Source organism: Rhopalosiphum padi, chromosome 4, assembly GCF_020882245.1.
Source record: "Rhopalosiphum padi isolate XX-2018 chromosome 4, ASM2088224v1, whole genome shotgun sequence".
Lineage (NCBI taxonomy): Eukaryota > Metazoa > Arthropoda > Insecta > Hemiptera > Aphididae > Rhopalosiphum > Rhopalosiphum padi.
In genome coordinates this window covers 41916909-42141639 of record NC_083600.1, presented here as the reverse complement: position 1 = coordinate 42141639, position 224731 = coordinate 41916909, and the positions used below count along the sequence as shown (strand labels likewise).

The following is a 224731-nucleotide window of genomic DNA, read 5'->3' as shown; positions in this document are numbered from 1 at the left end:
AGACATTGTGTCTCAAGACACCTATCATAATAGAAGAAAATTCATACATTTCGTTTATTGTGGTTTCTTGTAACAAATAGTACCTAGTCACTAGTCAATGCTTTGGGGAATCAATTTACTTTTTAAACTTAAAATAAAATATATTCATTTTTATGAAAAATCCGCTACTCAGATGATGTAATCACTGTAGACGCATATTTTATTAATTTATATATCAATTATATAATAATGAACTTCAAACAGTCATAATATAAGTTTCCAGTGAGCATTTTATTTTTGTTTTTGCATTAAAAAAACTCATGAGAATTCCTATAGAACATTTAAAAATTGTAGATATAAAAAGAAAATATTTATCTGAATAATAATGAAAAAATAATTTGAACATTTTAAAAATTTGTAATAATAAAAAAATAAAGAACATTGTTTATATATATATAGTTTGAAAATATTTTTAAAATAATAACATAAATAAGAAATACTCTCATAAAAAAATAGTTAAGACTATAAGTTATCGGTGTATAAGATTATTTGTTTTTAAACTATGTATAGTATTATAGTCTATAACACAATATAAAAATCGTTTTACAAGAAATAGTTTTTTTTGGGGATGAAAAATTAATACACAATAAGTCATAAAATATTGAACTTCAGTCGTAAAAAATAATGTGACTTTCTAGTAAACCTTTTATATTTGTTTTATTTAAAAGAACTAATGAGAATTACTATATCAAATTTGTATATAAAAAGACAATATTATATAAATATCTAATGAAAAAATAATTTGAAAATTGTATAGATTTGGACAAAATTTTGATTTTAAACGTTTATAAAAATATAATATCGTGACTATACATTTTTTATTGCAGTAATTTAGTAACTGATGAGGAACATTGTATTAAATTTTAAATCATATTTGCTATCAATAATTTGTATCGGCTTAAAAAAAAAAAATTAATTATTTAAAATTGTTAAAATGTTTTTATAATTATACAATGTATAGGAAATCATAATGTAGACAGTTGGTAAAATTTTCAACATTCTATGATTAGAATTTTTGAACTAAAACTTATTAAATTAATTAATTTTGTCGAAATTATACAAGTATATAGCGTAATATAGCGTAAATCAATATAAATTCATTGCTACGTCCAGGATCCAAGGTAATATTGAAGAATTTATTTTATTCTTGGCTATTTTTTAACTTTAACATTTTAGAACTCTCATGCCATATTCACAAATTAAAAACAGTTTGCGGACCAGACAAAAATAAAAATTTTATATTCTTAAATAATTTACTATGAAAAAAAATATTATCTAGAACTTTAAAATAATAAAATATTAAAAAAAAGATTTCATCGTTTAAGAATTTAAAACGGGTCGTATACAATAACCCGCCGGTTGCTGGCTATTGGAAATAAAATATAGTTCTAAGTAATCGGGGTGGCAGCTTGTACAGGTCAATGAATATTTATTTAAAGTATAAAAATTAAATTTATTACTACCCTAAAATTATAGGAAAATTAACCTACGTAAGTATCCTTCGACGCTTTTCGACGAAATCAAGCTGTGCCATATTAAAATTCAAACGTGCACATCAGCCACCGAAGAAACAGCTAGCTCTTATTTCTTCATTCGTCTTTTTTGTGCTTCAGAATGAAATTATTGAAATTTTTTATGAAAATGAGAGCACTTGTCATGTACTGAAGGCTGTTGTTTGACGACTGTTCAATAAAATATTAGAATGGTTAATCGTCTCCTACAAATGACGACAATTGATGTTTGCCATGGATGACAAATATTATAATAATATGATAGATCATATGTTTTTTTTATAGAACTCTTTGTGATATTATAGGATTCATTTTTATATTTCAGCTGTCTTGCATACGAAACTTTTGGTATCTAATTAATTTCACACGTAAAACCATAATAATTGTATATCCTGAATTTTTTTTTAAATTATAATTTTATATTTTTATTATTTCAATAGTTGTTTGGTAAAATTTCACACCAACAAATAAGACCATCTTAGACCAGCATAATTTTACATTGTACACAATGTATTAATGCATTATACATTGAAAATTGAATTCAAATTGTACAAATTCGTTATAGTGACATACTTAACCTAGTCTACATGTTGTATTGTAGTGACCTACTATAGTAGCTATACAGCAGTTTACGGGTTGGTTATACTAAATGATTAATAATTTTAAAAATATTTAAAAGTTGAATCATTCAATTAATATTACATACTAAATAGTTAATAGATTATGATCTACGTATAATAAAGATGGACTTACAAAATCAATAAAATTAATTTCTAAATACAAGTAGTTATTCACATCCGACTCGTTATATACACATGTGACTATATCATTCCCGTTTCGGTACCGTCCTATTTAGGAATAATACATACCTACTCATACTATTTATATAGGTTCTAATGTTAATATGTTCAGATAATTTGCGATATTAATATATATATATATATATATAATAAATGCATCTATTTATGGTATTATGCTATTGTTATTTTATCCTATAAGTGTATAGTCAAAATATTTTGAAAATTATAATATGTATAAGAAATACAAACATTAACATTTGGTGAAATTTTCAAATAATTACAGTTATTTGTTTTTAAATTACTACGAAAAAACAAAAATCGGTTGAGCAGAAATAGTTATCACAGAAATATGAAATGAATATCTAATAATGTTATCAAAATTCAAAATTCAGACAATTATAAAAAAATATTAATGCGTCTTTTCAGAAAACTTTTTATTTTTGTTAGGGATAAAAAAAACTTATATTAGTCAAGTACTCGGGCAGTTAAAAATGAAAAATGCTATTCATACAATTAATATAAATATAAATTATTATAAAAAATGGGTCCGGTAATATATTAATATGACGATTATGTATTTTTGGTCTCACGTATTTTATGCATCGTGCGTTCGGGAATAAAATATGCATACGTATACGTCACCCGGCGTGTAGCAGATTGTCCGGTGCAATGAGTATGTATTTATTTTATATCTAAAAAAGTAAATTAAAGCTCTAAAAGTATAGAAAATCAAACTCACGTAAACATCGATTTTTTTGGTGAAACTTAGTTGTGTCATATTTGATGTCCACATGTTCAGTAACCACATCGCCGACGCAGGAACACCTTTCCTCGTCCGTCTTTACCACGTTTCGAATTGCAGATATTGAGATATTTCATAAAAATAAGCTGAACAGAACGGCATATGCGTGTAAAATATTAAATATATTAAAGTACGGTTTAACGATTTGTACGTCTATTTTTTTGTCTCCGTTAAAATTATTACAACCGTCAATCGTCTCCGACGAATAGCGAAGATTGATGATTGCCATAGATGATAGATTAATATTAATATGATAGATCCATATCCATAGATCATATACTGTATTATTATGTTGTAATATTATTATTAGCCAGACATTTAAATTTATTCGGAAGTGTGCCGTTCGAGGGACTCAATTGTGTACTTATACAAATTGTATATGCATGACAAGGCGGAGGGCGGGGTAGATTGTATAGATGTTGTTCAGGACATTGAGACTAGACTCATTCAAAGTTTCTGCCATTGACATCGCATAAATTAGTAATTAGTTGTTGTTATCGATATTTTTCGCCCGTATTATTATTGAATGACACCCGTCTTCTCATTATTAATGTAAAAATATTATAATATTATCAATAATCAATATTAATATCGAAAACCATCATAATTATTTTCCAAATAGACAAAAATATTAAATTATAGGTACTACAATTTTCTTCAAACTTTTTTATTGCTTTACTACCTTTTTTTATGGTGAGTCCGCCATCTCTGCAAAGACCCATGACGAGCCGCCACTGCAGGTGTTAATAAATTTATGACATAAACAGCTTAAAACTAATCTACATAATATTTTGAATACTTCTCTGTTAGTGTTAAATAATAATACACGAATTGGTGTCTTTAAATAATATTTTTGTAATAACTTAAAACAAAATAGATAATTATACCTATATAATCGTTATTTTTCGTTAAAATATACAGTTTTGTCAATATTCAAATTTGGTATATGTACTAACAGTAGCGCCGAACACGGGTATGAACTGGGGAAAATTCCCCAGAAATATTTATGGGTGGGTGGGTGATAATCAAAAATAGTTTGTTATGCAGTATCTTGTATGTATACAGTTAGAAATAAATATAGTACCATTCGATCGTAACTAACTAGACATTTTTTTAGTAGGTGGGTCTAACACCAGCATTTTTTTTCCCTAACATGAAATATAGATCGGCGCCACTGGACTTACGACTAACCTCTGAGACTGGGAGTGAGAATATGAATAAAGTTAAAACTTTTAAGCAATAATAATAATAATATAATAGTAGCTATAGCTAGTTATATAGTTGTACTATTGTACTAATAGTTATATAGGTTTCTGATTAATATAAAAAAAACATAAGATGGTGACCAGACATGAGTTATGGCTATTTTAACTGAGAAGTGAAATGTTCAGTGACTTCAGTTACTAAATTTTAATTTTTTATTAGATGTATAAACAAAACCTAACATTATGAAAGCTTTATTTATGAAATAATTTATGCGTGTATTATTAAAACATTAGGTTATAATAAAAGAAAATATTTTTTAATTGTCTATTAAACAAAAATTATATGGTTTATGCTAGATAACAACTGTTATACTAGTGTTACTACGATGTAATAACGTAAAAGCATTTAAATACATTGATAATAAAAAATTAATAATACTAATTACAAAATTAATTAATTTGTAAAATCCTTATGATTATTTTAATCCCCCGTCAATTAGATCCTCATGCGTCATTTTAATCCCCGCGTCAATTGGATCCTCTTGCGTCAGTTAGTCACCGAGATCTAGCTATCGAGGGATCTATGTGACCGTTCACCGATTGCAGCCATATAATCATAGAATAGATTAAATATAATCACAGTATTCAAATGATATGATAAAAATTAAAAACAAATATCAGTAAAAAAAATTGTGGTAAGAAGAAGAACTATTAATGAAATTCTGTTTCTAAATTTATTTATTTTATTTATTTATTTTTAGTTATTTTTCAATCTATAGTAGTTATGATATTTTTATAATATCTCAATATGATACACATGATATCGATTAAATTGAATACTGCAACTGTATAATTTATTATTTCTGATTCAAAATATTAAATAAATATTTAAAATTGATCATTGGGCTAACAGACAAAATGATACTGTTACCAAGATGTATAAATACAATTGTATTACACAATATAAAGCGAAGTTTTATGACGAAGTCCTGTAGCTTAATGCATTCTAATGTTAATCAAGTTACTATTAAAGATGCTGAAGATGATAAATTTGTTCCTATTTATAAGTAAGAATGATTATCTTCTATAGTTCCTTATTTAATTATTTAATTTGTACAAGTCTTAAATTAATATTAACCATACAATTAAAACTTGTAGCTGTAGATTAATTAGTTACTACTATAGAAGTTATTTTTTTTTACAATATGATTATTATTTATTGGTATTGTATTCATTTTCATTAATGATTAAAATGAATAAAATCATTTCCATTAAGTTTTCAATATTTTTTTTTTTTTATTATGTTTTATGCATTATTTCAGAGTACCACACATGAAATTTTTCATTGGTTTAAATAGAGTAAAAATATATCAAATAGTAGGATTATCTTGTTGGATTCCTATGTGTTTTAGTTTGAATATGCTTAACCATTTAAATACTGACGAAGTGATTTGTGCATCATTAATAGGTAAGAATTGTAAAAAATCTTTTTATTTAAAAACGTTTAATTTATATTATTGATTTTCAGGTTTAGGTTTAACAGCTGGCTTACATTTTGCCTCTTGGATAGTATCAAATAATCTTGTTGTTTTTGTTTATACAAATAAAGATGATCAAAAATGTCAAATATCCTATATATCTTACTGGGGAAATCGAAAGGAATTATATTGCAACATTGAAGATATAACACCTATTGAATTATCCAAATTAAGTTTATTAAATCATAAAATTAAATTGAAAGGAAATTCAATCACACTTAAAATTATTACACGCAACTCAACCATTTTTAATAATGCTAAATTTAGAAAAGTGTTTGGTAATAATATTATTTGAAAAATAAATTTAAATTGAGTCATGTAAACAAATAATAATTTTTTTTTTACATTCACTACCAAGTTTCAATGATGCATCAACATAAAATTGTACATGTGTATACAAGCAATAACAATTGTTATTGTAAATCTCATCTAGTATTTCTTTAAAAGTTTAATCTACAAATAAAAATACTTTATTTTTATAGAGAACTTAAAAGGGTATATATTCATACAATTTTGGCTATAGTCTACAATAAACAGTTATACTACATTTATAGATAAACAATTTCAAAAATGTAAAATATTTATTAATATTAGTCTTTTAATAATATTAAATTATCTTATAATTTTTAATTAAAAATTAAATTGATATTGATTTATCAATAGATTTCACAGTTACTGGAACTTTTTATAATTTGGTCTTTTATTGATGTTTTGGGTATTGTCCATCGACCATCATAATATCTATATACAAATATACAATATGCAATTGCATGATAAGTATGTCTATGAGAGAGGCAGACTTCATGTTTTTCATCATTTCACTCATTCTGAAGTTTTGAATGAGTGAAAGAATGATATTTTAATTGGTTCAGAATCTGAACCAATTATCATTGCTAACTTTATAATATAAATATGGCCAAGAGGGTGTTATTACATCAAAATACCCACTTCCATCACACACACACACATACACCACTTGATAGCCTATCCCATGGGCCATGACTAAATAGATTTTATTTTATTCATTTAGTCAGGTTAGGTTAGGTAGGTAGTCAACTGACGAGTTAAATAGGGTAATTACTCATTAGTCTGAGATAAGGATAAGCACAGGACTTTATTAGTGTTCTATTTTGCATTACACATTTCCATGGTTATGCCGTTTTTTGGCGTATACTTGTAAGTCGTAATCATGGCCTGGACACGTGTACATGGAGGTTTTGTCGTGCGCGTGTATTACGAAAATAACCGGTCGGTTGATTTCTCCGAGGAGTTATATACGCTGGCTAGAAATCTCCCCTGATTTAAACATGTTAATTGTGTGATTTTTTCCTCGGGACTACGGTTCTTAGACATCGCCCTCAAATCAGTTATCAATCGAAACGTCTCTTAAATCATTTGTGAACTTTGTAAAGATCGTCCACAACAATGTATTGATGCAAAGGGCCGCCTAGAAGATGTTTTAAAAAAAATTTAAATGTGGGATATCCTACTAATTTTAATTAAAAAACTTGTTTTACTTTTACCGTTCGTTTTGTATAGTCCTTCAAAACTCATCAGATGGCCCCAGCGCACCCTTTATTATACAATGTTGCAGTGTTTGGAAAGAACGTCGTTCATGAATGCACGTTCACGCGTTCAAGTTTATATATAGTTAACGACATGTGTACGTCATTCGTTTTTTTTTCAAATAGACCGTGAACATGAACGACGTTTATATTTTTAATGAATTTGATCGATTTTTAAGACGTTTAATTTATTTATCATTTAATAAATTGATAAATATATGTATAAAATATATTATAATAATAATGTTTTCCCATAATAATTCCTATGATATTTATTGATTGTAACTCAAATAACATGTTGGATATTAAAAATATAATTCAGTATTCAGATACTTAATAAATTGTATTTTTATTTTTGGGTTGAGTCGTATATATGTATATATTTATGGGTTTTTATATTTACTGCAGGTTAACAATTCATAAAAATAAATTTAAAACATTAAATGAATGACCCAATGAACGAGTTCATTTTTTGAAAGAACGTCAACGTGAACGTTCCGAACACTGCAATATTGTTAGTGTTAATGAGTAATTCCAGTGTAATTGTGGTTAGGTTCAAAGAATAATTATTCCCAATTATTCTTTTACCGGTTTTAATAACTATGTTGACAAAATATGTGTCAATTGCACATAATTGAATAATAATAATATAATTAATATTAATAAAAATTTTTTTATTAGCCATCAAATCTAAAGCACACCAACAATTTGTTTACTAAATGTATAGCTTATTAATTTAATTAAACATATGTATACATAACATGCATTTGTGTAAATTAGTTTAATTTAATAAAGTAGCTACTATTTGATTTCAAATCAATAAATATAAAATATTAGCTTATGAGTTATACAACATTATCAATTATTGAATCAATGATTTTTTTTTTAAATAATAAAACACATTTCTTACTATTTCTTAATTAATTTCTACACCTTAATTTAAATACAATTAAGTAATTATACAAATATTCACTCTTAATTATTAAATGTTAATATTTGACAAAAAGAAAAATACTGAGGTATATAAACAATAATAAAAACCAATCAATGTATACATTTATGATATAAAAAAGTAGAAATATATTTTTAAAAATAACTTAATTTATTATTTTTAAATAATGCTTTGATATTTAAACTATTAACTACATGACTAAAATTATTTTACTAATTGAAAAGAGTGATTTAAATTTAATTACCAAGTAAATTATATTATATAAAGTATCAAATTTTTAGTTTTATTGATATTTGTTAACAAACACAAATTTGTAAATAAACTTATAACTAGTTACAAGAAACAAAAAATAAATAATTCAAGTAAAAGAGTAAAACATTTCCAGCGGCTTGTTAACTTTCCAATATTTATCGTGTACAATTCGAAGTGTTTGATTGCCATTAAGAGGAACAAATTGATCTGCAGTTGGCGCAACATAGATCAAAAAATTGAGAGCTCGTTCCGGAAGTTCAGGGCCAAGATCTAACGTCAATCGCATGGCTAAATACTTACTCAAATGATCAACTAGAAAAAAAATATCATGTATATTGTATATTTAATTACTATTTTGAAAATTAGAATTGTGTTTCTTTGTTCTACTTAGAATTATTGTTGAAGTTATTCAAAGGTTTATTTCAACCCATTTAAAATTCAAAGCTATTGAATAACAACTTTTTAATTGTATTTAAATTAAAATATTATTAAAGTACAATAAATATTTTTTCTTTTTTAAGCTTGGGCATATCCTGTACTAAAAATAAATAAGTTTTAATATTGAGAATCCATAAACACTGATAGGTATTTTTATACGAGTTTGTATATGTAGTAATTGATTACACTTAAAAATGTAGATATGATAACATATTATTCTTCTAATTATAATAATATAGTTATATATTAATGCAGTAATACCTACCAATGTTTGGGTTATACATAAAAAAAAAGCAAATATGAAAAACATCTGAATAATAAAAGAAACTTACATTGAATTTTAGAGGACATTTCATTCTATAATGTTTCATTGTGATAAAGTAATTTAATTTAAAAGGCTTACCAGTTGCATTAGCTGTTGTTTTTATATACCGTACAGAGTTTTCTTTTAAAACTCTGATTAATTGATTATCACTGGCCATTTCGGTAGGATGAGGTTTGAACACTAGCTCTATTTCATCTACTGACACACCTTTTGATGTACCATCACATTCTGTTATATCTGAGGTATCAACAGTTGAAGCAGGTCCTTCTTTTTCTGAGATCATAACAGACTTCATTTTCTTTGCCACTTTTGTTTGTACCATTGTTCTTGTTACATTATCTCGACTAGAACTATTTGAAGGTTTTGAAGTAGTTGATGAGCTACTTTCATTTAGTTCTTCGTGTTGGTTCTTTTTGGTTCGTTGTAGTCGATTTTGAGTTTGTAATTTAATACCTTCATTTATTGATTGAACTAAATTGGCCTGACTGTGACTTTTATTTAACTTTTCCAATACTCTAGTTTGATGTGCTTCATATTCATCACGGCTAGGATAGATCTTAGATATAAGAAGGTCAAAGTTTGGATCAGGACGAAGAGACCTTTTAGACACTAGTTTCTTACGACAAGTAGGACATTCTTTATTACCTGAACGAAGAGCTGTCACAATACAGTCTGAACAGAATCTAAAAAAAATAATTATAGTAGTTACATACAGTATATTTAAATGTATTATAATTACCTGTGAAGACACTCTTTAGTAGTCATTGTTTTTTTCAACATATCCAAACATATTGGACACATTAGTTCACTATGTAGACTTCGTGGTGATACAGCAATTTCGGTATTGTCAGTAATAGCTTCTTGAGGAGATCTGTGCAATTCATATAGTGAAAGTTCCCAAGTTTTGGTAAGACCCATTGGATCTGCTGAAGCCATGGCAAGTAAGTAAAATGTATTAAAATCCGGTTAAAATAATTTAAGTATGAATATTACAAAAAATAAATAATATTTAATAAAATACACAGTAATAAAAAAAATAATAATAATAATAATAATAATAACAACAATAATATATAAATTAATTTAACTAAACATTAAGCTTAATTATAATATAATGATCAAAAGAATAACCAATCGACCATTTTTGGTGCTTAGACTATAGTACTATAATATATAATTTAGATTTAGTGTTTACAAAAAATACTATATTGTTGTCATAAACGACATAAACTCATAAATCAGAATTCTGAATTGTTTCTATTTTCTATTCGATAGTAAAATACTATACAAAACAATCGATAATTAACCATAAAACAATTTAATTTATAACACATGATAAACGATAAACACTGTAAAAGTAAGAAAATAATTACTATAATTAAAATTTAATCAAATATATTATAAAAAAAATGTTGAAAACACATTTTTAATTAGTTTAAAGTATTATGTATGTATTACTATAATTCAGCGGTGTCAATATTCACATATTATTTTCGTGTCCCACAGCCATGCGATTGTTAGTGTAAACAATAACAGGATAGTACGTAATATCGATTTTTGTTATCAATAAAAAATTCAAAAATATTTTTATCAGCAAAATAGCAATTATGAATAAAAACTTTATAATTCAATATGGATAACACAATAACACATAATTTTAAGCCATTGCATAATAAATTGCATTGCCTAATGTCTAGCGATTAGCGAACTAGGTATACTCTGTCCAGCGAGAGACACGCCACACGTCACAGACCGACCAAAATCAGTTTTTCTACGCATTCCCCAATGATACCCAGCAATAAGCGAACTAGTTTTGATAGCATGGTGACGCGGGGGGGTTCGCGTTCTCTCGCTGGACAGCCTATAGTCTATACTACTATAGGGTCTAGGGCAGAGGTCGGCAATAGGCGGCCCGCGGAAGGGAAATAACTGGATAACCAATAAATTTTCCGTTTGTTAAAGCAGTGGCGGTTTTGGTTGTATTTTTTTAGTGAGGCAACTTATGTATCACTCCCTCTCCTTTCATAACAAAAATTAAGCTAATATTGAAATCGATTTCATTAGGCGCTGAGACAATAATAACGGTTTATGACCGACTCGGGCGATCTATTTTTATTTTTTATGATTTATTTGAAAACTACGATAGCGTCCATCGTATACCGCTGTTTATTAGCCCAAGAAAATAAATGTCATTTTTCTCATTAAACTTAAGTATACAATTTTGTTATTATTAGTATGAATGTATAATTACTTTATAAATAATTAAATATTAAATACTTTGTCTTAAAATGTGTTTTTAATACAAAAATAAATACATTAATGATAAAATTAAGTTTAAGTTTTTTTTGGCCTTTGAAATTTTTTGTTTTTTAATATCTGGATTATATATAATTATTATACCCCAATTACAGTATAATAAGCAAATGGTCTCTTACTATCCTCCAGTTTATCGTATTTTACGTTTACATGATCAAATAATACAGACAATACGTCAATACATTATAGACGCACAAATTCATAACAGTAATGTTGTTGCATATTAATTAATTTAAATGCTGTTTTTTCAACAGTAATAATCAGAAAAATTCCTATTTTATAATACTAATTTCGAAATTAATTTTGAAAAACTTCTTATGCAATTTATAAAAGTAATTTTCTGAATAACAATATTTTTATTTTTCCAAAAAGTTATTAAAATTTTACAAAGTTAGTCTTATTAGATTAGTATTAAGTAGAATGTATTGTCAAAAATAATATTTCATTATTAAAATTCAATTATTTCGGGAATATGGCTTCAAAAATTTAAATTGTTTTAAATTGCACAGAGATATAGCTATTCTTATATACTGGATAACTATCTCTCTAGATTTAACCTACAAGTTAACGAAATTAATTTAAACAGATTTGTTTTAGATTATTAATTACGGTTTTAATTTTTAAAATTATAAATAAAACATTTTTATTTAAAATTAATATTATTAAATCAGAATTTTCATGAAAAAATTATAGGTAGGTAACTACTGATTGGTACTTCACACAGAAATACTAATACCAAATACCCCCAAAATGTATAATATAGTTTGAAATTCGATTTGTAGCATATAAATTAGTAAAATAGTAAAAAAAAATTGTATTATTATGACTAAAAATTATAATAAAATAATACTTTTAAAAACTTTTCTCGAAATATTTATAGTATTTACATAACCAATGCTATTATTAATTTCGTCACTCGTTCTAAAAAGTAAAAACCATTGATTATATAATAGTCTATTCTATAATTAATTGTAAAAACATAGCAAGCGACCTGTAAGTTTCTAGCAAATGAGCGACGAGCAACCGGTCGACAGCCATCATAGGTACTAACTTTATTACAAAAGGTCAGTGTAAGAATCAAAATTAATATTTATCGTCCTCAAGTCTGGGACACGGTACAAGATTTTTAAGCCTACCATTACATTTTGTGATTTTTTTCCGATATGGTGACATCCCGACCTGGTCCTATCCGTAATTTTTCAAGATTCGCGACGGATCTAAATTATGTTGGATCGAAATTCGTCGTCAAAGTCCCATGTGCGTGAATATGGAATATCCTGGTCGATTTTTTTTCTAATTCGATTAAAAAATGGTTGAACGCGACTGCAATTTATCGATGGAATATCAAATAACTATAATAATATGACAGACAAACCACTGATGTAAATCATAGATAACATAGATGATCAGATACTCTACAGATGAAATAAATTCCACTTCCACGTGTATACGGTACAATTACTGTACAGTACTACAGTGTACAGAAGTACGTTTTGAACGAGTATTGTGTACTTGTGTTTGTAAGTAAATGGTTTTTATCTTTTTTCTATGGTAAACAGAGTACATACGGTGATTAGTGAATATCAAAACATATAAAAATTTATTTTATATTTCTGTGATTGAAACCGTGATAATGTTGAATTGGCGGGATTTTGATTTGTTATCTTAATCTTGTTTATCAATTATCAATAGGTATCTTTAATCGTGGATACATTATATATTATAATATATCTTAGTTCGTGGTATTAGCATTAGCACTTAGCAGTAGTATCGTTAGCATAGTATTAATACAGTTCAGTGGGTAATGGGTATTAGCTTAAAATAATTATTCTCTGGTTCAATTTAGTCTTAAGTTTTGTCTTTTTTTTTATTTCCCGTCGAATGTCGACTATGGACGTCTCTCCAGTTTTCTAATTGTTGTTTATTTTCGTAAATTAAAATTTAAAATCACTGTACTCAGTGGGTGACGTCTTGTAAATCATAATAATGTATATCTAAATACTTGAATTCAATCGTGATTATGATTTTACATAATATGTAGTAAGTAAACAGTGAAATCACTGAAATTTCGTAAATACTATGGATTGTAAATCTTGTCGATAATTTATACTGTATAATTGAGACTCTTGACATTTACCCCTTCTACGACTTATTACCAATATGTCCTTATATGCATGGTATTGTTGTGTATAATATGGTGTACAATTGTCAATTATACAATACTTATCAATGTATATGTCACATCCTGATTTTATTATTTTTTACTTAAAAAGAAATGTTTATTGTCATATTCCATTGTCATTTATTCAAGAGTTAATTTTCATTGAGTTCACAGTATTTGTATGAATTGCACCATTATATAATTCATACTGGCTTAGATACTATTTAATTATTTATTTGAATATAATTAATATATAATGTAATTGTTATTTGAAAATTAGGTAGATGTTTAACAATAATTTTTATTAGAAATAGACTAAACATTTATATAATATATTTATAAAAAATTGCTGTCAATTTCATTATATTTTGTAAGTATTTAAACTATTTAAAATAGTTTTTCTGTCATCTAAGGCATATTATTTTATAATTATTTACTTAATAGGCATCTGTAATCTGCATTCTTTTGAAAAAAAGTGTTTTAAATTTTTTTTTAAGTTCTTTCTGTAATCATAAATTCTGTTCTATTAATCAATCATAATTATTTTTTAATCTATAATTTATTTCTTAAATTGTTTCAAGTTAAATTTATTTTATCTTTTATTGCAGAAATGAAGTTAAATCAAGAGTATTGGGTATCAGAACTACCCAAACCACTTACTCGTATTCCTATTACAGAATTAGCAATTCCAGGTACGATTAAATTAATATCTTTTTGTAGTAATTAATATACATTAAGTTAAGAGACTGAGTAAGCCATGATAGTATACCTTATAAGTTTAACAATATATTTGTTAAGATATTTTTTATGTTAATGCAATTGATACATATATCAATATACATATGATGGGTTACGGGGAAAAACGATAATAGTCAAAAAAATTTTTTCTCATAAAATCTAAATGCAAATTTCATATTATTTTTATTCATTATATCTAAAATAAATTGTATAATTACAATACATTTTATTGAATTATTTCATACCACTCTTGGTTGTTTTGAGTTCTCAAACTTTAATTTTGCAATACTGAACATATTAGGAATATTGACTATTATCATTTTTCCGCATAACCCTTCATATATTTTACATAAATTGATAAACTACGTCTTAGGATCTCATGATTCATTTTCGTACACCATCACACCGCATAGCAAATTAGGGCCAGATGCATCAAGACTTGTAAAATATTTAAACTGCCTATTAGGACCTGCTATGCGACGATTCGTCTATAAATGGTCTATTACTCAAACATGTAATATTCAAACTCAACTACATCTCGGAATAAGGTAATTTAAAATATTTATTTCATTTTGATTTTTAATTAGTTGGTTATTACTACAATTTTAAATTATATGATTAATTTATTTATTTATTTGTTAACCTTTGATTATTTGTTTAATCTTATAATAATAATTATATTTTTATTCACAAAAATAAATTCCTATTATAGAAAATAAAATATAATAATATTTTGTGTATCAAAATATTACTTTTTTAGTTATAAATATTAAAAGTGGTCTTTTAAAAATTGTTACTACATTTTTTAAGTTATAAAAAACATTCTATAAATAATATTAAGCATAGAATAATAACAACAGAAAAAAATGTCTAATATAACATTATCTTTAATTTTAATTTAAGTCATTTTAGATTTATAAATTTATTTTATTAATATATGTTAATATGTTAGCCATATTATATTTCAAGATGTCCTCATGAATACAATGATGAGTTAAATTTAATAAAAAAAAAAAAATGTTTACACCAACAAAATATTTTTTGAACTCAAAAATTGTTTTAAAAATATTTATGTGTTTGTTCATCAGGTATTTTGATTTAAGAATGGCAACTAAACCAAATGATAGCAATTTTTACACAGTTCATGCACTTTACGGTGATCCAGTTATGAAAGAGTTGGTGAATATTAAGGAGTTTTTGGTGACACATACTAAAGAAATACTTGTATTGGATTTTCAACACTTTTATAATTTCTCAGAAGCTGATCACAAACGATTATCTTCCGTTTTGAAATTACTATTTCATAATATGATTTGTCCTTATTATTATCCAATTGAAAAGCTTGACTTGGATACAATGAGAGCAAATAATTGGCAGGTAATAAAATTGATAATACTAATTTAAAATACATACATTTAATAACACATAATATAAAATATCTATAAAGCTATGTGCACCATTGACAAAATTAGAGAGGACCTGTTTAGCCATAAAGATATTTTTAGCCCTCTATATACTATATATTTTTTCTTTTTAGTCTTTCTTGAATTAAATACAAATTTAAATTTAAAAAAATTAATGTGTTCAGTTTACAGTAAAACCTCTATATAATGGACTCTTTATAAGGCGGAGATCTCCTTAAACGGTAAAGAACAATATTTCCACATGCCTATATCCTGTATATTTTAGTCTTCCTATAACGGAAAATTCTTTATAAGGGAAAAATCATTTGGTCAAGCTATTTCATTATAAAGAGATTTTACTGTATAGTATAATAAACTAATATTGTGAATGTACCATGTACAGAGATGTCCTCATGTGTATGAGGAGAATCAAATATCAATACATATATTATATTGAGTATGACCCAAAATATAGAAAGTAAATTATCTCATAAGATTATCAATAATAATTAATTGATATTTAAATAATCAATAGAAGCGTATATGTTAGTGTAATGTATGAAATACCGTAATTCTATAAAATAACTAGTTATTCTACATACTAACTAGATATTTTATAAACTAACAATAAGGGTTTGGTTAATGCATTTAACACTATTATTGAATAAACATTTTAATCAAATTACAAATTACAAAAAAACAATCAAATGTTAGTATTAAGTCAAACGCCTTATGTTATTATAAAAAATATTAATATTAATTTATTTCATGTCAATTTATTAGAATAATTATTATTTTTTTTACAATTTACAATTTATTTATTAGTACAGGAAATTTTTGGATTACAAAGTAAATTATTTTTTAAAGATATGCACCGTTTAGTGGTGTACTTTTCTTGTAATGTGCATTTGAAAAACCCTTGACCATTACCAAGTGATTAGGATTCGGATCTCTTTCAAAAACAAATATCTGTATCTGGGATGTTAGGTTAGGTTATTATCTTTATTAATAAAACGACAACAGTAACAAATCTTGTATGTTATCTAATCTAGTCCCGGTCATCTACCTAATTTATAATTTAAATTTCATGCATTAGCGAAAACCCAATCAGTATTTTATATATTAACTAGTAAAACAGTGTAATTTATATATTAACGAGTATATTTAGGAATTTTATAGAATAACTAGTTATTTAATAAATTAACATATTACATACATTACCGCTAACATATACAATTATTAATTACATATTATACTTGTTTTATTATTTATATCTTATTTTAATAATGATGAGGACTGGGGGATTCTTATTGTATGGTTTATTTTCAACTTATATTTTATAGAGCTCTATAATCACTAAACTCTTATGTTACTCTTATAAATAGTATAGGGACTTTGTTTTCCATAGCTTATTTTTAAAATTGGTTTTCCAGGACCCTAGCCCTTGTAACTATTAAATTCTAGTTACACCTATAATATGCACATAAATACATCGCTAATAATTTTTTTTCATTTATGACACTAGATAATTCAAATCAATTTTGCTTGTAATTTATTTTTGTATTCTAAAGTAATTAAGACAATTATGAAATTGAAATTTTTAAACATAATTTGTATTATTGTTTGTAGGTGATTATTATTTATAGACATTCTCAAAATGACATATTTTGGCCATCTTCACATTGGCCAACACCATGGCCACAAACCACATCTTATAAAAAATTAATAGGATTCTTAGAAAGTGGTCTCAAAGAAAGAAAACAAAATGCAGGATATGTAACTCAGTGTCTATTTACTCCAGATGTAAAGTTTATAATGAGATATTTTTATTTAAATCTTCAAAGTTGTTGTCGTCCATTAAATATTGCAATACCTAAATGGATAAATAATCAAAAAACAGGTTATGAGCATGGTGTAAACGTCATAATTGCAGACTTCATTAACACAAATGGATTTAATTTTTGTGATATTGTTGTCCACCTGAACTATAAATGTTTGAAAACTTTGAAAAATACGCCTGGTTTTGTATAGAACAATTGTTAATACTTACTTTATACATTAGATAATATTTTTTATTATTATAGTTTATTATGTGCTTACTCAGTCTTGCAAAAACTTTATTTAATGAACTTATTATAATTACATTGGAAATATCATTACAGAACACATTTAAATGACTAGTAAGTTACTACCTGCAATAGTCCATGAAGTATTGGATAATATAAGAAAGGATTATGAACAACGATCTTGTATTGAAGAATTATTATTAAGCTTGAACTCAGTTTTTGGTTCGACATTAACTGAACATGCTCTTGAACTAATTGATGATGGTAGCGTATTTTTAATTATAAGTCATCAACGAAGTATACTTCAAATAGTAGGCTCAAGAGGTGATATTTATACAATAATGGAAACAGCTAATTTTTGCACATGTAATTTTTTTAAACACCAAGTATTGAAAGATAAAGCATTGTGTTGTAAACATTTTTTAGCTGCTAAAGTAGCATTAATTTTAGGAAGCTTCAAAACCAAAAATGAGACACCTGAAGGTATAACTTCAATTATGATTTCTGCATATGGTAATCAAGAGTTTTAATGAATAACTGTATTATTTATTATAAATAATTTTAAATTAAATGATATATTTATATATTATAATTTAATATTGTATAAATCGTATTATATATAGTATTAATAAAAATAAGTGAATGTCTAATTATTTTACATTTAATAAATGTTGAGAAACCTATTTTATGACTAATCTTTTTATCTTTCTATAAATAAATTTCCAATTATTTTGAACTGTACTGACAATTTATACAAAAATTGCCATTTAGCATTTGACTATCAGAAACCACTCTCATAATTAAATATTTAAGTATGTTTAAGTATGCTTCAAACTTCAAAGGCAATATATAGATATATAATAAATTATAAACATTCAAACAAATCTCAACTTTTCTAAAAATAGCATACCTTATTTAAGAAACCAAACATTATGTATTTTGTTTTCCATTTTATATTATTTTAAACATTTGCAATATTATTTTTGTCTACTATGTCATTTGGTGATATTTATTTCATCCATTCCATCTTTTCAATGTTCATAAATACTCTAAACATTAAAATTATTACAATATACTAAAATATTAGGAATAACACTTCTAGATTTTGTTTCCTGATTAATAATTTTAAATGGTACCTTGGATTATATTTTTTTTCTTGCTTTTTAGAATGTTTAAAATTCTTTAACTATATAAAAATAATATAATATAATTATAATTTTTATAAATTAATAAATTTGATAACGAATTGTTTACATTTGTCCTAGATTTATTTTCAGTACTTGATAAATATTTCTTCTTGTTTATATTTGAAAATGCTTTAGTTTCTAGTTCTAATATTTTATCACCATTTACTTCTATTCTTTTAAGTTCTTGCAAAGAAACAGGTCCAGAATACAAAGGAACAGACATTAAGTCAATCGATTCAATCAATTGCCACTCATTAATTTCTGGTGTTGTATTTTGTTTGACATACTTAACATTATTATTAGAATTTAGAAATTCTGAGCTTTCCAAAGAATCAATAGAAAAATCACTGCAACTCATATTATGAAATGAAGAAATGAATAGAATAAATAATATATTTATTAACTAGTTGGTATAGAAATTAATGTTTGTAAATAACTATTATTTATTGGTAAGGTGTACATAATGCAACCATATGATCAACTCCACAACTCACACGTTTAACAGCGGCGCCAACTGAAACCTTAAAAATGATTTTAAAATTACATATCAACCTAATTTTTATTTTAGTTATATTTTGAAAAAAAAAAAAAATTACTTGAAAAGGAAAATATTGGTCTTTTGTATGACCAAGACCTAATTGTCCCCATTTATTCTTTCCCCATGTGTATAGATTTCCTTCAGATGTAATTGCCGCCATATGAAAAACACCACTAAACACAGATTTCACTTGTGTTTCAGGATTATATTGATTTCTACCAAATAAAATTGGTGGTATTGGAGTTGGTTCTCGGCTTCGGTTCATATCAGGGCCTTTGCCCAAAATACCAAAACCCCAAACAAAAACTACACCTTCATCTATACAGAAAAAAAAATTATTAGACATCAATTATTTTTTAACATAATTATATTTTTTACCATTTAATGCTATACAAGATGACCCAGTAGAACCAATATCAATAATTTTACCTATAGTTTTATTCAAAAGTAATTTTCTTGGTGTATTTACTTGATATTTATCACTGTCTAATAATAATTGACCATACTCTGAATTTCCCCAACCAAAAACTTCTCCCTGATCTAAAAAAAATAAAATCAATTAGAAATATAACATTTTATTAAAAACAACAAAATAGAACCTTTGCTTGTCAGTTTTACTTTTTTTTTAAAACTATAATCTAATAATTTATTTTACTAAAACACAATTTTAAAATATTAAAAGGCACAAAACAATTTTGGTAAATAACATACCATTTAAGGCTAAAACACAATCAGCTGAAGATACTACTTTTACAATTTTTTCATCTTTAATGTCTCCTTCAACAATAGTAGGCTGTGATTCATTATTATAATGGCCTAATCCGGTTTGACCATCAGCACCCCATCCGCATGAATATACTTTACCAGTTTTAGTTATGAATAAACTAAACAATTAAATTATTTGTATGATAAATAATAACAAGACGATACGGTAAAAAAAAAACAATTTACCTATGATCTTGGCCACAAATTATTTTTGAAACACCATCATCTAATTTAATATTATTCATATTTCGTAGCTTACTGAAGTCTTCATTTTCAACTATTTTCCGTCCACATTGTCCATAACAATTACTACCTAAAGCATATACACCATCTGTGTTTGTTAATACAAGTGTATGTGCCCGCCCAGCAGCCACAGCTTTTATTTTAGTATTTGGTTCTTTCAAAGGAAGTTGAATTGGAACAGTAGCTAATATCAATCCTAATGGATACCCTTTTCTTGGATCATGGTACCCTACATAAAATGGAAGAAATAAATATTAGCATAATTTATAAGCATTCTTTTGTTCATTTTTTATTAAGTTTTTTATAATTCTGAAAAATAGTACTGTTCATTTACAATTCAAAAAATATTCAAATGATATTTTTATACACAAAAATTAGGTAACCAAAAGTTCATAGAACCTTAGATAAAGTTTAATAGTTGTATATCATTTAAGAAAACTAAGCAATTTATTATATCAGGGGATGTGTCTAGCACAGCCATTATTTTTATTCTTACACTTTGGATTTGAATAAATAAGGAGGATAATTTCAATATTATAATATAATAAAAATTGTGTTGTATTGCAATATCTACTAATTAAAATTTAAGTTTGAAAAAACTTTAAATGTTTAAATATTTAGTTATTAATTTTACCTATTTGTGAATCTGTATTTAAACCACTTCCAAAAAGTTTATGTTGATTACTATCAACAGCATAAACTGTAAATCCATAACCACATGCTATATCCTTGATCTAGAAAGATGTATTTGTAAGTATATAACTTCTTATATACAAATATAATTAATCATACTTTATGAGAATATGAAAACCTCAATCTCACAGGTCTGTATATGAACTGTATTTGACGTTCTCTGGATCTGATTTTTAAATCACCTAGAGCACCATGTTCAGCCATACCCCACACATATAACCGCTGCTGATCTTTAGGTGATTCACTATATGGTACCACTAAAGAAAAAATAAGTGTCTAAAATATAATAATTCTACTATATATTAATGAACTTCATATGCATCTTACTAAAAGGATCAACATCGTCAGGTTTAACATTGACACCGAAATATCGTTTTGAACATAATGTACAACTTGTCTTCTTTAATAAATTAAATAATTTTGATGACAATCTAATAGACATAATTTATGAATTGTTTGACATATGTTTTACACAAATTATAAATTGATGCAGAACTATATTCCTGTAATAGCCACTGTTATCAAGATTTGTTTATTAGATTTATTGACTTGAATTTTTAAAATTCATAAATCATAATTGGACTCCGAAACTCACCGGTCCCCGGTTTTGAAATTTTGAATATTGTCTAACTTACTTAATTCACCATTATTAATTGTTATCATTTTTATTCGTTTGATACTGCAGATAAAGGCATGATTAAAGATTGTACTATCTGTGGTACTGACCGCTAAACATGAATATTGTTCTTTAAAGATAAACTATTTGTTTACTAATTTGTTTATTATAAAGAATAAAGATTATAATTTATAGAATAGTATCATATCTTCATTCTTCACTATGTTAAAGTAAAAATTAATTAACAAATACCGGAACGAAATACTCCAAGGTAAAAAATGAGCTTAAGTATTGACTATAGGGTATATATGATTTAAGTGTTTAACTATATAATTAGTATTCGTTTTAATTTTGTTTACCAATTTGTAATTTCCGGACGAAGAATTAACTAAGTAAGAGTTGTGACTTATAAATAATTGTTATGTCTATAACAGATATATTGATATATAGCAGAGTAACTATTATTTAATATTTAGGAAATAATTAAAATTAAAACTTTGTATTCAGAATCGCCATTTACACGGCTAACATAATCGCATTAAATTGTATGCTTTGAAATGGAATCATTATATGGTTTACCTTTTAAAGTTCTCGAAGTCCCAAATTTACGTTTAAAGCGACCGTCATGGTTAAAGAAACCGTCTGCCATGTTCATGTATGTGATCGTTACAATCTCATATTTTTTGGTGACTGGAGGTAAATGCATAATTATGAATAACTAATACATTGATTGATAATTCAGTTACTAATTTCTTTAACATGATTTTTGTTAAATATTGTTTAGGGATCATATATGATGTCATCATAGAACCACCTAGCGTTGGTTCGACTACAGATGAAAAAGGACATTCAAAACCAGTTAATTATTTTTCACTCTAATTTTTTAATTTGGTTATTAAGAATTTTGTCTAAATAATTAATTGTATTGAATAGGTGGCATTTATGCCTTACAGAGTTAATGGACAATACATTATGGAAGGTTTAGCGTCAAGTTTTCTATTCAACATCGGGGGCTTAGGATTTGTTATATTGGATTTAACTAATAATAAATCAACTCCAAAATTGAACCGTACTCTTCTGACTGGTGTTGGATTTGCATGCATCATTGTATCATATTTTACATGTTGGACATTTATGAGAATGAAACTTCCGTATGTATATATTATTTTATTTTTCAAGATAAATATTGTTTGTTGGTTACACAGGATATCACGTAAGGATTTACCCATTATGATATCTCCTGAAATAATGAAATATCATAATACTGTTTTTATATAAGACTCACAGGGAAAATGACTAAAAGTATTTCATATTTTAATTTATTTGGATGTTTTGGTAAAAAAGTTTAGGAAACAATTTTTTATTTAATTATTTAAAAAAATTCAAGATAGCCATTTCGTAGAGTTTATCTTTTTGAATATTTTGACGTTTCAACATCTTTTTTTTTATCTCATGGTTTTTAATAGTTTTTTAACTTTGAGAATATTATTTCAAAAAATATCGGCATATCACTATGGGTAAATCCTCACGGGACACTATAATTTGTAAATAGTATTTGAGTAACTGTGTGTTTAAGTGCTGTGAAAATATTTTCCATGCATAAAATCTTGTTTTTATTCTAAGTAAATGACAATAAATACACATAATAACTCGTGTTTTATAGCCAAATGGCCTCCTATATCAAATCACTCATGCAAAAAAAAAATCTGTACATATTTGTCGTCAGATTTTTTTATTATGCGTGTAATATAGATAGTTTTCTTTTAAAAAAATGTTATTTTTATAAACACTTACCTTTTATAGTTATTAAAAACTGAATTTCTTGAATTTCTTCTTTGTTAATTCAAAAGTATGATAGAAAAATATCCATGTTAAATTGTAAACTCAATTTTTAAAAGATCTTAAAAAATCTAAAATTTTGGAAGTAATTCTCTACCATTCTGTCATACCATTTGAAAGTTGCTTGAAAAATTAATATAATTTTTTGTTCTTATAATATTGCAATGTGTGGTATAAACCTATTATATATTAATAAATAAAAAATGTAATTTCTACAAAACATATCTTCTCACTGGTATTTGTATATACCATTTTATTTACTAATAATTAATAAAAAGTATTGAAGAATCTAAAATCATTTTAACATCATATTATAAATATACTAATTTATATGTTAATTTTTTAATAAATGATTATTTATATTTTTGCAGAGGATACTTGAAGTCATAAGAAATAAAACATTGAACAAACATATTTTTTTTTTATTTTACATGTTTTCATAAGCCAATCGATATTCTCAATTTATATGTATTGAGTAATAATAAATAAATAATAATTTAAAAATAAAATAAAATATAATTTATCCACAAAATTATTTTTATTTTGTGTACTATTTCCAAACTTATATTCTTCTTTTTAAACTTATGTTTTCAAAGTTTAATATTGAACATCCTGTAAAAATATATTTTATTTAGTAACACTAATTAACTTAAATAGAAATGATACGTCATTTCCAAGTAAATCAAATCAAATATCTATGTATATTTTGTAGCATAAAAGTTATTTTCTAAAATATGGCCTATGTTTTTCATAATTTATTCTTAAAATAAATTAAATATAAAAAATACATTTTGGAAACTTACAATGATTATTTTTATTAGTTAATAATTTACTCTAGATTCAACTTAGTTTTTTCTGAAATCTTGTGCTACTTTTTTCTATGTTGAAAACTAAATTAATGACTTTTTAATAATCTACAGCGATATTGTGCTAATCACTTTTATCACTCTCAAAAAGCATACTACAATATATGAAATTACAAAAATCTATTGTCCCATCCTTTGATAATTCAATAACTCATATACATAGCCAAATCCAGCTTAAGCTGCAATTCATTCCGAAACTAATAAAAGTTTATTACATTTAATGGATGTAATTCATTCACTAGCCTTGGAAATACTATATTTTGAAAAATAATTGTTTACTATTTTCTTTAAACTAGAAGATCTGACTGACATTATAGATCTTGATATGATGCATTAAAAATAAACCTTTATCTCCGATTTTATTATTTTAAGAGTATTTTTCACAATAGTAATCATTCTGTTTGGTAGTCTATACAAATATATTAACTATAGACTATTAATACTTCAACAGTTCTATATTAATTAATAATCATGGATTATAAATCAGATTACAGACTATGATTATTATTATTATATGAATTGTAGAGTGATTTACTGATCATGCTCATCACATTATTTTCTTTAAAAATTCAGTTATACTTTTAAAAATTAAGATAAAAAATGCCACCGACAAATAAAGACCGATTCATTTTTGTGCTAAAATAATTCTATAAAATGTATAACCATTATTTAATATGAATTTCAAAAATAATGATAATTAATAAAAATAAATGATCATATTATGACAGCAACTGCTGTCAAATATTCATTAATTTTCTGTTACTACATTTTATAATATTTTTCTTGCATGTTTTCATAAGATTTTTTTTTTTTGGATTATGTCTATTGGAAATTGAGCTAATTTTATTTAGTCACAAGACAATTATAATCTCATTTTCTTAATTATTGTTCAAACAGCAGGGTGATTATGACCTACTAATTTTGAAAACAATAGTTCCACCTGTATAATGATTGTTGGTTTGATATCCAATATCGAAGGTGGTTCGATGAACATTTCACGTTAATGGTGGGTAGAATGATGATAAAAAAAAAATTTGAAAGTGGGAAACATACGACAAGCAGATATTCTTCATCACTTATTTAGTGTAAATTTTTGTCGGAGTCCTTTTTATGGCACAGCGCCGGATTGGCTAAATATTGTCCTATCGAGTTTTAGAATTTCTAACAGTTGGTTACAGCTACATCTACTGTACGGTTTAAATAATTCAAATAAATTATATTTTCTAACAATGTTGTACTAATTTATCACAAAAATAAAAAAAATTTATTACCAAACACTCAAAACCAGCACATATTTTGAGCAGTCCACCGAGTTTTACTCGGTAGCTCGCCAGACTAATCTAGGCCCTGCTATAACTCTTATCCAAATAAGGTTTTTTTAAAGACCATATTTCAAATTAATTTTATTTTATGTACAACTTGAGGAAATATAAAATACTAATTTTCAAATGAGAGCCCCCTACTTCCTAATATATTTAACATATCATTTTTCTGAAAATATTGAGGTATTAAAATCGAAATTAGAACGTGTTTTTATAAAAAAATTGTATTAAGGATAACAGATCTATAAAATGGACTTGTTAGAAAAATGGGATATTTAAGCATTTTTAATTTGTGATATTAAGATTTTAATAATCAATCAACAATTAACATATCTACTAACATTTATAATTTTGACGAGTATAATAAACATAAAACTCAATATTTAATATATTAAATATTTTTGTAAATCATTTATAAGGGCTGCTATTAAATATCCTAAATACAAGCATTTTAACTGGAAAAACTACTTGTTTGAATTTTAAGTTTAGTACACCAAAAATTTGATAAAAATAAGGAAGTTCTCATTTGAAATGGAAGTTTGTGTATCGCCATAGGACACTTTTTAAGTTTAACAAAAAAATCTCAAAAAATTGAAATTTGAATAAATATATTACTAAATTAAATACACAAACGTTAATATGTTACATTGAATTATTGTAATAAGAGAAGTAATATGACAAGATATTATAGTAACAATCCTCTAATAGTACAAAAAGTCATCAACTGAGTGGGTAGGTATTAGAACATAAGGTATTAATAATGCTATAAATGTTTAAATATCATAAAAAAATAAGTAGACTTATGAAGAGTTTTAATTAACAATAAGTAACAACCATGCAATTCATGCAGTATATTAAATATAAAAATAAATAGAAGATAAAAACAGACAATTATTACTGAAAACAACCTACTATAAATTAATTAACATTTTATAACCAATGATCGTGAAAAACAAACAAGTAGTAATAATACAAAAAGAAATATATACTAACTTCACAAAATCTGGACACATGTCAGTTACATGTTCAAATTCGGAAAACGAAAGAGCGCCATCATCATCAAAATCTACTTCTTCAAATATTTTTTGTACCAAACGTTTAAGATCATTATCATTAAATATATTTTGTTCTCCAATTAAACATTGAATTACTTTTTTTATGTCTCCAACACCCAACATGTCATCACCATCAAAATCTAAACATTAAAATTAGGATATGTATAAAATCCATTTAAATTATTTGATGATTTTACTATTTTTGAATAATAGGAAATGACTGATAGGTGACAACAATTTTAAAATCTGATCAATTATTAATAAAAATTCTAAAATACAATATAGTACGTATTTTATTAAGCCAGATATTTATTGATTAATTGTAAATTTTACATACTGTCTTATTGTTCAATTATTGAGCATTATTATCTCTAATAAATAATTAAGTGAATAACTTTGACATAATGGAAGCAAAAAAAATGCCTCTAGTATACAGACATACAGTATATGAGTTCAGAATTCCCATAATGATTATTCCTTTTTTCATAGTTTAAATATATTTAATACTTCAATGTTATTCTACTCTTATATTTTAGAATTTTATTAATCCTATTAATTATTGTATAAATCATTTTTTTTTTCAATAATTTCTTTATATTATTTCTTACCAAAAATTCTAAAGACATGTTCAGCCTTTACATCTGCAGGTGCCATAGTACTAAATACTGACATCATATCTAGAAAGTCTTCAAATGTGCAATCCCCATCTTGACTAGAACTGAATACTTGACACATACGTTCACCAAAAGGATTAGCTGCTAATTCAGGAAGCTTAAGGACCTTGTTTAGTGCTAATTTAGCATTTTTATTATGTCCCACTTTTTCAGGGGCTAAAGACTTGAACTTTTCATGCGCACTAAACATTTTATTTAGATTTATGATATAAATTCCCAATATATAATAATATATATAATTGATTTTTATTTTATTATTTTATCAAATAATTCATAATATACTTACATCAAAACTTCTTTTTTTGTAAAATAAGTGAGATCCTAAAAATAAAATAAATGGGAAAATATGATTTTTCTTATTGAAATATAATTGTCCACTTTAAAAATAAAAGTAAATGTTTATCAGGCTATATTTTACTATACAACTTGTATAATACAACAAGTAATGAAAACATATTTTACATTAGTTCTAATTTTTATATAAAAATAATATACCTAAATATGACAATTAATTGTATGTGTAACTAACCTATAGCATTAACTTTGGTTTTTACAGATTATAATATACAATATTTGTTTATCAATAATAAAAATATTTTATTGGTTCCAATCTTGAGTACTAGGTCCTGCATCTGGTTCCTCTTCAACAGTAGGCATTGGGGATCGACTTTCAAATAGTGGCGACATTGCTTCAGATGTATTTTCACCACTACTACAATGACCACTATTCTTATGTGTGCGCTCTGTTTGTTTCTTTATAGTCCTAAATCTCATTCGTTCTTCCATTTCACATGCTTCATGATGAGCACTACGTTTACCATCATCAAGATCTTCAACAACTTCTGGTTCTGGAACTGTTGCAGCAAATTCAACTGGATCAACATCTAGTTCTTTGACAATTCGCCATTTAGGGGTTACTATTTCTTTATACTTGACCATTTCAACTCTTGATGCAGCAGCAATACTGTAGGGTATTACAATGTTGTCAATATCATACTCACGCTTAGCGTTGTAAGTTTTATCTCCTGTTCTTGGAAACCAAGGGCTATAATCTGGATCAGAATCATAATTGTCTTCATCATAAGCCTCATCAAGATCATCATCGTCACAAATGCTTTCACTACTTCTTCGACTGTTATATTTATAATCTTCATCCATTCTACTTCTTTTATGTTTACTATAACGTATACGTCTCCTTTTTCTTGCTTGCCTTTGATTTCGATTGTATTTAGTAATTGGATCATTGCGGGTAGGCCAAGCATTTTGTAATTTAACAGGTGGAACTTGCCTAATAGGAGGACTTTGTTCAGGAGTCCGATCCACAAAATATTTATTAAAATCTGTATCAGATGAAGACTTATTTTTTTGTTTTTGATGAAATGATGATTTTCCTAACTCATTAGATAATGCAACACTCAAAGAAATATCTTTAGAATATGATAGGACTGGGTGAAAAGTATCACTCAAAAAATGACCAGAATCATTTGAATGGCGCTGAAGACTTACACAAGTAGGACAAGAATCAATCCCATAGCAATCACATGGGTTAATACGATTTAATTTGGCTTTGTCTCCCTTTTTTAAAGCTGCAGCCAGGTTTATGAGTGGAGGTTGCATTAACATTCTATGCTGAGTTTTTGGTTCATATGGAAAACATCTTCTACCAGATTCTTCTTCCTGGTCTTGTATGTATGGATGAGAAGAATATCGATTTAATGCTTCATTATAAAAATTAATTTTGAACTCTATATCAGACATAACATTAACCAACCAAGTTAATCGGTACGCAATACTTGCCCGTTCATGAAGCCATTTCCAAGAATTTCGTTTTTCCATGGGACAATTAGATGCTTGTAATTCTTCTTCACTAGTTTCTCCTAATGTATCACTTTCTGAATCACTAGCTGTTGCCTCCGAGTCGTAATCTTCATTTACTGTTTTAATTTGTGACTCTAGCATTCCAAAGACTTTTTCACCATCTTTAATTTCATCACAAAGTAAACTTTTCAAAAATGGATTAGATTGCCTTTTTTGAACTTTGAGCAATGTTGATTTGATATTTTTAATAGCATTACTTTTTTGTGATTGTAACACATTATAGATTTCTTGAGTGGAACACTTGCTCATAGTTTTTAGTTGTATATTTTGTAACTTTGATAATATTTTTTGAAGTCGCTCACTTAACATTTTACCTTTGTTTACAAATTTGTTGAAATTTTCTTTTACAGTAGGCGTTTCATCATATTGAGTAACAACTTCTTCTTCAGCCATTCCAATTACATTATCTAATAGATCTCTTTCAAAAGAACTTAAGTCATTATCCCCAATTGTAAACATTGCATCTGCATCACTATTACCAATTTCAATTTGTTCAGTATCATTTTCATAAGACATTAGGCCATTTTTGACCATTGAAATATTTTTCATTACACCAAGTATGTCATCTGAGGAAAATTCCATGGGATCCCCATTCTTTATAGGTGGATTCTCGTCCATGGCTGGTTCCTCGTACATACAAACGTTTTTTACAGCAACCGCCAATAAAGATAGCTCTTGGGAAGACGTTTTCATAGACGAAATTTTGATTTTTATTATAAATTTCTGCAGTGTTACATGAACAAATATTGATGCCATGACCAAACACCGGAGAGGCTCAATCGGAGGCCGTTCATCCGTAATGATGGTATTTTAGTCTCATTTGCGCAAAAAGATCATCTCCAAGTAAATGTGGGACGGAAGATATTTTTTGAAAACAGTACTTACAAACGTTATATTGGTTGGGCACTGATGTAAACATAGTCACCCGCCACCCATCCCGATGGCTGTAGAAATATGCAATACAGTAATACCATGAGGGCCCACGGACGAAGAATACGATACTTATCGTCACGAATTTAATTATAACACACGTTGTATATAAAATTAAAATTGAATGTAAAATACTAAAATGTGATTACAGTAAAATAGGTTCGTCAAAATTTTGTTCATAAACGCGCGTTATTTCGATACGGTTTCGTTTATTTGCGTTAAAAGGAGACAGACGCATAATAATAATGAGAAAAAAACACGGTCGCTTTCTTCTCGGAGTTACGTGTTGTCACACGAGTACCAACCTCTATATGAATATTCATGGGATAAAAAATGAAACTATCGATTTGTTTTTACTTTATAATCGTATATCAATAAAAAAAATGTATTCAAAAATTTAATAGGTTTATAATGAAATACAAATTGGTATTAAATATACATATTAAGTAAATATTAATTTAATATAAGTTTAGAAGTTAGTTACACATGAAAAAGATATTACTATTTAACTTTAAATGATATCTAAACTAAGGATTTTAAATAAAAATATTTTAGATTTAATATTAAAAAATTAAAAACTAATGTTATTTTAAATATTAACCAGTAGATTATATAGGTGTATTACATAATTTATTCTTGTATAATTTTTATCAAACTTTGTATTTATACCAAAAACATGCTTCAAATGTAATAGAAAAATATCATTCAGAACTACACAATTCATTAAAATTATAACTCTGACGTTTTGTAATTAAAAATGAACATTACAAATGGTATATATACTTATATTACATAAATCTATACCCACAAGTCGTATATATTTAATAGCCTGAATTGAAACTGTATAGTATGTACGTAAAATTAATTGATGCTTAAGTTACCTGATAGTCATTTAACTCTTCAGCAGAGAATTGACTAGATTTTTGGCCCATTTGTTTTTTAAATTTAATAACTTCTCTCAACTATTATACAGTCCATTGAATTAAATAAATATGAATAAAACTTGTAGCTTATGTCATTCATTAAATAAATAATATGAAAAATATTATATTAAATACAATAATAATTTTAAACTTTCGTATACTATTATTACTATTTATCACAGACTTGTATTATACATAAATATATATATATATATTAAACCTTAGTCCCTGTTATTTATTTTTTATCATGATAAGTTGAGGGTGTTGCCATGGAAGAAATATAAACAAAGTATACCAACATCAACAAATAAGGCAATGTTATAAATCGCATGGCTAAATAACGTCTTACCATAGGTTTATTCCACACGCGGTCAAACTACCATAGGACTTACTAGCGGGAGCATGCGCAATAAATACTGCACTACTGCAGTTGCAGTTGCAGTTATATACTAATTACTCATATTTACAATACATATTTCGTCATGCTAATTACTAATTACTAATTAGTAAATACTAATATTTCGCTATTCCAACTTCCAATACCAGAAGACCAGAACTCCTTGTCTGGCTTGCCTTGACCAGGAACTACTACATGTTACTCTATAACACTCTATAAAACTCTATAACCCTATAACTAACGGCTCTAACGGCTCTAACCGGTTGGCGGTGGCAGTCGTCAGAAACTTAGATACCAGATGGTGCAAGATGCTCAAATTTTTTGTAATGTGGCAAAGTCGGGCAGTTTTTTTAAGTTTCAACACGTGATTCTGCCAGTGTTATGATTAATTTCTGACAGAAAACGATTTTGAATCTTTTATACGAAAGTCTACTTAAGCTTAAGCAAGAATTTTTATTGACATTTGAAATTCAATTCAAGAAAAAATACAATATGAAACAAAGAATAAAGATTCTAGTGTTGGTCTCGATACCTATAATCCAAAGAATTATGTCAAAACAATATGGTCTCTTGTCAAAATATTTCCGATATTTCAGCCAAACACACTTTCTCTGTTGATATATTTATTATTTTTAAAAATGGAAAATCATAAGGTCGTAGACGTACAGATCTACTTCACAATGATCCGTAAATCAAAACTATCCAAAAAATAATCGTCATATTTTATAAGAGACTTGGTTAATCTACATAACTTATGTACTAATACGTAGGTCCCAAAATAATCCAATTTTTGAAATCAACACACGAAAAACCAATTATTTGTGTAATGACCCAATATAAAGAGTTAATAAATTAATTAATATATTCTTAGTAAATGACATAAAAGTTAAAATCTTAGGACCAGTTGAAACAGTTTCTATGTGAAGTTGATGTATAATTACCTACTATTTACTATTTATTATTTACTTGCACATTGATATTATAACTAAAATATATATTGTCAGGTGTTAGAATTTTAAAATTAAAATAAACTACAATTAAACCAACGTTACCAACTATCTTACCTTGTTTAAAATAAACTCGAAGGTACAACTACTAAACAATTCGTTAAAATTACTCAAACACAACTAGTGAAAGACCAATTAAGCTTCAGATTGTTTGATTAGTTTATAACGTAACTTAAATTAATTTAACCAATATAAAAGGTGACTCGACATCGAGTCTTCGTTTTAGCCATTTTTAATCATTTTTTTTATTAAAAGAAAAAATATATACAATCTGTATTATACTATACAATAAGTAATATGGTTAATAATTTACAAAACTGGACGGATTGATAGAAGGGGGTGTCCAAACAACACTACTTCAATTCTAGATTTTTATTATTAATTTTTTTTTTTTTTTGGTTGAAGATGTCCCTGGCCCAATTTCGCTTTAGACGACGTGCCACGTGGTGGGTTATCGGGGAGAGTGAGGGAGGAAAGATTGGAAATAAGTGGATTAGGATGATTGACTGTGTTATTGTGAAATAATTAATAGTAGTGGGATGCTAGGATATTTATGTTTGGGATTTTGAGGTCAGAGTGGAGTGTGAGGTTGCTGACGTACCAGGGGGCGTTGGTGAGGAGGCGAAGGCAAATTGATTGGAAGGATTGGAATTTTTGAATTTTGGATTTTTTGGAGGTATCCCATAACTGTATTCTGTAAGTCATTGAAGGGCGGAGAATTTGTTTATAGATTATGAGATTTGTGTTGAGAGGGAGATTTGATTTAAGAAGGTGTTTCATTTTGTGGAGTTTTAAATTGAATGATTTCCATTTTGTTTTTATATGATATGCCCAAATGAGTTTACTGGCGAGGTGGACTCCGAGGTAATTGCTGGCTTGTGTTTTGGGAATCGTGTCGTTGTTGATGATCATGGGAGGACTATGATATGGACGTAGAGTAAAGGTTATGTGGGTATTTGGATTTATTTTGATTCTCCACAAATTGAACCAGTTTTGTAGATCATTAAGATGAGTTTGTAGATTATAAGATACTATGGTTAGGTCAACATTAGTTGAGATTATGCCTGTGTATCTGCGAAGGCAGCAAGAGTGGTGTTCTCGGAGTGAGGAATGTCAGAAGTAAATATGTTGTAAAGTGTAGGTGCTAGAATACTTCCCTGGGGGACGTCTGCTTTTATGTAGTGGATTTGTGAGAGGTTGTCCTCAGAACGAACAACGAAGGACCGGTTATGTAGGAAAGATTTTATTATTAAAAACAGGGGGGCTGGTAAAAATTGTATTTTATACAGGAGGCTAATCATTTGTACTTAATAATTAATTAATTTTACTTATTGCACTCATGTATAGTCGTATATATTGTATGTATTAAATAAACGCTCTTTCGTGCACACACACACACACATATATATATATGGAATGGAATTCTTAAGACTTTTAGAATAATGATTAAAGTTTAAGTTCTGAAGTTGAGAGGACGTTTCACCCGCATTTGTTGTCTCCGTTTTACACACGTACCACATAGTAAATTTTTGTTCACAATTTTCAATAGTGTGCTTTTAGTTTTAATATTAGAGTGAATTGACCTATTATCAAACTTTTAGGTAAGTTATGAGTATGAAATTATTAAATATTTGAAAATGCTCATAATACTCTTAAAAATTAAAATATCGTAAAAAGCCAACAAGAGAACACAGATAATGTTCTTACCTAAAAGTTTGATAATAGGTCAATTCACTCTAATATTAAAACTAAAAGCAAACTATTGAAAATGGTGAACGAAAATTTACTATGTCAAACGTGTGTAAGACGGAGAAAACACCTGTGGGTGAGATGTCCTCTTAGCCATGTTTAAGCAAAGATATACCAAAATAAATATGCAAATCAAAAATGCATTAATTATTCAAGAACAGTTGTTTAAACCTAAATATATAACAGTTAACATTTTTTATAATGTTTTAAAATCGGTAAACAGATGTAATACTTTATTTTAATTAAATGCATTAATAATAAAATAAAATGTAGTCTTAAATTAACGTTTTTAAGGTCAAAAAATTAAAAAATGGAGACATTACTATTCATTATAATAGAAATATTTATAGTAAAAATCATTATAAAATTAGGAAACAAATTGACAGTAAAGTCCAACTTGTAGCATTTATAAGGAAACATATTTGATTGTTAAAATCTATTTTATTTTTTAAAATTTAATAATAATTCTATGAATTGACAAACTTATTAGTCAAATTATTTATAAGAACTATATATATATAAATATAGGAAAAACATTATGACAAAATAATATTATTCAGTACGCAAGGTATTCTTAATCAATATTTGTGTTTGTGCTTTCGTGATGTATGTGACATAGATGTTGGAGGTGTATGTACATGATGCCGATGAGGTGAACGTGAATGTGATCTTTTATGTCGATAGTTATGCCTTTCATCGCGTTCACGGTCCCTTCTTCTTGATAATGAACGAGGAGAATCAATTGGTGATATTCTTGTTTTTTTATTATTACGTTGAGGTGAATTTGGTCTTTTTCTTGAAGGAGGACTTGAACTATCACTTCTAAAATACATGATATACTAAGTATTGAATATACAATTTATTAAAATGTATTACCTTATGCTATGAGATGACCATTTACTATAAGCTGGACTATTTGAAGGACTTCTAGATCGTTTCTTTTTCTTACCATCACGATAATCTTCATCAGGACTTAATCTTTTATTGATTTTGTCTTTATCTTTTTTATCTTTTTCCAACTTCAATTCCTTTTCCTAATATTACAAAAAAATATATTATCATTTCAATCATTCTGACAAAATTATATTAGAAAATACTGGGATGTATTTCATTCGAAATGTCCAAAGTAAAATATAATAAAATAATATACATACATTTTGGTTTATACAAAAATATATTACAATGTATCCTAACCTACTATGCAGCTTTAGTATATGTAAGCCAAACAGTAAGAGTGCACCCATGGTATGATTTATTTACCTCAAATATATAGCTAAGATGTAAATTATATAAATATAATAATTACAATTGTTTATCAATAAACTTTAATTAGATTAGAAAATATGCTTATACTAAAATTTTTAGTGAAATAAAAATTAGCAGAAATCAATTAACTTACTGGTGACTTTTGAACTTTTTTGAGTAGTTTACGTCTATAATGTTCCACTTGTTGATATATATTCCATCCACCTTTTAATGCTCTTTTGCCAGATTCTAATTCATCTTGATATTGCATGACTTTTACTTCTACTTCTCTTAATTTAGCTCTTCGATCATCAGTATTTTCTCTAAAAATCAAATATAAATATACATAGTTCTAAGATTTACATCTCTAAAAGAATTAAAATTTAACCGTGCACAAAATAAAACTAATATATATAAAATAATATTTAAAGTAACTGTTTCCAATATTTTCATAGATACAACTCACTTAAAAAATATGAAATTTTTGACAACACATTTAAAGTAAGCTGTTTTTTCTTTTGCTCTTTAATTACCAGTTTGTAATTAATTAAAATTAAATAATATCAATTATCAATATTTTAGCATACAATAAAATGTACTGTTATACAAAAAAATGTTAAAAGAAGTGATTTATTATTTATTTTAATGTGAATATCTGTTAATTTTTGATAATTTGTGTAACTATATTATAAGTGTATAGTTGTCACCTATTCAAGTTTGCCTTTTGAGACATATTATTTCATATTTAAACTGGCATATATTTTTATGATTTAAATAATAATAGTTATAGTATAACATAGAAATTACATACAATAGAGTCTCGATAACCCGAACGAAATTAGGGAAAGGGTTGTCCGAATTACCTATGACCATTGCTTATATTGGGCCATTTTCATGTATTTTTTTCGACAAAAATGAAATCACTAAACAGTATGACCCCCGACTAATAAACATTATCAACCTATGGAATCCGACAAAGCACATGTGTGATATGCAGTTGTAATAATCGTTATGATTATTATTTTATTTATCTACATAAATACAATAATGGAACGGTGGGGATGTATAATCGAAGCCTTTCGAATTACTGCGTCTTTCAGATTAGCCTGTGTTTGGATTATCGAGACCCTACTGTATTTACATATAAAATGCATATCTATTTACTATTATTATTGTAATTAAATTCATTTTTTTTTTTATAAAAAGTTCATGTTTAAATTATAATGTTTGCGAACCATCAAATATATAATCCATATTATGTAGCTAAGAGTACAGTTTATGAACCTATGATTATAACAATCAATATCACTAATGCTTTTAAAATACCTTGTTTCATTAAAGTCATCGTCTGGGGAATCTTGATCGATGGATTCACTATTATAATTTTTATTTTCTCTTTCTAACATTTCCCATTTGCTAGTAGTCATTGCTTGTTCTTCAGCTTCATGAGGATCTACAGTTTCCCATCTAGATGGAACAAATGCAGCTGCTTTGATATTTTTTCCTATTGAGTCTCCTGCTAATGGCGCACCTCCAATATCATCATCCAATACTATACAACATAGATAATTTTTATACAATATGTTTTAAAATATAATAATGTTCTTTTTCTGTATAGTATATACAATACAAAAAACATAAGTATTTATAATTTTGTCTTTTAAAAATAAAATACATTTATATTCAATCTAATAAATAACTTACATGGTATGCCATCAATATCTGTATCACCAGGAGAAGTATCATCATATGCATGTTTCAACAATGTAGCACCATCTAAAGGTATACCATCTAAATCCTCATTATCTAGATTTTCAGTATCAGATAAAGGTGCTCCATCAATGTTTTCAGAATCATCGATAGATTTTGATTTTGTATTATATTGTAGTTCTTCACGAGAATTAATTATTTCTTGAGGTATCTAGAAATTTGAAATAGTAAACTATGGTCACAACTTACATCTTATACAAAAATTTACCTCATTTATTGATAACCCAAGAAAAGTATTTTGACATCTGAACAAAAATTCTTTTGGATAAATATCCCAGTCTTCCCAAGCACGGAAAATTTGCATAATACGGTGTTTAAAACCATCAGCTTGACTTTGAGAATCTAAACTCTTATAAGTCTTAAGAGCTTCTTCCATTATTGGAATTAATCTTGTTTCAAACCTATTGTAAAAGTATGAATGCAATTTAAATACTTTAAAATATTTACTAAGAAAAAAAACTATACCCTCTTCTGAATTGTGTTGCATTTATAACCTTTAAACTGCAATTATGTAGAACATCTGATATCAAATAAAGCCGTGCAATCTAAATTATAATATATATATATGTATTAATTTAAATATTTTTAATAATATTTTAATATTATAGTTTGATTATTTTATATTTTCACTTTTTTATGTAATGCGGTTGTAGCATTAGATAATGATTCTTGAATGCAATCACAAATTTCTTCTACTGCATCACTATGTTCTACACAAAATACCATGACTTCAGCTACTTTTAACCGCTCAGGAGTCATATTTCTTATAAGTTCTTCAAATCGCTCTCTTTGAGATACGCTTAAAGTTCCTTTAGTCCTTGTAACTAAATCTTCTTCTGGAACAAGTTCTTCTGGCATACCAACAGTATATGGATTCATTGGTGGTGGTCTCCAAATTGATCCATTCTTAAACATACGGAATTCATCAATGCGCCACTCTTTAGTAGAATCACCTTGTAACATAGAAAATAGCTTCCATCTATAGTATATATGAGTTGGCGAACAATTGTCAAACAAAAATCTGATAACAATAACATCAAGGAGTATCATGTAGTAGTGTATAAAATAATCTTCATAATGTAAAAAATCTAATTATGATACTCACTGAAACATTGGATTATTCAACTCTTTATTCATTATCATAGCTTCAAATAATGGTCCTTCTCGTATTACAAATTCAATCATGTGATGTATGAGCATTAACAAATTTCTAAAAAAAATTGTTTAAAGTATTAATATAATATATACATTTTTAGTTTATAATTTTATGCTTTTTATTTTTAGTTTTTCACTTTGCTTCAACAGGCTGACATCGATAACTTAGGGACCATCTTCTGATAATTTGTAAATCTTTTTTTATACTTTAGGATTATTAATTAATTTACATCAGAAAAATGAAAATGTTACCTTTCTGTGGGTATAACCACTTTAATGATAGTCTGCGGTAAAATCTGTCACAAAAAAGCAAATTGGTTTAAAACAAAGTGGTTGATGTATCATTTAGGTAAATTAAAATAAATTATTTAATAAATACATATTTTACTTTTTTTTTATAGAATGATTATTATCAATTATCAATAATTGAACATTTCTATCACAATATCTCGATCCGACAAAATTTTTTTATTAATACATTTCAAAATCTATGATCCCTTGTCTGCCAGCTGCATAGATATTTGGGCAGTATTGAAGAAAGTCGGATCGAGTGAATTTTATAACAAAAACAGTAAAATGTATTATAAAAGTACAATACCTTTTCAACTGGTTGATTTCTATCAAAATATCCTCCATCTTGTCGTGTCCGTCCATGATTCTACACAAAAATCATTAAGTTGTACAAAAATAACTATTTTTAATATTTTATTTAAATTACAAGTTTTATTTGCATATAAGATGGATATTTTCCAAAACAATTATCAATAATTTAAGTAAATAAATAATAAGTATTGAAAAATAAACACATACAATTTTTAGTTTAATAAGCAGTTTTATTTGTTGTATCCAATGATATGAATTAAATTTGTTTTAAAATTTTGAATATAAAATATCTATCTAATGTTTAATTTATTTAAAAAATTATAATACCTATATATATAATTTATAAAACATAAATTTTACCTTTTTTTCTTTTTGTGGCAAAATAGGCTGAGCATTGAAAGGTAATCCAGAAAGTGGAGGTGGCAATGTTATAGCTAATAAAGCGGGTGGAATAAAAATTGGGTGAGGTGGTATGGGTACACTTTTACCCCAACCCATTTTCATCTCATATGACATAACATCTTTCCCTGAAAATTATAAAATATTTGAATTTATATAAATTATAAAAATAATAACATACCATTTAAATTTTTTAATGCTCTTTCGCCATCTTTACGACTCATATAAGCTACAAAACCGCAGTTACGCCCTCTTGCTTTTTCTTCGTCAGATCTAGGCCACATTATTTTAATACTTGCCAAAGGTCCATATTTTCCAAAAACTTCCATTAACTGAGCTTCAGTAATCTAAAAATAATAAATCTACAATAATAACATTTATTCATATTAAAATAATTAAATATATTTTATACATTACTTTAGGATTAAGGTTCCCTAAGTATAAATTTGTAGTATTTGGATCGCCAGAATCAAATGAACCTTTAATTTCATCAGGTTCGACCATTATCAAATCTAAAGAAATATTTAAAGATATTATTTAATTATTTTACATATTTAGGTATATTATGTACTACTCTTAATTTCAGGATCCTCAATAGTTTTTTGTAAAACCCCTTTGAATTTATGTCTTTCTTCTCTTTCTTCTTGAATCCTAATAATTCCACAAAAATAAATTAATAATTTATTAAACTGTATTTGATTATTCAGAAACCAAATACAAAAATATAAGAATGATAAGTTTTATAGTTACATTTTTAGTTCTTCTTTGAATAATTCTAGATTACTTTTTTTCTTTTCGCCTTCTTTTTTTTTCTTGGTAAGCATTCTTTCATTTTTACGTTCACCCATAAAACGAGAAAGGTCATCTGCTTTATCTGAGTCTGCATTTCCTCTTGCTTGAGGCTTATATAATTTACCTTTTTCTCGAGTATCCTCCTCTAAATAAGTGATATAAGTCATTATTATCTATTGACCTAACTACCTACGTTTAATATGTATTAAATCTTACGTCTTTTTCCAGCATCATATGTACCAGCTTTAACCCAAACTTTACTATTTTTTTTTCCTTCATTTTGAAAAGTTGCTACAAACTCTTCAAAGGCCTGTGAAATTAAATTACATTAAAACCATCACTTTTATTCACAGAAAATCCAAGAATCTAAATAGTATCATAAAAAAAGTAATTAATTACTTGAGCAGCAGCATGTTCTTCTTCTTTTTTTTTTTGTTCATTTAATTCTTTTTTTGAAGGTTGAGTTTTTCCCATTGCTCCAATAGAAAATGCTTTGAGCTTTTGTTCTGCTATGTACTATTTAAAAATAAAAAATAGTTCATATTTTTTTTAGTTTGTTTTTAATTTTATCAAGAAACAAAATATGAATTTATTTTTTATTTATAAAGTTGTACCAAATAATATCCAAAATATTTTTTCTAACATACCTCAACTTTCAGCTAGAAGTTAAAATTTTCACATAAAAATACTATTTGTTATAAATTGTTCATCTCATAAAATGCCATATAGTGTCAAATTGATAAATAAATATTGAAAATATATAAGGTGGTTTTTTTATAATTCACCAGTGCTCGAATTGGTTGGGAGTGGGTACGCAGGGAAACTCCTCTACTATTTTTTTTTTGTACCACAACTACATTTTTTCACTGGAATGTGGGGATATATAGTCTGTAGTTATACAAATGTAGATTTAAGATTCGTATAAGTATGTAGTAATATTCGGTTATAATTTATTTAATTGTATACTAGTAATAGTATACAAAATTAAGTAATGTAGGTATATTGGACATCGCAATATCTGTCTGTTAAATCAATACAACTGCTTTTAAGCACATTTTCTTTGCTTATGATTTACCATAATTATTTTTTAGATTATGTGATAATACAATTGTAATACTTATTAGTTATTAGACCTTCAATTCTCAAATAATTATTCTTTAAACAGTTTAAATGTCAAGTATATTTATGAATAATCTATATAATTTTCTCCCAGTATACTATATTTTTTCACACTTAGGACCAGTTGTACCGTCTCCGATTACGCTTAATCACTGATAACAGATATTTAAACCGGGCTAATACGGCCGATTAAACTGTGATTAACTTTAATCGGAGAGAGTACAACTGGCCCTAAGCTATATACACATAATACAATGAAGATTTTTGATTTTAATTGATGTATAGAATTTTATTTTTCTATTATTATGTTATACATTATTAGTATGATTACTAACTACATATTGTATCTTACCTTTTTAAATTGTCCCGAATCAGCCATGATTAAATTAATAAATTATTAAAATACAACTTATGTTAATAAAACTTAACTAAGTAATTTAAAAAGTTAACAACTAATAATAAAATAAAAATGAAATAAAAAGCATTAGAATATACAAGAAGTTTAGATCATAACTCATAAATTATTATAATTATCTACATAATATGAAATTTGTAAATGTGTAAACTTGAAACTACAAAAACGCAACGAAATTAACGTATTACACTAAACATCTTAATTTTATATCATAGTATCATAGATTAGTGGTTCCCATTAATTCGTCTGAATTACATCTATATTTCTGACCGAAATTTTTTTATTGTGAATTTATAAACATTGAACATTGTATTTTACACTTTTTTTTATATCAGAATTCTGAGTTTGTGACATTATAAAATTATTATCATTATTATTATTATCAATCCCACAATAATATACTCCTTGATCACGGACGGGACCATAGAATCCTTGACAACAAAAATTATTATAGAACCTCTACAGCGCTTGTTCGACAATATTTTTGTTCGAATAGACATTTGTTCCAAACATTACATTTAGGAACCAAAACATTCGAATATTTCTTTAACAAAATATCTACCAATACAAATGTATTATGATACCTAGGTATACATTTCATCAATTTAATAAAAATATGGATACTTTGTAGTTAAACAAAACAACATACCATCTTGAAATCAATTTATTATGTCTGACCATAGCCCATAGGCGTAACTTAAGAGGACTAAACCCCCAACTTTGGTTCTAGCACCCCTGTTATAATATCTAGTCCTACCAACGGCCTATAGTTAATTTTTAAATTTAAATTTAAAGTACCGTTTAATTTATTTTTATTATTCACAAACAAATAACAATATTATTCTATGTGATGTATAGAGTACCTAATAACATATTATTAATTATTATAATATCAGGCCCGTATTTGAATATTTTACGCCCCGGGGCAACATATTTTAGCCGCACTTCCATAACCCCCGCCCCACCAAAAAAAATTTAGGTGGTGACTAGTGAATGGTAAATTTTCTATATAAAAATGTATAATTTCAAACATGATTTGAAATGAACCTCGGCGCCACTCCCTATCTTCTAAACTTAATTTAAAAATCAAATGAAACATTCATTGCCCTGTTTAAAATCGAATGTATGATAATGATAACCCCCCCCCCCAAAGTTCAGGTCTAATTACGCCACTGATTATGTATCTAATACCTATAATAGTAATATAACTCCAAAAATTTAGTGCGACTGCACTACTGCAATACACTCTCCGCCCAGAATAGTTTTCACCGTAAATACCAAATACCTAATATATATATATATATATATATAAGTATGATGATATTTATTAAATTCAAATTTAATACACCTTTTATATAGTCACTTAGCTAACCTAAGTGCCTTTAGTCTTTACGAAAAAGGGATTGTTAAACCCCCGCTTCCCATTGCATTTTTTTTTGCATCTATTCCCTAATAATAATTTTATCTATTATATTATAGCCTATAGTTGGCAATCGATTAAAAAGTCTGAAAATATAAAATATTTTATATAATTAATATTTAAAAATGTTTGTAGTTTTGTACACATATTATATTATTATAATATTATACTATATTATGCAGTATGCTTCCTTCCGTTATCGACGAATGACGATTATCAAGTATCAACAATGTACACATGACAAAATAGATTCTAATAAATAATAATAGATCTAATTTGTTATGAATGTTATTGACTCCGTTGTATACTGCAGTTTATAAATGTATAATATCTATATATCGATTCCTCTTGTATCTAAATACACATTTTTTGGTAATTTTCAAAATTTTAGATCCTCAACATATTTTGGAAAATATAAAAACAAAAAAAGCGAAAATTAAAAAATGAAAGTAATAAATGAAAAATAAATAAAACCATTTCTAATATTTAAAAAAAAAATTTATTATAACAATAATTAGTAATTAATTACTACTATATATTATCATATTATGATATACATATAATTTTCTGATATATCATAACTACATAGCTTTATTATTTTAATATTTTATACGATTTGACGATTTATTTTGTACTCGAGTGCTTCTCATTCTCGTATCAAATGTACTTATAGTATATTATATTGGTTGTAAATATAATTATTTAATTAATAATTTAAAAAAAAAAAATGTATATTGGTGCCAACTAGTTTTGTCATATTTTGAATTGGCTTAAATTTGTTTATTTGTTATTATTAAATTTAATAAATAAATAATCTGTAATAGACGTAGCTACTAATTAAAAATAATTACAGTATTTGACTGATTTATGTAAATAATTAATATAATTAGGGATTTAAATCACTTATTATTTAGACTATTATAAGTTATCGAGTTATATCGTAAGTACATTAATTACATCTGTCACTTTATTCAACAGGCTATTATTTATTCATATGTAATCGTGCAGATTGTAGGTACCTAAGGTGTTTTTTTGTTATATCGATTTAAATTTTATAATTTTTTTTTCATATGTGGTTCAGCGTAAATAAAATTAACTAAATCATCAAATTCTCTTCAAGATTAAAAAAATAATTATTCAAATCGTACTTTTATTAAACAAATTATAATAATTTTATGATAACGTGAGATCTTTAATACGGCGTGCAAAATAATAATACACGAAATATAAAATTCGATATCGGTTAAAATATTATTCGGTCACCAACATAATTGTTATCGTATTGACAATATTTATTTATACACGGCGATATGAAAACCAGTTTAAACCTATCGTGCGGTACGGCTGCAGTCGCGCGCGGGGTGGTGGTATAAACACTGTTCTCGAACGCTGCCGCTATACTTAGCAGAGCAGCACAAGACGACTGTAAATTTATGATTTTTTAAGCAAAAACATGTTTTCGTACTTCCCATTTTCCTCAGCTCTCAGATTTTTGATATCTCTTTTTTTCTATTTCATATGATTTTTTAAAAATTTTAAAAATTTTGAAAATTTCAAATGCAAATATCTCCAGTTTGAAAAAAAAATTCAAAAATCTGGAACGAGGTCGTCTAGAGGAACTTCTCAAGTTTATTTTGGTGTATAAATCATGTTTCTACGACTATTGAGAGCTGAGGAAAATGGGAAGTACGAAAGCATGTTTTTACGGTCGATTTTTCGCTACCAGAACGGCCTCTTAATGATAATAATTGTAAAATAAATATAAATATAGGACTTATAGATACTAAGATATACCATATCGCACCCACATGTGTTGTCACTTGTCTCTGCCTTACCACAGAATATAACCTTACGGCTTACACATGTACGACTTAGTAAATTTTCGTTCACCAGTTTGATGTTTCAAAAGCGTGCTTTTAGTTTTGATATTAGAGTGACCTATTATCAAACTTTTAGGTAAGAATATATTTATAGAATTATAGATAATAATATACAGAGTGATTCTTTTATCATAAAACACTCATCATTTAAAAAAGCATTCATGTTTTTGAAACTATGTAAAAAATATTTTCAAAAACATGAGTACTTTTTGAAATAATGAGTGTTTTATGATAAAAGAATCACCATTATAGATGTAATGTACATTTCAGACATTTCTCTTAATTTTACGAGGGACGTCTTGGACGTGAATTATAAACTAAATTTGTCACTTTTTTTTTTGTAGTGCCTTAGTCACTAGTTAGTATATCGCGAGTAGTTAAATTGAGATGGAGGTTATTGTAATTAAAGAAAATAAAAAAGTTGTTTTTAATGGATATTCATATTTCATGGATACAATTCATCATTAACTCGTTTCTAGTATTAGGTGGAAATTTTCTTTTACAATTTCGAAAAAATGTCCTTCTATTTTAGTAACTTCCAATGGTAAGCTTAAAAAATTAAACAATTTAACAAATAACATTTTATATTTTTAAATAAAACACGTTTAAATAAAATTTAATTAGATTTTAAAAATCCAAAAATTGAGTCAGGATATTCGCATGCTGGTGATGAGAACTTAGAAATAGGTAGTCGAAAAAAGCCAAATCTCGAATGTTAAGACATGTTACAACATCAACGTTAACTCTTTCACAAATGTTCGCAGAAGTTATAAATCAGGTACCAGAACATGCTTTAATATCTTTAAATGAAGAAACAACAAAAATAATGTTGCTACGTTAAAAAAATAAAGGTAATCCCAAAAAATTAACATGTTTATCAGAACTTATAATTAATAATGAATGGACAATGTACAAAGACGAACGGTTCTTACTTTATGATAATGGTCCTGGATCGAATGAGCAAATAATATTTTTTTCCTTGGATGAGGGGTTTAGTTATTTTATCAGAGGCGGATACGTGCGCTGTGCAGGTTCTGCGACAAAAACTTCAAATTGAGTGTCCCAATTTTTTTTTGCAATTATATGTCATTAGAATAAAAAAGTATGATCATCAATGTAAAACACCTCTATTTTGTCTACTTCAAAAAAAAAAAACTCTTAGTACGTATATGAGAAAATGTTCTCTACAATTCTCAATAAATGTTTCGAAAACAATATTTATGCTGATCCTAAGATTATGAACATGGACTTCGAACAATCTGTTATCCAAACCGTTATTGATGAACACTTAATTTATACAAGGTTGTTTTTATCATAATCTGTGCCAATAAAGCACGCATAGAAAACTACAAGTTGGGTTGCAAAATAAATATAATAATGATAACGACTTTGGTCATTATTGTAGTAAGGTCGATGGCTTAGCTTTTTTGCCGGTACAAAAAGTAATTGAAGGCATGGAGTACATGAAATCAATTTGTGCACCTGATAGGTACAGTCAATATATATATAATTTACTATTTTGAAGCGACATATTTTACTGGAACATACAGAAAAGTCGGGGTTTAAAAATTCAGACGAAAATATACCTAACCCATTGTATCCACCGGAAACATGAAACGTACACGACAATAGGTATAGCAGGTTTTATCGAATTAAAAAGGAGTTTATACTTCTGCAAGAACGTCAAGAACCCTGAACTATAATATACATGGTCAAAAAACTATAATATTAATAATTTAATTATGTATAATGTATAAACACTAATCATATACTTAAAAGTTAATATAAATATACTTTTTTCATAACCGACATAACATCCATTATGAAAAAATCTTGTACTCGGTAATAAAGGTAATTTGCCGAATAAAATAAAAGTAAGCATAATATGTATTCATATGTTTTATACCTATTCTATATAGTAGGGGTAAGGGGTCACCAACTAGCGGAGTAGATTTTACATTTTTTATTATATAAATAAATAAAAACTATATATGTGTCATATAAAATTAAAATTTATATTACGACAAAAAAATGTTTAAGTAATGGAAAATAATCTGTTTTTCTATAGCCATTAATTGTTATGGACCGCAGCCACTAGCCAGTTTGGTAATTCTCAAAACGGACCTTCATAGAAATTAGTTGGTGACCCTACACCACGGTCTTAGAAGATATCTTCTAAGACCGTGCCCTACACTATAGAGTGAAAATCAAAATATTATATCAGGAAGCATAGGCGTGCGCAGACCTGAATTTCGGGGGTGCCTACAATTTTTCGGGCCCTTTTATTGATTTGGGCCCTCTCTTAACAAGACATGTACATATTTTAATAAATTATAATGCATGAATAAACATCACTTACATTATATCACATATTAATCAGTGGTATTACTAGTACTAAGTTATATAATATTTCATTTAATAGTACGATCTAAAATATATTTTCAAGATAATTGCAATATTTATTTACTATTTTTACTTTTGTAGTCAATAACATCATCTAGCTGTTATAATCATAATAAGTTGTACCACGCAAATTTAAAATATTTTAGACGTTGTATTATTTTTTTTATCCCGAAACATAATTTTTTTTTTGCTACATATTTTAGAAAAAATACTATTTTTATTCTAGTAAGTAGTAGCATTAGTTAAAATACTGACCCATATATATGCTATAGGGCTTAAATTGTAGGGCCCCAATTACATGTCGGGGGGTACCCAGACACACCCGGAACCCCCCGTGCGCACGCCTATGTCAGGAAGTAACAATTCTATTTACTACGATTGTCTACGTCGATTACAGGAATGCTTATTCAATAACAATAACATATATCTAATTTTGATTGTATCATATATTCATATGTAGAATAAAATAATACATAGGTAAAGATGTTCAAATTCAATTTAAATATTTTTTTTTAAATTCTAACTCATTTAGCCAATTGGATTTATTAGACAAATAGTCGGCAAATTAAAATGATTTGAAAATAATCGATTAATCCGTGAATGGTAATCAAAATGGGAGTTGGCAGTTGCAATAAAAATAAATTAAGTTGTGTTGCGCATATTCACGAGTTCAAAAAATTGTAAGTAAGAGACATTTTTTATGATCCAATTTAGTCTATAATAGTTGAAATTGTTTGAAGTCCCGTAATAAGCCGTAGACAAAATTAAAAATATGTGTAGGTATGGTAGTGACGTAGTGCAATCTATTTTTCATCGACATATAAAAGAATTAGAAAAAAATTGTAATTCTTGTATACATCTAAGCACTATGCTATTTTCGCGCAAGACTCAAGGTATAATATTATACTACCTATACATAAAAAATAGTTTTTTGGTACTTTTGTCGTTTGGAACTTATGTATTTTCTCGGTTCTCCTTGTCGTAATGATAAATCGTTATTCGGCTTTATAACAATATAACCTCAAAAACGTATAATTCAAATTTAAATGCTATAGTTTGTTCGTGTTGTTAGTTGTTCATTTGTTGATTTAATCTGATTTCGGACTTCAGCTCTTTCTTAGACGCTTAGTGTAATATGTTATTTATCCTGACGGTTACGGTTTTCGATTTACTTACATCCAAATTATGTTTATTATGAATAACTTATTCTTTTTTGAAATTTGATTATATGTATATGTATATTTTCGTTAACATTATTTAATTGATTATTAATAATTTGATTATTTGATTAGCAGCGATAAATACAAAAATCATATTAGTAAACATTTTTAAATAACAGAAACAATATTTTTGTAATCGTTTTTATAATTCAATAATTTATTATTGTAAACACATAAGTATTTTCTTATTCAAGTAAATTTCATACTATATACCTAGTTAAATATGATAGGCGAGTCCAGATCAGAGTTTAGACTTAAGAACCCGCCAGAAGATGGAATATCGTCTGTTAAGTTTGGACCTAATTCATCTCAGTTTTTATTAGTATCATCTTGGGATTGTTCAGTTCGACTTTATGATGTCCAGGCGAATAGCATGCGTACAAAGTATACACATGATCGGCCAGTATTGGATGTTAGCTTTCAGGTATAGTTACTATAATTAATAATATTGATTATTAAATTAATTATCTATTAGACATTTTGATAACAACAATTAAGTTATGCATCTATGATAAATTTATATGTAATAGTAAAATTTAACAACAAATTGTATGCATTAATATATTTTTAATTTATAATAGGATGCAGTTCATTCATTTAGTGGTGGTTTGGATAATAAATTAAAAATGTATGATTTAAATAGTAACTCAGGTAAATATTTATAGTAACATAATAGTACATATAGTAACTAAATTTTAATATTTCATACATAAATTTAACTAATATTATATTCCAGAAAGTGTCCTAGGCTCACATGATAATGCGGTACGCTGTGTTGAGTATTCTAATGAAGTAAATGTAGTTTTATCTGGTGGTTGGGATGGTAATGTTAAAATGTGGGATACAAGAACATCTCAATGTGTTGGAACTCTCCCTCAACCAGACAAAGTATGTGTTACATATTTTCATTTAAATATATTATTATTATTTAACATTATGTCAATAGTTTACCTATATTTTGTTTTATTTAGGTTTTTACTATGAGTAATGTAGGTGAAAAACTTGTTGTTGGTACTGCTGGAAGAAAAGTATTTGTTTGGGATTTAAGAAACACGGCATATATAATGCAAAGGAGAGAATCAAATTTAAAGTTTCAAACAAGATGTATACGTTGTTCACCAAATAAACAAGGTTATGTGTTAAGTAGTATTGAAGGAAGGGTAGCTGTTGAATATTTTGATACAGCTCCAGAAATTCAGAAGAAAAAATATGCTTTTAAATGTCACAGAATAAAAGATAATGATATTGAATGCATTTACCCTGTAAATGCTATCAGGTAATAATTTTGTATTTTTAAAATTTAAATTGTTTTTTTGCTTAACCTCTGTTAACAACATATCCAGATATAGTAACAAATAAATCTATAAAATAAAATAAGAAATACTGTTAAATAATTATTAAGTTTTATTAAGCAAAGATGTCCTTGACAATAGATAGTTTGATATATATTTCAAAAATTTAATTTAATGTTGATTTAACATTTTCAATAAACTAAACATTTATTAACAAATATATTATACTCTTATTGCATAAAAACTCTAAATACATTTAATAATATATTTTAAAACTAGATTATAATATGAATATGTAATTTGATTTTTCAATAAATTATATAATTGTCAAAGTAGAGAAGTAGAAAAAAAAGATGTATTTATGTATTTTATTTGTGTTTTTCTCTTTCTAATATTTTTAAATTTGATATGTCATTAGTTTTCATCAAGTATTTAATACATTTGCCACTGGTGGCTCTGATGGATATGTAAATATTTGGGATGGTTTTAATAAAAAAAGATTATGCCAATTTCATCGTTACAATACAGGAATTACATCTCTATGCTTTAGTCATGATGGTGAGTAAAATGTTATTTATACATTTTTTATTAATTGTTTGATATTTTTATTTTATGTCAAACATGACTATAATGTTGTAATATAATAGGTTTATTACTTTATTATAATCCTTTGATTATTTTTTATAATAGTTTTATGATACGACTTATTTTAAAAGAATTATATTTTAAATTGCATTTATTAGCTTACAGTAATAACTAAATAGTATTTTTGTTTAAGGTTCATCTTTGGCTATTGGTAGTTCTTATATGTATGAACAAGATGTACACCCAGATCCAATACCAGAAAATAATGTTTATATTAGGTATGTTACTGATCAAGAAACCAAACCTAAATAACTTTATTACATAAATACAATTTTATTATAAACAGTAGTTTTGTGAATTTGTTAATTTATTATAATTAAATTTACTATTTTTTTTTTTTTTTATCATTAAATGTTTGGTGTAAATATATGATATATCTGTGTATACTCAAAATTAATTTATAAATTGTATTGTAATAATAGATAACTGATAATAACATTTTTTTTTCTTTTAAAAAAGAACTGAAGTTTCAAGTTTTGTTGTTTATAAATAAATAAAATAACAAATATTTTTAGTGAATAGTAAATTTAAATTAATTCTTGGAAATGTAAGTTTGAAAATATGTACTATACTGTTGCATAGTACATAAAGGGAAATATATTAGTCCTTATTAACTGTTTGATATACATTACATTTTTCATTACTTTAGGACTTGTTATATTTTGTATTTAATATAATAATTATGTAATTTTACTTTTTTTTTTTTATTCCATTTGTACTGAGGATTGCTACAAAACTCTGTATTTCTCTATATCAGTTAAATTAGGTACATTACAAAGACAAATTTTGTTATTGGTCAAATAATATTCAAAACATATCTGTTAACAACTTTTAAATATAGTAAATGTATTCTAATAAATATTTAATATTCTGTAAATTAATTCTTACTATCTAGGTTAAAAGCTCAATATTATCTTGCAAGGAAAAGATAACCTGGAAAGTTACTTTGACATACTAATCTGTTTCAATTGTATTTTATCAATTTAGTACCATATAACTTTGAGAGTTCTATTGCTTTTTAAAAAATATACACTTACACAGTGGTGGCTCGAAGGTGGTATATTTGAACCATGTGATTAATAAAAGGTAGACAGGAAATTTTTAAAGGTTAATAATTAATCTATAAATGATAAATATAATATATATAGACAACAGTACCTTAGGCATGGTAAAGTATTAAATAGAAATATTGAATTTATTAATATTATATCCATGGGAGATTTTAGGTTTTAAGAAGAGATTTTATGAACAAAAACAAAAAAAAAATCTTAAGATTAAAAGAATAATTATTTGAGAATAATCCACATTATCCAATTTTAGGGTGGGTGGTGTAAAAGTATTAAATGTGATTTGAGGAAAAAAATGTACTAGCCGCCACACTGCCCTAATATGTATAAAAACTATTGTAATATGTAATAAAAGTTTAAAGATCTGTTAAATAATATAGTTTTTAAATTGTGAATCTGTTTGCAAAGTTGTACAGTTAAATGTAATTTGACTAACTAAACTTAATTAAATGCAGAATAGAAGTATTTAAGTAGCATACTAGCATATATTATTTCAGGCAATGTAAAATTATATGCATATAAAGGATTTGTATACCAAAAAAATATTCAAGAATTTAATGAATATCAAAATATAAACCATGTGAACCATTTAATGTATGACACTCATTATTTCAAAAACCATTAATGTTTGTATAAGTATATTTTTTTTTTATAATTTTAAGCCTTGCAACATATACAAAAAAAAAAATTATATTATCATTATAACACTAATTTTTTATTTCTTATTCTATCGTAGATTTTTTGAAGTTCTTTAATCCAGTGAAAACTCTATAACGAATTTGATGGGACCAAGAGATTTCTTACGTTATAGTGTTTTCGTATAAGAGAGGGTATAAAAATTATATAATAGGTTATGAATCAAACCAACCATTATAATGTAATATTTACGTTATGTAAGGTTTTTCATTGTAACGAGTTTTGTTATGAAGTTTTTACTGTATATAAAAATCTATAAAAATGTAATTCGTTTCCATAAATTTAGTTTTGAAATGACATAGTTATGCAAAAGTAATATTTACGTTGTTGTTTTCTGAAATAATAAGTGTCTTTTATGGATCATCTCCGTATACTTTTTATGTTTTGTCATACACTCATACTGATTATTGATCTAACTACTGCATGGATTGAATTTGACATACTATTATTAAGGTGTTTTTTTTTTTTTTTATGTTCTTTGTGAATTCATTAAATTTAATGCTTTTTATGATATTCTTATTTTTGAATTGTTTTGAATGTAAAATTGGCATTGTTTATGTGTTAGCAATCGCGCTGATGTTAGTTTCAGACAATATTGTAAAAAAATAAAATCTATAAGATATGAAACAAGTAAACACTGAATTTGTTGCGCTTATAGGATAATTTTCATGTACTCATATTCAAGTATTTATAATTTGTATACCAATAACTTACAACATTCTACCATCGCTTGCTACAGCACCAACCCTCTAAATTAGGTATTGTATCTGCATTACTTATATTTAGTGATTAGTATCATTAGGTGTTTGAATGATAGAAAACACATGTAGATACAATATCGTGAGTGAGCCTTACCACACAGTATTCACCAGTCTGATAAATTTAAAATATAGTCTACATTTTTAATTCGTAGAATATGTTTCTAGTCCTCTGTAGTAATAAATAAATACATTTATTTTAATGTGCAAATTCAAGATACTTCAAAAATTAATTTAAAAACGTTTGTATAAGATATAATTACATGATAAATGATATTTAAGTAATTAAAAATTTACCAGTTTTCTAAAAGAGTATCTATGTTGTAATTTCTTCAAACAATTTGCTTATATTTATGTTAAATTCCTGAACCATTAAAAATGTTAATGAGAGACTTTTTTCTCATGTAATTTGCAACATTACTTACATTAAACATAAAAATTGTACATTATATATTATAGTAAATAGATTATATATAGAGTATGAATAATAATACAAAAATAAATAAATACAAGAGACATAAACACAAACAATTATTTAAAATAATTGTAATCACTCTCTATCAGTATAAACAATACAATAAGGCTAATTAAATGCGAAACATGTATTAACACATATTAATAAAAAATATTTTAATCATAAAAAGTAAAATTATTTATAAATAATTAGTAACTAAACAATGTTGATATGATCTTTTATAATAATTTTACTAACATTTAATTAAAAATCATGCTTTTAAAAAAATACAAAACCCATTCAATTTATTTTATATTATATACAAATATATTAATCTAAGATTGATATAAATAATATGTATGTTATACGCAATACATATATTTTTAAGATTGTAAAAGTGTTAAAAAAAGTTAAATGTATTTCATTTAACAGTAATATTTAAAATGTATTTTAATACATTATGATTTTTAATTAAAATGAACAGACATAAGTTTAAAAAAAAAGTTGTACATACGATAAGTAAAAAGATACAATACTGAATATAACAGATCAAAAAAATAATTTACAAATCTAATTTTGGCCTATACTGAAGTTTTTAAAGGAGGTTCTCTGAATCGCCATCTTGTTACATATACAAATTTAAGAGTATGATCTTTTCCCAATAATTCATCATTACACAATATATCAATCTAAATAAAACAAATTAAGTATATAAATATTAAATATATTTTAATAAAATATTAATTGAAATCAGTAATTATTACTAACGTCTCTGTATTTATCTGATCCATCAAGTACTTTCACAGCAATGAATTTCTTAAGATGTGTAATAGTGGCCTGAGATGACACTCTTAGGAACTTTTTCTTTAACGATTTCAAGTGAGATGCAACACATTCCAATCCGATATTTACCTTTATGATATAGTTAAAGTTTACAAAATATTATGAGCTATTATTGTTTTTTAGGTAAGCATATGTAAAACAATAGGATATTACTTGTTCATCTGTTCTATGGTAATCAGAATCTGCTGCAGCTTGATCTTGTGCTGTCTTATCATCATCAATTTCAGTACCAGCCGGGACTTCTTTAGGGTATGGTAAACCTCTGATTCTATAGAATTCTCTTTCACGCTTAATTTCATCTAATAGAGAATTATAATAGTTTATTATTTGTAACTATTTAGGTTATTTGTATTAATGTATAGGTACCTAACTGAAGCCCAGGCACTAATTTAAATACAATATCCTGCATTGTACGATCAAAACTTATATACTGCAATGGATGTGATTGGTGTATAACAATTTGACAAGTAGGACAACTGTTGTTTTCTTCTAAATGTTTCACAAGACAGCTTTTGCAAACTAAATAAAAAACAAATGAAACATAATTTTAATGTTTAAAGTATAAATGTTGAATATGAAACGAAGGTACAAACATGTATGTAAGCATTCTGTTACTGTTGTTGCATCCACTAAATATCCTCTACATATTTTACACGTTATATGACAATTAAGAGTTTTTAATTTAATCAGTTTTTCCATTATTTTTCACAAAATCACAAATTTAAAAATCGTTTATTAACAAATTTGAAGTTGGATAAAAAAACTATTAACCATAAGTAATAAATAACAAATATAGTATGATAATTATTAATTATTCACAGTTTTCACTTCTCCGAGATAAAGAGATTTGAGTAATTGAGTTTAATGTTTAACATAATATTATTATTATATATTATCTCATTATCATTTATCCAAGTCAGGAAACTAAAAAAGTGTTGCCAACTCATATTATTAAAAAGAAACTAATTTTACTGATAATTTCATTATCAGTTCTCCCTGTTTATTATTTAAGGGATGATTATATCATTCTTTTCTGTGATTTTATTGTCGATAGTTGATAATAGTCTTAATGGTTGTTCTTTTTGCTAAATAATATTCTTTCGAAAGAAAATTGTAACTTTAAATTTTTTTCTCAAATTTGTGAAAATATGTAAAATAATTTAATGTATAAAACAATAAATATTATGTGATATTTGTGCCTATTTAAAATGTGTAAAACTAAGGTATACGTAATTAAAAAATACTATTGATCGGAATTAATGTAAAGGTAAATTGACAAATACTTTAAATTGATGTACTCACTTGCCTTTATTTTATATATAAGTAATTTTGACCATCACTATTCACTATAAATCAAATTTAAGAGTAAAATTAATCAAAGAAAATTTAATTTTTACTTTTAAATTTTTTAGTTTTGATTAATTCGAACCTACATTAAATTATTTTATTTAGAATTTATTTATTGGGATACTCTTTTGCTATTTAATTTTAGTAAAATTTGAATCATATTTTTTACTGTGTTTTTATATATTAAATGTATTATACTCAATCTATATAATAAATGTATAATAAAAAGTATTTATTAGATACATTAAATTATGGTTGGTTATTACAAATTTACAATTCATTTAAATTCAATTATACTTTTATGTTACCTATACTGGGTTGCATAAAGAATCATTTAATATTTTAATGAATCAAAACTTAGATAATTGTTTTCCTAAAACATGATATAGTGGCTTACAATAGGTCCATTAAATTAAAAAATTTCTAATGCAACTCGGCAAATAAATTCATTAACCAGTCATTAATATAAAAAGCAATAATTCTGATTGTTTTATTTCTGTATTTCACATAAATATGTTTATAATTTTATAGATAAAATATTTATAGTTTTAAGTATCATAATTATAAAATATAGTTTTTTTTACTAACATAACTAAATAATATTATTTACAATTTATACCTATGTTTGGTTTCATAAGTTAAGCAATTCCATTAATTTCATCTATTAAAATTTGATTGCTAGTTATTTTCATAAATTATACTTACAAATTGTATTTATGTTTAAGTGTGTAATGGAAGAAGTTGACATAAATATACCTAAGATCCTTTCATCATTCAATATGGACGCAGATGCAGAAATTGTTTCAAAGTTGGCAAACTTTGATTACAATAGTACAGATGACAATGTAATGGAAATATTACATAGTATAAATGGAATTGGATATGAGATTGAAGAAAATGTTTATTCTTTACCGAGCATGTCTGTAAATAAATTAAATGAGCGAAAAAAACAAATAATTACAAGTCATCATGAACTTGCTCGTAGATATTATGATAGTTTGACATTTTCTAAAAGACTGCAAAAAAAATTAGCTTTATTAAATAACTTATATGATATACTACACATGAAATATTATTCGTCTAAGGTAATATTAAAAATACAATTTTTTTATAATACTTTTCATTTAAACAGATATCATTGTTTTTTCTTTCTATAGGAAGATAAAAGTGTTCAAATATCAATGACACCACAAAATTCTATTGAAGAAACCATAAAGCCAGTAGTAAAATTAACTGGACAACAAGTACTTATACAATTAACTGTGAAAACAGGACTTACAATGTTTTTCACACTGTTAAAACAAAGTTGGGAAAACAAAAATTCAAATGGTTAATTATTAATATAATATTATTATTGTTTTATTGTTAAAATATTAATTATTCTTAATATAATATGTTTATAGACATTAATATGGGTTTAGAAGTTCTTAATACAGCATTAACTCTTATGAGAGAATTAAATCCACTTTCTTTGGGTAGTAAAGCTGAACTGCCTCAACTTGGTTTGGATTGTTTAGATAATGTAATGCATTTTGTAAAAGAATGTTTAAATGCTGATTTTATACAAAATATGAACGGTGATATTATATTTAATAAACTACCATAATTTTTAACTTTTTATAATAATGAAAACTTTTAATTTGTACAGTTAAAGAACAACTTGCAGAATTATCATTATTATTAGCGTATCAGCGAGAATCTCTTATTTATTTACTGGAATGGATTGATATGGCTTTAAATATTAATGATGTTTGTTTGCCATTTGAAAAACTCTATCGAGTTTTGGAAGAAATGTCATCTATATTGACTTTTGCATTTGGATCAGAAGAATTTGAAAGTTATAAATCTAGAAGTTGTATACCACTGAAAGATGTTGCTCTATTATTAATGAAAAAAGTAACTTTTTAGGCTTATTAATAATGTACTTCTTATTAAAAGTTATTTAAAAATAATTTTAGCTTGTTAGTTTTGGAGAAACTTCTGTTGTCCGTACTCCATTAAATCAGAATTCTGCTGAATTACCACAACCTTTAAGTGAAGTATTTATGTGGGGGAGTAATTCTTCAAATCAACATGCTGAAGGAGCAACAGAAGTAACAGATGTTCCAAGACTTGTTAGATCTCTGTCAGATGTACAACAAGTAGAGGCAGGACAATATTGTACATTTATTATAGACACAAAAGGTTGTGTAAGTGCTTGCGGAAAAAATAGTTATGGTCGCTTGGGATTAGGTAACTCATCTAATCAACCCGTTCCTAAACGTATTAACATAAATTGCAAGATTAAACAAGTGTCTTCATCAAAAGGCTGTGATGGTCATTCATTAGCCTTAAGTGATACAGGAGAAGTATATAGTTGGGGAGATGGTAGGTTTGATACAAATAATCTTACATGTATTCAATTTTTATTTAAGTATAAATTTGATGTAGGTGATTATGGAAAATTAGGGCATGGAGATGTAGCTACACACAAAGAACCAAAACTAATCCAAGGGCCGTTTATTGGTAAAGTAATAGAATTAGTAAGTGCTGGTTATAGACATAGTGCTGCAGTTACTAGCGATGGACAACTATACACTTGGGGTGAAGGAGATCACGGTCGATTAGGTATTAAATAAAGAATGTGCATTTTATGATGTCTTATACATATAATATCATATCATTTTTGTAGGGCATGGTGATTGTAACCCTAGGTTTATACCTACACTTGTTAAAAGCTTAAGTGATATGCCAGTTGGTTATGTAGCTTGTGGTTCAACTCATACATTGGCTTGTTCACGTGATGGAAATACCGTTTGGTCTTTTGGTTCTGGAGATAATGGAAAACTTGGTCATGGTAATACATTAAGATTGTATAAGCCACAAAAAATTGAAGGATTGCGACATTACAAAATTAAAAAAGTTGCCGCTGGAATACATTTTTCTGTTGCATTAACTTGTACTGGTGAAGTATGTATAAAAGTCTTATTTCTCTAAAGTTTTTAATAATTAATTAATATAATTTCAAAACATATTAATACTATGATAAAATTAAATTATATTGGTGCTATTGATATAAAATAATATCCATAGTAAATATAATATTTAATATTGTATTATTATTTCATTGAGAATTGAGAATCGACTAATAAGTGAATCTAAGTTAACAATGTAAATAATAAATACATGTTTGAAAAATATGAAAACATGTATAATAAATTGTTGGACCATTTGAAATTGTATTGTTTATGTATTTGTATACAATGATTTAGGTATTTACTTGGGGTCAAGGATCTAATCTTGGATGTGGCTCATCAGAAATTACTCTCTTCTCACCAGCTGTGGTTGAAGATTTAATGCAACAAATCATTATTGATATATCTGTAGGAGATTCTCATTGTTTGGCATTAACAAGGAATTGTGCAGTAAGTAAAATAAACGTATAACCATTAATTATATATCTTGAGAGAATAGATATTGCATGTTGTTTTTTCAATACTTCAGTAGATCATTCTTATAATGAATCCAAATAAGTATATATATTTTTTGAAACAGAAAATATTTTAATTTAATAATATTTATACAATTAAGAAGAAAAATATGATGTTTCTGAATGAATGTAGTGTATATACATTATTAAAAAGTCTATGAAATACAAGTGTAAATGTATAATAAAGTTTTTTTGATTAGGTGTATGCATGGGGTTCTAATGGGAAAGGGCAGTGTGGGCAAGGTCATTCAACAAGTCCTGTAAGTCGTCCTAGCAAAGTTATTAATCTAGAAGGTAAACAAATAAATCAAATTTCTGCTGGAACTTCACATAGTGTTGCTTGGACAACATTACCACCAGACAGGTATACATTTACAATATATGTGTTACAAACAATAAATACTTATTGATTAGATAATAGAAAAATGTTATTTACAAGTAGATTATTCTTAATAAGTAGGAATTTTAGAGCATCTAAGAATATTAAAATTGAGTAAGTGATAATTTTTAAAAACATAGACATGAGAAATTTTTATATTTTTCTAGTTTTTTTTTTAGAAATGTAAAAATTCTTGAAGATTTAATATAAGTTCTACATAAGTTGTTTTTACATTTGCATAAAAATTATAAAAATATATAATAGATATGCACAATTTTTTTTATATTTATTATAAAATATTATATAAATATTTATATATAAACTTTTTTTTTTTTTTTCAAAATTTCAAAAAATTGAAAATAGTTTTGTTGTTAGAATTTTATAATAACTTTTCTTTTTATATCTAAGTTAAAAAATTGAATACAATATTCTTTATAAGTAATTCTTATTGGAACCATACAAACTAAAAAATATGTAACGAAAAATTTTTATACACATTTTAAGTTAAAATTTTGGATAAAATTCCTTATTTAGATGATATCAATATCAATTATTTTGTAATAATTTCAAAATTTTCCACGCTGTATTTTATTATGTAGTTAGATTAGGTTGATTAATTTACCATGGCTGTATTGGTTTTGAGTATACTTTTTTGATTAAGTGTTTTATAATTTAATCAAATTGTTTTTAGATAAAGTAATATAATATAATAATTTTGTTTATAAAAAATGTAAACATCTAGTAACCACTTTATTTAATATCAATTAACATCATTGTAAATCATGGGTTAAATTATAATTATTTTAATGACATTTTTATTTTCATAATTAGGCAAACAAATGTATGGCATAGTCCTTTTTGTATTGATTTACATGAAAGTACATTTAAATGGTTAAGACAGTTCATTGAGAAATATTGCGAACAAATTGAGTCTCATCAATCTACACCAAATGAGTATGCATTTTTTTAATATTACTTTCAGCATATTGTAAATAATTATATCCCACTCATTTTTAAATTGTGTTTTCATATGTTGAAGTAGTATACCTTTAAAATTAAAAATTAAAAAAAACCATTTTAGATCAATTTATTATTTTGACAAAAAGTAATTTTATTTGTATAATTATAAAATACATTTATTAATAGTTGAAAAGAAGGACTGAATGTATTTTTAGAAAAAAATCTTTTTTATTATTTATTTTTATCGCTGAAAATTAATGTTATATATTAATTTTGTATAATTTAATAAGCAAATTATTTTTTATCTAGTATTAATGAAGAAATGTTAATTTTGAGTTTAAATATGCTGAATAATCATTTGTTTTTTGCTCGTGTATCTGGTCACAATTTTTCAAAACTTCTTGGCAATGAAACAAGTCAACTTCGTACACTTCTTTTAAAGTAAATATTAATATTAAATTTGTTACAATATTCAAAACAGTAAAATATAATCAATATTTAATTTAGACTTGTAGATTTGCAAGTAAAAGAAGTAGTAGAAAGAAGTTTAATGGATTGTCTATCTACTGGTGCATCGCTTCTTTTACCTCCATTATCTGGACGGCTAAATATTCTTAAATCTCTTCTTGCACAAGATACAAATTTAACTAGAGGACAGGTAATATTAATGTATATATATATTTATCAATTTTTATAATAATATTTTTTTTTTTTTTTTTAGAAACTGCTTTTAGATGTCACAGTTTCAAGTTTAAATGATAATAGTCATATTAGTTCATTGTTTCGAGTTAACTCAATGGACCTTTATGAAAATCGATATTCATCTATTGAAGAAGTTATGAAGCTGCTGTTAAAACATTTGACAAATAGTACTGTAAGTAAAATATATTAATTTATATTAAGATTTTTGTATATATATACAATAAATAGCTGCAAATTTCAAGGAGTCAAAACGGGTTTGAACAGGGAAAACATATTTTTTTTTTGACTCTTTAATGCACTATAACCAATTACACCTAACACTAACTACAGTACAATAGATTCAGCATAATTATTAATTATTTTATAGATCAAATTCTAGTCTATTAAAATAAATATAAATTAATTAGGCATTATATTTTATATAAGAAAAATGAACTGTTTGTTTTTAACTTACTTATTTAATAATGGTTTTTAAAATGAACTTTGTTTATGTTTTATTCTTCAGGTAACTTTGTTGGAGTCAAATAATTACACTACATTTAAAAAAGGGAACAAATTGGATATAATACTTACTTCCCTTCATAAGTTATTATTATCACATTTATTGGCATATAATATAAAGTCATACCATTTTAGTAATGTAAGTATTTAAAAATTATACATAAACTATTAATGTTTATCTATTGCATGATATTATACTAAGTGTCAAGTGATTCATTTTTCAAACAAAACTCATTATTTAAAAATCTATTAACATTTTTGAAAATATTTGTTACATAATTTTTAGTTGAAATAAAACAAATTTTTTTTAAATATTAATAGTTTTTGTTGTTATAATTTTTAAATGACAATATATATTTTTAATTTCATATTCTAAAACAGAATAATTTTTGGAGTATTTTAATATATAAAAATCAAAAAATCAGCTGAGTAGTTTATAAGTTATTATGACAACATATTTTTAATTTCATATTTTGAAGCCAACTTTTTTCAAAGTATTTTGATACATAAAAATCAAAATTTAAACAAGTAATTTAAAAGTTATAACTTTATAAGTATTTAAAATTTAGCTGAGCATTCTACTACGGAGAGGTATGGGATACATTGCAAAATGTTGGTTCGACTACTTTGCTTACCTAAAATTAAAATACTTATAAAATTATAACTTTTAAATTACTTGTTTAAATTTTGATTTTTATGTATCAAAATACTTTGAAAAAAATTTGGCTTCAAAATATGAAATTAAAAATATATGTTGTCATTCAGAAAGAAAAAAAAAATATTTTTATTTAAAACAATTATTTTCTTTAAACTGAAAATTGTGTAACAAAAATATTTTTAAAACGGTTAATAGATGAAATAATGAGTAATGTTTGATAAGAGAATCACCTTTTATATGAATCCAATTTTTCATGATATGAGCTTCTGTTTAAATCAATTTTTTTTAAATTTTCTTTTTGTTTGAAAATATATTATATTTTTTATAAAGCATGTTAGTGTAGTATTTCATTGTCAGATAACAGTGAGACCTCAATGTATTAATACATTTAAAATTAATTTATGATGAATGTTGTATTATTTTTCAGTCTTGCCTTAGTATGAACCGTCTTTTTGTTAATCATTTGGAAGCATACTTAATGTTTGCTAATAAAATATTTACAATGGCCATTGATTCTTATAAAGATGAACATCATATTTTCTACAATGGTATTAACTTAAATAAATGTATACATTCACTTTAAAGAAAAATATATTTACTAAGTATAAATTTGTATTTCAGCTGTTTTATCTTCATCAATAGTTGGAGAAACAATGATTAATACATTAAATTCATTATCATTTTTACAAAGTGAACACATTCAACCTCTAATAACATCTTTAATAAATACAGTTCAATCACTTCATACATTAAACCAAAAAATGTGTTCAAATGGTATGAATATGGTAATGTGTGTTTTAAATCTAATATTAATTGTTATTAATTATTGATATTTAGATCCTGAAAAGATGAACGAATCTATATGGTTTATTGAACTAGAATCAGCATTTTGTTTATTAATTGGCCAGTTAATAAGCTATGGAATAATAAGTTCACCATTATGCCCATCAGAAATATATAATGAACGTTGGTTAAAAAGTAAATTGTTTTCTTCAGGAATTGAAAAATTAGAAGATAAAAATATATTTGGTAAGAGTACAAAAATATATTTACATTAAATGTTTTCATATTGATCTTATTATTATATATATTAACAAGGTTATTATATAATAGATTCATTTACTGACATTATAATAATAATAACAAAAAAATTGAAAATTGATTTGTTAAAATCTGGTATTGCATAAAAATTAGTTTTAACTAAATATAAAGAAAAGAATTTACTATAAAAAAAAAAAATGCATTTATTAAACTTCACTCGGCTCAATATATAATTCTATTACTCTACTACTTCATAGATTTATTAATAATATTATTGTATAATCTACAGAAAGTAAATAATATTTCTATTGATTTTGTGTATTTCAGATGATATAGAAGACCGATTGAAATGTATTATTATTCAAGGATTCATTGTATTGGAGAATGAACTGCATTTTATACCTTTACCATATTTAAGCTTATTAAAATATATATTGTGTGGTTGTGAACAAAATGAAGATAATGTTGTATTAGCTATCTGCAAGAATTTCAAGGATAAATATGAAAGTTTCTTAAAAGACAATAAATATAATATGATAGCACGTTTAACATTACCATTATTTTACATTACATTGATAAAAATTGATGGTAGACCTCTTAAAGAGTTAGTATATGCTATATATATATATATATATATATATATATATATATATATATATAAATATAAACTATGATCAAAAATAAAACTGTATTTTCATTTTCAGCTTAGTGTTTAATAAGAAACTTATTTCTTTTATTAATGATATATGTATGAAGATGTTTTTTGCTATTGTTAATAATAATACTGAAAAATCTGCTGCATTTTCTGAAAGTAGTGAGTATTTATCAATTTATGAGAAATATATTTATTTTTAATGTTTGGTTTATTATACTTTCTAGGTACCCCAAGTACTGTAATGGATGATTACTTGTGCTTAAATATTTCTAGCAAATGTTGTTTTTTGTTGACTGCAGTTCGTGGAATGCATAGTGATCCATCTTTACCTAATAAACATCTTTTGAAAGAGTATGAGTATTAAATGTTTAAATGATATAATATATATATAACTTTATTTCAATAATATTTATAATTTATTTATAAGACTGTGTGAAAATTATCATCAATTCAAAAATATTATTTATTTTTCTAGTGATTTGACTGCTGCTAATAAATCAGTATTAGAATCAGTTTTAGAGTTTGTTTTTGATTCTAAACAAGGTACCAATCCTTATGCATTAATACAAGCATCAGAAGTAGAAGAAATTAGAGCACATGTATGTAAAGTTATTTAATTTATAAATATTTTGAATAAAAGTATTATACAAAATAAGTAGGATGTATTCAAGTTTCTTTAAAATTTAAAAATAATATAATATAATAAGTATATAAAAATACAATTTAAACTCAAATAGTATAGAAGATTAATTTTCATTTCATTTAAAAAGAAAAAGTGCATAGTGTATTAACACCGTATAAAATTCTTTTGAAAATTGAAACTACTTCTTAATAATCTTTATTACCCTAAATAATTTTAATAATTTTATTATAGTGTATAATATTATAATTTATTTGTCTATTTTTATTATTTTACATTTTTTTATTTTATTTACATAATAGGATAGATTGGCAGCTTTTAATCGCATTACAAAAATGTTGAAAATTATTGATTTTGTACAAGACTCATCCAATCATATTTCATTGAGCCATATGTGTAAGGTAAATATAAAAATGATCTTCTATTTATAATATTTATTAATGTTTATACTAAGTATTTATCAAGGTATAATAATATTTTTTATATTAATTGATAATAGGTATTTGAAGCATTCATTTGTGGTCTTTTGGAGTTGTACCAGTCACAATTCATCGGACATCATATTATTGATCATTATTATTCAGCTATTAATACAGTTCCTAGATCAATTAAAAGACAGATTCAAAATGCTGTTCTTAATATTTACAAACATTTTGAAATATATTTAAGAATGAATGTTGCAACATCAGAATTATTTTCTATTCAAATATGTATACTTTCATTACTCAATATGCATTTTACATCATCAGATTTTGAGTATTTATTGTCAAACAATTTACCTGAAATGTTGGTCAGTACATGTAAGCTACATGTTCCATTTATGTCTACTGATCGATACTCATTAGTAGTAGTAAAAATGACAAGTAATATATTATACATTTTGGCAGTATCAGGATGGTATGTTATTCAAATTAAATCCTGTTTGAATTTATATTTAATTATTTAGTTAATACATTTTTTTTTTAAATTTAGTAATGCAAATTCTAGTTTTGAAAGTATCAGAGCAGTTTTTGTAAATGTACATAATCTTTTAGATATACTAATAAATTCAAGACAATGTTCTATAATGGAACAAACTTTTTCTGAAACTCCAAATAATTTGCTAATTGAAGGGTAAGTAGAGCAATAAGTTTATCATATAAATTATAATTTTATTTAATAAACCTTGTTATTTTAAGGGTAAATTCTCCAGAATCATATCCAGTACAAAGTTATATTTGTGATTTATTATCATTTGTTTTACAATGCACATCATTTTCTCCTTTGTGTATAAGTTCTCACCAATGGACAGAAACTCTTCTGCGCTTAGCTCAATGTTCTAGTACTATGTTTTTAGCAGAACATTTTCGCTGTAAACTTTTAATTTTGAGATTATTACGTCAAATATTGCCCTATTTAAAATCATCCAATAGTGGCCGTAAAAAAGTATGTATTTAGATATTTTATCTTAGATAATGTAATTTTTATTTTATAGTTTTCATTATTTTATAACATTTTGGTGTTTTTTATTTTCTGTAAAAGAACAATTTCTGATAAAGGTTATATTTTTAATTTTTTATATAACTATCAGATCAGCATTTTTGGTTTGTGATTTCAGTAATCAATTATTTAAGTCTGTTAGAAAAAATGTATATTTAGTTGTATGATAAATCCGTGTAAATTGTTATACATACTTATGGTTATTCTTGTGGTTTGAGGAATATATTTATTAAGTGTTTTTTGAGAAATTACTTAAATTAAATTAACTTTCTATATCTTACCTTCTATAATGCAATGTATTGAATATATTATTTTGAGAGTTTTAATTTGTACTATTACCCATAATTATGTACATTTTCAAAAGTAATTTTTCTAATAAAATCTTTTGTCAAAATTCAATTGTACAGATGTATACATTTTTTAAATCATTGATATTTTGAATATATTTGATTTTAGATTGTGAAGACACTTTTTGAACAATTGGGCACTAATATGTGGTTAATTCCACAACAAGTTGAAAATATAACTGCATATTTGAAACAAGAAGACTTAGATAAACAAATGGGTAACATATGTTTAAATGGTGAGAAATTATTTAGTTTGATCTGAATTATAAATTTTTTGTAAATTTAATTTGTATTTTTTTTAGATTCAAATGATAGTATAAGTAATCATAATATTGATATTGGTGAGTTACCATTTTCATTTCATGAAGAAAAGAGTTTCAACTGTATTATCGAAAATGGTCATACAGTTATCCATGCTCATGGTGGAAGAGCTTATGCTCTTGGCTCTACTCCTTTTGAAAGTGGTAATTTTAAAAACTTTAATATTTATTTAAATTGCACAAATCTTATTAAATATTATATTGTATAATATTTTATTATTTACCAACTTTTATAAAAAATAACTATAAAGCAGACTGTCTGTTCGACAGGTTCCTTATTTATTTATTTATTGTATGGCTACTAACTATTACACTCATTTAACAAATCACTACAATTTAATGTCTAATTTGGTTATACAGGTTTCCTATTGTGACACAATATAATTTTCAGATAATCTGTATTGGTAGTAATATAATTTGAGGAGTTTAAAGACTGTATAAATACATATTTAAATTTAGTAATTACTTATATAGAATATAAAATATAACATGATTAAAAGTGACTTAATACCAATAATAAATTGTGAATCTCATAGAGTATAATTGTCTATGTATTATATTCAATGTGTCGTTCATTAATTTTTAGAAAATTATTCTTAGGTAAATTAATTTTATATGATTCAATTGGAGATGGTGTTTCTATTACCAACCTTTTACTTATCAGTCCTCTATACTAGTGATCTTCAACCTTTTTTACTTGCGACCCACTTTTTTGTAAATAATTTTTCGCTACCTATTTTTAAAGCTTTTATGACTCAAAATAGAGTCGCGACCCATTGGTTGAAGACTACTGCCATATACCATATTGACTTTGTAATATTGACTTTGTAGATATGGTATATGGGAAAATATATGGTTTTTTTCTTGTTTACTTCTTCTTCCTGATTAGTATTAGTATTTAGTTGTCTCCTATCTGATTGTTGTATCAAGAATTAAACCTTTATTCTATAATCTATTACTATTATATCTGCCTGCCTGCTTTTTCTGAATTTGATTACATGATACAGATATCTCCTTGGAAATTTTTAGATGATGGCATCTTAAGAGATCAAATTTTATGGTATGAATATTTTTGAAACAGTTCTGACCTTGGCATCCCCTGGGGGAGCATGATGGGCCCTAGAATTTTAAATTTGATTTCCAAAGCATTATCTGTACCTAATTATAATAATTTAATGTAATAATGACAAAACATAATGTTCTATAAATAAAATGTAAGTAAAAAATGTATAAAAAAATCTTCATTTATTTTTTAAATTAATTTTCTTCCCCCCGACCCCAGCTTAGAAAAATGTTTGAGGATACTCATGGCCTTGCACTATGGTTCATAAATGAAAGAAAAACATTGTAAATCATGCATTTATATATCATTATTCCGCATGTACTATTTATTTATTAAATTACATTTTTTTTCTTATTATTTTTATTAATTGTATGCCAAATTGACCTATAAGTTATAGGCTAAAATTATTTTATTTTTATATTAGGTGTCTACCAATGGAAATTTTTTATTTTGAATGAACATAAAGGAAATGAAGGTTCATGCATTGGTATATCAAGATATCCCATTAAAGATCAAAACTATAGAACCACTTCCGATATGTGGCTATATAGAGCTTATAAGTATTTATTCAAATTTTATTTATTTAAATTTGTTTATATAATTGTATTATGGCAGTGTATATTATAATAAATATGTTTTAATTTGTTTGTAGTGGTATTTTATATCATAATGGTCAGCTACCTCTTGCACTTAAAACATTTACTCAAGGTGACTACATTACAGCAACTTTTGATACTGAATCAAGAACTCTTAGTTTTGCTAGAAATAATGATTATCCAGTCATTGCTTTTCAAAACATAGATACCAAAACCAAGCTTTATCCTTGTGTATTATGTTACAGTACTGCTGCTGGACAAAAGGTATAAGCCATATTTATGTGTTTCTATAAAAATCATATTATGAATTAATTTATTATTTCAGATTAAAATAAGCGATTATAGAGCTGAGCGAAATAAAAACACTGAACTTTTTGCTGGTGAACCTTATTTAGCACCCATGTTTACTTGTATTACTGAAAATTATATTTCAATAATACGAATATTGCATAACACTGATCAGTGGTTAATTGAGGTAATTATTTGTTATTGATTGATAAAATTAGTTAATTTATAATCTAAGTATCAGATTACCATCATTACTCATTCTGATCTTAATTTTATTGCTTTAAAAGTTTAATAAGTATTTATAAACAGAGGCGGAACTTAGATTTTTTACTATTTTTTTTAACTTAGAATGCTTGGGGAAAATATTAAAATTATGTCCAAACATAGACCAAGACTGAAATATCCTTCCCTAAAATTGTTTTTTAATAATTGGAATTCAAATTACAAAAATACTACATACTTATTGATTTTTAAACACATAATAGTGTTAACTAACAAAGTTAAAAATATCAAGCTAGTTCTTTCTCATAGAATCGTATTACCTACATTTGTTACAATAATCAAACTAAATAAAAGTTATTCTGATTTTTACACAGCTATTTACTAATTATTAAAATTAGTAATAACAAACTTATTTAATTAAAAAAAAAATGTTTACATAGAAACCTGATATTTAAAAATGCACGATAGTTGTACAGTATACACAGTACACACTTAAAAAAAATGTATATGTACCAAAATAATATTATTTTTATATTTTTTATTCTATTATGAAATTTGGAATTTAATATAAAATATAGAGTATTATAGTTTAGACTAGGCCCCTTATCAGTTGTGGGCCCGTGGTGGTTGCCCACCTTGCTTACCTGGTATTTACGTCACTGAGCATCAATACATGCCTAATTTCACTCAGAATCTTAATTATTATAGTATATACCAGTATACGTATACTCAAACGAATCTAATCATAATCTAACTAGAATGATGTCTAGATTGATGACCAAAATGGCAAATCTTGAATTTTATTACAAAAATACGACAACGTAATACAATGACCATGACAAAATAAAATAATAATTTATTTTGTTATGACAACGCAAAGTATTAAATAATATAAACCACATTAATTTTGTACTATCATCGATTACAAAATATATTTTTAATTATATTTATATTTATTATTCTTAATATATATGTTCTTTTTATTCGTCTGTTTCTGTATGTAATATGCACTGTCATCTGTCGATCGTAAACGTACGCCGACCGCGCAGCTACGCGCCCTAATAATAATTAATAATAGAATAACCATTAAATTATTTTATACTGTGTATGGTTTTATTTCTTGTTTTTCATTCCTTTAGAAGTGGTCATCACCAAATTTTAAACAAATTATGTGAAATAAAAATAGTTTTTTAACTTCTAACATCAAAAATTATATAAAGGCCTACAAAAAAATTACGCCCACTAAAATTGTACGCCCGTTGCCTGGGGATCAATCTTTGGCTTTACCCCCCTAGTTCCGCCACTGTTTATAAATAATTATTAAATTGATATTTGATTTGTTATAATAATTTAAAAATTCAAACTAAAATCATGTCATAAAGTTATTTATTAACTAATTTATATAATTTAATAGGTGAATGAGTGTCTCTTAGAACAACTTTCATTTTTAAAAGGAGTTTTACCTGAAGTACGTTTCAAAGAAAGACTATTAGACATATCTGGATCTATTCAAAAAGAACCAATTTGTGAGCATATTGGAGAGGTTGATTTAAATTTATTATGTGAAAAAGTATGGCCTGCGTTAGCAGTAATTGGAGGCCTTGATCGTGGTCTAAGAGTAGATGGAAAATGTTTTGATTTAGATCAAAAATCATTTGGTACCATAATGGGAACTCTAAAAAAGGGTTTTACTACAGCAAAAGTAATGCGGGAAGACAAAAATGACACTGTCAGGTTGTGAAAATTGTTTAATTTACATTTTAAGATAATATACATTATTATGCATACTTAATATAAGTATACATTGTTATTATAAAATATTAAATATTAAATACTGTACCCATGGACATATAAAACTAAATAGATGACTGCTTATTACATTTCCATAGGAACGTTGAAGTTGTGAGCCAATATGCAAATAGAGCAATGGTAACAAATTACCTTGATAGATAAGATACTTGTAGATAAATGTTAGATATTTTATATTTATTATTATTTTATTGTAAACATTGACCTAATGGCATTTGGCTGCGACTTCTTATAATATTGAGTAGTCAGCTCTCTAGTTATTGTATGTTTATGACTGTACCTTACTTTACCCTAAATACATGTATTGATATGTGTGTAGTTTATATTGTAAAGTATATATTTTTTTATATTTTATAGTGATGTGTTATTTCAATCGTTATTACCATGTAATAATATTAAATTTAATCCTGCACGATTGGAACATATTCCAGCATTATTATTGTATTCAATTGGGCGGTTGAGTGGCATCACAAATGAAGTATTACCATTGTACAAAATTCTATAAATTTTCAGACTAAATAAAAAAATTTAATTTTAGTTGGTGTCTCAAAATAATTCTCAAACTTATAAAACATCTGATAAATTTCATGAAGAAAATGCTATTAAATCATTGGATTTATTCTCTAGTCAAATGGTTATGAATATTATGGATCAATTATCAGAAATAAATACTACACCATCTTCAAGTAATACAAAAGATTTAGGAGTAAACACAACAACTAAGTATGTATTAAATATTTATTTATTTATTTATTTAATAATTTAATTACATTTTATTTTTTTCATAAAATTTTCAGGGATGCTTATAATGTTTCTCTAGCTCATGAAACTAAACTATTTAAATTGTCTTCATTACAAACTACTGCATTAAAAAGTCTAGAAGTTATTATGACTAGCTCTATGTGTGTTGATTTATTAGTCAATCCTAATTCTCTTAAATTAAAACAACCAACTGATGCTAATAAAAATGCAATCAGTGATAATAAAAAGAAACGTGATAATATAAAGGAAAATGATATTATGAATGATATTTTAATATTTCTTTTTAGGTAAAAGGTCATTTTAATTTTTATCTGAATTATTGTAATTAATAATAATAATTATTTTTAAAATGCATATATTATATTATCATCATTTATGATTTGGTTTATATTATAGATGTGCTTTTGAAAAAAGTCTATGTTCAAAATATTTAGTTATTGAAACAGATATGATTGAATCTGAAAGAATATTAAACATACTTTACAATAATTATTTGAAAGAATGTGCTGAAAATAAATATAAAATACCAGATTTACAAAATCGCTTGAAAACTTTAATAAGTTTTCAAGAAAGTACTAATGTAAAACGAAGAGAATCTGTAAATAATTATAAAAATAATTACTTATAAAATTTAAATTTACATTAATAAACTTTTTTTAAGATTTCTGGAGAAACATCTAGAACTACTGATGACTCTCCTAGAAGAATTGGAAGATCTCGTCGTAATATGTTACATCGATCAAACACCATTTATATATGTCCTAATAGTACAAATAATACTAATAATACAAATAATATTGTTCCTAGTGAAAATAGAGAACGAATTCCATCTATAGCAATTCCTCTAATTGAAATGGGATTTTCTACACGGCTGGTTCAAAGAGCTATTGCTGCCTTAGGTATAAATGACGTTTTCCTGATATTTATATTTTTACTTAAATTTTAAAATTATTTTTTTTTTAGGCAATATTTGGGAAACAATGCCACGAAATGTAGCTATTAACAGTTTAGCTACATGGATGATAGAACACCCATGCATACAAGAAACTAATTTTGAAGGTGCAGACAGTAATACAGAAACTAGAGTGAGTTAAATCAATAGCATATTTTAATATATTTTAACCAAGAATTTTTCTAGCTAATGCATCCTCCAGCTATGAGAATGCCATATTATAGCATTCATTCGGAGCATCCTATTGATGATAGCCCTTTAGATTTAGCTCCTCGAAGATTGATAGCTCCTAGAAGACGTTTTAGAGAACTTTCTATAGATCACACAATCTATAGAGCTCCAAATTTACTAGTCAATGATGATTTGATTGATGCTCCTATGAATAGAGATATTGAAAGTATGGTGACAATTGCTTCAGATGTAGAACAACCTGAATCTCCACCGGTAATTAAATATTTTTAAGAATTATACAAATAGGGCAAATACAAAGGTGGATTGAGTCCTACCTCTTCAATACTATTTTAAAGATTGTTTTTGTTTTGTATTTTTTAATTTATAAAATTGTGTGATATTATGATTGTAACAGTACTTTATGTCTTTATGTTTACAATTTATCAGTTTTTAAAGTTATGGCTTATGAGTATTTAATTTATAATTTCTGTAGGACTAAGTTTAGTTTTGTACTAGGCTTCTTAATTCTTTTTTGTGGTGAGTTTTTATATCATTTTTTGTGAGTTTGAAATGACAAAACCTTATTCTATTGTTGTAAAAATATTATATTTTTATTAAGTATAAGAATATAACAAATAATCATTTTTTTAAGCCACAATAGATATTTATAGATATTAAGTTTGTACTAATGTCAGTTGTATATTGAATAAATATTTTTGTAGTTTTGTGATGGCCCGTAGTCCTAGGCATTGAGCTCTTTTCCCTATTAAATCTACTACATTTATAGGACTCGAGTATTTATTTTGTGTTTAGTCCACTCTTTTTTTCAATTTCTAGATCCTCCTTTATGTTATATCTTTTATTAAAAAATTTAATTAAATTTAAGAAAAAGTTTAATTGCTATGTAATATTTATATTTAATTATTTATTTAGGAAACTCCACCACGTGAACATTCTCCAAATTTAGAAACGACAGAATTAACCATTCCTTTTACAGCTCTTATTGATGGTGTATTTTTGCCTTCAGTAAACCGTAACTCAGGATACAGTGTTACAGAACTTCGAGTACCGACTGAGATAGTTGATTCTGAACCAGAAAGTTCACAAATTGTTAGACCCAGTAAGAACTTTAACATATAAGATTACTTATAATTATAATTTTATAAATTATACTTATTTATATTTATGTATTTGCAGCTGTTGACGCTTCTTGTGTAAATTGCCAAGAAAAAATTGAAAAATTAAAAACTTCTGATTTTGTTAAACCCAAAAAATCTCTAACTTCTGATTTTACTCAAGGTAATTTAATTTAATTATATTTTATAAATTGAATATAACTTTGTCTACAAAAAATATCATAGATAAAAGAATGTATAAAACAAAATATTGAAAAATAATTTTTATATTATTTTAATATTTTTAACATTTTTATTTTATTTTTTTTTATAAAAGAGTAAAAAATAATAACAAATACAAATAAATAGGAGTATTATTAATAATAACATTCCTTAACACAATTGATTTATATTAATTTCCTCATTGTTATATCATCGACATAGCTTACATAGTATTTTATCATTAAGTGCTGATTTCCTAAATGGCCTAGAAAAAGTAAAGTTAAAAATTAAAATAACATAATTATGTGTGCTATATACAATAAATATAATAAATGTTAGTGCAGATAACACAATGAATATTAAACAAATATATTACAGAAAATTACACGGTATTATATCTAATATTATTTTTATTAATTAATAATAAAAATAAGTTAAAAACGGGTTCCAATAAGTGACATTTAGAGAATAAATACTAATACGCATTATGCCTACAATTATTTTTGCCTTACCCAGCCAAAATTTATACATACCAGTTTTTTTTTCTATAATTTTGCGGTTATATATGTTTTTTGCATTGTATTTAATTTTTGAATGTTAGAAAAGACTTCTTTTTTTGAAAATTAGAAATTTAAAGACAAAAATTACTATTCAATTATTAAATTTAATAATATTTATTAGTTACGGTTATATGATGATAATATATTATATATGCTTTTATGTATAATGCATTAACTATGTACAATATACAATTTTTAATTTTATAATTAATCAATTTTTTCATTTCAGTTTCTAAATTAATGGATCATTATAATTATTTTGATAAGCCATTTGACATGAATTTGATATATGAACAATTAAATTCCTGTAAATTTAAGCCTGAAAGTGTCGAAGATAATAGTATGGACAAACTGGGAATGGAGGTTGTTCCATCCCTCTCTAGCAATGAGGACAGTTCTTCAAAAATATCGCAACATTCGTCCATACTTAATCTTTCATCTTTATCCTTGGAGGCGGCTTTAATGACATCAGCAGAAGAGCGTATAAAAGCTATTAATCGAGTATTTCATACTATGTCACACTTAGCATCTAGAAATATTGTCATAAATATTTTAATGTCACTTATTCATTGGACATTTGAAAGTGATGATATAGTTGTATGGAAATTAGATAAGCTTGGTTTTACAAATGTGCCTAAAATAGTGCAATTTATACGACTTCTACTTATTATGAATGTATGGACTGATGGAGAATACAAAGAGAATGAAATGTTGCCAAAAAAATTAGAAAAAAATGTTTTAGGACTTTTATCAAACATAATAATTTCATTAGCTGAACATTATCGACCAGCTTATAATTATGCAATATCCATACCGGTTCAAGTAAGTTTTTTTTTTATTTTATATAAATATTTCAAAGAGTTGTTAATAAAAAGATGGGTTGTTGGATACATATACTTTTAAATAATTATATTAAGATATTATAAAAAAACATTAATAAAATTCATAAATTATCACAAGCAAAAAATAATTTCGAATAAATATTAGAGTTATCAATTTATTATATACAATTTCAATATAATATATATTATAAATCTTGTTGAATTATTGCGTTTTATAAATAGTTCTTAAAAATGCTTTCATCTACATGTAAATACTTGCTATGGTATTTAATTTTACCATAAACGAGGAGATTGCTTCACATTTTTCTCTTATTCTAACTTCTATATTACATATATTGTCTAATATTTGAACATACTTTATAATCATTTTTCAGTTTGATAAGATATTTTTGATACTTATTAATGATGGAATTTAATAAACATTTTTGCTATATAGGTACTAGTTGCTAGTATAGGTGTGCGCAGACTTTTTTGGCAGGGGATGTCAATATATTTAAAAATAACTCAATTTTTATCTCCCTTTAAAACCGCAAACCCGTAGGGGATGCCATGGCATACCTGGCATCCGCCCTGCGCACGCCTATGGTTGCTAGGTAGAAATTAGAAGAATTATTTTACAGTAGTTCTTGTACTTATTAATTTGTAATACTATTTGTAGTTAATAAGAGTATATGAATGAGTTGTCTGTTGATTGTAAAAACGATCCTTAAATCCCCACTTAGACAGACTGTCCATATACATAGAATTTGTAATATTTTACCATATTAATAAAAACAATAAATAAATATACAAAAAATATTCAATCATAATTACTATGTTTCAAACATCTAGTGTAGGTGTAGCAGTTCCCAAACTGTTAGGTTCACGCATCCCCAAAAATAAAAAAATTTAATCACGCCCCTCTTGAATACAACATTTTTTTATTAGTGTATAGTACTTAAGTAGTATAGTGTAGCGTTTCCCAAACTTTTGTTTGAGCTGGCCCGGTAATTAATATTTTCCCCCTTCGTGACCCATCAAAATATTTTACATTTATCATTGTGTAAAAAAGGCAAAATAAAATACATTTGAATGTCCACATAGAATTTTATAATAAAATTGAAGTGTTAATTTGCAACAACAATATAAATAATGAATTTATTTTTACTAAAAAGTTCAAATTATCAAACGAAATGATAAATAATAAAATTTTATTAAATTCTGCGACCCAGTATTATATTTTTGTGGCCCGGTAGTTGGTCGCGACCTACTATTTGGGAAACATTGGTATAGTGTTTATAATATCAATATTTAGCTCTTACTTCTCCTGTTAAACGTCTTACAATTTGAGAACCGCTCTCCACTGATTTAGTAAATAATTATTTATTATATAATATGGAATAATAAAAATCTTATTTTATCCTTAGGACATTTTTACCATGGCAAGTGAAGGAAATTTAAAAATGCAACACAATTTGAAAGTTACTAAATTAGTTGTTGATGAATTTGTTAAAAAGCTTAATATATTCTCAAAACACGGTAAGTTACAAAAAATATATTTTTTTTTTTCTATGAATAAAAATATTGAAAAAATAAAAAAAAATTTCAGATGAAACTGGAGCATTAAGTCCAAATGAAAACAATAATAAACCTTCAGTTAAAATGCTTATTAATGCATTATCTGCATGTTTATTATCTCATTTTGTTAGTAATGATATTAAACATTGGGCATGCAAGCAATTAGTAAGTCAATTGCATATATTTTTAATGGGATTATTCAATTTATCGAAAGTCCCAGACTCTTGGGATATATTTTTTGTGGGAGCTAAAAGGTCTATTGAGAAATGATACATTGTTTTTTTGTTTTTTATAATTTTTATATTAAAATATACATTTTTTGTAGCTGAAGATAAAATCATATATTATATGATAAAATTAATTGATATATTTTAATGATTTATTTTAGGTAAATATATTAGTTAATAAATCTTTAAATAGAAAACAATTAGTTTTATCAAATGAATCTGATTTCCCTGGTACATTGAAACGATGTCCAATTGTGAAACTTGAAGGGCATGAGAACCGTATAAACCATGTAATATGGCAACGGAAAGTAAAATCACTTGCATCTTCGTACGTAATCTTTTTGATTAAAAACATAAACATTTTTTCCAAATATTTAAAATGAAATTAATTTTTTTTAGTGGATTTGATGGAACAATGAGGTTATGGAATAATGAATTAAGTTTAGAGACAACACTATTATTTTTTAAATCCACACAATTGTATGGTAATGATCTAAATGGAGAATTGATATCAAAACTTGCATGGTCACCTTCTGGGTTATGTATTGCTGCATCAATGGAAGGAACTCTTAATATTTATACAGTTCAAAGACGTCAGTACTTTTATTTGTTATTAAATTATTTTATTTATTATATTATTTATGTACAGATGTATTTCAAGAAGATGAAACTTGCTTATCGACATATACTCAAGATGCTTGGATAACAGCTATAGCATGGTCTGGAACATTAACAAAAAATTCTTACGATTTCTATTCACAATATTTGTTAATTGGAGGTGTTGATGGTTCTGTGAATATAGCTATTGTTGATTCACTCAATAAAATTACATATGAGAAACTTAATGATTTTTGTCGTCCTGGAGGTTTGTGCACAAAAAATGTACTTCATTCAATAATGTGTTATTAAAATATGATACTAGAAAATTATATAATAATATAAAAATGTCAATGAAATGTTTTACTAAACAATATTATAAAATAGCTTTGGCATATTAATAGAAATAAGGAATACAGGTCATAGTCTAACATTAAATACCGGTCAGTAACTAGTATAACTATTCAATCATGCTTTTTATCAACGATAACAATTATTAGTAGTATAATTATATATACACATGAGTTTTAATTACGAGACTAGGATATTTGGGTATAAGTTTAACTTAAGTCTTAAATTAACATGATTTTTATTGAATTAATATGATTAAGGATGCAAGTATATTATATCCACAACTAAAATTGTATTAATATAGTACACTTCTATTAGACCAGTTTATGTTTTGCTACATCTAAATGTACAGTTTAAATAGATTTATCTCAATTCAAATTAATAATCTGGTACCTATCACCATTGATTATAGAATTATCTATTATAATGCTTTCATTATTCTTAATTGGTTGTAATAGTAGGTTTTATTTAAATGCATTTTGTACATCCTATTATTTCTAATGCACATTTCAAAAGTGAACTAACTTAACTTACTTAACTGTTTTTGGTTAACTGATGAATTGATATTAAACTAAAATGTATGTATATTAACTTCAGGTATAAATTAATTTGAATTCAGATAAATTGGTTTATACTATGCATATAACTATATTTTAAGATTAATCCCCCAAATTAATTTATCTGTTTACTATGTTAAAATGTTATCTCACAAAATATTTGATTAATTTACACATTAATTTATCAATTACAAATTTTCAATTGTTATTTACTTTTTTTATTTTTATTTATTATTTACTATTAATGGTAATAGACAAATACATACACAAAATAGCAAAACCTGTGCTTGACTATGCTGTATAAATTAGGAATCATTATGTAAGCTTGTATACAATTTAGAATACAAAATATATTGTTATTCATTTTTTAATAAAAACCTTTTTTTATATGTATATTTATAGTTCCAGTTTCTCATATAGCATGGCATGATAATTTGGCTCCATTTGCTATAGCGTTTTCTTCTGGTGCCATTACAGTGGGTAAAATTCAAACAAGAACTGAACCTGAAATATTAACAATATGTCAAGTAATTAAATACAAATATGTAAAATAATTAAAAATCTTATTAATAATATAAAAATATGTTTTAGAGCCCTATATCTACTTTGCAATGGTCTAAAATGTTTGATATACTATCTGTAAGCAATGTAGAAGATTTTACTGTTAGACTCTGGATTAAAAAACAAAATATTTGGGAAATATTTCATGAACTAAATCATTCAAATGAGCCTTCTTGTGTGGTTTGGTCGCCTGTTATAGGTAAGTAATACAATATTAAGTGATTAATATTATGTTTGTTATACATAATGTTATTTTATTTACAATTTGTATTTGTATTTATAGGTAATAAAGGACTGTTACTTTGTGTTGGTACTACAGTTGGATCCATTAATGTTTGGTTAATACCTACTCCATTTTCTAAATTAAAACCCAGAATACTATACTCATTTCAAGGACACATGTTTAATTCTGTTACTTCAATGAGTATCCATGATAGTGGATTAGTACTAGCTACAGGGTGTAGCAAAGGAAGTAGTGGTGTGGTAAATATTTGGTCGTTGTTTGATGGAAGTTTGTTGAATACGCATACTGGATCTGGTGGTGTAGATGATTTATGTTGGATGGATGATCAACTTGGACTTGCTGTTTGTTTTGCTCGATCAAAGGCAATTAGAAATATTTCGTATTATTACATCTCAACACTAATTATTTATATGCATGTTTCATACTATGTATTTTAGGATGTAACGGTGATACAATTTCGTGCTGATAATCTTACACATAATCGATTTGAATCAAATGCTCGAAGTGCTTTGTATCGTCGTGGACTCAACGATGTTCAATATTTTTGTAAATTTGTTAACTCATTACCTGACCTACTGCAGTTACAAATGAACCATGAGAAACACAAAGTGCTAATGGGTGATCGCCTTTTATATAGTGATTATTTAAAAGGACTCATTGCGATCGCACTAGAAATTTGGCCAGATCAAACATTTTGTATTCCATTTGTACCACCAAATACAAGTCATAGCATTGAATTTTGTATGTTAATTATTATTATTTTGAAGTTAAAGGTTAATTGTATTTAATTTTAAAACAGACGAAGAATGGCAATGGCTACAAAAATTAATCACTGTTTTGAATACTGCTAAAGCCTTACTAACAAGAAAGAATTTTCCCGAGACTTTTATTAGCTACTTTTCATCTGGCTTAAATGGTATAATCCAATGTTTTATTTTAATATACATTTTAAAATCTTATGCTTAACATACATATAAATATATATTTTTGTTTTAAAAATAATTTAGAAGAAAATGATGATCATTATTTATGGTCTGAAGCTATTAGCAATAATAAGTGGACTATAGAAGCTGATCAACAAATTATTCAATGGTTTAATACAACTCCTCATGATTGGCAACCATATACCAAATGTGATGCTTACCTTTGGGGTAATGGTCGAAATGGACAATTGGGAGATACTGGTATATTGTGTAATAATTTTTAATTAATAACTAAGGGTCGGGATGTTGATGACCTAAAAAAAACTAAAAAAATTCACTTAAAAGATTTCTTAGCTTTACATTTTTTTCAAAAGATGCAAATATATTTTGAAATCAAAATAAATAAAATTACATATATAACTAAAAAATTATGTTAATAAATATATACTTTAAATGTATTATCGATTTAAATTAATTTATACATAATTTATGTTATTGTGTAATATTAAAAACAAAAAGCAAAAGTCATCAATAACTAACAAGGCCTTAATTCTAAATAGTTGTGAATAATAAAAAAAAAATGTTCTTATTTACTTATATTGTGTTTTATAGCTGTTGGTCAATGTATTAATATATGGTCACCTATTAAAATTCCAAACTTTAAAATTGCTCAACGTATTGTTTGTGGACAAAACTGCACTTTTGTTTTGACTAGCCAAGGAACAGTGTTATCATGTGGCGAAGGCAATTATGGCCGCCTAGGTCATGGACATTCTGATAGCCTACCCAATCTAACCATGATATCAGCTTTACAAGGATTTGTAATAACTCAACTATCCACTTCTATTGGCTCTGATGGACATAGCTTAGCTTTGACAGAAACTGGAGAAGTCTTTTCTTGGGGAGATGGTGATTTTGGCAAACTAGGGCATGGTAACAATGAGCGACAGAGAAAGCCAAAACTTATTGAATCTCTATATGATGTAGTGGTTATTCAAGTAGCTTGTGGACATAAACACAGTGCTGTATTATCCCAAGATGGTGAAGTTTATGTATTTGGAAGTGCTGAACATGGTAAATTAGGTTTAGGTGGACATATAAACAAAAAACGTCCAACAAAAATTGTTCATAAAGGCTTCTTGAATATAAAACACATTGCATGTGGACAAAATCATACTATTTGTATTGGTGACAATGTTGTTTGGGCATTTGGGGAAGGAGAAGGTGGTAAATTAGGAATTGGAAGCACAAAAGATATCTATGTTCCACAAGTAAGCATATGTCATAACAATATGTAATTACTATGGTACTCATTAATAAAGAATTATTTTAAATATATTTAAATTTATTTTATTAGGTAATCACTACACTAACTGGAAAAAATATTAAGAAAGCATACTGTGGTAATGGGTTTACAATGTTCCTTTCAGAAGACGGTGAACTCTATTCATGTGGTTCGGATAATTTACAAGATACAACAGATGTTTTACATACTGAAAGATTATACCCAGAAAATGTAAACAACTTAATAACCTATTGTACTAAATAAGTTATTATTTTTATTAAAATTTATTTTTACTTATAGATATTTGAATTCCAAGGTCAAAATGTAATTGATGTAGCTACTGGTCCAGATCATGTATTAGTATTAACTGCTCGTGGTGATGTATGGGCTTGGGGTAATAACTGTGAAGGTATTCTTGGATTTGGTCATAATTTACCTGTTCAAAAGCCTACTATTATTCCAGTTTTATCAGATAAAAATATTAAACAAGTAAAATAAATATTAATTCTAGTTAGTAAATAATTATTAATTGATATTAAATGTTTTATTTAAGATTGCAACTAGTCGTACTCATTGTGCTGCATGGACAGCAGAACCATTTTCAAGGGATTCTACAAATATTTCCCATAATGATTTACCAACATCAATTCCTTATCAATATGGATATTTACAAGAATATAAAATTGCATCAATTGCTGCTAGAATGAAGTGCTTACAACAGTTCTCAAATATTTTATATACATGTTGGCAAATGATTCCATTTAATACTACTGTGAGTAATTGAACTTATTATATTTATCTAGCTCTAATCAAGTTAATACAATTTTTGATTTACCTTGCATAGGAATTTGATTGGAGTAACATTAAACGTTGGCATTGGTTAGCAGATAAAAGACTTAAATGTTTATATACAAATAAAATTATAAAATTACCATTAATGAAAGTTATTAGTCGTACAATGAATCAAGGTCAAAATTATGGTCCTCAAATAATTGTTAAACGTTTAAGTAGTAATGGTACTAGCATGTGTATTTTTGAACAAGTTGCGAAACAAATTGTCAACATTAATGCAGAATTACTCAGACTTCCATCTAGAGCTTGGAAGGTAATACAATTTAAAGTTACTTTTACTTTATTATTAAACATCTTATTTTTCATCGACAATTTAAAAAATATTTCATTATTAGACAATACATACATACAGACAAAACTAGAAATGTATTTTATACACTGACAAGTTTAAAAATCAAAGAATTAGATTTTTTTTTGATTTATTACAAGTAAATATAATTTCTTAATTTATTATAGGTAAAACTAGTGGGCGAAGGAGCTGATGATGCAGGAGGTGTATTTGATGATACTATTGCACAGATGATGGAAGAACTTCAAACACAGACTGTTAAATTACTTGTTTTGACACCAAATGGCCGAAATGAAACAGGTTATAATCAAGATCGATTTGTATTTAATTCAAAAATGAATCATTTTAAACAGCTACAACAATTTCAATTCCTTGGTATGTGATTTTAATTAATTAATTTCATTTATATTTATTTAATTAACTTGATTTTTATTTATCAGGAATGCTTTTTGGCGTTGCTATTAGAACTAAGAAACCCTTAGCTCTTCCTTTGTCACCTTTAATTTGGAAAATGATTATTGGAGAACCATTAAACATATCAGATTTGGAAGAAAATGATACTTACTATGCACAAAACTTGACAAGTATACAAAATATACATCACACTGGAGTTACTGAAGAGAATTTTGAAGAGGTAAAAAATATAGTAATATATTTGCCTTGAAAAGCAATTAACAGGGTTTGGGACTTGTAGCACTAAAAAACACTAAAATATGCGTTTATATATGACCCATAAAACTTAAAAATATGCATTAAAATTGAAAAAAAATACTTAAAAAATAATTAACAAAAAAGATTTATTAGAATAAAAGATATAAAAAAGATTTTTGATATTTTTATTAGATATTTTAATAATATTATTATAAATTTATAAATCAAATTTCTTAAAAATTTGTTTTTATAATAAAATATATTTGTATATATAATATAGCTAAATATTTATTAAACATTTAACATTTGTTGGTGTTAATAAAATATTTACCTATGTGATTGTATTAAATTATTAGATGTTTTCAAACAGGAAAGCACTCCTATTAGGATTATTCAATTTGGATAACTACATTGTTTTTGATCATTTCAAATTGCTTTTGTTGAGTTTTTATACATCACGTTAATGTGCAAAATTTTTTTGATAGATAGCTACACAAATAGTATCACTATTCTCAAAACAAAGTTTTGTAATTAATCATTCAATATTTTAACTAATAAACTTTAAACAATTATATTATCTTTAAATTTTTAAAAATTGTTAAATATACTTCAATATAGTAAAAAAATTAGAAATATGCTAAAATAGTTAAAATAAAATTTTATTTTTGAATTATCTGTACTTTAAAAAGTATTTTTATCACTGCTTAGTTTTACTATATTTATGAAGGATATGCAAATGCTATAAGTCCTGAACCCTGATAATTAATAATGATTGATTTTTTTCAGGCAATACCTTTTCTAAATATGACTGGTACTGATTGGATGGATAACACTGTGCCATTAATTACAAATGGCCATTATGTATCAGTTACATATTCCAATAGATTAAAATTTTGTGAATTAGCACTAAAACAAAGATTTCATGAAATGGATGAACAAATATTAGCAGTGAGAAGAGGTCTTTCTGCATTAGTACCTTTACCGTTACTTACATTTCAAACTGCCGAAAATTTAGAACGTATGATTTGTGGACTACCCAATATATCCATACCAGTTTTGAAAACCATTGTTAGGTAATTTTGTATATTTTATATTTTTATAAATCTATTATAGTATGATGATAAGGAAAAGTTTCAAGGAGTAAAGTCCTAGAAGACCTGTTCGCGTTATCGAATCATTGCGGTTATGTATTGGGTTATTATTAAAGTTTTATTTAAAACGTTCTGAATTTTAAGCTTTCAAAACTCATTCTTCCTGAGACTTTTTTAAAACTTTTTCCGTTACACATCATTGTAAATAACATTAATTTTTTTTTTTTACAGGTATAGAGAAATGGACGAAAACTCTCAAGTGGTCCAATGGTTATGGGACATTTTAAATGGTTTTTTGGATTCTGAAAAAGTGTTATTCTTACGATTTGTTTGTGGGCGATCACGTCTTCCATCTAATTTATCAGATTTTTCTCAACATTTTCAGGTAAATTTTTTGAATAAATCTTATTTATTAAATATTATGTTGGCTGTATATTAATTATTTATATGGTATATACTCTTTAGTATTATGAAATTCAATATATTTTCTTAAAACCTCAACAAATAGCTTTACTAATTTTAAAATTTCAATTTCAATCCGAAATAATTGGATGACGCAATAGACCAGAATGGATGGATAAATTTGATAGAAACATGCAAAAGAGCCTTAAAGACCAGTATAGCATATAAAAAAAAAAACTTAAGAAGTGTTCTATATGAGTACAAACTACTGTTTTTCAAATGAGAATTCCACTTTTTTACTATAAATAATTAAATGAATAATTTTTTTTTTTGGACGTTTTGCATCTTATTATAAAATTTGAATGAGTATTTTCTCAGTTATAAAAAGTTTATACAAATAATAATAGTCCAAAATAAAACGGTTTTACAAAAATATAGTATAGATATAATATAGTAATATTAAATCTACTACTTAGTATAACATTATTATGAGTTATAAATATTGATAGATTTATAGAAATTATTGAAAATTTTGAATTAACATAGCTCATTACAAACCTATTATCTATAATAGACCATTACTCAAAATTAAATCTTTATTGTTATGTATGCATAATATATATAAGTTTAAGTTTGAGGCAAGTGTATGTTAATAAAGGAATACAAATGTAATAATTTAGGCTTTTTAAAATTTGATTAATTCTTAATCTTATTGTGACTATGATTTTATTTACCAAGACATTATTGGTATCAACCTAGATATTAATTTTCAACCAAAATATTGAAATATTAATAGTTTTGTACTTGTATACAATTCACATAAAACTAATTTTTAATTAGAGCAATAAATGGTGATTTCAGTTATGAAAATTGCAGTTAATTCTATGATATAAATGTTTAATTTAAGTTTATTATTTAGTGTTAAAATTATGTACAAAAGTGGCATGACAAATGTTTTAATTATGGATATTATTAGAAGTGATAATTAATAAATGTATATCATTTTAACTTACCAACAAAATGTTGTAATAATAATTATTACAATTATTACATTTAATTTTTAGATTATCAAAGTTGAAGATAAAAAAGATGGATTACCCACAGCTCAGACATGCTTCTTTCAATTACGATTAACTGATTACAGTAGTCGTGCAGTATTTGAAGAAAAGCTCAAGTATGCTATTAATAACTGCCGGACAATAGATATGGATAATTATATGTTATTTAGAAATACAGATGTTGACTCTGACGATGACTTAGAAATGATAATTGAAAGCTAAAACAGTGTTTACTATTTAACCTGTTAAATATTGTTTTACCTTAGGAATTTAATCTTTATAAATATGTAAGTTTTCTTTTACGTATTTATTTTTTGTGTATGAAATAAAATTGTGTATGAGGTTTTCAACACATAAGATATGTATATATATAAAAAATATAGATGTAAATTAGTGCAATATGTTTATGTAACTTTCTATAATAAAATATTGTTGTTTTATAAAATGATAAAAAAACTAAGTGAATTTATTATAAAATTATTATTGTTAACTACGTAACTATGATTTACACTGAATCAAAAGTAACAAAAAGATATGTACCTATTCTAAGTGTATGTATTTAATTATTTAAATTGCAGTGTCTCATTCTTAACCTGCAGAAATGTTACCTATGCTAAATATTATGAAAATAAATGAATTAGTACAGACAGTACAGCATATTGTTTCACGATGGTATGTTATGAAATAGGGAAATGTTTTTCCATTAAAATAGTTAAATATTTAATTATACTTTGTTGAAGTCGTGGTTTAAAATATATTTAAAAAAATTTAAATTATACACGTATTATTCAAAATTTTTTTTCTTGTACCTATTAGAAAATTTGTCAGCCTACTTATAACGACGGTGGGGGAAAATGGGGAATATGAAACTATGTTTTTACGGTCGAATTTCGTTACCAGAACGGTGTCTTCAATAGAAATTGAGATTTAAGATTTCACGACGTCAAAGTACTTCACACGAGTACCTACCCAACAAAAACATCTCATGAACTCAACTCTCAAGTCAGTTTTTATGGTCTGTACCTACGTCCTACTCAGACTCTCTATTCTGTTGAGTGTTGACTGTATACAAATACAACACAGACTTAATTTATTATATATTTATATTATTATAATATGTTATTGATACTTTTCGTTTGAAGTTTCAGAATATAGAAGTCTGTTCAAAAAGATTCTTGATAAACAGTGTAGCCAAATAACACATGAATAGTATAACAATTTTTTATTATCTGGGAAATCTGTTTACATTCCGACTAGTTCTCCCGGAATGTGATAAAAAAATTATAAATGTATAAAAAGAATAAATTGATCGTGATTCCGATTATCAATCTATTATGTGATACCAGTGATACTATCTTAAAACGTCGTGTTCAAAACTATTATTACTGTATGGTTCAAAATACCGCAAAAATATATTATAAATTATAATCACGGAATACGGATTAAGCTAAATTGCTAAATAGATTAAATTATAATATAGCCGTATTTTCAAAAATCAAAATTTAAATAAAAGTATCAACGATTTCGGATTACCATCAGTTATTGAATCAAAATTTCACTTAATTGAACAATTTAGTGACTAAAAATTCTGAGTAAGTACTTTATAATGAATATACAACATAAAATATATTGTTTAATATGCTAGGCCATTGAATTTATAACATTATTTGTTTACAGAAGAATTCAAGAATTTATGATGCTGTTTGACAAATTGTCCCGATTTCTTCCTGTTAAGAATAATTATTTGGTCCTTTCTCGATGCAAACATGTACAAGCAGCTCGTTATAAACGATCTATTAAGGGTAACAAACCACTTACTTACGAGATGGCTGGACCACCACACACTATTGCTCACATCAAGGGTTGGAACTCGTGGAACACGTGTACGATAAATAATTAAAAATGAATACTTAAATTAAAAATTTTTTATTAACACTGTTGTTTAGTATTTGTATAGAATGTTAATTCAATCTTTCTTTTTTAGGCAACATGTTGGATGGCTTAAGACCGGCTGAGACTGCAATAGATGACGAGTTCATTCGTCGTTTCATGACTGGCACTTGGCATGATTTAATTGCTAGTGAAATAATCATAAAAAGACAACATAACATTATAAGAATAGCTGCTATAACAGTGCAGAAAATTAGTGTAACCAAAATATATTTCCTAATTGGTTATACGGAAGAACTTTTAAGCTATTGGCTGCAATGTCCCATCAAGTTAGAATTACAGACTGTTGAAGACCGAACTGCTGTGGTATTCAAATACATTTAGTCATTTGGAAATAAATTATTGTTGTGCTTATTAGAATTTTAAAACAATATTGATGTTTAATGTAATAATATTAAATAAATAAATACTCATTTATTTTTTCTAGAAAGTATATTACATTAAAAGTTGGTATCATAATCTGACTAATTCAGTTTTTGTTAATTTTGTTACTTTTGATTATCAAGTATAGATTTGTTTGATAAAACACAGTTATTTTCATAAAATCTAATTGTTTTTTTAAAAAATGCTAATTTTAATTGTTTGGTTATAACTTTATAATCTACAAGTTTACAGTTTTCAAGGTTTTGAGACGATTTTATCTTAAAAGTAATAATAAAAAGTAAATGTGGTGAAATAATGAGTATGTATGTATTGATTGTATATGGTGTTTAATAATTGTTTGTTCTTGGGATTCAATTGATTTATAGAACAATTTTTTGAATGTGTACAAATAATTTTACTATATGATATGAAATTTTTGGAATAATAATTATAATGGTAACAAGAAGAAGGCTTAAACTTTATTTAGTGTAAAGTCAGGTTTACACTATAAATATATATACAAAATCATGCTATATTCTGTACATTTAATAAATTGGTAAGAAAATGTTAGTAACAAGTTACTTATAAGTTGCAGTGGCGTAGCCAGTATTTTTTTTTGGGGAGGGCTGATCAATTTTTGCAAGGTACAATTTAAGATTTTTGTAATGATTTTCATAGACCATTAAAAATTAAAATAATTTTTAAATTGTCTTGATATTTCGGGGGGGGGGGGGGGCTGCAGCCCCTCAGCCCTCCTCCTGGCTACGCCACTGATAAGTTGACTATTCCACTGAACGTAATAAGTATGTATAATGAGAACCTTGACTCTATTATATAGCTTCTATATTGTAATAAAAACCTTAGTCACAGACTTCCTAAAACATTTTTCTCATGTATTAAAATTTAAAAATATTACTATTACATATTATCCAACTCCCTGTAATGTATAAAATTGATGTAAATAATTAAAAGTATGTCGACAAAATATCTCGTGACTAAAATATTGCAACTAAAATATCACGGAACCAATATATCGCATAGAATAAATATTGTCAGTATAAAATATAGCAGTAATTTAATTATAATATAATATACACCTAGGTAAAACTCAAATAGACAATTTTATACATTTCAAAATATATAATATTGTTATATTAATATAAAGTAAGTAGTTTTGATAAAATATGTATAATATAATAAAATTGATGTAAGTAAATAATTAAATGCAATTGCAATACCTTGAAGATAATTTTTGAATTCTTGACTTCAATAACTTCCAACTACTTTTTTAACTTTTTCAGTCCAACTGACTAACTAGTTACTTTTATTTCTTTGCATATTTGGATTTCCTACTATATTTTGACTTATTTTAATTTTAGTTAGGTTTAATTGACGTCTCCAACCATTTATAATTTAATTGATTGAAGGATGTTGAGCAGAAAGTAAATGGGTAAATCCTTCACATATATGATTTTATTATTTTCTAGTCATTTTATGTATTGCCTTATATACATTCGATCAAGGTATTGCATTTAATATCTACTTACATTTATTAACTAATATTAGTACACATCTTTTTTTTATTACTTATATTAATTTTATTATATTTTACATATTTTTATCATTTTTTATCAATACACCACTATATATATTAGTATAACAATATTATATGTTTTGAAATGTATAAAATTGTCTATTTGAGTTTAATATATTACCGATATCATAATTAAATTTCTGCTTTATTTGTTTATTTATACTGGCGAAATTTATTCTATGCAATATTTTAGCTATGATATTTTGATCTCGCGATATTTTGTGGGTAATTCATTATTATATTGATTATTATTTATTATCATACAATTTAACAAGTTTAACAACTGTTATATATTTTTTTATAAATAATAATTAGTAGAATAATAATAAATGAAAGATTCTATTGTAAAATATACAAATGTACAATGTTTAAAATCATAAAAGTGTTATAAATTTAATTTAAAATTAGACATGCTATTAATAAGGTACTTACTAGGTATTGATTATGAGGTTTGGTGTTGATCGAGCTTAGTGTTAAATTAAACACAAAATGCATAGAATTCATCAGCATCATACCAAATGGCAAATATTTGGTTAAAGTGGAGATATAGATGCATGAGATCTGCGTGTTTTTTTGCATATAAAATTGTTATCATGGTTATAAATAATATTTTATTATTTGAAATTAAATTTTAATATAATAATATTATGGCTTATTATGCGATTAGACATTTAGGCGTTTCAATAGTGATAAATCCTACACAAATCCACGATAGTGTACTTGATTTGCCTATACATATCGCCGGGTGATCAAAATAGTAATTTATTGTATTATTGAAACACATTACGGATTTGGCACGTTGATTTTATAAAATATGTTGACTGTTGACAATCTGTGATTCGAACAAGAATACAAAAAGTGAGTGGTTTTTACACTTAGAAATTGATCGTGCTTTAAAACAATTAGTAAAATAAAGTACCTACTCTCTTAGTTCATAATTTCATATTATGACATAGACCTCATAATTTTTATCAGTGCGCTTATTTATACACAGCTGATGACAAGTAGGTTTGTTCAGCAATGCTGTTTGGTAAGCAACCTATAACTAAAGTAATATATTTTTGTGGCTTTATCATCTTGTCTGAAAACTTAGGGTTTGTATATGTCGTATTGCGAAGAAAGATCCAGAATTTATTCTAAATTTATATCTCAGGCTTGACAGACCTCCGGAAGTGAAGTTATAAAATGATGGTTTAATAACTAATACTTTATATGGTAGAATGCAAAGATGAGTAAGTCAATAATTAACTAATTCAAGTGTGCACAAGATCGTTTAGGTATAGGATAGGTTAGGTATAGTCAAACACGCTATCTTTGGATTTTACCACGGCTTTTTAAGTTAAAAATGAAATATTGAAATTGAAAAATGAAAAAAAACAAACATCTTTTTAGAGCAAAAACATTTATCATTGTTTTATAATTTTATTAAAATATGCATTATATAAGACATTTCGTTAACATTTTATCGATGATGTATTTTAACAATTGTTATACAAATTACAAAGAAATACAGTATAGTATATAATATAATTATACACGCTCGAATTGAAGAATTGTAACGTATATACAAGCATTACATTCTACAAAACGTATTCATTACCTACATACATGTCACATACATAATATTATTATCGTAAATTACGAACGGAGACGGAAATACTGCGTAGACTTAATACACATTTCAACGCTTGATGATCGACGATCGCATTCGTTCTTCCATACGCGTATTTTATTGTACATTAAATACATGTAATATAATAGTCAAATAAATGTAATATTTTGTCGTAGGTATACTATAAATAAAAAATGTACATAATATAATATATATATACATTTTTTTTGTTATATAATCGAGTGTAAAAGTTGTTACAAGATATATCACAATATGTAGATAGTCCGGTATAGCTAGGCAATTGCATAATTTTACTGCAGTGGCGAACTATGCCCGCGAAATATCAGGACTTTTCCTGGTGGGCTGTGGCTGTTCATACAAATAATTATTGGAAGCATTCCCGTTTATGGACGCAGAGAAAAATATTGATGTTGAAGTCATGTTCGAAAATTGTTAAAACTTAAAAATAAATGTGATTTATTAGATAAAAAAAAACTATGTTATTCTGTTTTTATTTAAAGAACAAAATTTGAGTTATTTCGTTATAAGTATAATTACAAATTATTCGAGGGAAACATGTCCTATGCAACTTCAAAATAACCGTGCATTATATACGAGTATCCTAACAAGATCACTAAGTATATCCAAGACGGTATACAATAGTTTATCCGGTCCGTTTTCATAGTCTGCCATTGTGTATTATTGGGTCTATTAGGTATTTCATAACATTGGATTTTATGACATTTCTAATGAATATCCGTTGCAGTTAACTTCTCATTTCTATCAATAACCTGACACCTATCGCGGAACATCAATCTAGAACGATATTATTACCGCACAATAATTATGGAATCTGTTTGAAATATTTAGGTTTGTTTTTCGACGGAAATAACGAACACGATTTTAAACGCCCGAGTTAATCAAGTAAATATATAGTTACTTGATTAATATTTATTTTATACACTGCGTTTATTCGAACAATACTCTTATGATTAATCGGTTTAGGTAAACCGGTTTTAATATACAGCATGAAACTTTATTCATTTTTAATTATGCAATTGTGCAAATTATGATTTTTGGCATTTTTAAATACACTTAAAGACCATATTTTCAAATTATTGAGATTTTTTGAAATATTACTAATACTTAAGAAGTATCTTTTGGAGGTAAATAATTTACCTGATAATTTTTTTTACAGAACAGTCTTAGAGTTCTTTAAATTTATGTAGGACTATTGCATGCATTAAGGATTAACGAGATGAGTTTAGATTTGGAAGATATAAAGGCTATGATAGTTTGAACATTTTAGTAAATATTTATAATTTGTAAAAATAGTCTAAAGAATGGAGATTTTTATCACCACAAGACACTCCATTAGTCTTTAATAGTACGAAAAATCTTAATAATTTGAAAATATGATGTTTAATTACCTAGTGTGTTTATAAATTTCAAAAAATCAGAAATTGTTAAAATTAATTTTTAAATGAAAAAAAAGGTAAGAGTGATTGATGAATTACATGGTATGGATAGAATATGAATTGAAACAAATTGATATATTATAATTGTTCGAACAGCTCGATATTGTCTAGTAGATTATTTACGAGACAGATTTTCCGAGCGATATATCTATCGTGTATGGGTACACCATTGCAGTGCGTGGGTATACACTTAGGTATATCTATTTTATATAATCGTATAATAATTGTGGTAGTTATGTTTACAGCGTAGGCACACGCCTCGTCATTGTATTAAATGGGTACCGGCGCTGTTGTTGTTAACAACGGAGGATTTATCATCAGCGAACTTGAGACAGCGAAATGATTGTGGATGGATTTTGTATTTTTACATGGAGATTACAAATTTTATAATATATTATTTATTAAAAAAGACTTAGAAATTCTGATGAAAGTCACGTATTTTTACTATATGGTAATGAATGTATTCAAAGTGATTGAATTAAAACTATACAGAAACACATTTTTACCGATATCTATTAATAGGTAAAAAGAATAAAATCAAGAAACTCGACGAGTTAGATTTTTACTCCTTGGCCATATGACGCCGAAGTGAACATTATGTATAATATTATATTGTAAACGGTGAGGCGGTACGCTACATAAGGTTTTTCATAGTATAGTTTATTCGAACAGTGCATTTATAATTACTTAATATTATTATTCAACTGTATAACAGTGTTACAATAACAAGTAGATACTATTACTTTATGGGTAAAGCGAATCGGACTATAAACATACTATTATAAATATCTTGTGTTTTACAATAACAAACATTCTAATCGACAACAAACTACTCGCGTATTAGTTCAAATAATAATTAGCTTACGGGTGGAATTGCATTATTTTTCCAGTCTCCGTGAAATTTAACAATATGTGCATACCTATACGATATACATTTATAAGTCATCAAGGTATATTAAGATGATTAATAATAATAATAATAATAATAATAATAATAATAATAATAATAGTAATAAAAAAACAACATTTTTGTACACAATTAGTAATAAAAACGAAACGTTTTCGCTATAATCGCTTTATAACAAACAAGTGTAAACGTATTAAATATTTTTACATCTACAGAATTTCAATATATATTTTTTAGAAAAATCTTATTATTATACGTGACTAAATATTATGAGCATACCTATAAGTCATATACTTCGCTGCAGCAACGAGTATAACGAATTAATTAAATATATAGGTATATATACGAATGGTTATATTATAAACACCTTGACGACGGTTCCATTTTTACAAATTGTACTAGTACCCTCGAAACGTCTCTCTCGTTTGTTTTCCGCGAGTAAGTAAAAAATAAGGAGAGAAAGTGTGTATGTGTGTGTGTGTATGTAAGTGTGTTTAGTTAGATAGATAGAGAGAGAGAGAGAGAGAGAGAGAGAGAAAGAGAGAAGAAAATACTCCAACGCGTTTACTGTACGATCGATAAGGCAGGCATTTATATATACCTAATTAAAGATCAATCATGAAGAGCGGAATAATTTTTTATGTTTCCCTAGAAAACAGTATAGATCAAAAAGTTAAAAAATTAAATTTTTATTAATGTCATAATAGTTTTTTTTTATATTAAAATATTATAAACGATCATTAATGCGGTAAAACAGCATATCGAATTGCAAATGAATAAATATATTGTTAATAGGCTCAATGCGAGATTGAGCAAAACCGATTTATGTATAAATGTACCTATATCACAAGGGCGTTTGCGTTATTTTTGTTAAAAATAATAATAATAATAAAAAAAAAATCAAATCACAAATAATAAAAAATAGTACCTACCTATATATGACTATATTATATTTATTAGAATGAGTAAGAAATAATAATAATAACACTGTCCCTTCTCACCCCCTCCTCCTCACAGATATCGCCCAGCAGTACGTATATACTGTATGTATGCATGTATGTATGTATATGTATGTAAATGTATGTGTGTGTATGTATGTTATTTTCCTCGCATATCAATTTCGTATTAATTTATCATATCGGATTACTTAATAATGTATATTATATATTATATATAATTAAACACAGCCATTGTTCCGGAATCTCGCCTATATAATTTGTCCAATGTGGCAAGAGTATATATATATATATTATATACATATACAAAGTACCAAGTACGCCTGAGCCTGCACCCTTAACACCATTATTATCCTAGAATAATACAATATATATTATATATAATATACCTATGTATAAAACAATGCGTCTAAAATAATATATGTACCTATATTTAGAAGTACAGTGTCAAATTAATAAATAATAATAACGATGAAAAAAAAAGATTTTGAAAAAAATTACACAGATGTGACTATATAATCATAATAATAATAATAATAATATTACATATACTCGGTTACAGCTAGCATAATGATAATAATGTTTCTAACACGCTAATCGGATGAATAAAAGTAACATGAAAACGCTTAACGAACAACAAACAACATTTAAAATGACTAAATTTATTTATTATTCTATTTTTATTATATATGTATAAAAAAAGCTTAAGTATATTATATTTTTTCAAAATTTATTTATGTTTGGAAATTTTCGAAAATTGTTTAATACATTTCTTTATATTTAATATATATATTTTCCTTTTATCGAATTGTACAGAATCAATACACTTTTATACGTCGTTAAAATAATAGTTAATAAAAAAAAAAAAAAAACAACGGAGGTACTGATGGAAAACATATAAACTTAATAAAAATTTAAAAAAGAAATAATAATAAGTTATTAAGGTTAAGTATAAATAAAAATATATAAAGAGGTGAGTTAATTAACAAAAAAAATTGGCTATTTTGTACTTTTGTTACAAGTATTTGTGAAATATCGTACTGTTTTACATATATTATTACATTATATAAACATGAGGTAGAGCTGTAAAAAAGCTTAATAATTAAACATTTTACGAAAAAATTGTACTATTACAGTTACGAGTTTTGACTATTACAATTAATATATTTATTATTTATATTTATCAATTAATTATGTATACGCGGTGTGTTTGAGATTTGTGAGTTATGTGTTTTAATACTGTTTTTGAGCAATATTTATCTTCTTAGTTAAATTGTACAATATATAATATGTCCTATATGTTTACATATGTCATGTTATCTCTGGCTCAGGTCTGGCCACCCAAATCTCAGTCTATTTATTATCCGTATCGTATTATCATAAATGCACATCATTGACAATAATAGTAAAATAGCAATAATTATTATAACATCATAATATTTTGTAATATTATACTGTTTCAGATAGTACAAAACACTCTAACACTCTACAATACCTTCATAATAATACATTCATAGAAATATGTATGTATTATTATACATAATACATCATAATATATGTAATATTACATATAATATATTCACTATTACAATTCGCTATTAAAATTCACAAACTTACATCTACACAATACCATTATTATCACCCGTTTCCTCGTCTCTGCTTATAATTAATTATAACACCTATATATCTGGTCATAACCCGTACTCGCGACGTAACAATATGGGTAACAAATTGCTATATATGTTATCACAATCGCAGTCACAATAATATACTTTATTATAATAATATTCCCTATTTTTGTTTGTTTTTTTTTTGGTTTTTTTTGTTTTTTTTTTTTTAATGGTTCGACGTTTTAATACATATCACTTCCCTAACCGTTTCTATCACAGATACAATCACATGACATTTCCTTGACAATTTCTCAAGATAAATATATGCTTATTACGAGAGACAAAAAAAAAATACAAATACATAAAAGCCCTATTGAATAAATCCTAATCTAAATAATAATATGTTTCCGTTAAAATATAAATGTCGAATTGTCGAGTTCTATAACACATCACTCCGGGACGTACGACGAGAGTGCGAGACACACGACTTCGTCTGTGACGCCCCCGATCACTATCGTAATGTAATTTCACATTTATCACATACAAGTTTATAGAAAAAAAAAAAAAATACAATAAAATAAAAATTATCACATCAAAAATCGCGAACGAATTTAACCGACCGTGAATATGCGAGTAAACGTATTTATAGATATACATACAAAGTAACAAAAATTAAAACAATATAAATATGTCAAACATTTTAAAGAGAAAAGCACGACGATTTACGAAATAAAAAACAAACCGTACGTCTGATCACATAAACAAAAACAATTTTGATTTTTTCAAAGGAAATATAAACGTTAATTTATATGACTAGAGAATTATAATTATATATATACTTATATAATTTAGTTCTTTTTTGTTGTTGCTATCTTTCGTGTGTACAATTGAGTTGGATTCGATATATACGTAGTGTATATACACGTATATATTTTTATATTTATATATATATATATATATTAAAATATTAAAATATTTTGTATTATTATTATAATAAAATGTTATTAAAATATTTATAGGCCGCTGTCGTTCTTCGACGTTCGATTTCTCCTCCTTACGACGACAATGGTTCAAAATGGATTGCAAACATAATATAACATATGATCGCGAACATTACACGTCGGTTATACGCTATCGGTCAGTATCAATCGTTTCGAATTAAAAAAAATCTATGATAATAAAAATCACCGGACATATTATTTATTATATTATGGCGGTGCGGTTTAATATAGGTATATATAAAATCACGTTAAAAAAATTGAGCTTTTCTCCGAGCGGCGCTCAGAAACCGAATCGACCGACGTCGACGACACAATAATAACTGTCGGGCGTATAATATTTTATAGCAAAATGTATTGATAGATAGAAAATAATAATTACAAATAAAAAAAAACCATTGAGTTACAAACAGACCACCGGAAACGAACAACGTGTTGAAAACGAGCAGAAAATCAAAAGACGTATTTGCCAAGAGGATATCCGTTTTGAACCATGGCGCCGGGGCACGCGTCGTATTTTTCTAGATCGAGTAATATTAGTATAATAATAATAATAATAATAATAATAATAATAATAATGATGATAATAATAATAATAATTTTAATAATAATAATAAAATTAATTATAAAGACGACGGCGACGACGATGACAACAACAACACGTCATACACACGACGATGGTATGAATATTGAAGCTATAATATTTATAATATATAGTCGCAGGCGTTCAACGCTGATGGTTGTTGTGTATGTGCGTGGTCAGGTGTTTGGACAGGTAGTCTGCCCTGGCGAAACACTTGCCGCACATCTCGCAGTGGTACGGCCGCTCGCCGGTGTGGATGCGCAGGTGTCGGGTCAGATCGCTCTTGCCGCCGAACGCGCGACCGCAGAACAGGCACGCGAACGGCCGCTCACCCGTGTGCTTGCGCACGTGCAGCTTTAGGTTTTCCTTAGATCGGACGCACTTGCCGCAGAACGGGCACGCGAACGATTTGGCGTCTCGGCTGTTGTTGTTGTTGTTGTTGTTGTTAATGCCATTACCGTTGCTGTTGTTGTTGGCGGTGGCGGCCGTCGTCACAGCTGCGGCAGCGGACGCCGCGGCGACAACGGCCACTGGAGTGGACCCAGCCACGGCGGCGGCGGCTGCAGCGGCGGCTGTGCGTTGAGCGTTCGATCTGAGCATGTTGAACAGCGACGGCGGCGAAGTGGCGGCTGCGTCACCGGCCGCCTTCTGCTGTCCGGCCGCCGACGTCACTGCGGACACCACTTCGTTCGTGCTGGTCACCTGGCTGTCGGACGACGATGACTTAGCGGCGGTCGGTGTCGCCGGCACGTCTCGGCTGTCGTCACTGTGCGCCGCCGTCACGGCCGCCGGTACGTCTCGCTGTAGCCTCTCCAGCGCGTGGTTGAGCCGATGCTTTTTGAACGACTTGAGATACCTGCGAAAAACACACACAACATGTACGTACACTTACGACACTCGTGACATATTAAGGTTCTCGTTAAATTTGTAATCGTTTTAATATTGCGCAGTACGATTGTTTTTATCGTCAGACTGTAGTATACCATCATCACTGAAAAGACAAAATTTCGAAAAAATTGCAAATTTCCCGTTTGTACCGATGGTCTCATACGTCTTACAAACAGTCGATGTTATGGATCGATCGAACGCGAGACGAAAAGTAATTATTGTCTATGGTAAAAAACGTTCACGATCATTCGTTGTTTTGATATCAGTCAAATAATTTTGATAATTTATCTTTTTTTGATAAATTTTGATATCAATTACTTAGTAACTGGAATTCCTAGTTTGGAAAATGTTGGCCGTGCGCAATCGCTATATATACTATCATTTAAACGATTTTTTTCGAAAAGTGTCTAATCCAGACCTAATCATCTCCCACGCTTATATGTCCATATAGTCGTATTACAGCAGTTGTAGTACCTATACCCATATATAATGTGTGGTGAATACTCGAATTTATTGTACTTGTGAAATTTACGAGGCCCGATCGATCAATCCGTAAAATGAAAAACGCCTATGTCCCCGTGGTTGACAATAACCATTAGAAAAACGTCAGGGCGCAAAACCGTAATAAGAGTAAAAACTATCACGATAGTCATGATGGTGTCTATACCTATCGCCATATGGGTGACTTTATCGAGACTTCAAAGAAGATTGAACGGTTTAACGAAGTTTTTTTTTATTCCGATATCACTGGCTGTGTTCAATAACAAATGACTGGACATGGACCATTTGATATTCAATACTAACGCCGATATCGTTGTAAATCTATTCAATATTATGTACCTATATATACACAATGACGAATACCGCATTCGCGGTAACCGTATAGTAATAAAATCATACGTAACTAAAATCTGTACCCTGACCGGCTACATTTGGCACTTGCATTGTATAGTAACCGCGCTATTATACGATATAATATAATGTCAACCCTAACGCGCCACAAACTTATTTAAATTCATGTATATTTAAATTTAAAATGATACCGAACAATTTAGTTTGGTATTTTACATGTCTACACAGAATCAAACGTTTCGCGCACATTCAAAAAGTATCATACGTAAGTACCATAATAATGTCGAAAATTTATTATAGTTATATATTATATTATTATTTATATTTTATGTACATGCAATGATTTGTATAAAACGTGTTATGTGCGCGAATAATATTATTTGTAATCATAAAAAAATCAACTTAGCATAATCCTCGTGGACACTTTATCGTGGTTACGATAATATTTTATTCCGTTACCGTCAAAGGATACATATTATAATATTTTAGCGTTTAAATAATAACACCGAGTCTCGTTTTGTATATAATATTAATTTGTATATTATATTATTATCGTAATATAGAGTTGGCACGGGCACACGACCGTAAACATCGGCAGTGGGGGGGGGGGGGTTCCAAGTGTGCGACAGTTACAAGAACGAACGTTAGTTCAAAAACGAAAATTATAGAGCACTGTTGGCGGCGGTGTTCTGCAGGACGACTACGAATAGAGGAGTCGAACCAGCACCGCGGACAACTACATTGTTCGGTACGAGATTGAGCGAAATAGTATAATAGTAATAAAACCGCGCGGTGCATTATACGGGTAATAGAGAGGCATAATAGATTGTAATATTAAACGCGCGAGAGAGGTAAAAAACTGGACGGCGAGTACGATTATAATATTATCCACCGGCGTGCGATTCGCCGACATGTGCGTTTGCGGTACCTACCCAAACGGATTGCAATTATTTTTATTATTATTATTATTATTATTATATGGTACGACTCGGGGGACCGGTTTCCGACGCGGAACGGGTCGCGTTGCCGGCGATACGCGAAAACTGGTTTGGTCAAACGGTGTCACGCGCGTCTTTTTGGCGTGCGAAAAAAAGTAATACATAATAATAATGGCGAGCGAAAACCCATTGGACTCACCTGAACTGCATGCCGCATATGTCACACGTGAACAGCTTGTCGGCCGGCAAGCGGGCCCTGTGGTTTTGTTCGCGGTGTTTGAGATAGGCCGAACGGTAACGGTAACTCTGGCCGCACTGGTCGCACTGGAACGGTTTCTCGTCGCCGCCGTCGCCGCCGTGACCGCGCACCGGTTGCCCGGTGTGCTGCAGGGCCGTGTGCTGTTCGAGGAGCCACGTGGACGGGAAACCCGCCAGGCAAATGGCGCACCGGATCAGGCACCGGCTGGCCACCTCGTCGCTGGAGCTCACGCACGGCCCGATCAGCCCTTGTTGTTGGAGCACCGAGTACAGCGACACGGAAGTTTCTGCACACACAAAACACATGCACACGAGCGCGTGCACGCCACATTGTTACGCGTTGTCGAAACAAACGGTTACGTTACGGGCAGATATATTTTATATTTCCACTCTCGCCAAACGGAATTTTCCTATAGTCGATTTTTGTGGTTTTTGAAAAAATAAAACTGAAAGATTTTTGCATAACGTCATCGTGATTTGATAGTGTTTATTTATAAAAACATGGTACTGTAGAAGTTTCTACAAAGTAATCTATTTTTTTACGTCCAACAAACAACCTCATAACCGGAAGCAAAATACTTTACTAAAATCGTTGATGTATTTCGGATACTGAACAGGATTTTTTTTATTAATATAAGCATTTAGAATTTAGATGAGTCGAGTTATTCTAGAGCATCGTGATTCGTGACTTTTGCAAGCAAAATTTCTATCAATTTATTTCTGTGTAACTATCTACTCTTATCATTATCTGTTTGGTTTTTCTGCAATAGGACATAGTTGATTGATTAAAATATATTCAATATTAATACATCGGATTTTTTAGAAGAATGTTCTGCATCCGATTATGAAGCAAAAAGAAATTTAAATTACTAGAATAAAAAATAAATATTTCTTAAAATTTAGTGTTATTATCATTTTTTTTCTTCAAAATTACGAAAAATTGGCGTTAAATAAATGTATATAGTTAAATAAACTACTCCGTATACATTATCAACGTAATTCACAAAGGTTGAGTGTTTGTATACACCAGAGAGCAGTAGAGCACTAAACTATATTAATGATTTAAGATTTCGAACAGGGTGAGTATTTTTTTAACCAAGACTACCTATTAAGATTAAGTTGATCGTACTCGTTTAAATCGAAAAATAGTTTAGTTTAAGTTTATTGTAGGTACATGAGTTGTTAACGTTTTTTTTTTTTTTTACTAGACATTCTAATATTTTGGTTTTTATACTCTAAAAAAGGTTCCTTGTTTGAAAACGTCAATTTAAAAATGTCAAACACTTATTTTATCTATAGTCTCTAATTATTTATAATAATTTTTGAGGGTTGATAATTGATGGACTAAAAATAGTTGATTATGTTTTTTATTTTATTTTGTCGACAACGGTATAATTAGGTTGAGAGCAAATCGATTTATGTATAGTAGCCAGTAGGTAGGTACGTGACACGATGCAAGAACACAATATAGACATTTTATGGTATTATTAAAAATGAAAACTTTATTTTTATTTTATATTTAATTTAAACGTATATCCATATTGACATTCCGCAATTCCAAGAAAAATGTTTATACAAAATATTATTCGTAATGTTCGTGTATGCGTCTATTATTTGTCCCTAAAGGCAAATGTATTATCCAAACAAAATAGCTTACGCACTTTACACGCCAAATGTCGTGTATTATATATATATATATTTATATGGATTCTGTGCAGATACTGTATTATGTAAAAGTATATAGTAGGTATTCAAATTTATGTTCTATCTATGCAATGGTTAGGTTAAGTGATCACGGACGGCCACCCTTTATAGTTTTTTCATATACAAAATGTTTTCTTTTATTTCTTTCTTGTAATTCTTTATATTGACATTATAGTAGCGTTAAAGCTTTAATTGTTAAATATAATAGAATTTAAAATTTTTAAATAATGCAATATCAAAATTTATAATATTTGAGTTTGATTACATTTTTCTTGTATTTTGACTGATCGCGATTCCACTGTATATTTTATGACTAAAAATCCATCATGAAAATAAAACTATCATATTTAACAATAATGAAATATTTGATGGAGTTTTCAAACTGTTTTAGATGTTTACCTAAAAAAGTTTAGTTATATAGTTTTAGATAGAATTTATTGTACTGAACACAAACAAGATGTGTAACTGTGTAAGTAACAATCAACATTAAAAATATTTTATAACTTTGGTACTTAGTTATTTAGTTTATCTAATGTATATATTGAATAATTTAAATGTTTATGTAGCATCTGAAATATAAAAATTAAAAAACGTATTTTATAACATACCTAATAAATATAAATTTTTTAATCATTTCAGGTAGCCGGTAGGTAGGTAGTTATGTGATTTAATAATTGTTTTAGAAATTAATAATAATTAAAATTTAAAGAATTTCTTAGAACGCCTTCTTTGCCTATCTTACTTAGCTCCAACCTATGATTTATGTGGATTGTCTCTCATAATAGGAGGAGTAATTTGAAAAAGGGAAGATACGAGTTTTTACTCTACTATTATTAGCTCACTGAAAATAAAAATTCTTAATTCTTCTCTATTGACTCAATATTTTATTATATTAATATATTTTATGCAGTGACGTTTTCGAAAATAAAAAAATATTCTGCCAGAGCATGAAATAAAAAATATGGGTCACCAAACTAAATGTAAAAATGCTTATAGTAAAAATGGTAAGACATTTAAAAATTGCATTTCTTTTTATTATTGTTAGTGTTTTTTTATAAACGTTAATGTGGTAAACTAAGCTCGGTTTAGTGTTTCAGTTTTATAATGTGACGATTCATTCGTCATAGCTTTAAATTATATAATAATAAGTAATAACTAAATATTAAATAAATAAAACTTCACACTATTCCGCGCCAATTTAAACACCCTCCACAAGTTGCGTAACAAGTGTCGTGACGGTGTTTTTTTTTTATATATATTCGTCGGAACTGTGTTCGTTAGTAGGGTGATTATTGTTATAAATCAAAATACACACAGCGTGTGTATTGTTGAAAACGCGTCTGCTATTGTTTTTTCTGTCGCTTGTTTCTCTATAACACGCCAGTTATGTAATAATTTTCTCGATTTGCTTGTTAAGAAATCAAGAAGAGTGTGTAAGTCTTAAGCAAAGATAGAAAATTGTTTTCAAAAATTTTGTGCGCACAAATACACACAACTATTATTATTGTATATAGGACATAAGTATGGCATATACATATATTTATCTCATCGAAACTCCAAACGTTACGTAACGATATTATATTTTATACACGGTAGGATTTTATTATACGCCTTTGCAACGCGAAGCTAAAATATAACGCGCGCGTCTGTGTTACTATAATAATTACCTATACTAGCCAGTAATTGTATATTATTAGATGTACACGTTATATATATTTCCGTATAAAATCAAATTAATACATCGAACTGTTAATAACGTTTTATAACGTTATGACAGTATCTGTGTGATTGTATATCTAATGTCGGAATGTAATAGATGAAAATATACCTCGTCGATGGCTTACAAATGACTCGTGTATCGGAGAGAAAATGGCTTTTATCGATTTTTTTTTTTTATATATAAATTTAAAAAGTCGAAATGCGGTACGTATACCTAACTTATATATATTAAAGATACTGAAGTAATACTGAACACTAGATAGGAATTTGAATATTTGTCAAAGTCTATATCTGATCAGACTGCATGGATACATACAGATATACGTATATATAGGTAGTACCTATGTGTATGTAGAGTAACGTAGGTTTACGCACAAGAGACGATGAGCTACTGTATATTTCGACTCGATTCGTTCGACGACAGACGCGCGTCTCTTAATGATACGCAAATTTATCTGAAAACACTTATCTCAAATACGCGCCAGTGCGTCGCACGCGAATATTTAACGTACGCCTATCTATATTTACCTATAATAACTATATACTGTTATCTAAAATTTTAAATTTGAATAGATGTACGATTAACGCTGTCTAGCCCGTCTAGATTATATTAACTATCTATATTGCATGTTAGAATAAATTTCACTATACTAAAATTTTGTTTTGGGTTTCAAATGTATTTTGTTTTATACGCGAATAATCGTAAACGCGAAAAATAAAATACATCACAGACGTAATATATACGTATGGTGGTGTATTATTACTATTTAAAATGTGACTTTTAATTTGAGAATTATATTATAATATTATAATTTATAATTATAGAATTTTAATGGCTTAAAAATGACAATCATATTATAATAATACAATTTTAAGAATTATTATTGTAGTACGCGTTTATTATAAATTATAATACATTATAACCGTATGATTTATTAGATATATTATTATATTATATGAACCCGATACCGGTAAAATACCATGTACATATTATAATATAATAATATACAACAGCGGTCAGCGATTAAATCCACCGACCGTTTAGGTTTAGAGTATTTTCCCGTGTATAGGGTTATTATTATTCTTTTTTTTTTTACCTGTATTGTAAACGGGCGGCAGAGTCGAGAACCGACTGAAAGCGGAAAATCCTTGTTGTAGAACGGAAACTTGCGACCTGTATGCGGCCAACGTGTTGAACACCCCTTCCACCAAGCAAACTTCCTATTTCACACATAATACACACACGAATCAATCAATGTTAACGTAAAACGACCCGCGTATATAATGGATGCAATTGACCAGTTGTCCGGAAACCATAATATTATTATACGCAGTGGACGCATTTTATTACACACATTATATTTTATATTGCAAGTTGATAGTTGATAGTAGTAGTATTGATGAGCATAAATATAGCGGAGTATATAAAATGTTTAGATGTTCAACGCATGTTGTAATATGTATAATATGTGTGTGTGTATGATGTAGGATGTGAAAAAAAAAAATAAAAACTCGGTTTTTCGTACATTAGCAATTTTTTTTATATACGTATATTGCACTGACAGAAAAAAAAAACTATAATAAAATACACAAAAAGCTAATCTTATAATGTTTTTAGCACCTAATAATAAAAAATAATCGATGTTCTCACTTATATCGTTATCACATTTACTAAAAATTATTTCTTATACGCTACTCGGGGTTCACATCATCATCGTCGTCGAACGCGTTATTGAAAAATGAATTTTCATTACATAATACAAATACTGCCTAATCTTATACATAAACGTTTTGCATTGGGTCACAACGTTAATAATTGGGTAACATTATAAGAAACATTATTATGGATGTGCTGTAAGATAAAAATAAAATAGTGTGCATAAGTGCTTCTGAAAATGATAAATGATTTTGGTGACAAATATAAATGCTTAAAATGTATTGAAAGATCTTTCGAAAATTAAAAAAAACTTAATCGATTTAACAACAAAAAGATACTTAATAAACGCAGGTGATTTTTAAAGACTCTCCTTTGTATTTGTAAACTTCGCTATTTTTTAAATACCACATGTCTTTAGGTTTTACCCGAAACATATAATACTATAATAATAATAATATATGGTATCGTAAAGTTAAATAGCCGACTTTGGTCGCGCATTATAGCTAAAAAGTATATACGAGTTGAGCATTACATGACTTGGTTATCGTTATCGAATGTTCTTCCTTTACGTAGGTAGTAATTCTGAGCTTATATTATTATGTTTAGATATTAACTTTATAAAATGTAGTGATAAGAATTAGAGCGCTGTTTGGTTAGGAGCGCGTAATGACGAAGATTACAAAGCATCAAGAGTACGTCTTTCAAATCCCCTGTTTACATATTTTATAACAAATCTTTTAAATACCATACAATATGTAGCCTATCACAGTCGGAACACCTTAATCCTAACCCACGGTAATCGCAGACGACCATGGCCTAACCTAAAATTAAGCCCATATATGGCCATATATATATCGTTTAAAAATACCACTGCTCAGTTCGAGTTCAGGTCATATGTTACGTTCGTTTTGGTCCATCAACAAACTGAATAGAATTAAATCATGAAACATTAATGTTTGAGATAATTTCCTCACATAGTGACATTTGTATTTTGTACCATAACAATAAATTGAGACTTGCCATTAAAATTGTACATTTTTTTTAGTAACTTTACTGTTAACTACATATTATGAAATTATATTATATGAGACGGATTTGATACATCCTTATTGACAAGTTTATCATTTATTTTAAAGAAAAATATTTTAATCATATAAAATTTAAGTTAGTTGGTATTGTTATGTACAAATAACTGTAATGTAATATAACACTAAACATAATCCTAATTTCTAATCATTTTAATTATGGTGTAGGTACCTATATTATATTATTCATTTTTATTAATATATTAATTATTCAAAAACATAAAACTATTATTTGATGCTATACTTTTTGTATAGATTGATACATTCCACGACTAAGTACAATACAAATAATATCTTTAAAAAGAAATCTTATTCAGTAATATAATACAATATATTATTCTAATCAACTATCGAAAAAATATCACATTCTTGTTCCTTCACATCTCGCTATTTTCATTCTGGTATAGAATTCGACAATACGTACATTTTGTGTTAATCTACTTTATAGTTTTAATTATATTATATAATAATAATAATAATAATAATTTTATGAAAATGAGAAAATTTGATCACACGTGTTACATAGATTTTAACAAACAAATAATAAATAAAAAGCTTAAATGACTTATATTATATTTTGCGATTGAGTGCCAATAATTAACAAAAAACGGTGACATGACTGGTAAAACGTATATAATATATTATCATAGTAAATGTTTTTAGAAAATATAATATTTTGATCCTTACGCAAGCTCTTATGAGCACACGTGTCTTCGGGAAAATATGTAAATATTTATGAGGTTAATATTTGCGATACCCTTAAATTATATGTATAATGAGTTTATAACGATGAACTGGAATTTTATAACATTCTGAGTATCATTTAAAAGTTTAAAATATGGACGAACGAATTAATTCGCCGAAAAACGATTTAAAAAATTAAATCCGAGAATTAAACCAAAATTGTATTTATATTTATTGAATACGTATAATTAAATACTCGATAGTAACTAAAAAAACCAAATGAGAGTAAAGTAGTTTTTTGGTTGGTTAACTAATAAATAAAATAAACAATAACAATGTTATTAACGCCATATTTTATCATCATTAGCGGAACTAGTAATATTATAATAAAACAGATTCGAAATTTTAATGTCAGTACATTTGAATGTATATTAATAAGCTGTACTGGTCCATGTTAACGCCTACTTCTGTTATTTAAAATTAGATATTGTTTAATTATTTATATAAATATATAAATTCTATTATATACATGCATATCACAGAAAATTAAATCTACTGACTTATGAATAGGCGCTAGAGCATTATAATAATGATGAGCGAAATTAAATATGTTAAAAAATGTTCTCTTGATTTTTGAACCCTTAACCAATTATACACACCGTTAATTGTTACTAATGTTAGAAGTACTCAAGGGGTCTAGCTGAATGTAATGTTTTCAAAGGTAATTAGCTCGAACGTAAAAAAGGAGTATTTTTTTCGAGAGAGTATTAAAATAATTACAACGCACGGATGAATAAAATGTCCTGGTGCCGGCGAAATAATAAATGATGCGCGTCCAACTCTTTTAAACTTCTGTCAATTCCGTGTGAAAAGAGAACATCTGGCTTGTGTTTGAAAACACGTTTCAATACAAATCAAATGTATTTTAAAAACAGTGGTTATTGTTTGTTATTGTTAACATTTTAATTGAGAACTTTACGGCGATCTGGTATTGCTCATGGAGGCGAAAGAGGACGGGATACATACAATGCAAATAAGCTATATGCACTAAATAATATTACACGTACAGATTCAATCGTCTGTTCGGCATCCAACGACGGCGATCACGGGCTGTTTGGTTTTGTTGCCAAACGTAGTAAAGATAAGAATATATTATAATATCCAACGGGATAAATGATTAGTTGAGTGTAGTATCACGTGTATTTGTCGTACTTCATGTCCGAAATAAATCAAACATCAGAGCAAACGGCCGGGACATAAAAACAATTCAATAATGCGTGTATTAATTATGACGGGTATAATACCTGCCGAACGAGACAAAAAAAAAAAAAAAAACTACAGATGATCTATTGTGTTATTTTACGAGCTACACGTATTCAATTTATTCGCGGCCGATTTCGGTAAAAAGTACTGCGGGACGCCCCGAGTACCGGCGCGAACGCGTTCCATTCGACGATTTCACTGCGCACGAAATATGGGTATATTTCATATTCCGTCGGTATTTAACGGTGCGCATATCGTACCTACCGTACTATTATTGTTATTATACCTACTGGCCATGTCTTCCCGACGATTTGTTGACCGAGACCAATTTTGCCGCCGCGCGTACCGCCGACACTGGACGAAAGTCGACGAGGGCACCGCTATACGCGTGTACGTAATAATAATAATAATAATAATATGAGGCATGCATGAATGACGGCGCGGCGCGTGGTATTGATTCTAACCTAAAATATTTGAACAGTTTTCGCGTACGATCCTAACATTCGACGACGGCGAGCGGGGTGAATGAATGGGGGGAGGGGGGGGTAGTAGGAGGAGGAGGAGGAGGAGAAGGCGAAGCCGTTAAACGTTTCGGTGGCGATCGTTTTTGTTTTTCGTCACGCAACAAAGCGTGTAAAAAAAAATACACGAAATGCGAAATGCGGCTCGCGTATACGACATAAATACGTATAGTGGTGAGCGGTATAGGCGTACATTATAGGACTATGTCATCGTGTGCACGGGGGGGCGAAAGGGCGCCGGTCGACGGACACGAATTTCAATAGATTCAAATCGGACGACATTTTTCGAATTCGGGTAGTTTTACTTTTTTTATTTTTTTTTATCTTTTTTACGTTCGAAACAATTACCTACGATAACCTATATACGAATCGTCATGGCGGTGTGTGTCTTCAGTTTATCTCGGATATAATGTAGCGAATAATACGACGTAATAATAATAATAATAAGTTAATAACTATATAATAATAATAATAATATATGACGGATATTACAACGTAACAAAATATATAATAGTATATCGTATATGACTCTGAGCGTAGAGAACGGCCACCGGCGCGACCCCATTTCCACTACACTCTATAAGGAAACAATCGTCGTCATGGTGGCGTGGGCGGAGGCGGCGGCGGGGCCGGCGGTGACCCGCTGCCGTGCCTGTGGTGATGATGATGCTGGATGACGGTCAAGTCGAACGGTCTGACTGCGGCGGACGCGATCGTCGCGACCGCCTGCGCCATTCCGCCTCCGAAATTCCCCAACCCTCCGCCGCCAACTAACATCCCTCCTCCGCCACCTCCTCCTCCGGGCTCCTCTTCGGGACTGGGCGACGACACGAACCGGTGTCGGCCTGTGAACTTCGGGTAGTGCGTCTTCTCGTGCGCTTTGAGTATCGTCGACCGGCTGAACGTCTTGCCGCACAGCGCGCACCGGAATGGACGTTCGCCGGTGTGCACGCGACAGTGGTCCTTCATGTGGTGCCGGAGCTTGAACGCTTTGCCGCAGAACTCGCACTTGAACGGCCGGTCGCCGGTGTGCGCGGGCAGGTGGCCGACCAGCGTGGCCACGTCCGGGAACGTCTTGCCGCAAAACTTGCACAGCGTACCGCCCACGCCGTCGTCCATTGCACCGGCGATGCCGCACGCCTGCTGCAGCGACGCCGCGGCGGCGGCCGACGACGACGCGGACAACAGCGACAGCGACAGCGCCGCCGACGACGACAGAGGCGGTGGTACGGTCATGCCGCCACCGCCGCCGCCGGGGTCCGTAAACGACGTGCCGCCGGGCTGGTTGTTGTCCAGGCTGTGCGACAGTATGTGTCGCGTCAGTTTGCTCTGATGCGGGAACGTTAGGTTGCAGTACAAGCACGTGTACGACCGCGTCGGTGTCGTGGTCAAAGCGACGATAGCGTCCGCCGCAGCAGTCGTCGTCGTCGTCATCGTAGCCGGTGTCGGCGTCGTTGGCGTTGGCGTAGGTGTCGTCGTTGTCGTCCTGCCGTCGCGTTCCTGTAACCGAAACAAAAAAAAACAAAAAAAAAAATAACTCTCATCAACTTCTTTTCGCTGGTAAATTTCGTTTAGTATAATTGTTTACGTAAAAGGGTGTGTGGAAAAAAACCGAGGAGATAAAAAGTTAAAAAAAAAAAAACAAAAAAAAAAATTTGTGTAATATTATTGATATACTGTCAAGTAAATAATACTCATGGAGGACAAAATAATAGTGTCAGCACAAGAAGTTGACGTTGTTTTTTTTTTTTGTCGTTTTTGTTTTGGCTACAGGTGCGGCCAGGCCATATATATACATACATATTATATATATATATATATGTAAAATATAATATAATATTTTACGATCGAAAACTCCAATCCGCGCACACCGTTCGTTTAAGAAAACGCACAATATAATATTTAAGTGTATTATAATATTATTATAAAAAAAATATACACGTGTACAAAACGCACGGTTTTTTTTAAATTTATGATCACACGGGTTAACGATTATAATTTCCGTACCGAACATTGGTAGAGCAGTGGTATTATGCAAATGCGAAATTTAAATGAAATAATCGTAACGCAGGTCGTTTCTGGTTTGGCGAGTTTTTCGCAGTTACATTTTTGACAATCTTTTTACCACTGCGCGTAGTTGGTATTTTTTGGTCGATTCGTCGCAGCGTATATAATAATAATAAACGGTGGTACGGCACAACTAGGGTTGGTAATGGTGCTTGACCCCCGCAGTTTGTAATTTAAGTTCCAATTTCCCTTATTTGACCAACGGCTTCGTGGAGAATTGTTTCTTACTACTTTTCGAGGACCAATTAAGACCATCTTAACTACTATATAAAGCTCTCTTTAGACCGCGTATTCATTAGAACTTGTCAAGTCTTGTTATATGGTGTCATTAAAAAAATTCGAAAAATACTGAAGATAATAAAAACTTAAATCATACAATTTTGAATAGGGCCGTAGATTTCCCGTTGAATTTTAATCTCAATTGCACTTGTGATAAGTACATATTGTATTTTGTTTATAACAATCTTTTTCTGGTGTATATCATAATAACCGATAATGTATTTAGTAAATAGATATTTAACCAATTTAAAATTAAAATGACAAAAAAAAACAAAAAATGAACTAACGATTAAACGTTCAAATAGTAGATACCTACTCTGTAAAGAATTTCACCGACTTACAATAATGAAATTGTTATAGTTTTTCAACAACATGAAATAGGATTAAGCGGTATACAAATTATAAAATAATTATAAAATCTTAAGAATATTAATGTTTCATGAAATTCTTTTGTGTATTTAAAAAAAAAGATTTTAATCCATGGGTATATTCGTACAATTTAAGACACATCAACAGGTTTATGGACTTAAATATGACAGATAATTCCGTAGTTGGTTGTTACAAATAATTATATTTAGCTGTATAAAATATAGTGATTTTTGGAAAGTATCAAAGTGAATGAAATCCAACAGAACCAAAAAATATATTAATGTTGAATGGCTGACTATGTAGTATGTATGTTATACTCAAATTAGATATCGAAGTTTAACATTAAAACTTATCAAATTGAGTGAAATCAAATTTCAGTTTTAATGCCATTTATGTGTTCATAAAACATAATTATTGCTATAATAAAATTAACTAAAATAATTAGTCACAATTATAATAAGTTTATCATTTATTTGCGGTGGTTTAAAAAATTAAGTTTTGCACAGTATCTTTATGCCTTTTTTTATACCTTTTATGGTTCATATTATTTTTAAATAGGTTTATAATAACATCATACAAATCATCATGGAAGTTGCAGTTCGGAGCAATCCAATTCTGAAATTGTCACCACTTTATGAGTTTATGATTAACACAAAAATTATACAGCTTACAACATTTATCGCTTAAAGTATCTATGATAATTATAGAATTTGGAAAGTAAATAAAATGAACCTATATAGCTATATTAAATAATAATAATAATAATTAATTGTTTTGAAGTCAACTTCTTGAGACTGCACTTGTTTGTATAAAAGCATTTTAATATTTCTTAGCCGCATAAAATCAGTAAATGGCAAAAAAAATTGTATATTTCGTTCTAGTTTTTTTTCCTCTAAATTACGTTCAGTCTCGTTATAAAAAAATGAATATTTTTCATTTTCTACTCTGAGTTAAATTTTCATTATATAATAACAACGTTAATAACAACGGGAATGGATGCAATGTAAATGAATAAAAAAATAGACAATATTTTATGCTTACCGGATCTGGTATACTCCGGTATTCTGAAGAGCTTTCCCCTTGAATGCTTCGGTCATCAGTCTTGTCACAGTCAGCTTCTTTCTTCAAGAACTATAGAATACAATATTGGTTTTAGTCATACCAAAATTTATTAAAAACGAGTTCATTAAAAAAATTATAAATTTCAACTAATTACATATATTATTACTGTTTATTCAATCCACGAGGTGTTGGTTTCTCATTTAATAATAATAATAATAATATATTCAGAAATTGATGAGAGATTATTGAAAAAAATCAACTTTTAGATAATAAACGTCACCTAACCTGAAGCTTCAACATAGAAAAAGTACTTTATAGAAAAACTAAAATTGAAATTGTTAACTGATAAGTTATTATTAAGGAATCAATATAGTTTGATAGAAATTGTGAAACTTTAATACTGATATAGGTAAAATTTATTATATTATAATTCTACGATGCACAAATATTTCTCAATATTAAAACGACTTTGTGATGCATTTTATAAATTTTGTAGGTGTGTTACCAGTGGGTGGCTTCTTCAATTTAACAGTTAGAAACATAATGTATATAATTTATGTTAGTTATTATGATAATGCATTTTTAAAGATTTATAAAAACTTGAATAAAAAAACGCAATATAAATTTTGATTAGTATTGTACATAGTTAAAAACGATTAAACGGTTGAATTGCCGAAAATACATTATACAAGTATACATGAAATTATATATACCTATTATATCTATTAGCATACCTAAAGTATTAGTTAAATTTAATATAACCATTATTATTACCGATCCCTTCAAGGCGTTTTTAAATAATCTATAAATTCACTTAGTATATGTATAATAAATACTAGTCTAATTATTATACACATACAATTTTATATTTTATGTAAGACTTAGGGTCTTACTAAGGACCGATACATGTTAATTAATCAGAAACTACGATTTCAAATCTCGAATAATAATATTAATAAAAATTTATAAAAATTAACTGCTTTAAAATTTATAGTAAAAATGGTGTTTCTTGTTTAATAAAAAAAATGAAATTTCTACACCCTTGGTCATTCCTTAAATGTTATAAAAATGTATGAATTTTAAAATATGGTCTTTAGCAGTATTTCAAAATCATAATTTAAATAATTTGATTATTAAATTAAATGATATGAGTAAGCACAGGGAAATCACTTGGTATTTATAAATATATCTAATATCATCTATTGAACTATATAGTTAATCACGTCACATATTATTTGTTAATTTACCATTAGATGCAAATTATAATTGATATGGAATATTATTTATGGATTATTATTAGATTTATAAAAACTAATTTTCTCATTCATAATTTTTATTTGGTTATATAAAGCTAGGTAGACTTCACTAAGAGATACTCACCTATTTAAAAAAATTAACCGTAATTCTTTTCCTTGCCTTAGTAAAAACAAACAAAACTTCACATTTTTATAATATAAGTTAAGATTGGGTTATTATTTACTGTGATTGTTTATGCATATTTATTATTTAAAAAACTAAATCATTAAGAAGTGTATTACAATTTAAAATTCTTACCTAAATATTTATACTAAAACTATAATCGGATATCATGTTTTAACGGGGAAAAAAATAAACATATTCCAAAATGCTATCAGTAAAATATACGTTTTCATATTTTAATTTTAATTTTGAAAATAGTTTTACGGTAAATTATAAACAAATATGATTTTATATATTTTAATACAAAAATTCTAAATTTTTATTTGAGTTATTTTAATTACAAATCACTAACAAAATATTTGTCATATTTTGTATTCTATAGGTACCTGATGTTTGTACAGGTAAAATAACAGATTAGTGTGTAAGATAAATAACAAAAAAAAAAAAATCAATAAAAAAATTCATCAGTAGGTACCAAATTATGATATGATAAAAACGGTTTTTATATTTATGTATTATTCAAAAAAGAACATAAGATAATTTAGTTTGGTTGACATTTATTAACCATCTGGACTTAAGATATGTGTAAAATTAAATTGAAATGAAAAATTCTTGTCGTAAAATAAATATGTGTATAACAAGATGTTTTGTTTATTATTGATTTGGTTGGATCTAAAACTTTAAAAAAATATATTAGATAATGAATAATTAGTTTAATTTTTTTATATTTATATGAATTTAAAATTAACCAAAGTTGAAAATGTAGACTTAAATAATTCGTTTTTGTCAGACTGTAATTGAAATTCTCTAATTCACCAAATTCTTACGATTATTTTGCTAGGGTTTCAATAATGTCGTTTTAGCTTTTACAAATGTATATTATATTACTTAACATAATATGACTACATGAGCATAAATAACATTTAGTTTCACTTCAATAACATTAAATACTAATTCTCTGTTAGGTAGTTTGATTTTAAATTTAAAAAACCTGAAATTCATATTTTCGTATAATGGATAATATTATGTTAAAACTTTTAATTAACTCTCATTTACTAAATTTTGAATTTAAATCGAATACTATAAGAAAAAAAATCAATACAAAGATGTAATAATAAAAAGTTAGCATTTGTATTTAAATGCGTGTAATGCGTATGCATGCAGTGCTAAAGATACGAGTTTTTCTTAAATTGTTTAACAAAATGTCCCCACCTTATAAAAATATCGATTCAAATTGAAGGTCGTTCTACAAAATATTTAGTGTTACACTGTTACCTTTAACTTTAGACATAATATATAATTGAATTTTATAGGCAAAATATTTAAATTGATTTTTAATCAATTAAAATTTGAAGGATATATATATGTAAAACAAAACAGGTATATATTACTATGTGCAGTTTTAAAAAAGTGAATACTACAATATAATAATTACAGTAAAATAATTTATATAAAAAATATTTAAATATTTAATATTTAGTAGTTAGTTAAGTATTTTTAACCATTTCTGCCTAATAGTATAAATACTATAAAAACATAATTAAATAAAGAATAAAAATGCAATATATATGTCTATAATCTCCTTTTAATCTTGAGTAAGCCACTTTAACGGGTATTCTAGAGGTAATGTGTCAATGTATTGTATTTGTAATGATTCACGTTTTAACAAAAATTCAAGTAGTAGAGATATTTTTATATTTTTTCTCTGATAATTATTAAAAATAATAGATTTTAAAATGTAAAGAACAATTTATTTTTACTTCAGTTTTGAATAAAGCTACTATCTATATTCTATATAAATACTCGTAACTTATTATTCATTGAAGACTGAAGAGGTAACACTCTTTAATAAAAACTAAAGTTTCTTTTCTTGTAATATGTTATTATCAAACTCCGAGCATTTTCTCTTTTTGAAACCAGCAAAAAATAAATTATTTATCATTAATTGTATAGAATTAATAAAACTAACTAGGAAACTAATTAATAAATTATTCCAAACTTAAACATTTAGTATGTACACAAACAGTTAATATAAATATTATATAAAACTAGAGACTAAAATAAATGTCAAAAATCATTAGTTGAAGGTTTTTAATTAAAATATATATATAGCTGTCATATACTGTTTATAATATAAGTATAGAAAATCCGAAAGTATTATTATTTAAATGCAGAATACCTTAAAATTTACATAGAAGAGTAAATATGTTATTCTAAAAGATGAAACTATACCAAAAAAAGTTAATTTTCATGAGAGTATCAACATTGAATGCCAAAAATTAAATTAAAAAGAAGTTACCCCAGATAATTTCATATAATACGTGATACGAATGCTCTTAATGTACTAAAACATGTTTCAAGGCTGTAAAACCTTTGTTCAGAGTTTACATAATGCATTGTACAATACGAAAATATTCGTTAAGACGAGAAAAGACAAGGCCAAATCGGTCAAAAACGTGGAATTTGAGGACAATTATTATTGTAAAAATCGCGTGACGACTCTATGTATGATACCTTTATATCAATTATATCAGATGTGTGATTTTTAAAGCTGGCGTTAAACGCTAAAATATAATTATAAGTGTTATTCTTATTTAATTTATGTGAACAAAATAAAATGCATGTATTGTATAAAGGATAATAATATAAAAGTGTATACTTAATAAATATTATAGGTAATATGGGTTAAATTAATTAATTTTAATGTTATGGTCAAAAGTTTAGAGAAATTATAAAGATAAGATCTTAAAATTGTGGGTAGTATAGTGAAGTGCTGATGAATGGGTTGTTCGTTTTTTAAGATGTTGCTGGGTTTTCATTTATCAAATATCACTCATTTAAAAAATAATTTTTGAAAATATTTTTCATACAAAATTTAGAGTCAAAATAAAATAATGCTTTATAAAGGAAATTATTTTTTATTTTTTTGAATGATAATTATTGATAACACAATTTTTTTGTTGCATAGATATCGAAATTTTGACGAGTAGTTGGATTTTTAGTATTTCAAGTTTAGATGATCGAAGTAGTAGATTAAAATTTTGTAAAGTATTCCGAAATCACACCATTCTAAGTTAAAGATGTTAACATGTAGTGTATCGTTAATGAGTATAAATTATGTAATGACTAAAAACAGCTGTTATTAATTAAATATACTATATATGTGTAGTGTGTATAGATTAAATATTATATTATGTACTACACTAAGGGTTGAAAAATATCATATTATGAACCCAAATATAATAATTTAATCACTGGATTTTGAAATTTAATTCTTATTTTAATGCAATTGCATTATTGCATTAGAAATAAGTTTTCAGAGGAAAGTAATGAGATTAGAAATTTTATTTTTTACACATATTAGTTCAAAGTTGGGGTTGTATTGCATAACACTTTGGACGACATAAACGTAATACATAATTTATAAATTTATATATATATATATTATTAACTACATAGTTAAAGAATGTATGTTAAAAATAATTATAGTAATATTTTATTATAATTACTAAAATTTTTATTAAAATGCTGATTTCTTAAAAAAAATTAGGCTTTAACAAATTTAATTAAAGTTTACTCTAATTTTGATAAGAATAAAAATATCAAGAGTTCTTGATTTTTCAAAATTTAATCAAGGAAAATTATTTACTTTAAGTATTTAACTGATAACTATAATAAATTAGACAAACGACTATAATATACAAGACTACGTTTAAAAAAAAAATTATAACCTATATAAGCATTGATAAAAGAGACTTTTAAATATAAGAAAACCTAATTAACTTTTAAATTAGGTTGGACAATTATTTGGTAAGTAATGAATTTATGTATTATTTTTCTATTGAAATAATAATTTTTATTTGTAATATACTCGTATATATTTATATAGATTAAAAAAATTGAATTATTATGAGTATACGTACAATTTTATACGTCGAGGAAATTAATAAATATTTTAAAATGAAATATATAATACAATTACTTATTAATTTTTAAAATATATCCTATTAGAATAAAGAAATACTCACTCAAAAAACTTATTTCTCCATATTTTTAAGTCTTAATTATAAATTATCATAAAAATAATAAATTGGGAAATATATACTTGGGTTCAAATATACATTTGGGTCATGTTATTTATCTCTGCTCTCTGAATTTCATGTCTTAATTAAACACGCACTTTAAGTTACCGAATTACATTTTTGAACATCAATGCATATTCATGATCAAATATGCGTGAAGGATTTCCTGGTTATAAAGTATGCAAAAAATAAGTCATTAGTCATTTCAAAGTCGGAACTTATGATTTTGCTATTTTATTATTTGCGCATAAAAAAGAACTTTCGTGTTACGGACATCTTATTGGCTATAAAATAATTATATTTCTGTTTTGCATCCGAATTGTAATATATTGATTGAATTAGATTTCAGATATTCTGAAAAAAATTCTAGTGTTAAAATTGTTTAGGGTATTTCGGGTTCTGGTTAATTCAGGTGCAACGTCCTAAATATTATAACTTTTTTCAAGGCCGATCTCGACGAAAGGTCAATTAGACATTTGCTTAGTTTTCAAGGGTGTAAACAATTAGGCAATTGCGTTTTTATTTGGTAAAAATAAGTTATAATATTAGAATATTAAATAAAAATTAAACAAAAATGTTAAAAATGTTAAATAAATTAATACATTTACATTTTGTTACTTTATTAGGCTTATTATTTTAGATTTATTGATATTTTTGAGAATATAATTTCACGTGTTGTTAAAATGGACCTGTGTTATATTTAATTTCTGGAGTACAGAACTCTGCATACTATTTGCTATTTATTATTTGTTATTAAAATTTAATATTATTTATGCACTCTTTTTATTTATTGTTTTGGTTTATTTTGAAACTATTAAATGACGGCAATCATGCTGTATGTAATCTACCGGTGATATTAAGAATATATTTGAATTATTTTTAATACCTAGCTATTGGTAGAAAATATTGAATATATTCATGAAATATTCATAATTATGAAATTTAATTATAAATTATATTCTGAGATACAACATTACCGAAATTTTATTGAATAATTTTATATTTTTACGAAATTTGATGGTCGATTTAATTATATATTATGTTCACATATTACCATATTAGTACTTCTTAATGTTTAGAACCAACATATTATTGTATTATTAATAAACTGTTCAAAATTTAAAATTATATTGGTATTTTCTTTCCATTTCAAGTAATTATCTTATTATTAAGCAAACTTATTTTGATTAGTTTAATATTTTATATACGCATAGTGTTATACACTATATAATTAAATTAGAACACCTACTTAATATTTTGTAAACTTTTGTGATTTTTTTTTTAATTTAGATATCATAAATTTACAGACTGCATCATATCTTAGGCTTAAACTAATAATTTTTAATGTAGACCTTCAAATATGTCTATACTGGTTAAAAATAAAATACTTGACAGATAAATAACATTTTATACCTAACAATTATGCACACAGTGACAGTATAATATACTTTAAACATTTCAAAATATTATATTAAGCATAGTAAATAGTGTAATACTACATATAGATTATTACGTAATATTGATATATTTAATTATTTTATTGAGAGTATTTAAATCCAATTTAATATAAATCTATTTGTTTACAAAAATTATAATTGTATGATGTTAAAATTATTTATTTTGTTGTAAATAAAACATGTAGGTAGGTACCTAATAATAATTTTAACAGCAACGTCAGCAACCTTTATTTATGATTAAAATATGATAAACAATAATTATGTTGATTTAAGATATGAATATTGTATATATATATATATAGAGAGAGAGATACTTTTTTATTACATTGTCATACGCGTAGTGTTTTATTAAAAATTCAAATAAAATTATCGATTTTGTTAAATTGGTTCATGATAAAAGCATACTAGTTAATACTTATTTAAGCATATAAAATACAAATAAATTATATTGGATCTTATATGAGTTTACTCTACTCTATATGTCTGATAGTACTTATTGTATAATTATTATAAATAACTTTATACAATTTTCAATTTCTTTTAAAAAATAAATACTCAGTAAGTACAGTTTTTCAACATTTACTACATTTTAATTAATATTTTAATGAATACGGTAAGGTAGCCTTGTATTCAAATGCCAAGATTTGATACTTATAATTATAAATTCTATTAATTCATAAATTACTTTAGATATCCAGAATATAAAGACCAAGGATATTAAGAACTTATTTTGTTTCGCTCATTTCAGCATACGTATAATGGTGTTATTGTGATAAGTGATAACGCCACAAGTCAAAAGTAATGATAAATCATCATATTTAAAAAACTATTTATCTGAAATATTAACAAAATTTGTTGATGGTTACGAAAATGTTTCATTATGATTGGGAAAATATTAAACATGAAAATACAGAGAAAATCAGACTCGCCAAAGTACCAACTGAATTCGATTCTAATCGATATAAACTCTAAACAGTAGTGATAGTGATGTTTACGAAACGTTCTGTGCCAGAACTTATAATATTAAAAAAAAAAAAAAAGTAAAAACTTAGTAAGTTAAATCAATATTATTTTTTTCACTTTAGAATGAAAACTATTTAAAATAATATATTATTTACTACCAAAAACTGATAAAATTATACGTGGTATATTTTTCATTATTATTAATTACCGCCTGTTATTATACATGCTATACCTACTTAAATGGCTATAACATCGTTATTATTCTTTGAATCACGACAAAATAACAAAAATATATGTTATTTAAAACGTGCATACCTACTGGTAATTTCATGTTATTGACATAATTTCATTAGTTTATCTTCAATATACAATATACATTATGGAATATTGAAAATTTAGCTCTTAAAAGTACTAAAAATGATTAAATTTCAAATCCAAGTGTATACAATATATATACATAATATTAGGGTTAACTACGTAACTATAAAAGAAAACTAATTTTGAATTTAAAATTATTATAAAATAATAATTGTGAGTTGAAGTACTTTTTATACAAGTCTATAACTTAAGTACAATTTAAATGATTTTTCACGTAAATAAATAATTACATTTAACAAATTAAATAAACAATATGTCCTATAAAATATCTTATTTAAATGAAAAAAACGTAAATATGTTACCACAATATTTAACATGATTATTTTTTTAACGAACTAAAAAAATCAGATAAAATAGATATTATTTTTAGATTTGAAAATTAAGTTAAAATGTATTCTTTCATAGTATTATAATTCACTACCTATAAGAGAAGTTATTTTCAAGATATGCTTACTAATTAACTTAATACGTTAAACAGTAAGTTAAAGATAATCTTAACGAATTATTATTTAACATGATACAATTAAACAAATATGTGTCGATATGCTTCAATAGAAAATGCTAATATAATGTATACCCGACCATATTATAAAATTATAAAAATGTATATAGGATAACTTAAAATCAAAAGTTCACAGTTATTATCTAAAATTACTATAATGATGAGATTATATCAAAAACATTTTACTGCTTTACTCGTATGATATTATTTATGTATGTTTTTATTTTCTTGTAATAAAAACGATTATATAAATTGCTACACAAGTTGAACTGAAGTCTTTAAAATGTAATGCCGATTTTATATTTGTTATATTTACTCAATGAAATGTAACAAAAACTATTTTGAAAATATTAATGATTTTTAGATATATTATATTTCAAACTGTTACTTTTTATTTGTTTTTATTGAACATTTAATGATATTTATGATAGATTGATAGATAATACATAATAAGTTTATTATAATATAATTTTGTCATTTAAATATTTAAAGTAATTAATCCAATATAATAAGTAAAAGGTCGTTTTGTACTTTTGTTACTGAAATAGGTACTTGTAAATACTTTCTCTTTAGCCATAATAGGAATTTAATTTAAAATTCCTCATAAAAGTGTCATTGTTAAAAAAAAATTAACATACATTCAAATTCGGTAGATGTAATTAAAACAATTAGTTATTATAACAGTAAAAAAACAAAAACAAAATAAATAAAAATTAATATATCCAAAATTGAAAACATAAACATTGGGTAATTGTTAGCGGTGTTTTAAAGAAATGGAATCCTTTAACCGATAATTTCAATATACATATATAATATAACATACACATTTTTAGGTCTGTTCATTATCAAAATAATCGAACCAATAAAATAATACTAATTACTTTTTATTCAATATTCTGTCAACTCAGAAAAATATTAAATGTATGTCATGTCAATGCAATCAGAAATCAATTGTTATTAAACCATTATATTTGATTTGTTGAGTGTTATTGATCCGTTATTTATGTTATATTTGAGTAGGAATAAAATATTGAATTTCTGAGAAAAATAAATAAATGTTAACTGCGTTTTATAATTAAAATGACTTTTGTAATGTTGAGTATGGGTACGTAATTTGTATTATGATTTTACTAAGATAAACTAAATTATTGCGTGCGCTCGCCCGCGAGCACACACACGCGCACACCATAGAATTACTGGAGTGCCACATTGTATTAATAATATAGGTATAGCAGCAAAGTCATGACGTGTTACAGATTTAAAATTGACACCCTTCACACGCGCAGGTATATAATAACGGAAGTAGTGTAAAATAGACATTTGGAGGGCGCGAACGAATAAAATACAATCGCGAGTGTTTGCGATTTCTCGATACATTGAATGTTTACCTATACCTGAGATCGAACGGTATTGTTTTCGAATATTCTCACCTTTACGCGTTGTTCTTAAACGTAATCCGAGAAGTTTACGGGTCGCCTATCTTGAACGAATAAAATCATCATCTGATATATTTGTCAACGTAATCCAATTACAAGGGCTGATAGGTATGAGTTCCTTTGATCGGCGACGGGGATTTATACTCATCACATATTTATCATATATACATATATACATATCAAATACGCAACTCCGGGGAAACGATCGATTTTAAAAGAAGTTGACCGAATGAAAAAAAATATAATTCCTTACACGTAGTTTTTATGAAAATAATATTATTATCAGCGTCGTAAATTGTGTTACATTCGACACCTCGTTGGTATTATTATATTATGTCTGTGACCGCGGTGCGTCGTGTTCGCTACGCATTAAAGAAAAAAGAAATATCGTTTATTGTATATATAATATATATGTAAAAATCAATATATTGGAATCTCATCGATATCGTGACATCAGAGTCAGAACTGACGGCGAAAAAATTGAAAGATGAAATTAACAAACGAAAGATAGGTATGTTAAATATATTATATAATATCATACGAGTATAAAAGCGAGAATCGTATAAAAATGTGTTGTGAAAGAAAAAAAAACTTACCAAAGGTACTTGCTGAACTGGCGGCAGACCGGAACCGGACGGGGACGGTTGGTCGTCGTGCCTGCAGACAGTGGTCATGTCGCTGGGTTCGCTTTGCATGGACAGGTTGTCGTCGCTTTCGGTGGGCGGTGGCGACGGGGTACGGCTCTCGGCCGGCACCGGCGTCCGGCATCGGCTCAATGGTCGCAGGTCTTCCGGTTCCATGGGCTCGTCATCCCGGTCGGCGGGCACCAGCTCGACGCGGTCGCCGACGGTGTCATCGTCGCCGTCACTGGGGCGAGCCATGTCGGCCAGCCCCTTGACCTTTAGACTCTCGGCCGTCTTCAGCAGGGTGGTTAGCTGTCGGTGGTCCACGTTCACTTCGCCCCGGTACATAAACTCGACCAGGTCACGGAGTTCGGAGAATTGAACGTCTTTGAGCACCACAATCGGGTGCCGGGTCGGGTGGTCCAGGAACAGTGCCTTGAAGTACGCGCTGCACGCGGATAACACTACCTTGTGGGCGCGGATCAGTCGGCCTTCTTCCGAACAGGCGAGCGTCACGTCCACGAGGGACTCTTCTTGGAGCAGTTGACTGAATACGCCCAGCAGGTTGTTCTGATGATTGTTCCACCGGAGACAGTAGTGCTCGCTTCCCATGTCTGAGACAGCCTGTGTAACGAACAAAAGCACACGTTTACTATGTTGTATATAATATCATTATAATAATATATATGATACGCAGCACAAGCACACGCATATACTTTTCTGGATTTCCCTCGGGAAACCACGTGTCACTCAGTATGACCCACGAGGTTTCGCTTCGTACATATTATCACCGAATCGAACCATACACACTTTGCATATCATATTAAGCGGACTTATTCGACAATTGAAAAGATTTATGTATCTTATATATACATAATGAAATGATCCACTGTATTCCTATATTTTTGACTCTACATACTATTTATTTATTCATATACCAAATTGTATTATATAATATTGTTCTCTTTTATATTCTTAAGAACTGCTCCCCCAGCACAAGCTTTGCTTACCGGGGGTATAGCAATATTGTATTTATAATTGTAAAATTTGATGTAAAAACTTGTGATGTTGCAATAAATGTATTATTATTATTATAACTAATAATATTATAAAAAAAAAAAAATGCTTTTGTGAAAAACGTATTTTTTCGACATAAACACGACGAGTGATATAAGGACCGACATCAGTAAAATCATACGAGCTCGTCATAATTAATTTTGAATTACTGAAGTGTCCTGGCCATTATTATTAATTGTTTTCAATTTATTTATGATATATTTCTTATTTCACTTCACTACCTATTGCCGTAAAAAATTCTTATCTGTATTCATTTTATAGATCGGGTGTACAATTGACAATTGTACTATCAAACCACCTACAGCAAGCTAGCTTGATGTGTGTATAAGTTATAACGTTATGATATTGCGGGCAGTGTAGCTGTATAATTCTCCAATACATAGCCGTTGACTTAATGATAATCAACGTTTAGGTGTGTGTATTGTTTATATAACATAAAGTATATAGGTATATATTTCCATCGCTCTCGTCATAAATCATTTATTCAAATCTATAACAATACTTTATTAAACCACCGAAGTCAATATTTGTACATTATTTTAATGATAAATAGAAAACTATGGCGGTACTTTAGATTATTATAAATATACACACGACACACAATCTTAACCTATCCTACTTTAATCACTATAAAATATAATGGTATTTATATTTTATTCAACAAATTTGAAAACGAACTCATAATTTTTAATGTGGGTATGTAAATGAAATATTATAAACAACGTTTTTTAAATTTAATTATTTCTTGCCAACTTTATGAATCAAAAATCTTAACATTCGTGTTGATAAAAATATTGATGAGGCTTTTTAAAACTAATTGTCAACGTTGATTATATGCTATAATAACTGTTATTGATTATAATTTATACAATTTATTTTAATAATCTAATCAAAAAAGAACAAAATTTAATTAGAACTAAACTTAGTTACCGACTAATCCATACACCACACACCTAGCTACCGCTTAAATTAAACACCAGATTTTATATTTATATTAATTATCATAGCATATGTACAGACATATAGTAGGTATATTTTAGAAAAATAAATAAGCGAACGGATTAAAAAAAAATGTTTATTACAGTGTTTGACAATCAATTGGAAATTTGATCGTTACTATGCTATAAAGATAATTATTATGAATCGATCATCGTAAAAACCATACACTAATAAGTACTTTATCACTGAACTCGACCTATAGTCATTATTAAACAGTTACTATTACGACATAGTGAAATATTTATTTACTTTAATCTTATTAATAAAATACTATTTATAGATAATTTATGAAGTTAAAAATATAGATACAATTTATATACAGAATGCTTCAGATATTTTTTTTCAATTCAACTAGAATATTAATATATTATGTATATTATACATTTGTATACTCGTTTATTGTACTCAAGAAAATAAAGAAGTGTAACATAAAAAATTAATAAAAATTTATCATAAAAACAATGAAAACATTTGTTTAATTAACAACTAAATACAATAATATAATATAATATAAGTGACAGTTTGTTTTTATTTGTATAATAATTTTCACATTATTTTTTAATATAAAATAAATCATGATAACAATATATATATGTTGAAGAGAAGATTTCGACATTTATATTTTAAGTGTTTAAAATAATGATTTCAGTAAAATGTATGATATTCATAAGTTTGAACCATACAATATAATAGTCTTTCTTAAGTTAGGTTATATTTGACTGTTATTGTACTAGATTCAATTTTCAGCCAAATAAATGTTAATTCTGTTTATATAGGTATATTGTTTCCTTGTAAATATTGGTCTTAGTTGTTTTATCTATAATACCGTACTAAATAAGTAAAAATAATAATGTTATGTAAATTATGAGTTATTATAAACTAATGATTTATATATATATATATATATATATATGTATTATGTATATGGGTACGTTACTCTATTTACCTCCCTATTATCATTATTTTTAAGGTGGAATTATAGTCAGATAAAAATTAGTTTTGATTCAATTGATTGTTGTATCTCTATTGAAACCCCTATGATCGAATGAAACGAGTTATAAAAAATGCAATCAAGAGAAATATTCTTTAATTTTATATTTATAAAATAATTCAAGATCCGTATGTATATTGTATATAACTTTTTTGTTCTAAAAGAATCTATATATTTATTTTAAGAAAGAAATCTATTAAACTGGATTGAAAAAGTAGGCAATACACCCCACAAATTAGTAAAAGCATTGGTGAGTTGGTTTATAGGAGTTTATTTTTCTCAACGAGTATTTATGTTCAACTTTCGATAAAATTATAATATTAAATTAAAAAATTAGTATAGATAAAAACACGTTTTCATTATTATTACCTTCTGGTCACTTGATTGGCTGGTCATAGTCTTATTCTAGATACAATTTTTTACGGTTACATTAGATGTCTTTTCCCTTAAAATGTAAACCTTATTCCGCTCTTCCTATGCAATCACTGTATGTATTTATTATTACGAAGTACGAACACCTAATTTATCATCCATTGATTTTTATTTGAGTCAACTCTATATTATTTACTAAATGATAATGTTAATTAGTTTTCGTTCTACGTATAAAATGTATTCAAATACAAATTTGTAGTATTTTATCACTTTATTCTTTACCAACAACTTAATTTAAATCAAATTTTGTTTTGACAATATTATTTTATTTATTATATTCAAATACGAAATTAAAAAATTGTATTCTCAAAAATATGCCCCATAACGATAATAAAAATAATATTATAAAAACTTACATTTTTATCATTGAAGTATTTTAGGACTGTATACAGAATTGTACTGTAACTTTTTTATAAATAAAGTATGGGAATTGCATAGAATTTCTGAAAATTGAACTTTATTATATATTATTTTAGATATTGAAAAAAAATTATTCATTACATTTAGAAATTCATAAACTGAAACTTTTTTCTCGTTTTTCTATAGTTTGATCGTGTTAATTTAATTTTTATGTTACCTTTCCAAATTCAATATTGCCTACATAGTACATGATATATATATATATATATGTTTTATGTAAATTTACGAACAAAAAAAGTATTTTAATTTTTTTTAATCAATTTATAATTTAAAAACGAATATAATTTATTTTTATTTAATTTTTACAATATCCTTATTCTTGATCTACGAGCAGCGGTTCTCAATTTGTGGGTCACGCATAGTCTCGTAATTTCATTTATTTTTTAATTCAATAATACAATTAATAATATATTATAATTTATATTTTATAATGTAGTTATATGATACCTAAAGTTTCAAATATTGTTATATTATTTTTTTTTAAACATATTATTTATTTGTATAGGTCAACAATATTGAACCAACTAAATATTTTGGTCACGTTGTCATAACGTTTGGGAACCACTAAGGCTTAGAGTGTTCTACAGGTAAGTAGTATTCGCAAGTCCTTTCTACTCAAAACCAATCAGATGATTTATAATTATTTTATAACCTTGGTTCTCCATGGTTTTACAGTATTATAATTTGTAGGTTTAAAACACTTAAAGCATAAAAAAAATGTGAATCTGTATAATGCATGCTCAAATAAGTAGTGTGATATAAATAGGTCTATACTAGGAACGAAAATAATATTAGTAAAAATTTGTACTGTTTTATAGTTTATAATATATTATAGATAATTGGTTTTTACTTAATAAGCTCAGTGTCGACTGTATTGTTGTGAAAAAAATGTAGTTTAATTTTACTAAAATTTTAGGGTCTGATACATATGGATGAGCGATTACTATTTTTACAATATAGGTTTTTTAAAAAATATTTTTTGTTGGAAATATAAAATACTAAACAGTCATAGATTAGAAATTTATAGAAATAGAACATATATACAATTTTATAAACTTGACAATAAATTCTATATTCAAGAAATGGAGAAAACTAGCAAACGCTGAAAGTGTTAATCTAATTTTTATCGAAATATCGACTATTTTTGAATAAATTTTGTTCGGTACAAAATCAATTAAAAGTGACGGGATAAAATTTTGAAATTTAAAGGTATCTACAAAAATCATCTTTCTAATTGTATTGTATTGAAATATTTTTTATAATTATTTTTACTATTTATTCATCGTGGATTATATAAATATTATTATTGAGTAATGAACTCTGTAAATTCTCGTTAACTGGCGTTATGTGTATGCAATTTAAAGACGCGCATGCCCATAACAAATTTATATATACATTACATGTATATATTTTATTATTATTTTTATTCAATTGAAAGATAAACAATCTCGAATACAAATAATATTTGAAAAAATATTGAATTTTAAATATTTTCTGGTAATGCTTATAGATATAAAATATTTTATGTCAGATAACATTTATTTTATTTTAGTGATAAGAAGATGAAAGTTTGAAAGCGTTTGATAAGTGATTACAACATGTAAATGTATATATTTGCCTTAAATGAGCACCATATAATATAGTCGGCGGTATATTTTATATGCATATATAATATATATATATCTGCGTACATTGGCCGAATTGCGATTCTGCTATCGAGTATCGACATTGTACGCCAATACACACACACACACATATATATATATATTTATATTTATATGAATGTGCGTCATCCACGGATTGCAGACAATAAAAATTAATTACAAATATAAAATAAAATTTAAAAAAATCACATAGTTATACGCACTGTGTGTTAGTAGTTATCGTCCTTCGCGAAATTCCTTTTCGTAACACCATTAGTACCGGCTAATAAAATATCACGGAATTTTGGTTGTAAAGGTATATATAACACGATTTTGTTTGCACTTTGGCTAATCCGACACACCGAGCATGCACACACCAAAATAAATATTAATAATAAAAAAAAAAGCTGATCCGCAACGCCTTTTACGAAATGCACGTTCGAAAGACAACAACAACAACAACAACAACAATAATAAATTATTATATACAAAATACAAAATAAAACTTTAATAAAAAAAAAAAAAAAAAAAATAGTAAAAAATGTTTTTGTATTTTGAATTTCTTATGATTTTGTTTTGTTTTGTTTTTTATTTTTTTTGCTTTAATATACCTTAGCTATATGAATTCATTTTGGCGCCTGGAGTGTGCGTGTAACACGGCGGCACTCGATAGAGAGGACACACGGAACGATAAAAATTTTTTTATTATTATTATAATTATTTTTTTTTTTCACAAACCGGTATAACACGTCGCCGGCGTATGACGAGCGCACTAATCGCGTCGTTCGCGAATATTTCTGTTCGCGCGCGTATGTCGTGCGTGTGTGTGTACATATATTTGTGAGCATGTGTATGTCCTGTTTAAGTGTATGTGTGTATGTGTGTAAATTTGGTATGTGTATGTGTGTGTGAGAGTGTGAGTGTGTGTGTGTGAGTGAGTGTGTGAGTGTGTGTGTGTGTGTGCGTTATCACGCGCTTTCGATGGGAGTTCAACCGGCCTCCGATGACTTTGCCGGTCGACTGATCGAGTGACTGTGAGCGCTGGCGTACACCGCACTGGTGCCGTATAGCGCGCGGCGCCAAAAAACGAAACGACCGGGCGGAATAGGACGCGCGCGCAAAAACGTCGCGCCGGCGGTGCGCCCAAACTGACAACGCCGCTTAGACGCCGGCTCCCGCGGCCCCCTCGCGTCTCCTCGTCGTGACGACGGCGTAGGCCGGTCGACGCGGGCCCTGGGTCTGGGTCGGGGACGAGTGGTGGGGCGGTGGGCACCCGCGAATATCGCGACCGGCGGCGTTGGCGGCGGAGTACCCCGATTGGCGTGCACGCGTGTGCGAGGGGTACGCGGGGCTTCGAGTGGGTGAGAGGGGGCACTAGACGAACCTTCGACGCAGCGGCGAGGACGCTGCCCCGGCATCCGCACCCACTTTCCCGACCCACCCATCCCGTGCCGCGAAACCGCCGCCGTACGTTCACCTCCCACCGCGACCGTGTATAGCCGCCGCGGCATCGTCGCCACCTCTCCGCAACGTCATTGGGCGTCCCGCCGCCGAAAACCGGTCGCCTTGGAAATTCGCGTATTTCGCGATTTTTTTTACACGCACGTGCAGGTGATATTCGGCCGATCGCCTCGCGTTGCGTAACGCGTCATCAAACGTTCGCGAATTTGTTTCAAGCGCGCGCGCGCTCGTACACGCACACATATATAAATAAATGTGAATATATATATGTATATATTATTTCTGTTATGAATGCCTCGCGTTTATTCAACATAATGTATTATATGTATTTTATCGTCAACAGATAGGTTATACGATCGTTCCCATTGGCCGTTCGACCGAATTGCCGTTTGCGGATTATATGCGTATATCGTATTATAATGATATTCATACGCACACGTACACATCCGTGTTTAGGACCGTCAACGCCGATTCCTTTCACGACGATGGTTATTATTTGTATATTTCTTAAAAAAAAAATCTTTTTTAAAAGACTTTCGGTCCGACGCCTGACACGTCTAAAACACGTTTATGACGTTTTGTACGAAAGTCCATGTACATCGTTTTCTGATGAAATCAATTTTTCGATCCGTATATATAATATATATATATACATTTAATTCATTATCCACTTAAAATAATATAGCATAAACTGTATATGAGTAATGTATTATAGAACTGGCAACTGCACTGACCAAATACAGCCGTAACCGAGATTTTTTCGTTTGGCGATTGATGTTTTATTTTTTATTTAGGTGCATGTCGTAAATGATTCGATTGCGTCTAGGCGAACTTTTCAAAATCGCCATACGTATAAACATAGTAAAATAAGGTTACCAACACGCAGAAAATGCAAATCGTTTAAGGCCACTGAACTGCCTTGAATCATGAAATTAATTTCAGCTAGACATGTTAGTATCGGAAAAAGCTTAATACTTTGTTACTGTAAGAACAGGAATATTTCTAAAAACTTATATTATTATAATTAGTTTGTATTAAGTATATAATATAGTTTTCACATAATTATATAAATATTTGTTTAGGTATAGATGATATACTAGATAGTTGCTACATTTAACGTGTTTTGCAGAATTTTTAAATAATATACTCATATGGTTTTTATTTTATAGGCATTGTATAATTATTAATAATGTTGCTCTAATTTTTTTTATCCTAATTATTGAAACTTATTTTTGTATTTCCTGTTGTCTGCAAAAATTTAGCTACAGAGAAATATATTTCCGCTTTATTTTACTTTTATCATCATTATTTGAACAAACAAGGTCTTTGATTCTAATTGGTCAAAAAGAGTGGTCTATATCGTGCTTGTAATGGCTCCTTATAAATTGCATATAATCTATTCAAAAAATACGTGTAATAGGTACGTTCTAAAATTTTACGATTTTTAATCTGCAATTTTATACCTTTAAGGTCATATAAAAAAAATTGTATTATTTTTGTGAAATAAAAATGTATTACAAATATATCTATATATACGTGTGCTGTATACATATATCAATATATGCATATATTTTATACTGTTTTTCATATTTTTTAATTAGTTAGTTTTAATACATATCAAAAGTAGGTACATTTTTTTTTTAAATTATACGAGTCGTAGATACCTATATAACTAATTTATTGATAATTTTATGAGAATTATATAACAGCAATAATTTAAGTACCTACCTATCTAAATAAAATACCGGATCAATTTACACGCTATATACAACATAGTCAAAAATTGAATTCAATTATTTTGTATAATAATTTAAATAATAATATTTAAAAATATATTCAACTGCCTACTATTTATTATAAGTTTATTGGTATTAACTATATTTATTGAACATATTGCTTGTATTCCTACCAAATATGGGTATACAAGCTATTACAATATTTTTATTATAGAACAAAGTAGATTTTAAATTGATTTGAACAATAAAATATTAGAATGTATACCAAGGTACAACTGCAATCTAGACGTCTAGAGAATTTTTGCCGTGAGTACGAATAGTGTTAAGAATAATAAAAACTAATTCTAATAATTGTCAATAGAATACTATTCTATATTTCTATTTAATCATGAAGAATAATATTTAGTCAGAATAATATTTGAGCTGGTTGTGTATATTGTATATAATATGTGTATAGAATAGAATCAATAAGGCTATATACTTTATAAGCAGGTACTATTCGTATAGGTGTAGTATTATGGAATAGGCCAGGGGTCACCAATTAATATTTTTGAAGGGCCACATTAGCCATTAGGAATCTGAAAATTTTTCACGGGCCATCAAAATTCTAAGTACAAATTTATATTATTTAAAAATCTATAATATTTAACAAAAATAATAATTTACAACAATAACATATAATATTGTCGTAATATGTGTTATTTATTCTTTGTCTGTGGGCCGGAAAAAATTTGTTTGCAGGCCGCCATTTGGTAACCCATGGTATAGACCGCCATAGTCCGATTTTATAATTAACGTTGGTGGACATTGCAAATAAAATATGTGTATTGTTATATATTTAAACACGGTACATTTAATATATTTTGTAAATAAGTAATAATTGTTATTATTATGGAAAACAATGTTATTATAATAGATTCAACCAATATCGTGTAAGGTGTAACCACTTTATGTTACCAAATAGATACTTACATACAAAAATAAGAAAATTTTTTTTTTCCTATTATGAAATTAACTTTCATATTCTAAGACAGTATTGTAAAATCATCTTAAAAAAAGTATAGGTACTGCACCTACTTATACAATTTCTCGTTCGGTTATTTGGTGAGTATAAAATTGTATACAATTATAGGTATGTTGTAACCACTGACCAATATAATATAAGTATTATAAAAAATGTCTAATGCAATATAAATAATTATTAGTAAAGTAGTAATAATATATAGGTAAATTACAAGAATATGAGTATACTTAACATATAATATATAGCAATATATTGTGTTCTTAACGCTTATGCGTACAACTTTCTTCATCGCCACAAGTTTGTAAAATTATCTATACGTATAAAAAGTCATAATAAATAGATATTTTTAAAGTTTTACATATTTAAATATAAGTTAATCAAATAATAGCTATAATAAAAATAATAGGTGCCTACAACCTGATCCTTTCACATTATTTTTTGGCCCAGAAAATTGAAAGGAATCCTATAGTGCTTATTAACAATTTAGCAAAGTATACACGCGTTTAATGATTTTTATCCAACAGTTAACGTTAATAAACTTTAATTGCGTTTCAATAATTGAGAAAAAACTCAAAAAACTTTATTTTTAACGTTAATACCTATGATGAATAAAATTTTTATAAAAACCATTTATTATTATTAATAATGCGTAATTGTCATCTGCAGTTTGCCTAAATTAGTCCTACATAGTCTGGGACCCAAATTTAATTTTTTGAAGGTTCAATTGAACAGAAGAATTGAATGGGCCTAAATACAATTGATCTTATATATATTTATTATAAAAAACATGTCATATTCATATAATATACCAAAATAAACCAAACTATACTTCACGATTCATTTAGAATATAAAAAAAGTTTATGCAAATACTGCTCTCGACCTCTAAAAAATGTAACAATATTATGTTTCTCGGAATCCTATATACACCTGTTGTTATTATTGTGTCTGCTCAGGTCAACATTATGTGTAGTTCGACACTAGGTCAGTTTAATATACCTATTAAATTGTAGTGTAGTCAAAATTAATGTAAGTATTATTTTATTTGAATGAACTATAATTAATTTTATCTTGGATCAATTTTTGGTTAATTAGAAAAAAAAATACGAACAAGAGGGTTTTCATTAAATTTGTTATTTTATGCTAAGGCAAAACTTTTCTAATAACATTTTTAAGCTACATATCAAATTCTACTATTATAGTGTATTTGGAAATTTGATACGTTTCAAACAAGGCGTTGTGTGTTAGTTTTCATACTCTAATTATAAAAATTATAAACATGGTCCGTTATCCAGTTATTTTGTATATATAATGTATAGGTATAACAACGAGGATCCAAAAAGAATCATTGTATAGTTGTAATAATTACCGCCGATGTTAAAATATAATAAATAATAATGTACAGCGCGAAATGTCCATCGTCATCGTTGATATATATAATAATGTGTGTTTTGTATGCACTCAGTATATATATATATATATATATTATACCCGAACGTGTAAAAATAATGTATCGTAACGATATATTGTACAAACATGCACGCCGGGTGAAATAATGATATTTGGACGGAAACAAGAGTGGCGCGACAATAATATTAATATTATGTGTGTATACATAGGGGACACGGACATGTCCGTCCGGAGCTGACGGATGAAGCACGTCGCGATGGTCGTATTAAAAAAAAATATAGTAATAATAACGATAATGGGGCCTCAAACGAATTGGAGGGCGGACGACAGCGATGATGGTCATCCACGTTCGTCGTTATATGACAAAAATAACTACATTAAATTGTTATATTTTATATACACGAGATATCTCTGTGTATTGTGATTATATTATTATATACCTTTAATACCTATATAATAGCATAATACCATACTTTGCGTCAATATATACCGATTAAGCCGTATATAGGTGCAAGTATATATGGGACGTGTTAAGTATAGGTAAATAGTCGTTTATTCGGTTTAGGCTGTTTTGTTTAGCAATAACCCGGCGTATTGTAACGTATAATATGACGTGTGTGTATATCATAATATGAGCATATTATGCTCACTGCGGGTATAATAATAATATGAGAATACAATTCAAATGTGGCGAGTCTTATATAGAATTTAATATGATATTATTTAAATATGACAACATATATACTTGAGTGTCGTTTATACAATAATACGGTCTGCAGCACCATTGGCGCAATTTTTACAAGGGTGGTCGTAGATTCTTTGTGCTCGCGAGCGCATATGTAAATAACGTGACCGCGGTTCGAGTGATAAAAAAAAAAACGTATTTTGCAGCCGAAATCGTTTGCGAATAATAAAGTCTAGCCGTTCAACGACCCCGGTCGCGCGTTTCAAAGTTCAAAAACAAACGTCCGAATCAAATCGTATCCAGTGGTGCAAATCTCCGGAAGCGGGGGATTGGGGATTTGGTAGGTATTATGTGTGTGGATCATATATATATTATAGCTGGTATAGAGGTTATATTATATATACTTATATGCAAAAGCATCATATTGTAAGCTCGTGCGTCTCATGATTATTATAACGACTGTGCGGGTGGATGCCGACCGATAAATTCCTAAGTTTACCCCCCTCCTCCGTTAAAATAAAAACGATCTGCGCTGCTGAACGTATAGTAAAAGGCCTATTGTATAATATTATGTCATGTAATATTATCACATCGAATTTAAAATTGTGCACCGCGTTTAAACGACCGTATAGAGAGATCGCGACGACAAAAGTGCAATAATACATAATATTATATTTCAATAGTAATTATATAGTATGCGGAAAGACGTAACGAAATATAGAAGAAAAACCGACGAGCGTCCTCAGCCCGCCGTCGCATCGCGGGCGGTCGACGCGCGTCGCGCAAGTGCGCAACTGGTTCGCCGGCCGCCGGTCGCCGACGTACCACGCACGCGTGATCGTTCGCACACGCACTCGCGGAACGGCGGCGGTGACGTCGACACCACGACCTAGGTATAATGCGGTGTTGTAGTCGCGTACGCTGGTTGTACGTACACACAACGTATTATACACAACAACACGCGCGCTCTTAGCCGCCGCGATCACGAGCCGCCCGACTCGCGCAACAATTATTGTATTACATTTTACCGCGGGCGCGTCCGCCAAGCATATATAGTAATAATATTATATTATATCATTATTCAATGCGTTTATATATATATATATATATATATATATTATACAGCGCGTTCGCTCACGCATACGTCCGTGTGCCCGTGTGGCTGTGTTTGTACACATAATGTTACAAGACGGTTTTGTGTAATGGTTAAAACCGTGTTCGGCGGCGGTGGGGACAACGATATGTATAACCACGAAATCTCGAGTCTCGACGCCGTCGGTTCGTGAACGTCCGTCCATTATTCTCTTTATGCGCGCCCAACGCTCGCGTTTCCTGGTCGTTTCTCAAGGCCTCGGCCCGGCCGCAAAAACCGCCGGGCAAACATAATAATGATAATAATAATAATAATAATAATAATAATAATAATAATAATAATATTATACATTGTCCATTGTCTAACGGCCGAGCCCCCCTCACACCCCCTCCCCAAATCTGAGCGAGCGGTACGCCGAAACGAACCACAACCACGATATTATACGACTAAGCTGGTACCTTATTACATTATCTAGTATGTAACGTTTCATTAAGGCGCAGCAGCAGCTGTCGTCGGCGTCATTGCCGCCGATACTGTCGTTGTTATCGTTGCGTATACCCAATTATTATTATTATTATTATTATTATCGTCTTCACTCGTCGAGTATAATAATAATATTGAAATATTAAACATACGACGGTTACTGTATTATAATATTATTATATTATATTATGAAGTGATAGATGGCCGTTGTCCGAACGCGAGTAATATTAATTTTTATCTCACTCCCCACTCGTCATCGCCACCGTCAAAAACATCGTCGTCCGAATTATAAATTCAACGTCGTCGGCCGGACCTCTGTCGCGTTCCTTCTCACTCTGTCACTCCCTGTCTCTCTCGCTCGCTCCCGATCAAAGCGTTTTAAATTCAACGTACGATTTTGTGTTTCACTCTGTCACATTTCTATATATTCTATTACAACCAACCATATCCGTTCGCCGTTGTGAAAATACATATATCGATACCTGCATATTATTTCGTTTGGGGCTTATGTTATACAGATAATTGCATCAGTCATCCTCAACTTTAGCGCGCCTGTTTAATATATTCACCATAATATATAGAAGACACGCACTAAAGTCGTAAAAAGAAAAAAACATCCAACGCGATTTCGTTGTTGTACGGAGCACACCTACCTAAAGAAATATAAAATATTTGTTTGCTTTTTTTTTATTTAATTCATATTCAACCAATACGAGATGTACATCAAATAATTAATATAATATGTGTTTTTACACGATGTTTGTGTGTGTGTGTGATGACACTTAGAAAAAAAATCTATATACTATATATTACAAAAATGAAGAACTTTAGTTTTATTTCTGTTTTATTTTTATTCCTGAAATAGGTTTGTTGTATTTTTAATAAAATTTATTTTAATAAGAATGATAATACAAATATCATAAATTAGTGTATTCGTATTTTTTATTTCATCTTCTTATGTTATTAATATGAAACAGGTATATCGATTACCTGTTATAAAATAATATCATTTGTGCATCCATGTGTAATTTGATATTAGAATTCTATGCAAATAAATTAAATATAAATAATAATATCTATAGGTACAGAAAAAAAAAATTATTATTACATTTTTAAAAAAATGTAATTTTATTATGGATTAAATTTTAATTAAAGACATTTGATAGGAAATACATTTTCATCGGTGTATTTTACACAAAAAAAAATATCATTGTAGATATTTTATCATACTCTATAAAATAACGTACTAACGTAGTGTTATTAATCATTGTCACATTGGTAGATTATGCAACAACGTTCACTGAAGTGAATATGTTAAAAATGTAATAATGATATAATTAAATTTACAAGTAATGAGATACAACTTTCAATATAAAAATTTAGACGATGAGTTATTTTATTTAATAAAAATTAAATATAAATGTATTATAATCAAATGTCCAACAATCATACCATAATTTTTCTTTATTTAAAATAATAAAACGTACCTATCAGAAAATATACATTTGTATAAATTATACTATAGTTAGGTTAGTTTCTTGGAGCTCATTATACATTTAACTTAAAGTGTAAACTTATGTACATCATGGAAAATATATGTCTACTCTACCATACCAAAACAGCTATACTATATGTACCGTGTCTGCACCGTTATCCTAAAAAAGTAAAACTTCTTATGTATTCTTCTACCTCGTTAAACTTGCTTACTTTTCAATTATACAATTTATAATCGGCATAGTGCTTATACTGTGTGTATATATAATGTACCTAAATACCAGCTATACCGAATATACCGGACCGATGCTTATATTATCTGTATAATATATATATATGCCATTCAAAACGTATGCATATAGTATATTAATATATTATTAATTATCATAAATATGATTTAGGGTCATAAATGACACTTGTACTATATAATTCAATTTTTCAAAATAGTATATATTATTATAAAATATTATACTTATTTAATACAATTAGAAAATCTGAAATAGAGACTTTTACTTTTATTAAATTAATGTAATTTTTATATGATATCACCTCACTTTCCTTGATCCTATAGGATCAATATATACCCACAATCCATTTCTCATGCACTAATATGTTATTTATTAATGGTTTGAAATATTATGATAAAATTCGATTATAGAGAAATGTATAGTATTAACTATTATTTGGTCTAAACGGTCCACAGAATTGATCCACCTAAGTTTTTTTTTTTATCAGTCCAACCAGATTCTGCAAGGCATGTATAGTCGTATAGATAAATGTTATAAATTTGCCAGCAAGTAGTATCAACGAGGATCCTTTTCAACTTTAGTCAGGTAATATATCTACTTAAATATCTATAGTTTGAGACGTTTGAGTTTATAATTAATAGGTATATAGTTTAAATTCGAATAATGTAGAATAATACGTAGAGAAGCATTATTATATTTTATAAATTTATATGATTGTTATTATAATTTCAATATTCTTATAAAATATTAATCTTTGGTAAATTTAAAACGTTATAATATACGTAAAATTTGCTTATTCGATAAAAACCCTATAGAAAAATATATTTTAGTTAAACTTGAACTATATTTTACAAATGGATAACAGTATCATAAAATATCAGTGTATTAATGTATTATGTGAAAGATCTTCATCGATCTTTATGATAAATATTCATGAATAAAGCTGTTACATTAAATAAATAAATAAATAACATATAACCACGTTGTGGTTTCGTCGTTTCTGAGCATTTAGATTCTCATATCTTGGCCACTATGTTTCGAAACGTAATTCAAACGGAAGCCTTGGCTAAAAGATAAACTACACTAAATATATTTATAGGCGAATACACACGTATTGCGCGTTTGTTTTAGTTAGGCCTGTGCGTGCTAAGCAGTCTTAACAATTATATGGGAAATTTTTTGGCAACATCCGTGAAAATCGGTCGTGCGGGTAGACTCGCGATGTGAACGGCCTGGTTATTTCTAGAACTCGCGAAAAACACGCAACGGCCTGAAAAGATAAACGGCCAATTTTTTGGCAAAAATATTCAACAGGGATCGTTTTTTTCTTTCTTTCTTAAATATGGTTTACTGCATTCGTCTGCATTGACCTCAAAATGAATACAAAAATAAAATGCACCGTTTTAGTATCCAACCAGAGTTTATCATTTTGTATTCCTTCCTCACTGCCATCCAGTGAAATGCATTTTGCTAATAGTTCATGAATGTCACGTTTAAAGAATAAATTTAATATTTATACGAGACAATTTGTAATTATTCGTGTTTACACAATTAATTTATTAGTATTATTGCGGTTATTTATTTATTATTATTTATTATATATACTTAAGAAATTATATTATAAAAAATATATGTCTTAACATCCAGATGATGTAATGATTTGTATAACCAAACAGATTAATATTTTTGGATTAACGTGAGCCTTAACGGTTATTATGTAGTCATAAATATATTTTAGCACTAACTGATTGGTACTATTATTATTGTTGTTGTTATTATAAATAAAAATATTATTATGATGTACAAACTTAAAACACATATTTATAAATATTATAATGGATGCCACTCTATTAATAAACTGATGGCTGACCACCCGAAATTTCAATTTTTACGGCATTTTATTAATAAAACATAGCAAAGGAATGTGTCCTAATTATTTTGTTTGAGTTGAGAGATTATCTATGTAAAATATTTTGATACAAGTATCTATATTCTATTTACTACCTAAGATTGAAAACCGTTCGTTATATTATTAATTTTAATAGACAGGGGTATAGATTAGGGAGTACCTAAAAAAATGTAAAATCAAAATGATAACCTATTATTAAAGTTTATTATCAGTTGCACAGAAAATAACGTCTTCTATCTTTGTTAGACATAATGTACGTCCTACTGTAAAAATGTTAAATTGAAGTTAAAAATGAATAAGTAATCTAGTAAAATATTTTAAATTATTAAGTTATATATTATACTCTTATATAAGTTAATATAAACTTAATTTTACATTTTATTATATAATATATACCTATTACATCCATTGAATTAAGCAAGATTTTATTATAAAAATTATATTTCCTTATAAATATTTTATTACTTACATACTGAAACTAGTTATATCAAGTATTTAATTAGTATCAAATATTATAAAGATAAATTATTATGCATATTAGTATATTATATATAAGACATCATAGTATTTTTTAGATTATAATATACATCATTGTGTAGGACATAAGTTACTTAGTTAGGTTGCATAAAATTATTTTTGAATGATATATTAAATTATATATTATTAGTGTTTAGGATATGGATAGTAAAATTTATATTTTCAGTCAATCAAAATTATGTACACAATTAATCTTTTAAAAATGACTTAGGTCAAGATTTTTAACAATACTTCTAGACTTGTCCCATATAACATTGTTTTCATTATAATATTATGGTTTAATCTATCTCGCATATTTACATTTTATATAACCGTCAATGTGCTGTAACAAATAATAACTATATGTTTTTCTCAAACGTGTATATCGTACATGATAACAGAACAATTGGATCGTTAAAAAAAATATGAAATAAAATTAAAAATCCTGCAATTTCTAAAATGAAAGATATATAGACAATATGAGTAACGAAAGAGACAAGATCGGAGAAGAGAATATAGAATCTAAAGTTTGAAAATATTACGAGAAAAATCATTAATTATTTCATTATTGTAGACTGTAGAGCATGCATAGTTATTTAATAGCTTAATTAAATATAAATATATTTTAATTAAATCAGAATACTTAACAAACATGAAACAGGTGGTATACGGTATATAGGTATATAATATCGTGTCAATTATAGGAATATTATAACGATTATATTATTGTACATAAAAAAAATGTAATATGTAATAATACAAATAAGACCAATAAATTATAAAATGGATTTTTTTCTTTTTTTAACATATAAATCTATTTTAACTATCGAACAACATGCAATCAACGGAAATAAGTCTCGCAGTGACATAACTAACAACATTGTGTAGAACGATATATTTTCTTATACTACACGTCTGAATGGTTTGTTTGCTTTTTAAAAACATACGAACAAGGGATAACAACGAGTCAATCTGATATGGAGTATAGTTAGATGAAAAAATCGAGTAGTTAAAAAAAACAAAGGAAATAAAGTAGGGAAAGAAGAGAGTGGACAAAGAATAATAAAGAAAGGAAGAGAGCGAAAAATAAGGGAAGGAAAAGTCTAAAAGCGGAGGAGCAGAGGGAGTATGGTCTAAAAACAAGCGAACCAAAAAGTTCTAATGGAATCGAGTGTATATGGAGTATTCTCTCCACCACCACCACTGGTCTCCGCTATTATGGCCAAAAGGGGTTCAAAACCTTGTGGCGGGGCGCCGGATTGATGTTGAGTGGACGGGTTGTGTGGGATGAGATGGCCGGGATCGGTTGTTTTTCAGTGGCGGAGTCGGTGGTGGTCGAGGGAAATGGATGGCGGAGAGGGATTGAGAAAAAATACTTCACCGTCCGCTGCGCAACCGTGTCTGGGTCGTACAGTGGCAAGGTGCGGGTGTCTGAAATTCGGCCGGGTCAAACGAGGTCGTACAAAGAGCTATTCCCAGACGGACTAGGTGGTGAAGGGAACACATAAAAGGAACGTGCGGTGGTTGGGAAAAGGCGGGAGCTCGAGGATGGAGAGGGTAGTTCGAAAATCCTCGGCCCGGAGATCAAAACCCCTCTCCTCTTGGCTCACCACCCATCCACTTGCCAAACACCCGCCTTTGTCATTCCACCACTGTACACCACTTCCTAACCTAACCCAGGCCCTCGTCACTGCCACCGCCGTCGCTATTACCACCACCATCACCACGATCACCACCTCCCCTCTACCACCCCACCACAACTACCACCACCACCACCGCACCCCAACTGCCACCACCGCAACGACTTACCCGAAATCCAATTTGGCTTTTACCCGTCAAAGAAACTTTATAACGGTTCCGACGCTCGAGGTCAGAACCCAATCCCCGGCAAACTTAATAATTTAAAGCACATAATTATCCGTATGATGTATGATATACTTGTACAATACACTACAGGCGATAAAATACAAGCGCATCAAGTTATTCCGTCGGCTAATGGAAACGGAGTAGGGATTTTAAGCCTACATTTGCTATAGCAATAGACAGCAACAACGATTGTGAGGACGTTTTAAATACAAACAAATAGCAGACCTCATAAAAATACAACAACAACGGCACTTATGTGATTTTAAAAGGATTCATTTCGTTAAAAATAATAGAAATCTTATAAAATTTAAGATAAAATACGATTTATTTTTATTTACAAATTATTATAGTGTTTGTCTGTGTTTTATAATATAAGCAACTAAAATTATAAGGTACTATAGTTAATAGTACTAATAAGTAATATATAATAATTAAATCAACTTTACTAATAATTGATTTCACTATCATATATAATGTAATTTTTTATTCTTTTTTAGTACAGAATAATTTTATTGGTGTTCAGGAACTAATCAAAAATATGATAATGACAAATTTTTCTTTATAATATACCTATTAATATACATTAGTAAAGTTATACACTGTAAATAAGTATAATAAATATATATTATAACTTAATAAATTTATGTCGTTTATGTAGGTACCTTCAATTGAATAATTCCGACGAACTGTACATCGCATATTTGCCTTTATGTTAAGTTATTTTTCCAAGACAATGGATAATAATAATAATAAAAATTCAATCTGAAAATTCATTTCGTACTGGACAGATTTATATAATAAAATAGTTGGACTTCATTAAGAACAATGCGTTTAAGACAAGTATTATGATCAAAACGAAATTCGTGATCAATATAGAGTCGTTTAATAATGTTTTAATAATTATTTAGATAGTAAGATTTTCTTATGGGAAATTCCAACATACATTTATGAGTGTGCATAAAAAGTTTCATGGACGGCATATGTCATAACTCATAATACAAGAGAGACTGGAAAACCCATTGACTAAGAAATATCTTTAGATGACTTTTTTTGTATTACGAGTTCCGTAATATCACCTATACAAAATGTCCTTATTGTTTTAGCTCATTTAAATATTTATTAAGACTGCTAGTAAATTGGTCTATTAGAAAACAAACGATCGAGACATTTTTTAATTTTACCAAATGAAATTAATAAATTATGATTAAGTACTATTTAGTTTTAAAAATAAAATGTATTTACTATACACGATATTTCACACTTAATTTATTTATTGTACGTTTATCATAACAAAAATACATACATTTGTGTTAATTACACACTTTTATAGAAATTGGTATTATTGGATTTACTATAGGTAACAATGACAAAATATTTTAAACAATAATATTTTTTATTTGTTTTTTTTGTATAGCAAAAAATATATTTTAATCATATTTCTTGAAAACTTGTGACTAATATTATGACATTGAGCTACACCACGGCGAAATAGACAACGACGCTCGTCCATCTCATAGTTAGAGATATCATTTGCAGCAGAGTACATAATTACAATAAATTACGGTCTATGCGATGAAAATTCAACAGGCGTTATTAGAAAACAAAACCAGACGTTTAATGTAAAGAGCGGAGTGGCGCGAACAACCCACCGTCAATAATATATTTGCATTTCCACGGACGTATAAAATAATAGTGTTTTAATCGATTCCCATTAAAGCCATATTATTATTTTACGGTCTTCGGTAATTACTATTGTTTTGCCGTTATTATTGCGGTTTTAATTTACCTCGTGCGCGCGTGCGGGACTACGAGGCGCCGCCGTTTGAAAACAGCACGTCAAAAGGTTCGTTTCCTAAATTAAATCCGACCGATATGTATAATATAATTATAATATACACGTACCTACGCATATATAGTGTATAGAAGTATTATAGGATGACTAGTTGCAACGTGCGCGTGGGGTGCAGTGAACTTGAAATTATTCGCTTTTTCCCGTTATAAAATCGGGCGAAAGTCGCCTATCTCGTCTATACTTGTATATTATTAGAATACTCGTATTATATTATACGTTAATATATAAATCTTGCTGCTGCATGTCTATTACTGCAGCACGATGCACAAGTGTTCAGGTGACTGGATAAAAGATCGGATGGGAGGAGGGAAATGAGATTTTTTTCGGATTAATAATGTGCAATTCGGTATTTACGATATGCATGCGATCGGTCGCAGTATAAGCCAATTGAAATTATACGTGTATTATTTTACAGTAAAAGAAAGTAATTACTTTACGACCTTTACGTTGATAGAAAAGAAATCTTCTTCAAACCTAACCTTTTCCCACGGTCAAAATCACAAAAATTTGGAAAACCATTTTGTATAATTGGAAATTTAAAAGTATTTGTTTTTCATTGCTAAGGCTTAAAAACTGTAAGTACACGCAAGTTCCCTCATACGTAGCTTAATATATTAGAATCAAAAAACCTAAAAATATATACATTTGAAGTTCAAGTTTGGATAAAATTTATTCTACAAATAAAAAACAACGGTTTTAGTTTTTTTGTTAAAATTCAAAAATATTTTTCGTGGGGGTATGAACTTTAACGTATATTATCATATTTTATATAGGTACTTACAAAATAACATTTTCATAACATTTAGCTACATTTTTTGATATTGCTTATTTTTAATTTATATCATATTATTATTTATTACTAAGGGTAAAATAAATTACTACATAATATAATTAATAGCAATATATTTATATGATGTTAGGTTGACAGACATTCTCCACTCAGAATCGTTTTTATATGCAATGATTTATAATTGAATTCAAATTTAACATATCCATTATAGTGACCTACTCAATAACGAAGTACACTCGACTCCTACTGTATAGCAGATTGGTTACCTACTTTCCCCCCTTTTTTATTATTTATTTTGTGCTTAGTTAAAACTAACTAAATTGATTTTAAGTCATTTGTAATATTTTGTTGAATATTTAAAAAAGATAAATCAGAGAATCGTTATTGTAACATATCTTTCACCAATTTTTGATTAACTGCGTGCTCACGTATTTCAAGACTAACTGGAATTATGATAGTGGTTTGAAGACTTGAAGTATCTACTCGTAATTTATACAAGTTAGAAAAAGTCTCTTCTTTTATGCTGATATTCTCAAAAGCAAATGGCATTGATAATATTAACTGTTGTAATTATCAAAATATTCTAGTAGTCTACAATCAATCTAAAATAAAATATTTTAAAATATATAATTTTATGCTGAAATAATGATTTTGAGACATAATATGAAATAAATATATAAAATCTAATCTTATTAAGATTAAATAATTATATAAAATTTTAGCTTGGAGTTTTGAAGGGTGTTAAAGATTTCGTTTTATTGTATTTATATATAAATATATAATGCAATATTTATAGTTAGGTAAAAATGCACATTAATACATTTTAAAAAAGCCACTATTCATAAAAAAAAGTCTTTATAAAATATCATGCCAATTTTTAAGTATGAATTGTATTCACAATCGATGGTTAAAATATAATACTAACGAGATATTTTTGATCGACAATTGTCAACCTCAAAAAAAAAAAAAAAACTACTGTTGTAATAAATACTTCGCTTTGTGTTTGGAATATTAAACTAAGTGACATCGAGGTAATTATTAATTATTAAAACATAATGTGATTGTAAGAGTACGCCAGTCATAAATTCGTCACCCATTAAACTTAGTTTTAATATTTATTTTCTACATTTTTTTTATATTTATATTGCAGCTATTCAAACTCGCCTACTCGATCTATGACTATTAACCACAATATACAACAATAATAATTAACAATATCGACGAGTCCCGATAATTCAGTCGTTAAATTAGTATCCGTTGCATACGTGATATTACACACTGTCCTCCGACCATTATTTTCGGGACTTTTATTTTAGCGAAAAGTGATACATCAAGTCAATGCACGTTACGTGCAATTTTCACTACGTGCACGTAGAAAGCGAAACTAGGTGCGGCAAATAATTCATATACTATATTATACATATATGAGCCCGGATTAAGTACTCTAGTGGCCCAGTGGTTAATACTTGGCCGTGCCCCACCTCAACCAATGAAAACAAAAATAACGCAGTTTTGTTCTTATTATAAATATTTACCAAAAAATTATAACATTATCGTCTTTATTTACGATATTATAGTATTATACCAGGCAATAATATAAATAATATATACGTATTAATTGTTTATAAAATACATATAAATAATATTATATGTGCTAAAAACATTAAATAAAGTGTGGTTTTATAAATTTAACTATAATAAAGAGTAACTATATTAATCCTTTGATCTATCTTTCTACTAACTACTCTCATAGAGAAACATATTATGCTCTCAAACAATGGTAAATAGACTAAGTTATTATATCCTCCACCTGATCTTAATCCTCCTATGGAATTCCATTAAATATTATCATATTTACTTATTGTGTTGTTTACGTATGCAGATTGTAAATTTTATCTTTTTAAAAAAAAAAAAAAATTAAGAATAGTCTTATTTATTCAAGTTAGGTTTCAACTATATACCTAGAAACCTAACCCATCTTTTAGTAGATATTTAAAATAATTTGTATAACTAGTATATTATATAATAATAATTTTAACAATATAAAAGTCAAAGTGATACAAAATAATGTGGGGTAATATTAAATTGTTGTAAACAAAAACTCTTAGGATGTTCCATCATCTTAACAAAATATAATCGTAAATTGTAAGTATGTACCTATATCTGTTTTGTTTATGTAACAACTGTTATACAGATAATATAAATAGGTAGGTAGATCGTGGTTTATATAATTTTACCATAGTGACATACTTCACATAACTATTTAATATAATAAGCATATTATTATAATTAAAATTACAATAAGTTCATATAATATTAATAAAATATGCATAAATAAATAAAACTTGTAGTATAGTAAATGAACAATAAAATAAAAATCAGTATGCGTACACTTCGATTACTGACTACAATGCACGAATAATGTGAATCGCGCTATGTAATATATCAATGCTCGTTTGATAAAATAGTTAAAGGTGCATGGTAGATTTTTTATAGTCAAAGAGACTGGTCCATGCTCTCTCTTAATCCAGTCAATTAAGGTTCGAATATATAACATTATTTTATATTATAACCGAATTGTAAGACCATTTATTATTGTTATTCACACACATTTTTATTAAATCAGATACATTTGATGGATAGTTTTAGTAGTAGTTTCTAGACTTCCAGTGCCCTCAAAAATAACATAAAAATGGTAAATAATAAATTAACATATTTAAATAACGTTACTCTAACATAGGGCTTAATTTTATTGATTTTATTGCGGAAAATAGAATTTCTAGTTTTGTCAAAAATGGACATGTGTTGCTTGACCTCCGGAGTATACCAATTGTACATATTTAGTATTATGCTAATTAATTTTTAAAACTATTTAAATGATCTTTGAACAAAAACCATGCTGTATAGTGTATACAGTCCAGCGGTGATGTATTAAATTATGCATATCATACTAAATTAATCGTATTATTATTTAAAAGTAATAAACACGTATGTAGCAGATGTTACCATAATTTTATTAAATACTTACCTTATTTTATATTTTTTTAAGAAATTTGATGGTTGATTTAGTTACGAATTTTCATGAACATATTTACGTATATTATGTATTGCAATTTGCAAGTGCATCATTAGTGATCTTCAATATCTAGTATATTATAACTTGTTAATTGTTATGCTAGTAAAACGTTTAAAATGTAAAATTATTTATTTAACGTTCATTCCAAACAAATTATACTTAGGTATTGTAATCAAATTTATTCCAATTATATACAAATATATATTTTGTATCAGTTAGGTATACACAAAAATTGTATCCATGTATGTGTATTGTGTATGTTCCGGGTAATGTAGGGTGTTCGCTTAAATACCCTTTGTGCGAGGGCGGGGCAAACATTTTTTTTTTAGGATCATTACTCAAGTCCCAAAATAATACTTTTTATAGAACAATAAAAAATAACAAATACGGTAGGTACGATCCATATTTAAAACTAAATAATTATGTGACAAGAATCATGAAATTATATGATCTTTTAAATAAACACGTTTTTACAAAAATACGTTTTAAACCGTTTAAAAATATAATACTTTCTAATAAGAAGCTGTTAAGGTGTTGTTAAATATTTTTAAGGAAATAGTACATGTACCTATATATTGTTCACGGACATTTGTATTTATATGGGAGAGCACATCATTTATCAGTCGCAGTACACGTCGCGACCACCAGTCTGCGGACGCATACGATCGTGTACCTACTATATAATATTACCTATAATAATCGGTTAGGGTTAAGTTTTTGTTTATCAATAATTATTTCAGACATTGTGCATCATAATATTTACATACACGTCGTATTATAATAATATGTATACGGTATAAGTACATCACACGTTAAACCTATCAGGTTCTGACCACACGAGATATAATTCTCGACGTACAATACGGGCCTTCAAATATTATAATATATTATGACGTATTGCAGCGGGCGCACGCCTCACCCCGCCGACCCGAAAGTCCAAATCCGGGCCCGGCGGCGAGATGTTTTGCGTGCTCGCCGCCCGTTCTTATATACGCAGGAAATAATATGATATAGGCATATTATTATATTATATATGCTCGTACGGCGGCTGCGGCGGCGTGTGTCGGTCGCACTGGTCGGCGCGGAGGGGATTTTCGGTTGTGGGTGGGTGGGTGGGCGGGGGGCATTCGCGAAAACGGATCGTTTGGCCTTCGGTGGTATGCGGCGTACTATACGCAGTAGGTATATAATATATTATATATACATGTATAATAGTAATAGTAATAGTACTACATATATATATATATAATATAATGGAACCGGCCGCCGATTGTGTGCGCGAAAACGTGTGCGGCGCCGCGGTGCGTGCCGGCGAGTCGGCGTGCGTCGGTCGGTGCGTGCGTGTTCGTTCGTTCCTTTTTGGGGGACGGCGGGAGTGGCATTGAAAACGGCCCCGGACCATGCCGGGTCGGGGCCACGCGGAGAGGGAACGGGTTCTGGTTCGATAAACGTCCTACTAGCGGCGGCGGCGGCGGCGGCGGCGGCAGCAGGCCTATGTACATGCGAAAACGCGAACTGTACGGGTTTTATATATATATATATGCGTATATTTTCGTCGTCGGCAAATTTTTTTTTCCACTCTACCCCGGGCCATTTCTTTTTATTTCCCTGCCCCCCCCTTTCCGCGGCCGCTCCGTGCGACGCGGCCAAATCGATTTCTCCCGGCGCCGCTTAAACCCGACGTATATTATATTATTATTATTATTATTTATTATACCTATATTATATTATTTATGTACCAATGTCACCGCTTGCCGCTCTTAATATTATGCTATATACGTTGCAGTATAGGTATATATACATAATGAATAACGTGATATAACGTGTGATGTGGTGTGATATTACAATACGACCACCACTGTATGTAATATTATTATTACCCACATCTATATTATACGTATCTGTATTGTTATAATATCCTATTTATATATATATAGTATGTATAATAAGGTAATATATTTATATAGAGACCGTAAGGCCGGTAGAGATAAATTGCGGTACCTACCTATATATATTATAATTTTTGTTTTATAAACGTCAAACTTTTTTAGCTAATGTTTTCAAGTGTTCTATCGACGAATACGCATATACATTTTTGCATTGTCGAAGTGTCGATAAATATAATTTGTATCAGAGCGAAAAATTTAAATCGCCCATAATGCCCCATATCCATTATTGCATGATAGCATGATATTTATATTAATTATATACATTTATATAGCAATAAATAATCTATGAAATAAAATATAAAACAGATTTAGAAAAATGCCTAATATGCACTAATAAATCAAAATAATAGTATAAATGTAATATACATGTTGCACTAGGCGTAATTAAGACGTGTACTTCATTAAAAAATAAATTATTTTTTTGACCTATAATGGTTAATAAATTTTTTTTAGTGAGAAAAATAGCTAGAAAATTTAGTACAAGGTTCCTCATAAGTCACTCTTACCACAATTAAAAAAATGCATCTATATATTTACCAATTTTTTTTTATAATAGTTTAAAGCATAGGTAATTACCAAATTTGTGAAAATCACGGAACTAGGTATGTAAATTATTAAATTATTAAAAATTAAAAATACTAAACATTATTAATTTTAACACCTGAAGTTATTACTAGTTATTGCATTGATACTATAAACAATGAAATTGCGAATCGTTTTTAATCGTATATACGTCAATATATCATTGAATCATATAATTTAACAAATCAATTACAGTAACCTATTCAATGAAGAAATACACTTGATACCTACTATATACACAGCAGAACGACTTTTCCGGCTATTTTTTTTCAATGGCTACAAAATACTACAATATAAGATAACAATAAAACGGTAGTGTCATACTGTCATTACTTATACGATTTGTCCACGTCTGAGAGAAAATTTATTAACACCTCACTATACTTAGCCGCAGTAACTCGTCTCTGATCCTTCAGACATATTTTCATGGAAAATTCAAACGAGAAAAACAAGACGTTTGCAGATATATTATGTTTGAAATGTGTTGCACGCTTGTGTATACATATATATTATATACGTTAGTAGACGTCGTCAGTGTTGTGGACGAAATCGTGACAGCAGTGATAGTAAACAAAACGCGAGCAAAAAATAACAAAAATTAATTACTTCCCACCAGACTCTATTTAAATTTATAACAGGCAAATGCAGTTATTGTAATTTGTAAGTACCTACGTGAAGGACAAACGTCCAAAGAGAAAACTCGCCAGTCGAAATTTTAATACGCTAAAAAAAGAAATTGAAATACTAATCGAACAAGTAACATCAAACAAAGAACGTTATATTTTATCATACAATACACACTAATAATATAATACTATCGTTCATTAATCTCTAAGACGTTTTGACTATATTATATATGGCTTTTTGCTCGCTGAAAATGTCTTTAACGTAATATATGTTATTTTTCTGATCCCATGACTTTGTTAAAACGGGACAGAACTGTTAGTCGGTATTCAGTTGATTTAACTGAATCGTTGTACATAATTAATTCTGCAGTATATTACTCGTATAATATTATGAAGTCGGAACAAAAAGTGAATTTATTTAAAAACATTACCAATACTAGTATACCACGGAAAAGTAATTTAACGGTCAAACAAAAAACAAACAATACGTTAAAAACTTTATGTTAATTAATATACAGGCTAATGACCCAGATAATCAAATAAAACATAGAACATAAACAAAAATATTACAAAAACACATTATAAAATATAAAGAAAAAAAACTTAAATTTTTTTATAAGTTTCCATAATCAATTGTAACGAAATTAAATGTTTAACTTATTAGGAAAATTAAAATACATACATACACATAAAAAATAACAGCTGTCATTCATACAAATGTACAATACTAAATTGTTAATATTATACAATTATATTCTTTGGTATAAATACTAGAAATTCTTAGTTTTTAATTGAATCGTATACGAAATTCACATTGCAAACTAAATATTATGTTAGTTATTATTATTAAATGTTATAAATTAATTGAAGTTTTTTATAATAATAACGATGACATTCGAGCTAAAGTAACATAAATATATTTTTTTAAGTTATATAAAATATATTAATATAGAGTACAATAGAACAGTATATATATATATATATATATTATATACGTATAATAGTTCTTGAGTTCTTTAAAAAATAATAGAAATTCAAAAATGTTTAAGAGCACTTAACTTAATAAATATTTGAGTTAAGTTAATAGAAACTCAATAATGTTCAATGCGATCATATTAATAAGGAAATTAATTTAAACCGTTACCGTCAATTTAAATTAATTGTATACATTTATTTTATATAATACCTCGTGAAATTAATGAGTTAAGACTTCAAAAGGAAGTAATATTATAGTTATGGCATTTAAGGAGTTGTATATAGGCAATTTAAAAGAAACATTTCAAACGGTGAAACTGAATAGTACAAACATGTTTCAATTTATTGATTATACGATTTCTACATTATAATTTATACATTGTATAATTAATTTGCAAAATGTATCTCATCAGTAATACCACATACATAATGTAAAATTATTAACCCCACCATCACTAAATTGAATTTATTTATCGTGATTTTTTTCTTCGTTATTTTGGCAAATCGGCTTGGAACATTGAATTGGACTTCTGCCATATTTTGACATGCCTACTTGAAGAAAGGATTCTTATTAGGTAAAACCAGGGTCCGACAAAAAATGCAATTCACTAGCCAATAAAACTTTTAGGTAAAAAACACCGGTTTATAATTATTTTAAACGTCTGTTTATTATATTATGTGTTTAATTTTATGTACAGCGTGACTTAAACATCGTAATATCGAATTCATCAGCTGTACAACAGTTGAATTTCTACCTAATGTACAATATTATTTACATTTTTATTTTATACTGTTAAAATATAAAATATATAAAATTAAGTTAAAATAAAAATATAAAAAAAATCGTAAAAACCAAATATACACATAATTTATAGGCTACGGCTCTTGGTTGCAGTGATTTTATTTTGTACAATACACTTGTAAATTGTAATACATAAATAACATACAACATCTTGAGCACAGATAATATTTATATTTCTATTCGATTATAATATACTTATCCTTATAATGCATTAGTGTATGAATGTATTCCTTTTTTTCGTTAACGATATATATGTAATAATTATGAAAATAAGTCGAATTCCACAATACCAAAATAATAATATAATAATACAAAATGTATAATGTGTAATAATCATGTACTATATATTTTTACTGCTACGATGTAAATATTAAAGTAGATATCTGTATCATAAAATAAAGAAAACAAGTAAATAATCATGACCTACGATAAATAAACGTAAAAAAGATACTTTATACGCGGTATTTATACATGAAATATGCCATAATAATGATTATTAGTAGTTTATACTACTATTGCAATCTTACTGTGGATAAAATGTTTAATATTAGTTATTATTTACTAAATAATATTTCAGTATATCAGTATATAAACACCGCGAAAATTAATCAATCAAACATTGTGTAAAAGTAGTATGCATTTAATGTGTATTATTATTATTTTTGAACATGTTTCATCATCATAATATAATATACAGAAGTTTCACATACGTAGTAGGCAATCCTTGCCAATACACTATAATTATTATTACACGTATGTGTATACATTAATGATGCGAACGTGCGTGCATACGAGTTAACTGTTTAGTCCTTTTTCACACACTGTTTTGAGAACTTTAAACATAACTGCGAATTTGATTTTTATCTCGAAATAGTAATTATACATTTGTCTAGACTCTAGACGTTTAATCTATGCAGTCTATTCATTTTGTTAAAATCGACGATAATTATTTTTTTTTCTCAAAACTCTGTATAGTGGAGTGAACGCAGTTCTGATGCGAGTTTATGGTCTTATTTTGAACTGTAAAAACGTATTTATAAGTAATTAAGTTAAAAAAAATAAATTTTCACTGTTCGCAAAGCCAAAAATCATCATGATACAATAATACACTTTTTATTAATGATATTAAAAAAATATATATATCACAAATTGATATATATTAAAAAAACAAATCTTTTATAATATTGTAGTACTGATTTTTTGGAAAAATTTCGGTTCTCCCCATTTTAAAACTTACCTATAAAATGAAAAGTACAATTTTTGGATCACAGTAATTTATTCAGTTTTTTAAACGACATCCAATTGTTTTAATTGTATATAATATAATGTCATTCAATTTTTTTTTAAACAAAATTAGCATGAATACTATTTATTTAGAATATACAATAACCTGTTGAATGTTTCTCTCAGATTTTGAGTAATATTTATTTTGATTGGAACATAGGTACATCAGCAAACAGCAGTATAGTACAGAGCACTACATGACCCAGTAGTCAGTAGGTAATCATTAATCACCTGCAGAGTATTTGAGGAAGTAGTGTTTGTAATTTGTCAGGGTTTAAAACTGCAACCAAAAAAAAAAAAAAAAGTAGGTAATTGAGTCCTGTAGGAGCTAAACAATTTCGAAAACCGGTAACCGGTTATTGTTTTACATTGGTAAAAACATTTGGTAATCGTTTCTTTAAGGATATCTTAAACCCAATGGATTACCTGTAATCGTTTACAATGTAGATTAGCTTTTTCGGTAATCGGTTTAATTCGGTTTTGGAAAACTTGAATGTGCCACAGCCAGTGAACTCCGTTTACTTGAGTCCTTATACTCATTAATTCATGACAATAATTGAATATATACATATCATGTGTATATTATCCTAAGTGCTCTGATTTCCTATAATAATAATATAATACGTAATAAGTATTCTGCGACGTAGACAAAAGTATTAAAATAACGATCACCGATATATTATAGTACCTAATTTAACGTACAATAGGGGTACCACGACGTATAAATAAACATTTAACACATAACGGGAGAAAGGTATCTATCGTACCTGGACGGCAACGCATTAGGCCTAAAAGCAATTAACGACAATAATAAGGGAGTCACACCACCTGAACTGGGAAAGCAACCAGCATCACCCGCACATACATTAATACATTGTAGGGTTATAATCGGTAACGACGATAGGAGAGCATTTTTGGAAATGCTAGTAGAATCTTGGTGGTTGACAAGCCCATGCGTGTGGGTAGAGCTTAAAGAAAGTAGAAACCAAATTCAATAAAATAATATTTATGATTTATGAATCTCAATAAAAATTTGTTTAAGTATTTTTGTCATCTTGACTGTAAAAAAATAAATATACTATAAAAACAGTTTAAAAAACAAGCTGAAAAGCATTAATTTTCAAATTACACATTCATGGTTGCCTCTAATTATCATGAAATCTTGTCTTGAAGATAAGTCTTAAAAATAAGTCTATATGTGTATAATGTATATGATATTCACAATAGATAAGCAATACTTGACGACTATTAATTGGATAAAGAATTTAAAAATAGCGGGAAAATTAAATTTTACTATAAACATATAAAAGTCTATACTTATAATTAAAAATTAAATATTTATACTTAAAATATTAAATACAGATTCCAAAAACAGTTGATTATTTTGTTAAGGAATAAGTTTTGATTATAAAACAAGGTTTGAAAATAAAAAGTAATCGCTTTGATATTAATACTTAATTATCTTGATTTCCGGTAACCAATAAGTACTTTAAGCATTACTTAAATAAAAGCGACTTTTGGTTCTCAAATTATCGATTTTTTACAAGTTTTACAAATTGATTATCGGGTTTAAATCCTGCTATTTGCTATAAGGATAGATTAACTGTAGCACCTAGTTCTTAATAAGGTATGATAGAAATCAACTTCACTATCTCCAAGTTATATATTATAAAAGTTATATGCAAGGCATTAAAAAAAGATTTGATCAAGTTACCTAGGTAAAAAAATTAAAATTTTAGTTAGTTATAAATATTTAAAAATATATTATTACATAAGTAATATTGAGAAATATTACCTAGTTAATAGATACTAGAAATTCATATTAAAAAATGCTCAAGAATTCTGATCCGCTGTAATGATAGGTTTCTAGTTGGCCCCTGTGATGTTTGTGTTTTAATTTGAATTCAAGATCACTGCGTTTATTTTTTTGATATGTTTTTTGACATGTTAATAAAGTAATTCATTTTACTATTAGTAAATAATAATAAGTTAATTCAATTTTTGCGAAAAATTGCTTTTATTATATTATTGTTATTCATAATTTAAATATGTGACTTTTCCAAAATTTCATTTTCAAATGTCTATAAAAAATAATTTTGTTTAATTATATATTTTTTAGTTTCAGTATGAACTACTTATGAGGAATATTGTATTAAAATTGTTGGTACATTTTTTTTAAACAAAGGTATTATATTTTAAATCTTAGATACAGAATAAAATTTTTTATGCATGTCTAAATATAAAATAATTTTCCAATTTTTGTGATTTTGACAAAATTGGTTAAAATTCTAACTTCAAATAATTGTATTTTTTTTTTTAAATTTTCACTATAACAGTTTATATGGAACATATAGAAATTATAAAATGATAATATAAACACTTGATGAAAATGTTATGTTTCTACAGTCATTTCTATTTTGAATTATTATCTCCAAAGTCGAGTCCCATAGGTATTATAAATTTATCTATATAAATTATAATTTCAAATTTCAAATTTATATTCTTGACCTAATTGTTATGTATTTATATTTATATACAATGCACATATATGTTAGGTTTAGTTATACTATACATACTACATTACTTAAGGTATTATATAATTGATTAATAACTCAACTAGATATGCAACTACATTTAACATTATATATTACAATTTTAAATATGTAATACTCAACATATTTAAAATCATCGATTGTTTAAATTTAACTACACTTTTAGTTTTACCGTAGTATATAAGGTATTAAAATAATTCCATCATGTATTTTTGCTTTTATACATTTATCCTTTTTTTTTATTGTACAACAACTTTAAACTATAGGTAAGTAATTCATATTTTATGATCAGATGGCCGCAGGTGGGTAAGTGGGTTATAGATAAATTAAAAATTGATACTCTTTTATTTTGTATGATGACTGCCACTGTATGTAGACAATAATAGACCTGTATAGTATATTTTAGAAACAATAATATAATGGAAAGTACTAACATTGTGTATAGTATGTTTTTTTAAGTGAAAACACGTCTGAAATGCTACAAAGTTTCAATGAAGATTAAAAAAAAATTATCTACCTAATTGTGATAAGAACTAGGTACTTGAATAAATATCAACCAAGAATGAACAATTATTAGGACAATTTCGAAATGACGATATTCATATTAGATTATTATACTTGACCTACACAGTACCAAAACAGTTCCAAGTTTAAATGAAATACGATAGGTTTTCTTATTGTTTCAAGATTATTCTACTTAAATACTATAGCCACTCAATACATAACGAAAAAAAAAAAACAATAATAATAAACTAAATCGAACGTCTGACATTAAAACGATATGAATTGTTTCAGTCATGCATAATATTATATCCTTTATATTATGTAGGTGCGGTTAGCTATATTTTTTCACACGGAACCGCAAAGACATGATGATGATATACTGAAATAAAAATAAGTATAATAGACGTTTTTAAAAATGGTATACCTACAGGCTACGATAAATATTTAGCGAAACGTTTATATACATTATATACAAATGTAAAATAGAAGGATTTCAGTTTTTCGTCACATTTGTAATGAAATGTTTTCATTTTTATTAAAACACTATGTATAGATAGCTATAAATATTATTAACTTTTGAAAAAACTAAAAATTAAATACAATACAGTTGTTGCCCTTGTGGTGCTTGAACACGAGTGTATATCATTTATATACACCAGCCATACGTCATATAATATCATATTATAATAGTGTACGACTGTTCGTAGATAAAATAAATAATAATAATTGAAAAAACCGCTCCGTTATGAATTCAATAATTTAATATAATACATCTATAATATAATCTCCATTCTCCATATTGATAATAATAATACGAGTATTATATTATCGATGCGGATAAAAAAAAATAGATTAAACGAGTGTGCACAAGTCTACTATTATTCTGTAAACTAAATTTTAAATACATACTTCCATTATAGTTATAAGTTTAAAAAAAAATTACCAACACAGGTTAGGAATTGGAATTTTATAAATCAAAACGGTGATCGATTGTCATCTCTACGGTTGATAATCGGTTGTGAGAAGTTTTTTTTTTAAAGATTTTTACTTACTTATTGTATTCAAAAGTACGGTATTATGAAATACGATAATTTAACATTATAGGTTTTATGCTTACATCGAAAGTTTTGACACGCCGTGCTCCCAGTGACTTTGAAATCCTTCAAGTCGGTCTATACCTGTTCGAAATCCTCGAGTTGCTTCAACAAGGATTTCTCGTCCTTAAGACGAGAGTCTGTAGAGCACTTGTCTATTGTGATTTTGTCGAGTTACAATATAATAATATAAACTCGCATAAATAACAAATACGAATGAATAGCGCGATTCACGCGTACATTTTTTCGCGTATGTATACACAGAGGCCTACGTAGTGTTATTCGATTTCAGTTTCGTTTCGATTTGTTTTTTTACCGTCTTAGTTTGCCTACGCCAAATCCCACGCGTGACGGCCACCGCCGCCGCCCCTTAATTGGTCCGGTTTTGAGTCGTCCGACAAAAAGCCACCGGTGACGGCGTAGTAGTGCAGCATGACCCGCACGAGTAGGTATATTATTGTTAATGGCCACACGCTATACTAATAACAATATTACGCGTTATAATAATACTTTTAGCGTATTGTTGTCCGGGTATATTATAATATGTGTGTGTGTGTGTGTGTATTATGAAACTGCGATCTGAGTACTATTTTAATAATAAATAATATACGCACGACTGTAATAACACTAAACGAAACGAAATAATACGGATTCGCGTGAACTACCTATGTGTGTGTGTGTGGGCGTTTGTCCATCCGCCGCCCGCCTACACGGGTGTATAGTCGTCGATTGTGCGTGTATATACAACAACATGTGTATAGCTTACATCGCGACGGGGTCGGTATGTATGGGACGCGGTAAAAGGGGGATGATGATGGCTAGATTTGGGAAATCGTCTGCGGTCATCACACTCGCACATCCGTCCCGCCATCGCCGATCTGTGTTGTATATATATATATATATATATCGCTAAGTACTCCGTATAATATTATTTCGTCGCAGAAAACTTTTGAACCCGTGACCCCTAGAGCCATATAGAATGAACCGTCGTGGCGTTCGGTCGTTCAACCCTGACCCGTCGCCGCCGCCGCCGCAGCGTTCGGTGCAGTCCCCCGCGATCGTCATCGCCGTCACTATATAACCGCCTCAAGCGCTGCTGCCGTCACTCGTTTCGCGCTTTGCCGGCGTATGGCGGTGCGGCGCTCGGCCCGGTGGAGGTGGTGGTGGTGGTGGTGGTGGTGGTGGTGCGAGGTGAATTCGCGCGCACGTGCCAGCCGAAAAAAGCTCAACGCCGTCGGGTGGGCGGTGTGTGTGTGTGTGTAGCTGTACGCAGACGTCTGGGAGTTCTCTACGTCGTTGGGCGGCCGGCGGGTGGGTGGGTGGACGGGCGCTGGCGCGACCACCTCACGCGAGTACCGAGACGTACCGGGCGTGGACGAGTGGCGGGAGGGCGAGTGGTGTAATGACGGTGCCGGCGGCGTCGAGGGATTTTTCGGAACAAAGACAGCAGCGACGCATATTCCCGGGGTGTCGGCGTCGGTTTGGCGTCGATCCGCCGCGAACGAGGTCACTTGAAGGTCGGGATGGGCGCGTTGATCCCGTCTGTTCCCCGGGTCCAGGACCTACCCTAACACGCCAGACGGCGTCCCGCTCCCGCCCCGCACCCGCTCCGCAACACACACACACACACATACACACACACTCAATCTCAAACACAAGCACAGACATTATATATATATATATATACGATACACACACACACACACACACACGCACAAACTCATATATGTAACGCGCGCGTTGTGTGTGTGTGTGGTTGTGGTTTGTTTACGCTCCCGGGCACCCTATTATATTCGGCAGGGCCCAGACGTAGACAACACCCCACTGCACCCCATCACACCCACCGCATCACGCCGAGTGCCGGAACTTTGCTGCGCGTGCACTTCATAGTATATACATGTGTAGAATGTCATGTGTGCGCTGTTCCTCTTTGTGTAATGAAAAGCGATAAATCACCGTCGTCGGTGCCGCTCGTACAGTTTATAATAACAATGCTGTAACACTGCACGATGCAGCTCATAATCTGTTCTGCTCCGACGCCGCGGCGGCTTTCCGTGTCTGATCATCATTATACGCGCGCCCGCGAAAACTGCAGACGGCCAGAGCGTTTATAATATTTTCGTTTTGACGAAAATGTCCACAAACGCGCGCGGTACGGCTGTGATGTGTTGTTGTGCATTGCGCAAAACGATTATTTTCGACAACGGTTCGTACAAGGCCGACGCCGCCGCCTCCGCCGTCGGATGCACCGCGCGCCGCAACACGAATCAATACGCGCGAAATGCGCGCGCGCTCGCCTTTGTGTGTGTGTCGGTGTGTCGGTTTAGGCGGTGTCGGCGAGTTGGCGGGCTGGCGGGCGGGTGGGTCGGCGGACGGACGGACGGCTAAACGAAATAATAATTACGTCCGCGAACATAAACATCGCTGCAGACGACCCGCGGTTGCATGGCGTTCGTCCGCGAGTGCATGCACGCGCGCGGTCGCAGTGCGCGTTTCGCTCATGTCTGTATAACGATATATTGTGGTGATATTTTGTAGAAAAAAAAAAAAAAAACCACTCGGGATTATATGACGATCTGACAACGGAAATTGCATTTTGGAGACACGAAAACTCGTAGTCGTACAACGTCGTGGTCGTATATATAATAGGTACGATGTAGACGAGGTATATACGCGCGCATTACCGCATCGTCCATATCGTTCTATCGCGCCGGCGCTCGCTCTCGCGTTCGTGTAATATATAATATAATAATAATTATTATTATTATTATTACTTTAATACACTGCGGTGCAGCTGCAGCAGCAGGTTATATTATCTCCGCAGTTATATCTGACACGTGAGACGGCGGCGGCGGCGGCGTGTAGACGAAATAGCAGCGTTCTGGAATGAAAAAAAAATGCACATTAGAATATTATTGCATATTGTGTGCACGTATAAACATTAAAAAAGAAAAAAAAAACGAAATCTGCCGTATAAAATTATTCCGGTTCATAGGAGCGTATCCTATTATATTATATATATTTTATATGTAAAGGAACGTTAAGCGCTGCAGTTACGCGCGTTGCTTATGGCTATATACACTCGCGTATAATATAACACGAGCGTTACATATATTATTATAATATACTGCAGTATTACGGATCAGATAATTGTTTGTGTGACCACGTTTTAATGGCTACAATGTCGACCCGAGAATAATCCTGCCAACCGTGTAATTTTTCGCGTTGTGCACACATCCTCCTCCGCCATCACATAATATACAATATATTTTATATATATATATATATATGTGATATGTACATACGATGCGTGCCTGGAATTCACGCTGTTCTGTTTGCTGATCGTAATAATTTTGCTAATGTGAACAATAATAATCAAACATATAATATATACATATAGTTTATTTATGTATCTATATGTGATAGGTGTACGTTATGTAATATTATATAGTTCGAATATTTTTAATTTAGAGACTATATAAAATTAATTGGTAGTAGGTATATAGGGTGTCATAAACGTGGTTATTATAACCGGCTGCACGCACTGCAGCAGGGTTTCGATATTAATGGAGAGGTACCTGCTATTTAAATATTAAACGAATCAATGAACGATAAAAAAAAGAAAAAAAACGGGGGGAAATCACTCCAGTGGTGTCGAGTGTACTTTTTAACGGAGTAAGTCATTGTAATGGATGCGTTAAATTTGAATTTAATGAAAATATATGTATATTATATATTATTATATGTATAACGAGAAACGACTGTGAGTGGAGATGGTAATATCTGCCTACTCGCGTGTAGTGTATAATATGTCTAAAGATATTTTTATATAAGTTATTCAGTACCTACGATAAATTGCATTAATATTTTTAAAATGTTGAAAAAATAATAATGATTATATCAAAAATTATACGTAGTATGTGTTTTAATATTTATGAATTCCAGTAAGAACAACTTATATGAGGAGCCTTGCATTACATTTTCAACCTTTTCAAGCGAATATAATACGAGAAAAAGAATAATTTCAAATACCTATCTTTAATATATATAGCTTATATTGACCAATACATTTTTAAAAATTAATACAATACTTAAAAGATACTAATATAACTATTTGGTGAAAGCTACAAGTAGCTATTTTTATTCGTTTTTAATCATAGCAAAATAATAAAATGAATTTCGTCAAAAATTTTAAGCGTTGATAATAATCTTATTTTTTTGATTATTAACAAATACAGATTACATGTTGACCGTCAAGATACAATTTAGATCCAATTTTTTATCAGTAACCATCTACAAGCTAAAGATTGAAGTTTTTTTACTGTTCTAAAAGGTATGATATATACACAAAACAAAATAAAAATATTATTATTGAGTTTTTTAGAACCTATAAGGCTATAATATACATATGGACGGTATTGCTTCACTCAAAATCGTATAAAATTACTTTTTATTAAATATATATTTGCATATCTAAATAGAGCAATTTTTTACATCAACCAATCAACTCAAAATTTAGCGGTTAAAAGATACTAATATTCTAATCGCTTCAGATGAAATAAAAGATTGTGTGTTTTATAAATTAAAATATTTTTTAGGATGACATTGAAAAATAAAACAATGGGGAGAGAGATTAAATACATAATATAATAAACCTTCAATATTATATGTACTCCAACTGTATATAGCTTAAACGTATTTTACATAAATCGTTTCTTGTATACTGTTATTATTATTAAATAGGTCAGATTTAGGAATAATTATTTTAAATCATCCAGTATCTGGTGATGATGAAAGATGAAAACCGTTTAGTTACGGCTTTACACTTATCAAAAGTTCTTAACCAGCTGTATTATGGTCAGATGCGAACAAGATTTATTTATTTATTTTTTGTTTTTTAAACGAAAAATGTAACAATATATTTAATGGATTTTAAAAATATAATGCCAACTTATTTTTTACATACTTATTTTATACAATTGAAGTCGATTAGACATATAAGTAATTTATATAGATTAGCGTAAAAATGTCCTTAAATAACTGAATAAGTATATGTTTTGATATCACTAATGATTGGCTGCAGAATGCCTACATGTAATTGTTTTGGTGCAACCACTATTATAACTATTAACTATAGTCTATAAGTAGGTACTGACATTATTGCAGCACAAAAATATTCTTTTTAATCAAGCCGCATATGTTTAAATTACCTACATCGAACTCGACAAAAACATTAAACTATATGTTTTTGGAATTATTATAATTGAATACAAATTGGCTGTTAAGTTTTCTAAGAATATCTAAGTTAGAATAAATGGTTTTACATGTTCGCATCGAAAATTAAATGAAACAACATCAACTGCATCTGACATTTCCTGGTGGTATCTAATTATTTTATGCATGTAAAGTAATAATATTGTGTTATGTCTAATTTAACACGAATAATTAATGTAATATAGTGATTTGTTCCAGGCATAAACGCACGTATATAACAGTAAACTCTTTCAAGTATAAAAACTTAACTGAATAAAATCGCAACCAATGAACAATCGGCGAGAAAACAATTCGTTTAAATTATCATAGTAATTAATAATTATACGTTTATATAATATAATATCATGTATATTATTGTATATTATTATAATATATTGATAACATTTATCAGTTCGACAATAACGAACACGATAATAATAGATTCAGGGTATATTGATTATAGTGGGCTATATGATATACAGACACATGTAATAATATACCTACAAACATAAATTATAGTTGAAAAAAAAAAGCCGAACAGAATGCAAATAATATAATACTGTTAGGGTAACGGATAACGATTCGCTAAAGTCAATGCTGAATTTATAGAGATGTATAAATTGTTAATTGGGAAGTTCAATATGAAATCAATGATAACTAATTGTGAAATAATAATAATAATAATAAAAACTATTTACTGAGCAGAACTCGTTAAAAACCAAACAAGACTATAAGAGTATTTGTTTGGGCTCCGAGCTCGGATAACAAATCTGGAGAAAAATTTGGACTTGACTTTCCATCTACAAAAGAGGTAATGTCGTACATGAAACATTTGGTTTATTCATTTTATACAAAAAAAGTGTTCACGGAAAAAAATAATGGAACGAGATATTTTCATTCTTTTTACAATATTTCTCCCTGCAGATTTTGTTCAATAACTTAAATGTATTACAGCATACATTATACTATGTATATTTTTGTGTTAGTATAATATGTTTGTCCAAAAATTAAATAAATAACATATATATTTCAATTGCATTCATTTTATTTATAACCGAAATGGACTTATAGGGACTAAATTATATTTTATTTGTTTATGATAAAATTATTAAGTTGCATGTAACCTACCTAGATAATATAGGTAGGCGTTTAGAAAAATGTAGCCATATTTCCAATTTTACTTAATGTCCATATTTCGAGAGCAAATTTTTCATCATTTTGATATATGTAAATAAAATAAAATAGTATGATATTCTTTAAAATATAATGTTATCTAATTGTAAATATTATAATATTAACGTTATATACATAATTATATAAAAGCTGTTCACCAATTATGTTTATGTATTACGATAAATCTGGGTGTTTTTCTATAATTTATTTTTTGAATTTTGATTTTTAAGTGGTCTTAATTAGTGTTATATATATTCGATTCTGAGTGGAGCGATAAATGTATTAATTTTATCATCATGTGTTTTTTTTTTATGAGTATCTACACGAGATAAGTTGTTGACAAAATGATTCGATTTTCAAAAACGATGTAAATCAAAAACTAATAATTTTAAATACTAAACATTTTCACTAAATGTTTATATTATCGTTTTCTACATAAAATAAAATTTTAAAAATATTTCGATTTTTTTTTAGCTATTTATAGACATAAAAAATTTTCAAGTTTTTAGTTTTTTCTTTTATAAATGTCGATCAAAAATTATTAGCTGGGTAGAAATTAGAAATGCTTGAACATATAATACATGACCCCACGAAGGATATCTTTGTATAAGGCTGATAGACCGTTATGTCATACATCTAATGATATAATTGAATTAAAATTTATCAGACCTATGATAATGACCCACTCGACTTCTAATGTAAAGCAGAGTGGTACTTATTAACCTATCTTTTTAAATTTGAAACATTGATTATTTATTGTAAATACTAAAATAAATTTGCCATTTTTTTTAGAAAAAGATACGTCGTATCTAACACGCTATATATTAACTAAGGTTTTCTTAAAATTAATCTTGGTTTTCACAAAACCTAGAGGATTATATTATGGTTTATTTTTTTTTCGCATGAAAACTACTTATTTTATATTCATGCAGTTTTGAATCGTAGCAGAATAAAACTTAACAACCTTCAAATTTCTTCACAAAACTAAATACGATAATACTTATTATAGTCTATTGCCAAAAAAATATTTATTCGACAAATTCTAAATAAAAAAAATTTGATAAAACCTGTTATTTCAATACAATAATAATTTATTTTATAATAATTCATAGTACAATCATAACTATTAATTACTATAAACAGTCTAAAATAAATAGCATTTATTTATTTATAAAAACTATTGACAAATTTAAATTAAATAATATTGCATTTTTTGTTAGCGTATCCATATGATTACGGTCAGTATTTAAACTACCTATAGTTTGAACAATTTTGGGACATTTTTGAATTTTTCAATGCGCCGATATAGGCAGTATTGTAATGGTAAACCGTAATCGGGTCTAAGTACTTCCAAGTTTCAACAAATCGAACATCAATAATTACAAAGACCGGATAGGCCGATATATTCAAATAATTTGTACGGATGAATTTAGACTTTTTCCATCGTTAAACATCGCATTTATTTATTTATTTGTTTGATTTGACGCTAGACGAGAATTGCACGTATTATTTTCTGCCATGTTATATTATTATCGTTTAATGGCATTGAAGATAAAAAAAAAACCAAACTCGATCGATGCTTCGAGCTATTCAGTATAATATAGTTGAGTAACTGTTCAGACTAGGGCAACCGACTTGAACCGTATAATTTTCGTCAAGACCCCGATTTCATTGTGAATTGCATGATGTATATTTTGTTAGGTACTTGTTTTTTTTCGCGAAACCGGTTGTAGAGTTTACGAATTTAGAAAGTCAACGCCCGTCGAACCGGAATGACTGATTCTGAATCCGAGAGGCGTATTGGCGTATTATAATGAATACATTGTCGGCCTAGTAGAAAAATTGTGTCCAAGTTCTCGTTGAAATAAATTTTAAGTTACGAAAAATTTAAATAAAATGTAGTCACGAGGGCGTCCATGGAATTTTTTTTAAGAGGTGGGGGGCAAATATTATTTCTTTATACAAACTCGTCATATAATGTACCTGTTCTACCTATGTATAATTTTTTTTTAGATAAATTATTCAATATCAGTTTTAGATTAATAATCTAATAGAAAACAACTAAAATTATTTTATATTAACTTGAAGGTTTATTTATTATGTGACTATACGTCTATCAGTTACAAAAGAAACGCAACCAGTTCTCAATACCTGTAAACTTGCCTAGTTTTAACATACTCTCATACAAAAAAGTATTCATCAATTAAATATTGGTTTGTGTCTTAAATTGTATAATTAAACTATTATTATGATCATTGACCTAACACTCTAAACAGTTAAAACTGTGTAGAAAAAGATCGAGAGTGGGGACATTACTTGGCACCACTTTCATCGGTTAGTCATTTCAGTATAAACTATATAGTATAGATAATTTTTGAAACAATCAAAATTGTTCAACACTGAAAAATCGTATTATTAAAATTAAAATTTATATTTAGATACTTATATTTTACACATAGTGAAAATGTGTAAATCAAAAAATTATTTTGTTTTTTGGACATTTTCTATTTCTTTGATGAACATACTTATTGTTATGACTTACCAGTAAATATAGTGCAGGCTAGATGTTGGCAAGAATATTTTTTAAGCAGCTCGTATAATTAATGTAGCATCCATTATTTAATCTAATCCTAATAAAATATTTTTAAGATTAAAAATAGCATTTAAATAACATTCCACTGTTTTACCATGTACAAAATTTTACTAAAAAAATTCAGCATTTGAATCTAACATAAAAAAAAAAAAACAATAAAAATAATGATGTGGTTAAAATTGTTCTCATGTGTCTAACTTTATGCTATACGCCCACGGTAATCATGGATAATATAATAGTCGTACACCAGTCTCCCGGATATGGTGCGTAGGCTTTATTTAGGTTTTTTTTCCTATTCGCCAAACGCACACGCTTTCTGAAATCATTTTGGCAATAACACCGTTTCGATAATAATACATTTTTATTGGCGTAGATAGAATCTACTTATCGATTTCAAATAGCGCTGTATTCGTTAAAATAATAACGTTTGTCCGAGGTCAGTTTTGGCCAATTTTATAATTTATTCGTGTGACCCTGACAGTTATTAAGTGCCGTAAATGTATGCATTAAAACGCGTAAACGTGCATCTTTTACTTTAAAAATAAAATAACCCATTATAATAATATTCTATTATTTTTTTTTTTAATTAATCGACAGTACTCTCATATAATTCGACAGTTAAATATCAAATATTCAACAAAGTTCTCTGTTAATATAATAATATTTTTATTTTACTTGTTATTATTTATGTTTGAAAATAGTAGAATTTTGTGACGATAACTGAACTATAATACATTATAGCACTGTTCTGTATTACAAATATAATTTTATCATTTTAATATAGTATATCTGGATGTTAATCGCATGAATGAGAGCTTGTGTGTGTGTTATAATATTACTAATTTCAAAAATGTTGGGCTGGTCATAATATATAATATAACACTATCTATTTGATTTGATTTCACGTAATTTGATTACTTATTTTTGTCAAATGTCTTTTCGTACATAACCGATTTTTGATTTATGATAATCTTAAATCATTAAAAATGTTGGATTAAAACGAAGAATTTCAACAAAGTTGAGTGTCATAAATTAATAATAATAATTTATTCATTGGAATAAAACGTGCATGAGCATTGCAATGTTTTAGTTACAGTTTAATCAGTATATATTATATAATAATTAATAATATAACATACAATTGAAGGTAATTTAATAATGATATAGAACATAACAGATAAATTAATTATTGTTTTTATTGACGTGTCCGGAAACAAATCAAAATTAGATTATTTGTTGCATATAAATATATAATTACATTTTTTTAGTTAAAAATGAATTTTCAGCGAAATTTTTATTACAGCAGGAAGAGATATATAATAGTGTGAGACATTTGGAATGATGAAGAAGGACGTTAAATTAGATGTGTTCTAATACGAAAGGAGAATTGATATGGCCGTTAATGAGATTATGATAACAAATTATATACCTATCCGCCGTCTCACGTCTGGAAGCCAATGCAACTAATGCAAGCAAGTTCAAATGTAAACGAATATATTTGTAATTGCATGGTTCCAATGAAAAATGTAATTTAAAAGCTACATGCATTAAGAAATGACTTTATATTCTTTCAATTGATTCTCGCACTTTCTAAGTTAGTGTGTGTAACTCTAGTTATAGTTGAATAAAGTGCTTTAAACGATCTAGGATTAATGACGTTTGATAAAACCTTATGTTTTTTAAAATTTCTTCACAATAGATTCAATATGTTCATGAAATCTTAAATCATGTGAAAATATAACACGAGGTCTTTAAAAGATAAAAAAATAACCAATTATTTTGTTATTGATTGTATGATTAATGATTTAAAAAATATTTGATGATTTATTGCTTAGTTTAATAGTTTTATACTTAAATGGCTATAATTCATCAATATATAATATCTAATAGTATTATCTATTACATTTCAATATATTTTTTTTATTGGTTTTTACAGGCCATTTAGGTCCATTGACACAACAACCAAATGCCTCCATTCATCTCTATCGTTAGTTAGTTCCTCTACATTGTTAACTCCCAGCCGCCGCCACATCTCTGATTAACTATCTCTTCATCGCTATTTTAGCCGTCCTATTGGTATTCCCATATCGCCCGTTACTCTCCACAGTTTTTCCAAATTCACTGAACCATAAGTAACCTCGAATTCTAAAAATAGTAAATGAACGTCTTTTTCAAACTAGTGACTATTTTCAATTATTTATACGACAACATGTTTTTGGTTTAGTGTTGAATTACTTGCCATGAATCCTGTTTCATAAGCTTCAATAATTGCTCTTGTGTACAGCTTCAATCTATTGAGTGAGACATTTGATAATACTTTGCAGGTACGAGGTATTGAGTAGCAATGCGATTTTTCTATAATTTGTACAGTTCATAATATCTCCTTTTTTGATTATTGACCATTAGATAGAGGTGCGTCATGCAGTTAGTATTTAATTTTTTTACCATGAACTTAGTTTTTACTAGTAACTAATAAGGTAAAGTTATATCAATTTTTGTAAATAGAGAAAAAAACTAATAAATTATAATGTTCTCTACATTACATTACATCTACATCAAATAATCGTAATAAAAAGTTATATTATACATGTTTTTATGTTTATTATTTTTATAAGTATTTAATTTTTCAATTTTTTACACGATTTAAAATTATAGTACAACTATATTTTTAGCTTTTATAATAAGCAAGTATGTAGGTATATGAAAAATAGCTATTTTGAATAGCAAGCAATTATGGTATCATAAATATAATATAGTATATATATATATATAGATATGCTTGCTATTAAATACATATGTAAATAACATTAATATTAATCCTATTCATGATTCCTTTATAATTTCCAATAAATATTAGATTTTGAAACGAAAACTTTTTGTACCTATTTTAATATATATTTTTAATTTTTATATATTTATTTATTTTAATCTAATACATGTTGTTATTGATACGTTATATTACGATACCTAATTGATACATAAATTAACTATATATTTATAGAACTTGGCAACACTTCAGAATATATATTGTTTAGGTTTTAGGTTGAGCGCAATAAAATTATATATATATAAATTATTATATTTGTGTTAGTGCATGTACAAGAGGTTATTTTAATTTAAGGCACGCACATAAATATAAAAATAAATTTGAATAATAATTGTATAATAAACTAATAAGTAATTTTATGGACATTTTAATGGTTATTTATTTATAACATGAAAAATTAAATACTTTGAAGTTTGTTTTATACTATTTTTTTTTCTTTGCAGAAAATGAAAACCTTTTTTAAAATTATAATTAATTTTGTTCAAATTGTCATCAACATAATACAATATGTAAATATCATTTTAATCGATGCTAATTTAATAAATATAATACTCTAAACAATACTATTAAAAAATATTTAATGACAATTTCAATCTGACAATATTATAATTAATATTTTACAACTAGGTATATAATTTATAAATTTAAGCGAGTTGAATACACTATAAAATCTTAACACAGAGTTAATATTAATTGGTAATTCATTGTATATTATATAGCTAGGGATTACTAAAAAAAATCGATACGTATAAATACTTAAATATATAATCTTATCATTAGTATTACTACCACAGATAAATAACAATTTATTGTTATAAGCACGTCCTGTGTCTAACGCAAAAGTCATCCGATATGTAGAATAATTAATAAGTTGAATTAAAAAAAAAAAAACGTAACAATAAGATTGTTAATATTGCTCAATTAGATTAAATAAATTATAAACAACTTGGTCTGTTGTCTATTGGTCCTTTATTTTTGAACAGCAGAAGAAAATTTGATAACAATAATAATGAGGATGTCCATTCACAGCTGCAAAATCTCAAAGTGACGTGTGTGATCGCATGGAAATTCTCGTTTTCATCAATATTCAAATACTCATCCCTTCAAATTTATCAGTTTCCACCATCTACTCGTATTTTGTCATTTTATAAATTACTTCGTTGTCTGTTACATAATGACGTGAGTTCAATTTTGGGCCATTTCTATGGAAAATCATTGTGCATCGATTTCGTCATTATGACCAGTGTTGTGTATTCTTCTCATAAACCATAGCACACAGAAACTGTTATAAATAACTACTGTATAAATTTATAAAAATAACGTATAACTACAAAACATACTTCTAGTGAAAATTACGATAATCTGACTGTTTTAACGAAATCGGTATTAATTATTTTGTGGTATAATCCAATACACATTAGTCCTAGGGACTAGATATTTTTTTTAATTTTTTTGTTTTTGCTTAATGTATAAACATATAAAAATGTTAATTTTTAGGTAAAAAAAATGTAAGTAATCTCCGTGTTGATCCATACAGCAGTATCGTTCTCCCGGCATTAAAATTCGAGTAAAAAAAAAAGATATTAATAAAAACCGGTTTTAAATAATTTAAACACATCAGCCCCGATATGTATATAAATATTATTATGTTTAAATTTCTTATCTATTGTATAGATACACCATATTATTATATATTATATTGCCTTGCTGGTGGATTTGTGTGATGCGTTTTTGTCGTTACTCCGAAGATATAGTAAGATATTTACGATTAATTATTTTTAAGAAATTAATTTCATTATATTATGTTATATGAACCTGAAATCTGCAACACGCGGTACACACACGTATGTATATAAATATTCATATTATATTATATACTGTGAATACCCGTCTCTAACTATTATATTGGTATATAAATTAACGTACAATTTAATGTTAATTTACATATAAGTTCTTAAATTTTGATTTAACTGAAAATAAATTGAGCTAAAAATATTATAAATAATTTATTCATATGTTCAACGATTGAAAATTCTTATTAAAACGTACTTTATAAATTACGAAAAATGCCTATGAAAAACCAATTAAAAATCAAAAATAAAGTGCATTATTATTATTATTGTTAATTACCGAAGTTAAATATTCCGAGTCCTACGGTAACAAAAGTTATTGTTGCTTTATTTCAAATATATCAAGTGGTTTGCAAATATCCGTTATCGATTGTCAAATTATAAATAAGTTAAAGACTCAAAACAGACAACTTCAAGGTATATGATTACTTTTTTTAGTCAATATAATATGTTATATGTTACAATTCAACGCTGAGTTTATAGATTAGCGTGAGGAATTAGAGCATGACGACTATAAGCACTACACGTCCAGACATAGTGACGACTGACGACTAAACATAAAACAAAATTGTTTCGTACTATGTTGTATACACAGCCGCTACTGTCTACATTAAGTTATTAATTGATTTAAAATTACAACTATTCTTTATTTTAGATTCTAAACAGAAAATATTATTATTGTGTTTTAAATGGTTTGTGTTTTAGAGTCTGAGTGGACAAATAAACGTATTCATTCAATAAAGATGTATATTATGAAAATTAATTAATATTTATCAATTTTTGTATCTTTCATCAATTCTTGAAGTAGTAAAAATTATGCAATCTTCAATTTCAATATCTTTTCTGGTAGGAAAGTGTGAATCAATTTATTGTTTTTTGAAATTTGAATTATATTGATATCATTTTTTTTTTATACATCCATTTTTGTAATCTGAAGTTAGATACACTCGACAAGTACACTCGAATACATCACAGAGACTTGCCCAGTTTTTATATCACAACGAATATAAATTATAATCGATATTACCTATAGAGTTTTATCACCACTTGAGTACTTACCAATGTTACAAAAAATCTTACTACAAAATAATCTTATCGTTGAGGGAAGGGGAAAAATATCCTTGTAGTCCATATTTTATTCTCAATACAATATTTCTAGCTAAGAATTTTTCAAAAATATTATATTATACTATGTGTGAGAGGATGAAGGTTTAATATGCTTAAAAAATTCTTATCCCCCCCCCTTAAAATTGTCCAGAAGACTGCAACGCTATCAATATTGGAGATTCAATTTTTAATTTTTTTGATTTTCTTACTGAATATGCATAATATGAGTATTATCTACTATTTCACTTTAGTCGTAAGTTGTCACTAAATTATATCAAAATATAAACTAAGTATATTTTAGTTATTTTAGTCGGAAATATTTATATTTACAATTTATAGACTATAGAGGTACAATAATTTTTCATTTAATATAAGTTTTTAATTTGCTTTTCATAAACACGACCAACCTTCCACTATACCGAATACGATATTCAAGGGACATCAATGTTAAACACCAAACTTTTTAGATAATTTGATTTTTAAAATTCCAAAAATGTACCAAATTATCACAACTCTCCGGAATCTCGACCCATATTTAGAATAAGACATGGCAAGACATTATTTTGCAGTTTGCTTATCCCTCGAGGATGAGTATGGTACATAAGTTTTGCTAAAAGTTTAAGTTAACTTTTAACATGTAAATTCAACAACGAGTTATATATGAATACATAATAGTATAATACATGTTGTACATGTGTGTTCGTGTGCATATACTTACAAATATGTTTGGATACAGAATGACATTTTTAACAGTTAACACTCATTATTAAGAAAAATATTAAATTATTTAAAATTATTTTTATACACAATTTTAAGTCATTACAAAAGTAAATTTTTAGTAACAGTTTTCTAAAATATTAATCAATTTGAGCGACAATGTATATATTTTTAAATTCATATTCCTAAACACAATATTTTTCAAATAATTTTATTTATAAAAATCAAATTTTAAACGGTATTTATAATGAGTTATTTAAATAAGTTAATGTTTCAATTAGTGGCAAACATTTGGAGGTATCCTTGTAGTAGTGTAGTACCAATCCACTCAGCTAATCTAAAAACTAAATATTTGATATTATTTTCTTAAATACTCGTTCGAATTCAACTCTGTAATATCAAAACTTTAATTTAACTCTTTTTTTTCATATAGAAATGAAAATACACGTTGTCGTTCAAAAAATAATTAAAAGACTTAAAAATGATTACGATAAAAACCAGTTAAAATTATTTTTTTTAAAAATATATTGTTATGATTTAAACTAAAAAAATATTTTATCTTTTCGAGTTATCGAATGTTTATTATTAAAAGTATTACCTTATATAAAAATGTTATTATACGATACTGATGTACAAATAGATACGTAAAATACTTCTTGGTGGTCATAATATTATAGAAGTATCGAAAGTTGTTAGGCACGAACACGTGGAACATTGTAAAAAGCTTCTGGCATAGAAAATCGTCCCAAAATTCCATTTGAAGAGTTCAAAGGCGTCAGGTGTCTAAAGTTTTTAATTACCTTTTATACGCCCAACACGCTATACACCTGAACTCTAATATGCCATATTATATGGGCAAAACCTTTTTGCGTGTCTCACGGCTGTAAACAGTAAATATGTATAGCCATATTTTTTTTACATCACGACCACCCCCTTTGCATTCCATCATCCTCCCTAGCACCTAGCCGTTTTGGTATACACAATAAATATGATAGGTATATATATTTAAGTAGGCCAGAAACCGATCACGATAAACCACATGAATAGCATAGAGTTAATATGCGAACTCGGCGATAGTTATACGAATTCGTGACAGTGGCCCGGAAGAACAAAGGTTACTGACCGAACTTTATACGAACGAGCACAACTTATCTTATACATACCTAGTTCAATATAGTACATTAACCAGCATATCATTAAAACTAGGTACAAGGTAGATATATGTTAAATACGATAACTGTTAATAAATCACCCTTTTTATTTTTTTACCCTTACACAAAAATAACAATAAAATACATTTAAAAATATATACACAATAATATACATAGCTACTTATATTTGTATGAATTGTTACATTTAATACCTATTATATTTAAATGAAATATAAGTTAATTCGTGTATATAATATTGTGCAATGTGCATTATATTATATTAATAATATTCATAATTTAATCGTTACTAAATATTCTTAACATGAATATTCTATTTCTACTTATAATATTGATATGCTAAACTAGCGATATCGATGATTTTGCATTTATACAACCATCCGTAAATAGTAATTTGCCCGATGGCAGTTACATATAGTTACTATTCGTAGAATATTGCCTTATTATTATTTAAGCTCTATAATTCTACATAGCTATATACCTAGGCATATGAGTACTTGATTTGATATTTATTTATCAAATTGTATTATTAGTTAAATAATTATATAATGGCCGTAGTTAACTTAAGGAAGACATTTAAAATATTAAATTAAATTAAAATGACTACAAAGATGGCAACTAAATGATATACCTATGGGTGCTTAGGTAAAATAACAATTTTAGTATTTATTCGACTGAAAGTTAATGTATGCTTTCAGAATATAATTGAATATATATACATAATGTTATACAATATAATTATATACTATACTCGTTAATAGAATTTTTAAACACGAGTATATTATGCACAATATATTATATTGTATATATATAATATATATATTTATGTATTTATATATCTATACATAAATACATAAATATTATTCAACTAAAAATTTTTAATGATATTTCAACGATAAAAATTATTTTTTTATATTAACCAACCATAAAGGAAATTAAAATACATTTGAAAAAAGTTGTATGAAATATACCTAACGTATTTGAATATAATGTTAAGTGCAGCATTTTTATTCTGCGTATTAAGAACACTGAATGCCGAATATTATAATGAGGTTTTGAACATTTTCAACTAACACTTTCAACCACTCCACTGAGTTAAGTATGCCGGTATTTTTAACAAAAACCTTTTCAAAATCTTTGTATACAACATATACTCGACTTCCAGACATATTGACCTTATTTAAAATTGTTAGGAACGAAAAAAAGTTTTGTCACAACAGCATGACTGAATATGTACCTAAAAACGATTACCAATGTCCAACAATAAAAAGCACAGGTAATTTATTACTGCTATATAAATTTTTTTATCATTCATCGAAACGGAAACTCACGCTTGGAGTTGAAAATTAAATTCGCGTGCTTCCGGGTTCTGTTTCCGAACAATGTCGAACCAAACTGCTATGCATAACGGGCTGGCATTTGCGTGCTTATTGTTTCGCATTAAAAAAAAAAATGAAAATGTGTGTATATAATTCCCCAGTTATGATTTCAAACTTTTAAATCGAATTATGCTTAACGCAATTATGCCTACCTATTATTATTACTATTATTATTGTTATTATACGTTCAGCCTTTCAATCAAACCAACTGAACCAACCGTTAAGAATAGCCCATCGCATGGGTATACGTGCGTGGGATAATACATTATACTGTACCTAAGCACGCTCGACTTGTACCTGATACCTCCGGCGTGTTCGATAGTATACCTTACCCCTCCACTGTCCATAACCCACACCAGCACCATCAGCCGTTCCCCTTCGACCTTGCTACTAGGTTTGATGTTCGCAGGACTAAGTATAATTTTACTTATTGGAATGTCAAGCGCTTTTACTACGTTGTGTGCATTTTTCATGAACACGAATTGATACTAAGTAGGTACCTATTTTTACACACAATTAGAAATTATAGTGTCAATAAAAATTAATTGTCACCATAACTAAATTAAAAAATTATCAACGTGTTACACCGTCAAGCTCCACAAGTGATTATTATTATTATTATTATTGATATAATACCTATAAATTATGTTTGTCTTATTATTCATACGTAGATTCGATTCAACTACACAATTTAACCTATACCGCAAGAGTAATAATATTCTCATTAAGTATAATTACAAGAAAATATCCTGCAATATGTTATCCAATTTTACATAGGTAATACAATTTATATATATATATATAGAAACAATGTAAACAGTTCATAGCTGATTTAATTACACTTTATTTCACATATTTTTTTCTAGCTTGATAAACAGTAATCTTTATAGTACTGTGTTTACAATATTGAATGAGAAATACAATACAAATGTGTAAGAAGTTAATAACGTAAAAAGATAATGTAATGTTAATACTTTACTGAGCACGGAAAAAAATTAAATTGAATGAATTATTTTATAATATGTGAGTTAAATAATTATCCTACAATGATTCAATTTTTCCGTGAGATATAATTACCAAACTACAAAATAATATGAGTAATTAAAATCATAATTACTTAAACAATTAAGAGAACGTCTTATCTACATGTGTTATCTCCGCTAAACAAACGCACAACATAGAACATTTGATGAACGGAATAATCCATTTAAATCTGTTACTTTAAATATTAGAGCAAATTGATCAATGACCAAATGTAAAAGTAAGAATGTTATCTAATGCCAATAAAACAAAATATCAAAAAAACAATGTGAAACCCTAAATAATATTCTTATTTTTAAATTTGATAATAAATAATTTCACACTAATGTTAAAAATAACAGATTAAAGTGAGTTATTCTGAGTATAAAATTTACTTTTTTCAATTAAATTTTGACTTTTAATGATAGCTGTTGAATACATTAATTATTAGAGTAAACTGAAAATTTTATGAATTTTTTATTTGGAAAAATATTTTGTTCAGTAAATACTACAATGTTTTAGTAAAGTACCTTCAAAATTCAAAAGTACGAATTTCGTCAGTTATAATTTTAACGTAAATTTTTTGCTTATTAATATCGAAATGATAACAAATTATTTTCAAAATCACTTAAACATTTTTTTTAATGAACCATATAAAACTATGAAAGTTATAGCTGACATCCGGACACCATAATCTAGTATAGGATCATCACACGTACACAATAACCCAAAAATACATGAACTGTGGGAACACGAAGAAGCGTATCGCTTGACCAGAAGGGATATGACCGAGTACCTATGAAAGAAAGCCCGATATAGGACTTTTTTAGATGTGATTAACCAGAGTCAGAGCAAGCACCTTCGCGCCAGTCTATGTCAAGTTCAGGGGTTTGGACTTGGATTAATTTTAAATTAAAAACATTTAGAAGAATTTTACTATTTTATTTCATCGCGACCTCTGCACAACAGCCTCTATGTTTGTGAGTAGTAGCAAATGACAAATAAACGAAAAAGTTAATGTTTACTAGTTACAACTCTTAAAAGATGTTTGTCTATAAATTCTAATAAAAAAAAATGATAATGTGTGTAGTAGCAAAATTTACAAAAATAAGGACTGCTGCACAGCCAATATTCAACGGTCGCATTTAGCTTAAAAACATAATTTATAAATTATTAAAATTTGATTATTATTTTAAATATATAACCAAAATATCAGCCATTTTTTTATTTTCATTATAACATTTTTGAAATAAATAACAATTTAGTGGTGTGCATTTTTAGTTCATATAAAACGTGTACAGATTTGATAAATAGGACAAATTGTATTCAGGCATGTACTATATCTATATATAGAACAAAAACTGACGAAAGAGTTCTCGAATGGACATTTTGCTAGTATTACACATTGTCTTTATTATTATTACGACATATTATTATACAGTCGTAGTGTGTTATTTGTAAAAGGATTATCCTACAAAGACAAGACTCGTATTTGGAAGGTTTTATTCATTTATATTAACACTGCGTATTCATAACAGTATTAATAATTACAAAAACATTGGCCCTACGGGCCCAACCATGGTTTATAAGTGTAGGTCAAAATAAAAGTAGAGTTGAAACAATACTATATAGATTTGCAAATAACAAAGTCACAGAAAAAGTTTTGATGTTTGGCCAAAAATGTAATTTAAATTTATATTTCATTTTAAATAGTTAACCAATTTCAGCTACGAATAATATTATTATGGCCTATAATATATAGCAATAGCTAATTAAATCAAATATTTATTGCGCGAATAATTTGTTATAAATGTATTTTATATTTCAAACGGAATTCAATGCAGACCTGATTTAATATACTTATTCAGTACGTTATAAAATGGTTAGTATAATAGTTAAACAGTCATATTATAATAATCGTGTAAGTCGATTATTATTATTATTATTATTTTAAACAGCCTTGAACTTTTACATTGTAATGCCAAATTTAAGGATAGTAATGCGTGTGATCGATAAGCTGCAAAATTTGCACTGTTTGGACTCTGGTAAGTAATAATTATAACATCCGCAATTACATATAATATGTACAAACACATCGATATTATATAATAACTTAATTGCGTATTGAATTTGATTTATTTAGCGATAGTCGCTACCGTATTTCGATATGCACTCACTGTCGTTATTTTAATGTTTTTTTGTTTATACATATTTACCAATCCGTTTTCTATATTTCAATAATAGTTGTTAGGAAAAAATGTCAGAGGATAAATCTAAATATTTATAGTACGCTATACTATCTGCAATTTATAAGCTTCCGTCGCGAGGATGCTATTTTCGAAAATCGATCAAAACAAAAGCAATACTTTCGGCATTGTAATTCGAATCGTTACGCTTCCACATCGTATCACGTATATCTATCTAACACTACGTCGGTGGGTCACCAGTGCCGCAACAACCAGCGGGGAGAACGACGAACAATACGCGACTGCCGGTTGAAATTATGGCCCTACATTATATGGTAAATGAACGATTCCAATTACAAAATATAATATAACCTCCGCTTTGTTTTCATTCGGTTTCAATGATAGATTACTTAATTATTAGGGTGGTAATAGCGTATATTTTGTATACGTATTATACGCGTATATATTATATCGTCCTGGGGCTCAAAAATCATAGTTGTGGTATCAACAGATATCAAGGCTCGTCGTTTAGGCCTTGTACATAAGAACAACTACCTATAATACTACGCAACGCGATACGCACGTTTTGCCGATGCGATGTAGTGCGATACGTGTACATACATGAACGTAAGTGAGAGGTAACGTAGTTACACACAAATTACATGCGGCGGCGGCAAGAGGCGCATCGAGCTTGGGGTCCAAGATGATTATCATAAACCCCGAAGGTCACCCCGTTTATTTTGATAGGTATACTGGATTTTTTTGGAAGGGGCCTACCGACAAAAATACTTTTCTAATACGAGTGTGTTTAAAAACGTATTGCTCAAAAATAATAACGTGAATATATTTTTATAAACCGAAATTGTTATTAACGATTGGTATATACAATATTGAATCAACAATTACTATTGAGAACTGCATAAAATATTTACACACAGTAATTTATAATGCACGAAGTGAATGTATTCATCAACATTGGTAACTATAATTTAAGAAAAATTAAATAAATGTATATAAACTTAATAAATATCATATTCTGAATAGAAAAACAATTTAAATTAAATAAACAAAATTACCTATATGAAAATTAAAATTAAATTGTCCGAATTTTTTATCGTATTATATACACATTTCAATTAGGACAGTATATTTTAGTAACACATGATGGTGTATTATGGCTAAAAATAATTCATACTAGAGTTTTATGGAGACCAAGGTTGCAAAATTTTTATTCAATAATACACGTACATAAGTTCAATAAATAAAATAATTTTAATAAATTATATACAAAAATAAGAATTTTAATAATATATACTTTGTATTATGGTCCATAAAAAATTAACCGTTATATGGATAATAGTTAAAATAATATATACTCAAAAGCATAATTTTAGTAATAAATAAAAATATAATTTTTTAATTGAATGTAGCAACATACAATAACCATATAATTTTAATAATCAAAATTTAATAAAAATTCAAAATTGTAATTTCATAATATATATTATTATTTTCTTCTTAAAAATGTAATGATCAAAAAATTACTAAAATAAAAAAAAATTAATTACGTGTGTATAATATTAACAATAAAAACAAATATTATGATAATATTAATAGGTTGTCAGTACAATGTAAGCGATTGCCTCCTTAAAATGATAAAATACCTACTACTATCTTTATAATATTAAACTACAAATATTTAATCAAAAATGTAGGTAGTAGGTACTAATTAAACAATAGATCGTAATTGATCAGCCAATTGACATATGAATGTATAATAAATCTCATTAAAATTAATAAGGAAAACAAAATAAAAATTCTTCGGTAGAAAATAGCTGTAGGGTCATATATTCCGATATAACAAAAAAGTATTGAATAGCAATTTATTGGACTTTTAAATTCATAATAACAATCATAATAATAACTTATTACTAAGTAATGAATACTCATTGATTTACATTATTATATTACAAAAATTATAGTATAATAGTACATATTATATAGTATTTACCATACATTTAAAAAAATGATAAATCATCATATTTTAAATACGATTCTGATGGGGATTAGATTTATTATTGTTATGTTTACTGGGTTCTGGAAATTTGGTAATTTTTTATGCTCATATAAAATTAATCCATAAATTTAAAAAAAAACACATAATTATATGGAAATTATTATGCAGATTACTAAGTATGTACTTTTTATAAAGTCTGATTATGTTGTTTAAGTATTAAACATATAAATAATGTATATATATTATTATATAGTTGTATTATATAATTTGTGAATAATATTATATACGTTTATGCTTTAACAAATTATAATACATTTTTTTAGATTTTCAGATCTTTAAAAATACAATTAACAATTCTCTAAACTTCAGGTAATCTGAAGGGAGTAATGGATACGTTTACGATCAAACAACGCATTCACTATGATAACTCAAAACATTTTATTCGCACAGTTATGGATCATATTATTGAGCACAAGTAATATTCATGGACAAAAATATAAATAAATAATACTTAAAATATATTATTAAACTCATAAAATGGCAAAATAGAAGATGTTAAACAGGTTTTATCAAATAAGACGTATAATGGAATGATAAATATAATGGTTTTAAATCGTGTGTATTTTTTTATATACATATATGTATACATTATAGACTTGTTATAGTAGAAAAAATACTTCAGTCTTTAATTTAGTGAGTGCTTTCTGATAGAAAATTGGATCTAAAAGGTAGTTTAGAGGGTTAAAAGAATACATTTGTTGTTTATATAAATAATCTGGAAAATAACCAAACCAATTAGGGAAAAACAGGAAGTTTTGCGCAAAACCAGTTTTTGACAACTTCAAAATTGTCTATTTATTGTAATTCAAAAATGAATAATTGTTAAGACTTGAAATTTTTATTAAATATTCATAATATAAACATTTGCTTGGTATAATATATTTCTATATTTATAGCTCTTGTTGCGCTATTTATAGATATTTGAAATGTATGACGTTTTTTAGTTTTTAAAATTATGTGTGATACAATTTTTTTGATAAAAAAAAAACTTAAAAATTAAATTTAAGGTCCCTCATATATTGCCATTAAAAAAGTAGCAATACTCACATTTTTTTTTCAACATTTAAAGCTCAAATTTTTATATAAATCACCCGAATTATAAAAATTTGCTAATAGATTTTAATAGATATGACGAGAAAATTAAATACTAGGATTTCCACACGTTTTAGTTACTGAAACCTAAAAATGTATAAAATACATATTATTTTTTTTATAAACTTTTTAAGTTAAAAGTTCGACAAAAAAAAATAACAATTTTAGTTAAAAACGTATTATTTGTCTCTACAAACTCATCGCTAGTATTTACTTATATGTTAATATTAGGTAGTCATTACTCATTACTAATGTTTTTATGTTATTTATTTTTGTAAAAATTAGAGGTATTCAGGCCCCCAGTAACCACATAAGTATTTATATTACCAATACGTAGAAAAATAAATTATTATTAGTGTATTAGCAATATAAATAGGTATATAATAACATAGTATTACCAAAAAATATAAGCTTACAGACTGTCTGTTCTAAAGCGTCTAATGATAAGTCATCATTTCAATGTACTATGTAATAATATCTAAAATACAATCATCTATAATCAATAACAAGTTATATTCGATACTTATTTTATGTATTCAACATAGCGAATACCCGTTTTTTTTTTAGTTTTAACTTTAAAATTATTCCTATGAATATTTTTAATACGGCATAAAAAGAAAGAAAACTAATTTCTGAGGAACATTTTACCTGTAATACATTTAATTCGTCATTCCACGAGTTAACCTGCATACAATAATAAATTGGAGATTTATTTCAGCGAAGAAAAGTGACAAAATATGATATTTGTAAATTGTTGTTTTATTTCAAAGTTCTTTGAAATTGTACCAAAATACTGTAGACACTGTTCACTAATGATTTTAACGTGTTTATTATGTATACATTTATTATGACATAAAATAAAGTGATAATTAAAGAATCACATATTATGTTTCGGCTTTAATGAGATATTAAGTGAGCCTATCACAGAACTTTGTTCAAAATATATGACGTATAGTATATTTTTGGAAAGAAATTTAGGACTGAAAGAATAAAAATATATATCATGCCTATGATTTTATGTCACTTATATTAAAACGATATAATAAACCAAACAATATTGCTTTATTATGATATAATTACATAATGTATGTGTTGTTTTAACGTTCAATGTTGTTATGGTTCTAATTATTTTATATAAAATAAAACGTCAATTAAAATGTCACTCATTACTCAATACACATACCATACTATTAGAATACATATATTATGTAAAGTGGAGAGTGAACAAATTATATGATATTGTAATGAATATAATATTTTTTCTTATAAATTGTTGGTTAAAAACATAAGCAGGAGTACATTCAAATATTATTATTATTATTATTATTATTATAATAGTTTATTTTAATGTTTCAATAAAGATATGAAAACGCCTAAAACAAAATAATCTACAGTAGTACATTATTAGTAATATAATTTCGTAACATAAATGTAGCTAAATTGCCTATCCAAAACGCCGTGTTTGAAAATCTTGGAATCAATGAACTCTCACATATTACATAACACGTATAAGCGGGTGAAAATTTTCCCTTCCAACAAATTGGGATCGATATTGCGATGAAAATTCGCCATTTTGAGAGGGTTGTACATTTCCTCGTCTCAATAGTTAGCGCATGCGCCAGTTGGGAATTTAAAAGCAAGCAATCAAGAAAATTCACAAAAAGAAATTTTTCTCAGTAAAAGTGTCACTTACTCTATTTTAAATTGAAGCCCAAACACTTTCCGACTGATTAAAATGTGGAGAATCTAAATAATTTCAGAACAAAAACTCCTTTTCCGGTGCTCTTGCATTCTCGATGAATTTCCAACATAAAATTAAGACATTATACACGATGATAAATTTTATCAATAATCGCGTATATTATATCACACTATTTGTGTTTAAAAAACGTATCGTGTAAAGTAAAATTATTTAAAGATAAGTACGTATATTAAATTATCATATTTAATATGTGTATTTCGCGTTGCAGTAAATAACGAATATTCAAAGCATTTCGATCGTCGAATAACGCGGTCTTATCGCTGGATTAGACTATTTCATATCAAACGGCAAAAAGATTTGTTTGTCGAATTCTAAAATTCTATAAAAAAATGATATTATATAATGTCGATTTAATTAACCGTTGACAAAAAATCGTTGAAAACTGAACGGTTTTCTTGATCCGATGGGGAATATACATACTATGTGGGTATATACACTAAAATAAAGGATAATATAACACGGTATACCTATAGCAGGGGGCTGGGTGCACACATCGGACGGCGTACGATAAAAACGTATTTCGAGGGATAACCGTTTCGTGACTATGGCAATGTTGGTCTAGTTTTTTGGATTGAGCGTGCGGAATAATAAAGAGCGTGTTGGCCGACACAAAAGAAAATTTGCTCTTCGGGGACTCGTGTGTTGGGAATCCGTACGACGCAACGACATCGATACATCGGTATTATTATTATTATTATTATTATCATAGTACGGTAGACGACTGGCAAAGTCGCTCGTGTGGGCATGTGAGTGCGCGGTGCACGGCGCCGGGTGGCGATGGCGAGACGACGAAGTCCTTATCAACCGGTGGGAGTCGAGACGACGGCGGCGGCGGCGGCGGTAGCGGGACAGCGTCGCGACCACGTCGACGTGGATTATTGGATTGTCGCATAATCGTAGTATATGATATGGTGTAAATGTATATATATATATACAAAAATATTACATAAACGATAAAACGGCGACGGAACGAAAATCAACAACCGACGAATCGGATTTCCAATCAAAAAAAAAAAAAAAACCCGACGACGGACTTATTATTTTTTCCATATCATATACTTATGTAGGTGTATAAAAGGTTCAATTTTTCGCCACCGCCAAACGCGAAACGGCTTCTCCTCCTCGTAGGTGGTCTCTCTCTATACATGTATATATATATAATTGAAACCCCTCAAAGGCCGCGGTGGCGGTGGAAAGGAGATCGATACGTGTGCGTCTCTCACCCATCATGCATATACCTCCTCACCTATAGCGCCACATACGGTTTTCCATCAGTCCCCCCCTTTTTCCCAACTCTGTCCATCTCTCTCCCGTCACACACAAACACACACACACACACACACACACATACCACCTCACCGTAACTCGACACTCCACACCTGGCCGGCCATTAGGCTGCCGCCGCCGCCGTAGCCGCGATTACGCTAGGACGACGGCGGCGGCGTCATTGGCGGCGGTCGATGACCCAGACGGACGGTATCGATCGGCGACGACGTCGCGGTCCCTGCCGCCGCCGGCGACTTGACCTGCCCAACACGCACACACGTATAAACCCTCCTCCTTCTCCACCACCAACACCCGACCGACCGTCAACGCCGCTGCCGTCGCCGTTACGCCGTATAGTGGCCTCGTACCAGACGGACGACGCTGCCGATGAACGTATACCGTCAAAAAACGGGCCACCCTTAATATGACACGACGACAATATTATTATCACATAGGTATCGCATAGCTATACCCGCGACCGCGTATAAAGCTCTGCAGAAGTCGTCGTCGTCCGTCACCACCGCCGCTAACGCCGTCATCGGACGACTCGCTCTCCCTTCCGTCCGGTTTACATAATATATGTGTAAATAGTAAGACACCGAACCGAAAAAAACTGCATTCGCGTGTCCATCATCATATTATACGACAGTGCGTTGCCGGCGTCGGACTGTGTGCGCGCGCGCGCTCGCTGCAATCCGCGATTGTTCGAAACGTATTTCGTAGCGAAAAACCCGCTAGACGATGACGGTGCGGTAGGGGTGTGGGGTTGACGGTGATGACGGCGGTGGTGGTGGTGGTGGTGGTGGTAGTAGTAGTGATGGTGTCTGTGCCGGTGCGCCGTTACAACTATCGCGTGTGTCTGCTATGCGCCAGTGCAAACCGTGGGCGAGGGGGTCGCGGCGGCTGCGTGGCCGCCGGTCGTGGCGTGGGGGGTAGCTGCAGGCGACGCGCGGGGAGGATGTCGGGGGGGTCTAGACGGTGTCGACGAACCCTCATTTATCAGTCTGTGAACCCCGTGTACCGACACGATCCACCCCACCGCGATGCCATTGCCCGGACCGGCAACGGCCCGCAGCCGAGCCACACCGAAAACGAGTTGCCCTAAAAACGGCGTTCCACTTGCCGACCGATAATAACAACGCATATTTATACGCTATGTGTGGGCATGTGTGTGTGTGTGTGTGTGTGTGTGTAGTGTTCGTTTATATATTTTATTTACGGTACACATTATTATTATTATTATTATTATTATGTCGGTCGCGCCCGCCGTGCACCGCCGCTGTGTGCATATATAGATATTGTGTAGTCGCTGGTTACATGCGACGAGGAAAAAGAGACCGAATAATGCTATTATTTGTATACGATATAGTATATGCATATTATATTATGCTTATACAACGGCACTAATTTCTATGGAAATTACGCCCTTGTCCGTATTAATTCTACGGCGAATACGCCGCGTAGAATGTATAATAATATATTATAATTGTATACATACACCCTGCAGCGCCCGCGCCGTTACGTTTTTCCATTTTCACTGCCCTACCTCAACTTGCAACTATGGCGTCGCGTCGTCGACCATCGAGCGCGCGACGTTTTTATTATTATTAATTTTTTTTTTTTTAATAATCAACCTTTGACAGTTCACCTTGGCCGACCGACATCGTAGGAAACGTTTTTCCACCCTATGTGCGCACAAATCATTTGTTCCATTATGCATATAGCACCTGTATATAGTACATATATAAGTGATTTTTCAGAAAAAGTTTCCGCGGAGTGAAAAAAGATTCCTTTTTTTACAATAAAATGTACATTATTTTTAATTATCCAAAACCGGACGCGAGAATAATAAATAGATATTATACCATGATACTTTCTATATAATATTATTTTACAATCACAAATAATCTGTTAAATTGTATACACAGTTATTAACTTATTATAACTTACAACTTATAATATTATATACGAACTTTAAAACTACACTGTAAAGATACACAGTAAATTAAACATTTGATAATGAACCTCAAATATTAATAGTTATGAAATACATTTTCATAAAAGAAGTTCCTAAAATACTTCTTAATTTTACATAATATGTACAAATATACAAGATATTATAATTAGGCATTAAGTACATATATTATATCAAATAAAGTATTTTGGTTCAACATATTATTATTATTATTATTAATGTGCGTGTTATGCAGGAGTATTAAAATTCGTTTCATCGAGTTTAAACCTGCTAATATTATATTTTAAATATCTAGCCATAACATTTGTAGAATATAATACCTACACCTTTTGTATATTAATCTAATTTTAAAAAGTTTTTAATTATAATTAATTTAAACATTTAACATGTTGTAGAATTTAGTGTTGAGGTGTTATAAACATAAAATAGCTATATACATTCATTATCCGCATAGATGCCAATGTCATTTGAAACGCCTATGATATAATTATTTTTAAAGCTTATGCACCCACCCAACAACAATATTATGAACACGAAAATTCTCCAACTATTAATTTATGATCTTCATCATAGGAAATATCGACTTTTAGCTTCGCTCATCATTATCACAAGGGTGGATCCAAGGGGGCGAAAGTGTCCCCCTAATGAAATGTGAATATAGGTGCTCTGTAGTCATTAACCGCCAATGGGTATCTAGGTATATTACTTTTTATTATATATGCCTCCCCCCTTGGAAAATATATGGATCCACCCATGCATCCTCAAGACCCGATAAATTAGTATAATAATTGTACGTATTTAATACATATTATGAAATTAAATTAAGTTTAAATTATATTTTCAAAACATTTAATGCACGTTGAAACAATTAAATAAATAATAAAAAAAGCTAGGTTTGAAATCGAATAAAATCGGTAATATGTATATTGGTAAGCATAATAAAATTATAAATTATATAACCTTAATTAATCATCTAACCACTGACTAAGATTTTCAACAACGTTGTTTTAACATAACAAAAATAATATTTTTATTATAACAATATCAAACTATTAAAGAAAATAAATCATGCCATTAATTTCTTTAGAATATTTCCATACAAATTTAAAGTATTGAAAAACTTATATTCAGCTAAATTTATTTAATAAGCTTACCAAGTTTATGATAATACCCTATTTGTTTGCATTAAAGTTACACAAAAAAATTCAATTCTACGTGTATCATTATACATTCATATTTCAATAAATACATTAAGAATTATAATATATAAGTTATAAATCATTTAAATTCTATACAAACACTTTTATTTCATCAAATGGAAAATAAATAAGAACATTATTATGTAACAGATGAATAAAAATAACAACTATATAATGTTTTCTTAGAAACGTTTTGTAATAAATTTCCATCATATAAAAATAATAAATAACGATCTTTACGAATACTTTATGTTTCCTAACTAAACAATAAATATAAATGTATTTTATTTAAACATTTCTTATTTTTCTATGCAAAAATATTATTTTCAAATTAAATTTTACAACATTATAATAACTTATTTCAAAATTCTCATATTTACTAAAAAGTCAAAATCAATGACGTTTTAAAATCAAAACTAATTAAATTTCATAACAGTATTATTCAATTCCGTTTACAAGTTTAATGTATATGATATTTACATAATCTAATATTTTTTGAACTATATTGTATTTACTATTTTGTACATGTAGGTAGTAGGTGTGCAAATAATGGTTTCCTATTTAAAGTATTAATTTATTCAATGTATTTATAACCAGATGATAAATAAAATTGATATTTTTGCCTATTCGGTTAAACTATAGTTAGTATACTAACTAATCAACACACCATTTGTCTCTTTTATTTATTTTAATCCAACACAAATCAAATCAATTAAAAACGACAATAAAAAAACAGAGACTGCCATAATATGGTTTTACCGTTGATATAGGTCAGTTACACGTGAATATTATATTGAATTACAGTAAAATCGTTAAATTGATTTTCGCACAAAAGTCAAACACCACCGGACTATTTCAATCATATACAGGTATAATATAAAGTGTTGGGCAAGGAAACTGAAAAAATATAACTAGTTACGTCCGCGTAATATTAATAAATAATTTAGTAGTTATGTTTTAAATTATTCTTTTTGTTTACAAATTCATTATTTTTCCATTAAATAACTAAATAATAATTGTTGTGCTTCGAGTAACCTAACAACATGCTTTGTGATATATATATTTCTACCATATCGAGCATTCCAAAATAATAATATTGTTATACAAATGTATGGTTTTCATTAAAATGTGTTTGATTTGTACGATATCTATATGCTGTATCATTGAAATAATAAGTGAAATATATTATCAACTTAAAATTTCACATAATTTTATTTCAATGGTCGTGAAACAGTTTTAAAGGCGGTATCTAAACAATTAGAAACCTTATAGTGATGTAACCTATTATAATATTTGTAAAAATAATAAAAAGTTAATCCTTTCATAGTGATATACATATTTGATATAGCAAAAACTAAGATTATTCTTTATCAGAAATCGGCCAATCATTCATAAAATTATAAGTTCCTTGATCCTTCAGTGTTTAGGTTAAATTATTTATTACCTTTCTAATTAAATATTAATAATGCAAAAATTGTATTCAAAATGTTGTTGCAAAAGAGTCGGACGCTTTCGAGTTATTTTAATTTATTTGACCTATAAATGTTTAATAAAGCATTTTATGATAGGTTTGGGATAGGTTATGTATGATTGGTTAATAACACCTACAGTGCAAATTAAATATTGACAACCGATACCTATTCATGAATTAAATACGCATATACACGTCATGTATATTTGTATAAATGTATAACGGTGGGAAGTAGCACACTGTTTATAGTTGTATGGGATATCATTACCTATGTCTGTAGTGGCACGCTATTTTTTGTTTTTAACGTTTCCTGCTTGTTTTAATGTATATGATTAAAATTAAAAGGGGAATAAATGATATGATACAAAGTGGATTTCGAGATGTTTACTTGCAAGGTTTGAAAATTGCCTAGTTGTCCAACCATAAACCATAAAATACGTATAGTTCGCCAAATAAGGGACTCCGCAAAGAGGAATGTAAATTTGAAATTAAAAAAAAAAACCCATGGAACTAACTGCACTGTATCTGTGTACAGCTTTGATGTATATCACATGTACTTTGTTATTGAGTAGGCCACTGTAATGGCGGGTGTGTTAAATTGTAATTCAACTATAAATCAGTATAATATATACGAAAACGGTTATGAGCGGGGAATGCTTATATATATATCACTAAAGATGTGTTATGTAAATGTCATGATTTATTTATAGTGCTTTATTAGTGATTTACTTTTCTGTTAACAATATACGATAGGTTCAAATAATTATTGTATTATATTCAAATGCATATCATTATTATATGTGATATATACATAAATTATATTATTAGTTAATTATTATCGCTAATTTACGTTATACCGTATAATGTTGTTGTCAACTTATAAGTCAATACCGTAAAGTAAGAATAAGTTGTGGTTGTAGTATAAAAATCTCAAAATTAGTCTAAACATTTTTAAAATTACTTCGTGATTATAAAATAACAATAATATATCATGGAGAAATATTTAGATATTTTTTAATTGCCACTAAATAACCAAAATGGTTGTTGTTTTTAGTTTAATATCCTACAATTTCATAGAAATGTAATCAGCAAATTACATAAAAAAAATTAAGGATTTTTTTATGTTGCTGTACAAAAAAAATAATGAGATACCTCTTATATTAAATTTTCAAGCTTTTAGACTGTGAACAATATATTATCTATATGACTATATATTTATCCAAAAATTTAAAATAACCATAATACATAGGTTAAAAAAATAACTCAAAATATTTTGAAAATGATATCAAAGTAGTATGTACCTATATTAAACATACTAATTTTAATATTTGGTAAAAAGTTTAAGATCAATTTTATAATATACATTATATAAATGTAATGGACAAAGTAGGGATTTCAAATATGCCTCGGAAGAGTATATTCCACACAGAATCTTGTGGACAATATGAATATTGAATAAAATAGTTATTAAAAAATAACCAATTATTTGCTCAGTATTAAATTACACTTAGATATTATTATCCAATATGAGTGGATAAGGATATGATTACCGTACATATTAGACTTTGTGTATAACACTGTTCAAGTGTAATTGCAAAACTTCAACTTTGCAACATTAAGTACTGTGATAGTGGTTCATTCATAAACAAATAATAAAAGATGGAAAGTAGATAACCACTCTGCTGTAAAGTATAAGTGTCGAGTGTACGTCATATCAATTAATAACAATATATAACTATATAATAAAACATATATGTATTATAATAATCTAAAGCAATTTTATTTAATAGATTTACATTTTTCGAAAATGTAATTAAATATTGTATACATATTTTTTATTTTATCAAGAAACACTGGAAATAATAAATAAATTTAAAAAAAATGATTACAAAAAACCGCTACTGAAGTTTGTTTATTTAAGTGTCACGGTTGAATCTGAAAGCAATAAGGCATCGTACACAAAATATGATTTTAAATGGAGATTTGTAACTTAATAAGACTTATATTTTAAAAATGTATCTTTAGATTTATCCGCCCACTGCACTTTTAAAGTAAAAATAAAAATATTTTAGGAATGTGGCACGCCTGAGGCGTTTTACTACGTTTTTATATTGAATTTATTTCCATTACCACAAGACATAAAACGACGAAAATATTATCAACATAAGTGTTTTCAAAAATTAAAAACCATATATACCAATATTACAAGAGACTACAGTTTATTCGTTGCCCTAGGAAAATAAAATCACATTATTTCGCGCAGTATGTAATATACATAATGCAAATATATTATTCTTGTGGTATATATTTAATAAAAATTTTAAGCCTAAAAAATCATTGATTTTATTTTACTATAAATTTATTTTATATCTGTTTTAGTACCTCATAGTATAATTTAAAATGGGTATTACATTTTATAACAGTGTAAAGAAAAAGTGGACAACTATAGTTAACTGTTTTGCTGTATAATTGGATTCGGGTATACCTCTTCGTTGAGCATGTAAGTCACTATACAGTAATGGATGACGTATTAAATTTGAATTCGATGATAAATCATTACATACGATAAATGATACTGAGCGAAAACAGACTGTCAACCTTTATTGTTATTAAGTTTATTTCATCGTAATATATTTTATATTGGTATTGTAGTAATTTATTTTACAATAATAGTAATATGATAAAAACAGACAATAAGAATATAATAAATATAATATTAATCTAAATATTTTGAAAATGTTGTTACGAATATTACGTATGTCGTATAGTAAAATATCATAATATTATAATATAATACGTAAAAGGTAGGCAAGTATGTACCGTTTTACTGTAGATCAAGTGTCGATGCACTCGATGGGGATATTATTATGGATGTATTAAATTTGAATTAAATGATTATAAATGATTTTAAGTCCGACGAATAATATTTTTAAATCAAAACAAAATTATTGATATTGTTTTTAATTATTGTATAAAATAATTTATTTTGACCAAATTTTAACTTAAAATGTATATAAAAAATATTTGATTTAAAATATTAAGTCGATTTTATAGTTTTAATATCAAGTACTTATGAAGAATTTTGAATATTATTAAATTTTCGACTTGGATATAAAAATATAAGTTTTTATAATTTTCTAACTACAACATATTATTCTAGTTTGCATTTTTGTCAAAATTCTAACAAAAATTCCATAAACAAAAAAAATTATGCATATACATTTTTAATATTTGTACACGAATATAAGAAAACTTTATGTAAGATATATTGTATTAAATTTTAAGAAATTTTACCTAGTTAATAATTTTTATCAGCATTTAAAGAACAAAAATTTGTCATGCCTAAAATAGCTAAAAAAGAGTTAAACATTTTTAAAGAATGTTATCATTTAATGAAAATTATAATATAAACATTCGGTGAAAATTTCAATGGTAATTTGTTTTAAAATTACACAAAAATAAACCAATATTGTTCGATTATAAAAAAATTAACGGGAATTATTTTATTTTTAATTCTCCAAAGTATCAACTAGATACGTTACTACCAGAAACCACCTCATTTTTTTGAAAATCGAATCATTTTTACTACCCAGAAAGGTGATGACAGACAAAAAAAACACATTATTATATAATGGATACGATGATACATCACCACTTGGTATTAAAAATTTCAAGTACCCAAAAAATATAATTATTTGAATTCCAATAAAATAATTAAAATTGTTATTATTTGTGTTTTAGTATTCAATTTCATCAACATAAATATAACATTAATATAATTTTTCATTCATTTTGCATGTTGTACAGGCGTAAAAAATATTTGTGACAAAATACTTCTAGTTTTTTTGAGTTTGAATACAAGAACTACTTTATGAGGAACCTAAAATAATTATCATAACCTATACAAACCAGAGTATATAAAATAATAATACATCAACACAAATATTAAAAAAGATTTATTTTTTAAAATAATATCCCATTTATTCCGTTCAATAATAATAATAATATGTAATAACATATAATATATCCCTTATACAATTATTTTATTCGTAGAAGTTCAAAACTCCATTCGTTTGTACTGTTCAATCTGATACAAACATGCAAAGAGAACATATTTTTATTTATCAATAGCCGAATAAACCGAAGTCGGAGCGTTGCTAGTATAGTTCCAGTATATTATAATATTTTGCATACGACATTTTGAATTTATTTCTATCGTATCTGGTATTGACCCGCCATGACGTCACTGCAGTTTCATCGTTGCAGCGAACTCCATAAATTACACACATTTGTTTATATATTTTACATCGAACATGTATAAATGAACTGCAAAATATATTTCGTATCCAAACGTTCATTGTCAGAACCAAAAACTCAATTTAAAAACTACAAGACACTCGTCGTTGTCGTGTTTTTCGTCTATACAATGTTCGCAGAAGACAATGAGAATTTCGCCGTTTTACGGGAAAAAAAAATAAATTTTGTACGGAATCGGTCGTATTCGTGCATTACTCGTATGGATTAAATTACACAACGATATAGTGTTTGTACGTAATACAGTTCAACAGAAACTCCACCAAACGGAAACTCTATAAAATTGATTTCATTATTATGTTATTGAATGTATATGTGGGGTGATTCTTGAGACACACGTTATTTTGAAAACAATTAACTTTTTGAAATTATTTTGTACACAATTTTCAGACATTGAGAAACAACAGTTTTTTTAAAAGATTATGTATTTTGCTATTTTTGAATGTTTTCATTGGTGAAGTTTTTGTTTGTTTGAACGACAATACACTTATATTTTCAATTTAATATTCCAAATCATAGGAATATTTTTCGAAATATTCCTATCCATCAAATCAAATTTTGAAGCAGTACCGCCAGTACCTACTTAATTTATTATAATTACAACATATAAGTTATTACAAATTATAACATAGTACCGCTTTTAAGTTTATACTTATATTCAAAGTTTAGACGAGAGGAGTGATGGACTGACATTTTGTATGGTACTCTGGTACTCGTATGCTTTTCCACTCAGCTCATCGAAAGTTTAAAGTGTAAATACCTATAACTAATTAAAATTAGATCTTTGTCCGTCAAAATATACTTCAAGAAATATTCCGTTTCGGGACTAAAAAAATGTATGTCGTGATTCACAAAAGTAAAAATTTAAAAATAAATATTAAAAACAATATATAATTATCAAAAACTGTTTTTTTAATAACGTTAAGTTATGTAGAAAAAATATTTTCAACCACGCTCGACCAAAGAAATAAGTTTTCGTTAAAAAAAAAACCAATCACCCTATACACTTATATATAGTATAATATTATTAATTACATAACAATAATGCGTTTGTAGTTTAAGCCCGAAACCGCGCAAGTACAACACACGTATTCGGGTTTTATTATTGGCTTTATATTTATTTCGGTAGCGGATATTTTGCGGCAATCGCTTTGGAAACACAGTAAAGCCGGGCTAGCTGTGCACCTATCTTGGTGTGCAGAGTTTTGAAATTACGGCGATTAGTGCTCGATATACATATATAACGCGTGCCACGCACGGGATTCCTTATAAATAGTTGAAATCCCGATAGAAGCTCCTCTGCGGTGAATTTAATGGAATTGTTTGCGTATACTGCGGCCCGTCGACAATAATAATAATATAATAAGGAAAGCACGTTCTCGCCGCCGCACTCTCCCCCGCGTTGTCTATACCTTGCGCCGTTTCCTTCCTGCTTACGACGGTCATCGTAGCCGCACGCTCCGTCTGCCGCGGTCGCGTCACGGTAATCCGACTCTGTATCTTCGTCGAGCTTCGACCGCGGTACGTACGCGCGTGTTTAAATTATTATTATTATAATTATTATCGTAATACCGACGGGGGCCGATCGTCCGCTCGCGGAGTGCCGGCGATGGTGGTGGTGGGTATCGTTATAAATTTATAATATATTGTTATACCGCACACGGAGCCCTTTTGCGCTCGTTTACCGCCGATTATCATTATATAGTATACATGGGAATACATGCGCGCAAGGTTTCCACAAATATTTATATGTATATATAATACATACACATCACACATTAATACATTATGGTCTTTCAATTTTCGCGTAACAAAAATGGTAGGGATTACGTCGGTTCTAACCGGGATCGCTCCGCTACTTTTGTTATATGAAATTTGGAAGACGCTATCCTTAAACCAGTCATTTTCCGTGTACGTTAACAAACAACGCAATATTTTAATAAATTATTTAAACTTTTATCATTATGATAATTTGTTCAATTATGTACCGTTTAAAATGAAAAACGATGCAATTTAATTATACGTAGGTACATTTCTAATTTCATACACAAAACTCAAAAGCAGAATATATTATAATAATCAGTATCAAAATCAATAGGTACCTATAGTTAATTAGTTATGAGTTTATGACATATAAGTATTTTAAGTTAATATCAATGGAGTATAGTGACTATTATGACTATTGTTCTGACACTTCAAGGGAAAGGTATACTCCTATATATATTATTACTATAAATTTTCCATTCCACGCTCCGGTTATCTATAAAATTTATATTCTTATAAAAATATAGCCAACGACCGAGGGCGTCCAACACAAACATTTTTCTGGGAGTGGAAGGGGGAAAAGCTAATTTAATATATAAATAACGATTTTTTTTAAAAGAAAACTCTGAACTTATTAATACCATCATTTCTCTTTTTATAAAAAAAAATAAATTAAATAGTTATAACTAATAAACTTGGTACTTGACCGAAATACGTATAGTTCATAATTCGCCGAATAATATTCTGCTCGGGAATATTAAATTTAAATATATATTGTGTTCAAAACATGTCAAAGGAGTAAAAACTTTAAATAAATGATATCGATAAAAATAATAACAATATACATTTTTTTCAAAAATGTCGTTTTATAACGACTTAAAGTTGTTATGTAATGAGATATTTCAGTTTTTCTGAAACAATGAGTGTTTTATGTTAAATGGATCACTCCGTAAAATTGAATGTAGGTTGTAGGTATATATAATATCTAATACTTAATAAATAGTAATAATAATTTCAATAATATTTCAGCTATCTCTTTTGCAGGATTGTTACCCCCCCCCCCCCCTACACACACACACACACTCCACGTAAATGTTTCCTGCTGGCTATACTGAGTGCCGTTTACGTCCGATATGTACCTCAATATAATACGCGCGTTAATACACGAAACAAACTTTGGTTTCCGAAAAACATTATTGATGACAAAGCATTAACACGATGATATAAAGTGTAGATTAGTTTACAGTCGAATTCCGGACCGCTCGGTGACGGCCGTGTCATTTGTTTGTAAGCCGCGACAACCGTTAAAACGCGCAGTCATTGCCAATGCAATATATCGTACGTTGTATTAATATTGTAAACGGCAGCGGTAACACAATAAAAATACATCACACAATAAAACTGCACCGTATATAGTGAGCAGTGTTCGAATTGCGAACAATTAAGTAGAGGAACTCATCAATCCAACGATTTGAAAACTACGTTCCGAGTGTAAAATCATTTAACACAGACCCATGGGGGAGGCTTTACCTCCCCCCCCCCCACACACACACTAGAAATTGATAGATTTTTTTAAATGCTAAATTTCTGTTGTATCTACATGTATATTCCATACCACAAAGTGAAATCGCTCATTTCATGAATTGGACTTCCAGTTCAGTTATTTAAATACGTCCAGATTGTAAAATTTTACGAAAACTCATGATATATAGACTCGAAATAAACAATGTAATAAATATTGTATACTTTGTGTAATTATCATGAGTTAATGAATAAAGATAATAATATTATACCCGCGAGCGCTATACAATAAATAATTATTATATAAGAGAGATATTAAATTAAATTTCGATGTGAAAACATCCGATATCAAACGAATGTTTTCTTGACGGATACCTATATTACTTCTAAATTATTCAACAAATAATATTTAACAAAGGACTGTTATTTAGACACATAGGTACTTGTGTAGTTGTGTATTTAGTTTGTATGTGGATTCATTATTTTGCATAGCTAGGTATTTTAAATAAAAATTATAAAAATGATTTTATGAAAAATTAGATAAATATTATAAAATAAAACCGTTCACTAGACGTGCTCAATTATAGATAATTTATGAAATATAAACAGGACGTAATTAATTTTAGACTTGAATAATAATAATAAAAAAATCAAATTAATTAAATCAAATCTAAATAATTTTAACACGCTTATATGTATATTATATTCATATAAATTCAAAAGCTTCATGATATAAATAATTGTAATGTTGCTTAATATTATTGAACAGTGGTAAAAAGTATCAATGACAATATAATTTACAATCTACATATGGTATATTAAGTATTCCAAAGGAAAATTATTTAATGTACAAACAAAATACGGCTGATGAAAAATAAGGAAAATTTTAGTGTATATTATTTTAGACCAGTTCATATGCAATATGAAATGCATATTAGAGTACATTTTTCTATTATTTATTAAAATAATATAAAGAGAATATTAGCATCATATTTTGAATTTTTCAACATAAAAATCCAGACCTTACTCATAAATTGTATTATTTTTTTTTGTCCACGTCACAAATGTCTTGTATAGAACCATGTTTTGTCAAAACCGTATTTTGTCGGAAAAATGATTCGTTAAGTTTTTTGCTGAAAAAAACTTCGACAAAATACATTTCTGACAAAATATAGTTCAAACAATATATATAACCCTCCATTATCATTTAAAATTTATTTCCCTAAATGAAAATTTTACAAAGCGTTTGACTTTAATATTATTTTAGACAATGTGTAGGAATCTATACTATTAAATTTTTTTTTTTATTTAGATATTTGATGTGATATGAAAATTAAAGAATTTAAAAAATTTAAAAAGAATGAAATAATTTTCCAATATTATATGATTCAAAAAAAAAATACAAATTCAACGTGAACGTGGACACACGAAGGTCAAATTGTATAGTTGCAAAGAAAATGATCAAGTTATAGATAATATAATATAATTATAATTTGTTTTGAAATTTTTTCTAACCTAACAGGAAAACCAAAAAAGAACAGACAATTTAGAATTAATTAATGCGTTGAATTAAAAATACCGAAAGTTTATAAGGGACTTAAAAATCCGCCAAATATAAATAATTTGTGTGATCTTAAAAAAAAAAAAAAAGTATTGCATAAACTTGGAACAAAATGTGGGTTACTTAAAACAACTCATTTTTTCACCAATAATCAAGTTGATAAAAATGTAAAATTCCAGTACGTGAAATGGTTAAAAAATATTCAAGAGGGCATGAATTTTCGTCTAGAAAAACTCCTTGTCAATCAAGTAGATGTGCATGTTTTAAAAATAACATGCTATACATAACATCCGATGTCATAATCAATCATCGTAGGTATAAAAATAAATAATAAAATAGGAAAATGTACAGTTCATAACTTAATATTCATTTTTTATTATCATTTATTCTTATCAATCCTATTTATGGATATGGCTTATTAAAAAAATTTGTTTATAAGACAATAAGAAAAATATAGTCTATGATATTATAATATAATTTATTATTAAAGAACTTATAATAATTAAATAAAGTATATAATTTAGATATTATATATTGCCTGTTTCATGAAATCGATGTCCATATAATGTAGGTATTTTCGTCAAAATCCACGATCTGGACGAATTTCAGTATTTAGACTCTAGACGTCTAGTTCACGAAATGAGCGACTTTGGTATGTGGATGACTTATATCATATATTATTATGAATTAAAATTATAATTATGTCAGTGAGCAAGGTGAGAAGGTGAGAAGGTTCACCCAATTATTCATATGTTATATTTAGTTGTCACTTAAAAAAGCAATAATTTCGTTATATAAATAAAACGCCCATTAATCAAATTAAATAAAAAAAATAATAACTATCAAAACTTTTATTCGATATACTTAATTAACATATTAATAAATAGATAGTAACAAAGTTAATAATTATTGTGTTCGTTATTTAAAAGAAAACATTCATATTTTAAAAATTACCTATTTATCATATTATATTTATATTTAGTGGATTTATTATTGAGTTCGGTGATTGAGAGAGATGAATCGTTTGATGTACCTACGGAGTGAGTCGACGTAACCGGCGAAAAAAATGAATTCGGCATAAGTTAAGTTGTGTCGTCATCACGTCCCGGTAAAAAATAATAATTGGGGACTTGGAGTTCCAAAAAAAAAAAAGAAATGTAATAATGATAGAGGATTCCCCTTCCCTAAATTCGAACACTATATAACTGCGGTGTTTTGAGTAAATTTGCTGACGGCATTGCTGCACATACCAAGACCATTTCGTGGTACTATATGTCATTAAGTTACACTCGAAACCGGGATGTCGAGCTTTGGATCTGTTGTATACGACACGATGGCGAGTTAAAAAAATTCGGTTGTCGGACCTCTGCGAATTCGCATACCTCTAAAGTTCTACACTACGTCATATTAAGTCGTAATAAAAATGTCGAATCCATTACCTGCACGAGCTTTCGACCCGGGTACCACTATACGGGGTGTCTCGCCCACGACATAACATCACAATGACAATAATAATTATACGTCATTCTGACAGGCGACACGATCTTTTTTTTTACAAAACGCTCGAAAAAACACTCATTATTTATACGTATACAATCTACATTTATATTATAATATTATAAATAATTATCATATTATATACGTCAGCGCGCAAAACAGTGAATTATTATTATCATCCAATTTTTTCCGAACGAAATCAATTTTAATTCCACAATGAAAAAAAAAAACCAACCAAGTACCTATATATAGTCAAAATCATATGTAATTTATTACGTATATTCTATGCCCACGCCCGTCAACATCATTTTTCATGCATTTTAATCTCATACAAATGTCCGTTAAATAATTTCAAAAACGTGCTTCATTTTTCGATGGAATGTGCCGAATGTGGTTTACAGTATAATATGTTTATCGTGTACGTGTGAGTATTTACTCTTCGATTTCTGTCACAATTTTAATTACATGATAATTCATACTACACGTGCGTGTCCTGATAATAAAAACCAATAAGTAGGTATTATGCTATATACTAATTTGACCAAAAAATAAATAATGTGGGGACGTCCGTTTTTACGAAACTGTCCTTTTTATCATTTATATTACCTGATTTTTAAAACCAATCGGATCTTTTATAGTATAACAATATAGTGTAGTTAATTAAATGTATTTGGAACTTCATTCTTCCGACCCGCGCAGTTCTGATTGTTTATAGGGTTGAAGACAGTGGTAAGCACATTATTATAATTATAATATTAAAATATATAGGTACGCATTAATATGTTTTATACAGTAGCATTGCATCACATAAAAATAACAGAAATACAGTATGGTCTGATCAATAAAATTAAATCAGTTATAAAAAATTGATTTATCTAGCATGATACAGACGTTAGTATTTATTTTACGAACACGTATAACCCTAACTCATATAACGGCGCAGACAGTCCACACACGTCCAACTTTATTTTCTTTTTAAAGACAGTATATATATATTTCGTAGCGTTTGCTTTAATATGTTATCTGACCCATTTTAGTTAGACGTCTACATGCAGTCCAGTAAAAGATAAAACGACTTTTGGATAACGATTTTCTCTAAGAAACTTTCCTGTACCCAAACAAATCGTATATTGTAAGTCGAAACATAACAATGCGTTGTACACTGTATTTCGTAAGCGAGAATATTTTTACCAAAATCAAATAACCTAATGAAAATGTTTTAAGGATAATATTAAGCATAAAACACCTAAATAAAGTCCATCTGAAAGAATTTATAAATAACTACCTAAATGAATAGCAACATTTAACCTTCATAGATTCCGTGAAAATTTAAAATTATTGAAGCATATTATTTAAATTGTGCATAATAATAAATTAATAATCCAAACAAGATAAGCGCTGCGTTAATAATTTCGGATGATGATGATGATATTATAATAATAATACCTGTTAAAACTCACTATGTTTGTTTTAAAATATAATCTCAAGAATCCATTTACCATCTGAGGTACGATTTTAAAACGAAAAGTGTATAGCAAAATTCACATATAAAACATCTACCAGTGTACCAATGAATGTGTAATGGTATTAGATATCTATTTCTTCTGATTTTCATAATTTATATTAAAATAAATATAGTATAACTTTACTATAACGATAACCATTCGTAAAAATCAAATGCCGTCAAATATATTGAATATGTAATGTATATCGTATGATACAAACTACGTTTTCTTATAAAATCATTGGTTGATGTCGAAACGCCCCTCATATATATAATACACAATATAATATATTGCATTATGATCACCGGTGATATTTTACTGACTCAGTCCCTATGCATTTGTCGCATCCAAACTAACTTTTTCTCACTGAACGTCAATTTTTTATTTCTTGGTCCCTCGAACTGCGCTGCGCATGTTATTCAAATACAATTCATTAAAACGATATTTCTTTAACAGCTCTACATGATTTATAATATTGCAGTTCAATAACTATTGTTGTTTATTATGCGTCTGAATATCCTTACAAAGGATTTTTAGTAGGATGGACTAATTGGATTTTTAAATTTCCAATAACATAACATATAGCAATATAAAAATATCGCTTTGCTGTTGCACACATAATAATAATAATAATAATATTCTGTATATACGCTCTTTCAATAAACTCGTGTATATATATATTAGCCGCATCGACGTCGTGATGTATTGTGTGTTTCATCCACGTATTTCCCTTCAGTCAAACACACTTAGTGTCTCACTTAGTCAGTCTCTTCAGTGAGTTACTTAGATAATTTATAAGTCATGTGTGCGACAACCGATCGGCTGTATAGGTCGGGTGCACAGGTCTGCACGGCTTCGGGGAAGCATATAATATACGTTCGCGAACAAGATATTAACCCAATTCCTTTTTTCAAGAAAATAAATACGTATGATATAATATAATATATAATATATGATATAATGTACTTCGTCGCTAATAATCACAAGTCGATAAGGGCTTCTCTTACAGTCATACGACACAGTCACGAAAGTACGACGCACAATAATATAATATGTAATACGGTGGATGGCGGGACGTAGGTAGGTATATACGCCCACGGATGTCGGAATTAAATCGATACCGTCACGCCATATATATAATATTATAGGAAATATAATTTTTATTTTTCGATAATATCAATACAAATATATTTTATCACTTACTTGCAGATCGCACGACCTTTTCGCTTCCATTCTTCTTCTTCGCGGATTTGGCGGAGATTCGGCGTTCAAACGAGTTAGTGCAGCTGCACGTTAGACTGCTGCAGACTCCTGGGCGGGTTTATCTAATACATTAGAAATATATTTAAGGGTTCCTGACCCAAATCGGGACCAACCACAAATCGTGTTTTTAGCGCGACAACGTTTCGGATACATGCCGAAAACGTGCTTCGTTTGCCGTGGGTCCTTTGATCGGTGTTGGAACACGTGACACTTATAATATTTGACACTGTAGCAATGTACAACATAATGTGCACATTCAAACTTCAAAGCATCAAAGCGGTTCAAAGCATTTTGCACCGTATGTAATCTGTATTTCTGTTTGCCAATGCCACACGTATGCGGTCCTATTTATATTATAATATCTACCTATATATGGCTATTTATATATATATGTGTGTGTGTGTGTGTAATATTATTATGTATGTATTACCTACAATCAAGAGAACGTCTCATCCGTTTTTGCTGTCTCCCATCTCACAGGCGCACATTACGCGTAACAAATTATTTATACGCTCGGCACTCTCCTGCAGGGTCATCCTTAAGAAGGGTGGACAAGGCTCAGGCCCTAGGCTTTGCACTTTTGACTTGGATATATCTCTTTCAAGCATTTAAAATTGTTTTCGTGGTTCGCGTGAAAAAATAACGGAAAAAGTTTTTTCAAATAAATTGTCAATGATAATATACTAAATAAAATATAATAATTATAATAAATTGATAACTTACTAACGAAAATTATAATGCGTTTTCACTTGCAGTTCTAATTGTTAAATTCAAATTCGGACCATAATTTAGGAGGAACTTTCCTTCGGGATGAATATAATTTTTTAATAAATAACCCGTCAACTTTCGCAATCGTTCGTTTATAAAACAATTTCCAACTTTGTTCAGTGATAACAATGAGAAATAGAATTCCAAAAAAATATTTAAAGTAAACTACCTAACTTTAAATACTTTTTTAATCCTCTCTTAATCCTAAATTCAGGAAATTATGAAACCAGTGTATATGTATATCATTTTACGATAACGTATATAATTTTATATTAATCTAATTTTGACAAAATATTTTACTCACCCGGACCAAATTCGTACACAATTTTAAACTTTAATTATTTTAGGACCTAATTGAGTGCAATCCATCATTAGACAGCACACTTACAGACTAAATATAAAAACAAAAATAGCAGTTTAATACAATCGAACACTTAAAGATCGCAAAAGCAATTTAAAATCATATAAACTTTCTTAGTACGTTTACGTTATTAAATAATAAGCCAAACTACGGTACAAATCTCTCGGTTTGTTATTAATTTAAAATTTATAAATAATAGCAACGGCTACAACGGTACCTATATGTATTATATTATATCTACAACTACGCATCATGTCTCACTTCGCCACCACTAGTCGGATCCGTGGCTTATCCTATTAAATTCTGTTTCCACCATTAGCGTAGCCTCTTCAAACTTTTTCAAGCCCCCTAAAAGAAAAAATAAAAAAATAATTACGACATTTTAATTTAGAAATATTGTTTAAAATATCCATAAATACCTAAAAACTTAAGTATTTAAGTGGAGCGGAGCGTTCGTATTTCTCAAAACAACAGAGAAAGCTTTAAGGACAAAAGCAATAGAAACGTACGATAGAATTTGAATGTAAAATTTTAGACTCTTGCAGGCCCATTATATATATCCACATAACATATAATTATTCGTCAAGTGTGAAATATACGTCGAGGAGTAGACGTAGTATTTAATAGGATAGGTTAGGATCTTAAAACATCCGGCAAAATGTTTAGGTTTTTCTCTGCAATAATTCACTTATAAGTTGTAAAATTGACATCCCACTCCCCACACTAAGGGGTGACATTTCATATTTTCGCCTATGATTTGAGCGTGGCTGCAGCAACATAAAATAAGTTATACTTGTGCGTGTTTTCTTCCAATAAGAAATAATATTTATAGTTCGAAGAATGGGGCCAAATACATTAATAATATATCATTTCCCGTCCTAGGTAATATATACATATATGTGAAACGCGTGTTTCTGATGGTTGTCGGACACCGTTTTATGGAAGTACCACTACAGGTGTACCTATGCTGTACTGCGCTGCTGCCGATAACATCACAGAGTGTTGACTTATACATATAATATGCTTGTATGTATGTTTGTATTTTCTATACCGTGTAAAGGTACATATTATGCAGTGATCGAATAAGTTAGTATATTATATCGATGACACGTTAATTTTGATATGAATATTAGGTACCTATACACCTCCTCGTCAACCATCCCCTTAAAATAATTAATTAATAACAAAGTTATTAAAGTACTTTTGTTAAATTTTTTGAATGTTTGTGTTCATTTAATTTACTTTTATATTGTATAGGTAATAATATATATTATAAAAGTATTAAGTATTACGCGTTGTGTACTTGTACGAGTTATCTTGAACATTTTAATGTAATGTACCTCATCATCATTACATAACTAAATAAAAAACTTATCAACCAAAAACTTTTTTTCTAAGAAATTAGAAAATATTTTTCTTACGCACACAAGACATAATGCCTTCACATTATATATATTTTACTATAATACGCACGAAGCTTGATAGTAATTTGAAGTAGCTGTTGAACTCGTGTTATAGGTATATATATATTCTCAATATTTCTTATAAGTATCATAACAATAATACGAATACAATATTCATATTAAATTAAAAAATTAACTGTTTTTATGTTTGTATAGACTTAGCAACTCGTTCTATTGCACTTCCGATTCAGGTACGTATACATAATATATATGTACCTATACAATATAATATGACATATATAGTCAATCTATAACATAAATTTAATAATTATTATGTACACAATTACTATATCTATATTCTATAGCATATATTAAGATACCTCCTATTTAACTCCTTTTGTAATATTCGCTTATATCTTATATACATAATATATTGTACTGAAGTAGGTTTATTTATTTACATTTTGTCTTAAAAGTTTGAAAATCCTAAACTTGTAGCAGAATCAAACATATTATAAATGTATTATGCAACGATTGAAAACGGCAATAATTTATTAACAGTAAAGGTACATAATATATTTCATAACATTAAATTATTAATCTTATGAATTGTTGAATTTCAACTTGTTGTAAATATAGCCGTATAGATACACTTTGAACTTGTTAGACTCAATGTCAATAGTCAATATGTAAGCACACGTGAGTGTATACAGTAAAATATATAAAGGTACATATTATTATCATATATTCGCTATTAATCATTTTCATACATTGGACATTTTCGCTATAATAACCTGTCAAATAAAACTGCTTGTTATAGTGTAACAACATGTATTTGTATGTACCTAATTATTAGAAATTTTTTTTTAAATAAAAAAACAAATATATTTTACCAAGGATTATACGTGTAGCCTATAGATGTTAAACGGGTTTAATGGACAAAAACATAGAATTTTTGTTCGTTTTATATAAAATTCTTTTTGGCGGATATAATGTGACTGTTTAATATAATATTCATACATTTCGACCTTTAAAAATTCTGTCTGAATAAATTATATAATTTTTTAAAATAATAATAATGATGTTTTTAAAAAAATAATATATATAGGTTACAAAAATATGTATATTTATTATTTTTAGGTATCTTATTATACAGCTTTAGTGCTATACGTATAATTTTAAAAACGCATGCAATGTTAAGATAGTTTTTACTTTATTTGGTTAACCTGTTTTTGCTCGCGATTATTTTACGATAAATACCCACATTAATACAACCGATGATAACAGTGATAATATGTATGGGTATATTATATTATATATTTATAGATTACGAGTATATTTAATCGACGTGTCATCGTTAAATTATTTACCTGCAAAACGGTATAATTATTTCCAGATAGCAAAGAATTATTTTTTTTTATGTTTTAAAAATATCGTTTTTATATAATATCAATAGATAATAGATAGGTAACTATATTTCAAACCTATTTTTTGGTTTTAAAAATGTTTAAGATAATGTCTTAAAATATTTTTTGACCACAAGCGTTACATTGGTATATTAAATATTAATATATATAATGATATATTATAGTATATAGTGCCTTCGTTTTAACTTTATTGTAAACTACGTTTTGTTGTTACGCCAAAACAATATTGTAATTAAATTTAGACATAGTTGAAAATATAAACATATATCAGTGGTGGCAAGTTCGTCGTAACTCGTAAGTATGGTTGTCTACATAGGTAATAAATAAATTTATTAGTAATTTTAGTTTATTTTTTATTATTAATTAATATTCTATTTGCTCCTTAGAATGCATTTACCTGTGGATTGCCCTCTTCCTCTCCCAAACAATTTATATAGTTAATAGTATTGTAGATTTAAAAACCATATTAGACTTTTTAGTATCCATCTTATATAGTTACTACTTTTTTTAATTAATCTTCAATTTTATTAAGTACCAAAAATAAATATAATTATATCATATATGACTTATAAATAGCAAATTTTTAAATGGGTGTCCAATTTTAATAATTGCCGAAGTGATTTTCTGATATTTAGTTCCGGCACTGGCTCCAGCCCTCTTCCCCTTTAGTATGTTAAATACAGCCGAATTTTTTATCACACTATAAACTCTATATAATACTACTATATATTGCTATTTGCAGTCATTATATCTTTGACAGCCGCCAGAACGAAATCGATTCAAAACATTTGAATAGTAATATTTTATTATAAATTTATAACCTATAATAAGTACCTATATATATGTTCATCGTCCTAATATTATTTTCGATAATATAAAACCGTTATGCGTGGCAATTAATACAAGTAACTAGATATTAGGTAGCTACGTGTATATTATATTTTAATATATTATTCGTCAACTTTATATGTCACGCGTGGTTTCTATAAGTTTATATCATAACATATCATACAGAACGATTATTTAAGTATTATTTAAAATATTATAATATTTGTATTTTTTTCCTCGAAACAACTTTTTTTTCTACCACCGAAGACCGCTCTGCACATACCGAAAGACTACGGCTCGCTTTAGCGACTGATCTGTTTTGTTCACCGTCATCACATTGGCCTTTTGTTTTTGTTTTTTATTTTTGACTACACGTTGCCACACGATTAGTTTGCGACAACCTGCTGTTTTTTCCGTCGTATTTTTTTTTTATTTTGACAGTAATAAACACCTCACTCACCACGACACGTGTTTGTTGTTCTTTTTTTTTTTTTTTTTTACTATTGTGTCGCCAAATGCCTACCAAACTCAACACGTACGACCGGACTGCCACGGCCGTCAGCACCAAACCGTCGCAGCCCGCTATAGCTATACAATCATCGATATAACGTTAGGTTATTGTCTGCACTAAGTTCTATTCGTTTCTGACGTTTCTGCCACAAAACAAAAACAAAAGAATTAGTTTTTCCAGCCGTACGTATTATTTCTATTATTTTTCGTACCCAATTAGAGCTATCTGCTATATACCAATATTTCGCATTTTCGCATTACCCGGAAGTCACGAAAAGGCAAACTCTCAGTAGGGTTTATTATAAACTCCCACACAAACAAAAACGCACCAATAATACGTATTTTAATATACATGATGCTGATAAAACCAAATGCGCATTACTTTCTGAACTGTTGAACTGTACAAGACAGTGTACTTAATTTTTTACTAACGGGTGCTCAATCGCATATTATAGATGATATATTATGATACGTCGCCGTATTTGGGATAGCACTAGTTCTAATAGAACATTTACAACAAACGATTGTGAAAATGATCACTCCGAATTCAACTCCAAATTGTTATCATCATCACTCTAATATATTCAAAATAATCGAAGTTTTAAAAATGTTTCAATGAAATACAAAAGTAAAAATAAGAACATCAGATAGCAATAATAGACTTTAAAAAAAAAACAAAACTATATCAATAATAAAATATTAGATTATAACTTTAAAAAACAATAACATAGTATGACTATGTAAATTGTAAAGTGTTAAGGCTTTCGCAATAAGTCAAATAAAAAGTTTTATTTTACAATTATTATTATTGTTTTAAATTTATATTCGTTTAATAATATTATGTGGACTATACAACTTGTTGTATTACTCAACTTAGAATAATTTCAATCAAAAACACTGGAATATTTTCAATAAAATACACTTGGAAAATATTTTATCATCTCTATTTTATTTCACTACGACTACTGACTACTAAGTACTTCACTTTTCAATGATTAATTGATTGGCTCACTAGTCACTACACAGGACAAAAACAAACAAAATTTAACCACGCCAACTACATTTAAGTTATTGGTCATAAGTCTGAATAAACTGAGAAAAAAATTTGTATTCGTTCCAATTTTTTTTCGTATCGTAACTCTCTAACTTACGGTAATTTTGGATGTCAAAACGGAAAATATTCGGTACTTATAAATATAATCAGGAAATAAATACGAACAATAATTGTTAAAATTTTAATATTATTATTAAAACAATAATTATTTGGTAAACTTGATTATCAAAAATTTTCCCGCTTTCGCTCCGAGTCTTTTTTCGTCCTATCATTGAATTTATATTAAACACATCCATATTATACGCAGTGCCTATAGTTACTTAATGACGAGATGTACACTATATCGACTCCTATACAGATATAATATAGCTGAGCTATTATCTACTTTCCCCCATTTTTTATAAATTAGTTAATTTTTGAACACAATTTTTACAAATGATTAAATGAAAATATTTTTTTAGGTTAAGTACCTAGATATATTTATATATTTTTGACGTGATATACTTTTAATATGTATTATTATTTATTAATGTTTTCAGATTGTAGTTGAATCGTAGACATGGCGTTGTTTTTAGTTTCAATCCTGTTCACTTTTTGTGTGAAGTATTTTAATTGTAAATACAAAATTGTACTATACAATATTCTGAACACGCTGCATAAGGTATAACACGACTGTCCCGGGGTGTTAGAATTGTGTCTCGTCTCCGTGCGAAAAATCACTAACGCTTGCTACCTTGCAACAGCCACCAACAAATCCAGGATTATTAAATGTATATATATATATATATTATGGTAATACATAGAGTGTCAATATATTTGTCTTTATAAGGTGAAATTTTAGGTCGCGGTTGCCGGTCGGTCGACATAAAAACCGCTAAAATAAAGATTGATTTGCGTACGATTGTCAACACGTTTAAATGTGGCGTAGTCACGCATTTATATTAAAAGATATTGACACCAAAGATTTTTTAAGCAACACCGTTATTCAGTGACATATTTCCAGGAATTTGTTAAAATAAGATGGTGGGTTGGACGTATACAATACTCAATAATTGTTTTTTTTTTTTTATTTGTTTCCACATACAAGTAAAAATCTTTTTTCCTTAAAATATGCATACAAGACTGAAGACACAAATACAATATAACAAATAATAGGTTTATAGGTACATCATAAAAATACGTCTATCATAACTATAACGACTAGATGAGGTCTAGTTATAGGATATTAAAACTATAGTGAGGTAGGTACTAATAATTAGTTATAAACTTTTAAACATGTTATAAAATGTATGTAATTATAAATGCAAATTTATTTAGGTAGTAGAGGTAATATTTGAGTAGGTAATATTAAGATAATGTTTTGTTAAATTATTAAGTATACTTACTTACTCAGATAATAATTGTTAAAAGTATCTATATATTACAACACTGCTGTTTGATAATATAATATGCTAGGACCTAGAGGTGCCCCCGGACCTAGATAGGTACCTATTACAAGTTTAATTATCTATATTAATTTGTAAAGGATGTCAATATGTCGTACTCACATTATGATGAATTTAGACGAATGATTGTATCTATAACCACAATGTTTTTTAACAAAAGTTTTAACATTCCAAATGACGTATTATGAGATTTAATATTTTTACTGTCTTTAATGAGCATTTCTAACATTTTAGGTACCTTCCTATATTATAATATTTTATATTTAGGTGAAATATAATTTCATCAGTCAGTAATCGTATTTATTCGTATAAGTTAATATTTTAGATATACAATCATTTGAGTTAACTTTCAATTTAAAATATTCAGTCATTTAACATTTAGTTTTGTGTACTTATACTTGAATAATTTTTATTTTATAATTTAAATATTTTTTTGTTTTACACTACAAACTTTAAAAATGTATAGTTTTCGTAAGCCAAACATGTTTAATGCATATATGTCACTATACAGGTACGTCAAAAGACGTGATCAAGTCTATATAGAAATCTGTTATCTGAAAGTTAAAAATTCCAATTTCAAATTGGTAAAGTGATATTAAGTTTGTACTAACTTAATAATCCAAACTTTTATTTTATCAGATACAACTTTATCTAATTCATTCAAACAGAGACCCAACATAATATATTTACAGAGAAAAAAATTAACCTACACCACTTTTACTTCGGGAAAAATAATTAATTTCCACTATATTTCCATTGAAGTGCCACACGGGGAAATAAAACATTAGAGCTACCTAATTTTACATAGTGCAATGCAGATGAGTGCACGCAACTAGGATCATCATTGTTGTCGAACATGTTCGTTTAGAATATTTCCCCAAGTCTGTACGTGTTTCGAGTACTATGTGCGAGTACAACATACAAATGTTCGCTCATAAGACGGTATTTGAATGAACATCAAAGACAATTTTGGACAACGCTGCTCCGTCTTCAGTGTAGACGTGCGTGTTCGACAACAAATTAGTGATAAATTATAATGTATACATAAAATATAGATATTTATTAATAAATTAATAATGCTGTTATCATTTGTATACATATAGGTACTGAACACAAAATTAATTGTATTTTTCACAAATCCAATATGTTAATGACGTTAATGTAATAATGCTACAACAAAATAGTTAACCAACCTTATCAAGGCCGTACTAGAAAAAAGAGCTTCGATGGGGGGGGGTTATACAAATCTTAGATATTAGACGTGGTGTACTTATTAGTTATTAGTGTATAAAATTAAAATAATTTTTAAGTTTGCGTAATGCAAGAAAATTTCGGGAGGACCCCTACTCTCCCTCCATAGGTATGGTCTTGAAACTTATTATCCTTTAAAAATAATTCCTGCCCATTTTCTAGTAATAATTATTTATTCCTTTTACCCTTTACATTATAATGTATTAATGTTATATACTTATATCAAGTAATACACAATACACTTCATCCTTAATATACTGAAACATTAATCACTCAAAATAATATCAAATAAATTTTATATTTACAATTAATATGTATTGCCTATTATTTTATGCTATATAAAAAAAAAATATGAATTATGTATTATGTTTTATTTTAATTTAATTATTAATTTTTAACAACGAATCACTTATTGTCAAATTGTCATCACTGTAAGTAGGTAATCTAAAAAAATTTAATGCACATTTAAATTTTGTTTTGCATGTCAAATATATAATAAATTTTACATTCTTTTTATTTATTATTAATAAGTAATATAATTTATAAGCAACATTCCATATACTAATATTTCAACTATTATTTAATAATTTTTTAATATTTTTTTTTACCTGAACATATAATTGTAGAGCTTCAATAACAGATTCATATACTTTTGCTACTATATTGGAAATTAATTGTTTTAAAATTGTTTAAATGATAGTATGATTAACTTGTATACGAATAACTTTTAGCCAAATAAAATAATGTTATGGTTAGCTGCACATTTCATGAAATTGTTTCTCTCAGATGCATTATCCTTCCCAATTTAAAAATCAATAACTTAGATGCCTCAAAACTTGTTCATTCAGATATTCTTATAAAATTATAGATGTTCCAATCTTAAATCAATACAATTAAAACCACAACTACTATCAAAAATTGGTTGTTGCCACCAATGCTTTTTAATGAATTTATTTATTTGTATACATGTATTAACATGAAAATGAATTATACAAGTGGGAAATCTATAAATTCCCAATTAATAATCCCTAAAATACTTTGTGGAAGTTAAACAAACACTATTATCAAACATTTAAATGGTGCTATTTATCGAGTCAGATAAACAAACAAACATATTAGACAACAATTTTCATCCTATTATTAACCTATTTTAAAATAAACATTATTAACCACACACTAAGAAATGGACATCGGTATTGAAAATTGAAATCTGCAACAATTAACACAAAACTCTCATATATTTAAGTTTATTATACAAAGAGTAGTAAAACATATTATTTCAACAACATTACATTATAATAGTATAATGAAAATAATGTGGAGAAAATATAACAAAGTAATAAGCAATTTTATTGTATTTGAGCTGATTTTGGCACTTCTTCTAAGAATTCTTTCTCAAACTGTCCTCCAGCAAAGAAAATCAAAAACACTGGTGTTCCGTTTTCAATTGGACACCTGAAAAATACAATTAAAATGTATTAGAATTAATTTTTTGTTTGAAGATTTATATATACTGTGAATACGATGAAAACGAATACTCAACAGCAGGATGTCAGCTGTGTTTAATGCTGTTACATACACACAAAATAAGTAGTTATAAGGGTTAAAAATTATTTAATTTGAAATAGAAACAGCCAAAAAGATAATGACTGAATACAAATTGTTATGTTTGTAATAGGTAAATATAATGAATTGATATAATTATTATAAACTAGCGGATGCTGCTTGGTGTTACCCATGAAAATTATACATTACCAGTGAATTTATTCTGTTTTTATTCAATTAAAAGTAAGCTATACATATTTTTAAAACAGTCATTTAGGCGATTTTAAGCAAATATAAAATACAGGTCTAAAATCGTGAAAAATTGTAATCAGCATGTACTTGTTATTACCACATATACTACACAAATAAAAAAAAAAATGTTTGTTTTGTGTGAACCAACAAACTTTAAAACAAAATTAAAAATTGGCTTTAAAGTGCAAATCCTTGGGTATAAGATTACTATGTATCTAAGCACAAAATCATGAGTGTAATAGACTTAAATGTGGATAGCTTTTACACCCACACACAAAACATTACTTTTTATTAATATGTGATTACAATTGTTTCCTTATTCTTACCTTAATATTGTTAATGCTTCAAATAAAGTACATGTTTTAACATCTATTTTTGTAACTTTTGTGCCACTTTTATATTCATTTACCGACTCAAAATAGACATTTACTGAATCTGCATTATATTTTCCTTCCATATCCCATTCAGGTCTTTCAGCAAATATTTCAACTAAATGACTATATAATCTAAACAAATACAATTAAACAATAATTATAAGTTGTAATGAATAGCAAGAAACTATTAGAAGACCTGGGAGAATAAATAAATTATAAGCCTAAAACAAAATGTATATAATGTGATTGACTATAGCTATCTAAAACAAATTAATATCAAAAAAAATCTTACACATTTTACACATGATAGAATATAATGTGGTAAAAAATTCTAAATGTCTTTGTGTCCTAAAATATTATTTGAATCGCAAAATAATTAACTAGTAAGTTAAAAAATGAAACGATACATATTTTTGAATTGAAAACTAATGAAATAACTTAGGACATGAATATTTTAATATTTTATCCCCAAAAGACTTTAATGAAAATTATTCACTTTTCTTAATCTTTCAAAATAAGTATTTTTTAAATTATATTATACAATAAACCATCAATATTAAACAAAAATCCCTATCCAATTTTTAAAAATATTATTTATAAGATAAAAAATGCATCACTAAAACCCCAATTAAAACAATGTAAGTAAGAAAAAATTATTTTTAAAACAATATTAAATTACAAAATGTATTAATGAAAAAAAATGTAGATTATTAATATTATACTATATTATATTATATTTTAATTATTTTGAATTACATTAAAATGCAATAAAAGTATAAGAGTATAAAATATAAATAAAAATAATAAACTAACGTAGTAGTTTCATTAAACTCTTGGATCATATCAGAAGTTTGATACTCAGGATATAAAAAGACAACTGGCCACACAAGAAAATTCTCAAATAAATGTACTGGTTTGATTAAACCAGGCACTCTTGGATCAAATATTGTTAATTCTTTAATCGGACCACCTATGATATAAACAAATAAATATAATTATTATCATACATATTATGTAATAAAAAATTAAATATTATTTAGTACTTTTGCCAACTATGTTTAATTTTCTTTTATTAAGCTCTTCTAACAACTTCGTATGATCCGCTTCTTTTTGCTTTTGAATTTTTATAGCTTTTCTTTTTTCCATCTCCACAATTTTCTAATCAATTTAAACATTTCAATAATATTAAACAATCTTAACTATAAATAATTCAAATTTACTTTAGATTTTAACGCTTCTTTTTTTATTTTAATAACATTATCATCCCCTGGTACAAATTCCAAATATTTATCACAAAAGTTTAAACATTTATCAAACTCTTTTAACTGAACACAACAATTTATTGCCCTCAGTATGGTTTTTTCATAGTCTGGTTTTAATTTGAGAGCTTGTTCAGCTGCTGTCAAACTTGATCTAAACATATTATATGAAAAAAATTTAATAAATTTAAATTACATTTATTAGACACTAATTATTCCAATAAGTTACCTAAAATTTTTTAAAAAGTAATGTGAAGCAGACATATTGTTGAACATTTGAGCACGAAGTTCATTATTTTGAAAATCTAATCTTAGCCCTTCTTGGTATGACAATATAGCTAATTTATATTTACGACACTTAAAATTGAAATTGCCATCATCCTTATGTTTAGTGGCCAACTCCTCTGGAGTGTTATCATCTGGATCATAACGAAGATTTTGCAAGCCCTCAACTAAAGGGGATGGTTGGTCTTCTGGTTCAGGAGGCTTGGACATAAAAAATGGGTGCTTTTCCATTTCCTGTGGAGAAATCAAAACTATACATAAATATAAACATAATTAAATGATAATTAAATTGAACTAGATATTTACACAAATTAAATTTATAGAAATTAGAATAAACATTAATTATCATCACCTCACGCCAAGTCTCCTCTTTCCAACCATCTTTATATGGTGTTTTCTGTAGATTGTCTATGAAATTATCTAAATCTTCATCGAGACGGCTAGCAAGTTTTGCACGTTCTTCATCTGTGATTGGTTGCTTAGAGCCACCCGATTCTCTAAAAAAATTACAAAGTATATTCTATGAATAATAATAAATAAATATTATAACCATCCAAAGTATACACAATATACATAAGTACTTATCTGTCCTATCTTATAACATAATAACAATTTAATAAAAGCATTTAATGAACATACTTCAATATATTTTCCATTTCCGTCTTGAAAAATGATTTTAGATAATAAGATGATCCATAAAAAAATTCTAAGTTTGAAAAAGTAAATAAGAATATTTTACAAAAATTGAAATTTAAAAATGTGTTATTAAAATGTTTATTTACTTGTGATAATGTGCTGTTATCAAATATTATCGCTTATCGAAATTCTTAATTTCTCCATGAATGTTTGAAAACCCGGGCTAGACATATTTGTTCAAATTTAATTTCTACGATTAAAATACTAAATTTTTTGATGCTCTCTAAACTATTGGTCATCTATATAATTAAATTCAAAATAATTGTGTAAATTTAAGTGCTACTAACTAAAACTTAGAAAAAAAAACTTAACATTTTAGATTCTAAGTGTATAATAAATATTGTATCGATGTGCTATTTTTATTTTAACGTATAGATACACGATAAGTAGTCGAAAAAATGCATGCATTTTAAACTTTGAGGGTCGTTTTAGATGGAAAATTAGATCTAATTAGTAATTTAAATATGTCACAATTAGAGGTACCAATATTTTTTTTTAAATAACCAAGAAAAAAAGTTGTACAACTTCGGTTTTTGTCAAAATTGATTTTGTTTTTTTTAGTGTAACTCCAAAACGGATATAATTACATAGGTACTTGAAATATTTTGCTAAAACATATATGATTATTCTCTATAAACACGAAATACATACTATACTATATTTGAAAAAATATATTGATTATATTTTATATACTTGGAATTTTCCATATTTTTTTTAAATGTCGATAAAAAATTATTCACTGTGTAAAAATGCTTAAATAATTAAATATGTTCCTCGTAAAGTCGTAAATAGTTCGTTTTTAAATTAAAAATTTCTTAAAATGTTTAAACAAAAATTATACTTTTTTTAAGTGGTTAAAATTAGAATTTTTACAAAATTTGTAAAATCTTGAATTATTTTGCAATCAGGAATTCATTAAAATGTAATAGAAAGTTCATTATAAGATTTTTAGCCTATTTAAAAAAAAAAACGACTGGAAACTCAAATGAAATTCTTTTATATGCGTTTGAAGCTCAACTTTTTACATTGGATCCCGTATAGTAAATATTTCTCCTAAAACAATTTTTGTTTTTTTTTTGTAGTTCAAAAACCAATACTTAAAATATTTACCAAATGTTTTTATTACCTACCATTTTTTTTTATAAATTACACGATTTTCAAAATATTTTGACTACCTAGTTAAAGTCATTTATAGATATTTGAAATTTTAATATTTTTTTTTAGATAAATAGTTTATTTAAATAAATACCGATAAACAAAATGTTTTCACTAGGTCGAAAAGCTTAAAAATTTAATATAAGATATTACATACATTTTATTTATAAAGATTTAAAAATAATTAAAATATATAGGCACGATTACAAGCATTTTAAATTCAAATTTTGACGAAATCATGTATTTTAACTATGAATATTCATTTTTTATTATAGTTTAAAATCATTATCTATTTTAAAATATTAGAAAAACGTATGTAAAGTTGTAAAGAACAACTTCAAACTAGATATTTTATCTTTAAATACAAATAATACAATAATAGGTCAATTTACTTAAATGCTCGACACAATAGAGTAAAAAGTATGCTAAATGGATTATTCTAACGTAAAGTTTGCTCAGTTTGCTGTTATGCATTAGTATTAGTAAGACGGAAACAACACAATATGCGGGAATAACGCCCCTTGAATGTTTTATTTACTTATAATATTACTGTATTGTACTTTTATTGCATATACGTATATTGTCCTACAAAACACTAATTAAGATAGACATATATATAGAGCCTCAATCAAGTGTAACATTATATTTTGTTATATTATGCTATATTGAAATTCTTATTAAAATAATTTTAATTTAACTGTTATATTATAAATTTATAATAGGTACTATACTATGCTTGCCTATACCCATCGGTCATCAGTATATACACACATACACATATATATATAAATATATATCGTAAAAAGTGTTTTCTAAGAAAATCAAAAATCATTTTAATTAGACAATAGCGTTGTATTGTTGCTTATTTATTTAGAATTTATATTACAAATATTAAAATAATATGAAAGAATATATTTTTTTAGTTTAATGAAACGACATCATAAAGATGCGTCCTTTACAACTATTATATATGCCAGTATATTATACAGTATAACTATATGACCGTTGGTCAAAACATATACGGTTCAATTTATCATTTTAATTGTTTAGTTACATACCAGACTGTTTAATTTAATTGTTGAAAGTAAGTTTTTACAGACTGTTAAGAGAAGAATAACATATTATTATTATTATTATTATTATTCACTACCGATACATACAATGATTACAAATCATGTTTAATGTCTAAACACTAAATACAATTACCAATAAGTAATAACTTTGAATATTTATTATTAAATGAAGCGTAATTAATTGTTATATAATAAGAACAATTAAAAAGAAATTTAATATAATTATAAAAATGAATGTATCCATAATATGTATTAATAATATTATATCAAAATTAATGAGTATAAGTCAATTGTATGGATTATATAACTGCAATTAAGTATGTTTTTTTCTTATCCAATAAGTTTAAATTCTTGTTATCTTAGTATAGACATAACAATCTTTTTTAATACAAACAAATGTGAGATCATATAATATTCTTAACTATTTTTATTTACACATAAAATATATATGTTTACTCAACGTTGTGAGTCCACAAATGACATATTACATAATATATATTGTAAGGGTATTATTTGTATTTATGTATAGATACAAATCTTAATATATAATATGGAAATACAATTTATATAGATTACTAAATGTTAAAATTATTTAACTAGACATAATTAATTTTTAACGTCACCTCTATACTGTAACAAGGATCTAATTGGTTTGAATAATAACACGAAATTTTATAATTTAAATATAAGTAGATACATCCATTATTAACCACGCCGTTCACCGATAATAAAAAAAAATTGTTTTAACATATCATAAAACACATGAAAGGCTGTTTCATGCATTTGGCACTAGATTAAAATAGAGAAAATCACATAATGTGTGAATTATGTAGTGTTGACCTAACAGTACAACATATTTTAACTGTGTGAAAGCCACAACTAATAAAATTCTTAACGTTTTAAACTTAACAGTTAACATGGTACATAGGACACCAACTAGTTTTCTCGCTCGAACCAGAAATCAGAATACTAGAGGATAACGTCAAAATGTTTATAAAACAAATCAATCTATTGAAATAAAAAGTAGTATTAATTTTAATTAAAAGTTTAACTAATGCATGGTCATATAAAGTTGTAATTAAGACCATTAATAAAAAATAAATAAATAATTAATAAAAGAAGAGTTTATTAAAACCATATTATTATACACATACTTTAAACCATGTTTTTAAATATTATTTACCATTTGGTAGAGCTTCAACATCAATTGGTAAACTCTTATTTTTAAAAATAAATGAAGTTATAAAATAATTTCCAATATTCAAAAATATTGAAATAATACTTTTTTAACTTACAAATTACAATTTCTTAACTTTCATTTCCATTTCACTATAAAAATACATGTACTAATTAAATAAATAAAACATTATGTATATAACTAATATAAGTTTATTGTATAATTGTATAAGTATTAGTTGTATAAATTATGTAAAAACTCGAAGTTGAAGTAGAAGCATATATTTAGTTATATATATAATAGAAAATATATAGAAGTTATCAAATGATCATTAAAAATATCAAATCCCTTCTTGAACACTAATTAAGTCTATTTTAAAAAGTATAACAAAAACTAATTTGTCAAAAATAGTGGTTTTTTGCCAATTTGTAGACAGGTTATACTTTGCGTCTACAGAGTAAAATTTGAAAAAAAATTGGCGTTAATGTATTTAAAAATAACGTTCCCGACCATAAAAGTGACATATAAAATGGTCAAAACAACAATACTGCCCATAAATCTATTCACACAAATAAGTAAAAAATAAACACATATTGGTATAACTCATAATTGTAAAACCAACACTATCCATAGTTGGTTAGCTAAGAATCTAAAAAAAAGCTAATATACATTATATATTATTAACAATTTACATAAAATTTGAAACTTACCAATTTAGTTCAAAGCTCAATGTCAAATCTACTTTTATTAATTACAACCGTCTAGAAGGTTTTCATTTTATGCCTAATGATTATATTAAATACAAACGTTTCTCAAAACGTTGTGCAATATTAGTCCTTGACTTTGACCCACAACGATCAACAATAGCAAAGTACTAGCGATTTATTTTATTTTGATGACCGTCTTCCTGTAAACAAATAATGTGGTGAATTTGGCCTAACTACTAATTAGATGCATTTATAGATGTCGTAAATTCCGTTAGTTATATACTTATATCATTAACAAATTTGATCGTCGATGAGTAATAAGTTTAATACTTCAGCATCGCCATTTGCCATTTAGTATTTTATCATTATAAAAACATTTAATTGCCTTTTCAAAATAGTATTAATAAAATGCATGCGTAGATATGCATATGCGATTACCCAGCAGACTATTACCAATAACGGACATATAATGCAGTCCCACGATTGATTATCTGCAGCTACGAAAACATTTCACTGTTATTTAATTGTATATATTTTGTATGTATATAGTACATTATACAATTTAATAAACATTAATTAATTAAATGAAACACGAACGTAGTCATCGTGTAGGTAGTTTAATCGAAAAAGAAGTTTTCTATAAAAGTCATTCCGTTCAAAGACGTCCGTAGGAATATTTTAAGGGGGAAAATAATTTTCCATTATAGATACAACTGATACAAGTAAATATAATTTTTTTTTAGATAAATGTATATTTTTATTAATAAACTAATAGAAAACAAATTAAATAATACTACGAAAATTCACTTAGCTCGTTATTATTACATAACGTAAGTATCCGTCAACACGCGTTATACCCGTCAAAAGAACGCCATCGCAGTTCTCATCGTCTGTGTAATCTTACTTAATTTTATAAAGTACCTAATAGGTATACTTTCTAAAATATTCATTTCAAAAATTATTAATTTGGATACTATTTATGTCTCAAATTATAATGTCTTACTATTATCGTGACTATTAATCCAAAATACTTAACAGAGAAAAATTGTATAGAAATATTTTAACTTATAGTAGTATT

The 224731-nt window shown here is 27.6% G+C and overlaps 15 protein-coding genes and 2 long non-coding RNA genes across 25 annotated transcripts; 8 read left to right on the top strand and 9 right to left on the bottom strand.

Moving 5' to 3' along the window:
• Positions 1-5035: 5035 nt before the first annotated feature.
• On the top strand, positions 5036-6241 carry LOC132929381 (transmembrane protein 186). The gene is made up of 4 exons (XM_060994702.1): positions 5036-5052; positions 5119-5424; positions 5680-5825; positions 5886-6241. Exons 2-4 carry the CDS (start codon positions 5276-5278, stop codon positions 6188-6190), a joined length of 600 nt encoding a protein of 199 aa, XP_060850685.1. The 5' UTR covers positions 5036-5052; positions 5119-5275; the 3' UTR covers positions 6191-6241.
• A 1876-nt stretch (positions 6242-8117) lies between these two features.
• On the bottom strand, positions 8118-10661 carry LOC132930288 (E3 ubiquitin-protein ligase RING1). Its single transcript, XM_060996062.1, has 3 exons — positions 10167-10661; positions 9506-10110; positions 8118-8976 (listed from the first exon to the last, which is right to left on the bottom strand). The coding sequence occupies exons 1-3, from the start codon at positions 10361-10363 to the stop codon at positions 8771-8773; spliced, it is 1008 nt and encodes a 335-aa protein (XP_060852045.1). The 5' UTR covers positions 10364-10661; the 3' UTR covers positions 8118-8770.
• A 2116-nt stretch (positions 10662-12777) lies between these two features.
• Positions 12778-18219, top strand: LOC132930289 (PI-PLC X domain-containing protein 3). 3 transcript variants are annotated; one of them, XM_060996066.1, is made up of 5 exons: positions 12778-13263; positions 14513-14596; positions 15016-15190; positions 15731-16019; positions 17675-18219. In XM_060996066.1, exons 2-5 carry the CDS (start codon positions 14515-14517, stop codon positions 18074-18076), a joined length of 948 nt encoding a protein of 315 aa, XP_060852049.1. In that variant the 5' UTR covers positions 12778-13263; positions 14513-14514; the 3' UTR covers positions 18077-18219. The 3 variants fall into 3 exon arrangements, with proteins under 3 accessions (XP_060852049.1, XP_060852047.1, XP_060852048.1); XM_060996064.1 differs by lacking the exon at positions 12778-13263 and adding an exon at positions 13380-13783; XM_060996065.1 differs by lacking the exon at positions 12778-13263 and adding an exon at positions 13798-14274.
• LOC132930292 (zinc finger SWIM domain-containing protein 7-like) lies at positions 18219-18794 on the top strand. The gene has a single exon (XM_060996071.1). It carries the CDS (start codon positions 18219-18221, stop codon positions 18639-18641), a length of 423 nt encoding a protein of 140 aa, XP_060852054.1. The 3' UTR covers positions 18642-18794.
• An 883-nt stretch (positions 18795-19677) lies between these two features.
• On the bottom strand, positions 19678-22214 carry LOC132930287 (RCC1-like G exchanging factor-like protein). Its single transcript, XM_060996061.1, has 9 exons — positions 22133-22214; positions 21865-22052; positions 21637-21794; positions 21479-21578; positions 20788-21073; positions 20548-20720; positions 20215-20376; positions 19895-20154; positions 19678-19819 (listed from the first exon to the last, which is right to left on the bottom strand). Exons 2-9 carry the CDS (start codon positions 21977-21979, stop codon positions 19742-19744), a joined length of 1332 nt encoding a protein of 443 aa, XP_060852044.1. The 5' UTR covers positions 21980-22052; positions 22133-22214; the 3' UTR covers positions 19678-19741.
• Positions 22215-22274: 60 nt separating this feature from the next.
• On the top strand, positions 22275-24524 carry LOC132930291 (oligosaccharyltransferase complex subunit ostc-A). 3 transcript variants are annotated; one of them, XM_060996070.1, is made up of 5 exons: positions 22275-22424; positions 22661-22849; positions 22938-23011; positions 23087-23304; positions 24364-24524. In XM_060996070.1, the coding sequence occupies exons 2-5, from the start codon at positions 22711-22713 to the stop codon at positions 24380-24382; spliced, it is 450 nt and encodes a 149-aa protein (XP_060852053.1). In that variant the 5' UTR covers positions 22275-22424; positions 22661-22710; the 3' UTR covers positions 24383-24524. The 3 variants fall into 3 exon arrangements, with proteins under 3 accessions (XP_060852053.1, XP_060852052.1, XP_060852051.1); XM_060996069.1 differs by having other exon boundaries at positions 22316-22545; positions 22630-22849; XM_060996068.1 differs by having other exon boundaries at positions 22317-22545.
• LOC132930290 (calcium and integrin-binding protein 1-like) lies at positions 24394-31824 on the bottom strand. Its single transcript, XM_060996067.1, has 5 exons — positions 31599-31824; positions 28196-28230; positions 27844-28091; positions 27174-27375; positions 24394-24604 (listed from the first exon to the last, which is right to left on the bottom strand). Exons 1-5 carry the CDS (start codon positions 31647-31649, stop codon positions 24583-24585), a joined length of 558 nt encoding a protein of 185 aa, XP_060852050.1. The 5' UTR covers positions 31650-31824; the 3' UTR covers positions 24394-24582.
• LOC132930286 (uncharacterized) lies at positions 28288-31059 on the bottom strand. Its single transcript, XM_060996060.1, has one exon. It carries the CDS (start codon positions 30541-30543, stop codon positions 28507-28509), a length of 2037 nt encoding a protein of 678 aa, XP_060852043.1. The 5' UTR covers positions 30544-31059; the 3' UTR covers positions 28288-28506.
• A 3390-nt stretch (positions 31825-35214) lies between the features above and the next one.
• On the bottom strand, positions 35215-42621 carry LOC132929377 (U2 snRNP-associated SURP motif-containing protein). 2 transcript variants are annotated; one of them, XM_060994697.1, is made up of 19 exons: positions 42229-42621; positions 41157-41273; positions 40974-41067; positions 40716-40902; positions 40537-40616; positions 40383-40477; positions 40147-40312; positions 39927-40093; positions 39562-39621; positions 39216-39259; positions 38914-39018; positions 38439-38829; positions 38274-38353; positions 38017-38209; positions 37743-37959; positions 37365-37590; positions 36193-36361; positions 35670-35827; positions 35215-35615 (listed from the first exon to the last, which is right to left on the bottom strand). In XM_060994697.1, exons 1-19 carry the CDS (start codon positions 42253-42255, stop codon positions 35372-35374), a joined length of 2820 nt encoding a protein of 939 aa, XP_060850680.1. In that variant the 5' UTR covers positions 42256-42621; the 3' UTR covers positions 35215-35371. The 2 variants fall into 2 exon arrangements, with proteins under 2 accessions (XP_060850680.1, XP_060850681.1); XM_060994698.1 differs by having other exon boundaries at positions 40540-40616.
• A 6435-nt stretch (positions 42622-49056) lies between these two features.
• On the top strand, positions 49057-51844 carry LOC132930057 (mitotic checkpoint protein BUB3). The gene is made up of 6 exons (XM_060995710.1): positions 49057-49638; positions 49796-49865; positions 49951-50102; positions 50186-50490; positions 50925-51064; positions 51285-51844. Exons 1-6 carry the CDS (start codon positions 49438-49440, stop codon positions 51401-51403), a joined length of 987 nt encoding a protein of 328 aa, XP_060851693.1. The 5' UTR covers positions 49057-49437; the 3' UTR covers positions 51404-51844.
• A 2443-nt stretch (positions 51845-54287) lies between these two features.
• LOC132930058 (polycomb group RING finger protein 3) lies at positions 54288-55811 on the bottom strand. Its single transcript, XM_060995712.1, has 5 exons — positions 55563-55811; positions 55336-55488; positions 55123-55268; positions 54895-55038; positions 54288-54815 (listed from the first exon to the last, which is right to left on the bottom strand). The coding sequence occupies exons 1-5, from the start codon at positions 55666-55668 to the stop codon at positions 54708-54710; spliced, it is 657 nt and encodes a 218-aa protein (XP_060851695.1). The 5' UTR covers positions 55669-55811; the 3' UTR covers positions 54288-54707.
• Positions 55812-56016: 205 nt separating this feature from the next.
• Positions 56017-87492, top strand: LOC132930559 (probable E3 ubiquitin-protein ligase HERC1). 2 transcript variants are annotated; one of them, XM_060996494.1, is made up of 63 exons: positions 56017-56236; positions 57042-57401; positions 57474-57645; positions 57720-57893; positions 57965-58212; positions 58275-58683; positions 58747-58923; positions 58988-59265; positions 59568-59720; positions 59986-60149; positions 60996-61118; positions 61434-61565; positions 61632-61782; positions 61846-61998; positions 62332-62466; positions 63413-63533; positions 63607-63759; positions 63823-64014; positions 64354-64630; positions 64731-64840; positions 64906-65032; positions 65157-65280; positions 65624-65722; positions 65821-66218; positions 66294-66434; positions 66500-66746; positions 67257-67383; positions 67450-67611; positions 68955-69090; positions 69183-69390; positions 69452-69601; positions 71051-71370; positions 71803-71923; positions 71984-72168; positions 72243-72494; positions 72604-72805; positions 72869-73106; positions 73171-73292; positions 73346-73603; positions 74264-74450; positions 74528-74629; positions 75457-76049; positions 77476-77587; positions 77658-77791; positions 78015-78181; positions 78253-78446; positions 78503-78718; positions 79761-79885; positions 79950-80118; positions 80203-80525; positions 80601-80904; positions 80963-81079; positions 81171-81347; positions 81699-82357; positions 82444-82602; positions 82672-82860; positions 82925-83143; positions 83216-83476; positions 83680-83887; positions 83953-84146; positions 84950-85236; positions 85486-85639; positions 86721-87492. In XM_060996494.1, the coding sequence occupies exons 2-63, from the start codon at positions 57048-57050 to the stop codon at positions 86934-86936; spliced, it is 12759 nt and encodes a 4252-aa protein (XP_060852477.1). In that variant the 5' UTR covers positions 56017-56236; positions 57042-57047; the 3' UTR covers positions 86937-87492. The 2 variants fall into 2 exon arrangements, with proteins under 2 accessions (XP_060852477.1, XP_060852475.1); XM_060996492.1 differs by having other exon boundaries at positions 81171-81356.
• Positions 87493-88057: 565 nt separating this feature from the next.
• On the top strand, positions 88058-89081 carry LOC132930561 (small ribosomal subunit protein uS3m). Its single transcript, XM_060996495.1, has 3 exons — positions 88058-88306; positions 88392-88597; positions 88699-89081. The coding sequence occupies exons 2-3, from the start codon at positions 88408-88410 to the stop codon at positions 88986-88988; spliced, it is 480 nt and encodes a 159-aa protein (XP_060852478.1). The 5' UTR covers positions 88058-88306; positions 88392-88407; the 3' UTR covers positions 88989-89081.
• A 2925-nt stretch (positions 89082-92006) lies between these two features.
• Positions 92007-131649, bottom strand: LOC132930238 (zinc finger protein 865-like). 3 transcript variants are annotated; one of them, XM_060995991.1, is made up of 7 exons: positions 131145-131641; positions 130758-130816; positions 124945-125595; positions 114091-114180; positions 106222-106345; positions 101643-101988; positions 92007-99621 (listed from the first exon to the last, which is right to left on the bottom strand). In XM_060995991.1, the coding sequence occupies exons 3-7, from the start codon at positions 125581-125583 to the stop codon at positions 98910-98912; spliced, it is 1911 nt and encodes a 636-aa protein (XP_060851974.1). In that variant the 5' UTR covers positions 125584-125595; positions 130758-130816; positions 131145-131641; the 3' UTR covers positions 92007-98909. The 3 variants fall into 3 exon arrangements, with proteins under 3 accessions (XP_060851974.1, XP_060851973.1, XP_060851975.1); XM_060995990.1 differs by lacking the exon at positions 130758-130816 and having other exon boundaries at positions 131145-131638; XM_060995992.1 differs by lacking the exons at positions 92007-99621; positions 101643-101988; positions 106222-106345; positions 130758-130816 and adding an exon at positions 106641-111834 and having other exon boundaries at positions 131145-131649.
• Positions 131650-156508: 24859 nt separating this feature from the next.
• On the bottom strand, positions 156509-160979 carry LOC132930879 (uncharacterized). Its single transcript, XR_009662292.1, has 3 exons — positions 160566-160979; positions 156819-156996; positions 156509-156672 (listed from the first exon to the last, which is right to left on the bottom strand). It is a non-coding gene; the product is annotated as an uncharacterized LOC132930879 (long non-coding RNA).
• A 20814-nt stretch (positions 160980-181793) lies between these two features.
• On the top strand, positions 181794-184446 carry LOC132930545 (uncharacterized). Its single transcript, XR_009662249.1, has 2 exons — positions 181794-182151; positions 184157-184446. It is a non-coding gene; the product is annotated as an uncharacterized LOC132930545 (long non-coding RNA).
• A 31903-nt stretch (positions 184447-216349) lies between these two features.
• LOC132930487 (DNA polymerase interacting tetratricopeptide repeat-containing, protein of 47 kDa) lies at positions 216350-219640 on the bottom strand. Its single transcript, XM_060996395.1, has 8 exons — positions 219485-219640; positions 219198-219342; positions 218790-219079; positions 218522-218714; positions 218345-218459; positions 218115-218271; positions 217254-217433; positions 216350-216585 (listed from the first exon to the last, which is right to left on the bottom strand). The coding sequence occupies exons 1-8, from the start codon at positions 219499-219501 to the stop codon at positions 216480-216482; spliced, it is 1203 nt and encodes a 400-aa protein (XP_060852378.1). The 5' UTR covers positions 219502-219640; the 3' UTR covers positions 216350-216479.
• Between the last annotated feature and the right edge of the window lie 5091 nt (positions 219641-224731).

Bases quoted from the DNA above. Each gene is read 5' to 3' on its own strand.
- LOC132930238 (XM_060995991.1), bottom strand. From the start codon at position 125,583: ATGGGAAGCGAGCACTACTGTCTCCGGTGGAACAATCATCAGAACAAC. The intron at 114,181-124,944 runs GTAAGTTTTTTT...TGTATTCTATAG, and splicing joins CAGTTCAGCAAGTACCTTTG to TTCTTGAAGAAAGAAGCTGA. The intron at 106,346-114,090 runs GTAAGCATAAAA...TGTGTGAAATAG, and splicing joins ACCGGAGTATACCAGATCCG to GAAGTTTGCTTGGTGGAAGG.
- LOC132930057 (XM_060995710.1), top strand. From the start codon at position 49,438: ATGATAGGCGAGTCCAGATCAGAGTTTAGACTTAAGAACCCGCCAGAA. The intron at 50,103-50,185 runs GTATGTGTTACA...TGTTTTATTTAG, and splicing joins CTCTCCCTCAACCAGACAAA to GTTTTTACTATGAGTAATGT. The intron at 50,491-50,924 runs GTAATAATTTTG...ATATGTCATTAG, and splicing joins TACCCTGTAAATGCTATCAG to TTTTCATCAAGTATTTAATA.
- LOC132930286 (XM_060996060.1), bottom strand. From the start codon at position 30,543: ATGGCATCAATATTTGTTCATGTAACACTGCAGAAATTTATAATAAAA.
- LOC132930288 (XM_060996062.1), bottom strand. From the start codon at position 10,363: ATGGCTTCAGCAGATCCAATGGGTCTTACCAAAACTTGGGAACTTTCA. The intron at 10,111-10,166 runs GTAATTATAATA...TATTTTTTTTAG, and splicing joins ACTAAAGAGTGTCTTCACAG to ATTCTGTTCAGACTGTATTG. The intron at 8,977-9,505 runs GTAAGCCTTTTA...TTTTTTTTCTAG, and splicing joins AACAACAGCTAATGCAACTG to TTGATCATTTGAGTAAGTAT.
- LOC132929377 (XM_060994697.1), bottom strand. From the start codon at position 42,255: ATGGCTGATTCGGGACAATTTAAAAAG. The intron at 39,260-39,561 runs GTATTGTACTTT...TTTTTGTGACAG, and splicing joins GAAATCAACCAGTTGAAAAG to ATTTTACCGCAGACTATCAT. The intron at 38,210-38,273 runs GTATAGTTTTTT...CTTTTACAATAG, and splicing joins GCAACACAATTCAGAAGAGG to GTTTGAAACAAGATTAATTC.
- LOC132930058 (XM_060995712.1), bottom strand. From the start codon at position 55,668: ATGGAAAAACTGATTAAATTAAAAACTCTTAATTGTCATATAACGTGT. The intron at 55,269-55,335 runs GTACCTATACAT...ATTCTCTATTAG, and splicing joins AGTGCCTGGGCTTCAGTTAG to ATGAAATTAAGCGTGAAAGA. The intron at 54,816-54,894 runs GTTAGTAATAAT...TGTTTTATTTAG, and splicing joins GATCAGATAAATACAGAGAC to ATTGATATATTGTGTAATGA.
- LOC132930561 (XM_060996495.1), top strand. From the start codon at position 88,408: ATGATGCTGTTTGACAAATTGTCCCGATTTCTTCCTGTTAAGAATAAT. The intron at 88,598-88,698 runs GTACGATAAATA...TTTCTTTTTTAG, and splicing joins TTGGAACTCGTGGAACACGT to GCAACATGTTGGATGGCTTA.
- LOC132930291 (XM_060996070.1), top strand. From the start codon at position 22,711: ATGGAATCATTATATGGTTTACCTTTTAAAGTTCTCGAAGTCCCAAAT. The intron at 22,850-22,937 runs GTAAATGCATAA...AATATTGTTTAG, and splicing joins ATATTTTTTGGTGACTGGAG to GGATCATATATGATGTCATC. The intron at 23,012-23,086 runs GTTAATTATTTT...TGTATTGAATAG, and splicing joins AAAAAGGACATTCAAAACCA to GTGGCATTTATGCCTTACAG.
- LOC132930290 (XM_060996067.1), bottom strand. From the start codon at position 31,649: ATGGGCCAAAAATCTAGTCAATTCTCTGCTGAAGAGTTAAATGACTAT. The intron at 28,231-31,598 runs GTAACTTAAGCA...TTTTATTTTTAG, and splicing joins AAGAGTTAAATGACTATCAG to GATCTCACTTATTTTACAAA. The intron at 24,605-27,173 runs GTTAGTATATAT...ATATTTTTACAG, and splicing joins ATGTGTCCAGATTTTGTGAA to GATGTTCAATATTAAACTTT.
- LOC132930559 (XM_060996492.1), top strand. From the start codon at position 57,048: ATGGAAGAAGTTGACATAAATATACCTAAGATCCTTTCATCATTCAAT. The intron at 65,281-65,623 runs GTATGTAAAGTT...TTTACATAATAG, and splicing joins TAGAAGAAATTAGAGCACAT to GATAGATTGGCAGCTTTTAA. The intron at 80,119-80,202 runs GTAAGTAATACA...TTGTATTTATAG, and splicing joins GGTTTGGTCGCCTGTTATAG to GTAATAAAGGACTGTTACTT.
- LOC132930289 (XM_060996066.1), top strand. From the start codon at position 14,515: ATGAAGTTAAATCAAGAGTATTGGGTATCAGAACTACCCAAACCACTT. The intron at 14,597-15,015 runs GTACGATTAAAT...ACTACGTCTTAG, and splicing joins TACAGAATTAGCAATTCCAG to GATCTCATGATTCATTTTCG. The intron at 16,020-17,674 runs GTAATAAAATTG...TATTGTTTGTAG, and splicing joins TGAGAGCAAATAATTGGCAG to GTGATTATTATTTATAGACA.
- LOC132930292 (XM_060996071.1), top strand. From the start codon at position 18,219: ATGACTAGTAAGTTACTACCTGCAATAGTCCATGAAGTATTGGATAAT.
- LOC132930487 (XM_060996395.1), bottom strand. The intron at 217,434-218,114 runs GTTAGTTTATTA...GTATTTGTTTAG, and splicing joins GAGTTTAATGAAACTACTAC to ATTATATAGTCATTTAGTTG. The intron at 216,586-217,253 runs GTAAGAATAAGG...TGTATTTTTCAG, and splicing joins GAAGCATTAACAATATTAAG to GTGTCCAATTGAAAACGGAA.
- LOC132930287 (XM_060996061.1), bottom strand. From the start codon at position 21,979: ATGTCTATTAGATTGTCATCAAAATTATTTAATTTATTAAAGAAGACA. The intron at 21,795-21,864 runs GTAAGATGCATA...TTTTTTCTTTAG, and splicing joins TGACGATGTTGATCCTTTTA to TGGTACCATATAGTGAATCA. The intron at 19,820-19,894 runs GTAATTTTTTTT...ATCATTTTTAAG, and splicing joins ACCAATATTTTCCTTTTCAA to GTTTCAGTTGGCGCCGCTGT.
- LOC132929381 (XM_060994702.1), top strand. From the start codon at position 5,276: ATGATACTGTTACCAAGATGTATAAATACAATTGTATTACACAATATA. The intron at 5,425-5,679 runs GTAAGAATGATT...GCATTATTTCAG, and splicing joins AAATTTGTTCCTATTTATAA to AGTACCACACATGAAATTTT. The intron at 5,826-5,885 runs GTAAGAATTGTA...ATTGATTTTCAG, and splicing joins GATTTGTGCATCATTAATAG to GTTTAGGTTTAACAGCTGGC.